The 288358-nt window shown below is 44.6% G+C and overlaps 1 protein-coding gene across 2 annotated transcripts; it reads right to left on the bottom strand.

Moving 5' to 3' along the window:
• Positions 1–53838: 53838 nt before the first annotated feature.
• On the bottom strand, positions 53839–201897 carry GALNT1 (polypeptide N-acetylgalactosaminyltransferase 1). 2 transcript variants are annotated; one of them, XM_073678491.1, is made up of 12 exons: positions 201796–201897; positions 196684–196914; positions 107079–107253; positions 98849–99015; positions 89947–90154; positions 71781–71951; positions 66246–66363; positions 65896–66076; positions 63306–63445; positions 61572–61670; positions 61123–61257; positions 53839–57008 (listed from the first exon to the last, which is right to left on the bottom strand). In XM_073678491.1, the coding sequence occupies exons 2-12, from the start codon at positions 196817–196819 to the stop codon at positions 56862–56864; spliced, it is 1677 nt and encodes a 558-aa protein (XP_073534592.1). In that variant the 5' UTR covers positions 196820–196914; positions 201796–201897; the 3' UTR covers positions 53839–56861. The 2 variants fall into 2 exon arrangements, with proteins under 2 accessions (XP_073534592.1, XP_073534591.1); XM_073678490.1 differs by having other exon boundaries at positions 201589–201864.
• Between the last annotated feature and the right edge of the window lie 86461 nt (positions 201898–288358).

The raw sequence follows: 288358 nt of genomic DNA, 5'->3' as shown, positions 1-288358 counted from the left end.
ACCTGATGATACTGTGCGGCCAGCCAATCACTGTAATGCCGACAACCAACATGGCTACGGCATTACAGTGCATGGTAGGCAATCCCTGCATGTTCATTGGCTGTCTAAAGAGCGCCAAACATGCAGGGAGGGGACCCGAGTTCCCGCCCGGCAACCCGGAAATACACGCTGAGCTTGTCGAGCCTAGTGTTGCACGGGCGAGTACCCAGTAGTGGCGAGCATGTTCGCTCATCACTAATCATAGGTAGTCCCGTTTACAGTTTTCAAGTCTTCAAAGCTGGTTGCACCCTTTACATGCAACGGCATCAAAACTAAAAAGTAGCGTTCTAGTTCTTTTATACTAACTGAGTACATGCGGCCAATAACTTTATGACCACCACTTTGTCTCTGCTTCCAGGAACTGTCTTTGTAAACATAATGTTCAGGTATCTCATGATAAAAGTAATTTCTTGCTTCGCCATCTCAAGCATTTAACTGAAACCAAGTAAGAAGTGTTGTGGTCCTGCGTGCAGCTCTTTCTTCAAGTTCATCCATATCTTCAGCATCAAAGAATATGACGTATTCATCAGGCAAATGTACTGCCAATCTTCCAATCTACTGATACTGTGTGAATGGCGATGCATTTAGAATTCGAATAATCTTTGGCATGCCTCCGGAGGGCTTACATATCTTGAATCAACGTGATTGCTTGGCTCATCATAGTCAAAAGTGTTGTCTTTGATTTCTACGTTGGCACAGTCGTGGCCTTTATAGACGTATTTGTAAAGGTATTTCACGCTTTGAATGGAGGCTCACACCTCAAGATTAATGTGGCAGTTATACTTTAAAAGTAAATATGGATTATATGGAACAACCCATGAATTATCAATGTTTTTTCCATTAACTTCAATTTTAGGCATTTCTCTTCTTTTATATTTTGGATACCCATCCACATCACCAATTGTGACATCAGTGAAATCCTTTGGAAATCTCTTAATGCAATTTCCATTGTCCATACACAGGCTTTTTGGATTCTATTCGCCACATGGACCGTGAATCATATTTTTAGTAACAATGTCGTGCAATCTCGGGAATGTTTCCTTGCAATTGTTTCTGCTGAAATTCCTGACATCAGTATTTTCTTCGGTTTTTATTTTCGAATCATATTCAAGTATCAACAATATATGAGCGTGTGGCAGACCACATTTTTGAAATTCAATGACACCACCAACACACCACCACCAACACACCACCAAATAATCTTTTTTCAATTATGTCATGCAGCAAATTTTGAAGTTTTAGGCAAAAAACTTGCACAACTAAATCTGGCCTATGTTCAACTTTTTGCCAAGGTTGAAGGTTTTCGGTAATTTCTTTCCATTTTGGATAGCAAGTCATTGTCACAAATAAATCTGGCTTGCTGTATTTTGTAATCATTGCCATTGCATTCTGATAAGGTTGTTGCATGTTTCAAGGACTACCCTCAAAGGTAGATGGCAGAATTATCATTTTACCCAGAGTAGTTCCCTCTTTCTCTGCTCGAGAGTGAAAGTAGTCCATTAGACCATTATATTTTTAGACTCATTTCGATTTGTTCTAATGTAGTTAAGCCTGTTTACTTCAACTTTAAACAGTAACATAGTAACAGTAACGTAGGTTGAAAGACCTAGGTCTATCAAGTTCAACCTTTCTTCCCCAATGGTTCTCCCTACACTAATTTACTAATCCCTATGCCTAAATCTGCTGATTCAGAAGAAGGCAAAAACCCCAGGACACATTCAGCCAATTTGCATCATGGGGAAAAATTCCTTCTTGACCCCGAGAAAAGGCGATTAGTTCTAGAACCCTGGATCAAACCTAATTATGATACTGGTCATGTAATTACTATTATATGTAATTACTATTACGGTACTAAATGTACTACTATAGATGTAACATTTTGTCTAATTTAACTGTAACCCACAATGTTATGTGTATTGAGGAAGTCATCCAGCCCTTTTTTGAAAGCGATTATAGTGTCGGCCATCACTACCTCTTGTGGTAGGGCATTCCACAGTCCGACTACTCTTACTGTAAAGAACTGTTTCCTGTTTAGGTGCCCGAATTGCCTTTCTTCCACCCATAATGAGTGCCCACTGGTCCTTAGTATGGTCTTTGGAAGGAATAAGTCATGTTCTAGAACTTTGTACTGACCAAACATATATTTATACATGTAAATGAGATCCCCTCTGAGGCGTCGTCTTTCTAAGCTAAAGAAGCTCAACTTTTTCAACCTCTCACCCTTGTAATAATCTAGTTGCCCTTCTTTGAATTGACTAACTTCTGAATATCCTTTTAAAAATGTGGATCCCAAAGCTTAATTGTAACCAGAATACCCAAGTCCTTCTCCTGTTCTGCAGTCACGAGCATACTCTCATCTAATGTACAGTACAGACCAAAAGTTTGGACACACCTTCTCATTTAAAGATTTTTCTGTATTTTCATGACTATGAAAATTGTACATTCACACTGAAGGCATCAAAGCTATGAATTAACACATGTGGAATTATATACTTAACAAAAAAGTGTGAAACAACTGAAAATATTTCTTATATTCTAGGTTCTTCATAGTAGCCACCTTTTGCTTTGATGACTGCTTTGCACACTCTTGGCATTCTCTTGATGAGCTTCAAGAGGTAGTCACCGGAAATGGTCTTCCAACAATCTTGAAGGAGTTCCCAGAGATGCTTAGCACTTGTTGGCCCTTTTGTCTTCACACTGCGGTCCAGCTCACCCCAAACCATCTCGATTGGGTTCAGGTCTGGTGACTGTGGAGGCCAGGTCATCTGGCGTAGCCCCCCATCACTCTCCTTCTGGGTCAAATAGCCCTTACACAGCCTGGAGGTGTGTTTGGGGTCATTGTCCTGTTGAAAAAGAAATGATGGTCCAACTAAACGCAAACCAGATGCAATAGCATGCCGCTGCAAGATGCTGTGGTAGCCATGCTGGTTCAGTATGCCTTCAATTTTGAATAAATCCCCAACAGTGTCACCAGCAAAGCACCTCCACACAATCACACCTCCTCCTCCATACTTCACGGTGGGAACCAGGCATGTAGAGTCCATCCGTTCACCTTTTCTGCATCGCACAAAGACACTGTGGTTGGAACCAAAGATCTCAAATTTGGACTCATCAGACCAGCACAGATTTCCACTGGTGTGATGTCCATTCCTTGTGTTCTTCAGCCCAAACAAGCCTCTTCTGCTTGTTGCCTGTCCTTAACAGTGGTTTCCTAGCAGCTATTTTACCATGAAAGCCTGCTGCGCAAAGTCTCCTCTTAACAGTTGTTGAAGAGATGTGTCTGCTGCTAGAACTCTGTGTGGCATTGACCTGGTCTCTAATCTGAGCTGCTGTTAACCTGCGATTTCTGAGGCTGCTGACTCGGATAAACTTATCCTCAGAAGCAGAGGTGACTCTTGGTATTCCTTTCCTGGGGCGGTCCTCATGTGAGCCAGTTTCTTTGTAGCGCTTGATGATTTTTGCAACTGCACTTGGGGACACTTTCAAAGTTTTCCCAATTTTTCACACTGACTGACCTTCATTTCTTAAAGTAATGATGGCCACTCGTTTTTCTTTACTTAGCTGCTTTTTCTTGCCATAATACAAATTCTAACAGTCTATTCAGTAGGACTATCAGCTGTGTATCCACCAGACTTCTGCACAACACAACTGATGGTCCCAACCCCATTTATAAGCCAAGAAATCCCACGTGTTAAACCTGACAAGGCACACCTGTGAAGTGAAAACCATTTCCGGTGACTACCTCTTGAAGCTCATCAAGAGAATGCCAAGAGTGTGCAAAGCAGTCATCAAAGCAAAAGGTGGCTACTTTGAAGAACCTAGAATATAAGACATATTTTCAGTTGTTTCACACTTTTTTGTTAAGTATATAATTCCACATGTGTTAATTCATAGTTTTGATGCCTTCAGTGTGAATGTACAATTTTCATAGTCATGAAAATACAGAAAAATCTTTAAATGAGAAGGTGTGTCCAAACTTTTGGTCTGTACTGTATATGCAGCAACAGGATTACGCTGTCAAGGTGCATTACTCTATATTAAACCTCATCTGCCAAGTGTTTGCCCATTCAGTCATCTTATCCAGATCGTTCTGCAATATCGTAATGTCAAGATCAGATTTTAGTATCCTACAAAGTTTGGTGTTGTCAGCAAAAACTGACACTTTGCTCTCAATCCCATCCCCAAGGTCATTAACAAAGAGGTTAAAAAGAATCAGTCCTAGCACAGATCCCTGCTGCACCCCACTGCTGGCTATATCCCATTTAGAGAATGTACCATTTATGACGACTCTTTGTTTACAATCATTTGGCCAATTCCTTACCCATCTACATATAGTTCCCCCAAGTCCTTGCTTCTTTAGCTTCGGTATAAGGTTGTTATGTGGTACAGTATCAAATGCCTTTGCAAAGTTCAGATAAATCACATCAGCTGCATTAGCAACATCTAGATTTGCACTTACCTCCTTGTAGAACCCCAACATGTTGGTTAGACACGACCTATCTTTCATGAATCCGTGCTGATTATCTTTTATTATATTATTCTCTACAATATAACTCTGCAGGTCATCTCTTATGATGCCCTCAAAAACTTTGCACACTATTGATGTCAGACTTACCGAACGGTAGTTACCTGGATCCACCTTTTTACCTTTCTTAAATATCGGTACCACATATGCTATCCTCCAATCCTGTGGCACTACCGCTGCTACAAGAGAGTCTAAGAAAATGAGATACAGCGGTTTGTCAATTACTGAGCTCAATTCCCTCAGTATCCATGGATGAATACCATCTGGGCCGGGGGACTTGTCAATGTTTAATTTGCTCAGACGCAGATGTACTTCTTTTTGTGTTAAACTAGTTATATCAGGTGGTGAACTTTGATTTTTGCCCTGTTGAAAGATGCCTGTTTAATATATCAGCCTTTTCTTTGTCCTCTATAATTATCTTTGACATATGCATCCACACAAAACTGCTGAGTTAACTTACCGCCATTCAATATTGGATTAAATGCATCTCTGTCTGAAAGCAGGTAGCTGTAGTATTGTAACATGGACACTCTCGTGTTTGTGTTTTCACCATCAGATCCTCGTTGGCGCATTTCTGTGTGCCAACCCATTTCTGCACGTTCAAAGAATAATGGATACACCATTGAGTCAAGGTTTGGGTCAAGAATATTGACACGTTTTGTTTTAAAGGTTGCATCGGTGCTACTGTCTGGCCTTAAATGTACTAAAATGTCTGTGTCAAAAGGAGGTTCTCCATCAATATTTTCAAAGATAACTGCCACCTCACTTACTCTTGGCTTGTTGTAACGTCATGGATCTTGGGCACGATCATTCTTTATTGCCATTACAATATTTGGCATAGTGGTTTCATTTTCAACAACACCACTATTGCGAACTGATCAGTGTGAGCAGGTTATTAATTGTATAGCAGATAATACTTCCAGTCACCTGGGCACCACCACCTCCGGTCTGTCTTCCACACGGTCAAGTCTTAGTAGCCGTGAGTCTCGACCGCATACTCCTCCTCACCCTGATGCTCCTTCCTCCCACCATGCCGAGTGTAGTCAGACAGCAACTGATCCCACAGTTGGACACTCTGAAGAGCTATTCGCTGGTCCATTTCCATATTTGGGCCCCCCGCCTGCTCCGCTTGAAGTGGTGGAAGAGGAGATCCCATGTAGCGATGCCCAAATATTTGAACAGCCACAGACACAGTAAGGCGACGCTGGCAATTTGTCACAAGAGGTGGACGACGACGAGAGACAATTGCCACAAAGTGAGGCGGAGGACCGTGGTGCGGAAGTGGAAGAGGAGGAGGTGGTGGATGATCTAGTAACTGACCCAACATGGCAGGAGGACACGCAGAGCGAGGACAGCAGCACATAGGGGGAGGGAGGCAGAGTACCCCAACAGGCAGGAAGAAGCAGTGCGGTGGCCGCAGACAGAAGGCGGGCAACAGTTCACCGTAACACCAACACGGGGGACATTGCCAGTACAACCGGTAGGTCTTCCAGAGTCTGGAATTTTTTTAAAGACTCTGCTGATAACCCCAAAAAGGCCATTTGTACCACCTGCCAGGCCAGCATCAGCAGGGGTGAAAAAACTACCAGCCTGACCATCACCAGCATGATCAGGCACATGTCAGCAAAGCACCCGACTTTGTGGGGCGAACCCCAGGGTCCACGACCAGTGTCAGCGGGTGTCACCACTGCTTCTTCCGCTGTTGTGCATGTAAGAGAACCCCCTGTTGTGCATGCAAGGCAATCCCCTGTCCATACTGCATGCAAAGATGCCCCCTCCTCACAGTCTTCACTTGTTATGGCAGTTTCTCAAGAAACAGCATCAACGTCCACGTCCACATCCCAGACCATTGAACGAAAGCGCAAATTCGCAGCCAATATCCCACAGGCCACAGTCCTAAATTTGCACATTTCACGACTGCTTGCGTTGGAAATGCTTCCTTTTAGGCTGGTGGAGACGGAATCCTTCCGCAACCTTATGGCGGTGGCCGTCCCTCTGTACTCGGTCCCCAGCTGACACTATTTTGCCCGGTGTGCCATCCCCGCACTACACAAGCACGTGTCCCAAAACATCTGCCGTGCCCTCAACAACGCAGTTACTGGGAGAGTCCACCTTACAACGGACACGTGGACAAGTGCTTTGGCCAGGGACGGTACTTCTCCCTGATGGCACACTGGGTATACATAGTGGAAGCCGGGACCCAGTCGGACCTTGGGACGGAACACATCCTCCCCACACTGAGGATTGCGGGCCCTATGTCAGTCAGAGCTGCCCCCACAGTGTACAGCTCCTGCGCATCATCCTCCTCCTCCTGCTCATGTTCAGCCTCCATCTCAGATATCACCACATCAGTTATAAGCTGGAAGCACTGCAGTACTGCCTCAGCCAAGCGGCAACACGCTGTGCTGAAAATCATAAGCTTAGGTAATAAACCTCACACTGCTTGTGAGTTGTGGACAGCTGTGAAAGAGCAGGCAGATCTGTGGCTGAGACCGCTGAACCTACATCCAGGCATGGTCGTGTGTGACAATGGCGGCTCTGAGGCGAGGCGAGATCACACACGTACTATGCCTGGCTTATGCGCTTAACCTCCTGGTTCAGCGGTTTCTTAAATCGTACCCCGAGTTGCCAGATCTGCTCGTCAAAGTACGCCGCCTGTCAGCTCATTTTCGCAAGTCGGCTACAGCTTCCGACCTTGCTGTGTTGCAGCAGTGTTTGCAGCTTCCGGCACACCGACTGGTGTGTGATGTCCGCACACGTTGGAACTCTACCCTCCACATGTTGCAAAGGATTTGTGAGCAGAAGAGAGCAGTTGTGGAGTACCAGCTGCAATAAGGCCGTTGATATTCAGGTCAGACTCCACACAAAAGACCTCAGGAGTGGACCTGGATGTCTGACTTATGTACCATCCTGACAAACTTTGAGGAGTCCACCAAGATGGTAAGTGGCAATGATGCCATCATTAGCGTCAGCATCCCACTTATCTGTCTTTTGCAATGCTCTCTGCAGAGAATAAAAGAGGAGGCATTGCAGCCAGAGTATGATGAGATGGATCAAGAAGCCATAGCGGGCGATTACACACAGCCCAACCTCATCTCATCCCAACGTGCATTGGGGGACAATGAGGGAGAGGAGGAGGAGGAGGAGGAATAACAGGAGCTGGTACCATGCGCTGTAGACGGTAGTACCTGTACAACTGTCATACCGTCGGTTCATTGTGGGTGGCCTGAGGACAGGGGGCGGAGGAGGGGGAGGAGGAGGAGGAGGAGGAAGAGGAGGAGGAGGAAGAGGAGGAGAGCATGGTCAGTCGTCATCTTGGTGAGGACACGGAAGTCATGCCCGTTACCAGTCTGGCACGCATGGCTGACTTTATGTTACGCTGCCTTAACCGTGACCGTCGCGTTGTCAATATGTTGGGGGACAGTCATTACTGGTTGCTGACACTTTTAGACCACCACTACAAGGAGAACTTTCACTCTCTTATTCCTGAGGTGGAGAGGTCTACAAAAATGGGGCAGTACCAGAAGGCCCTTGCTGCAGAACTGTTAAAAAAAAATTCCCATCTGAACACGCTAGAGGCAGAGGTCACAGTTCGTTGCCCAACCAAGGCGTACAGGCGAGAAAGACGCAACTCCAATCCAGCAGAGGCAGGGGAGCACTGTCAACATTCTGGGACTGTTTTCTGAGACCTGCCCAGCTTACAGGCCCTGAGGCACGGGGTACTCTCACAAGGAGTGGAGAGTTTCAAAAGATGGTGAGGGAGTACCTTGCCGACCGTACCAGAATCCTCCGTGATTCCTCTATGCCTTTTAATTATTAGGTGTCTAAGCTGGACACTTGGAATGAACTCGCTCTGTACGCCTTGGAGGTCCTGGTCTGCCCTGCCGCTAGCGTGTTATCAGAGCGTGTTTTTAGTGCCGCTGGGGAATTATAACTGATAAGCGCACTCGCGTGTCAACTGACAATGCTGACAAGCTGACCCTTATCAAAATGAACAAGGGCTGGATTGGGCCAGACTTCTCATCACCACCAAATGACAGCAGAGTAACATAAAGTCAAATCCACTGTGTTATTTCGGGAGGTGTATTCCCATGCACCGCTTCACACCCACACATGGGTATACGCTTTCTCATTTCGGCTGTTTTTTGCTCTTCTCCTTATCCTCAGCCTCCACCACCACTATACCACCAGGGTGACCGTGGTCCATGTTGCCAGCATTGCAAGTTCCTCCGTCCTAAATTTTGGCAGCTTTTGCTTGGAAGGCATAGGCAAAGACTATGGGAGACCCTCTCCCCAATAATGGGAATTGTAACGGGTCTGGGAGGCGGAACCTCTGAGCTACTATACAAGGGGGCGGTCCTTGTAAGGGAGCGGGTGGCGACCAGGCAGGCAGTCACAGCAGGTGACCGGGACAGTCTCTGGGTGTACGGGCAGGAGGTCACGGCAAGAGACCGGGACAGTCTCTGGATGAACGGGCTGGAGGTCACGGCAAGTGACCGGGGCAGTCTCTGGGTGAACGGGCTGGAGGTCACGGCAAGTGACCGGGGCAGTCTCTGGGTGAACGGGCTGGAGGTCACGGCAAGTGACCGGGGCAGTCTCTAGGTAAAGGGTAGGTACGACCTGTGATGGCTGAACCTCCAGGTAGGCTAGCAAGGCAGATGGAGGATGTGTGCTCCCAGGTGAGCAAGCGAGAGTCTCTGGAATAGCAGGTGGTCACAGCACGTGACGGCGAAGCCTCCAGGTAGGCAAGCAGGCAGGTAGCGGAGAAGCGCTCCCAGGTGAGCGGGCAAGAGTCTCTGGAATAGCTGGTGGTCACAGCACGTGACGGCGGAGCCTCCGGGCAGGCAAGCAGGCAGGTAGCGGAGGAGCGCTCCCAGGTGAGCGGGCAAGCTGGTCCATAGACAGACTGACAGGAGTAGAAAGGCAGACCGTCGGACCTCAGGTTAGCAAGCAGGCAGGTAGCTGATGTGCGCTCCCAGGTGAGCGGGCAAGCTGGTCCTTAGACAGACTGACAGGAGTTGTAAGGCAGACCGTCGGACCTCAGGCTAGCAAGCAGGTAGCAGGAATAACAGGCAGGAAACAGACAGCAAACTGGCAGGACTCTGGCAGGAATCAGGCAGGTAACTGGCAGGTAACTGGCAACGGGACCTGAGGGCTGAAGCAGAGTAGAACAGTGCAACAACATTGCTCGGGCACCTCCATTTTGGAGGAGGCGCCTTATATATGGTGAAGTCCTCCGGCCATTGGCCGGGGACTCCTTAGGACGGCGCGCGCGGCCCCTTTAAGAGGAAGGGAGAGCGCGCCGCGCGCCCTAAGCACAGTGGCCGGGAAGGAGCGCGCGCTGCCAGCAGAGCGGGAGGAGGACGCCGGGCACGGAGCAGGGAGGTGAGGGGAACAGCGTCCCTGCCTAGCAGAGGGCAGGGACGCCGGCGCTACAGGAATAATGTTTTTAATATGCTGTACTGCATGGCTCTTGTAAGGGGCATTGCAAGTTCCTCCGTCCTAATGTTTGGCAGCTTTTGCTTGGAAGGCAAAGGCAAAAACTATGGGAGACCCACTCCCCAATAATGGGAATAATGTTTTTAATATACTGTACTGCATGGCTCTTGTAAGGTGCATTAAAATCATCTTGTTAAGCTACTGTGACCTCCACGTCTCTTCCAAGGGTCATTGATATTGTCTTTTTATTCCACTGGGTTCTCCATGTCTCTTCCAAGGGGCATTGATATTGTTTTTTTTTCCACTGTGACCTCCACGTCTCTTCCAAGGGGCATTAAAACCATCTTGTTAAGCTACTGTGACCTCCACGTCTCTTCCAGGGGGCATTAAAACCATCTTGTTAAACCACTCTGAACTACACGTCTCTTCCAAGGGGCATTAAAATCGTCTTGTTAAGCTACTGTGACCTCCACGTCTCTTCCAAGGGTCATTGATATTGTCTTTTTATTCCACTGGGACCTCCACCACTCTTCCAAAGGGCATTGATATTGTCTTTTTATTCCACTGCGACCTCCACCACTCTTCCAAGGGGCATTGATATTGTCTTTTTATTCCACTGGGACCTCCACGTCTCTTCCAAGGGGCATTAAAACCGTCTTGTTAAACCACTCTGAACTCCACAGCTCTTCCAAGGGGCATTGAAATGTTGTTTTTAATAACCTCTAACCTCCACAACTCTTCCACCGGGCATTGCATTTCCTCCTAATTTTAGTCAGCTTTTGCTTTTCAATGCATAGGCGGACACTAAGGGAGACCCACTCCCCTATAATGGGTAGAAGGTTTTTAGTACGCTGTAATCAACGTCTGTTTCAAGGGGCATTGCAGTTCTTCATAATTTTTGGAAAGCCTTCCATTCACTGCTTATGCCAACAGTGTACAGGAGACCCAGTTGCTATAAATGGAAAAAACAGTTTAGTTAAGGCCCTCTGACCTCCATGTCACTTCCAAGGGGCATTGGAGTGCCTCGAAATTTTTGGTAGGTATTGCACTCACTGTATACCCTATAACTGTGTAGCCGAACCGCTCCTTTTGGTACAGAAACATATCCTACAAGACATGTATGGTTGACTGGCCTCATATTGATGTGAATGGTCCCTGTTCCTCCTGCTCTTTCTCCTTTGCCACCACCTCATCCATCATTCATCACCTGAAGCTTTGTTTTAACGCAAGTCATAGAACTGGGATAGTAGCAGGAAAACATCCAGCAATCCTCGGAGGAGGTAGGATATGCGCCAAAAAGCTGACCACCTCAGGCCTAGCCGCTACTACATACATGCGCTTGCATTCCAAGGAACAGAAAGCTAAGGAGATGGATGGCCTCATGAACATGAATAATTTACTCGTTGTGTAGGAGGCCGACCACTGCTGCTGTCTACCTTCTGAACTTTGTGTTGAAGCCTGATTGACCCAGGACCCGCAATCCTCTATGTCTGGAGGACGTGTTGCATCCCAGTGTCCAACTGTGTCCCAACTTCCACAATATTAACCCAGTGTGAAGGCGTCAGTGAGATGGACCATCCCTGGCCACATTCACTTGTCCACGTGTTTGTGGTTAGGCTGTCCTTCCTACTAAATGCACTGGGGAAGGCACAGGTAATGTTTTGGTATGCGCGCTTGTGTATAAGGCGCACCAGGACAAATAGGGGCGGCTGGAGACCGTTTAAGGACACCCGGCCGCCCCCTGGCGGCTGGGGACCAAGCGTGGACACCCTGCCGCTGGGCGGCTGGGGACTGAGTATGGATGCCAGGCCGCCGACGCAGCCATGACGTTGTGGCCAGATTCCGCCTCCACAAGCCTAAAAGGCCCAATTTCAAGTGCAAGCAAGCAAGTGGCGGCTGGGGACTGAGTATGGAGACCTCACCGCCGATGCAGCCATGCGGTAGTGGCCAGCTTCGGTCTCCTCCAAACTAAAAGGCCCCATTTCAAGTGCAAGCTAGCAGTATAGTATAGCAGCCTGGGAGTGGGTCGGTGGCAGGCTGCATACTTGCGTTTGCATTGCAAGGAATGGAGGAGGTACAATTGAACACTGCCCTGGGACAAGGACTTGAACGGGATAGTTGCAAGTCTGCAACGACAGGTGCAGGGTGGGAGGCATCTTCGCATGTGCCATGAACAGGGAGTTGGCGTGCACACACTACAGCGGATTAGGCTGTCCTTCCCACTAAATGTACTGGGGAGGGCACAGGTAATGTTTTGGTATGCGCGCTTGTGTATAAGGCACACCGGGACAAATAGGGGCGGCTGGGGACCGAGTGTGGACACCCGGCCGCCGGGCAGCTGTGGACTGAGTATGGATACCAGGCCGCCGATGCAGCCATGACATGGTGGCTGGCGTCTGCCTCCACAAGCCTAAAAGGCCTCATTTCAAGTGCAAGCAAGCTAGCAGTATGGTATTGCAGCCTGGGGGTGGGTGGGTGGCAGGCTGAACACTTACGCTTGCATTCCTAGAAAACAAAGCAGATGTTAACTTCTATCATCATCATCATGCTCCTCACCTTGGCACTCTCAACTCCCTTGATGGAGAAGCCATGGCCCACCGGAGGAGTCTGGTTCTCTGGTGGGCTCTTCCAATGCTTCCTTAAAGCAGGCCAGGCTAAGAAAAGTGTGGGGAAGGTTTCCGGGACAAATAGTGTCAGCTGGGGACTGAGTATGGAGACCTCGCCGCTGATGCAACCATGAGGTAGTGGCCAGCTTCGGCCTCCTCTAAACTAAAAAGTCCCATTTCAAGTGCAAGCTAGCAGTATAGTATTGCAGCCTGCGGGTGGGTGGGTGGTTGGCTGCATATTTGTGCTTGTGACGCGCCCCTGGGCCTACTTAGTGTAGCGTTGCGCACGCGGGAGCCTACCCGGAGCCGGATCGGATAGGGGTAGTAGTCTCGTGGCGATGACCCGGTCCATGCCCAGGGAGTCAGACTAAGTGGCGGTATATTAGCAGTAGATGTAGGACGACTACGCCACCCGTTGAATGCAGCTATGGAGCTGCCGCTGCAGGGCAGACCGCTGAGGCCGGTGGAAGGATGGTGCAGCGTGGATGGTGTAACCCCCAACGGGAGGGGTATGGCCTCAGGGCAGCCGACGTGGATGATGGGGGTAGTAGGAACCACTCAGAGACGATGCGGTGTAGTTCAGGGTCTTTACTGGTGACAAAGATAGACCCTTCCGGAGTACTGGCTAGCGGTCGGGGCCTGGTCAGTCCTTGAGCAGATGGGATCCCCCTTGGCCAGGCGGAGTTGTAGGCCTCCCCAACTAATTGTACTCTTCTGGCTCCCTTGCTAGAGGCGGGTAAAGGTAGCCCACGTCCCTGAGTGTACCGTGTGGTGCTCACCCGTATGGCCGGTGACTCGGGGCCTTCTAGTGGCTTCCGCTCCACGACGGCGGTGCTGGTCCCACGCGTGTGACCGTGCCTTCGGGTTTCTTGGCCAGAGGACCTGAAATCCCCTGCCGGGCGGTTTCTGCTGCTGGGTCTGGGTTAATCCCCACAGCCTCGGACTCCGGGTCCGGTGGTAACTCTTCAATCAGGGCGAGCTCTTCAGCTGCCAGCCCCTGATTCCTTTTAGCACGACTTCCCCAGAGCTCCTGATCTCTCTTTCCTATAGCTGCTTCTCTTCTTCTCTCTACTCTACTCACTAACCCTGCCTCAGCCCCAGCTTTATATAGGGGAAGTCCTTCCCCTCCCAGGACTGGGCAGGAGGTGTGGCATGCATAGGATTCCTGACCAAGAGACCTCCCACCTGCTCTCAGACGTAATATCTCTATTACTGTGGCAACCAGACCCCTGGGGTGTCACACTTGCATTGCAAGGAATGGGGGAGGTACAATTGAACACTGCCCTGGGACAAGGACTTGCACGGGATAGTTGCAAGTCTGCATCTTCTGATGTGGCAAGGATGACTTCTGATGGGCACACTTTTAGGCAGTGACCTGGGTGTCAGAGATGCTTCCAGGGGTCTTCCCCATGCTGTTCCTATGTCTTTTCAGCACTGTATGCATGTGTCACACAGTACATGGCCAGATAAGGTTGTAAAATGTTAAAATGACATTTCCCGGTGAATGCATTTGTCACGGTTGAAAGCAATACAAAAGTGCAAAAATGCATAAAAAATGCTACTTGTGAACATAGTCCAAGGTGTGGAGGAGCATTTTTGCTTTTGGTTATTTATTTTACCTTATACACAAGTCTTTACCCTGAAAGGATGTTCCTTAACATATTTCACAGGAAAACAGTTTCAGTGTCGTTTTTGTATGTTTTATTGTGAGCCCGTAAATGTGGCTTAATACCTCTGACCACGTTGTTGACAGCAGTGACCTGGGGGTCAGAAATGCTTCCTGGTGTGATCCCCTTGCTGTCCCCATGTCATTTGAGCACTGTCACTATCGTTTTGGGCACTTGTTAGGCTTTCTACAGACTGCCGGGTGTGCCGCCGCAAAAATGCTCGGGTCTCCCATAGACTAACATTGGGCTCGTTGCTCGGCCCGAGCTTCGAGCACCTGAGCATTTTAGTGCTCGCTCAACACTAATTGTGAACATAAGATCTTTGTTACAATGGTTGTTTTCAGGAAGTTTGAACCTTTCATTGGTCGCCTAAGTGGTATCTAATATATACAACTGTGCATATTTTCTCGGTTCCTCTCCTTCAGGATGCAAATAGCCAGTTCTATGGTGTATCTGACCATGGATCCTGAAGCAATATGGACCATATCTGGTGCAGGAGCTATATTTGCTCCCATTGAAGCAATTGCAAAACAGCTATTAATTGATCTAATATTATCCATGAAGTTTTTGCTGTACTCATGTTGATTTGTCATGAGTTTTACAAAACAACTTTGCCTTTGTGACAGCATCTTAAAAATGTTTTATCATCTGTTGGCATTTCATCTAAAAAGTTCCTAGATGCACAGAATTAGCATATTTAATTCATCAAACAGCAATATTGCTCGTTAATAGCTTTTTCGTCTTCTAAACATCTCATTCTTACGTCCTGCGATTCTCTAGTTATGCGTTTCTGGTTATTTTCAAATCAGACGCGATCTACGATTTTGTTGCCTTGCTACTCTCTCCTCTTCAGTTTAGTTTTCAATTCGCGCTCTATATGATTGTGAATTACGTTGACACCTCATAGCTCTTTCCTCATTCATTTTCTATTCGCGCACGTTTTGCCGCGGCGTGTCTTTGCAGTCAAACATGTCACTGTTCTTCACTTTCTAGTGATCTTTGCTGTCTTTTCCTTACAGCATCAGCGTATTTGCGCTAAGCTTCGGAATTATATTTCTGTGGACGTCCCATTGTAAATACTTTGGTTTGCTGTTCGACAGGATTTGTTGAAAAAACAGTTTATTTGCTCTTCGGCAGATTGTGTTTTGAAAAAACAGTTAAAGTGTTTATTTGCTCTGGCTTTAATAAAACCAAGGACAAATAGGCACAGTGTATAATATACAAAGCACCCTGGCCACACACCAATGAAAAAAATTTGTGTATGTATTTTTTGCTAAAGAATTAATTCGGCCAGTTGGATTTCTAGCACATGCATTATTGTACGATGGAAATCCCTTAATAAAACTTCATGTTTCTGGAACCACTTTCAATTTTAAAAAAATGAATTACATTTCTGGATTCCCCACATTAAAAATACGTATTTCATAAGCAGGTTGATTCTGTGTTGTAGCATTAAGTTTTGAGTTAATCAGAAAAAAAAACAGATCAGTAGAAGCTGTGTTGGTAAGTTAATGTTGTTAATTGTAATAATTGCAGAGCCAGAGTAAATAGAAAAAGAACAGATCAGTAGAAGCTGTGTTGTTAAGGTAATGTTGTTGTTGAATGTATGTATGTATGTATGTATGTATGTATATAACATTGCAAGACAACAAAGAGTAACAAAACTATCAAAACAACGTCAGGTGATGTTTTTCTCGGACTCACCTCAACATTAAGCTCTTTATGTAGTAAGATAATCAAGCTTTAAAATCAAGATCCTCACACTGAATCTTTTACTTTCCTAAATTTTCCTCAGTAAAAGAAGAGTCGGAAAACAAAATTTACTCTTCCTCCTCTATAGAATCATACACTTCAGATAATATCTTTGATGTTCTGAAGCAGGAAACTGAATTTTTCAGAAATTATTTTATCGAAAGTGGAAGGGTTTGTTCCATATTTGAAAGGGATTCTAAAAAAATTCTGGATCTGGTTTCCTGTTCAGATGGGGAATAGTGCTGTCATGAGTTTAAAGAAAAAGAAAAACCTCAAAAATTATACATACCAGTAATTTTGTTTCCTTGAATCATAAGAGTTCGCACCCAGGGATAGGAAACTTGGAACTAAAAGGAAGCCCCTCCTTACACACTTCAGTGAATTACTAAGACCTGGAGGAAACTTCCATGAGTAATGTAAATGCATGCGAAACAGATATGCATCAAATACAATTTTATTTTGTTGACACGATGTAAAAGAAAACATCCCATGACATTATTAAAAGAATGAAGGGTGGGAATATATGATTGATGTCATAGTTTGAGAAAATAAATTTACCAGTATGTACAAATACCAGATTTCTTCCTCACCGTGACAGCAGCGGAGAGAACCAGAAGAAAGATCAGAGGTGTTAAATATATCCAACCAGAAATGCTGGAAGATGATACTGGGAGAAGTCAAAGTAGATGCCTTACCGATAAAATCAAGAGAAGCTTCATTACGTTCGGCCCGTGGAGTAAATAGAAGATGGATGAAGTGGGCTTCGAGACCTAATTATATTGAAATAATGACAGACTTTAGTAATGGAATGCCTAATACAAATAGCAATGGGATCCTTGCCAGCTCTAATGTCTTAATTTGGGCCACAAAAATAAATAAATAGGCCCTACAACTTTTACCAGTCCACAGATCTGTTAATCACTTAAAGGGGCTGTCCGGTCAAAAGTGATAAGTCTGCAGTCACTCAGTGTGACAGCAGACTTCAAAATTCCCCCAGCGCAGGAATTGTGCGCTGCGGGGGATTCGCCAGTATGAGACCCGGGACCGGAGGGTATGTATACGTTATACATACCCCCGGCCATTCAGTGCCGCCTCGCTCCATACACTTGTATGGAGCGAGGCCATGCCCTGTCTAGTGACGTGGACAGCCAGTGGGCACTTCCAACTAGAAGGTGCGGCCTCGCTCAATACAAGTGTATGGAGAGCACATACATACCCTCCATTACCGGGTCTCATACCGGCAAATCCCAGCAGGGCACAGTGCCTGCGCTGGGGGGATTCATAAGTCTGCAATCACACAGAGTGACTGCAGACTTATCACTTTTGACCGAACAACCCCTTTAAAGGTCAGATCTCCTCGCATCTAAATGATGGAATTTCTACTTTTCAGAGAGGATGTATCATATCCTGGATACTTCCACATGTGTAATCTCCGTTGCTCACAAGACTTCCCTTTCTCCTCCACTCTGGTACATTCCTCATTCAATTGCCTTCAAGATTTGAGACTGGGCATCCTTCATCTTCTGGAATTCAGTGCCTCAGAACGTCCAATTTGTCCTCCACATTTGGAACCTTCAGACACAATCTGAAAACTCATCTCTTAAGAAAAGTCTACAGCTTGCAATAACCCTCCTGTCACATCACGACCTTTGAAGGTGCCCCAAAGCCCCGACCTACTATCTTTTTCCCCATTACACAGTAGGTTGTAAGCCTGTGAGGGCAGGGTCATCTCCCACTCTGTACCAGTCTGTCAGCTTGTTTACTTTATTGTATCTACAGTTGAAACCAGAAGTTTACATACACTATAGAAAAAGACACATATGCATGTTTTTCTCAATAATCAGCCATGAAATCAGAATAAACTTTCCAGTTTTTGATCAATTAGGATTACCATCATTTTTAATATTTGCCAAATGCCAGAATAATGAAAGAGAGAGAATGTTTTAAAGCATTTTTATTACATGCTGAAAAGTCAAAAGTTTGCATACATTTCATTAGTATTTGGTACCATTCCCCTTAAACTGAATGACTTGGGTCAAATGTTTGGGATGTCCTTCCACAAGATTCTCACAATAGTTGGTCGGAATTTGGGCCCATTCTTCTTGACAAAACTGGTGTAACTGATCCAGGTTTGCAGGTTGCCTTGCTCACACCTGCCTTTTCAGCTTTGCCCATAGATTTTCAATAGGATTGAGATCAGAACTTTGTGATGGCCACTCCAAAACATTGACCTTGTTATCCTTAAGCCACTTTGTAACCATTTTGCCATTATGCTTCGGGTCATTGTGCATTTGGATGACCCATTTCCGCCCAAGCTTTAATTTCCTGGCTGATGTCTTGAGATGTTGTTTCAGTATTGCCACATATTCTTTGTAGCATCCGCGTCTCTGCCCCCTGCAAGGCAGAGACGCCGTCCTCCTTACCACCGCGCTCCTGGTCCGGCGTCTTCCGGCATTCTGCTGCTGCTGCACGCAGCTTACCGGGCACTGTGCTTAGGGCGTGCGCGGGCTCCCTCCCTCTTAAAGGGGCCGCGCGCATCGTCCTAAAAAGTCGCCAGTCCCCTATTTAAAGCACCTCCTCCAATATGGAGGTGCCGTGCAAGGTTGTTGCTCTGTGTTTCTTACTGTTGCTTCAGCCCTCAGATCCCTCTGCAAGTCAGTCCTGTCCGCCAGTCTGATCTTCAGTCCAGCCCGCCAGTCTGACTACTATCCAGCCCGCCAGTCTGTCTACAGTCCAGTCCGCCAGTCTGTCTATAGTCCAGTCCGCCAGTCGGTCTATGGGCTCTGTCCACCTGCTTACCTGGGAGCACTGCCTGTTACCTGCCGTGCCCGCCAGCCTGCTTACCTGGAAGCACCTGCCTGTTACCTGCCGTGCCCGCCAGCCTGCTTACCTGGAAGCATCTGCCTGTTACCTGCTGTGCTCGCCAGCCTGCTTATCTGGAAGCACCTGTCTGTTACCTGCCGTGCCCGCCAGCCTGCTTACCTGGAAGCACCTGCCAGTTACCCGTTGTGCTCGCCAGCCTGCCTACCCGGAACACCCGTCTGGCTATCAGCCGAATCAGCCTGCTCGTCTACCCGGACCACCTGTCAGCCTGCCTGCCGTGCTCATCCGCTGTACCGATCAGTTCCTGCCATCTGACCCGTGGGAGTCACCTGCTTTCATACTAGGTCGGTCCCAGAGTGGCACCTGGTCCCCCTGCTTGGTCCCTCCCTGGTTCACGGAGTCTATTGACCCGCCGTGCGACCTTACTTAGTCACGCCCCTCTGGTCCCTCCTTGCACCGCAGCACAGAGGTTCCACCACCCGGATCCGTAACATTCTTCTTTTCTCATGATGCCATCTATTTTGAGAAGTGCAGCAAGTGCTTTTGCCCTTGGGTTGACATGCACATGTCGGATCAAAGCACGTTCATCTCTGGGACACAAAACCAGTCTCCTTCCTGAGCAGTATGATGGCTTGACATTCCCATCTTGTTTGTACTTGCATATAATTATTTGTACAGATGAACTAGGCACCTTCAGGTTTCTTGAAATTGTACCCAAGGATGAGCCAGACTTGTGCAAGTCCACAATTCTCTTCCGGAAATCTTGTCTGATTTCTTTAGACTTTCCCATGATGCTACACAAAGAAGCAGTGTTTCAGGTGTGCATTAAAATACATCCACAGGTGTGTCTCTAATTAACTCAGATGTTGTCAAAAAACCTATGAGAAGCTTACAAACACATGACATCATCATATGGGCCGTCCAGAATTGTTTAAAAGCATAGTAATCCTAGTGTATGTAAACTTTTGACTTTGCAGTAAGTAATAAAAATGTCTTAAAACATTCTCTCTCATTATTCTGGCATTTGGCAAATATTAAAAATTATGGTAATCCTATTTGATCTAAGACGGGAAAGGTTTATTCTGATTTCATGTCAGATATTGAGCAAAACATGTATATGTGCCTTTTTATATAGTGTATGTAAACTTGTGGTTTCAAATATATATGTAACACCTTTCAACTGTACACCACCATGGAATTAACCCCTTAATGACATATGACATACTATATCTACTATATTGTCTCCCTCCCTGGAGTAGAGCTACGACCATGGCTGTTAACCTTTTTAATGCCACTGTCAATATGTAACAGCAGCATTGACACTGCACCGGCAGGGGGGTGGGCTGTACTAACTGCTCATCAGCACTCCCACGACGCAATTGTGAGACACTGACTGGTTTCTGTGACAGCCAGGGGTTTGCTGAAAACACCTGTGCCTGTCATCACAGTACTCCTGTGAAAGCCAGCCCATGGCTGGAGTTGATAAAGAGACCATGATTTTAGCTATACACAGCAATACTGTTAGGCTATGTGCCCACGTTGCATTTATGAAGCAGAAAATTTCTGCTGCATAAATGCAAGTCCTCTCCCGGAAAAACGCATGCGGAATTCCGCACGCGTTTATCGCGCATTTTTCGCGCGTTTATCACGCGTTTTCCACATGCGGAATTGCCTTGCGTTTTTTATGCATTGGACTAAGGCAATTCCGCTTGCGGAAACGCAAAATTAAATGACATGCTGCGGATTTTTGAACGCGGCATAAACGCTGCGGAAAAATCCGCAACATGTGCATAGAACTTGCGGAATCCCATTGGGGACCATGGGGTGCGGATATACATGCGTTTTTCAAGCGTTTACGCTGCGGAAATTCCGCAGCATATACGCTTGAAAAATGCTACGTGGGCACACAGCCTTACACTACTGTGTATAAGGCTATGTGCCCACGATGCAGAAATGAAGCAGAAAATTTCTGCAGCATTTCTGCATCTCCCTGGCAGAAAAAAACGCATGCAGATTGTACATGCAGATTGTGCATGCGTTTTTCCTGCAGAATACATGCTGATCCACATGCGGATTCACATGCGTTTCCGCATGCAGATTGACAAGCGCTTTCCAGGCGATTAGCATCACTTGGAAAGTGCTTGACAACTAGGTCACACTGTATAAATCCATGCAAACAGCATGGATTTATACAGTGTGAACCGTAAAAATGAAAACAAATAAAGCTATACTCACCCCCGAGGCCCCGGCGTGGCTGCAGCGCTCGTTCCTGTCTGGTTCCCGGCTGCCGGCATATCGCGAGACAGAGCGGTGAAGGGCCTGCGGTCACATGACTGTGACGTCACCGCAGGTTCTCAAGCGATGCCGGCATTCAGAGACAAGCCGCCGGACAGGTGAGTATAAACTTTATTTATTATTTTATTCCTTTTTTACAGGTACAATGGTACCCAGGTCTGGAAGAGAGTCTCCTCTCCTCCAGAACTGGGTACCATCTGCACATAGAGACGCATAGAAGCCGCTTGTACAAATGTGCAGTCGCGGTTTCTGTGCGTCTCATTGCAAGTCAATGGCGGGAGTTCCGCTGCGCTTCCGCAAAATTAAATGACATGCTGCGGATTTTTGTACGCAGCATAAACGCTGCGGAAAAATCCGCAGCATGTGCATAGAACATGCGGAATCCCCTTGGGGACCATGGGGTGCGGATTACCTAGCGTTTCACAAGCGTTTATGCTGCGGAAATTCCACAGCATAAACGCTTGAAAAACGCTACGTGGGCACACAGCCTTACACAAGCAATCAGATGATCGCAGGTTAAAGTCCCCTAAGGGCACTAACAAATACAGCGAAAAGTAAAAAAAAAAAACTTTTTAAAAATATGAAATTTATATTATATACATGTTCAAATCACCCCTATTAAAAATGTATAAAAATGCACATACTTGGTATCGCTACATTTGTAAGGGTCCAATCTAGCAAAATATAAAATAAATTAACCCAATAGGTAAATGATGTAGCAAGAAAAAAAATAAAAAAACGCCAGAATGGTGATTTTTCGGTTGCTGCAACAACACAAAAAATGTAATAACAGGTGCTCAAACTTGTATCCATCCCAAAGTGATGTCAATAAAAACATTGTCTCTAGGCTAAAAAAATAAGCCCTTCCACAGCACCATATCCCGAAAATTTAAAAAGTTACTGCTCATGGAAAATGGTCACAATCACATTTTTTTTTCTTCACAAATCTCATTTTTTTTCACCACTTTAACAAAAACTAAGCATATTTAGTAGCATTGTATTGAATGATATTTCCAGGTCAGTTTTACGGTAAAATGAATGCTGTAAATAAAATCCAAAAAAACAATTGCTGAATTGCACTTTTTTTTTTGCTATATCACCACACTTGGAATTTTTTTTCTTACTTTCAAGTACATCATATGATAAAATGGATGGTGTCATTCAAAAGTATAACTCATCCAGCAAAAAAAAAAAAGCCCTCACATGGCTATGTTGACGGAAAAATAATAAAGTTTTTGACTCTTGGATAAAGAGGAGAAAAAAGAAATTGCAAAAACGAAAAATCGCCTGGTCCTTAAAGGGTTGATGGTGCTTTAAAAATAAATAATGATAATAGTAATAATACAATTGTTACAGAAATAAGGGAGGCTGAAGTATTTCCTGGAAATGAGGAAATTAAGAAAAGTTGGATTTGGCCTTAGAACTATGTGGTAACCCTGAATCTGGGTTAACGCTGCTACACGTTATAGTACAAAGCTTGATTACAATTTTAGCTGTAGTTAAGGCTACAAATACAAAAAACTATATTGATCCAGCCTGGATGAAGCGCTTGACAGCATGAAATAGCCGTTGTTCTTTTTTTCTGTCTGTATCCGCCACTCGGTATATAATAAAGGAATATCTTTTTAGCCACGCAGTGAGTGACGCGCCCCCTGGGCCAGTGTTGTTTGGGGGATACCCGGAGCCGGATCGGATGGGGGTTGTAGTCTCCGAGTGGCGGTGACCCGGTCCGTGCCCAGGGTGTCAAGCTCAGTGTGTGGCAGTCCTACAGATGTTGCTGGATGTTCTTTAGTGTCGACTACGCCACCCGTTGAATTGCGGTCAATACGGCCGCCGCTGCAGCAGGGTCCGCTGAGGCTGGTGATGTGTGTGCAGCTCAGGTAGTATAACCCCCAACGGGAGGGGTATAGCCTCAGGGGGTCAGGTGTAGAGGATGGTGGTTGTGGAGGTGCAGTGAGGATGGTAATGAGACTCAGAGTCGGGCTGTGCAGTTCAGGGTCTTTACTTACTGCTGTTATTCTGGTCACTCCGGCCTTGAGCGACCGCCCGAGCCGTGCTGCGTCCACCAGGTCCTGGACTCGGCCAACTCCCAAGTAATTCTGGAGCGTGATCCTGAGCTCCCTTTCTGACGTTCCTTCTCTCTGGCCTTCCCCACCAGGGATCCACCTAAGTCCGGCTCCCTCGGGCCTCTTGTTGGTAAACCCTTGTCTCTGGGTTCCCTGACCCTATTCTTGGTCTGCCTTCCGGGTGGATTTAGTGGGTGGTCGTGGCAGATCCTGCCCACGACCTCCGGTCTCTGGCTGAGGATTAGTGCCCTCCACCAGCTTGGGATCCGGTACCCTTGTGCCAACTCTTCACCCTCTGGTCTAATTTTGGGATCTTGGAGTTCTCTCTTCTCCCCCTCTGGGTCCTTCTTTCTCCTCTCTCTCTCTGGGCCTTGGAGCTGGCTGAGCTTCTCTGCTCTGCTCCTCAGGTTACACTCTGACAGACTGACCCTGATCTAAGATGGTTCCCACCTTATATACTCCCTCTATGTGTGAGCTCAGGTGACCAGCACCCAATGAGCTCCTAGCACTACCCAGACTGCTCCCCCTATCTGCCCCTACACTACTGGGATGTTCCACCCCCCTCCCACTCCAGCCAGGGACAGACACTGTCGTACCTGCACATTTCTCTAGTGGGAGTACCATTGGTCTGTCCCCCGGAAATGGGATGTGTGTAGTGCATGCAGCCTACTGAGCTCAGTTCCACACTCCATCCTTACCCGGGAGTGGAATATCACACCTCTGGCTGAGGTGCAATACCCCTGTAGCAGCCGAATCCTCAGGGTGCTACATTCCCCCCTGGTAAATCACAGCACGTCCTCGGGCTGTTAAAGATAAAAACATCCAAAACATACAATTATTTTTCATAAACATCAACATATAAACATATAAAACATCATATATATCATCAGCAATAAAACGTTTTCATAAATAACATTCTTGTAAACATTCCTGTCTCTGGTTTCTCCGGTCACGGTGCAACTTGTGACCGGGTAAAGTGCGACAGTCTCTTGAAGAAAAATGGTTTTCCCATAAAACCAGTAGGGGGCGCTTTAGGAAGCGCAACTATATACAAAGGGGATATGGCCGCTCTCAGTCCTCGGCCAGGTATTAGGAACTAGGGACACACGGGTATCAGTTCACACTTTGTCCCAACGGGGAACATATTTTAAATAAGTAACAGTTCTTGGTACCCCGACGGGCAACTTTATACAGTCTCTCTCTACCGTACTTCAACGACGGCGTCCTCCTGCTTTTTCTTTGGATTCAGACCCGTCCGGGTCCTCCTGCTCCTCCTCACACCGCAGCTCCTCCTCCGTCAGGCGATGTACATGGAGGGCGTAGGGTCCTTTGGCACACTTGTGCCGGGTGAAGGTGACCTCGTCCCCTACATACAGGTCACGACCTGTGTCCCTCCAGCAGATGGCTTTCTACGTCTCTGCGGGTCACAAAGACGTCGCCGGGGGTATGATGGTCTCTAATGAAGCCCCACCCATGCTGCATGTTGAATTTTATCACAGTCCTGGTGGAAGGGGGACCATGAGCTGCACGGGGATTCCTCCTGGTCCGGCTCTTCTGCTCCGCGCTTCTTATCTGCATCTGCTGTTCCCGGACCCGCCTCTCTCTCCGCTCCCTCTCGAAGACCTCGAGCTGCTGGCGGCAGCACTCTGCACGCTCTGCTGCGGCCGCCCGAGTCTCCTGAGTGAACCCCATGAGGTCTTCTCCAGTGGGGTCCCACTCAAACTGTGCCTCCTCCAGCGGGGGCGAGGTCCTCTTTACGGGCTTCGGAGCCGGAATCAGGGGCTCGCACATGGGCCTTGCCTTTTGGAGTTCCAGCTGAATATACTCCTGGGGCCATATGAAGGGCTGCCCATCCGGGCACGTATGCTGGGCGAATAGATCTTCACCCAGGTGCGGCACTCTAGATGTTGAGGGCGCGTTGATGGTAGCGGCGCCCGGGTTAACCAGGCCTTGCGACCAGGCCTGGGGCACCTTAAAGGCAAAGGGCACCGTAAGAACGGCGGCGCCCTGGGTTATTCGGCCCTGCGACCAGGCCGGTGGCTCCGCGGAGGTAGGGGGCGCTGTTGGAATTGCGGCGCCCGGGTGTACTAGGCCTTGCGACCAGGCCGATGGTATTTCCTGCTTTGCCGCGCTCAGGGTCGAAGCGCGTGACGTCACAGGGGTCGCGGCCGCGGTTTCCGGTTGAGGCCTAGTTGGCGGCGGTGACGATGCAGCGACGGGCACGGCAGGGGGAACTTCGGGCTCTGCGACGGGGAGCTGGGGCAGGCACGCGGTTTCCCGGCTCGGGGTAGAGACGTCCCCTTTACCTGCCTCCATCCGTTCAGCTCCCTTCTCGGCGCCGTCTCCGGCCTTCAGTCCTCCTGCACCATCCTCAGAGGCGGTCTGTCTCCTCGTCTCGAGCGGCGTGCTCCGCTGTCGGGTCTCGGTCCGCTGGGCCATCTCTCGGCTCCACTCCGCCAACGTCTCTCGCTGTACCCGGGCCATCCTCCGTGCGAGGCCCTCCAGCGCAGTCTGTGCACACTCCCGGTCTCGGGGGAGCTGTGCCAGGACCTCCACTAGGCCTAGTGGGGTTGTGGCTTGTAGCAGGCTCCTGACCACTGGGTCGGTGCTGCCTGACTCTCCCTCCATCTCCGGGTAGGCTTTCTCTGGACTCCTCTCCAGACTTCTTGTCTCCGGGTGCGCTCTCTCCAGACTGCTCCAGGCGACACCCATCTTTGCTCTCTTGTTCTGTCTCCGCCCACATTGAGGGTGGTCCCGGGGCAACTTTGTGATTGTCAGTTCCAGGGGCAGTTCTCTTACGCTGATCGACACTTCCAGCATCACAGTCTCTGTTGGTGGGCGCGGTTTCCGCTTTTGGCGCCATTCTTCGACCTGGCCCACGATGGGAGGTGGCCTCTTGCCACCCTCTGGCACGCCCATAATGGCGTCCGCTCTTCCAAGGCGGGAAATCTTTGGAAATGGCGGGAATCGTCTCCCAGTGGCGGGAAACTCCATGGATGGCGGGAAAAAGCTGCAAATGGCGGACAACCGGCGGGAAACGACCTGTGATGGGGTCCGTTGGCGGGGACCCTCCGGAACCGGCGGGAGACTTCTTTTTAAGGTAACGGTGTACTTTTCTTCAGGCACGCAGTACCCGGTTGTTGCGGGCACGTTATCCTGCCGACTACGCCAAAGTTGACGCGCCCCCTGGGCCAGTGTTGTTTGGGGGATACCCGGCGCCGGATCGGATGGGGGTTGTAGTCTCCGAGTGGCGGTGACCCGGTCCGTGCCCAGGGTGTCAAGCTCAGTGTGTGGCAGTCCTACAGATGTTGCTGGATGTTCTTTTGTGTCGACTACGCCACCCGTTGAATTGCGGTCAATACGGCCGCCGCTGCAGCAGGGTCCGCTGAGGCTGGTGATGTGTGTGCAGCTCAGGTAGTATAACCCCCAACGGGAGGGGTATTGCCTCAGGGGGTCAGGTGTAGAGGATGGTGGTTGTGGAGGTGCAGTGAGGATGGTAATGAGACTCAGAGTCGGGCTGTGCAGTTCAGGGTCTTTACTTACTGCTGTTATTCTGGTCACTCCGGCCTTGAGCGACCGCCCGAGCCGTGCTGCGTCCACCAGGTCCTGGACTCGGCCAACTCCCAAGTAATTCTGGAGCGTGATCCTGAGCTCCCTTTCTGACGTTCCTTCTCTCTGGCCTTCCCCACCAGGGATCCACCTAAGTCCGGCTCCCTCGGGCCTCTTGTTGGTAAACCCTTGTCTCTGGGTTCCCTGACCCTATTCTTGGTCTGCCTTCCGGGTGGATTTAGTGGGTGGTCGTGGCAGATCCTGCCCACGACCTCCGGTCTCTGGCTGAGGATTAGTGCCCTCCACCAGCTTGGGATCCGGTACCCTTGTGCCAACTCTTCACCCTCTGGTCTAATTTTGGGATCTTGGAGTTCTCTCTTCTCCCCCTCTGGGTCCTTCTTTCTCCTCTCTCTCTCTGGGCCTTGGAGCTGGCTGAGCTTCTCTGCTCTGCTCCTCAGGTTACACTCTGACAGACTGACCCTGATCTAAGATGGTTCCCACCTTATATACTCCCTCTATGTGTGAGCTCAGGTGACCAGCACCCAATGAGCTCCTAGCACTACCCAGACTGCTCCCCCTATCTTCCCCTACACTACTGAGATGTTCCACCCCCCTCCCACTCCAGCCAGGGACAGACACTGTCGTACCTGCACATTTCTCTAGTGGGAGTACCATTGGTCTGTCCCCCGGAAATGGGATGTGTGTAGTGCATGCAGCCTACTGAGCTCAGTTCCACACTCCATCCTTACCCGGGAGTGGAATATCACACCTCTGGCTGAGGTGCAATACCCCTGTAGCAGCCGAATCCTCAGGGTGCTACATGAGTGCCACAGTTTTTTCTCTGTTCCTATTTTGGATATTGCCCGTTTCCTGTTGAGCACCACATATGGCTATGTTATAACTAACTTAGGACTTAAACAATGATATTTATCTCCATATGTTACTCCATTAACTTGATTGCAATTACTAGTAGTGGCAACTTATCCTCTTTTCATTTTTTTTTTGTTGTTTTTTAAGGACAGATATTTTTAAGAAACAGTCTAAATAGGATCAATAGTTTCCTTGGTCAATAAATTTAAAACTGAAGAAAGATCCCAAAATGCAATTTTAGAAACCTTCAGGGATCAGGGGCGAAAAACTACTAGTTGCTTAAATTCATCTGATTACTCATTAGGAGTAGGCAAACCTAAAATCAAAGAAACAACTTAAGATTGGAACCTGGACTTTGCGCAAGAAGGACTCTAATATTGAGAACTCTCTCAGGAGAAACATGCTTCGCTAGGTTAAAAGGGTTATCATTATGATCTTGGTTTGCGCTTTTATTTTCTGAAGAACTCTTGTGATTCAGGCAAAACGAGGAAGTACATATGCTAGGATCCAGTTTCACTAAAGAGATAGAGCATTTATTGCCATAGATCTACCTCCTGCAGGTCCGAGGTCTTTATAAAAACGTTTACATCTAGACAATATTCTGTTTGACGGAGGGCATGGCCAGAAAATCTACCTTCGAACGGTTCTTCCCTTTGAGACTGACTGCTGTTAAAGAGGGAAGAGACTGTTCTACAAGAGAAAAGACTTCGGATGTTAAGTTTCATTAGAGAAGCACATCTTGTTCTTATGTTAAAAAAACCCATCATCGTCTTTGTATTGTCTGAGATAATTCAGACATTCTTATTTTTTAGATAAAAACTCCTTCCTGTATAGAACTTAAAACGGCTACTAGCTCGTTAAAATCGCAATCCTTAAAAAAGATCCTCTAAACTGAACCCCCTTACACTGGTGACTGTGGTTAGGACTAGTGATGAACGAGTATGTTCTGTTAACCCTTTTGGCAAGCATGCTCGGGTGCTCGCCTAGTATCTTCAGCGTGCTCAGGTGTTATAGTAGGTATCAGTCACTCCGTGCTCATTATTTGCGACTGTTTGACAGCTTTAATATAGGCGAAGAATGTAAGAAACAGACATTCCTCACATGTATTAAAGCTATCAAACAGTCGCAAATCATGAGCACGGAGTGACTGAAACATAACACCCGAGCACGCTGAAGTTACTCGGAAAATACCCGAGCATGCTCGTAAATCTCGAGTAACAAGCATGCTCGCTAATACTAGTAATGAGCGAGCATGCTTGCTACTGCTCGTTGCTTGCCCGAGCATCTCACTGCTCGAGATGCTCGGCGCTCGCCGACTATTTCCGGGGTTGCTCGGCAGAAGCTCGGGTCCCCTCCCTGCATATTTGGCGGCGCTCTTTTGAGCGTCAATCAACATTCAGGGATTGTCTGCCACACACTGTAATGCGGCAGCCATGTTGGCTGTGGCATTACAGTGATTGGCTGGCCGCACAGCGTCATCAGGTCTACATCAGACCTGGCGCCGCCGTGCTCATCACAGTCTACTCTGCAATCAGACAGTGTAGGGAGAGGTGCTGCTGAGATAGGGAGAGATTTGGTTGTTTATTAGTTAGTGTAGGTATTCTACAAGATTCTCTACATATCAATCTCAAATAACAGTCCTTCTGAGGACTAATCCAGCTGCAGAGATATCAGTGCTAGAAAGGCAGGTAGGGTATATAGCAGATTGCAGTGCACATATCAAGAGGGTCCATTCCAGTTCTGACTGCTGGTGCTTTTACAGATATTTGTAGCAATAGACCCAGGTATCTGGGGCCAGGAATATTTTTTTTATATCTTAATCCCGATTATTAGCTTAAAAAGCAATCCAGAGAACACCATTTTTCTGTGTCATTTGCTTGTTAGCACTGCAGAATACAGCCACGTCCTTTCCATATTACAGCGCTAAAAATCCAGCTATTTAAAACTGTGGTTTGTCCGTCACACGGATGACATGTAATTGTGCTGAAAATATTGCCATTTCTGGCCTCCATTGAAATTTTGTTGCAGTGTGTCAGTGAACTTATTGACACGAGGTTGGCACTGTTAAAAATAGTTACCTACAGGCCAGCTATTTAAAACTGTGGTTTGTCCGTCACACAGATCACATATAATTGCACTGAAAATATTGCCATTTCTGGCCTCCATTGAAATTTTGTTACAGTGTGTCAGTGAACTTATTATCACGAGGTCGGCGCTGTTAAAAATAGTTAGTTACTAGTGTTGAGCGAGCACTAAAATGCTAGGGTGCTCGAAGCTCGGGCCGAGCTCACTGTGATACTCGGGTCCTCGACCCGAGCAATGAGCCCAATGTTAGTCTATGGGAGACCCGAGCATTTTTGCGGCGGCACCCCCGGCAGTCTGTAGAAAGCCTAAAAAATGCCCAAAACGATAGTGACAGTGTTCAAATGACACGGGGACAGCATGGGGATCGCCCCAGGAAGCATTTCTGACCCCCAGGTCACTGCTGTCAACAACGTGGTCAGAGGTATTAAACCACATTTACGGGCTCACAATAAAACGTTCAAAAACGAAACTGAAACGGTTTTCCTGTGAAATATGTTAAAGAACTTCCTTTCCAGGGTAAAGACTTGTGTATAAGGTAAAATAAATAACCAAAAACAAAAATACTCCTCCACACCTTTGGCTATGTTCACAAGTAGCATTTTTTATGCGTTTTTGCACTTTTGTATTGCTTTCAACCGTGACAAATGGATTCACCGGGAAATGTCATTTTAACATTTTACAATCTTATCTGGCCATGTGCTGTGTGACACATGCATACAGTGCTGAAAAGACATGGGAACAGCATGGGGAAGACCCCTGGAAGCATCTCTGACACCCAGGTTACTGTCTAAAAGTGTGCCCATCAGAAGCGATCCTTGCCGCATCAGAAGATGCAGACTTGCTACTATCCCCGTGCAAGTCCTTGTTCCAGGGCAGTGTTCAATTGTACCTCCCCCATTCCTTGCAATGCAAGTGCAAGTATGCAGCGTGCCACCCACCCACCCCCAGGCTGCAATACCATACTGCTAGCTTCCACTTGAAATGGGGCCTTTTAGTTTGGAGGAGGCCGAAGTTGACCACTACCTCATGGCTGCTTCGGCAGCAAGGTATCCATACTCGGTCCCCAGCCGCCCCGCGGCCGGGTGTCCACACACTGTCCCCAGCCACCTGGGGGCGGCCGTGTGTCCATAAACGTTGAGAGTGCCAAGGTGAGGAGTATGATGATGATGAAGAAGTTAGCATCTGCTTTGTTTTCTTGAAATGCAAGCGCATGTATGTAGTAGCGGCTAGGCCAGAGGTGGTCAGAGTTTTGGCGCATATCCTACCTCCTCTGAGGATTGCTGGATGTTTTCCTGCTACTATCCCAGTTCTATGACTCCCTTTAAAACAAAGCTTCAGGTGATGAATGATGGATGAGGTGGTGGCAAAGGAGAAAGAGCAGGAGGAACAGGGACCATTCACATCAATATCAGGCCAGTCAACCACACGTGTCTTGTAGGATATGTTTCTGTACCAAAAGGAGCAGTTTGGCTACACAGTTATAGGGCATACAGTGAGTGCAATGCCTACCAAAAATTTAGAGGCACTCCAATGCCCCTTGGAAGTGACATGGAGGTCAGAGGGCCTTAATTAAACCATTTTTTCCATTTATAGCAACTGAGTCTCCTGTGCACTGTTGGCCTAAGCAGTGAATGGAAGGCTTTCCAAAAATTATGAGGAACTGCAATGCCCCTTGAAACTGATGTGGATTACAGCATACTAAAAACCTTCTACCCATTATTGGGGAGTGGGTCTCCCTTAGTGTTCACCTATGCATTGAAAAGCAAAAGCTGACTAAAATTAGGAGGAAATGCAATGCCAGTTGGAAGAGTCGTGGAGGTTAGAATTAATTAAAAACATTTCAATGCCCCTTGGAAGAGCTGTGGAGTTCAGAATGGTTTAACAAGACAGTTTTAATGCCCCTTGGAAGGGGCGTAGAGGTCGCAGTAGCTTAACAAGATGGTTTTAATGTCCCTTGGAAGAATGGTGGAGGTCGCAGTGGAATAAAAAGACAATATCAATGCCCCTTGGAAAAGTAGTGGAGGTCGCAGTAGCTTAACTAGACGGTTTTAATGCCCCTTGGAAGAATGGTGGAGGTCGCAGTAGCTTAACAAGACAGTTTTAATGCCCCTTGCAAGAGTCGTGGAGGTCGCAGTAGCTTAACAAGATGGTTTTAATGCCCCTTGGAAGAATGGTGGAGATCGCAGTAGCTTAACAAGACGGTTTTAATGCCCCTTGGAAGAGACGTGGAGGTCGCAGTAGCTTAACAAGATGGTTTTAATGCCCCTTTGAAAAGTGGTGGAGGTCGCAGTAGCTTAACAAGATGGTTTTAATGCCCCTTGGAAGAGACGTGGAGGTCACAGCAGCTTAACAAGATGGTTTTAATGCCCCTTGGAAGAATAGTGGAGGTCGCAGTAGCTTAACAAGACGGTTTTAATGCCCCTTGGAAAAGTGGTGGAGGTCACAGTAGCTTAACAAGACGGTTTTAATGCCCCTTGGAAGAGACGTGGAGGTCGCAGTAGCTTAACAAGACGTTTTTAATGCTCCTTGGAAGAATGGTGGAGGTCGCAGTGGAATAAGAAGACAATATCAGTGCCCCTTGGAAAAGTGGTGGAGGTTGCAGTAGCTTAACATGACAGTTTTAATGCCCCTTGGATAAGTGGTGGAGGTCGCAGTAGCTTAATAAGACGGTTTTAGCGCCCCTTGGATAAGTGGTGGAGGTCGCAGTAGCTTAACAAGACTGTTTTAATGCCCCTTGGAAGAGACGTGGAAGTCGCAGTAGCTTAACAAGACAGTTTTAATGTCCCTTGGAAGAGACGTGGAGGTTGCAGTAGCTTAACAAGACGGTTTTCATGCCCCTTACAAGAGCCATGCAGCACAGCATATTAAAAACATTATTCCCATTATTGGGGAGTGGGTCTCCCATAGTCTTTGTCTATGCCTTCCAAGCAAAAGCTGCTAAAATTAGGACGGAGGAACTTGCAATGCTGGCAACATGGACCACGGTCACCCTGGTGGTATAGTGGTGGTGGAGGTTGAGGATAAGAAGAAGAGCAAAATACTGCCGAAATGAGGAAACGTATACCCATGTGTGAGTGTGAAGCAGTACATGGGAATACACCTCCCGAAATAACACAGTGGATTTGACTTTATGTTACTCTGCTGTCATTTGGTGGTGATGAGAAGTCTGGCCCAATCCAGCCCTTCTTCATTTTGATAAGGGTCAGCTTGTCAGCGTTGTCAGTTGACAGGCGAGTGCGCTTATCAGTTATAATTCCCCCCAGTGGCACTAAAAACACGCTCCGATAACACGCTAGCGGCAGGGCAGGCCAGGACCTCCAAGGCGTACAGAGCGAGTTCATTCCAAGTGTCCAGCTTGGATACCCAATAATTAAAAGGCACAGAGGAATCACGGAGGACGCTGGTACGGTCAGCAAGGTACTCCCTCACCATCTTTTGAAACTTTCCACTCCTTGTGAGAGTACCCCGCGCCTCAGGGCCTGTAAGCTGGGCAAGTCTTAGAAAACTGTCCCAGAATGTTGACAGTGTTCCCCTGCCTCTGCTGGATTGGAGTTGCATCTCTCTCGCCTGTACGCCTTGGTTGGTCAGCGAACTGTGACCTCTGCCGCTAGCGTGTTCAGATGGGAATTTTTTTAACAGTTCTGCAGAAAGGGCCTTCTGGTACTGCCACATTTTTGTAGACCTCTCCACCTCAGGAATAAGAGAGTGAAAGTTCTCCTTGTAGCGGGGATCTAAAAGTGTCACCAACCAGTAATGACTGTCCCCCAACATTTTGACAACGCGAGGGTCACGGTTAAGGCAGGGTAACATAATGTCAGCCATGCGTGCCAGACTGGTAACGGGCAAGACTTCGATGTCCTCACCAAGATGACGACTGACCATGCTCTCCTCCTCCTCTTCCTCCCCCCTGTCCTCAGGCCAACCATGCTGAACCGACTGTATGACAGTTGCACAGGTACTACCGTCTACAGCACACGATACCAGCTCCTGTTCTTCCTCCTCCTCCTCCTCCTCTCCCTCATTGTCCCCCAATGCACGTTGGGATGAGATGAGGCTGGGCTGTGTGTAATCACCCATTACGGCTTCTTGATCCATCTCGTCATACTCTGGCTGCAATGCCTCCTCTTTAATTCTCTGCAGAGAGCGTTGCAAAAGACAGACAAGTGGGATGCTGACGCTAATGATGGCTGTAACATACCTGGCGGTGTCCTTGCATAGTGGTCCATCTCCCACTGTGCAAGAGCGCGCACTTGATCTCCAGTCCAGTCTGCTAGCCTGGCTTCCCTCCATGCTGTCTGTTTGCCTCTGTTTCTACTGCTTAAGGGCGGTGCCCGATCACTTCCTGTTTCTTGTACCTGCTGCGGGCACACCCCTTGTGCGTCCTCAGCCTATTGCTGTCTGCCATCTGGTATTTAACTCAGCTCCTCCCAAGAAACCCTGGCTGAGCATTGTGTTCTGTCAGTTGGCTTCTGGTCACTGATATGCCAGGTCCCGTTTATGTTTCCTGTCTTCGGTATCAGTTCCCGTGTCTGAACTGTGTCCTGTTTGTATTATCTTCTAGCCTGTTGTCTTCTGCCTATCCTGAAGGCTGTATTTCCAGGCCTGTGTGAACACGCTCCTAGCCTGTTCTTTCCGCCTTCCAGGGGCCGCATACCTAGACCCGCTCCTGTATCTTGCTGCTGTATCTGTTCTTGTCTGAATACTCTCCTAGCCTGTTTCCTGTTTTTCTCTATGTCCGTACCTTCCCTTTTTCTGCAGAGTCTGAACTCGTACCTAACTCCTGTTCGCTGTCACTGTACTTCCGTTTGGGAGTTTGTGGTCCACTCGCTACTTTACTGCAAGTACCCTGTCGGTATCTGGTTCTGCCTATCCCTTCCTGTCTGTTCCGTGTGTACAGAGCCCTGTCCCTCCTGCACTGCCTTGCTCACCACTCCGGCGGCTCTTGCCCGCTCTGCCCTGTCCACCGCGTCTGCAGTTTCGCTTTGCTCAGCCCTGTCCACCGCGTCTGCGGTTTCGCTTTGCTCAGCCCTGTTCACAGCGTCTGCGGTTTCGCTTTGCTCAGCCCTGTCCATCGCGTCTGCGGTTTCGCTTTGCTCAGCCCTGTCCACCGCGTCTGCGGTTTCACTTTGCTCAGCCCTGTCCACCGCGTCTGCGGTTTCGCTTTTCTCAGCCCTGTCTACCGCGTCTGCGTCTTTCGCTCTGCTCAGCCTTGTCTACCGCGTCTGCGGTTCTGCTCTGCTCAGCCTTGTCTACCGCGTCTGCGGTTCTGCTCTGCTCAGCCTTGTCTACTGCACCTGCGGTTTCGCTTTACTCTGTTTACCGCATCTGCGGCTCTGAATTTGTCTCCCAGTCTGTACTGGACCCTACCTAGCCTGCGCTCTAGTCTGCCTGTTCCTGTATTCCCCGGTGTGACCTGGAGTAGACCCTGGTTCCTCTGCTCGGTTCCTCCCTGGTGCACTGGCGTCGTATGCCGTCGTGCGACCTTGGTCGGATCGGGTAGATACTTAGTTACTCCCCTCCAGGCACTCTCCGGTTCATGGCACAGTGGAACCACTAAACGCACATGCCAGTCAATCCGGGCATTTGCATTACAATGGCGTCAAAGCCACTCACCATCTTGGTGGACTCCTCAAAGTTTGTCAGGATGGTACATATGTCAGACATCCAAGTCCACTCCTGAGGTCTTATGTGTGGAGTGTAACATTCCTGGCGGCGTGCTTGCATGGTGCACCACCTCCCACCATGCAAGACCACAATCTTACCTGTCAGTCCACGCTGCATTCTTTGTTTCAGTTCCTGCTGTGTCCATGTCTCTTGTCTGATTGCTTAGGGCGTCGGCGCGGCTTTCTGCTTGTTTCTTATAGCTACTGTGTGAACAGTCTTAATGCGTCCCCAGCCTATTGCTGTGAGTCACTGGATACTTAAACCCCCTATTTCTGTACCTTTCTCTTTTCCTGCAGTATCTGAACCTGCACCTTACTCCAACTCGTTGTCTCTGTACTTCTGTTTGTGAGTTTTGTGTCCACTTGCTACTTCATTGCAAGTACTTTGAGTGTATCTGGTTCTGATCGTTCTGTTTCCCTGCCTCTGTATCTAACTCCTGTGTTCCAGCTATCTTCTTGTTCTCCAGTCTGTTCCATGTGAACAGAGCCCTGTCCTGTCTACCGCATCTGTGGGTTTTGCTTTGCTCTGCTTGCTCACCGCACCTGCGGTTTTGCTCTGCTTTGCTTGTTCACCGCATCTGCGGGTTTTGCTCTGCTTTGCTTGTCTACCGCTTGTGCGGTTTTGCTCTGCTTTGCCTGTTTACCGCATCCCTGCGGGTTTTGCTCTGCTTTGCTTGTTCACCGCACCTGCGGTTTTGCTCTGCTTTGCTTGTTCACCGCATCTGTGGGTTTTGCTCTGCTTCGCTTGTCTACCACAACTGCGGGTTTTGCTCTGCTTTGCTTGTTCACCGCATCTGCGGTTTTGCTCTGCTTTGCTTGTTCACCGTATCTGCGGGTTTTGCTCTGCTTTGCTTGTTCACCGCATCTGCGGTTTTGCTCTGCTTTGCTTGCTCACCGCATCTGCGGGTTTTGCTCCGCTCTGCTTGTCTACTGCACCTGCGGCTCCGTTCCTGTATTCCAGTTTGTATTGGTCCCTATCCTGCTTGCGTTTCTACCTGCCAGTACCCGCCTCTCTGCATGTCAGCCGTGCCTGCCTGTGCCCACCTGTCTGCACGTCAGCCGTGCCTGCCAGTGCCCACCTATCTGCATACCCGCTGTGCCTGTCAATATCCACCCGTCTGCATACCAGCCGTGTTTGCCAGTACCCACCTGTCTACATGCCAGTCTAACCTGCCGGTTCCTGCATTCCACGGTGTGGGTCAACAGCTGTGACCGGGGTCTGACCTGGAGTAGCACCTGGTCCCTCTGCTCAGTTCCTCCCTGGTTCACGGAGTCGACTGAGCCGCCGTGCGACCTTGGTCGGATTGGGTTGATACTTAGTTACGCCCCTCCAGGCACTCCTCGGCTCATAGTACAGTGGGTTCACTAATCACGCTCATGCCTGTCAGTCCGGGAGCGAGCGTAACATGGAGTCTGACCTGAATATCGACGGTCTAGTTGCAGCTGGTACTCCACAACTGCTCTCTTCTGCTCACAAATCCTTTGCAACAGGTGGAGGGTAAAGTTCCAACGTGTGGGGACATCACTCACCAGTCTGTGTGCCGGAAGCTGCAAACGCTGCTGCAACACAGCAAGGGCGGCGGAAGCTGTAGCTGACTTGCGAAAATGAGCTGACAGGCGGCATAATTTGACGAGCAGATCTGGCAACTTGGGGTACGATTTAAGAAACCGCTGAACCACGAGGTTAAGCACATGAGCCAGGCATGGTACTTATGTGATATTGCCGCACCTCAGAGCCGCCACCAGGTTACGGCCATTGTCACACACGACCATGCCTGGATGTAGGTTCAGCGGTCTCAGCCACAGATCTGCCTGCTCTTTCACAGCTGTCCACAACTCACAAGCAGTGTGAGGTTTGTCACCTAAGCTTATGAGTTTCAGCACAGCCTGTTGCCGCTTGGCTGAGGCAGTACTGCAGTGCTTCCAGCTTGTAACTGATGTAGTGATATCTGAGATGGAGGTTGAACATGAAGAGGAGGAGGATGATGTGCAGGAGCTGTACACTGTGGGAGCAACTCTGACTGACATAGAGCCCGCAATCCTCGGTGTGGGGAGGATGTGTTCCGTCCCAAGGTCCGACTGGGTCCTGGCTTTCACTATGTTTACCCAGTGTGCCGTCAGGGAGATGTACCATCCCTGGCCACAAGCACTTGTCCACGTGTCCGTTGTCAGGTGGACTCTTCCAGTAACTGCATTGTTGAGGGCATGGCAGATGTTTTGGGACACGTGCTTGTGTAGTGCGGGGATGGCACACCGCCATAAGGTTGCGGAAGGATTCAGTCTCCACCTGCCTAAAAGGCAGCATTTCCAACGCAAGCAGTCGTGAAATGTGTGAATTTAGGACTGTGGCCTGTGGGGCGTTGGCTGCGAATTTGCGCTTTCGTTCAAAGCTCTGGGATATGGACAATTGAACGCTGCGGTGGGACGTGGACGTTGATGCTGTTTCTTGAGAAACTGCCATAACAAGTGAAGACTCAGAGGAGGGCGCATATTTGCATGCAGTATGGACAGGGGATTGCCTTGCAAGCACAACAGGGGGTTCTGTTACACGCACAACAACAGAAAAAGCAGTGGTGACACCCGCTGACCCTGGTCGTAGACCTTGGGGTTCGCCCCACAAAGTCGGGTGCTTTGCTAACATGTGCCTGATCATGCTGGTGGTGGTCAGGCTGATAGTTTTGTCACCCCTGCTGATGCTGGCATGGCAGGTGGTACAAATGGCCTTTTTGGGGTTATCAGCAAAGTCTTTAAAAAAATTCCAGGCTCTGGAAGACCTACCGGTTTGCACTGGCAACGTCCCTCGTGTTGGTGTTATGGGGAACTGTTGCCCGCCTTCTGTGTGCGGCCACCACACTGCTTCTTCCTGCCTGTTGGGGTACTCTGCCTCCCTCCCCGTGTGCTGCTGGCCTCGTTCTGCGTGTCCTTCTGCCATGTTGGGTCAGTTACTAGATCATCTACCACCTCCTCCTCTTCCACTTGCGCACCACGATCCTCCTCCTCACTTCGTGGCAATTGTGTCTCGTCACCGTCCACCTCTTGTGACAAATTGCCAGCGTCGACTTCCTCTGGCCGTTCAAATATTTGGGCATCGCTACATGGGATCTCCTCTTCCACCAAAAGGATAATAAGACACGTATTTGTACAGTCTGACTGAGGAAAAAAAAATACAGGATTTAGATGGAAAAAAAAAGGATTTTTCCTGGCCCCTGAGACCGGGGGATAAGTCTTGCAATTTGACCAACAGGAGCACACAGGACTGTAATGCGGCGTTTGCTGGTATAACCACTGCGTCTCCTATACAGCCTGCCTGCCTGCCTGATATCTGGGATGGATATTAGTCCTGAGAAAGACTGTTTGTTTGATTTGGCAGGCTTTAGAGACCCTACACTACATATTTCGCACTATATATCTCTCCCTAACTCAGCAGCACTCTCCCTACACTGTCTGATCCCAGCCGTCTGTGTCCAAGATGGCGGCGCCCGGTTTTAAATACTCGAGGTGACGCTGTGAGGCCAGCCAATCACTGTAATGCCCACAAACAACATGGCTGCGGCATTACAGTGACTAGCTGGCAATCCCTGCATGTTCATTGGCTCTGTAAAGAGCGCCAAACGTGCAGGGAGGAGACCCGAGCTCCCGCCCGAGTAACCCGGAAATTCTCAGTGCTCGCCGAACATCCCGAGTAATGAGATGCTCGGGCGAGTACCGAGCAGTGTGGAGCATGCTCGCTCAACACCATTAGTTTCCTACAGGCCAGCTATTTAAAACTGTGGTTTGTCCACACGGATCACAAATACTTGCGCTGAAAATAATGTCATTTCTGGTCTCCTTTGAAATTTTGTTGCAGTGTGTCAGTAAACTTATTGACACGAGGTTGGCGCTGTTAAAAATAGTTACCTACAGGCCAGCTATTTAAAACTGTGGTTTGTCCGTCACACGGATCACATATAATTGCTCTGAAAATATTGACATTTGTGGCCTCCATTGAAATTTTGTTGCAGTGTGTCAGTGAACTTATTATCACGACGTCGATGCTGTTAAAAATAGTTACCTACAGGCCAGGTATTTAAAACTGTGGCTTGTCCGTCACACAGATCACATATAAGTTCGCTCCAAATTCAGCCATTTGTAGTGAGCTTGGAAGATATTGTCCTCCATTTAAAATGGGCAAGGCACGTGGCAAGGGACGGGGAACTGGACGTGATGGTGATGGTGCATGCAAAGGCCGAGGCTGTGGGCAAGCTGAAATTGTGCCACAACAAACACCCACATCTTCTTGCTCGACGTTCCAGTCCCAATTAATAGGGGACTGCAGAACACCACTATTGAACACAGAGCAGTGTGAAAAGGTTATTGGTTGGATATTTGAGCAGCCACAGTCATACGAAGGCGACGGTGGGAAAGTGTCACAAGAAGTGGGCGATGATGAGACACAATTGCCAGAAAGTCAGGAGGAGGACCAGGGTGCGGAGGTGGAAGACAAGGTGGTGAATGATATAGTAACTGACCCAACCTGGCAGGAGGACATGCAAAGCGAGGACAGCAGCACACAGGGGGAGGGAGGCAAAGTACCACAACAGGCAGGAAGAAGCAGTGTTGTGGCCGCAGACAGAAGGCGGGCAACAGGTCCCCGTAACACCAACACGACGGAAGTTGCCAGTACAACTGTTAGGTCTTCCCGAGTCTGGTTGTTTTTTAAAGACTGTGTTGATAACCCCAAAAAGGCCATTTGCACCACCTGCCAGGCCATCTTTTCAGCGTGGATGGCCTGAGGACAGGGAGGAGGAGAAGAGCATGGTCAGTCATCTTCTTGGTAAGGACACGGAAGTCTTGCCTGTTAGCAGTCTGGCGCGCATGGCTGAGTTTCTGTTACTACCTTTCCCGTGACCCTCGCATTCTCAAAATTTTGGGTGAGTCATTACTGGTTGGTGACACTCCTAGACTCACGCTACAAGGAGAACTTTATATCTCTTATTCCTGAGGCGGACAGGTCTGCAAAAATGGGGCAGGACCAGAAGGCCCTTGTTGCGGAGCTATTAAAAAAATTCCCATTGAAAAAGCTGGCGGCAGAGGTCACAGTCCGTTGGACAACCAAGGACTACAGGCGAGAGAGACACAACTCCAATCCAGCAACACTGTCAAAGTTCTGGGACAGTTTTCTCAGACCCTCCCATCGTACACGCCCTGAGGTGCGGGGTACAAGGTCACAAGGAGTGCAAAGTTTGGGAAGATGCTGAAAGAGTACCTTGCCGATCGTACCAACGTCTTCCGTGATTCCTCTGTGCCTTATAATTATTGGGTATCCAAGCTGGATACGTAGAATGAACTGGCTCTCTATGCCTTGGAGGTCCTGGCCTGCCCTGCTGCTAGCGTTTTATCAGAGCGCGTTTTTAGTGCCGCTGGTGGAATTATAACTGATAAGCACATCCACCTGTCAACTGAAAATGCTGACAGGCTGACTCTTATAAAAATGAACAAGGGCTGTATTGGGCCAGACTTCTCAACACCACCGAATGATAGCAGTGTAACAAACTCAAATCCAGTGTCTTTTTTTGGAAGGTGTATTCCCTTGCACCTCTTCACACCCACACATGGGTATACACTTCCTGATTTTGGCTATTTGCTCTTGTCCTCCTCCTTCTGCTCATCCTCCACAACCATATCACCAGGGTGACTGTGGTCCGTGATGCAGCACCCACATAATTTTTTTAAAGTGTGTTTATGATGCCCATAAAAGAAAAAATGTATACAGTATGTACATGTATACCCCCCCAGGGGTAAATGTTTGTCAGCCCGTACACTTAGTGCATGGGCATTACAAGTATAGGAGGCCCGCTCCTTTCTAATGGGAACATTTTTTTTATGAGGCCCTCTAAGTCTCTTCCAAGGGGCATTGGAGTGCCTCCCAATTTTTTTTTCAGCCCTTGCATTCACTGCATAGGCCAACACTTTGGGATACCCTCTCCTTTCTAATGGGAATTTGTCGTTACTGTGGCCCTGCTCTATGTGTCTTTAAATTCTTAGAGGAGTTTTTCCTAAAATTGGTCAGCCATTGGACTCACTGCATACCCTATAACTGTATAGCAGACCCTCTCCTTTCTAATGGGAACATGTCGTACTTGTTACTGTGGCCCTGCTCTGTGTGTCTTTAAATTTTTAGTGTAGTTTTTCCCAAATTTTGGAAGCCCTTGGAGTCACAGCATGGGCATTTCCACTTTAGGAGACCCGCTCCTTTATAATGGAAACATTTTTTTTACTGAGACCCTCCTCTTTGTCTCTTCAAAGGGGTATTGGGCTGCGTCCGAATTTTTGGCAGCCCTTGCAGTCACTGCATACACAATAACCGTATAGGAGACCCACTTGTTAATAATGGGAACAACAAAGCATAGCCGGCTGATGGCTCTCAACAATAGCGAGGGCCGACTGCTGGCCTTTTAAGAATAGTAAGGGCCGCCTGATGGCCCTATAAAAATAGGCTTTGTGACTTTCAGAGTCCCTCCATCATAAATGAAACAGGATGTGTGTGATGATGTGTCACACACCACATTGCCAGATAAGGTTGTAAGATGTTAAAATGACATTTCCTTGTGAATGCATTTGTCTTAAAAAAATAACGCAAAAAAAACAAAACAATAGGATCTTTCTTTAGTATAAAAACAGCCTCGCCAATGTAAACTCAATGTAATCACATTGTTCAGCTCCTGCACCTCCTCCTCCATCTCCAAAATGACCACATCAGTCACAAGCTGACAGCACTGCAGCACTGCCTTGGCCAAGAGGCAACAGGCTGTGCTGAAGATAACATGCTTAACCCCTTCGCAACCTTGGGTTTTGTCGTTTTTGCTTTTTCGTCTTTTGCTCCCCTTGTTCCCAGAGTCATAGCGTTTTTATTTTTTGGACAATATGGCCGTGTGAGGGCTTATTTTTTGCGGGACAAGTTGTACTTTTCAACGCCATTACTAGTTTTACCATATCGTGTACGGGAAAAAAATTCCAAGTGCGGTAAAATTGCAAAAAAAGTGCAATACCACAGTTGTTTTTTATTTATTTTTTTTACCACGTTCACTGAATGCTAAAACTGACCTGCCATTCTTATTCTCCAGGTCATTACGAGTTCGTAGACACCAAACATGTATAGGTTATTTTATATTTAAGTGGTGAAAAAAAATTCCAAAATTTGGTAAAAAAAACTAAAAAAAAATAGTGCCATTTTCCGAGTCCTGTAGCGTCTCCATTTTTCGTGATCTGGGGCTGGGTGAGGGCTTATTTTTTGCGCGCCGGGCTGATGTTTTTATTGATAACATTTTGGGGTAGATCCGATGTTTTTATCGCCCGTTATTGCATTTTATTGCAATTTTGCGGCGACCAAAAAACATAATTCTAGTGTTTAGAATTTTTTTCTCGTTACACCGTTTACCGATCGGATTAATTCTCTTTTTATATTGATAGATCGGGCGATTCTGAACGCGGCGATACACTTATTTGGTATGTGGGTTTTTTTTTTTTATATTTTATTTTGAATGGGGCGAAAGGGGGGTGATTTAAACTTTTATATTTTTTTTATATTTTTAAAAACATTTTTTTTTTCACTTACTGCATGCTTCAATAGTCTCCATAGGAGACTAGAAGCAGCAGTTGTCTGATCGTCTCTGCTACATACAGGGTATCAGCAGATCCCCTGCATATAGCAGAAATGGTCCTGTGCTATGAGCGCCGACCACTAGGTGGCGCTCATAGCGACGAGATCATGACAACCACAGGCGTCTGCTGCAGACCCTGGGTTGTCATGCCCACCCATCGGTGACCCGCGATCACGTGACGGGGTCGCCGATGGGCGGGGCTTATGACGCACAACCCGGAAGCGCACGTTAAATGCCGCCGTCGGAGATTGACAGCGGCATTTAACATGTTAACAGCCGCGGGTGGATCGCGATTCCACCCGCGGCTGTTGCGGGCACATGTCAGCTGTAAGAATCAGCTGACATGTGCTCGGTTCAGTGAGGGCTCAGCGCAGCAGCCCTCACTGAACCGGGGGTACGCAAATGTGCGTACTAATACGGCAAGGGTTGGAAAGGGGTTAATGCTTAGCTGACACACCCCCCAGCGCTGCAGAGTTGTTGAAAGCTGTAACACAGCAGCCTGATCTGTGGCTCTCACCGCTGAACATACAGCCAGGCATGGTCGTGTGTGACAATGGGCGGAACCTGGTGACGGAGAAATGACAGCCGGAGTAGATATGGTTTCCCGATATTCCAGTCCTTTCACCAAGCTAAAAAATATGCCTGTGGTGAAATACAACTCCCACTGAGAAGCTGTTTCAGATTGAAAAACATTGTGCCCACCAGACGATTTTATTCTGAGGGCTCACCTTTCTCCCCCGCTCAAGAGCCCCATAGCAGCTGCAAAGTTAGCTCTATCATGAACTCTCCTGAGGTAGAAGCCAGGGCACACCAGAGGATTCTCTGGTGGGACCATCCAACCCTGCTGAGAAGCAGTCCTGGCTAAGAAAAGTGTGTGGCAAGGTTCCTGGACACTCTATGGCTGCTTTTTTACTGAGGAGGAAACACACACAAACACGGGAAGAACATACAAAATCCTTCCAGATGTTGTCCTTGCTGGGATTTGAACCCAGGATCCCAGCGCTGCAAGGCTTTAGTGCTAACCACTGATCCAATGTGCTGCCGTTCACCCTCTAATATCTAACAGGCTGGAGAAACTTGCACCTACGGCCACTCTATCTTCAGCTCCTTTGTGAGAAACTAATGTATTTGGGCAGCCACTCAGTCTACCAAATAAAATTCCTCAGAAGGAAATTCGGGATGGCTTCGCTACTGGTACTGGGGGCAGTGCTAATACCATGGCGTCGTACCATAGTTTACTGGAAATATTCCAGGCTGGTAGGAGGCAAGCAAATTCCCACAGAAAAGTACCAGCAGTAATGTTCAGGGACCCGCGCTTGTAGAAGGTGGAGACAACACCGGGAGAAATAGTGACGGCTAGGGACCGAGTATGGACACGAGGCATGAGGTTGTGAAAAGCTTCCGCCTCCACGAGCCTAAAAGGCTACATTTCAAGTGCAAGCAGCTGGCCAGAAATCTGGCAGTTTAATATTGCGGCCTGTGGGTAAGTGGGCGGGTGGGTGGCTGCATACTTGCGCTTGCATTCCAAGTAACAGAAAACTAAGCAGATAGTGGTATCCATCATCATCATGGCCTCACCTCAGCACTATGAACTCTCCTGAAGGAGAAGCCAGGGCCCACCGGAGGAGTCTCCGGTTTTCTAGTGGGTCCGTCCATCCCTGCCATTTTTTTTTAATGTGGATCGGATGTGCTTATGCATGTTATTTCTCAGACAGTATTGTAGATCAGGCCATTGCCCAACTCTATAGTCATGAAATTAAATGCGCAAAGAAAGATGTTTGTGTGTCAAAGCACCACCGACAAGTGCGAGTTGATGTTGGACGGGCTGCCATTGCTTCTGCAACAAGCTGCATTACACTGTGTGCAGAATTATTAGGCAAATGAGTATTTTGATCAAATGATACTTTTTATACATGTTGTCCTTCTCCAAGCTGCATAGGCTTGAGAGCCAACTACCAATTAAGTAAATCTGGTGATGTGCATCTCTGTAATGAGGAGGGGTGTTGACTAATGACATCAACACCCTATAGAAGGTGTGCTTAATTATTAGGCAACTTCCTTTCCTTTGGCAAAATGGGTCAGAAGAGAGATTTGACGGGCTCTGAAAAGTCCAAAATTGTGAGATGTCTTGTAGAGGGATGCAGAAGTCTTGAAATTTCCAAACTTTTGAAGCGTGATCACTAAACAATCAAGCGTTTCATGGCAAATAGCCAACAGGGTCGCAAGAAGCGTGTTGGCCAAAAAAGTCACAAAATAACTGCCCATGAATTGAGGAAAATCAAGCGTGAAGCTGCCAAGATGCCATTTGCCACCAGAGCTGGAACGTTACTGGAGTATCAAAAAGCACAAGGTGTGCGATACTCAGGGACATGTTCAAAGGTGGTGGTTTTTCAGCCTTCCTTACCTTGGCCAAGAAACATAAGATAAAACATCAAGAATGGGCCAAGAAATTCCTTAAGACTGATTTTTCAAAGGTTTTATGGACTGATGAAATGAGAATGACTCTTGATGGGCCAGATGAATGGGCCAGAGGCTGGATCATTAAAGTGCAGAGAGCTCCACTCCGACTCAGACGCCAGAAAGGTGGAGGTGGGGTACTGGTATGGGCTGGTATCATCAAAGATGAACTTGTGGGACCTTTTCGGGTTGAGGATGGAGTGAAGCTCAACTCCCAGACCTACTGCCAGTTTCTGGAAGGCAACTTCTTCAAGCAGTGGTACAGGAAGAAGTCGGTATCGTTCAAGAAAAACATGATTTTCATGCAGGACAATGCTCCATCACATGCATCCAACTACTCCACGGCGTGGCTGGCCAGTAAAGGTCTAAAAGAAGAAAAAATAATGACATGGCCCCCTTGTTCACCTGATCTGAACCTCATAGAGAACCTGTGGTCCATCATAAAATGTGAGCTCTACAGGGAGGGAAAACAGTACACCTCTCGGAACAGTATCTGGGAGGCTGTGGTGGCTTCTGCACGCAATGTTGATCGAAAACAGATCAAGCAACTGACAGAATCTATGGATGGAAGGCTGTTGAGTGTCATCATAAAGAAAGGTGGCTATATTGATCACTAATTTTTTTGTTTTTTGTTTTTGCATGTCAGAAATGTTTATTTCTAAATTTTGTACACCGATATTGGTTTACCTGGTGAAAATAAACAAGTGAGACGGGATTATATTTGGTTTTTATTAAGTTGCCTAATAATTCTGCACAGTAATAGCTACCTGCACAAACAGATATCCTCCTAAGATAGCCAAATCTAAAAAAAACCCCACTCCAACTTCCAAAAATATTAAGCTTGGATATTTCTGAGTCTTTTGGGTTGACTGAGAACATAGTTGTTGATCAATAATAAAAATAATCCTCTAAAATACAACTTGCCTAATAATTCTGCACACAGTGTAGAGGACTTCCTGGGAGAAATGACACCCAGAGTAGATACGGTTTCCCTCTATACAAGTCCTTTCACAGAGCTAAAGAATATGGCTGTGGTGAAATACAACTCTCAGCAAAAAAAAAAAGCTGTGGACTGGCTCCGTACCGTCCCTGGCCACATTCACCTGTCCACGTGTTTGTGGTTAGGCGGTCCTTCCCAGTAAGTGCACTGGGGAGGACACGGTAATGTTGTGGGACCAGTGCTTGTGGAAGGCGGAGACGATACCGGGAGAAATAGTGGCGGCTGGGGACAGAGTATAGACACCCAGCCGCCGCCGGCATGCAAAGCTTCTGCCTCCACGAGCCTAAAAGGCCACATTTCAAGTGAAAGCAGCTGTCAAAAATTTGGCAGATATTATTGCAGCCTGTGGGTGGGTGGGTGGCTGGCTGCATACTTGCGCTTGCATTGCAAGGAATGGGGTAGGGAGAACTGAAAGCTGCACTGGGACAAGGACGTGGACGGTGATTGTTGCAAGACTGCCATGACAGGTGCATGGCGGGAGGCATCTTTGCATGCGCCAAGGATTACTTATGATGGGCACACTTTTAGGCAGTGATTTGGGAGTCAGATGCTTCCAGAGGTCTTCCCCATGCTGTTCCCATGTCTTTTCAGCACTGTATGCATGTGTCTGATGATGTGTCAAACACCACATGGCCAAATAAGGTTGTAAAATGTTAAAATGAGATTTCCCAGTGAATGCATTTGTCTTGGTTGAAAGCAATGCAAAAACGAATCAAAAACGCTACAAACGCTACATGTGAACATAGCCCAAGGTATGCCCCAGGTCATCACCCCCGGTTCAGTGCGGGCTCCAGCTCTGAGCCCGCACTGAACCGGACACATGTCAGCTGATTTATACAGCTGACATGTGCCCGCAACAGCCGTGGGTGGAATCGCGATCCACCCGTGGCTGTTAACCAGTTAAATACTGCAGTCAATCTCTGACAGCGGCATTTAACATCGCCGAGCCGGAAGCGCGGCATTAGCCCCGACCATCGGTGACCCTGTCACATGATCGCGGGTCACCGATGGGTTGGCATGACAACCCCTAGTCTGCAGCAGACCTCTGTGGTTGTCATGTCCCGATTGCTATGAGCGCCGCCCAGTGTCCAGCGCTCATAGCAAGTGAGCACATCTGCTGCATACAGGCGATCTGCTCGTCGCCTGTACACAGCAGAGACGATCGGACAAGCGCTGCAAAAAGTGTAAAAAAGTGTTTTTAAAAATATTGAAAAAATGAAATAAAATAGAAGTTTAAATCACTCCCCTTTCGCCCTATTCAAAATAAAAATAAATAAACCCACATACACATATTTGGTATTGCCGCGTTCAGAATCTATCAATATAAAAAAAGAATTAATCCAATCGGTAAACGGTGTAACGAGAAAAAAATTCTAAAAGCAACAATTACGTTGTTTTGGTCTTTTGGTCGTCGCAACATTGCAATAACGGGCGATCAAAACATAGGATCTACCCCAAAATAGTATCAATAAAAACGTCTGCTCGACATGCAAAAAATAAATCATCACCCTTCCCCAGATCCCGAAAAATGGAGACGCTACGAGTCTCGTAAAATGGCGGCATTTTTTTTTTCTTTTTTAAGCATCCTATACATGTTTGGTGTCTACGGACTCGTAATAACCTGGAGAATAATAATAGCAGGTCAGTTTTAGCATTCAGTGAACATGGTAAAAAAAAACAACTGTGGAATTGCATTTTTTTGCAATTTCACCGCACTTGGAATTTTTTTCCCGTTTTCCAGTACACGATATGGTAAAACCTGTGATGTTGTTCAAAAGTACAATTTGTCACGCTAAAAATAAGCCCTCACATAGCCATATTGTCTGAATAATAAAAAAAAGTTATGGCTCCGGGAAGAAGGGGAGCAAAAATGAATAACGGAAAATCGCAAGGTCATTAAGGGGTTAATGCATGCAATTATTTGCCTTTGCAGCAGCTGCCTGGCACTGGTCACTTCAGTTCATTTTGCTGTCAACCCATATGCCCAAGTGTTTTACAGTGACAGATTTACTGAATGTTCTAAAATTTAGTACATAATTATACATTTAATTTCCTCAGTCCAAGTACATTACATTACATTTATCTACATTAAACTTCAAATTTCCATTTTTTAGCCCAAGCCTGCAGCTTACATAAATCCCTGTTATATTAAGTTATTCTTCTCGGTGTTGATTACCTTACAAAAATTTATGTCATTTGCGAATATTGAAATACTACTCTGCATGCTTTTCTAGGTCATTAATAAATGTGTTAAACAGAAGAAGACCCAATACTGACCCCTATGGTACCCCACCCCAACAATGTCCCTCTTAAGATATATGGCCTCCTCACTCTGCTCTCCTATAAAATATTGCTACCACACTGCACTGTTCTCCCTTAAGCACTTTGACCACCACACTGTCCCCCCTTATGAGCATAACTATAACCACCACATGAATAATTGCCTCCACACATTTCCCACTCATGCTGTCTTCTTTTCACCGTTTACCTTCATGCTGTACCTATATCCACACTGCCTCCATTTTCAAAGTGAAAATCCAGCATCACGTCCATGGATAAAAAAAATTATTTCTTTATCAGATCATGTTAACATCCTTTTCAAGGAAGGCAAGGCATGGACAGAGGGGTGACATTACGCGTTTCTAATCAAATTGTTCTTAGCCATAGTAGCACTATCCTTTCCCTGAAAAAGATTTGAACATGATCTAATCAAGAAAGCATTTTTTTTTATACATGGACGTGATGCTGGATTTTCTCTTTGTTTCTCCTGCTTGCTGCCAACACAGTACTCTGTGCACCGCCCAAGATTAACTCCACAAGCTGAATTGAACATAGGTGAGCTGGACTTTTCACTTTACAATTGCCTTCATTTTCAGTATCCTCCCATGCTGCCTTTCTCCATACTATGCCCCAGAAGCTGCCCCTTTCCATACCGTCCCCCATACTCTGCCCCTCTTTATACGGTCACTACACGCTGCACCTCTTCATACTATCCCCCCCCCCCGCACCATCACCCCCATACTTCTTCCTCACACTAAATCCCCTCCCCCATGTACAATAAAAGAGGCAGCCCAGTTGCCTACTTTAACCCCTTCGCAACATATGATGTAATAGTATGTTCTATGTTGGGTATAGGTGTATGGAGCAGACTCAGGAGCTGAACTTGTGCCACACAAAGTGGGTACTGGCATGCACCTCTAACAGAAGTGACCAGAGCAACCATTGATTGATACCAAAAATCTAAGGAGTTAAATGGCATCACTACATCTGCAAAAGACTAATCAAAACATAAAATTATTCAATCTATATGGTAAACGCCATAAAGAAAATAATGACCACTTTCGCTTGCCATACCACCCCCTCAAAGAGTGCAATCAAAACATCATATATACCCTAAAAATAGCACCAATATAGACTACGGCTCACTACTCTACCAAAAAACAAGCCCCACACAGATCCATCGATGGAAAATAAAAGTTACAGATCTCAGAAAATGGAGACAAACCAATTTTTGTTTTATTACAAATATCTTAATTTTTTTTTCACTATAAAAGATAAACAAGTAAAAAAATTTGGTATTGCTATAATCTTTCTGACTGGTAACAATCATGTTGTCATGCATTTTTGCAGCACAGCACCATAAAAACAAAACCCAAAAAACAATGGCAGTTTTTCCTCTATTTTTCCAATTGAACTGGAATCCCCCCCCCCCTCCATTATCATGAGAAGCTTCAACAATGTCATCTCCCTTTGATAATATGTGATGTCTTAAAGGGAACCTGTCACTTTGAAAAAAAAACAACTAAAACTGCAGATATGGGGTTAATCTTCAGGTTAATAGCATTCTGAACTGGCCCGGCACCGAACTTAGAGCTCCACTGCTGGGAGGAAATTAACTTTATTCCCCCCCAGCTGCTTTTGGGTTTCAGTTACAGGGGTGGTGCTGCCGTGGATTCAGTCACCGCTCAGTGAATAGAAAATGGTGGCTTTAACTGCCCTCCCCCGGCACTGACTGACAGCCGTCCCTAATGCTGATTCTGCTGTCAGTCAGTGCTGGGGATGTGTGGTTACAGCCACTGTCCACTATACACACAGAGGTGACGGAAACCAGGCTGATGCCACTCCCGTAAATGAAGCACGAACGCTGCGGGGAGGAATAAAGTTAATTTCCGCTCAGCAGCGTTGCTCTAAGGAGCCGGGCAGTTTCAGAACGCTATTAGCCTGCAGATTAACCCCATATCTACAGTTTAATAGCGTTTTTTCACGTGACAGGTTCTTTTTAAGACATCTCATATAATCAAATGGAGATAGCATTGTTATAGCTTCTCACAAAGGCAAACAATTATTTTAGTGTGAATGAGTGGTTTGTCTCAATGTCTGGTAAGATCCTCCTCAAAGGGGAATTTTTACCTACTTTGGAGTTTAACAGTCCCTTGTCTGGCTTTTTATTTTCTATACAAGTTGGGAACCAAATAGTTTTCTAAAATAGGAAACACCTATAATAGGATAGGATAGAAATCCATCTGGAATCTTGCGCTTCAAATATCAAATCCTCAAAGGGAATCTGTCACACCCTGGGACGTATATAACCTATTAATATGGGCATACAGGTGATAGAAATGTAAATCTATTCATACCCATATGCCTCATATTAATGGATTTGTGGTTTTAAAATGTTATATTATACCTTTATGGTAATGTTGCCCGTGCCCATAAGGAATCCCCTCCTCTCTTCATTATCATAGTACCCCCGTCCCCTGCAAGTCACAGTGTCCTGTTGCGGCGCTGTAATCTTGCGCCTGCCCATTGAACTACCGCCATGATCCTTCGTGACTCACTGGTGCAGAAGACCACAGACTAGTGTATTCCGTGATCTTCTGTGCAGGCGCGTCACTGTCGGCGACGTCCCCTGTGCTCCGCAACAGACTGTAATCAGAGCCAACCATCTTCCCGGAGACCCGCTTCACCCTACGAACGGCAGTGTCAGCGCAGCACTGCCGGCGCCTGCGCAGAAGATCACGGAATACACTTCCTCAGAATTATAATATTAAGTAGTGTAATCAGAAATAAATACCACAAGCGGTGTCAGATAAATATTTGCAGGTATTACAGACTTTTTCCATAATCATTGACTGCATAGACGATAATAAAGACAAAGCATTCTCTATTTTTTTTTTTTTTTATAAAAGTAGAACAAATAGGTTATTTCATATGACGGAACAAGCTACTTTGTTACACAATTTAAAATGTCTTTTACAGAGTTTTCTTATGGACTTCTTTTCCCTAAAGTTTAAGTATACATACCTCCATTACATAAGAATAGAGGAAAACAGACCTCTGGTACCATACTTGTGTGTGCAGAGGGCTAGCAGAAGAGTTACGCTTGTGGACCTCTCAATAAGCCTCCATGGCTTGAAGGAGCTGGCCATGACCTCACAGCTCAAAGTCCTAATACATCCAGGGTTTTAAAATATCTGTGCTGAGCTGGATCTTCTGAACTTCAGTGTCTCAAATCATTTCTGGCCACCCTGTATTCTTCACTTCCATTCTGACACTGAGGACCAAAAAACCAGAAGTGCATCATTCTGGCTTCAGCGCAGATCTCCCTTACCTGCACTGTCTCGAACGCTGAAACCACCAGAATTCCTGCATGAGCAATTACAACCAGAGGAAAAGCAAAGTCCCAGACTTACAACCACAAATTCACAGTGAAGGATCCCAAGAGGAAGGCAATACTAATCTACTGTCCAGCATCACATCCTAATAGTAAGGCTGCAGCCCTATGTCCGTGTGCGGTCCATTTTTATCTTAGAAAGCACATGCACCCATAGAAATTCATTGATCGATACACATCAGTTTAAAATGTTTCCAGGTTTCCGATCCGTGAGACTCAGAGCATATGTCCTATTATCCAGTCTGTTTCTCTCAGATGGCAACACTCACACAGATATGTGAATGCAGCCTTATTCACAGGTTTTTCTGCAGGAACAGAAAATTACTAAGGCGCGGAAGGAGGGGATTTATTTTATTACCAGGAATTCTGACTTGGAGGGGGCTATAGAGCATTACATTTTTCCCACAAAGTGTTACCAAACTTATGAGTTTTGCAGGAATACACACCATTGATGGCCAATGCTTAGGAAAGGAAATCAATGTGTGATTGGTGGGGGTCAACCACCCATCAGCAGAATGAAGGTGCAAAACTTGTTTGATGTGTTCTCTAAAAGGTGATGTAAATTGAAAGCCTGCCAAGTCTCTAAAATTATTATGGAATCAGAGGGCAAGAAAAAAAACTCATAGCAAGATCCGTCCAAACTCCATGATAAAATATTGTACTCTTGACATTTCATAAAAATTCACTGAAAATTATCACTTTTTTTTGCAATGTAAAATCATTTTACAGTTGATAATCATATCCTCTGTAGTCAACTATAGGTATGTTTTTTCAGAATATGAAAGAATAAGATCGACCAAATCAGACTGTCTTTACTGTTCAACTACCACAACCCCTTCATATAGGTCAATGCCCTTCACCCATAACCTTCCTTTGCACCATCATTGAAGGAAAGATTACTCTTCTTTCCAAATAACATCTCACCACTTGTTCGCTTGACCCTATCCCATTCCATTTCCTCCCCAACCTGCTTATCTCAGCCCTAACCCATGTCTTCAACCTACCATTACCCTCAGGTGTCTTCCCTTCTGCTTTCAAACATGCAAAAATCACACCTATCCTTAAGAAACTATCCCTTGAACCAACCTCCACGTCCAGCTATCGCTTCATATCGCTACTCCCATTTGCCTCCAAACTCCTCGAACAGCATGTCCACATTGAACTTTAATCTCAGCTCTCATCAAACTTGCTCTTTACCTACAATGCGGCTTCTGATCCCACACTCCACAAACTGCCCTAACCAAAATGACTAACGATTTGCATACCGCCAAAGCTAACAGACAATTCTCTATATTGCTCCTCCTAGAATGCTCTGCCTTAGACACAGTCAACCACTCCTTCCTACTACAGACCCTCTATTCCCATGGCATCAAAAACCTTTCCTTCTCCTGGATCTTCTCATACCTCACTAACCAGACACTTAGCATCTCCCTTTGCCATACTACTTCTTCAGCCTGCCCTCTCTCTGGCAGTGTCCCTCAAGGCGGTGAGCTGGAAGCCCTACACCTTTCGCCTGTAACAACTCAAAGTCCCATGGTTCCAAGTATCATCTTTATGCTGAGGACACTTAAATCTACCTCTCTGGCCCATACGTCACCTCTGTGCTGTCCAGAATCCCAGAGTGTCTCACAGCCATATCTTTTTTTTTTTTATCACCACGTTTCCTAAAACTTAATGGACAAAAAGGACAAAACCAAAATATCTTTCCTCCATCCCACTTAGCTCCCATACTAGACCTATCTATCACTATAAACAACATCACATTTTCCCATGTACCAGAAGTCCCTGCCTTGAGGTAACCTTTCACTCTACCTTGTCCTTCAAACTACGCATCCAAGCTCTTACTACCTCCGGTCGCCTCCAAAACAAGAAATTAATGTTGAACTGTGATTGGTTGCAATGGGTAACAGTTTTTTCTTGCAGACAATTTCATAAACCTTCCCCTTAGCCTTTAAAAACATTAAGAAACTATAAAAAATAAAATATGATCACACTTTTGCTTTCAAAACCCCTCTATGTACCAAATGTATGGTTTTTATGCTGCAATAATTTAAGACTACTTGGTGTTATTTCACCCATTTGCTGATAAAGGGTATGAAAATGCTACTCTTTAAAAGGAACCTGTCACCCAGTTCACTCTGCTGAAACTGCGGACAGCATGAATCAGAGCCTGGCTGCACAATTGCAGCCAGGTAGATTTTTCTCTGACACTGGCGTTTCAGAAAATATATACTTTGAAGGTCCAGTCGGTAGCATAGCCAAACCAGTCTGATCCCACCTTCACAGTTTGGGCAGCATGAATCAGTTGACAGGTTAACATTAAAAAAGAGCACCCATCCTACAAATTCTGTTTGAGATCATTTTTGTAGGCTATAATATGTGACCTGTGTGAGGGTCATTTCTTCTTCTTAGTAACGAAGTTTCTTAATATATTATACTGAGAAACCGTTAACATGACTGTTCAAGTCCTCAGAAAAACAAACTTGTACAAGCTCCACCCTCAGGACTCACTCCAAGACAAACAAAACTCATGGACTCATTTACATCTAAATTAATAACAGCACAGCAGGACACTAAAAATATGAGATTTCATTTAACATTTTTAAGAGTTACCACATGTTAACACTTGTGATCAGTGGGGGTTCTACCTCCAAACCCTTCCCCTTGAAAGCTAGGAGGGACACCACATCTGGAAAGTTTTCCAGCCACGGACTGCAAAGCTGCATTTACTGCCATCCAAACTACGTGATATACATGTAGAGCAGGGAAGTGAAAGGAAATCAACGTTCCATTGACTTGACTTCTTTCTCTTCAGTTAACAAAATGGTGGTCTACAGTATCCTGTGACAATTTGGAATTTGTATTTTATGCAGGCATATATTTAAATAGTATGCAATTTCCAAATGCAAGATTTATGTACCTCTAACGTGGAGAATGTTGTGTCCGTGCAGCTTAAGAAAAGAAATATATGCTGCAATATTTAAAATTAGTTTACATTTCCTGGACATTCAAAGCTAGCACAAAGTCTATGCTGTAATCCCAGATTACAATAGATGCAATGAGGATTACTACAAAGGTCATCACAGTTGTGCTGTTTGAAGGTCAGTATAGCTATGGACATAACCAAAGGTGGCATATAACTTGAAGGAAGTCTGACTACAAAAGATCTGTTCAAACCAAGAATGTCACCTTGTAGGAGACATTACCTTAATTCTTAACTGTAATCTCCAAATCCATCTCAGTTTTTACCAGAAACTATTTATTGACATAAGCTAATGGGTGCGTGCTCGGTGCACAATTGGCGACTTGTTTTCCCTACAGCTTTGCTCCAGATCTGTCAATCTAGAAGAGCGGGCAGAGATCGAAACAAAACAGGCACCTAACTTCTTGGCCGTGCCAAAGATTCACCAAACAAATTTGAGTAGAGAACAAATTTTAGCGATTGCAGCAAATGCTTTGGACACTAAATGTAAGATTTTTATCAGGGCAATGTCCGTTACAAGTGAAGTCATTTTGTAATGACAGCCCTCCTTTAACTACAGATCAGTGAAATATACCTTTTCTGAAAAGTGGCATTTATCAGTGATATATGATTCATTTTCTGAACTTTATAGACAAGGCAGAAATTTGGCTAGAACAAACTAGATTTATTGCTGTGTAAAAAATGTACAGTAGTATGAATTTTGGGCACTACAAATACTCAGTTATATTTTACGGCAATTTTTGTTTGTTTTTGGAACCATTTCATTTCAAGGATAGAATTTTGCAATCAAAAATTGAATTCAATTCTATGACACAACACTATATGTTGTAAGGTATGATTAATCTTGATTTTTAGAAGGCAAAGTGAAAATACATCATTATGGAAAAGTACCCGAGCAATAAACAAAACAGGATTTAGGATGGAAAAACAAACACCCCAGTGACTTCCCCATCCCAGTACTGCTTTTTCTTAGAAATTAACATAATTCCCATCATGAAAAATATACTCTATCAATTACTATCACATACTTGAAAAAAAATGTGATTTTAATTAGTTATTATCCCAGCAGAGGTAAAAAGGAAAGAAAAAACAAACAAAAACCCCCCAAAACAAACTAGATATAAATCTGATATTCTTCTATTAGAAATTGTACTTTTGATATATGTGATTCTCAACTCTATAACCCTGTTTTCTGCACATAGAAACAATGGGCATGAATAGGAGATGTCATTTCGGATTCTGCAGTTCACTGCTCTGTACATTCTTGTCTCCGAATATGGAGCATATAGTATGTGATAAAACTGTAAAGTGTCACAGTTGCTTGGCATATAGCTGCTAGAGCATGCCAATGCGGAGGCCAGACATGTGCAAGCGAACCGTACAGATATGCAGTTCTCCTGGGGACAAACACAACAGATTGCATTTTCTTGAGTTCTCTTGGATAGCTCCGTAAAGACTTCGATCCTTCTTGTAAACTTCAGTGTGCACAGTTCCACTACCACTTCGCATCCTCAGAGGGGAGCCATTTCACAGCTTCTGGAACACCTACAAGGATGTCTTAGCTGATATGTGCCCCCTACATATTACAAGTGCAGAAAATAGTTTCCTTTAGGTCTCTGGATGCTCAAGGATGTGCAAGTTAAATGTGCAGAGGTAGCGCAGTCAATTCTTTTAGTTTATTAAATGTTCTTTGTTTTCTCACAATTTGTTTGCCAATAATGAGATATTTTAAAAGTTTTCTGGAAGAGTAACGTTACGCAAAAGCCACTGCTGAGAGTGGCTGCCATTACAGTCTCTGATGCTGGGTACTTGACTGTCTTCTTCTGCAGCTTTGTCCAGACACTGGTTGCTATTCACATGGATTAACGTTAATTTCTAGAGAAAAGGAATATAAGACACATTTGAGAATCATACACAGAAAAGCTTTCCCATATATTATAATAAATGATTTCTCCGCTCCATTATTCCCGATTGTTACTTGTACGTCATTACTTCAGAAGGCCATTCTGAACTCACAAAAAGACCCTTTGTAGCTTCCAATCTCCATCTTTCCAACCTTGCTCTCCACCCTCTTACTTGACTTAGACCAAGATCAAGTATTAACTGTATTTAGAAAACAGGTTGTCTGTTTCTAGAGGGCCAATTTAAATGTTGATTATTTGTAAAGAAAATTCTCTATCCAGTAGAGATTTCAATAGGCAGTGCATAGCAGTCATTACGGAGACCAAGAAATAGAGATATGAGAATCTGGCCTAAGACTCATTCTTCCAAAAACTCCTCGCCTCTCCCCAAATATTCCTTTATGTAAACGTCCTTGAAGGTAGCTAGAGGGATTTCACGATTCTACAACGTTCAGCCACTTCTAGTAGATTTTTACATCACATGGAGGGAAAAAAAAAAAAAAGGATAGGGCTGTACGTTTTGCTCCTACTCATTGGCAGAGTAACATATCCAGTACTAAAGAAAAATAAACATGGCTAAACGAAAACCATTAAATAGGATAAGATGGTACCTAAAGTGGTCAACTTGTCATGGTGTCCTGACTCCAATTACAGTAACACCTCATTGATGGACAAGGATTTCGATACAGCTAGTATGAACGTGAAATACCCAGGGGGTGTCAGTCCAAAGTACTAGGAGTAATAAGAGCCAGGACACTAATTCTTTACCACCATGATTCTTGTACTGCAAGATATAGAGAATAGGTGGAGATTGAGTTTAGAAGGTACCAGAAGCAATTCAAAGGCCAGGAAGGGGTCACGGAAGAACTTCTCCATGCTATAGCAAATACGTGAAAGGCTACTTTATTTTTGCTTTCCTCTGGCTCAACTGTACACAATAAGCGTAAAAAAATCCTTTTTTTTTTAACATGAATGTAATAGTTAAAAAAAAATAAAAAATGTACTAAAAATAGATGCATTTATCAACACCACAACACTTGAAAAAGAGAAAAAATTAATATTGATCACATGACTTCCAAGTGATGATTTACAGTAATGTAGCTCAAACACCAATACAATATTCTCAGAATAGAGACACTTTGTGTAGCTGCTGGTAATAAGACACCCTGCCAATAATGATATCAAATTCACTTCATTCATTCCCTCCGAGATGTGCCCATCTCCCAGCCCCCAATTCACTAGATATTCGGCATCTATGAACATATTCAGTGGTCTTTTTGATTGCTTCTGCACAGACTGAACAAGGTCCAGCGCTTGAGACAAAGACAGACACTGAATAATTTACATGCAAATGTACAAATGAGGAATTTCTGCTGTGGTAAACAACCAGATTTCTGAAAATGCTTAAAAATACTAATGAGAAGTATTTACATCGTAAAACAGGAGAAGACTGCACTTTTTATGATCCTATTGGGAAAACATGGAGAGAATTTAACTGTGCTGGAATAAAAGTAAAGAACTTGAAAGCATCTGTTCACATTTGTATAAAAGGTGCTGCCTGGCAGGTGCTCCGGCGCATTAGACTTGTGGGCTGTGTGCCATGTTAGCACTCAGCCTGACAGAACTTGGCAGGGACTCACACCACCTTCATAATTAAAAAGGACACATTAAAGTGTAGTTTGTTCTCACAATGAGAAAAAGAAATACCTAACTGCCGGGAGGAAAAAAAAAATATTTCACTTTTCTACATACTTACCTTCTGGAAGAGAAAGAAGTGTTTAATATGAAGCTGTAACAGCTCTGACACCAGAAGTCTGGGAGGGATTTACCCCATTCATCAAAAGTCAGAGCTGTTTATCTGCATTATGTCAATACACAATAGTATGCAACAGTGGAAAAAATGCTGCAAAGTAAGAATACTTTAAAAAATAGAAATGTTAACAGTTCATTTCATCAATTAATATTACAATTTAAAAAAGAATGACGATAAAGAGAAATTTAAAATCAAAATCAATGTTTGGTGTGACCACCCTTTCTTATCAAAACATCAATTCTTCTGGGCACACTTCACCACTATTTTGAAGGAACTTGACAGAGGTTGTACCAAACATCTTGAAGAGCCAACCACAGATCTTCTGTGTTTGCAGGCTTCCATACATCATTTTGTCTCTGCATTGGTTGGCCAAGGAAAGTTAGTGCAGCAGATCAAACACATGACACATCAGGTCTCTCTTTGAAATTGGATGATGTCCAGCAGTGCCATCAGCTTAAAACTGGCAGCAACCAGTGGGACCCAGCTACACTCATCCATAGTTCAGAGAAGTCTGGCTAGAAGTGGTCTTGATGGAAGAATTATGGCTAAAAGCCATATTTTTGACATGTAAACAAGGTTAAGTGACTCAACTACGCATGAAAACATAGGAACTGGAGTGCAAAAAATGGCAGCAAGACTGATCAATCAAAAGTTAAAATATTTGGATATAACAGATGTAACAGTTTGTTCACTATAGGACTGGAGAGCGGCACAATAATGAAAATTTGCAGGCAACAGTGAAGCATGGTGGAGGTTCCCTGCAAGCTTGGGGCTGCATTTCATTAAATATAGTTGGGGATTTGGTCAGGATTAATGATGTCTTCAATGCTGAGAATTTCAGGTAGACATTTATCCAACAAGCAATGTCATCAGTGAGGTGTTTTACTGGCTCTAAATGTAAATGTATTCTGTAGCAGGACCACAAACCTAAATATACAGCAGCTAATGTGATTAAGAACTATATGCATTCCTGAAAGTGATGATATGGCTGCAGCAGAGCCCTGATCTCAACACCATTGAACCGGTTTGTGATCAGTAGGGGGTGGGAGGGGGGTCCTTCGTTGTCAGACCACAATCAATCTATTTTCTGCCAATATATTGGTCATGGCACAATGTAATTGAACATGCATATGATTAGATTCAACAAATTTGTTCCCCATCTATCTCATGTGTGCTCTGCAAATAAATAATGTTTAAGTTCATGAATTAGGCTTTCTGTATACAGATCTGCCTTATGCTCTGTAATTTACTCTTCTATAACTTGGTGAGAAGACAATTTGGACATATAATAAATTAATAATGGCACTCAATAAAAAGTAATTATATTATAAAAAAAAAAGAAATGTAAAAAATAAATAATAATAATAATAATAATGGGTGCATTTCTGTCATTACTTTGTAACAAAATAGCAGAAAAACCAAAAGCCTTCACTTACGCTATGCAAGCTAAGCATCAATTTCATTAGACATAATGGAAGCAAAATTAAACTAACTTGGAACAAATAAATGCATTTAGTAGTTCCTTGCATGATCTGAGAAATAGGATGCTATTTTGGATTTCTTATGCTCTCTATACTTCTGAAAATGCTCAATATTTTGGATGGGAACAAACTTATAATAATTGATAAAAATATACTATATAAACCATAAACACAAGAATAAAATTGCTTTATATATAGAAATAATAAAATCTGTATAAAAAATAAAAATGCAGAAGAAGGACTCAGCTGGTATGGTAACGGAGTTATGCACATGCCTATTAGATATTCCCTACTCCATCAGAACATCTGCTTAGCGTAAGAAAACAGTTTTCCAAATTGCTAAACATATATGGATGTCCAGCTTACCGGTAGGTTTACAGTTTATTAATGGGTCACATAAAAATCTTGGACAATACCTGTGAAAAAAAAGGAACCATCCTGTCTCCCACTTTTAACACTGGTGTGTCAAGATCTGTACCAGGCAGTACAAACAAATCTCAGAACACACCAGACATTTTTCAGCAAACCAAAGGAAGATTATAATAAAAAAAATTAATGAATGAATGAAAATAAGGAGTTTTGTAAAACCAGTTTCAATAAATCTAACTACATTTTTTCTGAATTCTGATTGCAGCTGATGACATTCTAAGACAAGTACCCCCCGAAAAACAGAACTGCAAGTACATGTAAGACCATTCTAGGAAACCGCTTGCTCACGTATTTTATTCTGCTACCAAAGAATGATGAATACATTCTGGTTTGGAAGGCGATACAACTTCACAAGTAATACTCACCACTGGATCATACTCCCATAGTTGATTGCCTCTTAAATGGTGGCATTTAAGCATTATGACTGGGCCATTAAGCTTGGAGACATCTAAACATAAATCATCTGTGCGGATTTCTTTGCTAGCTGTGTAGGAAAATACCTAAGAAAAATATAAGAATGTACATATATTTAATAGGCTTCTTGAGCACAATATATTCTGAAGTCCTTGATATTATGGCATAAACAAAAACATATGACAAACCAATATAGAATTTGTCGTAGCGTTATGGTATTGCTTATTTTAGCAGTGAAATAGTGATTTCTTCTGAATTTTAGAGCTGCAGCACAGATTCTACTTTTTTATTATTTCTGACAACTATTAAAAATGTGGTAAAATTTAGAATACTTCATTGCTATATTGGGTCATGCCTTCGTTTTTAACCACAATACAAAACAATTAAAAACACATTATACCTGGTTTCCTCCCATTCCATGGCAGTTGAAGATACCAACTTTTTCGTTCTCCTTTCTTGCCATATTGTCCAAGCACTGATTTGTTTCAACATTTCTGATCTGGGTAGAAAAGAAAATAAGTCAATTTATCTTTGAATACTTTATAATAAGTGACCAATATGCGAACACTTTGAGGTACAGGTGAAATCAATAGATTGTCTCTCATAGACCTATGTGTCACAGCACGCACCCACGACATAGCATATTTAGAGGTCTTGTTGAAACCATCATCAGATATCCATGTTGCTCTTCTGAATTACTTTTCAGTAGTGAAAATGATTGATTAGGATTAGAAAAAAAAGAATCCATGTGTTTTTCTAGAAATAACATGGGAAGTGCTAGGTAGTGCTAGGTATTACACAGGACCCTAATTGAATGGGGCCAAGCTGAATTAATAGACATATCTCGTCAATCAAAAAGGTTCAGTTTCTGTGAAGCGGTGGGAGAGAGGGTAGGGGGAGGGTAGAGGGGTAGCCCAGACACTTTTGCAATCTCTTCAGACATTTCCATTTGTGTGTAAGGTTATTCCCAACATTGCATTATATATCAACCGGATAAGAAACCGATCCATAGAACTGCTCTAAACTGCCCGGAATGGCGCAGACGTCTAACACACGTGCCACAGCTTCATCCACTGTCTGAACCTGCCTGAGAAAACCATGACCATGCTCAGCTTTTTAAGGCACAGTCACAGCCTCCACTCCATTCTGATAGGATATTGCAGAGCCCAGTTTAAAGGATTGGGGGTGATCCTGAAAACATATCATAACTTACAATGTTGGCTTAGCCCTGTAAATAGCTTTTTCTGATTCCATTCAGCATAATCTTTCAAACAAGGGCTTATCCCATTAAGACATGGTCATACCTTCTTAATAGGGCACGGGGTACCACAAAGGAAGAGAGGGGTCCTAGGTCCAGGGCCCTCGCTCTCTCTGAGAAAGAGCAGAAAGAGTTGCTAACAGCAGCCAATATTTGCTACTAGGAACATGTCGAGGTTATCATGGATCCTCTTGGCAAAATCGGCAGTTTGCCACAGGTGTTGGGACCTGGATACGAGGGTTCCCACAATAAAGGAATTGTTAATAGGACCGGTCCCTTTAAGCCAGCTAGTGAGAATCTACTGGATTTGGTAAAAATAATTCCCGCTGAAAGATTACTCCATATCAAGGACAAGCACCTCAATTAATGACGGCTATAAAGTATACTATGCCTTTAATTTGCTCATTGACATTTCTTATTTCATTCATTTAGTTCAGAAGCCATTTTGGAGTGATCGTCAATGAGTTCATCTTCTGACACCTTCTCTTTACAGCTTTATAGTGTATCCAGACTATACGGGTCTCATTTAAGAAAGCTGTAAGCAGCAAAGTGCGGCTATCAGAGAGAGCGGAGCAATAATTAGTTGCCATGGGCAACCAAGCATGGTTATTGTTATACAGTGTAGATCAATTAGGCCCCTTATAGAGTATATATAGAGGAAGCTTACACCTCTGTATCTAGTACTGCACAGATGAAAAGGAAACTAAAACCTATCTACATTGCCGGGATTCAGAAAATAGAATCCAACACAGGATTACATTAAGCCGCTACTTTTACAATATATCCAACGTTTAATATTCATGAACATTTTATAAATCTTTTTACAGGAATCCCATTGAATAGAAATTCCTATGTATAACACGTCATACATCGTACCTCTCCCAAAGAAAAGTAATGACGAGGTATCTGGGAATCGGGATAGACATTCTCTAAGTACCAGGCAAATGGTTTGCATTGAAGTTTATGCCTCAAGGAAACTCTTGTAGATATGTCCCCATAATCCACTTTAGTCACACCTGAAATGATGAACACAACTATTAGTCAAAATGGATTAAACTGCATCCCATTAAAGCTACTGTCTTGTGTACAGTCCTGATGAAATAAGAGCTTACAAAGGTATGAAATGCTGATAATTGTACTTCAGTGACCATACAAATATCTGACTAACCTCTAAAGACACTGAAGCAGCAAATGTTCTGAAAACCAATCAGGCTCAAAACTTTTTGCCACGACTATGTATTTTTTTCAGTTACAATAATTTATATAAATGTACAATATTTCTTGTTGTAAATGCGTGCTCTAATTTCATCTATGTATTACACTATTTAACATGTTATTTTTAATACCATCACGAGAAAAGGTAGTGAAGTACAGCAGGTTTATGAATGCATTTCTAAATAAAAAACAAATCACACATTCTGTATTATCATAGCTGTCTTCGCTCCCATAACGACCCTTGGCGGATATATCAGACATGGCAGTGTCAGGATGTGCTGCGCGGGACCCGGGGCTGAGCTCTCTCCACATGCAGCATCTGCCTCTACCACTCCAATCACTTCTAACACTATGATGCCGCTGTCAGTATGTCCACAGCATTTATACCGAGCGGTCATTGGTTCTCGGAAGCGCTGACTCCTATTGCCCCCCCCATGACCAGATTGTGTGGAACTGATGCATTATTATGGCAGAGGGGGGCCTGCTGAAGACCCCCATCACTGGCATCATGGTACTTCTGAGAGACATCAGCCACAGACTATGCATCCTAGGAAACTAATTTACACTATATTCTTCAATACTACGGTATTGCAAAATATAGAACAAGCAATCTAAGGATTACAGGATCAAGTCCCCCGAGGGGACTAAAAGATAAAAAAAGATATATACATACACACTGAATCATCCCACTTTCCCCATATTAAAAATAAACATATTTGGTATTGACACTTACGTAAAAGTTTGGTATACCAAAATGTATAATTAACCCATACAGTAAATACCATATTTAAAAAAAAAAAAAAAAAAGTTACCATTTTTCCTAAAAAGATATACATTACAATAAAAAGGAACAAAATGTGTTATTCACCCCAAAATTGGACAGAGAAACAAGTAATAAAATGTTAAATTCACCACGCAAAAACCAAGCCCTGACTGCTCCTTTCATAGAAATATATGGGTCTTGGAAAATGGCGTGATGCAAATATATTTATAATGCAACCTTAATTATTAACATTCATAAAAAGTTGCAATTTGCACAATATTTGATATTAAAGGGAACTTGTGAACTAACTCATACTGCCACAATTTACAGTAATAAAATAGTGCTGTAACATGAGGATGTTCAATGCATTTTTTTCCCCACAAAATAGGTGCTATAGCTTTATAAAATATAACACTAAACTTCCCTAAATTTCAATTAACGTAAATAAGCATCTAGCTATGAAAAAGTTATGAGTTGGATTCGTAGATTTGCATTTTATCACTATGCAGATAAATGATTATTTATTATTCTTTATTTGTGACATCATTGTATTTATTATTCATAGTCCATGTACCAGCACATTATTTTTTAATACAGCAATCAAGACACTTCATTTGTTTTCTGTGGTAAAACAAGTTGCAGGTGACCTTCTTTAGTTGGAAATCTTATTAAAATTAATAAGATTGCCTTTATTTTTGGCAGGTGTCATTTGATTAGCCAAGTCACTAGAAGGACTAAAGAAAAAAATATCTTATTTTCCAAACAAGGTTAATACAGTAAATAACCATAAAGTATGTAATTAATGAAAGCCATCCAAAATGCAACACTGTTCTTTGTAACAGGATATGAGTCATATACATTTATTCCTATTTATCTGAACCGAAAGAAAACAAAGCAAACAAAACGCAAAAGATACATTATAAAAACAATTTCACCACTCATGACAAAAGTAAAGCACCATTAAAAAGGGTCTTCTCAGAATCCTAAATGTATAAAATTGCAAAGTGCATATAAACACACAAGGACTGAGGAATTTATAGATCATGCCCATGCCGGCAACGGCGAGCCCATGCTGGCAGCGAGAATAACCCTAAAGCCATGTTCAATATTTGGTCAGTAATTTACCTCAGTATTTGTAAGCCAAAACCAGGAGTGGAACAATCAGAGGAAAAGTATAATAGAAACAAGTCACCACTTCGGTATTTTTCACCCATTTTTCGGCTTACAAATACTTGTGGGAAATATTGACCAAATACTGAACGTGTCCTTAGAAAAAGTATTACTATGATGAACAACACAAATAACTGCAGTGTAGAAGTGTGGTTGATGCTATATATTTTATGTTGTCTAAACATAATTACAGAAAAATCAAGACTACTTGATGAAAATCATGGCATCACCCATGACTGAATATTTAAAAAATTGGCAGTAAAAAGTATTTAACAGTGATACACAATAAAGCATCGATAATAAAAATATTAATCTCACCGGGTGAAATTATGTAAAAGAAGTTCTTGAACTCATCCATCCACACTTCTGCCAACCTCCTATTATTCTTGTTTATAATCTGTCCTGTACCACCTGGAAAGGTATATGGAGTAGCTTTTCGAAAAACGTGACCAACATGCGAACAAGTGACTATTTCAAGTGTACCTCCGCACTGCCATATCTAGAGGAAAAAAGGGACACAGAGCATTAGGTAGAACCCCTTTTTGTGAATAGAACATGATAAAAAAAACAAAACAATGACATCTTTCACAAATACAGACGCCGTCTGCTAAAACAGAGAACTCACAGCAGTCCTGTAAGGTGTAAATTGGAGTTTTTGTTATACTTACCCTAAATGAGATTTCTAAATTCTCCCCTCCCCAAATATCCATTCCAGCATCATATGTCCCAATTTCCTGGAAATAATCTCTGTCAATTGAAAAGAGGCCACCAGCCATAGTGGGAGTCCTGCAAAATAAAAAAAAAAAAATATATATATATATATATATATATATATATATATATATATATATATATATATATATATATATATATATATATATATATATATATATATATATATATATATATATATAGTAACTAATTAAGTTCATGTGCATTTATGTATACCAGCCTTCAATGGGGGAACGGTTATGTTTGGTATATGCACCAGAAGTCATATTGGCACAAACATAAAAGTTTGGTGTAGTACAAATAACACCAAGAAAAAACACCTGGATGAAGCATTTCAATGAGAAACGCTCATCAGGTGTCATATTTTGTATTATAAGTGTGTCTCTCATTTTATGGCTTGATTTTATTAATGAATTGTCAAAATAAAGTATTTTTTAGATATTTCATTTGGTCTTTTTATAAAAGTGTTTTTTCTTGGGGTCTCTATATGTGCACTTTATGGCCTAATTTATAGGATTCAATTGTAGTTGTTTCTGTAGTACAAACATGAACAGGCAGATTGTAGAAGTCTGTGGTAGTGCCGCTTATCCCCCAAAGGATGATCCTCAGTAATATGCATCAATCTTATGCTCAAGTGGTTTAATAGATTTTAAAGTAAGGACAATTATTAATGCAACCCTTGTGTTGCTTTTTCCATCACCCATTCATTACCTAACTGCCATATGGAAGCCCCCCACACGTAAGTAGGAGAAGTCCATTTTCCTCTAAGGCCTACACTGTTGCATAATATTAATGCACTTTATTTCAGTGTCTTTCAGTAGGTGTCCAGCAATGAACGCAGTATTCAAGAAGGATCGCGAGCTCAGTCTTTCTAAGGGTATGTGCACATAACATCTTTTACAGGTGGATTTCCCCGAAAGTGCTAAAAAAGGCCAAAACCTATGAACATATGCACAGCAATTTTAGTACAACGTACTCTGCATACGTTTCATCTTTACTCGCTTTTGATCACTTCAAGCTTTGAAAGCCGTAATGTGGCTAACAGAAGTGACCAGTCCACTCTCCTGGCTTGGAAGCCCACACAATCATATATAAAATAAGAGGAAACCAATGCAAAAATTAATCAAAAGTCAATACTTCAATACTTCAGGAAAAACACTGCTGGCATTTTCCTGAACAATATTCCAATAGCAAAAAAAGCCGGCGTGTGCATAAACCTTATGGCTATGTGTGCACGTGCAGGATTTGATTGCCCGTTTCTGCATCTCTTAGCAGGAAAAATGCTGCAGAAAAAATGAATGCTTTTTGGAGCTAAGTAAAGATATTTGAAAAAAGAAACGTGTAACATCGCTTTAACCCTTGGATTACAGTCAGACCTGGGTGAGTATATTGGTTAATTTAAATGATTAAAGAATGTGTCTGTTGTATTTCAAATAATTGTTTTACTGGGTGTGTATTTATTTAACTCTTTACTTTAATTAGGTTTAGTAATAAAAGGGTCTGATTGACACCTTTTCATCACAAAACAAAAGGGCTAGGTGTCAGCTAATCCCATACACCCAATCTCATTAGCGTTTACATTCAAGTCATTTCTGGAGAAGCTGAGAGCTGCTATTTTTAGCCTAGGAAGGTGCCATTAGGCAAACATGTTCCCTAATTATTAATAACAGCTCACAGCTGTTTCGTTAGCCCCCATGTCCCCACAATTAGCAATAAGTAGCACTTTGGACGCAGCATATTTTCACTGCATCCAAAACGCTGTGTTCTAATGCTGCACTTTTGTTGTCAGTACATGCGGATCCACCACATATAATGACATTTCAATCGGTCAAAATCTGCAGCGAAGACTAGCGTGTCCGCTACAGAAATTGACATGCTGCGGGTGAGTTTGGGTACGTGCCCATGATCAGGAGCAGCTGAGGGTTTGAAGCTGCGTGTTTATGCAGCGTCCAGATGTTACAGCAAAGTGGATGGGATTTCTAGAAATCCCAAGTCCACTATGCATGCATCTGAGGCTGCAGCTCACCCGCTGACACTGACATGTGGTGCGTCTTTCAGGACCGCAGCATGTCAAATTCTCTTGCAGAGTATCTAGTCTCTGCAACAGAAATTTGACCACTAGAATGCATTGAATGCGGTAAATCCGCATGGCTCAGTGAACACATGCGGATTTACCTGCGTTCAATAAAATGCAATGCTTTGGACAAAGCAAAAATATGCTGCTTCCAAAGCGCTGCTACGTCCGGATCGTGGGCACATAGTCTAAAATAAAAATAAAAAATGGAGTGGGCTCCGGCGTCATTTTTATAACCAGTAGAGGGAAAGCCAACCGCTAGGAGCTGATATTAGTAGCCGGGGAAGGGGCCATTAGCCAAAAATGTTCCCTGGCTATTAATATCAGCCCACAGCTGTTTGTTTAGCCTTTACTGGCTAGATTACAGGGGGACCTCAGAAAAAAACTGACGTAGGGTCCGCCTATGAAGTCGAACCAGAAAAGGCTAAACAGACAAATGAGGCGGATATTAATAGCCAGGGAAGGGGCCATGAATACTGGCCCCCTCCGCGGCTAATTATATCACCCCTCAGCAGTCCCAGAAATGGCGCATCTATAAGATGCGTCAAATCTGGCACTTAGCCTCCGCTCTTCCAACTGCTGTGCAGCGGTGGCGAGTGGGGTAAAAACGTTGGGGTTCATGTCAGCCTTGTATTGGCCTTGTAAAGCCCAGGCCTTGTAAATCCCAGGTTAGTAATGGAGAGGTGTCTATAAGACACCCCCATTACTAACCGTGTAGGAAAGGGTTTCAATGCTTTTTCAATAAAGACATGGCCAGAATAAAATCTTTTGACATAAAATGACATACGGTTTTAATTATTTATTTATTATACTCCTAATCCCCGAATCCCTTGTCTCCTGATAAAAAAACAAAAATAAAACCACCATATCCCTCACTTGTCCGCCGTCATGATGTAATCCAGATTGGCTCACGGCGATCACGTTCACTTCTACAGCAGCCACATCAATCACTGATGTGACTGCGGTAGAAGACAGCACTATACACTGACAGGAGTGTAATCACTGCTGTCAGTGTACATCGCTGTGCTGCTGGATGAGGTCACGTGAGTTCATCAGCTGACGATCAGCTCTGGTGACCTTATTACTGCATCAGTTATGCGTGGGAACATTCCCACACAGCACCAGTGCTGTAAAGTGAGGTCTCAGAGCTCGTCAGCTGATCTTCAGCTGATGAACTCACGTGAACTCATCCATCAGCAGCGATGTACACTGCCGGGAGCGAGCGCGCTCTCGTCATTGTAAAGCCGGCCATCGGGTGATCAGGTCGCCAGGGGACATCGGGAGGACGCCGGACAGGTGAGAAAAAGGTTTTTTATATTTTTAATTTTTTAGATTTTTAATTTTATTTATTTTTTTAACACTGCGCACACACCGGCTCGGCTGAGGAGGCTACTTTTCCCTTAGCCGCATAGCTCTCAGTGTTATCAGCAGGAGCGGCGGTTGGATGATGGGAGAAAGTCTTCTTCTCTGGCCCGAGTACCATTCTTTGTGCATTTTTGCGCTGCAGAAACGCTACAAAAAATAGATATGTTGCGGATTTTAAAGCTATCACAATCCTGAGCGGAAAATTCTGCATTATGTGCACAGCACATCAGGATTGTCATTGCATTAGCTGGCAGAAAAATTACCTAGTGTTTTTGGTGCATTTCCGCGCGGAGAAAAAGCATCAAAAACGCACAATTATTTTGCGCAATCGCGGCGTTTTCGCCACCATTGACTTGCATTGAATCGCATAATATCCGCATCAGTACATGTGCATATGTGGATATCATGCGGTTCAATGTGCGGATGGTACCTGGATTTGGAGAAGACTCTCCTCCAGACCCGGGTACCATAGTACCTGTAAAGAAAAAAAAAAGAATAAAAAATATACATTATACTCACCTTCCGATGGCGCCCGGTCTCCATAGCGATCCGTCCTCCTGGCTCGCCGGCAGCTCGCGATGGTCTAAAAGGACCTGCCATGACGTCATTTAGTCATGCTGACGTCGGCGGTCGCGTGACCCGTCACATGACTAAATGATGTCATGGAAGGTCCTTTTAGACCACCACTAGACACCAGACAGATTGGATAAGGACACCGGGGGCCATCAGAAGGTAAGTATAATATTTATTTTTTACCATTCTTTTACGGTCACACTATATAAATCCATGCCGGTTGCATGGATTTATATAGTGTGACCAAGTTGTCAAGCACTTTCCAAGTGACGCTAAAATCGCTTGGAAAGAGCTTGTCAACCGGCATGCGGAAATGCATGTGAAGAACGCTTCACTTACGCTTATCCCTGGCAGGAAAACACATGTACAATCCGCATGCAATTTTTCTGCAAGGGAGACGCAGAAAAGCTCAGAAAAATCCGGAGCATTTCTGCATTGTGGGCACATAGCCTCATGGTTTTACTTCTAGCTATAAGAACAAGCTTTCGACTTTCTTTTTCTAGTGCATAAAGCCGTCAAAATTCAGAATCCCTAAAATCTTCTTTTCTAAAGTTGTGGATAGCACAAATTAGCCAGTGAGATTCTGTGGTATGGAAAGGAATTATCCTGGTAATAGACTTTGTCGTGTGACCTCCACACTTTAAATAATGTTCTTACAAGTGAAAATTACAAGATTGGAGGAAAATACAACGTCTTTTTCCAGTCCCAAAACAAAATATTTGTGTTGCTGTACCCAGTAAATCCGGAGTACTAATGTGCAAAGTGGTTTATGTCTATTTTCTGTTCCAATTCTTCAAACTGCATTTTTAAAGGCATATTACATTATAGCTTGTGTGTGGCTGCTTATTCTTGTCAGCATAATCTACGGCACCATGGAACAGTGCTGGCACTGTCCTTACAATGGGCAGACATGAAACCTTCTTCTTGTGGGCAATGACTGCAGTGGATGATCATTACGCAAGCTTTGGCTTGCAGCCACTAGTCTAAAAGACATGATCTGTGTCATATACAAACGTAATGTTCCCAGTGTCAGGGCGTGCTATGAAGGGCTTATTACATCAGCTGTTTGTGCACATGAAACAAGGCTGCAAAAACATGAAACTTGGGTTTTTTCAAAGTTTTAACATGTTTTATGACTTTGGCATTTAAGAGTATTCAAGTCTCCACAATAAAAGTAAACTAAACAAACTAGACAAAGTCAGGCAGAAAAGGACTAATAGGGAATCAGTTTGGGGACCACATCTGCTGTGTCAGCTTTATCCTTGTTTATCTGTTACACGATTCCCATCTTCCTACAAAGCATCATAGTAAAGAACATGGAAATGCCTAATTACTGGAGCTATACAGTAATGCAATGAGTATAGATAATAAACTCACTGTATCCACCCAATACCTAGCATTACACAAATCAGAATTCAGTGTAAAGATGTCAAAGAAACCAATCAATCCACCATCTCACCTGACGGGAAGAGTTCGATCTCCTCTCCTCCGATCCATTTCACGCTGGGGAACAGGGTACCATCTGAAGTTCAATTTCCAATTGAACCCACCATAAGTCATGTCAGAACCGGCCATGTACTCAAAGGTATCGTCGCTAATTACATCAATGATGGGGCAAACCACAGTCCTCCTTCATAACAGACAGAAAAACAAATTCATATTTAAGATGGTGCAGAAATAATATACTTTATAGAATTTGCAGCTTTCAATTGATTTTCAAGTGTAGGTCTATTAATTTATTAGTATGTTTAAAAAAAAAAAAAAAAAAAAAGATTTAAACGGATTCTGGAGGTAATAAACTGTTAAATTATTTATAATCCCTGAAAAAATCTTTAATAATTATAATAAATACATAATTAACACAATGCAGTAAAGTCAACAGAAACGTCCACTACAGTAAGCAGAAAAAGGGACTGATGCATCTGAAGTGTCAAAGTCACAACCATTTCGAGCTTGTTGGCATTATGTTAGCACTATCTGATTGAAATCATACTGCAAATGTCTAATATTTTGTATGTCTCAGACTTCAGGTCCCCTTTAAAGTTGGAAAGCTATTATAGGGCCCTCCAAGTTAAAAAGCAAACAGCACTCCTATCCCTAGTCATCACAATTAAGGAGGTACTATCCCTATGACCAAGTGAGAATTTGACTGAAAGAGTGCTCCATGTGGGCAGACAGATCATCCCTGTCCATTTCAACAAGTAACTTCTCGCTTTAAGTAGCAAAAAGGTTATTGGCACCACTGATCACAGTACCTGGATTATTGGTGCATACCTTAATCAATGTGTGTAATGAGCATATATACCTATTACCTTAATAAGTGTGAACAAGGATTAGAGCATAGCTTGACTGAGCTGGTTAAATATTTGATAGATTATAATTATGAAGGATAATAAAACCCAAACATATGACGTTTGCCAAATCAAGAATGGAAGTGATTGCAGTGAAAAGTCTATAAAGAACCAGTGACACAATCTGCCTGGGTGACTAAAGCAGTGAGCACGTGCACAGAGACGCTATTAAGTCATAATAAGACGTTATAAAGCAACCTTTGATTCTTTACAGTCTAGGCAATCAATAGGGTTTCTAGACAACGCCATGTTGAAATCCACCAGTATAATCACTTTTCTCCCTGACATCTGCCTTTCGAGAAGAGTAAGGGAGCCCCTCTCTCCCCCATACACATTAGATGGTCTGCTTAGACCAGCGACATTAATCAAATGTACAGCTTATGGACAACTTTCTTCACACCTGCATCATGGTTTCCAGCGAAAGATATTGCTACACAGGGCAGGATCCTTCTGAAGACACTGGCAGCAACCAACAAACCTAACTGAATTATATAATGGGGTCTGCCTTCATCTTCTGTGGTGTCTGCTGTTTTGACAGACAGAAAATGAGAGTTGCATGCTGGCATTTGCGAGAGAGGCTCTTAATGGTTCCTCTGAAGCTGAAGTGAACAGGGCCTAAACTGTACAGAAGTTGGGGACCACACACTTTGGATGATAACCTCGAGTTCTGCTATGCCTGGCAGTGGCCTACTTACCCATCGCCACAGAAATAATGGGAAAATAACCATGCACATGCTGTACTGTATATATGATGCATCTGATTAGGTCCACTTTTTTATGGTATTTTTCGATATGACTTGGTGGTGTATTTTGTTATTTTATATTAGAGTAATAGATCGCTTTGGGTCTGACCAGCTAATGTTGCCCAAAATAAGCCATGTGTGTGTCCTGTGCCATGTGTAGCAAGTGCTTGGCTGTTTCATTAGAGAAGAGCTGTTCAACAACCAAGAACAAGTCATACTTCATATTTACCCTAAAATTCTGCCATGAAAAATACAACTGGCGGCAGCAGTCACTTGTCCATCTAGAATAAAGCAGAAAGTACACAGACCAGCGGGAACCCCAAAAAAGTCAGGAGAAAGGTAGCGATGGAGGGGTCATAATGTGAGTATAGTAACTTTATTATTTTACACCATTCTAAGGAGTTTTAAATAATGTGGAGTCTGGACAACTCATTTAAGAGGTTAAAAAATAATGGTCTCCGTGCATCTTTCTAAAAAATGCTGATTTTCTGTGATACAATGATGTTTTGATATCAATCATTTGTATGAATTGCCAAAACTCGAACACAATCACATTTTTCTCTACTCATCTGCAATTCAAAAATTGTTTCCTTGTTAGATGGAATAATCAGCAAATGCTATCTGGTTCTGATCACTGATGACCTTGCAGTTAGGACACCAAGGTCAACTTAGCAGAAGGCAACTTTGACATAAAAAAGCAACTCCCTATCAAATATGGATATGCTTACTCTTCATAATGAATGGCTTAAAACAGATTTGTTTTACAATATCCGATATATTATATATAGCATAAATTAGCTGTTCTATGTATACATAGTAAATGAATACATGGCATAAATCAGCATTATACATATATATTGATATAAGGGTGTCGATTCTTCCTGCGAGGAGCTTTCTACTAATAAAATGAGACAATTTCAGGGCAGTCAAGTTCCCAACCTCTCACCTATAAGTCAGTAGCCCACATTACATTGTCCGCTGCTCAGCAGCATATTCACAGGAAGCATACGCCAGTCAACCATAACATATAACCTGCCCAACATTGTGTAGGGTTCCCTCATCTAATAGAAACAGCTCTGCGCAGCCGAGGGAACGTCCTACAAGACCTGCCACTATTGTAATTTACAATTTCAGAGTCGTCTAGTGATTACAATTTGGTCTTCGCCAAATTAACTCACAATTTTACACTTGCCTAATTTCCCATTTTTTAACCATCATCAAAATTGACTGTTCATTTGCTGTTTAAAATATTTCACCCCTTGACTGGTACCCCCATAACAAAATAACCAATGTGTTACGTTTTTCAGAGGTTTTAATGGTATGGCTGATCAGTGTATATTAGAAAAATTAAATGTCCCACTGGCTTCAAGGTTTGCAATAAAAATGTTCCATGTTAAAGGCGTTGTCCAAGCCTCTTTCTTGAGGGACATACTGCTCTTCTGCCTATTGGTTTCCGGGTTGGTTGGGAAGTGGAGTGCTCCTGACGGTACAGACCAGCGCAAGGTAGTGCCACTGGTCTGTACTGTGCAGCCTCCTAGGCTGCTCGTGGAGAAAGCATCAGACAAGCACATTGGCAATGAAGTTGGCCAGATCTAGTGTATCGGGCCAGCATCAAAGAGGCACTTACTAAACCTATAGCAATCCGCTTACAACCGCTGCGCCCCTGGTCTAGGAAACAGGCCACCTGAGAGACATTGCGGGTGGCCAGTAACCTAGGCAGCAAAAAGTGAACCATGTAATTAAAAATCTTTGCTGCTGAGTCGAGGAGGTAATGTGGGGTGGAAGGGGGACCGAGGAAATACACTAAATTATAAATTCTGGTTCTAGCCCTTTTCAAGTAGGCTTGTACTACCCCATCATCCCAAACCTAAATCCCTTTCATGTGAATATCAATCAGATATGTTACAACCATTTGTAATGTAAATTGTCCAGAGTAAATTAACACAACTACAGATACAGTGGTCGGAAAAAGTGTTTGCCCCCTTCCTGATTTTTTAGACTTTTGCATGTTTGTCACACTTAAATGATTCAGATCACAAAACAAATTTAAATATTACACAAAGATAACACAAAATGTATTTTTTTAAATGAAGGTCTTTATTATTAAGGGAAAAAGAAATTCAAACCTACAGGGCCCTGTGTGATAGTGATTGCCCCCTAAACCTAATAACTGGTTGGGCCGACCTTAGAAGTAACAACTGCAATCAAGCGTTTGCGATAACTGGCAATGAGTCTTTTATAACGCTCTGGAGGAATTTTGGTCCACTCAACTTTGCAAAATTGTTGTAATTCAGCCACAGAGGGTTTCCGAGCATGAACCGCCTATTTAAGGTCATGCCACAGCATCTCAATCAGATTAGGGTAAGGACTTTGACCACTGCAAAGTCTTAATTTTAGTCCACTGAAAAGTCTTAATTTTGTTTTTCTTAAGCCATTTAGAGGTGGACTTGCTGAAGTGTTTTGGATCATTGTCCTGCTGCATAACCCAAGTGCGCTTCAGCTTGATTTGACTAACAGATGGCCGGACATTCTCTTTCAGGATCTTTTGGTAGACAGCAGAATTTGTGGTTCCATTTACTACAGCACGTTTTCCAGGTCCTAAAGCAGAAAAACAGCCCCAGACCATCACACTACCACCACTATATTTTACTGTTGGTATGATGTTCCTTTTATGAAATGCTGTGTAGTTTCTACGCCAGATGTAATGGGACATGCACCTTCCAAAAAGTTCAACTTTTGTCTCATCAGTCCACAGTATTCTCCCAAAAGTCTGGCGATCATCAAGATGTTTTCTGGCAAAACTGAGACGAGCCTTTATGTTTTTTTTTTGCTCAACAGTGGTTTTCGTCTTGGAACTCTGCCATGCATGCCATTCTTTCCCAGTCTCTTTCTTATGGTGGAGTCATGAACACTGACCTTAACAGAGGCAAGTGAGGCCTGCAGTTCTTTGGATGTTGCTGTGGGGTCTTCGGTGACATCTTGGATGAGTCGTCTTTGCACTTTTGGGGTAATTTTGGTTGGCCGGCCACTCCTGGAAAGGTTCACTACTGTTGCATGTTTTCACCATTTGTGGATAATGGCCCTCACTGTGGTTAGCTGGAGTCCCAAAGCTTTAGAAATGACTTTATAACCTTTTCCAGACTGATCGATCTCAATTACTTTGTTTCTCATTTGTTCCTGAATTTATTCGGATTGCAGCATGAGGTCTAGCTTTTGAGGATCTTTTGGTATACTTTACTTTGTCAGGCAGGTCCTATTTAAGTGATTTCTTGATTGAAAACAGATGAGGCAGTAATCAGGCCTGTGTGTGGGTAGGGAAATTGAACTCCGCTTTCCTTGAGAGCAGTGTAAGAGTCACTGCCAGTTATTGCAAACGCTTGATTACAGTTGTTGCCGCTAAGGGTGGCCCAACAAGCTATTAGGTTTAGGGGCAATCACTTTCACACAGGGCCCTGTAGGTTTGGATTTCTTTTTCCCTTAATAATAAAGGCCTTCATTTAAAAACTGCATTTTTTTTTTTACTTGTGTTATCTTTGTCTAATATTTAAAGTTGTTTTGTGATCTGAAATGAGAGTCACTCTGACTTCCCGGCGCCTGCGGACAAGATCTTTGCTCTACAATGAATATAGATGGCAGGAAGAAGTGCACCTTGTGTAAAAGGTGAAGTGCGCAGGCTCGGGACTTGGCCGCAGCGACTGCACGTCACAGGGCACTGTGAAGTAAATGGGAGGGGGTAAACATTATAATTCAAAAGGAGGTGGGATTTCTTGCAGGCCCCTGGACGGGAATACATCAGAAACTTGTGGGAATAAAAAGACATTTCACAGCAACAAGACCTATATCATGAGGCATACAGGTAGGTATAGATATACATGTCTATCACCTGTATGCTCATATTAGAGGTCAGATAAGTGCCAGGGGGTGACAGATTCGCTTTAAGTGTGACAAACATGCAAAAGAATAAGAAATCAGGACGGGGGCAAACACTTTCACACACAATTATAAAAATAAAACACATTACAACAACTATTTGAACAATTTTTCAGTTACAAAAGGAACTGACTGGTTGGTACATGTGAAAATAAGTCTTTTCCTATATAACATTATCTGCTCAGCAATCACTTAAAGGGAATTTGTCACCGAGAGCAGAATGATGTAGGGGCAGAGACCCTGATTGCAGCAATGTATCACCTACTAACCTGTTTGATGCAATTTTTATAAGACCACTGTTTTATCTGCTGCAGACCTTGCAGTTCTCTGAATGCAAAGATCTATATATCCCTGCCCACAACACTGAATGGAAGCTTTTTGTTTACACTCTGCATAGGCAGAAAACTGACAATCAGTGGTAGGAAAGGGGTTACACACAGCTCATGAATATGGAGAACTATATGGCAGCAGGTTTACTCTAGTCCTCTAGTGTTAATCTCCTTCTGATAAAACATGCTCACATTCATACAGACCCTATAAAAGGTGTATTAAGTATTTTATTCTATTTACTAACGTCTAAACCAGTGTTTCCCACACTCCAGTCCTCATGGCCTCCCACAGGTCATGTTTTCAGGATTTCCATAGTATTGGACAGGTGAGAGAATTCCTGATGCCTACTCCCATCATCTGTGCAATACTAAGGAAATCCTGAAAACATGATGTGTTGGGGGCCGTGAGGACTGGAGTTTGGGAAACACGGATCTAAACCTTGGCGAGTCATGTATTCAGGTATGTCTTATGGTGCAAAGGTATGACATGTCAATTGCCCAGTGATTACAGTAATATTCTGAATGCATAACTAATGCCTGACTTACTGTGAGGCGCACCATGAAGTTCTACATTTTAAACCCCAAAAGCTAGATTCAGCAAGACCAGGGATTTTCTTACCGGTCTTGAGGGGGTGTGGTGGAGTCAGACGCTCCTTAATCATGAACAGGTACATGCCTTTCCAAAGCTTGTTTGCCCTGATACGAATTCTGTCGTATAAGATCTTCAAACGTCACAAAATATTTGCACAACTTGAAATTGGGCAAAAACGTAGCCACTTTTGTAGTTTTTACGTCAGTCCCGGGCAGCTTTGCCAAAGTAAGTGAAGCTGGGGTGGGTGAAGCCCACTCGGCAAATTTATCAAAAGTTACGCAACTTTATAGACATGCACCAGAATGGTCTGGAGTAATATTTCTGGAGGAGGCGAACAGCTGTTCTAACTCATTAAGTGGCATAAGGCTCTTCATTCGTTAGGTACATCTCACTTCAGAGGAGCCTTGAATAAGATTGTCGTGCAAAAGGCCAGTCTTAATGAACTGGGCCCTAAAATCCAGCCAATGATTTTCAAGGGTCATTGCCACTTGCAATGCAAAGGAAGGCAGCTATAATTGATAGCAGATGTGATCGCTGTTCCAGCCCTGCTAATAATAATTACAACTAAGTTTTAGAAGCAGTTTTCTAAGGTTAAGCTTGCATTGTCAAATAAGAATAAATCCATGATACCACGGACAAGGAGGCGTGTAATTTTAACCTCGTCCTATTGATTGAAGCTTCAGGGCGGCAACATGCCAAGAACAAGCTTTTCTTTAGAGATCTGGTTTAGACAAAATGCAAACAGACCTTCTGTATAGTAGTTTAATATGAGGACTACAGGAAGAGTAGCGCTGTGTTGTCTGATTCAGCTAAAAATCAATACCTGGTATTCTTCTGCACAACACGCTTTCAGCACTGGTACAATTTCACCAATTAAAATCTACCCCTGTCCTCCACAGAATACAAATCTATTCTGAAATCTATAGCCTCAGAGCTGAAGACCAAGTACAGGTTCACTGGAAATTAAAAGAAATATACATATAATATATGTATATCAATATATATCTATATCTACCAGTACTCTCCCACATGTAGCTCCGTACACCCAGCATGAGGTGGTCTGGTGAGACGGGTACAGATTCTGCTACGCACCACTGTCGCCGGGGCCGGTTTAATAGGACATGCATCTGGTCCTAATCTTCTCACTGATGGCTGACACTAGAACAATGTCACTTGGATTTCAGAAGGATAGATAACAATTTGCTGTTTACTTTGAACTAACGCATGTTTTAATGCTCATTTGGGTAATGCCACGCGTACTTGTGTTGGGATGTTTGTAATGTGACTGAGAACCAAGCCAAGGAACGATTGAGTACAGTTTTCTAATTGTGCTTCAAGTTGCAGCACAGAAAAAAAAGGACTTAAAAGGGGGTATTATAAAGTTGTCTCTTCACAGTTCTGATCCAAGAACTTCCTCCTGCTACTGCACCTTAACAGTTTGTCAGTGTTGAGTCTACAGCATCATCCATATATTTACCCAGAGAACAGTGCATTTGAACACGCACACAGCTCATGAAAGTGAGAGTTGTGATTAGGAGGCGTGATCTGGATATTGCCGATGCGGAGGCCAGGGGATTGTGATTATGTAGGACTGTAAGAGCTCTTTCAGGAGCTGACAGGGAAGGAGAGGGAGGCGAGCAACTAACTGCTGTATAGAATGAGGTGGGCTGGAGAGAGCTGACTGGAATGTTAGGAGTTAACTCCTCTCATGGAATGTTACTACTGCACATACTTGACCAGGGTCCAACAACTGGCAAAGTTCTTTGGAAACAATCTGTATACTATGAAAGATATAAGCTCTCACAACAGGAAAATGAAAGATAGAAAAAGCAAGTCAATCGCAAACTTGCTTACTTTCATGTTATCTAACTAAAACAATTTAATAATAGGAGAATAGCCTTTTAAAGACAACCTGTCACTATGAAAATGCAGTCCGATCTGCAGGCAGCATGTTAGAGAGCAGGGGAAACTGAATAGACTGATATATAGTTTTATGAGGAAAGATTCAGTATAACCTGTGTTTCATCATTTAATCCTCTGCTCTTTCTGGTATTTTCGATCCAGTGGGCAGTCCTATCAGTGACTGACAGCTTTCTATGTAGAAGTGTGCAAAGACACAGCTATCAGTCAATGATGGGACCGCCCACTGGACTGAAAATACCAGGTTATACTGAATCAATTCTCAGATAACTATATATCAATCTACTCCACTCCACTTGCTCTATAACAGGGGTCCTCAAACTTTTTAAACAGGGGGCCAGTTCACAGTCCATCAGACCATTGGAGGGCCGGAATATAGTTTTTAAAAAAAACACATGAACAAATTCCTATGCACACTGCACATATCTTATTTTGTAGTAAAAAAAACAATACAGGAACAAATACAATATTTAAAATGAAGAACAAGTAAAGTTAAATCAACCGGTATTTCAATAGGTAGGTAACTGTACCCAATAGGCAGCATAGGTCCTCAATAGGCAGGTATATGTCCCCAATAGGCAGGTAAATGTCCCCAATAGGCAGGTAAATGTCCCCAATAGGCAGCATAGGTCCTCAATAGGCAGGTAAATATCCCCAATAGGCAGGTAAATGTACCCAATAGGCAGGTAAATGTCCCCAATAGGCAGCATAGGTCCCCAATAGGCAGGTAAATATCCCCAATAGGCAGGTAAATATCCCCAATAGGCAGGTAAATATCCCCAATAGGCAGGTAAATGTCCCCAATAGGCAGGCATAGGTCCCCAATAGGCAGGCATAGGTCCCCAATAGGCAGGTAAATGTCCCCAATAGGCAGGTAAATGTCCCCAATAGGCAGGTAAATATCCCCAATAGGCAGGTAAATGTACCCAATAGGCAGGTAAATGTCCCCAATAGGCAGGCATAGGTCCCCAATAGGCAGGCATAGGTCCCCAATAGGCAGGCATAGGTCCCCAATAGGCAGGTAAATGTCCCCAATAGGCAGGTAAATGTCCCCAATAGGCAGGTAAATATCCCCAATAGGCAGGTAAATGTACCCAATAGGCAGCATAGGTCCCCAATAGGCAGGTAAATATCCCCAATAGGCAGGTAAATATCCCCAATAGGCAGGTAAATGTCCCCAATAGGCAGGTAAATGTCCCCAATAGGCAGGCATAGGTCCCCAATAGGCAGGTAAATGTCCCCAATAGGCAGGTAAATGTCCCCAATAGGCAGGTAAATATCCCCAATAGGCAGCATAGGTCCTCAATGGGCAGGTAAATGTTCCCAATAGGCAGGCTGTTTCCCCCTTATAATGCCATATGCAGGCTGTTCCACCATGCCTCATGCAGGCTGTCCCCCCCCTTATAATGCCCCATGCTGGATGCCACCCCCCATATAATGCCCCATGGAGCATGTCACCCCCCCATATAATGCCCCATGCAGCATGTCACCCCCCCATATAATGCCCCATGCAGCATGTCACCCCCCCATATAATGCCACATGCAGCATGTCACCCCCCATATTATACCCCTTGCAGGATGTCACCTCTCCCCCCATATAATAACCTATGCCTCTATACATTAAAAAAAAAAAAAAATCCAATACTCACCTCACTCCTCCTCACCAGCTGCCGCTGCTCTACTCAGGTCTGGACTCCAGCGTCGCGGCGTCGTCGTCCTGCTCTGCGCTGCCTGTGACGGCACTCGGGAGGGCGCGGTGTAAAGACGTCACCGTAGCCTCTGACCTGAGACGTCACAGGAAGCGCAGAGCAGGAAGACAGCGGATCTGCTGAGGCACGGGGAGAGGTAAGTATCGGGCTGCCAGGGCCCTGAGCAAGCGGGGGGGAAGGGCGGGCGCTGACACCGCTCTCCTCTCCTCCGCCCATAGCCCGGCGGGCCGGATGAAAGTCCTCCGCGGGCCGCAGTTTGAGGACCCCTGCTCTATAACATGCTGCCTGCAGATTGGATGACATTTTCATGGTGACAGATTCTCTTTAATGATTTAATCACCGTACAGCAGAAATGAACAGGTGGTAATACACACCAAGGAGTTCTAAATCCCATCACAGAAAAAGCAAAAAAAAAAAATCCTTAAAACTTACTTAATTTTACATTATGTATTAAAAGTATTCACATAAATAAATAAATGAATGAATCAAACATGTATAATTCAAGTTTTCAATAAAAGTCCACCAGGTAGTATGGAACGCAATCTGAAAATCCACTTGCATTCTATAGGGAGTAGTGCTCTATTCCAGTACCCCTTTAACAGAAGGTATGACTAGCTCCATTCAACAAAAATTTAGCAGGTCCACTTGCCCGCCATAAAATATAATAAGCATTTCTGATTACACCCCTTCAGATAATGAGATACATCTTTGTTTCCACTACCCATTATGATTGCTTTGAATGTATTCACAGGACCCATTTAATTTGTACAGAAATTAAAACAGGCCAAGGAATAAAAGGTTTTATTATATTAAAAGGTTTTATCATTTACAGCCTGCAATGTATGATGGGTCCAACTTGTGGGATGTTACCACCAAGCTTATCAAGCACAAGTTAGACGCTAGCAAGGGTACTTCTTTAAATCTGGACTGGCTCGGAGAATGTCTAGTACTTCGGGACACATGAGAATCTGATGCGAATGCCTGGGGGATCCTGGTTGATAAGGAGATGTCTGACGTGCTGCTGGGCATGCTCGTAGAGTTTCAATATGTGATCACAGTTATTTTGGCTGGGCACTATCACACATGCTCTCACAATATTTGGCTAACCATGTGCGGAGAATAGTCCCTGGCATCAGTGCACTACATCATTATGGTGCACTTGTGTGACTGTCCTGGAGAGCAGCATATACACGACTTTTAAACGCGGTCTTGTGACTCCCTTGATGGGTAGTACATACTGCTTGGTCCCAGCAACATCATGGTGGGTCATGGTGCCAATATGAATAACTTGGCATGCGCTTCATCTGGGACACATTCAGAAGCGTGACATCACCATGACCATTGCAAAGACAGGTTCTGAAAATAATGACTTGTATTGTATAATGAGGATGTACTGCTGCTACACTAGGGAGCGGCTCCACATATGGGCCAGCAGTAGATTTTAACAGTTACCCCAATGCTGTGAGCTTACTTAACCCCACTATGATATTCACCAATTACCTTTGGGGGATAGAATAGATCACATGATAAGTAAAGGAAGTGGTGATGCACCGTATACTTAACCTCTAGCTCTTAAAGGGTTTCCAGACAAACAAAGTACATTATGATTAATAGATCTTGGAATAATAAGTTCCACAATTGTATGGGTTTAAAAAAATGTGCTTCTGCTTTGTACTCTGTAATACTAGAGGTTAGGACCGTCCCAAATAGGGGCACCGTGACGTGGTGGGATGGCTTTAACATTTTGTGATCAAAATTATGTTAACCAAGTACCCTATATTATTTTCATGCACTAGTGCCATTTATTTCCTGCAGGGTATTTGCTCTTTTTGGCTTGGGTTTTGTCTGTTTAATGGCCAGTGTGAACATGCATCTACACGCTGTATGCACACCAACTTATACTCCAGTTCATTGCTTTTGGTATCTGTGTAATGGCTGTGTCTGACCGTGCTGGGACATGGTCTGATCATACCACAGCTCCTAGGCAGGGCAGGAAACAAAAGAGTATACAGATTGGACAGCATAGGATCTCAGCTGATTCTTTATTTCAGGTAAAACATTGCTTGAAAACAGGGAGTTAAATGTTTTGCCTCACAAAAAGAATCAGCTGTGATCCCCTACTGTAATGTCTGTATACTCTTTTGCTTCCTCCCCTGCCCAGGAGATGTGGTATGATCAGACCATGTCCCTGCACGGTGAGACAACAATTACACAGTACACAGCAGCGGCACATTTATAAGATTATCTCAGCACAGGAATTATTTTATTTAAACATATCCAATTGTGGAAGTTATTATTCCAAGATGTATTGATTAAAATGTCCTTTGTTCATGGGAAAACCCCTTTAAGGCACACATGTGCTTCTGGATATCAGACCAGCATGTACAAATATGGATAACTACTAATATCCATGGTTTGGCACTGGACTTTTATAGAATCTGTTGCCCACTAATGAAGTTAGCCACAATCAGAAGATGGCAAACTGTTTATTAGGGTCAACCAGGATATTCTAGGATAAGACCACAAATAATCTAAGCTCACATGTCTGGATCTTCTGAAAGAAACTCCCACCGCATCAAATGGCAAACTAGCATGTGATGTTGGGGGCCATATCTCTGGTGAGCGTGACTATATGGAATATTACTTGGTGCACCTTTCATGGCTTGCCCTGGTTTAGACATTACAAACATGTCCTATGTTGTGAATATGAGGAGGATTACTTGGAATATGATAATTTTTGCCATTTAAGCTATATTAATATTAGGAATAACTTTAATACATATTGCCTGGCTCCGCACTTAGACCCCCGCTGTTGGGAGGAAATGAATTGTATTCCTGCCGGTAGTGATCGGGTGTCAGCCACGTGGGTGGCACTGACGCAGCTTCAAATCACCGCTGTGTGTATAGAGAGTGGCGGCTGTAACTGCGCCCCCGGCATTGACTGACAGCTCGCTCATCATTAGGGCCGGCTGTCATGGATCAAAATTGTGCAGTACTCACACTTTCATGTCATGCATGGGGCGATGTGCAGCCTTGCCAACACAAACTATCCCATCACCTATTAAGTGAGTTTTTTGCACATTCATCGGTGATCACAGACAGGTTTACATAAGCCAGTAATCATGACCGAGCTCCTGAGAACGCTCATTCACTTATTGGCTCAGTTAAATGTGCCATTATGTATTTCTTGCTTAGAACTTTGCACAGACATTACTGTAATTTGGAAATTATATTCCTGATATTCAACAAAAGGCATCAATCATTAACAGCATTTATCAGGGGCCTGGAGCCTGTGAAAACCTAAAATGATGTTCTTACATCCAGGAGATCTTCTCAGGTCCTCACATGCTTGTGGGTGTAAATTACATTTATGCAGTTTATGACCTCTCCCGAATACTTTTCATGTTTTTATTTGCATTAAAGGGGTATCGCAGTGTCATTGTCTTCCGCATGAATCCGTTATGATGAGATTATGTCACATACATACCGAGATGCGTGCATGATGCCAAGACGCATGCGCGATCAGCAGGTATCATACACATGTCCTGGCAGGCATGTGGGGACATAATATCATCGGCACCCTTTACCGTAAATGCAGAGATGAGCAGCTATGAAAAGGGGCTGTTCACTACTGGACAACAAGCCCCACAGTGAAGGTATACTTACTTCCCGGACCCTCACTGTTCCTCGGTGATATCCTGCCATAAACAATATCACAAGACCACTGCTCTGACAGAATCGTGATGGCTGCAGGAGACCGGCAGCCATGTATCGTTATGTCAATAGTCCGAAAGAGGATTGGCATCGGACCAGGAGCAAAGTGTAACTTATTTATGGTGCACGCTGGGGCAATTAAGCAGGGGTCATCCGGTAGTGGACAAAGCCTTTACAGCAAGCACAGGAAAGCTTATTTTTGGCTTGTTATTGCAGTATAGCCTATTCTAGAAGTTACACTAAAGTCTGATGTGACAATAGTCTAATGTGCACGGGGCCTCCTGACTCTCCCTTGACAGATGTTGGAAAGGATCTTGCCTGCTTAATTTGAGGTTGCTCCTTCCGTTCTCCCTGAAATTAAGCCTCTGCCAAAAGAATCTGTTATCTACTCTCTAACAGAACAAAAGAACGTTCGTCCACGCGTTCCTATATGTGAGAGTCAGGGAGATAATTGTTAGATTTAGGCTGTGTTCACATGTCCAGTAATCCTCCATTAGGATCCAGAAGAAATCCATTGGCAAAAAAGTTGTGCAGACACCATGTTTTTGTCAGTTTTTAAAAAAATGATTTCAGCTGGATCCGTTTTTTTATAACATTAAAGTCTATGGACAATGGCTCCGCTGAATAGCCATTGTTTTCTTTTGAGAAGGATACATTTTTTTGCTTACAGGATCTGTTTCAAATTGAAGATAACAGATGGCTATTTAACGGATCCATTCTCCATTGACTTTAATGTTAAAAAAACGGATCAAGCTGAAATCAGTTTTTTTTAAAAAAATGGACAAAAAAGTTGTGTTTGCACAATGTTTTTGTCAACGGATTTCTTCTGTATGCGTTGTGACGGATGACTCCTGGACATGTGAAGGTAGTCTTACATTCGTTTGGCCATCAGCTATCTAATGTGCTTGTGTTGTGCAGTGGAAACAAGTTTTCACCTATTCAAAGATGTGATGATGTGTAGATTGATTGTGAGTCTCATCGATGGGAGCGGAACCACTGGGCAGTAAGGAGAGATGTTATCGATTTTATAAAATGCAGTGACAGGTCCAGTTCTTGACTAGCTCTCCACTCATTCTCTATAGGGCTGCCGGGAACTGCCGAGCACAGTGCACAGCAGCGCAAGGAACAGCGCAGCGTTCCAGCATGCACACTCCCACTACTCCTATGGGGATAAAAGTTCCCTGTTCTGCTGATCGGTGCAGGTCCCAGGGACCAACTGTTCAACAACTCCTTACTTATCCTATGGATAGGCCATAACTTAGATTCACTGGACACCCCCTATAATACACATGTACATATGATAGCATTATAAAATCATACGAACATACACACAATTATTGTGGAAATACAACTCCCAGCATGGCTGTCTGAATACACCCTTGTGTCATGCTGGGGGTTACAGTTTCACAACAGCTGGAGAGCAACGTATTGGAGATCACTAATCAGTAAGATGTGATGGAACTATCCCAAGTGCTACACCAAAAAATATGTCCACCCCCACTTTCTTCCGTAAAGGGTTTTTTAATTGGCCAAGACATCCACTATAAAACAAGCGTCTTTATTTACAGATGGTGAAGTGCTCTGATGAGCTTAAACCATTGATTTCTTCTTCTTTTTGACTACACAGACATTTCTCTCCATAGTATCTAATCCATGCTGTAGGAGAAGTGCATTAAAAAGCACTTATTCAATCTTCATTATTTAACTGCTAACATATGCCATCCAGCTAAGTGAATTTTCACATTATCAGCCATTAACAGAAAGGTAAAATTGTATTTAACATGTAGACTATGATGCAATAATCCAGGCATGTTATCAGCATGAAGATTAAATATTCATATCCTCATATATATTTCTAATCGTAATCTGTCTGCAGCAAACACTCATTCATTACACTGCGGGGCCCATGTAATGTGTGTACAGCTCCCAGGGCTACGCGGTCAATACGCTGCAGAACTGGGGAACCTTAACCACTTCCTGCCTAGCCAGGCTTTTCTACTTAGCTTTATGTTTTCCAAGAATCATTTGTCCCCAATATAACTGTATGAGGGTTTGTTATAGGGGGATGAATAGGTAAAGGTGGGATTTAAACATTTATTACATATCAAAAAAATATATTCTACATTTATTTTTAGTCTCCTTAAATAACTTGTACATGTGATCAATAATCCTAAACACTGCAATACATCTGTATTACAGTGCATTATCCAGTCTTTGGTCTCCTATTAAATGGATTTTCAGAAAACCCCTGTCCCCCAGCTGCAATTTGCTTAAAAAATGGCTTTTTTCAGCCTCCCCGAGTCCTCCACTGAGCCTCCGCCGCTGCTCCAGAGTCTGTCATTGTCTGCAGCATTGATGTCATGTCGACAGTTTTGCAGCCAGTCACTGAGCTCAGCGCTGTCTGATTGCCTGCAGTGATGTCAACATGACGGCAGCATTGCAGACAATAGCGGACACCGGGAGCAGCGGTGGAATCTGAGAGGGTGGTTGTTTTCTTTTTCAAAAACTGCAGCAGGGAAAAGTGAGTGTTGCAAAACTCTTTAAGCCCTGACTGTGGAGGAGTAACCAAGTGGATCCCAACCTCCATCTAACCCTTTAGATACCACAGTCACTACTGACCATACCATCTAAGGGGTTAAATTGTTGGGATCAGAGTTGTCTCCACTTCCAGTTGTTGCAGGCAAGTGTCAGCCCCAGTACACAAGGCTGGCACCTGGAATTTGGCTCCATAGTCTGTTACATACAGCCCCTACAGGCTTCTGCTGTACATTTACAGCACGTCAGCAAGGGGTTAAATTGTACTTGTCAGAAGTTCTAATTGCAGAAAGTCTAGTAGCCAAGACCCCCCCACTAATCATAAAATATATATGGTAGGTAATCTGCTTTTCTTCACACAGCCCCTTTGTAGCGGACTGTCAGTTCCCAAATCTTCCTGGAGATGTGGGGGTTGGCCATGTACACGCTCTGTACTTAATATTGTACCTCCTCAACTCTTCCCTTAGTGAGGTAGAGGGGTGCTAGCGTCACTAAACTGGGGTATGTATTGCTGTCAGCAGCAGCCATATCCAAGCAGCACAATAATGGCATGTCAAGCACTGCATGGGCCTGCGCTGTGAAGAAAGCCTGAGGGTATGTGCCCACGACCCAGATTGCAAGCAGACATTTCCTGAGCGGTTTTTCCTCTCCCTGGCAGAAAAAAGACATGCAGATTTTACAAGCATTTTTTAAGCGTTTTACATGCGTTTATGCATGTGTTTTTTCAGCGCTTTTCCAAGCAATTTTCAGCATCACTTGGAAAAGTGCTTGACAAGTTGGTCACACAATATAAATCCATGCAACTGGCATGGATTTATATTGTGTGACCAGAGAGTTCTGTTTGCAAATGCTGCATCCATAGTAAAAAAAAAAAAAAAAAAAGAAATAAAAAAGCTAAAAATAAAAAAACCTTATACACACCTCTCCGGCAGCCCCGGTCTCCTCCCGGCGACGATCCTCCCTCCTCGGAGGCCTGTGGTGTACTGGCAGGACCTGCAATGACGTCATTTAATCAGCTGAGGGTCACGCGACCATCACCTGACCGCTGACATCAGCGATCGCGTGACCATCAGCTGACTAAATGACATCACCGCAGGTCCTGCCAGTACACCACAGGCCTCCGCGGAGGGAGGACGCTGCCAGGAGCAGACCGGGGACCGCCGGAGAGGTGAGTATGAATATTTTTTTTTATTTTTCACTTTAAATTCTTTTTTAACTTGCAGGTACCATGGTACCTGGGTCGGATGAGTCTCTCCTCTTCTCCAGACCCGGGTACCATAAGGGCATTGAACTGCATAACATCCGCAAGTCAATGGTGGCGATTTTGCTGCAAAATCGCCCAAGAAATGGTTGTGCTGTGGATTTTTCATCATTGGGAAACATGGCAAACATCTTAACAAGCGTTTTCAATGCATTTCCGCGGCAGAAATGCCGCCATGGAAACGCATTAAATCTGCATCGTGGGCACAAGTCTACAGCATAACATTGAGGCTGAGTATGGACATGGATGAGGCTACAATATCACATATTGGCCATGGACAAGGGCAGATTCTAGAAAACAAAGAAACAGACTGTTTTCCCCGGGCTGAACTAGCCCATTAACATGCCACAAAGCAGATGGCTAGGTCAGAATGAACGCCTCCAATAGAAATAATATTTCCAGTCGTGGACAGTAAAGCTGGCACACGCATTAACGATAATAAACAGCTAAGAGATGGTACAATATTTCTACAACATGTAGTCACAATAAAAGGAGCCCACATAGACCATCTGAGTATGGTGATTAGTGAAAGCGCATTTACCTGTCATGTTTTATTCGTGCCAGTAAAGGTTCCAGCCATCCCAGCGTGCACTCACAATGAGCATCTAGAAACGTGATGACTTGTCCTTTGGAAGCCGCTGCACCTCGGAGCCTGGCTCTGATCAGCCCAGAGCGCTGTTCCATGCGAATGACATGTACAGGTACTTTCAACTTTCTGACATATATTTCTAGTGGTCTTTTTAAGAAATCTGGAAAACAACATGAAGCATTGAAGAATAAGACAACATTAAATAGAAGAAGGTCTGCACTGAGGACACATACAGCCTTAATAAGCAGACACTGCTGCTACACACTTAATGAAGCAAAAGCTTGAGTTCTGCCACTTATTACTAGTATGTTTCCACAGGGCTCAGCCCCTGTATGGTGGCACATTGAACCGCTAAGAGCCCATATTATAGGCCCGTAGGCAGTGTGCTGACATGGGAGCCATTCATGAGGCATCATTTTTCATTAGAAACAATGGGGAGAATAGGACCATAACATGCTATGACCTATGGCTTGCTACAACTCTGTTCACAGATTCCATATGGTTGAACAGAGAGGTAAAATGTGGGCTATTAGCAGTCTTTGCTCACCAAAATATGGATCTGTGTGCATAAGGCCAAGTCCAAATAGAATACCAATAAGTTATGACACTTAAAGGGGTTGTCCAAGGAGGAAAGCCCGCAGTCAGGGAGGAAAGCCCGCAGTCAGGGAGGAAAGCCCGCAGTCAGGGAGGAAAGCCCGCAGTCAGGGAGGAAAGCCCGCAGTCAGGGCGGAAAGCCCGCAGTCAGGGCGGAAAGCCCGCAGTCAGGGCGGAAAGCCCGCAGTCAGGGCGGAAAGCCCGCAGTCAGGGCGGAAAGCCCGCAGTCAGGGCGGAAAGCCCGCAGTCAGGGAGGAAAGCCCGCAGTCAGGGAGGAAAGCCCGCAGTCAGGGAGGAAAGCCCGCAGTCAGGGAGGAAAGCCCGCAGTCAGGGAGGAAAGCCCGCAGTCAGGGAGGAAAGCCCGCAGTCAGGGAGGAAAGCCCGCAGTCAGGGAGGAAAGCCCGCAGTCAAGGAGGAAAGCCCGCAGTAAAGAAGGAAAGCCCGCAGTAAAGAAGGAAAGTCTACAGTAAAGAAGGAAAGCCTACAGTTACTCTGTGACCGCAGGCTGCTGAATAGTCACAGTGTGTGATGGTCATGAGTCCCCTGAATGTCCAGCGCAGGTGGACGGGGGCACATGACCGCATGTATGCTATTTGAATACTTGTGGTCAGTGCACATTAATCTCCAGCTTCTTTCAGGTCTCTCCTACTGAGAGAAGCTGTACGAGGCTAGTAAGCATGGGACCACAAGTATGCAAATAGCACACTGTCACATAAATATATTTGCATGGGGTGTACAGTGGAGTCGTGACAGTGTGCGCTACATTTCGGCAGTCTGCAGTCCCATAGAGTGACTGCAGACTTTTCTTCTTTCATCAGACATCCCCTGTAAGATTTCTATTACTTCTTTATAATCCACTGTACTTTGGTTGCTACAGTCACAACCCTTGGAGGTTATCCTTAGGACTCATACTATTGATGTCGGGTAATTCCGCTATAACATAAGCTTACATTTTACGGCATACAACACATTTTAGAAGTTGTACAAATTACACAATAGATATCCAGTAATTGAACCACAATAAGAGCCATTGTCAATGGAGTGAGGCTAAGCAGTAGACTTGGTGTGGTCTCTTACACATCTCATTGACTTATGCAGAGCTGCCCCATGATACTGCCAGAAAGCCTGCAGGAACAAGCACTAAGTGACAAAGCGTTGTGCGACAATGCCGTGACTCAGGCGGCAGGAGATATTATTCCTGACAGATCCTCGTGTGACCGAGAAGGAGCTATTGAGAAAGATGAAAAGCTTCATATTTCTGTTAGTCTAATGGCCAATATTTAAGGCTTTGCTCATGTTACTTTGTCATGAGATCCAACCAGATCTAAAAGACGGATAACCCAATGTGACAGAGGCCATACACAAATTTATTTTGGAAACAGTTCATACTTTGCATGAATGGAATCTTAATTTGACGGGCTTTATCTAGGGAAATGAGCTGCCACATTAATTATTCTTTCACTTGGAATAGATGCATATCTACACTGTATTCAATCTGAGGATCCTCTAAATATTTCATTGCTTAATAATGTGTATTTAGGGAAAAACCAAAAGCAAAAGAAAAAGAATTTGGCAAACCGGTGTCTCCTTGGTACCACTTGTGTGGCCCTTGAAATGCCTGAGATTGCTGGTTTTATTTGCTAAACAGTAAACATAAGAACGTAACATTCATAAAAAAGCCACAGAAATTAGCACCTTGGACCAGAATTACACAAGAAAACATCATGGTTTCTGCTGGTCCAGTTACAGCAAAGAGAAATTTTTCCTATACAACATACAGTAATATATTCTAGATAACTACCCCCTAACATTGTGGTAACCAAGAAAAAGCTTGACAATTAAGAGGAATCTGTCAGCAGGTTTTTGCTATTCCATCTGAGAGCAGCATGATATAGTGACAGAGACCCTGATCCCAGAGATGTGTCACTCACTGCGCTACTTGCTGTAGTTTTGATAATATGACCGTTTTACAAGTCGCAGATCTAGCAGTTCTCTAAATGCTGAGCAAAGGATAACCCCACCCACATCACTGTTTGGCGCTTTCTGTGTGTACTGTGCATAGGCCGAAAGCTGCCAGAGGTGGGGGTGGAGTAATACAAAGCTTATGAATATGGACTACATGGCATCAGGTTTACTAGTCGTTTAGTGAGGCTCTCCTGCGAATAAAAGTGATTTTATTAAAACTACAACAAGAAGTCCAGTAAGTGACACACAGCTGGAATCAGGGTCTCTGTCTCTACATTATGCTGCTCTCAGATTAGGTAGCAAAAACCTATTGACATATTCTGATAACACCAAGTTCTCAATGAGTGTTTGGTGCGTTTCTGGCACTACATATTTTCGCTGCACAAATCACGCAGTGTCAGACGTTCTAGCAAAAAGAATGGGATTTAAAGATATCTCATGCCAAATGTTTCCGCAACATGTCAATTTCTCTTGTGCTCTAAAGGTTTCATTAGTAGATTTAACCCATACACTTTAATCAGATGAGGAATATCCACAGGAAAAAAATGCGTATGAGTTTTTAGTGGGCTTTGACAGCCTGTAATCAGACAATGATAAACAGTTTTATTTAAAAACACGACACCAAAAGGAGGCAAACCACAACAGAGAACAACGAGAAATAATGCATGTAAAAACTCAATGAATAAAGGCGTGTACCCTAACTCACCTAATAGGAGCAGAACTCCTGCAGAAAACCTGCAAGAAAATGCACCAAAGTCTCATCGTGGGAATGTAGCCTTAGGGCAGGGGTGGGGAATACCATCCTTCGGGGGCCGTACAAATTGTGCCCATAATGTATGTCCTGACGCTGGCACTGGTATCAGGACGTAATCCTTCATTGCACGCGCCTCGGTGCCCAGTAGTGAACACAGCGCGCATGTGCTCACACAGCAAAAAGAAAAGGGCCAGTGACCGTCAAAATACAGCTGCCAGTCCAAGCACTGCGGTCCCCAGGAATCTGCCCGGGGGCCGGATAGAAGGTCATCGAGGGCCGTAAACTGCCCACGGGCCTGAGGTTCCCCACCCTGCCTTAGGGTGCTCATAAGCTCAAGCCCATAAAAACTAATGGACAGACTGACTCAACTCTGCAGCAATGCTCCAATATTTAGTAGAAGGGCTCTCCTGAAGAGGGGTGCACAATGTTGGCCCGATTCGTACGTACGTCTGTGTGCCATCATCGTCCCCATACTGTTGGCTATATAATTTGGGCAGCACCACAGTTACAATATACATTGACTTATCAAATCTTGATGCTGAAAACAAAACTCATTTTCATGATAAACGAAATCAGACATTAAAACATGCTCAAACTGTAAAAATAACTTTTCTGCATTCATCCTACAGTATTTTTCAAGTTCAGAAATAACAAATATAAATGCATTGCTAAAGCGACCTGGGTAACAATCACTTATGAGTGTAGAGAACGAAACCACCCAAAATAGTGCCGCAGCCAAGAGTTCTCTGCCAGCGCTGCGCTCAGCGGCATAAACAAGTGATCAAGCAGCAGCACTTTGTTGTCTGACACCTTCCTACGCAGCGGAGACGAGGCAGCATTTGGCACCAGCGTACTGCGTATACATCATTGTGTGCACACAGGGCATGAAGTCATTAGGAAAAATATGCTTCTTTTCTAGCAGGTTGGGGAAGTAACATCGTTAGTGACCATCCATGTCTTCAGGTACTGTGCTGCTGAAGACAAGTTTATTACTGACATTATAAATCTACAGACTCCTGGAAGGCTAGGAAGAGGTTTGGCTTTAGTAATGCAGATTTCAAGACCATGAAGGCCACTGAACACTTCTAATGACCTGTTATTAGGCTACATTGGATAGGAGATGTATAGCATGTGAGCTCCCAATGTACAAACATATTCATTACATAATATACACTGCTCAAAAAAATAAAGGGAACACTTATACAACACAATGTAACTCCAAGTCAATAACACTTCTGTGAAATCTACCTGTCCAGTTACGAAGCAACACTGACTGTGAATCAATTTCTCCTGCTGTTGTGCAAATGGAACAGACAACTGGTAGAAATGATCGGCAATTAGCAAGGTACCCCCTATAAAGGAGTGGTTCTGCAGGTGGGGACCACAGACCATTTCTCTGTTCTCATCCTTTTTGGCTGTTCTTTTGGTCACTTGCATTACATCATTGCTCTCGCCCCTAGAGGTACAGTAGCATGAGCCGGTGTCTAATGTACAACCCACAGAAGATGCTCAGGTAGTGCAGTTCATCCAGGATGGCACATCAGTGCGAGCTGTGGCAAGAAGGGTAGCTGTGTCTGTCAGCACAGTGTCCAGAGCATGGAGCAGATACCAGGAGACAGGTCAGTACACCAGGAGACGTGGAGGGGGCCGGTAAGAGGGCAACAACCCGGCAGCAGGACCGCTACATCCTCCTTTGTACAAGGAGGAACAGGAGGAGCAGTGCCAGAGCCCTGCAACATGACCACTAGCAGGCCACCAACATTCATGTATCTGCTCAAACTGTCAGAAACAGACTTTATGAGGGCCCGACGTCCACAAGTGGGTGTTGTACTTACAGGCCAACACAGTGCAGGGTGATTGGCAGATTCAACATTGGCTCCCTGTGCTCTTCACGGATGAGAGCAGGTTCACACAGAGCACATGTGACAGACATGACAGAGTCTGGAGACGCCATGGAAAACATTCTGCTGCCTGCAACATCATCCAGCATGACCAAGTTGACAGTGGGTTAGTAATTGTGTGAGGAGGCATTTCTTTGGAGGGCCGCACAGCTCTCCATGTGCTAGCCAAAGGTACCCTGACTGCCATTAGGTAACGAAATGAGATCCTCAGACCCATTATGAGACCATATGCAGCTGCAGTGGGCCCCGAGTTCCTTCTGATGCATGACAATTCTAGACCTCATGTGGCTGAAGTGTGTCAGCAGTTCCTGCATGATGAAGGCATTGATTCTTTGGACTTGCCTGCCCAATCCCCAGGCCTGAGTCCAATCAAGGACATCTGGGACATCATGTCTCATTCCATCCACCAACGTCACTTTGCACCACAGACTGTCCAGGAGTTGACTGATGCTTAAGTCCAGGTCTGGGAGGAGATCCCTCAGGAGAACATCCACCGTCTCATCAGGAGCATGCCCAGGCATTGTAGTGAGGTCATACAGGCACGTGGAGGCCACACAAACTACTGAGCATCATTTCCTTGTCTTGAAGCGCTGGGGTTGTGGGTTCAAATGCCACCAAGGACAAAATCTGCAAGGAGTTTGTATGTTCTCCCTGTGTTTATGTGGGTTTCCTCCAGGTTCTCCGGTTTCCTCCCACACTCCAAAGACTACTGATTGGGAATTTAGATTGTGCGCCCCAATGGGGACAGTGGATATGTCTGTAAAGCGCTGTGGAATTAATGGCGCTATATAGGTGAATAAAATAAATAAAATTTCCTTGTCTTGAGGCATTTCCACTGAAGTTGGATCAGCGTGCAATTTGATTTTCCATTTTGATTTTGAGTATCATTCCAAATCCAGACCTCCATGGGATATTAATTTTGATTTACATTGTTCATTTTTATGTTTTATTGTTCTCCACGCATTCCACTATGTAACGAATAAGGCTCGTTAAAGGGTCATATTGACTTTTAGGATTGCTACTTCTTGTAGGTGGCACTAGAGTTCTGGTCCTCTTCCTCTCTGAAGAGACAATCTGCACTATGTAATGAACAAAGCTTTGCAACTGGAATATTTCATTCAGTGATATGCATAAATTTGCATATTTCCCAGAGCAACATTGAGGCTTTAAAAGTCTACTCACCGTGACATGCTTAACATGTCGCTCTCCACAAGGAGAAATGCTACCCCTTAGATACAGGTCTGACGCCTCTCACCTAGCCAAACCAGAACTCACACTTTGCACTGACGATGGGCAATACCCCGAAACACAGTGTCTGCAAACTGAGTTTCTGGTTCTGGCTTATATCCTAAGTCATGTGATAAGGCTCGTTAAAGGGTCACTATTGACTTTTAGGATTGCTACTTCCTGTAGGTGGCAGTGAGTTCTGGTCCTCTTCTTCTCTGAAGAGACAATTTGCACTATGTAATGAACAAAGTTTGCAACTGGAATATTTCATTCAGTGATATCTAGGATGTGGTATTTTAGTGCTCCCTTTATTATTCTGAGCAGTGTATATATAGTGGGACTGATTTATCTGACAGTATAGCATGGAGCTGCTATCCAACTTCCCAATTGTTCCTCTGTCACATGCAGCAACACGGTCACAAAAACTGAAAGAAAACAAAATCTCTGTCTAGAGCTGTTAGCCAGTGAATAGTGACAAACAATGGTGGACAGCGGCTCCGCATGTATGATCACCCCAGCAGTATAAGTTCAAGCACAGATGAGAAGTGCATTAGGGTGCGAGGAGTATGGGGGGCACTGGTAGATGAAGCACCTCAGAAATAATAGTGACAGCATGTCTATTAAACAGAATAAGGCGGTGGTCAGACAAGTATGAAAAATTGTCCAATTTTCATCCAGAAAACTGACGACTTTCATCCATGTAGTTGCCCATGTACGCTCTGCATGCCATCCGTGTTTCTATTTTAGGTCTATGTGACATCCATATGTATTAACATTTTAAAATGTACATATAGAAATATAGTTTCCTATGGTAATATTGGCAGTGTACATGTAAAGATCAGGTGCAATATGGATGCTCTGTATGGCATCACATTCTTTTGCGCATCCATAGATTTTCAGGAGAGTCATCTGAAATATGGAAGACACTCGGTCAGCATGATAAAACTCATCTGAGCAGCCCTATAGCATTATATTGGTCAGAGTGCTGTCCTATTCTTAGACAGCACACGAAATACGCTTGTCTGACTGAGCCCATTTCTTGCAGGTGAAGAACGAGAAAGGTGTTGAAGATGGTCTTATGTGTATTTATGCTCATCAGTGGTGACATAAAGCTTCATTTTCATCAGGTTTTATTCTGCCAAAATGTAGAGTCAAAAAACTCATGCACCAACTACTAGAAAAGTCATTAAAAGCAATGTTTTACATTTTAAAGAGGATCTGTCAGTATAACAAGCTTCATAAAAGTGAACCTAGTTTATATAAACTGTACACTCCAGCGAACAGAAATAGGAATGTATAGAAAAACTCTTCCTCCACTCCGCTACAGGACACCGAAATTAGTGGCATCCAATGTGTTCATTTTCTTCTCATTCACCTGGATTTTTCCATTTTGTCCAGCTCTCAGGGGCATGTACGTTCATCCCATTGTGACCTTGTCCAATCGCAAAAAAGGTAGCACCCCTTGGTAGGAAGAAGCAGATGCCCACAGATCTGACCCCAATAAAGGCCCATTGAGCTCAGGAACTGGGCCCGTGAGATTTTATCTGTCTCCCGCGACCACGCTCCCTCCATCCCTAACAGGAATACTTTCATTTCACAGTAATTATACTGCATGGTGAGCTCCATAAAAAATACAATTAATAAACAATTCCAGATGTATTGTTTTCTGCTCATACTCAGTAAAGAAAAAGAATTTAATAATTAAAAGTAGTATGAAAGTAGTACGAAAAAGCAATGGTACCAATAAACACCACACCTGGGAACAAAAAGCAGTCATACAGCTCCCCCAAAAGGTAAAACATAAAAACACTAACAAAGACAACCTACAGAATAAAGAAAACATGTAAACGGAGAATGGCGTTTAACCCCTTAGCACGCCATGACATACGGTTATATAATGGAGAGTGTCAGAGTGTTGGGAGCTGAGCACACTCCACACAGGGCAGATGTCGGCCATATAACATGGCTGGTACCGGCCTTTGACAGCAGCATTTAAGCACTGCCATCTGGGCCATGGCAACGCCATTGTGGGGTGCCACGGAGTTGCTACAATTTGGTAAAAACTTTACTACTACAATATACTAATCTCTTGTTTTCCCAGTCACAATTAAATTTAATGTCAAAAACGTATTTGGAATTGCCGTGTCGGAAAAAGACAGATTTATCAAAATTCAAAATAAAAAAGTGAATTAACCCGATTTGTAAACCATGTAAGGGGGTATGTGTACATGGTCACCCAAATGCCAGCGTTCCCACAGAGTTTTTACTATCAAAAATGACGGCTCTCAGAGTATGGCAACACACACAAATTTTTTTAAAGAGCATTTATGGTACAAAAATAATAAACATAAAACTATTGAAGTTTGCCATCATCATAATGATAATTGATGAAAAGATGACTTATGACACAAACCTCTCTCGCTGGCGTCATCCACGAGAATAATCTCTTCAAGAAGAAGTCGTGGCGACCTATTTATAACACTGTGCACAGTCCTTAATAAGGTCGTCCAGGCTTCATTGTGAAACACTATCACAACACTTGTGGTTGGTAAATTATCCGGATAGACTTTAGTTTTACATCTGAGGAGAAAAACAACATTAATGGAATAAATCATTTCATAATAGGTTCACAAAAACACACTGCGAACAACAATTTCCAGGTAGAATCTCCATTGTTTTAGGCAAGTTGTATTTTAGAGGATTATTTTCATTATTGATCAATAACTATGTTCTCAATCAACCGAAAAGACTCATAAATATCCAAGCTTAATATTTTTGGAAGGTGGAGTGGTTTTTTTTTTAGATTTGGCTATCTTAGCAGGATATCTGTTTGTGCAGGTAACTATTACTGTGCAGAATTATTAGGCAACTTAATAAAAGCCAAATATAATCCCATCTCACTTGTTTATTTTCACCAGGTAAACCAATATCAGTGCACAAAATTTAGAAATAAACATTTCTGACATGCAAAAACAAAAAAATTAGTGATGAATATAGCCACCTTTCTTTATGACGACACTCAACAGCCTTCCATCCATAGATTCTGTCGGTTGCTTGATCTGTTTTCGATCACCACAGCCTCCCAGACACTGTTCCGAGAGGTGTACTGTTTTCCCTCCCTGTAGATTTCACATTTTATGATGTACCACAGGTTCTCTATGGAGTTCAGATCAGGTGAACAAGGGAGCCATGTCATTATGTTTTCTACTTTTAGACCTTTACTGGCCAGCCACGCTGTGGAGTAGTTGGATGCATGTGATGGAGCATTGTCCTGCATGAAAATCATGTTTTTCTTGAACGATACCGACTTCTTCCTTACCACTGCTTGAAGAAGTTGTCTTCCAGAAACTGGCAGTAGGTCTGGGAGTTGAGCTTCACTCCATCCTCAACCCAAAAAGGTCCCACAAGTTCATCTTTGATGATACCAGCCCATACCAGTACCCCACCTCCACCTTTCTGGCGTCTGAGTCGGAGTGGAGCTCTCTGCACTTTAATGATCCAGCCTCTGGCCCATCCATCTGGCCCATCAAGAGTCATTCTCATTTCATCAGTCCATAAAACCTTTGAAAAATCAGTCTTAAGGAATTTCTTGGCCCATTCTTGATGTTTTATCTTATGTTTCTTGGCCAAGGTAAGGAAGGCTGAAAAACCACCACCTTTGAACATGTCCCTGAGTATCGCACACCTTGTGCTTTTTGATACTCCAGTAACGTTCCAGCTCTGAAATATGGCAAAACTGGTGGCGAATGGCATCTTGGCAGCTTCACGCTTGATTTTCCTCAATTCATGGGCAATTTGGCGCCTTTTTTGGCCAACATGCTTCTTGCGACCCTGTTGGCTGTTTGCCATGAAATGCTTGATTGTTCGGTGATCACGCTTCAAAAGTTTGGAAATTTCAAGACTGTTGCATCCCTCTGCAACACATCTCACAATTTTGAACTTTTCAGAGCCAGTGAAATCTCTCTTCTGACCCATTTTGTCAAAGGAAAGGAAGTTTCCTAATAATTAAGCATACCTTATATAGGGTGTTGATGTCATTAGTCAACACCCCTCCTCATTACAGAGATGCACATTACCAGATTTACTTAATTGGTAGTTGGCTCTCAAGCCTATGCAGCTTGGAGTAGGACAACATGTATAAAAAGTATCATGTGATCAAAATACTCATTTGCCTAATAATTCTGCACACAGTGTATGATGGGTACCGGCTCAGCCACGCATGAAGGCAATAAGAAGAAAGTAGCAATCAGAAGCTCCTATCTGCCAAATCCTGCCTCTGATATGGACCTATGCAGTTCGAAAATAAATGGTACGATGGATATTGCATGATTTCTGCTGTTTCATTCTATACATTGCATTTATACCACTGATACTGATGGACTGGACTTTACAGAATTAGCAGTAGAGATCTTCTGGAAATGAGCAATGCCAAGAGTTGGAATACAGCAAGAGATTGCAATGCGGGACATTTATTTGTTTTGTCAGTGGTGAGGAAGTCTGGAGAAATATCTGCAAACTGGAACACACGCGGATACTTCCTGAGCGCTTCCTGTGGGCTTGTCCCCTGCTCTGCAATATCTGGCCTTTACTGCCCTCAGTGCAGCGCCCTATACATCGGTGTCAAACGCACAATCCACTATCTGACACCAATCTGTCCCACAATCTAATCACATTATTGTAAATCCATGGGGTCACATGCATATTATGTGCTCAGAGATCTTCTTTTTTGATAATGTATGTAAAGCGCTGCAGAATATGTTAGCACTATATAAAAATAAAGATTATTATCTAAAGTTAGATAATTCAGCTACATGATAAAAACTGAACAGTCCTTTAATGGGAACCTGTTATCAGGATATTAGATCCCTAATTAAAAGCACATGTGTAAAGCCCTTTAACGCTTATTAAATCTATGCCTTGCTTGCAGTAGTATGATGGAAATGGTAGAGAATTTCAGCCTTGAAGTGTTAGTGGCGAGTGCAGGGGGCGGACACTGCACTTCCAGCTCTCCTGCCTTTCATTCTATTTCCCTGTCTGCCTCCGGTCTCTGATGGATAGGTCTCTCTTCTCTCAGTGACTTGCCTCCCCGAATGTGCATTGCCCGGGGTGGTCTCATTAGGGAGGTGGCGCATGCACAGATCACTAGTACGGCTCTGGCAAGGTCATCAGGAGCTTACTGTGCACGTGCCACTCCCACGACAATGAGACGATGCCAGGCAATGATGGCACCAGCACAGAATCTCAGGCAGGGGAGGCATGTCGGTGAGAGAAAAATTACCTGTCCATCAGAGACCAGAGGCTGGCGGCAGGCAGGGAAATAGAAAAAGAGGCAGAAGAGCCAACAATGCGGTGTCCAACCCTAGACCTTCCGATTAAAACTCCAAAGCTGGATTTCTCAAGAATTTGCTAATAAAATACTATAAGCGAGGTATGGATTATATAGGCAATAAATGGCCTTTGCACACATACCTTTAATAAGGGGTCCAGTATCCAGATCATAGGTTCCTTTAAATGGACTTCAATAAAAAAAAAATATCAAGTTCCTTGTCCAACACACACCTTGGAATTTATTGAAAGGTGAGCTTGTCAGTTAATTCACAATGCCCGAGCCAAGAGCAGCATCAGCGACCGGCCCCATTGCTACAATTGTGTGGTACACTCAGATACGCTCCAGCATCTCAGAGAGAATATAATTTTAGGGATCAAGGTGATAAAGAGGACTAGTCAAGGAGGAGGTGGGGTAAAGAGCAGCCACCCAACTCTTCTTGCCTGACAGGTCAACCAGCAAAAGTCAGGACGGGAGAAGCCTTCAGGACCCTTCCCATCTAACTTCGCTGCCTCTCTCACTCACTTTGCTTCTTCCACCATCTCGCCTCTCTATAGACCTCAATATGCAGCATAAATTTCACATCTCATTGAGCTGACCATTTGCCTTTTTTAGATAAAGGCTACTTTAAAGACAATTTGGCATATCAAAGTAAGCACAGATGCTTGTAGTGAAATCTGAGATGAGAGCCATAGCATTGGTTTAAAAATCTTTGGGCAAGTTTTGGAGACCACCTTTATTAGGCTCAAATGCCAATGAGGTGCTTAGTGCACACTTTTTGTGAGTATCTGCCACAGCAGACTTCCCAGCTCAAATTTACAATGTGAAAATACTGGAAGGATAAAATCTGTAATGAAAGAATTGACATGCTGCAGATTCCAAAATCCCCACTGCAGGTCAACTAAGTGCCGAAAAGGTAAGCAAAGTAATGTAATGACACCGCAGGAAACCCTCTCCTATGTCAGCGCTAACTGAATGAGCCAGGATCTGGGACAGCTGCTGATGGCTGGGCACTTGGCACCTTAGATAACGCAACTGTGAAAAAGTTGTAGAACTTGGGATTTGAAGCATATTTCGGTACGTTAACATCAGGAACCACAAATCCGGTCTACCTAGCTTGTGCAAGAGTGAAACTGATCATTGTCATTAATGGCTGACATAAATGTCTTAAAATTGTGTGACCGGCAAAAGATGAAACTCCTTGCCCAAGGATAAAGAAAAATGTATACATATGTATATGGAAAAAAATAATACAGCGTAGCTGTCCTAGCTTTCAGGGCAATTCATTATAATCATTTATACATCTCACACATGAAACATCTCAAGGGCATCTTATCACAAGTGCTTAAAAATGCAAGCTGCACATATAATAAAAAGAGCTGAGCAAAGGATCTAGCACTTCAAGTAGTTAATAAAAGGATAGTATTACAATCCAATCTGTATTGATCTCAAGATCAGACTTCTCATTACCAGAAGACTTGAACACCCCATTGTATATGCACAAGGCAAGATTCAAAGAGTGCAGATAGTTTCACCTTAGCATATTCTTGAAGATGGTGCCATAAATGCGATGGAAATGCAATAACAATGAAGCCTCTGTTAACCACCAGGACTGGCATAGGACAATGCAGAATATATTCCAATAGGTTCGGCAGACAGATGAATACAAAAGGTGAAGTCATTCCAACTTGAGAAAAACATCTAGAGAAAATGGCTTCTGTAAGATTGGTCAGTTGAGAGTAACCCCTTCAGTACCAGAGTGATAACCATCATTGGCAGGTTCTTAATTCTATAGTTTCATTGTCCTGTTCAAGCTACAACAGAGTGATGTCATTTGTGTGATGCTGTAAGAAGTAGGAGGAATCCACCATCCAGGACGCCAAAGCAGTGAAATCAGATCGGCTGACTCCAGAACCAGGAGGGACTTTCTTGTTACCTCCCCTTGCACATGTTTGAGGAACGGTCAGTAGATTCATAAGTCATGGAATATTATACAGGCAGTCTCATTTTATTCGCACTCAAACCTTGCGGACTGTCCTGCAATGGTTCTGCCAAGTTGTGCTCCATTCCCCAATTACTGCTGTCCCATCTAGAAGAGCCCACTGGGGAAAACACAATGGAGAAATCTCTTCTACAATTATATTTCAAAGTGCCACATTGCAAACGTCGCTCTGCTGGTGGCAACCTCTTTAAACTAAACTTTCACTAGAGGAAGGTTCAATGCTAATGCGCATTGTGTCTTTTGTGGATAGTGGAGCTCTGACTAACGTGAGGGTTCTGCTCCCGGGGAATCCAAGTCTTATGGTCGGTACTTCCTGCTACAAGAACTGTGGTGTAGACTGAAATATTCATGCTGTCAAAATATCAAAGCTTGGTGGACATCACAAAGGAAGCATGTAGCACAAGTCTGAACATAGGCTACAACATGATGAATATTCACATTTCCAGATCACCTTATTGACAGACACAAATATCATTGGAAGAACTGGTAATCCAGCACAAGCCCTAATCGCTGTAATAGTAGGGATCCGTTGTGCTGGCTTGTGCACCAGTAATGAGCCTGCGGTATGGCCCTCGCTCAGCTCCACCATGTCCTTTGATGAGCTAATATTCTTTACATGGTGAGATAGATTCCTTTGAAGGTTTACAATTAGGGCTAAGCCCACAAAGACTGTTTTACATTGCTTGACACATAATAAATAATCTGTTAATGTTGGTATCGTTTAATGCAGGGTTCCCCAACTCCAGTCCTCAAGGCCCACCAACAGGTCATGTTTTCAGGATTTCCTTAGTATTACACAGGTTATAATTCCATCACCTGCACAGGCAATAATTCCATCACCTGTGCAATACTAAGGAAATCCTGAAAACATGACCTGTTGGTGGGCCTTGAGGACTGGAGTTGGGGAACCCTGGTTTAATGGGTCTCCTAAGTTTGTGGTTAAGGACATAACTTTGGAAAAATCACTAAATTCATGTTTTATTGTACATAAAATGTGCGATTTACGAGTCCTGCAGCTTGGCCAGACATAATCTGGGCGGAATTATTTACTGAACTCTTGGATCAATCCTGAACCTCCTTCAATATTAAAAAGGCAGCATTTACAGTGGTCGACCACGCAGGTAAACGACTGCCAATCAGCTGCATCTAAGCCGATCTGTGGTAGTATAATAGCCTGTTTACGGCAGGCTGATCTCAGTCCAAGCGCATAGGAAGATTGCTCTGTGTACATAGAATATCACCGTTATCAGCAGCACAACGTGCTGCCGAGACCACTGTTTACTGCAGTAGGTATCATTGCAGGGAAGCCGCACATTTCACTCTCTGAATTGCAAAGGGTGAAACTCGCACCTACACCCGCAGCATAAAGTGACCTGAATATCTAAACCCGCACCTCCTGCCCTCGATCTCTGTGGATATACTTCACAGCATGTGCAGGACATTTATAAAAATCTGATGCACCTTGCTGGCACAGTAAAATGCATAAAGTGTTAAGCATGCGAATATGCAGCTGAAAATCTGCGGTGTTTTTACACCATGGGGACTTAGCCTAAGGCTTGTTTTACATGAGCATATTGGTAGACGTCTGTAATATGGATCCGCAATATGGAAGCATTACAGATGAAATTGTATAAGCATGTACTCAGTATAGCACATCAGTACTATTGGTCATCTAGGCAGGAAATGGAAGGACAAGCAGCCACTTTGAAATACAAATGAATGACACACTGATGCAGTTCAGATCAAATGCACATTATATAAGGACTCATGCAGATCTGCTCCCGTGCTGTAATGTCTGTATACTCTTTTCCTTCCTCCCCTGCTCAGGAGATGTGGTATGATCAGACCATGTCCCTGTATGATCAGACACAGCCATTACACAGTACACAGCAGGGGCACATTTATAAGATTATCTCAGCACAGGAACATTTTTTAAAACACATCCAAATGTGGAAGTTAATATTATTCCAAGATGTATTGATAAAAATGTACTTTGTTCGTAAGTCCATGAACTTTAAAAGCTAAGCTTTCAACTGTACCTCTACCTGGATGCAGCAGAAAAATTAAGCTATCACCAGCTGCCAACAGATTCCTGAGGAGGAAGGTGGTCAAAAACCTTTAAATGACAGCAAAACACTACAGCAATATTTGATGGTAACTGGCACTGAGGATTCAGTTTGCACAGTAAGGCACATACTAATTTTAGGCAGCACGGTGGCTCAGTGGTTTACATTATTGCTTTGCAGCTCTGGGGTCTTGCTTCTAATGTCCTTAAGTACACCATCTGCAAGGAGTTTGTATGTTCTCCCCGTGTTTGTGTGGGTTTCTCTGGGTTCTCCGGTTTCCTCCCACACTCCAAAGACATACTACCGAGAATTTAGATTGAGAGCCCCAATGGGGCCAGTAATGAGGATTCCTGTGGGCTTAATGGTACTAAATAAGAGAGTAAAACAAAATAAATGAAAATAAATCTTGATCTTAAGATCGCTGGAACAAAACTGGAACTTTTTGGGCTTATAGATCAACAGTATATCTGGAGGAGGAAGTGTGGAGTGAGCGAAGTGATGGCCATGGCTCAAGGATGCTCTGGGACGGCTTTTCTTCCTCTATCACTGGAAATGTGCACCCTGTTAATGGCAAGATAGGATTTCCTGATACTTCATTGAAACTAGGAGAAAATGTCATGTATCCTGTGAGGAACCTGAAGCTTGGGCATCAACAGCTTTCTGATTTCTGCAGGACAATGATACTAAGCATACCCAAGCCCACCTGTTTCAGAAGTCTTCAAAGATCATGAAGTCACCTGTTTTGTGTGAATATTGCTATACAGGTTCTCAATTTAACTTTTATTTAACCCTCAACTGGTGAGGTGGGGTTTTTGTCACACAACTGGTGATGTGGGGTTTCCTATACCCCAGTGTTTAGAAATCTCGTATTTTTACAGAAAATGCAAAGATCACATTTGTTTTAATTGTTTTCTTATTGGCGATTGATTACACATGAGTATAACAAATTTTTGACACCCACAAATGGATGGAAGCTAGTGAGACACGTATCCTCATACCAGCATTTTTCAAAGAATGGCAGCCGAACAAAAATTCCCTGGGGTGTGGCAAACCCCACCTCACCAGTGTGTTAAAGGTGCTATGATGTATAAGGTACATATACATATGTGGAGAGTGAACTAAAGCAATCTACAAGCCGCATTATGTGATGTCTCTTAAGCTAATGAGCATTTTACAGACCATCTTCTCAAAGTGAGTTTTTTTTAGCTTTCAGAGTTTTTACACCTAATAAACATTGCATCTCGCATACCCTTCCAGCCGGACATCCGGTAAAGATCTGTTGAGTGCAATCATCTCACTAGCCATTAAATTGAACTGATTAATTTTAAACATTTCCTTCATCTTCTCTTGATCTTCTTTAGGAAGGACAACAGGTTTTCCCATTTCTCCAGGCCCCTCATGTAGCTTCTGAATAACACCAGGACCTAACATAAAAAAGGAAATTGGATTAAGTACAACACACCAAAATTGCACAGTTCCTAATTAGTTCTATGTAAATCATGGCAAAGCTCCAGCTAGAAGGGATGTAGGACTTTTACGACATTGAAGTTACATGATCAAAGTCCTGTACCTGTTACTACAGAGGAGGAAAAACGTGGGCTTCAGGTCTGAAATATCTGAAGTCTGAATTTATTGCTGGGGGTCTAAATCCATCTGAATTTTGGGGTCTGATCTGGGGAGGTTGAACTTTTTAAGGGAGGTGTTGGGGTTTGCATTAGGACTGGTCCTAAATTTGAGGTTTTACTTTGAGCATTAATTTATATACAGATTATGCATCAATGTTCGCGTGTGGTATCCTAATTTGCTTGAATAAATGTAGGGGTCAATTATTTTAGACACGGGATTGGTTTAGTTTTATTGTGGGATCTACTTTGGATCTGATGTTTTAAAGCCTGAATTAATCTGAGGGTTGGAATTCTTTTTTGGGCCTTGTCAATTCTACACAGAATTGATTTTATGCTATAGTGTGGAATTTGAATTCATTTTGGGATGGTGTATAAATGTATAACGCGGTTTTGGTTTGATACCCCCACGCCCCAATCGTGCATTATCTGCTTATAGCATCGGATTTGTTTTTGTCACAGTGATTCCGGGAGTTTTGCAGCATTAGTAAATGGGGCCATGTTGGCGGTTGCATTCACTGCAATATAGCAACAAGGCATTGCGATCGTTGGCCAAAGTTGCTGTGTAACGCCGGCCTTATCATAGCGGTCAGCATTTGTTGTGTGCGCGCTCTTAGGAAAATGCCAAGGTGTGCAGATGAAGTGAGGAGCCGGAGATATCTGCTGGGCAATCTGATCAGAGAAGACTTCTGACTGTAAATTTTTTTCAGTCACTGAGTCTGATCAATACTGAATTAACTGGTAAAGTAATATTTAGCAAAGAACTCCTCCCAGCATGCCCTAAAAGAGACTTGGCAGTAGGATCAACCCACCTAAGCAGTCTACATGGGCATGTAGGTCATAGGAAGCCGAATAAAATGATACCTTCATATTTGCAATCCTATGTTTTGTTCCAGAGAAATCCAAGTTTTTCTGATATGTAAATGAGTTGTTAAGATCTATGGGCCGAACACTGATCTGCATGAGATTCTGTAGCCAGAGATTATTATAAATGAATGGGGGAGTAACCAGTGTGAGACATGTATATCAGGAGAACAGTCTGTCAGTCATTACAAGTCTCCCCAAATAAGCTCCTTGGACATTAATCATCTCATTGATAGTATATGCTGAGGTGTGTAAGTGGACGCATGTCTGTGCAGGACACTCAAGCGCGATGAAGAAAAAACACATGTTTTAATATTGTTTTTTCCATTTTCAATATTGGCATATCATTAACATGCTTTATCGATCCTGTGATTGCTATAATTACACGATTTTTCCTTCTTGGTGCTGAAATTTCAATGTTGAGTGTATTTATTGTGCTAAATTCTGGCACCAAATTTCTTGTTGTGGTGTGTGTTTTGAAATTCAGATTTGCTTTAGCTAATTTTTCCCAAACACAGGATCATCCCTACCAGAAATGCATCTGTTTCTTGGCCATTCAGACAATGGCTTCCTTTTGCATATAATTATCTTATTTACATTTTCCCTGAATAAGAACCAGCAACCAATTTCAGTAGTTACATAGAAATCTTTTTTTTTTTTTTTTTAAAAACAAAACAAAAAAAAAAAAATCATCTTTTCTTTCCGTGAAGGAAAATATATAATTGCATGCAAAGTGTAGCTGAGGACACAAAACAACACAGGATTAGGTTTCAATAGACAGTCCTGTACCACAAAGCATAGCTCAATAATACAAGCAAATAGAAGATGTGTTTTATACATGTAATTGGAGATGAATGGATCAATCTGAGGAGGAGCCAGTTCGAGCCCAATTTCCAAACATTTGCAGTTCCATGTGAATTCAAACACTAAAATTCAATGTAGTTCACAATTGCCTGCCACCATTTCCCACACGGTCTCTGTACTCTTATTCCATTAGTAATTAACATTGCTCTGTGTTACTCCATTAGGCTGGGGCTACATTCAAGTCTATGGTAAGTGTGTTGCGTGCGACTTGCGACCAGCAATCCAACACATTTGCAAACCTATCCAAGTCTGTCGCAGGTCGCTAAACAAATTCTGGCATTTCCATTTTTTGTTTCAAAAGGCATTTACTATGCAGGTTACATAGTTTCATATTTTGATAGGACTTTCATGAATGCAACGATACAAGATTTGTTGTTGTTTTAATGTATTTTTAGCTGTGGAAAAAAAGAATGGGTGATTTATACATTTTTTCTTTTTCTTTTCTTCTTTTATTTATGCACCGCAAGGGACTCGAACCTGCGACCATTTCATCGCTTGTGCTATATATTGCAAAAGTTTAGTAGATAGTAAAATGTATGGTCTCCTAAGTAGCAGAGACTTTGATTTAGTTTCAATGAAAAGTAAAAAATGGTGGCAATGGGAACTTTGGGCAGGCTCATAGCTGCCATGGTAGCCCACCAGAGCATCAGTGCACGCCAAAGCCATTTAAATGCTGCCGTCAGATTGACTACAGAATTTAAATGGTTAAACAGCAGCAATTGGAGCTAGCTCTGGTCACTGCTATTAGAGGCCAATACCGACTGTAGAACACAGTTGGCACCTGCCAGGTTCAGCTCCAGAGCCTGAGCAATACACACTGCACAGTACCTGTGACAAGCATACACATCACAGGTTGTAGGGGTGTAATAAAATGTTTTAAAAATTATTCTTGGCTAATGTTTTTACTTTTTAGGTTTACTCAGGTTTTTTTTTGTTTAGTTATGTTTTTTGGTAAAGATAACAGTACCATACTTCTTATGATTTATCTTTTTTTTTCTACCAAAAATGTCCTGATATATAATTAGGTATATTTAAAGAACAGTATATTTTGCTTGTGAAAAAAGCATAATGCTGTAGCAAAAGTAGTAAAAACCAGAGTTAATGCCTTTAATTGAAAGCAAGGACAACTTACACCATTAAATTGAGACGAAAGTCTATACAGTATTTCTCATCTTCCTTGAGGTTCTATTAGATTCAGATCTGTTAAACATTCCTTATATCAGATTACTCGATTGCTCATGTCACCTGCACCTCAGAAACCATCTCTAGAATCTGACCTTTCACGCTACAAAAACACTGGTTGCTTAGATTCATTTTTGACGGGACTACTGCAACTCTCTACTAATCGTTCTCCCTTTTACGAAACCCTCACCTCTTCAATCTATCCTGAATGCAGCAGGCAGGATTATATTTCTGCCCAACCTCTACACCGATACCGCCACTCTGTGCCAGTCTTTGCACTGGTTGCCCATTACCATACAGTCTAATATAAATGTTTAACTCTTACCCACCCACAAAGCTCTCCACAGGTTTTCACCACCCGCATCTATACCACCATATCCGTCCTCTCCGTTCCGCTAACAACCCAAGACTAACATCCTCTATAATCCAAGCCTCAAACTCCAGTCTCCGGGAGTTCTCTCATACTGCACCAGTACTCTGGAATGCATTACTCCAGACAATCCGGTTAATTCCCAGTATCCGCAGTTTCAAGAGTGCCCTAAAAACCACAATTCTTTAGAATTCACTAATCTAACTATTCCCTGCTCTCCCTTCCATCCATTCCATAGCAGTTTGTGCCTGTACATATACTCGGTGGTAACTGGTTCATGGAGTGTTCTGTGAATACCCTATTATAATGATGGCTGGACCATACATTCCTTTTCACCTTTTGTGTCCCCTCTATTTCCTCATAGATTGTAAGCTTGTGCGCAGGCCCCTCACTCCTCTTGGTATGTGTCGGACTGTGTTACTCTGTAATGTCTTGTATTGTTTTTACATGTTCCTTATGAATTGTGAAGTGCTGCAGAATATGTTGGCGAAATAGAAGGAGAAAAAAAACTAAAACAAAAAATGGTACATTCTGAGCAATCTGAATTTCTATATACAGCTATATCCCAAAAGTATGACACTACCAAAGCCTTTTTTCCCAGAAAACTCCTCTCATAGACAACAGTGCAGCCTATGGCTCGTTGGCCTTTTATACAAATCGTGAAATAGCTGAAAGTTAGAGGGGGAATTGATCAGCAGAAAGTATTGAGACCCCCTCTATCAGTGGCGTGTCATTTATCTATGAATAGAATGTAGCTTTGTAGAAAAAACAGTTGTAGTCTGCGGCAGCCCTGGGTTAGGGGTCCGGCGTCTTCCTTTACAGGTAAAATGACACCACTGAGATCAGAGTGACGGTCACTACTTCATACGGCAGCGGACAGGGCAGGATGAACGTGAGGGTTCTCCATGAAATAAATGCTCAGAATTCTCCTGAATAGCAGCCCAGAATCCATTCCAACACGAGATCAATGTGTGGAACAAGATGTTCTACCAAAAATGTACAGATACACATCTGCAAGTAATATGTAAGAGACGTAAGGAAAATACATGCCCAAAAACAACCCCCTGTTCCGGGGCATTGCAAGCCTATCCCTAAACTCTGGCTATCAATCCGCTTTTATACGGTGACCCCATATTCCTCAGCATTTCTAGAACACCCAGGATACTTTCCAACTGACACGGACATATATATGTCTCCTTTTGGCATAATCTCCGCTCTCCAACCATTAGCCAAGCACTGTGAATAGAATTCATTGGAGGAAATCTCTGATCACGGCACATCTGTTATGGGTTGTGGGGATATCAGGTACAGGCGGATGAGAAAATGAGATGAGTTACAAGACCAAAAGTAGGACGATGAAATAATCGCCTTTTGTTCCATAGAGATGTCAGCTAGGAAATAAGAAAACCTATACTTTATTTTGTCACATTATGTAAAATGCAGCTAAGTATCTATCATGCACCTTGACATATAATTTTCAGAAATGGAAAATCACATCCAAGGCCGCTCTCAAAAAGTAATAATGTTATGTTAATGGACTAAGCACTAAAAAAAACCCCCAAAAAACCACACACAGTTCTTCATACTACGTTCGCTCAGAATCAGTTTTCATGACCTTTATTGCCTCTTATGAAGGTTATTATGCCAACATGACGGACTAATGGCGATTACCATGTAAAATAATAGATATTCAGTAGCACTGGTATACTTTCATGACGGCGGCAAATCAGATCAGTCTGCAAGTCTTCTCACCAGGACTTAAGAGTATCGCAGGATAGAGTTACTCATTTGGGGGTCACAACTCTTGGTCGGCAGGGACTGGAGCTGGTAATACAGGCTCAAACATCTGCCCATAGTACACATGTTGTAACACAATACAGCCTAAACTGTGACCTATATGCTATACATGCCTTCATCCAGGACCAGTGAAAGTCCTGGAGAAATGATTCCAAAGGATACCAATGTATCTGCCTTACTGCAGCTGGTTGTAGGTCATCTGGAAAATTGTTGGTAACCAACTGTATATTATTAGGCTGCGTGCCCACGATGCGTTTTTCATGCGTTTCCACTGCGGAATTTCCGCATCAAAAACGCTTGGTAATCCGCACCCCATGGTCCCCAATGGCATTCCGCAATGTCAATGCACATGCTGCGGATTATTCCGCAGCGTTTCTGCAGCGCTCAAAAATCCGCAGCATGTTGATTAATTTTGCAGAAACGCAGCGGAATGTCCGCCATTGACTTGCATTGGGACGCTTCAAATCCGCAAATATGTCAAAATACTTGCGGAATTGAAGCATTTGATGCAGTCTTGTACCACAAAACCGCAGCAAATAGGAAGTGACCTCACAATTGGGCGTTCCAGCCATCCCATAATCTAGGAAGAAAAGAATCCCATAGTATTCCCGTCTGTCAGGATCATGGCTGCTCATCTGGGATGGTACAAGCGCATGAATCTCAACGTGGGATTCATGATTAGTGTGGTAAGTGTCTGTATGTGGTCTGTGTGAGGTCTGTGTGGGGTCTGTGTGCGCGGGTGTCAGCAGGAAGACATAGGCCGATGTGAGACTACTACTCCCATCGGCATATGTCTGTCCCCCGTCCACTAGTGCCAGCAGAAGCAGCTCGATGGGAGCAGTAGTTCCCATCAGCCTGCTCCTGCTGTAAAATGTGCCCCAAAATGAAATTGAAGCCCCCATATATTATTGTCCCTATTCCTAATTATTTTTTTATTTTGTAGGGTGCCATCATATTCCCTTTAGATCTCTCTCTATCTATACATATATATATATATATATATATATATATATATATATATATATATATATATATATATATATATATATATATATATATATGTATATATATATATATATATACATATATACACACACACACACACACATACATATATATACATATATATATACACACACACACATACTTTTTTTTTATATTTTTTAATTATGTTTTTTGTCCCCAATATTATTTACTGTCCCTTTTTTTTTCATTGGTGGCCAGTGGTTACCTATGAAAATTAAATCATTATTAAGTCACGACCTAGGAACATATACCGTATTACAACACCCATTATTATTCTAGAAATGTTTGTATAAGAGCTCTATTAGGATTTTGAGCAAAAAAGGCCAAGATTTGGATCATATACATCAGTAGAGTACGGCCATTTGTTTTATGCCTGAGGCACACAGAAATGACATTTTTGTGCACTAGTATGGGGTCCATACACAAACCTATCTGTAGAAACACAAAAGAAAGCATGGGATCAATTCTGGTAATGGTCTTCTCCCTCTGAGGTATCTGTACTAGTCAGTGGGTGAAGAAAACAATTAATGTACAGTACAGACCAAAAGTTTGGACACACCTCATTTAAAGATTTTTCTGTATTTTCATGACTAACACATGTGGAATTATATACTTAACAAAAAAAGTGTGAAACAACTGAAAATATGTCTTATATTCTAGGTTCTTCAAAGTAGCCACCTTTTGCTTTGATGACTGCTTTGCACACTCTTGGCATTCTCTTGATGAGCTTCAAGAGGTAGTCACCGGAAATGGTCTTCCAACAATCTTGAAGGAGTTCCCAGAGATGCTTAGCACTTGTTGGCCCTTTTGCCTTCACTCTGCGGTCCAGCTCACCCCAAACCATCTCGATTGGGTTCAGGTCTGGTGACTCTGGAGGCCAGGTCATCTGGCGTAGCACCCCATCACTCTCCTTCTTGGTCAAATAGCCCTTACACAGCCTGGAGGTGTGTTTGGGGTCATTGTCCTGTTGAAAAATAAATGATGGTCCAACTAAATGCAAACCGGATGGAATAGCATGCGGCTGCAAGATGCTGTGGTAGCCATGCTGGTTCAGTATGCCTTCAATTTTGAATAAATTCCCAACAGTGTCACAAGCAAAGCACCCCCACACAATCACACCTCCTCCTCCATGCTTCACGGTGGGAAGCAGGCATGTAGAGTCCATCCTTTCACCTTTTCTGCGTCGCACAAAGACACGGTGGTTGGAACCAAAGATTTCAAATTTGGACTCATCAGACCAAAGCACAGATTTTCAGTGGTCTAATGTCCATTCCTTGTGTTCTTTACCCCAAACAAGTCTCTTCTGCTTGTTGCCTGTCCTTAGCAGTGGTTTGCTAGCAGCTATTTTACCATGAAGGCCTGCTGCACAAAGTCTTCTCTTAACAGTTGTTGAAAAGATGTGTCTGCTGCTAGAACTCTGTGTGGCATTGACCTGGTCTCTAATCTGAGCTACTGTTAACCTGCGATTTCTGAGGCTGGTGACTCGGATAAACTTATCCTCAGAAGCAGAGGTGACTCTTGGTCTTCCTTTCCTGGGGCGGTCCTCATGTGAGCCTGTTTCTTTGTAGCGCTTGATGGTTTTTGCAACTGCACTTGGGGACACTTTCAAAGTTTGCCCAATTTTTCGCACTGACTGACCTTCATTTCTTAAAAGTAATGATGGCCACTCGTTTTTCTTTACTTAGCTGCTTTTTTCTTGCCATAATACAAATTCTAACAGTCTATTCAGTAGGACTATCAGCTGAGTATCCACCAGACTTCTGCACAACACAACTGATGGTCCCAACCCCATTTATAAGGCAAGAAATCCCACTTATTAAACCTGACAGGGCACACCTGTGAAGTGAAAACCATTTCCGGTGACTACCTCTTGAAGCTCATCAAGAGAATGCCAAGAGTGTGCAAAGCAGTCATCAAAGCAAAAGGTGGCTACTTTGAAGAACCTAGAATATAAGACATATTTTCAGTTGTTTCACACTTTTTTGTTAAGTATATAATTCCACATGTGTTAATTCATAGTTTTGATGCCTTCAGCGTAAATGTACAATTTTCAAAGCCATGAAAATACAGAAAAATCTTTAAATGAGAAGGTGTGTCCAAACTTTTGGTCTGTACTGTATATAAGTGAACAAGGCCTAAAAGTATATCACTATAAGACAACTCATCTGAAGTTATCCAGCTTGGCTGGCATAATATCTGCACACACATTATACACTACACCCTACTAAATTTAAGAAGCTAGCCAATATTTCTGCACAGCTTTAAAGAAGCACTCCCATCAAAGTTTTTATCCTCTTAATATAGATCATCATATTATATAGCAATGTGTACTTCGAATTGCTCATTTTGCCCTTCTATCCAGTTAATGATCACTTTTCCATTAAGTCTGTGACATCACATTATTAAAAACCGAATCTTTTTAAGATCTATGTAAAAATCTATTTTTCCTTGCAAGAATCATCATTAGAACAGGGTATACTATGCCTGATGAAGAGACCTGCGTAGTCTCGAAAGCTTGCAATTTGTTACCATCTTTTCAGTTAGCCATTAAAAGGTATCAACCACTGAGGACTCTCAAATCTAAATATTTTTCTATCTACTGGCTAACACGGTACAAGAATATATATTTTCCCTATATCATTAGAACAACAATTCTATACCACTGTAAAGTCCTTAGCCGGTGGAGTTGCGGAGCAGTTGGGTCCAGAGTTGAAGAGCGAGATGACTCATTCAGGGAAAAAGACACTGCTTCTACGTTGAGCAGAAAAAAGAAGAAGTAGCTAGGTAGAAAGGCTAAATGATCAATTCTGCTGCAGAAAAGCTTAAAAAATGCTTGCTAGAAGGTCTGCCATGTTCCCCAATGATAATCCGCATGTGCTGTGCACATGCTGCGGAAATTTCCACTGCGGATCATCATTGAGGAAAAATCCGCAGCACTAACAATTATTTTGCGTAAACGCGGTGTTTTCGTCGCCATTGACTTGCATTGGAATGCATGGATTAGGCATCACTGCATCTGTATATGCGGATTCCATGGGTTTCAGTGTGCGGATGGTACCCGGGTCTGGAGAAGAGGAGACTCTCCTCTGGACCCGGGTACCATAGAACCTATAAAAAAAAAGAACAAAATAAAAAATAAATATTATATTTACCTTCTGATGGCCCCCGGAGTCCTCGTCTCGGCTTGCCAGCAGCTTACGGTAGACTAAAGGACCTGCGATGATGTCATTTAATCATGTGACTGGTCACGCGACAGCTGACATCGGCAGGTCCTTAAAAATCTACCGCGAGCTGCCGGCAAGCAAAGACAAGGACACCAGGGGCCATCAGAAGGTAAGTATAATATTTATTTTTTACCATTCTTTAAGGTCACACTATATAAATCCATGCAGTTGCATGGATTTATATAGTGTGACCAAGTTGTCAAGCACTTTCCAAGTGATGCTAAAATCGCTTGTCAACCCGCATGTGGAAATGCATGTGAAGAACGCTTCACTTCCGCTTGTCCCTGGTATGAAAACACATGTACAATCCGCATGTGTTTTTTCTGCCAGGGAGATGCAGAAACGCTCAGGAAAAATCTGGAGCAATTCTGCGTCGTCGGCACATAGCCTTAGCATCACTTGGAAAAGTGACCGGCATGGATTTATATAGTGTGACCAAGTAATAGTTAAAAAAAAAAGAAAGAATAAGAATGGTAAAAAATAAAGATTATACTTGCCTTCCGATGTCCCCCGGTACTTTCTCTGCTGCGTCCGGTCTGTTGTATGGGTCGCGGTCGTGTGAAGGACCTGCCATGACGTCATTGACTCGCGACAGGTCACCTGACTAAATGACGTAATGGCAGGTCCTCACACCACCGCGACCCATACAAGAGACCGGACGCATCGCTGAGGATACCGGGGGCCATCGGAAGGTAAATATAATCTTTATTTTTCATTTTAAATTTTATTTTTAACAGGTTCTATGGTACCCGGGTCAGGATGAGAGTCTCCTCTTCTCCAGACCTGGGTATCATCCGCACATAGAATCGCTTAATATCCGTGTGTGCAAATGTGCTGACACGGATATTATGCGTTTCAATGCAAGTGAATGGTGGCAATTACGCTGAGTGTCCGCAAAATTAATGGACATGCTGCGGATTTTTCCGCAATGATAATCCACAGAAGAACTTTCCGCAGCATGTGCACAGCACATGCGGATTATCATTGGGGACCATGGGGCACGTATTACCAAGCGTTTTTTAAGAGTTTTCGCTGCGGAAATTCCGCAGCAAAAACGCTTAAAAAACGCATAGTGGGCACGCAGCCTTACTGCTGGAATGGAAGGAAGATTCTTTTCTTACTGCTGAGAAGAAAGTATTACTTTTTAGGAACAAGTAACAGGCGAAGAAAGACACCCTGATTGGGCAGAATTAAATTTAATTTCCTCCTATTTATAATCCAATAGGGCACAGACCCCCGTAATGGAAAGACCACTTCACACACCATTTGCAGCTTGCCGCTAATGAAGCTGGCAACAGCTGATCGTTGGCAATTCTGGATGTCGGAACCCCACAGATTGATATTGATGACCTACCAATATAATACAGTAGAAGTGGAAACCCTCTAGTCACCAGGTCATACTTGTATTCTATTCCTGCTGCTCCCCTAAGCATCTCTGAGTCCATGTCCCCATAGGTCAGGGCTCATTCTGCTGATGGGTATAATGGTGCTATAAGGAGAATCGATGGGTTAATTGTCTTCTTATGACTATAGCCCTAGCCTGTGTGTGCATTGGAAAGAAGCATACTAAAGAGTGAACCATGCGTCAGGGACTGATGTAAGAACCATCTGTATACAGTGGGATGGAAAATGTTCATATCCAATAGGAAATTATAGAGGTCGTCTCATCACAGTTCTCAACTCTGACAATTGCTCCTCCTCATGTCCCTGACTGGTGGGCAGACCTTAATCTATGATTGCCACATGGGTCAGCTCAGTGCCATCTCCTAGATGCCATAACCAGACTGCTGCCAAGCACTATGTTTCATCTCTCAGTGCTTTCTACTGTACAATGGTATCCGCCAACACCTGCAGCAAGCACATGCATGGTCGTGTAGATGGGGACTATGAGATAAAGGCACCATAGATGGCGGGAGAGCACTTCTCTAATAGATAAGATCAGACAGAAGACATATTCCGCTTCTTCTGGTCAGTAAATCTGAGGAACACCATGTTGCTTCTTCTTGGCCTGCCTATAGTGATCTTTTGAACCGCGTACGTCATCAGCTAAGGTATTTATTGGTTTGTGACATTTCTAATGGGTTCTCAGATAAGAGCGTATATAATGTATTTTTCAGCACGAGCAGTCACAACACAATCCTTATGTACGTATTGGGAATTAGACGCTTTCATTTGTACCATCTTCCACAGCAGCAAGAATTCCCCAGAACAGATGTACAGGAGTCCTGTAAAGGCCAACATGAAGTATGGCATGACCGAACATATCGAAGGGTGAACTAGAAGCAATAGCAGGCTTGTGTACTGTTTAAAGGGGCTTTAATGAGGTGTAAAGCTCTGGATGTACATCCTAAGCGTGTTCGTAGGGTTTCATTTACCCTAGAGGACCCTTCTCAATTTAGCCTGGCCTGTTTGTGTTAATAACAAATAAGGTATGGAATCCTGTATTATACTGTGCTATTAAAAAAATGGCAACACAGCCGTGAAAAGAAAAGGGTTTTTTTGGCATGAGAAAACCAATGATGGTAAAATCTGACACACTGACCAAACCCCGAAGAACAACTGATCCAGGACACTGATGAATAATGTTCAATTTTTTTCATGTCCAAAAAAACCCCTTGACATCTGAATGAGGCCTGAAGGACTGATCAGCGTCATTCAGTGCAGAAAGCACCCAGCTGGGAGGAGTGCCCACAAACACAGTGAAGGGCGTTTATGGAGATCCTTCAGCCACAAGTTAAAAAGCAGCAAGTTTTGGGAAAAAAAGAAGTGATGTGCAAGTCTCGTTTTTGCATTAACCCACTAGCCTAATCTTATTTTGTATCAATGAACTCAATTCTTTTACACTACAACATTCCAGTTCTTTCACTAAAAGGTATTGTTCGGAGGTCGATTTCTTCTGTATCTAGCAAGCCCATGTTAAATTGCCAGTCCTGTATTCAGGCTGGGAAACAAAGCAAATGATGGGATTTGTGCAAGCATTTATCTGTTCTTACGTGCTGTGGGCTTTGGAATTATACAGGATAAATTATTAAGACCTTTTCATTGCCTGGGGGAAGGAAAGGATTTATTCTGCAGTCATCGCTCTTTCTAAGGTGAACATATATAAAGAAGAGTTTTGAATAAAAATAAGGTTGTATAGGTTATTGGCTTAACTGGTACGCACTTGCATCAATAGATTCTGTCACTCAGGTCTGCGCTGTACAGCTGCCCCTGTTACCAAGAAGGAGTGCGGCTGCACGGTAATTACTGTGGGCGCAAGGGCGCTCCCCAAGTGGCGCGCGCAAGGGCGCTCCCCAAGTGGCGCGCGCAAGGGCGCTCCCCAAGTGGCGCGCGCAAGGGCGCTCCCCAAGTGGCGCGCGCAAGGGCGCTCCCCAAGTGGCGCGCGCAAGGGCGCTCCCCAAGTGGCGCGTGCAAGGGCACAGAACTGAAACCCCCCATGATCTGCTTTGCCTTGTCTGGTACAGCAATCATATAAAAAAAATCCCATGTTGCACTTCGGAGTCAGACTGGGGGTTCCTTGGGCCCCCCACAAAAAACTGTATTTCCATAGATGCACACAACAAAAATATACAAGAACATTTTCCAAAAAAACTTCTTGAACTTTGGAAACTTCCAACATTCTAGTCATTCAGCTGTAAAACACAAGCCTGTCAGTTTGTCAGCTTGGCACTGGGGGAAATCAGCACAATGAGAGCAATCTTCCATATCTTCTGACACACCATAATAAAACCATCTAGGTCATAAATAAGTAAAGAGAACAAAAAGCCTTGCAGCAACAATCTCACGACAGCCGAATGTGAGGCCTAGTCTAAGTCTCTTATAACGGTCATCTCGTCAGACAACAACGTTAAAGAATAAACTATAAAGAGGATCTGTCAAGAGAAATCACAATATACAGTAAACTGCATACATTAGCATATAGATTTCTGGGACCTGATGAGACTGGTGTACTTGTTCTGAAACTCCATGTAAGAATGGCTATATGTAATACAGCTGTAGCCCGCACTGAATAATGTGCAATTTCAGATCACAAAAGGGAAAAAGTTCCAGGCCAAACAAGAATCCTCATAAGGCCGCAACAGGATCATTACCAGGTGCATTCAATACATACCAAAGTACAAAGAGCGAAAATTTCGGCTGCAGCAAGGAAGGAGGCTGCAGATTTTGGCTCTTGTTTTGTTGGCTTTTTGGGAGGAGAGCGGGGGTCCTGAAGCGTTTTTGTTAAAGGGGTTATATATAATGTAAAACTCGGCACACAAGGTAAATTTTTAAAATTTTAATAAGCCAGTGAATCAAGAGTGTTTGAACAGCAACGTTTCGCTCATATAGACCTTCATCAGTACACTCTGTATGGCTGTGTAATAAGAGGAAAATGTGTGGGACTCAGTGCCTCACATACATAAAGTTATTCAGAAGGTTCAAGTTGAGATGCCTATTTGATGTCCGGCGTCACATGCTAACAAGTGGTGGATACCGCGTTATGACGGCTTACTGGCTTCACGGATTCACTGGCTTATTAAAATTTTGAAAATTTACCTTGAGTGCCGAGTTTTACATTATATACCTACTGGCGTTGGACCCTGCTCAAGCACCACGTATAGGAAGTGCAGTGATTTATTACTTTATCTTTGCTAAAGGGGTTGTCTGGTCTTAGGGTACAAATCGGCAGTATGATCTGCATACATGCAGTCACTTGACGACTAGACGTGCGTGGCCTCGCTCAAAGCAAGTCCATTGAGTGCAGCTGGACACGTCTAGTCAGAATGTGTCTGGAAATATGCAAATCGTATACATACTTGTGACCACATGGACCATTCAATTTCTACTGGAGAATCCTCACTGCACGCAGTACATATGCTTTGAGGTTTCACAAGTCTGCAGTACCATACAGTTAGGTCCATATATATTTGGACAGAGACAACATTTTTTCTAATTTTGGTTCTAGACATTACCACAATGAATTTTAAACAAAACAATTCAGATGCAGTTGAAGTTCAGACTTTCAGCTTTCATTTGAGGGTATCCACATTAAAATTGCATGAAGGGTTTAGGAGTTTCAGCTCCTTAACATGCGCCACCCTGTTTTTAAAGGGATCAAAAGTAATTGGACAGATTAAATAATTGTAAATAAAATGTTCATTTCTAGTACTTGGTTGAAAACCCTTTGTTGGCAATGACTGCCTGAAGTCTTGAACTCATGGACATCACCAGACGCTGTGTTTCCTCCTTTTTGATGGTCCGCCAGGCCTTCACTGAGGTGGTTTTCAGTTCCTGTTTGTTTGTGGGCCTTTCTGTCTGAAGTTTAGTCTTTAACAAGTGAAATGCATGCTCAGTTGGGTTGAGATCAGGTGACTGACTTGGCCATTCAAGAATATTCCACTTCTTTGCTTTAATAAACTCCTGGGTTGCTTTGGCTTTATGTTTTGGGTCATTGTCCATCTGTAGTATGAGACGACGACCAATCAGTTTGGCTGCATTTGGCTGGATCTGAGCACACAGTATGGCTCTGAATACATCAGAATTCATTCGGCTGCTTCTGTCCTGTGTCACATCATCAATAAACACTAGTGACCCAGTGCCACTGGCAGCCATGCATGCCCACGCCACCACACTGCCTCTGCCGTGTTTTACAGATGATGTGGTATGCTTTGGATCATGAGCTGTGCCACGCCTTCGGCATACTTTTCTCTTTCCATCATTCTGGTAGAGGTTGATCTTGGTTTCATCTGTCCAAAGAATGTTCTTCCAGAACTGTGCGGGCTTTTTTAGATGTTTTTTAGAAAAGTCCAGTCTAGCCTTTTTATTCTTGATGCTTATGAGTGGCTTGTACCATGCAGTGAACCCTCTGTATTTACTTTCATGCAGTCTTCTCTTCATGGTATATTTGGATATTGATACGCCTACCTCCTGGAGAGTGTTGTTCACTTGGTTGGCTGTTGTGAAGGGGTTTCTCTTCACCATGGAGATTATTCTGCGATCATCCACCACTGTTGTCTTCCGTGGGTGCCCAGGTCTTTTTGCATTGATGAGTTCACCAGTGCTTTCTTTCTTTCTCAGGATGTACCAAACTGTATGTAACGGGTCTGGGAGGCGGAACCTCTGAGCTACTATACAAGGGGGCGGTCCTTGTAAGGGAGCGGGTGGCGACCAGGCAGGCAGTCACAGCAGGTGACCGGGACAGTCTCTAGAAGAACGGGCAGGAGGTCACGGCAAGTGACCGGGGCAGTCTCTGGATGAACGGGCAGATGGTCACGGCAAGTGACCGGGGCAGTCTCTGGATGAACGGGCAGATGGTCACGGCAAGTGACCGGGGCAGTCTCTGGGTGAACGGGCAGATGGTCACGGCAAGTGACCGGGGCAGTCTCTGGGTGAACGGGCAGATGGTCACGGCAAGTGACCGGGGCAGTCTCTGGGTAAAGGGTTGGTACGACCTGTGGCGGCTGATGGTAGACGTGAGCTCCCAGGTGAGCAGGCGAGAGTCTCTGGATAAACGGGTGGTCACAGCATGTGACGGCGGAGCCTCCAGGAAGACCAACAGACAGGCGGCAGATGAGCGCTCCCAGGTGAGCGGGCAGAAGTCTCTGGACAGGCGGGTGGTCACAGCACGTGACGGCAGAGCCTCCAGGTAGGCTAGCAGACAGGCAGCAGATGAGCGCTCCCAGGTGAGCGGGCAGGAGTCACTGGATAGGCAGGTGGTCACAGCACGTGACGGCAGAGCCTCCAGGTAGGCTAGCAAGCAGGTAGCAGATGTGCGCTCCCAGGTGAGCGGGCAAGCTGGTCCATAGACAGACTGACAAGAGTTGGAAGGCAGACCGTCGGACCTCAGGCAAGCAGGCAGGTAGTTGATGTGCGCTCCCAGGTGAGCGGGCAAGCTGGTCCTTAGACAGACTGACAGGAGTAGTAAGGCAGACCGTCGGACCTCAGGCTAGCAGGCAGGTAGCAGAATATCAGGCAGGAATAAGACAGCAAGCTGGCAGGTATCTGGCAGGTATCTGGCAGGTATCTGGCAGGTATCTGGCAGGTAACTGGCAGGTAACTGGCAGGTAACTGGCAACGGGACCTGAGGGCTGAAGCAGAGTAGTGAACAGTGCAACAACATTGCTCGGGCACCTCCATTTTGGAGCAGGTGCCTTATATATGGTGAAGTCCTCCGGCCATTGGCCGGGGACTCCTTAGGACGGCGCGCGCGGCCCCTTTAAGAGGGAGGGAGAGCGCGCGCGCCCTAAGCACAGTGGCCGGGAAGGAGCGAGCGCTGCCAGCAGAGCGGGAGGAGGACGCCGGGCACGGAGCAGAGAGGTGAGGGGAACAGCGTCCCTGCCTAGCAGAGGGCAGGGACGCCGGCGCTACAGTACCCCCCCCCTTTAGGCCCCCCCTTTAGGCCCCCCCTTTTTTAGGCCAGACAGAAATTTAGCAAGGATGAGAGGGGCATGGATGTTCTCCCGGGGCTCCCACGTTCTCTCCTCAGGACCAAACCCCTTCCAATCTACTAGAAAAAAGGTCTTTCCTCTTACCCTTTTTGTGGCAAGAATGTTCTCTACCTCAAACTCGTCCTCAGCAGAAACCGGAGCAGGAGGCGTACCTGTAGACTTGGAAAAAGAGTTAAGTACCACAGGTGTGAGGAGAGATACATGGAAGGAGTTAGGGATCCGTAAGTTGGCCGGGAGTTTCAATTTATAGGCCACCGGGTTGATCTGACTGATGACCTCCAGAGGACCGATGAACCGAGGCCCTAACTTGTAAGAAGGTATCTTGAGTCGGACATATTTAGATGAGAGCCAGACTTTATCTCCAGGACGAAATTGTGGAGGATCCAGGCGTTTTTTGTCAGCGTGTCTTTTCATCCGTTCAGACAACTGAAGGAGTGCGGATCGGGTACTCTCCCAAATGGAGGAAAATTTGCTAACGAGAGATTCCGCAGCCGGGTTGTCCACAGAGGTGGAGACAGGAAAAGGAATCCGAGGATGCTGACCGAAGACTACAAAAAACGGGGATTTGGAGGAGGATTCGCTCTCGTGATTGTTATAAGAGAACTCGGCCCATGGTAGGAGATCCACCCAGTCTGAATGATGGGCATTAACGAAGTGCCGGAGGTAACTGGTCAGGTTCTGATTGATCCGCTCCACTTGACCATTGGACTGTGGGTGGTAAGCGGAAGAGAAGTCCAGGGTGACGTCTAGCAGTTTACAAGTGGCTCTCCAGAAGCGTGAGGTGAACTGTACCCCACGATCCGACACGATGTGGAGGGGCAGGCCATGAAGACGAAAGATGTGACGAATAAAGTCTTTAGCTAGCTCGGGTGCAGACGGGAGGCCTGGCAGGGGAACGAAATGAGCCATCTTGGAGAAGCGGTCAGCGACCACCCAAATGACCGTACAACCGGCAGAGACTGGGAGGTCAGTTATAAAGTCCATTGCTATATGCTGCCAGGGGGCAGCAGGTACAGAAAGCGGAAGGAGGCGACCGGCTGGCAGATGTCTCGGAACCTTGTTGCGGGCGCAGGACACACAGGCAGAAACAAAGTCTATTACGTCCTTGTGCAGGGTAGGCCACCAGTAGTGCCGGGTAATAAGCTGGAGGGTCTTTTTCTGACCGGCATGGCCAGCCAGTTTAGACGAGTGACCCCAGTGAAGGATCTTCTCCCGATCAGGTACTGATACGAACGTCTTTCCGGGAGGGAGACGATTTAGACTCACGGGAGCCACCTGCATTACTCTGGCGGGATCGATGATGTGTTTCGGATCTTCCTCGAGATCAGACACCAGAAAGGATCGAGACAAGGCGTCCGCCTTGACGTTTTTGTCAGCCGGGCGAAAATGAAGAACAAAATCAAAGCGAGCAAAAAACAAGGACCACCGGGCTTGGCGCGGGTTAAGTCTCTGGGCATGCTGGAGGTAAGCCAAGTTCTTGTGGTCAGTGTAAATTATTACCGGGTGAAGAGCCCCCTCGAGCAGGTAACGCCACTCCTCCAATGCCAGTTTGATGGCCAATAACTCTCGATCTCCTATGGAATAATTGCGCTCTGAGGAGGAGAAGAGTTTAGAGAAGAAGCCGCAAGTTACCATCCTCCCGGAAGATGATTTTTGAGTAAGTACCGCTCCGGCTCCAGGGGAGGAGGCGTCAACTTCCAGGAAGAACTGCTTGTTGCCGTCCGGGCGATGCAGCACCGGGGCGGAAGAGAAGGCCTGTTTTAAGGAAAGAAAGGCCTCCTCTGCTTCGGGCGGCCACTCTTTGGGATTAGTACCCTTACGGGTGAGCGCGGAAATTGGGGCAGTCCGGGAAGAGAAGTGTGGTATGAAGAGGCGGTAGTAGTTGGCGAAGCCCAGGAACCGCTGACTGGCCTTCAACCCCTCCGGTCGAGGCCATTTCTCGATGGCAGACAGTTTCTCTGGATCCATTCGTAGGCCGGTCTGAGAAATAATGTCGCCCAAAAACGGAAGCGAGGTCTGCTCAAAGAGGCACTTCTCGTATTTAGCGAAGAGGTGATTCTGCCTGAGCAGGACCTGACGAACGTCCCTCCGGTGAGTCTGGAGATCCGGAGAGAAGACCAAGATGTCGTCCAGGTACACCACTACGCAGGAGTAGAGAAGGTCATGGAAGATGTCATTGACCAACTCTTGAAAGACGGCAGGAGCGTTACAGAGACCAAAGGGCATTACCAGATATTCATAGTGGCCGTCCCGGGTGTTGAATGCCGTCTTCCATTTATCCCCCTGACGGATACGAACCAGGTTGTACGCCCCACGGAGGTCCAGTTTGGTGAAGATTCTAGCCCCCCTCAGACGATCAAATAACTCCGGAATGAGCGGAAGGGGGTACTTATTCTTCACCGTGATCTGGTTAAGGCCTCTATAGTCTATACAGGGACGGAGAGAGCCGTCCTTCTTTTTGACGAAAAAGAAGCCTGCTCCCGCCGGGGAGGTAGATTTTCGGATGAATCCCCTGGCCAGATTCTCCTCAATATATTCGGACATCGACCGGGTCTCAGCAGCGGATAATGGATAAATACGCCCACGGGGAGGAGTAGTACCGGGTAACAGGTCGATAGGGCAGTCGTATGGTCTATGAGGGGGTAGGGTCTCTGCCTCCTTTTTATTAAAGACATCAGCATAAGACCAATAAGGAATCGGAAGTCCAGGTAGATTAGCTGGGGTAGGAGAAGGACGGACGGGATGGACGGGAACCAGACAGGTCTTATGGCAGTCCTGTCCCCAGCGAAGGACCTCTCCGGTCTGCCAGTCAAGCACGGGTGCATGTCTCTGGAGCCAAGGTAGACCTAGCAAGAGGGCGTGAGAGAGTCCAGGCAGAACATGAAAGGAGATACTCTCAGAATGCAGCATTCCCACCTGCAGAGTAATGGATTCGGTGATGAGTTGGATGGGGCGTGGTAAGAGACCCCCATCCACGGCAGCAACAGACAAGGGTACAGCCAGAGGTTTGGTGGGGATGCGGTATTTCTCTACCAGGGACTGTGAAATAAGATTCCCGGCTGCTCCAGAGTCAAGTTGGGCTAGTTCGAAATAACGGTTCTCCCCGCAGACAATTGAGACTGACAGCAGCAGAGATGGAGAGGATTTATTCTGGTCTAGGTCGACCTCTCTGAGCGAACCTAGACACAGGCGTTTCCCGACCTCTCCGGGCAGGCACGGATCCGGTGCTCCTTACTGCCACAGTAGAAGCAGCTCCCCTCGGCACGGCGTAAGTCCTGACGGGTTTTGACCATCTTGGTCTGGTCGACCTGCATAGGTACAGGAGAGTGTACCTGGGGAGAGACGGAGGGAGTGACGGGTTTCTGAAAAGTAGGAGCTAGACGTGGAAACCTCCTCTCACGGGTGACCTCTTTGGCACGCTCCTGGAACCGTAGGTCAATCCGGGTGGCAAGAGTTATTAGGTCATCGAGAGTGGTAGGAATGTCCCGACCGGCAAGTTCATCTTTAATACGGCCGGACAGACCCTCCCAGAAGACGGATACCAGAGCGTCGTTATCCCAGGCCAGCTCCGAGGCAAGGGTACGGAACCGTATGGCATATTGGCCCACGGTGAGACTTCCCTGACGGAGGCGTAGCAGAGATGATGCGGATGAGGTCTTCCGTCCGGGTTCGTCGAAGACTTTCCGGAAAGCCGTGAGAAAGGCAGGCAAGTCGGACACCAGGGGGTCTCCTCTCTCCCATAGAGGATTTAGCCAGGCCAGGGCCTCCCCGGTGAGATGGGACATGATGAAGGCAATTTTGGCCCGGTCGGAGTTAAACTGGTGGGACACTAGTTCAAAGTGCAGGGTGCACTGATTTATGAAGCCCCGAGCCTGGGCGGAGTCGCCTCCGAAGCGAGGAGGTGCAGAAAGCCGGGGTCCGGGGTAGGATACCATGGTATTAGTGGACAGCGGAGCTGCCGGATTGCGAGTCATGGCACTGGCGGAGGTTGCTGGCGGAGCAGTCAGAGTGTCCAGGTGAGAATTGACATTCCGCAGGTGACCCAGGATGGACTCCTGTTGGGACCTCTGACGGGACAGTTCATGACACAGGTCCGAGAGCGAGGGAGCTTGGGTGCGACCGGGTTCCATGGCCCGAGCAAACTGTAACGGGTCTGGGAGGCGGAACCTCTGAGCTACTATACAAGGGGGCGGTCCTTGTAAGGGAGCGGGTGGCGACCAGGCAGGCAGTCACAGCAGGTGACCGGGACAGTCTCTAGAAGAACGGGCAGGAGGTCACGGCAAGTGACCGGGGCAGTCTCTGGATGAACGGGCAGATGGTCACGGCAAGTGACCGGGGCAGTCTCTGGGTGAACGGGCAGATGGTCACGGCAAGTGACCGGGGCAGTCTCTGGGTGAACGGGCAGATGGTCACGGCAAGTGACCGGGGCAGTCTCTGGGTGAACGGGCAGATGGTCACGGCAAGTGACCGGGGCAGTCTCTGGGTGAACGGGCAGATGGTCACGGCAAGTGACCGGGGCAGTCTCTGGGTGAACGGGCAGATGGTCACGGCAAGTGACCGGGGCAGTCTCTGGGTGAACGGGCAGATGGTCACGGCAAGTGACCGGGGCAGTCTCTGGGTGAACGGGCAGATGGTCACGGCAAGTGACCGGGGCAGTCTCTGGGTGAACGGGCAGATGGTCACGGCAAGTGACCGGGGCAGTCTCTGGGTGAACGGGCAGATGGTCACGGCAAGTGACCGGGGCAGTCTCTGGGTGAACGGGCAGATGGTCACGGCAAGTGACCGGGGCAGTCTCTGGGTAAAGGGTTGGTACGACCTGTGGCGGCTGATGGTAGACGTGAGCTCCCAGGTGAGCAGGCGAGAGTCTTTGGATAAACGGGTGGTCACAGCATGTGACGGCGGAGCCTCCAGGAAGACCAACAGACAGGCGGCAGATGAGCGCTCCCAGGTGAGCGGGCAGAAGTCTCTGGACAGGCGGGTGGTCACAGCACGTGACGGCAGAGCCTCCAGGTAGGCTAGCAGACAGGCAGCAGATGAGCGCTCCCAGGTGAGCGGGCAGGAGTCACTGGACAGGCAGGTGGTCACAGCACGTGACGGCAGAGCCTCCAGGTAGGCTAGCAGGCAGGTAGCAGATGTGCGCTCCCAGGTGAGCGGGCAAGCTGGTCCATAGACAGACTGACAAGAGTTGGAAGGCAGACAGTCGGACCTCAGGCAAGCAGGCAGGTAGTTGATGTGCGCTCCCAGGTGAGCGGGCAAGCTGGTCCTTAGACAGACTGACAGGAGTAGTAAGGCAGACCGTCGGACCTCAGGCTAGCAGGCAGGTAGCAGAATATCAGGCAGGAATAAGACAGCAAGCTGGCAGGAATCTGGCAGGTATCTGGCAGGTATCTGGCAGGTATCTGGCAGGTATCTGGCAGGTATCTGGCAGGTATCTGGCAGGTATCTGGCAGGTATCTGGCAGGTATCTGGCAGGTATCTGGCAACGGGACCTGAGGGCTGAAGCAGAGTAGTGAACAGTGCAACAACATTGCTCGGGCACCTCCATTTTGGAGGAGGTGCCTTATATATGGTGAAGTCCTCCGGCCATTGGCCGGGGACTCCTTAGGACGGCGCGCGCGGCCCCTTTAAGAGGGAGGGAGAGCGCGCGCGCCCTAAGCACAGTGGCTGGGAAGGAGCGCGCGCTGCCAGCAGAGCGGGAGGAGGACGCCGGGCACGGAGCAGAGAGGTGAGGGGAACAGCGTCCCTGCCTAGCAGAGGGCAGGGACGCCGGCGCTACACTGTAGATTTTGCCACTCCTAATATTGTAGCAATTTCTCGGATGGGTTTTTTCTGTTTTTGCAGCTTAAGGATGGCTTGTTTCACCTGCATGGAGAGCTCCTTTGACCGCATGTTTACTTCACAGCAAAACCTTCCAAATGCAAGCACCACACCTCAAATCAACTTCAGGCCTTTTATCTGCTTAATTGAGAATGACATAACGAAGGGATTGCCCACACCTGTCCATGAAATAGCCTTGGAGTCAATTGTCCAATTACTTTTGGTCCCTTTAAAAACAGGGTGGAAAATGTTAAGGAGCTGAAACTCCTAAACCCTTCATCCAATTTTAATGTGGAAACCCTCAAATGAAAGATGAAAGTCTTAACTTCAACAGCATCTGAATTGTTTTGTTTAAAATTCATTGTGGTAATCTCTAGAACCAAACTTAGAAAAATGTTGTCTCTGTCCAAATATATATGGACCTAACTGTATGTTACAAATATGCAGTCACTCTAAGGCCAAACAACCCCTTTAACCGGTTCCCAACCACCCACTGTAGATAAACGTCGGCGCTGCCTGGGCTCTGTGCAGCGCCGACGTTTAAAAACGGGTCCTGCAAGCGCTGCGATTCCGGTGCAGAGCGATAGCTCTGACAGGGGACATCATCGGGACCTGATTGGATCAGGTCCCAATGATGTTAACCCTTTGCTATCTTCTATATGCCACGATCTATAGTGATCGCGGCATATAGAAGATAGTGAGAGGAGAGGGGGTCGTCAACTTACCTCTCCGACGGCCCCCTGATAGCTTCCAGGACCTTCCGTTGTTATGGCAGCTGGAGGTCACATGACCACCTCCAGCTCTGCCATATATGGTGTCCTGCTAGGCTCAGCCTGCAGCTGAAGCCTGGCAGGACACACTGACTGTGAAACAGTCAGCAAAGATCTCATCCAATGTAATACATGTCTATTACATTGGATGAGATCACTGATTAGAAAAATAAATATTAATGTCCCATACAGGGACTAAGTAAAAATGTAAAAAAAAAAATGTTTTTAAACTGTTTAAAAAAAAAAAAATCACCAAAAAAAAAATAATAAATAAATAAAATATTAAACCAATAAATCCGTATATTTATGCAAAAACAAAAAAAGTACACATATTTGGTATCGCCGCGTCCGAAACAACCCGATCTATAAAACTGTCACACTAATTAACTCCTTATGTGCACACCGTAATAAAAATAAATAAAAAACGGAGCAAAAAACTATGCTTTTTCATCATATCGCCAAACAAAAAGGGGAAAAAAATGCGATCAAAAAGCAAAATGGAAATAAAAATGGTACCGCTGAAAACGTCATCTTGTTCCGCAAAAAAAAAGCCGCCATACAGCTCCATCAGCCGAAAAATAAAAAAGTTATAGCGCTCAGAATAAAGCTATGCAAAAAAATATTTTTTCTATAAAATGGTTTTATTGTGTAAAAGCGCCAAAACATAAAAAAAATATACAGTAAGTGTAGTATCGCTGTAAACGTACTGACCCAAAGAATAATGCTGCCTTATCACTTTTACCACACGCAGAACGGCATAAAAAAAAACAATTCCTGAATTGTTGGTTTTTGTTAATTTTACCTCCCAAAAAACGGAATAGAAAGCGATCAAAAAATGTCACGTACCCAAAAATGGTACCAATAAAAATGTCAACTTGTCCCGCAAAAAACAAGCTGTCACATGACTCTGTGGGCCGAAATATGGAAAAATTATAGCTCTCAAAATATGGCAATGCAAAAACTAGATTTTGCAAAAAAAATAGCGTCTTAGCGTGTGACAGCTGTCAGTCATAAAAACCCGATATAAATCTGGTATCTCTGTAATCGCACCGACCCGAAGAATAAAGTAATCTAATCCGTTATATCACACGAGGAACGGCGTAAAAAATAAATAATAAACAAATCAGTAGCAGGTGAAGAATTGGTTTTATGTCTCACAAAGATCGCAGTAAGGCTCTGCTCACATTTATCCTGCGCTCTGCGCTGAGCGCTTGCACCAGAGTTTCCGTGGAAATCTCTGAAATACGTGATTCAGCCGGAACCCATGACTGAAGATTCCCTGTAATGAGGCAGATATAGGCCACTGTGGACGCCGTCTAGCCTGTGATCCCACGGTGTCATTTGTTTTAGGCGTGCATAAAAGTGCGGTTGGCCACAGTTTTGTGCACTTCTGAAAAAAAGGACACCGCTAAACAGAGGCCAGACGGAGTCTAGAGTAACTCTGCTGCCTCATTACAGTGAATGGATCCCGCAGGGGTTTCATCTGAATTACATCACTTGGAAATTTAGATGGAAACCCCGATGTAAGTGTTCAGCATAGAGCACCGGATAAACAATATGTAAAATGTTCCCAATAAAAGCTTCAACTCAGTCCTCAAAAAAAGCTAGTCCCCACTCAGGTCCGTCATCTGTTAAAAATATAAGGGACTTCCAAGTTACTGGTAGCAGAAAGGCTCTGGAAAAGCAAAATGGCCCTTGCCCCCCAAAAGAAATTCTGAAAATGTTGTGCTCCCAAGTCCAAATGCCTATTCTACAATAATTTGTTCTCCAATTGTCAAATAGCGCTCCGTCCCCCCCAGATCTCGCCTTATGGCTGAGCGGTACGATACAGCCACATATGGGGTATTGCCACTTTTAGAAGAAATTGTGTGACACATTTCGGCACCATTTTTACCCATTGCCCTGTGTGAAAATGTAAAATCTGAGGGTAAAACATTTTTTTGTGGTAAAAATATAATTATGCTTTTTTCACTGCCCAATAGTATAAATTAAAAAATACTCACTACTTCCCTAGATGAATTCCTTGAGAGGTGTAGTTTACAAAATGGGGTCACTTGTGGGGGTTTCTGCTGTTTCGGCATGTCAGCGACTCTTCAAATGTGACATGGTGTCTGCCACCTATCCCAGCCAACATAGCGCTCCTTTCTCTTCCGAACCATGCCGTACACCAAAGCAGTGGTTTTCCCCCACATATGGGGTATCGGCGTACTCAGGAGAAATTGTACAACAAATTTCATGGTGCAATTTATCCTGTTACCCTTATGATAATGCAAAATTAGGGAATGAAAAACACTTTTTGTGGGAAAAATGTGAAAATTTTATTTTTACAGCTCAATATTATAAACTTCTGTGAAGCACCTGGGGGTGCAAGGTGCTCACACACATCTAGATAAGTTCCCTAAGGGGTCTAGTCTCCAAAATGGTGGCACTTGTGGGGGGTTTCCACTGTTTAGGCACATCAGGGGCTCCCCAAATGCAACATGGCGTCCGCTAATTATTCAAACAAATTTTACATTCAAAAATTCAAATGGTGCTCCTTCCCTTTCAAACCCTGCTGTGCGCCCAAACAGTGGTTTGCCTCCACATATGGGGTATCAGCGCGCTCATGATAAATTGCAATACAAAGTGTGTATTCCATTTTTTCCTGTTACCCTTGTGAAAATAAAAAAATTGGGTCTAAAGTAACATTTTTGTGAAAAAAAGTTAAATGTTCATGGTTTTCTTCCACGTTCCAAAAATTCCCGTGAAACACCTGAAGGGTTAATAAACTTCTTGAATGTGGTTTTGAGCACCTTGAGGGGTGCAGTTTTTAGAATGGTGTGATTTTGGGGTATTTTCTGTCATAAAGGCCCCTCAAAGTCACTTCAAATGTGATGTGGTCCCTAAAAAAATGTTTTTGTAAATTTTGTTTGAAAAATGAGAAATCGCTGGTCAACTTTCAACCCTTATAGCTCCCTAACAAAAAAAAAATTTTGGTTCCAAAATTGTGCTGATGTAAAGTAGACATGTGGGAAATGCTATTTATTAACTATTTTGTGTGACGTATCTCTCTGATTTAAGGGCATGAAAATTCAAAGTTTGAAAATTGCAAAATTTTCAAAATTGTCGCCAAATTTCAGATTTTTTCACAAATAAACGCAAGTGATATCAAAGAAATTTTACCACTATCATGAAGTACAATATGTCATGAAAAAACAATCTCATAATCAGGGGAATCTGTTGAAGCGTTCCAGAGTAATTACCTCATAAAGTGACAGTGGTCAGAATCGAAAAAATTGGCCTGGTCACGGAGGCAAAAACAGGCTCTGGCGCAAAGTGGTTAATGTCTCCTGAAGGTTTTAATTTACTTTTACTTAAAATATATATATTTTTAAGCTTTTCTGCATTTTTTTTTTGGCGGGGGGGGGGCGGTGGGGAGATATGATTTTCTCTCTTTCGTTCATCCTTCACATTGACTTCTAAACATAATGAAACATTGTTTTAAAAGCGTTGTTATGAGCGCATCCGATACAAAAAAAACAAAAACAAAACTATGCACATACCTTAACACTCTTGCTGGACTCAAAAAAATAAGATCAGACAGCAAACATAGCAAAATGGATTATACAGCCATTCCAAAATACAGTCATATACTAATTATCAAAGAAAGAACACTAGTCTTATAAGTTTTGAGAGATCTATTTAACAATGCATGCAGCTTGTTTTGTAAAATCTGGTGACATTTTACAAAAAGAATGTTTATTTTCTGTACTGGAATTAGAGAACAAGGCTACAATTATCAGTACAGAAAACTTATCGCCGAGGACCATGGTAGCAATATTGCTTTATTTACAGAACACGGTACTTGTATTTGGGGAAAAAAAAGCTTTGATGAGAAGGATCTCTATGGTCACAGGTGTCCCCAGCAGGTGTCTCCATAGCGGCTTCATCATTTCCGTCTGGTCAGAACGAGAGCCGCATATTTCCATCTAGAATATTCCACAAATAGTAGCTAACGGTAACACACAAAAAACACCTACATTACACAGAAGGTGAACCTAGAAATACGTCAGTACATAGATCTAAAGGACAAGCTGTAGGAAAAAGTAATATCAATGCCAAACTGGCAGTTTGCTTTGTCTATCCGGACATATAAATCACCAGGGGAAAATGTGACCCACGCGCACTTAGGCTGAGCATTTCCTGACATCTGCGTTTCCTTTTTCTATTAGTAACTTTTAGAGGCTGGCAACACGGTAAGACAAACGGCCGTTAGAAGGCGATTATGCACCTTACAGAACAAAACATTATGGACCGGAAGGACATCAATAAACCATTCTCACACTTTGTAAATCCACGGCTCACAGCAGTTAGAAGTCTTATTCATATACCCATGTACCACACTTGGCCTACTGAGCCCCACAAAGGATGGAGAAGAGTATGTGATAGCTGTACTAGGCCCACCAGCAAATATAAATCATGCATTAGGTTATATGGGGACACAACTGTACACAAGCATCTGCACTCTCACACTTTGGCCTCATAATAACTAATTATTTTTATTTCTATTTCTATAGCGCCAACATATTCCACAGCACTTTACATTTCAGAGGAGACTTGTACAAAGACTTTACGGAGTAAGGCAGTTCAACAGATACCAAAAGGAGTTCAGTTCCTGCTCGCAGGCTTACAATATATGATGAAATAGGGGAGATACAAAAAGGTAAATGGTAAAATGTGCTTATATTGCAAGGTCCAGCCATAACATACCAAGTAAGGCATGCACATAACGCTTCATGAACCGATCACCAGCCAGTGTGTCTACAGGACAGATACAGAGTGGTATTAAGTGCATTGGAAATTAATCGAACTGTCCGGGGAAGTGCGTTCCAGAGAATTGGTGCAGCACGTGAGAAGTTTTGGAGATGGGAGTGGGAAGTTAGGATTATTGAAGATGTTAGTCTTGGAAAAACAGAGATGAAGGAGGAGAAATAGGGAGGTGCAGAACTGTGGATAGCTTTGTGTGTGAGAGTGATAAGCTTATATTGGACTCTGTAGCGGATGGGCAACCAGTGCAATGGCTGGCACAGGGTAGCAGTTGGACAGGATACACCTCCATGTACATTCTGGCCAGAACAGCTCTATGGGGGGGGAGGGCACTGCAACACGGACTAATTTTACTCTTACATGTACTGAAAACATGGAGCTATGCATAGCCCCATGGAAATTACGCAACATCGTATTTGCGTGAGACCTTACATACGCCACGGGCTTTCTTCCAATAATAGGCCAAAAACAGTATGGACTTCGCTCTCACAGTAAAAAGACTATTTCAATTGGGGCAATTATATCTAGTAAGGCATTTACAAGCACTAAAGCATCTTGACGCCTTGTGAATCTCACATTCTTCCAGTATTGTGAGATTCCTGGGTAGTCTTGCATGCTCTGCTATTTTGAGGTCTAGCCACCGATTATCAATGATGTTCAGATCAGGGGACTGTGAGAGCCATTGTAAAACCTTCAACTTGAGCCTTTTGAGGAAGACTTTTCTGGATTATGACGTGTATTTAGCATCATTATCCATTTGTATAAGCCATCCTCTTTTCAACTTCAGATTTTTTACAGATGATGTTATGTTTGCATCACGAATTTGTTGAAATTTCATTGAATCCATTCTTCCCGCTAACCGTGAAATGTTCCCCGTGCCATTGGCTACAACACAACCCCAAAGGTATGATTGATCCACCCCAATGTTTAATGGTTGGTGAGATGTTCTTTTCCTGAAATTCTGTGCCCTCTTTTCTCCACACAAACCTGTGATCATTGTGGCCAGAGAGTTCCATTTAAACCTCATCAGTCCACTGGACTTGTTTCCAAAATACATCAGGCTTGTTTAGATGTTCTTTTTCTTACTTCTGATGAATTTTATGGTGAGGACGCAGGAGAGGTTTTCTTCTGATGACTCTTCCATGAAAGCCATATTTGTGCAGGTGTCTCTGCACAGTAGAACAATGTACCATAACTCCAGAGTCTGCTAAATCATTCTGAAGGTCTTTTTCAGTCAAGTTGGGGTTTTGATTTGCCTGTCTAGCAATCCTACGAGCATCTCTCACTGAAATTTTGCTTGGTCTTTCAGACCTTATCTTGACCTCTGCTGTTCCTGTTAACTGCCATTTCTTAATTAAATTTCGAACTGAGGAAAGGGCAACTGGAAAACACTTTTGCCATATTTAAATAGCCTTCTCCTGCTTTGTGGGCCTCCACCATTTTCAGAGTGCTAGGCAGCTGCTTAGAAGAACCCATGGCTGCTGTTTTTTGCCACAAGCTTAGAGGCGGCTGGGTTTTTATAATGCTGGGACATTTGCATCACCTGGCCTTTCCTATTGATGATAGTGAACAAGCCATAAACCTAACAGGCTAATTAAGGTCTGAAACCTTGGTCAAAGTTATCGGAGTTCACACATCTCCAAGGGTGCTCACACTTTTGCATCGCCCCATTTTCCTTTTTGCCATTTTTAAAATATAAACAAATGACATTTTTTATTTGCCTAAAATACCAAGGAAATGTGTCATCTTTAACTTTAGGCCTTTTAGACATCATTTCGTCTTCAACTTGCTTAACTGTTCCCAATAACAGTAATTTTGACCAGGGGTGCCCAAACTTTTACATGTCACTGTATGCCCTTAAAGCCGTTACCTAGGACTATTATTTTTTTCTTATGGGCCTAAGAACTAATGCCCGGAGACTATCACTACTGGCTCAGAGCAGTCATGAACTGTTTCTGCGGCTACCGGTGACGTCACGACGACAGAGCACCTGCTTATCATCATCTCTGCTCTGCTATGTTGGAATAGTTGTGGAGAGCAGGCTGTCAATTAGCATGTTGTCGGCAATCACGCCCTGTTAACAGAGCAGACCAGAAGAGAAAGAGCGGCTCTGTTGATGTGAGCAGCAGAATCGTCGGCAGCAGCAGTCTGTGATCGCTGTGCGCTGGGCAGAACAGGCAAGTAGTTGCCAACTACCTGCCTGCCAGTTCTTAGCCCCATGAAAAAAAAGTTCTGAATAACCCTTTTAAATGCTTTTAGTAGCAGTTTTACGTCACAACCCATCAGGTTCATAACACTCCAAACAACACACTAGCACGAGTCTTCTGTCTGTAGATTTATTAAAGGGAATCTGTCACTCGTTTTTTTACTATGTAATCTGAGAGCAGCATAATGTATGGGGCAGAGACCCAGATTGCAACAATGTGTTACTTACTGGGCTACCTATAGTTTTAATAAAATCCCTGTTTTATCAGCAGTAGATTATAACTAGAGGACTAGCATACCTGCTGCCATGTAGTCTCAAAAATCTATGAACTCTGAATAACCCCACCAAAATCACTGATTGGTAGCTGTCTGCCTATGCACAGTGTACAGAGAGAACAGCCAATCACTTGTTTGGCTGAGGTAATTCAGAGCTCATCATTAAAGGGGTACGCTGGGGAGCTAAAAAAATTATTCTAATAGCTATGCCCTTACAAACTATAAAAGGTAACATTCATAGTATTATTTCCTCACAGAAATAATAATTCAGTGTGATGCTGGAGCTGCTCCTTGGTACTCCCCCTCCCTTCTGGGACATTACATCACACATCAGGCGGCATGGCCCTCTCCCTGCTGCTAGTAGCTGCCAGTCCCCTAATAATATTGGCTTCTATTCAGCTCGAGAACAAAGAGCGTGGTGGGGCGGGTCCTGGCTCCTGCTCTCAGACTAAATACAAGCAGATATTACCAGGGGGCTGGCGCCACTAGCAGCCAAAAGCAGGCCACGCCACTGCCATGCCCCCTGTATTGGACTGAACAGAAGCAGATATCAGTGGGCTGGCAGCAACTAGCAGCAGGAAGCAGGCGAAGGCCCCGTAACGTCCCCTATATTGGAGTGCACAGAAACAGATATAAGGGGGCTGGCGCCACTAGCAGCCGGAAGCAGGCCAAGTCCTCACCATGCCCCCTGTTCTCGCACTGAATAGAAGCAGATATAATCAGGGTGCTTGCAGCTACTAGCAGCAGGGAGCAGGCCACGTCCCAGAAGGGAGGGGGAGCACCAAGGAGCAGCGTCATGCTGAATTGCAGTTGCTGTGAGGATGGGAAACACCACTTATCTTTATAGTTTATGAAGGCATGACCATTAGAATAATTTCTCATCTCTACTAAGTATCCATTCAAAGCACCACTCCAGCGTTTTTCTTTATTTCAGTGCTGCGGTGGTGTCACTAATGTAAGGTTCTTGCACCTAGTATCATACTTACCAGCCGCTGTCATCATCTCTTCGGGTGCCACTCCACCAACCCACCATCTTGTGACTGCAACTTCTGACTAACCAGAAGTCAGAGGTAATGGCCATAAGCTCTCAATATAAGTAATAATAATAATAACGACTTTATTCACATAGTGCCAACATATTCCGCAGCGCTTTACAATCCAGACACATTATGGGCACTGTCCCCATTAGGGAATGTAGATTGTGAGCCCAATCAATATGTCTTTGGAGTGTGGGAGGAAACCGGAGAACCCGGAGGAAACCCACACAAACACGGGGAGAACATACAAACTCCTTGCAGATGTTGTCCTTAGTGGGATTTGAGAGCCTTGTTCTGGGTCTCAGACTAAGGCCTCATACTCATCTGCGAGAAAAACAGACGAGTGCAATAAGATAAAAAATCAGATTGCACTATGACCAATGTTATTCTATGGGTTACATCTCATCCGCGATTTTTTTCTCAGCTGAAATCGGACTGAGAAAAAAAATTGCAGCATGCTAAGATGTGCTGCGTATCTCGGGCGAGACTCGCCAGTGCAAGTGAATGGGTGTGAGAAAAACAACGGACGGCATACGGGCCATCCATATGCCATCCGATTTTTACGGATACATTACCATTCTGTAGCATAAAACACTGTAAATGCTTTTGTAAATGATTGCAGAGAAAAAAAAAGCATTGCATACAGATGTCCCACGGATGTCATACGGATGCTAGGTGTGAAAAATCGCCTAGCTATCGCATGGCACTCGTCTGTTTTTTCAGTCCAGAAAAAAAGACCGTTTTTTTTCTCACATATGGGTATGAGCCCTGACATTGAGCTGTGACTTCAGGATACGGCTGGAGACCGACCGGAGCGGAGCCAGGAACAGATGAAGATGACGGCTGGTAAGTATAATACTGGGGGCAGGGAACTTAGATTAGTGGCACCACTCCAGAGCTTCAATTAAAAAAAATACACGCTGGAAGGTACAACTGGTAGATCTGCAGCAGATACAACAATGATTTTTTTCAAATCTACAGCAAGCAGTCCAGTAAGTGACATATTGCTGGATCCGGGTTTCTGCCCCTGCATCATACTGCTCTTAGGAGTAGCAAATCCTGGTAAGATTCCCTTTAATGTAACTTGTTAGGGTGAAGGAAAGCAAAATATCACTCAAAGCTAAATGAGAAGGAAACAATGTATTCATACAGCAGAATCTTACAGAAAATCCCGTGGTCAGCAGTTTCTAGACATGCTAAGAGCTAACTCTGTAATTAATAGAAATCATCAATTTATCCTTAATTTGCTGTGAACCGCTGATGATGAGGTGTTATCTCCAGCCCTGAGGTATAACAGTGTTATTCTAGGATAACAGAAACATTCTTTCAATACAGCTGAAAGATTGAGGTCTTATTCTTGTATTGAGTTGTATTTTTAATTGCCACCATTTTGGTGTGTACACACAAACACATAATTAGTTCTTTTTGGGGGGTGGGGAATGTAAAAAAAGGTTTTATAATGGATTCAAAGATGCAAATGAAACAATACAGTATACTGAAATGATCATGCAAAACACAAGCAAGAGAATAAAAAAAGACATAGATCAAAAGGGGTACAATATACCAAAGATCCTGCCACCAGCTCAGCCGTCACATCTGGGGGAGCCCTCCCTACAGGACACCAGGGTAGACTTTCTATTCTGCACTCTCATTGGGACTCTCCCATCTAGGGCTTACTGCACACGTCAGGGAATCAGTACGAGATAATCAGTCCGTGTTTCCGCTCAGCATTTTGTCAGTTTTTCTCGGATAAGAAAAAAATATATATTTCTTCACCTTCTCCTATTAGTCCGTGAAAACAGACCCATAGGCTTTCCTTGCCAAGTCTGATCAGACACGCAGATCAACATTGGACCAGTCTCCGAGATTCTACATTGGCCACATGATCCGCAAAAATCATGGACATGTTACCAGCCCCATAGACTATCAACTGTAAAACACGGATAGAAGTAATACGCGAAAGACTAGCATGAGAATGAGCCTTAACACAAAGTTATATACCCCCCATCCTTGCCCCTTCTGAGGTCTCTGGGCAGAGAGAAGATATGAAAGATCTCTCTAGAGCAATAAACAAGGGTAACTAGTTTCGGGAAGTACTCTGGTGGCGGTTATGTACCTTATATACTGTCTCAAAAACTAAATAAAAGTTCAACATGAAAATTATAGAGGAAAAAGCATACCGAACATCTAAATTAACCCTTTAAAGTACTTCAATTCTACCAGTTTCCCATCCTCACCGCACTGTTTGCAGTGTTTAGAGAGCCGCAGATTTTCTTATTATTCTGCCAACACAGTCATGTCTGCCTTTTTTGTATAATGGATTAATGCTTTTATCAAAACTATTTTGTGACACATATAATTACATTTTTACTTTTTGTTTTGGGCTCTCCACTGATTGATAGTGTCATCCATCCAATGGGTTAAACAAAGATCAACTTCATTGGTTTCCAGTTAGTGCCTAATGTCCAAGGCCTTGGAAACAGCAGGTACAGCACAGGAAGCGCTGCAGGAAAAAAAGGCAACATTCTAAGTCTCTTAACCACTTAATACAGTGGAGATGCACAGGCTTAACAGTGCACTGATAACCAGTGCGGAACAAGCAGTAATGGCGGCAGGGGAGTCGCTGAACCCAGCCGCACCACACAACGTGATCTATGGGGTAAAGATGGATACCAAAGCACCGCCTAACAGATTATCTGTATAACAGTAGTATAGGTACAGTATAGAGTACACAAACGTAGTATACATAAGTCACTATACATATAGCACTAAATCATATACAGTTGAAACCAGAAGTTTACATACACTATATAAAAAGACACATCAGCATGTTTTTCTCAATATCTCACATGAAATCAGAATAAACCTTTCCCATTTTAGGTCAATTAGGATTACCATCATTTTTAATATTTGCCAAATGCCAGAATAATGAGAGAGAGAGAATGTTTTAAGGCATTTTTATTACTTACTGCAAAGCCAAAAGTTTACATACACTAAGATTACTATGCCTTTACACAATTCCGGACTGCCCATATGATGATGCCATGTGTTTGGAAGTTTTTTGGCACCATCTGAATTAATTAGAGACACACCTGTGGATGTATTTTAATGCACACCTGAAACACACTGCTTCTTTGTGTAGCATCATGGGAAAGTCTAAAGAAATCAGCTAAGATATAAGGAAGAGATTAAAGAAGTTGTGCACTACTTTATATTATTCCCCCAATGTATGCCACCGGGACCCCTAAGACTTTTTGTAAATACCTTCCGTTGCAGATAATACTTGTGAGTGGTACTATCGGTGGCCGCTCACAGACATCACATGACCCCGCACATGTGAGGCGTGACTCAGCGCTGGGGTCCCCGTAGTGGCTGCTGGGTTGTGGGCGGGGTTACCACCTAGCATCCACCGCGCGCTTTCCCAATGAATGGGGAGAGGTAGAGCGTGCGGTGGATGCCGGGTGTGACACGGGGGGGTAAACCCTGCCCACAGCCTAGCATCCACTGTGGAACCAGGAAAACAAAGACCCCCGGCTGCTGCCAGCACTTGTCGTGACATCAGCGGATGTCAGAGCCGGCTGCAGCCGGGGGTCACGTGACGCCTGTGAGTGGCCAGTGATAGCGCCACAGACAGGCATTATCTGCAACGGAAGGTATTTACAAAGTCTTAGGGGCCCCGGGGGGATACATTGGGGGAAGGGGGGGGTAATCTAAAGTAGTGGACAACCCCTTTAAGGCTATGTTCACAAATTGTGTTTTTTCAGGGTTTATTTTATGCTTTTTTTATGCAAATTTTCTGCTGCGTTTTACAGTACCAGCAAAGTCTATGAGATTCCAGAAATATCATGCACACACTTTGGTTTTTGTTTGATCAGTAGTTTGTGCTTTGCAGGTTTTTTTTGCAGAATAGAGCATGTCACTTCTTTCAGCGTTTTTCACCCATTGGAAGTAATGAGTAGTGAAAAAACGCCTAGTGTGAACATAGCTATCAGTTTTGGCTGCGTCTTTAGTGAAAAAAGCAACTAGAGAGGAAGGTGAAGCTTATTTTTGTGATTTTACCATCTTGTCTTGGTCACCTGAGATGGCAGTTTGGATAGTACAGTTTAATTAAATTAGTGATAAGTACGTAGTAAACATTAGCTGAGCTAGGTGTGAGATTGAACAATACTTGTGGCCCACGGATGTGTGAAATTGAACAATCCCTGAGCAATTCAATGGCAGACCATAGTGTGAAAATAAATAGTGTCCTACAAACTCAATGCACTGCCAGTGTCTTAGCTACACTATTCCTGAACAATTCACCTCCCCCACTGTTACATTTGTAATTCTGGTTAATATGGTTTCACATATGTCTTGCATTGGTGACCAGTGTTCATGCTTCTGTGGTGGAAACAAAAGCTGAACTTTGGGATCCTAAAAAACTATGAATTAACACATGTGGAATTATATACTTAACAAAAAAGTGTGAAACAACTGAAAATATGTCTTATATTGTAGGTTCTTCAAAGTAGCCACCTTTTGCTTTGATGACTGCTTTGCACACTCTGGGCATTCTCTTGATGAGCTTCAAGAGGTAGTCACCGGAAATGGTCTTCCAACAATCTTGAAGGAGTTCCCAGAGATGCTTAGCACTTGTTGGCCCTTTTGCCTTCACTCTGCGGTCCAGCTCACCCCAAACCATCTCGATTGGGTTCAGGTCTGGTTACTGTGGAGGCCAGGTCATCTGGCGTAGCACCCCATCACTCTCCTTCTTGGTCAAATAGCCCTTACACAGCCTGGAGGTGTGTTTGGGGTCATTGTCCTGTTGAAAAATAAATGATGGTCCAACTAAACGCAAACCGGATGGAATAGCATGCCGCTGCAAGATGCTGTGGTAGCCATGCTGGTTCAGTATGCCTTCAATTTTGAATAAATCCCCAACAGTGTCACCAGCAAAGCACCCCCACACCATCACACCTCCTCCTCCATGCTTCATGGTGCGAACCAGGCATGTAGAGTCCATCCATTCACCTTTTCTGCGTCGCACAAAGACATGGTGGCTGGAACCAAAGATCTCAAATTTGGACTCATCAGACCAAAGCACAGATTTCCACTGGTCTAATGTCCATTCCTTGTGTTCTTTAGCCCAAACAAGTCTTTTCTGCTTGTTGCCTGTCCTTAGCAGTGGTTTCCTAGCAGCTATTTTACCATGAAGGCCTGCTGCACAAAGTCTCATCTTAACAGTCGTTGTAGAGATGTGTCTGCTGCTAGAACTCTGTGTGGCATTGACCTGGTCTCTAATCTGAGCTGCTGTTAACCTGCGATTTCTGAGGCTGGTGATTCGGATAAACTTATGCTCAAAAGCAGAGGTGACTCTTGGTCTTCCTTTCCTGGGGCGGTCCTCATGTGAGCTAGTTTCTTTGTAGCGCTTGATGGTTTTTGCAACTGCACTTGGGGATACTTTCAAAGTTTTCCCAATTTTTCGCACTTACTGACCTTCATTTCCTAAAGTAATGATGGCCACTCGTTTTTCTTTACTTAGAATTTGTATTATGACAAGAAAAAAGCAGCTAACAGTCTATTCAGTAGGACTATCAGCTGTGTATCCACCAGAGTTCTGCACAACACAACTGATGGTCCCAACCCCATTTATAAGGCAAGAAATCCCACTTATTAAACCTGACAGGGCACACCTGTGAAGTGAAAACCATTTCCGGTGACTACCTCTTGAAGCTCATCAAGAGAATGCCAAGAGTGTGCAAAGCAGTCATCAAAGCAAAAGGTGGCTACTTTGAAGAACCTAGAATATAAGAAATATTTTCAGTTGTTTCACACTTTTTTGTTAAGTATATAATTCCACATGTGTTAATTCAAAGTTTTGATGCCTTCAGTGTGAATGTACACTTTTCATAGTCATGAAAATACAGAAAAATCGTTAAATGAGAAGGTGTGTCCAAACTTTTGGTCTGTACTGTATATTTTTTTTTGTTAGGGAGCTATAAGGGTTAAAAGTTTACCAGTGATTTCTCATTTTTCCAACAAAATTTACAAAAACATTTTTTTAGGAAGCACATCACATTTGAAGTGACTGAGGGGCCTATATGAAAGAAAATACCCAAAAGTGACACCATTCTAAAAACTGCACCCCTCAAGGTGTTCAAAACCACATTCAAGAAGTTTAATAACCCTTCAGGTGCTTTACAGGAATTAATGGAATGTGGAAGGAAAAACTTAAAATTTAACATTTTTCACAAAAATGTTACTTAAGACCCAAAGTTTTTTTATTTTCGTAAGGGTAACCGGAAAAAATGGACCCCAAAATTTGTTGTGCAATTTCTCCTGAGCGCGCAAATACCTCATATGTGGGGGAAAAACACTGTTTAGGCGCACGGCATGGCTCGGAAAGGAAGGCGCTCCTTTTGACTTTTTGAATGTAAAATTTGCTGGAATAATTAGCGGACGCCATGTCGCGTTAGGAGAGCCCCTGATGTGGGGGGTTTCCACTGTTTAGGCACAAGTGACACCATTTTGGAAACTAGACTCCCTCAGGGAACTTTTCTAGATGTGTGGTGAGAACCTTGAACCCCCAGGTGCGTCACAGAAGTTTAGAACGTTGAACTGTAAAAATAAATGAAAAAAAAACAAAAAACTTTTTTTTCCCCACACAAAAATGTTCATTTAGCCCCAAATTTTGCAAGTTCACAAGGGTAATGTGAAAATGTAACCCAATATTTGTTGTGCAATTTCTCCTGAGTATGTGGCGGTAAACTACTGCTTGGGTGCACGGCAGGGCTCAGAAAAGGAGTGACGTTTTAGAATGCAGACTTTGATGCAATGGTTTGCAGATGTCATGTCGTGTTTGGAGAGCTCCTGATGTGCCTAAACTTTGGAAAACAGCCACAAGTGACCCCATTTTGGAAACTAGACCGCTCAAGGAATTTATCTAGATCTGTGTTGAGCACCTTGAACCCACAGGTGCTTCAGAGAATTTTAAAACGTTCATCTGGGAAAACGAAAAAAAAAAAATTCCCACAAAAACGTTGTTTTCGCTCCAATTTTTTTCAATTTCACAAGGATAGCAGGAAAAAAAAAAATCCCAAAATTGGTTGTACAATTTCTTCTGATACCCCAAATGTGGTCGAAAACTACTTTTAGGCATAAAAAGCTTAGAAGGGAAGAAGCACCATATTGAAGTTCAGATTTTGCTGGACTGCTTTGAGGGTGCCATGTCACATTGGTAGAGCCTCTGAAATGCAAGAACAGCAGAACCCCCATAAGTGACCACATTTTACAAACTACACCTCTCCATGAATTCATCCAGGGGTGCAGTGATCATATTGACACCACAGGTGGGTCACAGAATTTTATACCATTGGGCAGTGAAGAAAAAAATAATTACATTTTTACCACCAAAATTTTGTTTTAGATGCAGATTTTACATTTTCACACTGGGAAATTGGTAAAAATGGCACCAAAATTTGTCCCACAATTTCTGCTGTGTAGTGATGATTTTGACTCCATGGGTGTTTTCCAGAAACAAGCAGCAGGGGATGTTGTGGAGTGAAAATTACAAACTGCCTTTGCAGTGACCAGTACGTTGTGCCCAGCTCGTGCTTCTGGAGACACGCACCCATAAATTAGGCAGGCTCTCATCACTACAGATATGCCAAACACGTGGACGCTAAATGTGGTTTAGGCACACTGGGGTTCAGAAGAGAAGGGGGCAACTAGATTTGGGAGCTCAGAATTCGCTGGTTTTCTTTTGTGGGCCAAGGAGCCATACAGAACGCTTTTCCAGAGCCTTTGTACCACTAGTAACATGGAAGCCTACTATATTTCCGTTAACAGATGATGAACCTGAGTGGATATATGCTTTTTTTTGTGAATTTAGTTGAAGCTTTTATTGGGAACATTTTACATAACATTTGAGATCACATTTATCCTGCACTCTACACTGAGCACTTACATCGGGGTTTCCATCTAAATCTCCGAGTGATGTGATTCAGATGAAATCCCTGAGGGATCCTTTCACTATAATAGGCAGCAGAGTTACTCTGGACTTCATCTGGCTTCTGTTCAGCGGTGCCCTTATTATCATAAGTGCACAAAACTGTGGCCGACAGCACTTTTAAGCATGCCTAAAAAGACTGGCACCGCCGGATCACAGGTCAGACGACGTCCACAGTGTCCCCCCATCAGACTCCTTATAGGGAATCTTCCGCTGGGGCTTCAGTCTGAATCACGTATTTCAGAGATTTACACAGAAATCCCGGTGTAAGCGCTCAGCGCAGAGCGCAGGACAAATATGCGCCAAGCCTTACTGCGATCTTTGGGAGCCAGAATGAACAAAGCAACAGCAGGTGAAGAATTGGATTTATTCATGAATTTATTTTTTAAGTTGTTCCACGTGCGGTATAAGTGATTAGACTACTTTAGTCTTCGGGTTGGTGCGATACCAGGTTTATATAGTTTTTTTTATGTTTGGCTGCTGTTACACACTAAGACACGCATTTTTTGTGAGCTACAAGTTTTTCATATTTCATATAATAGTTGACGTTTTTATTGGTAAATAATTGGGCACATGACATTTTTTGATCGCTTTGTATTCTGATTTTTGGGAGGCAGAATGATCAAAAACCAACAATTCAGGAACGCTTTTTTTTTTTTTGTTTCTTTTTACACATTGTTCGGCATGTGGTAAAAATTGTTAAGAATTCTTTATTCTTCAGGTCATTACGATTACAGCGATACTACATTTATTTTTTTTATGTTTTGGCGCTTTTACACAAACTATTTTATAGAAAAAATTATTATTTTGCATTGTTTTATTCGGAGAGCAATAACTTATTTTTCCGCTGATGGAGCTATATGGTGTCTTTTTTTTTTGCAGAGCAAGATGACGTTTTCTGCTTCACCATTTTTATTTACATTTGTGCTTTTGATTGTGCTTTATTCCACTTTTTCTTTGGCAGTTTGATCAAAAAGCAAAATTTTTTGCCCCATTTTTTAGTTACCTTTCCCACATTGTTAACTGGTGGGACAGTTTTATAGGTCAGGTCGTTCTGAACGCGGTGATACCAAAATTGAGTACTATTTTTTTTTGTAAAAATATTTATGGGTACAGAGTTAGTGAGTGAGTGTGCGCATCTACTATATAATCGGCTTATGCGGTCTGTCTGTCCGTCCAGGAAATCCCGCGTCGCTGATTGGCCGCGGCCGGACCAATCAGCGACGCGGGAATTCAGAACAAGATGGCAGCTGTTAGCGGCTCATCTGCCGCACGGAGGTCATCTCCCGGCTGCTCACAGCAGAAGTACCCCGACCGGCGGCGCCGCTCCCCGGTCCTCCCTTCACGCTTGCCGTCGGGAGATCAGCTGCCCTAGCCGCTGATCTCCCGATGGTAGCCGCATGGAGCTCAGCGGCGATGCAGCCGGGAGATGACCGGCGCCAGCCAGTCATCTCCCGGCTGCTCGCAGCGGAAGTACCCGCACAGGCAGCACCGCTCCCCGGTCCTCACTAACACGGTTTGCTGATTGGTCGTGGCCGCGACCAATCAGCGATATTGGCGCGAAATTTAAACCACTGTCCTGATTGGTCTTGGCCGGCACCAATCAGCAACGAGCGCAGTCCGGCCGCGAATTGGCGCCGGATTTGAAACACGCTTCGCTGATTGGTCGCACCCGCCCGGCCGTGACCAATCAGCGATATTGGCGCAAAATTTAAAACACTGCTTCACTGATTGGTCGCGGCAGAGACAAAGCGCGCGGTGGATGCTGGGTGTGACACGATGGGGGATAACCCCACCCACAGCCCGTCATTCACCGTGGTACGCGGCACAGGAGACCCCTGGCTGCAGTCGCAAATATTCGTGATGTAAGCGGAAGCAAGTGCCGGCTGCAGCCAGGGGAATTACGTGCTGGCTGTGCGTGGTCAGCGATGTTGTCACAAGCAGTATTGACAACATGACGTAAACAAAATTCATTGATTAGTCGCGCCCAGTCGGCCGCATTCATATTCTAGAATACCCGATGCGTTAGAATCGGGCCACCATCACATTATATATATACACATATATACACACATACATACATACACACACACACAAGCCATTGAACCCGTTCTACGCCCGGGTGGCGAGCATTTTTATTGCTATATGGTCTCCCATGCTGGTATGTGCTGCCCCTCTCCCGGTATGCGTGGCACCCCTCTCACCCCCAAACCCGGTATGCGTGGCACCCCTCTCACCCCCAAACCCGGTATGCGTGGCACCCCTCTCACCCCCAAACCCGGTATGCGTGGCACCCCTCTCACCCCCAATCCCGGTATGCATGGCACCCCCCACCCCCCAATCCAGGTATGCATGGTCCCCTCACCCTCCAATCCTGGTATGTGTGGCCCCCTCATCCCTTTCACGCTATACACACATACAAAAAATAAACACTTATACTCACCTTTCTTCCCTGTGCTCCAGCGCTGCTGTATCCCGTTCTGCCGGAGGCCTGGGGAGGAGTGCGGCGCCGGAGCACCGCGCTGTCCGGCACCATTTTGTTTAAGACACTGCAAATGTGTCTTCAGTAAAATGGCGCCAGATAGCGCTATGCGCATGCGCCGGTCTGACGTCTCACTCCTGCCCCGGTCTCCGGTGAAGAGAGGCGCCGCGGCAATGCTCCTCCTGGTCAGGTATGTATCCAAGTATGGCGCCGGAGATCGCGGTATGCGTTCAGTGTCTACGCATACTGCGATCTCTGGTGCCATACACACTCCTCTTACCTGTAACGGCTGGATGCCTGCTTCTGTGTGTAGCCAGACGGCGCGTCACCCATGTGCAGTCTATAGAGGCTTCAGATAGAGACACGCATCCCCCGTTATATTATAGATATACACATACATACACACTAATATATATATATATATATATATTATATATATATATATATATATATATATATATATATATATATATATATATATATACATATATACATATATACAGTGCCTACAAGTAGTATTCAACCCCCTGCAGATTTAGCTGGTTGACACATGCGGAATTAACTTGGCATTGTGACATTTGTACTGTAGATCAGCCTGGAAGTGGGAAATGCACTGCAGCAAATTTTGTTTTTGTTTTTTTTTAAAACGTTAAAAGTTAATTCAGAGTGTCATTTATTATTCAACCCCTCAAACCACAAGAATTCTGTTTGGTCCCCCTAAAGTATTAAGAAGTAGTTCAGGCACCAAGAATAATGAGCTTCACATGTGTGGATTAAAGATCTCTTTTGCCAGCCTTTTCTGACTATTTAAGACCCTCCCCAAACTTGTGAACAGCACTCAGACATGGTCAACATGGGAAAGACAAAGGAGCATTCCAAGGCCATCAGAGACCAGATCGTGGAGGGTCACAAGGCTGGCAAGGGGTACAAAACCCTTTCCAAGGAGTTGGGCCTACCTGTCTCCACTGTTGGGAGCATCATCCGTAAGTGGAAGGCTTATGGAACTACTGTTAGCCTTCCACGGCCTGGACAGCCTTTGAAAGTGTCCTCCCGTGCCGAGGCCAGGCTTGTCCGAAGAGTCAAGGCTAACCCAAGGACAACAAGGAAGGAGCTACGGGAAGATCTCATGGCAGTGGGGACATTTGTTTCAGTCAATACCATAAGTAACGTACTTCACCGCAATGGTCTCCGTTCCAGACGAGCCCGTAAGGTACCTTTACTATCAAAGTGTCATGTCAAGGCTCGTCTACAGTTTGCTCATGATCACTTGGAGGACTCTGAGACAGACTAGTTCAAGGTTCTATGGTCTGATGAGACCAAGATCGAGATCTTTGGTGCCAACCACACACATGACGTTTGGAGACTGGATGGCACTGCATGCGACCCCAAGAATACCATCCCTACAGTCAAGAATTGTGGTGGCAGCATCATGCTGTGGGGCTGTTTCTCAGCCAAGGGACCTGGCCATCTGGTTCGCATCCATGGGAAGATGGATAGCACGGCCTACCTGGAGATTTTGGCCAAGAACCTCCGCTCCTCAATCAAGGATCTTAAGATGGGTCGTAATTTCATCTTCCAACAAGACAACGACCCAAAGCACACAGCGAAGAAAACCAAGGCCTGGTTCAAGAGGGAAAAAGTCAAGGTGTTGGAGTGGCCTAGTCAGTCTCCTGACCTTAACCCAATTGAAAACTTGTGGAAGGAGCTCAAGAATAAAGTCCACATGAGACACCCAAAGAACCTAGATAACTTGGAGAAGATCTGCATGGAGGAGTGGGCCAAGATAACTCCACAGACCTGTGCCGGCCTGATCAGGTCTTATAAAAGACGATTATTAGCTGTAATTGCAAACAAGGGTTATTCCACAAAATATTAAACATAGGGGTTGTATAATAATTGACCCACACTTTTATGTTTAAAATTTAATAAAATTCAACTGAGCAACATAACTTTTTGGTTTGTAAGATTTATGCTTCTGTTCATAAAACCTACTCTCGTTTGCAGTTTGAAGGCTCTAACTTATTTGCATCTTATCAAACCAGCTAAATCTGCAGGGGGTTGAATACTACTTGTAGGCACTGTATATTATTTATATTTATATATATATATATATATATATATATATATATATATATATATACACATACACACACAAACACACATTTTATAATATAGAAAAAAAAATTATAATTTTTATAGAATATTTACTTTGTCCCTCTGTGGGACTTTCACTTGCTGCAGTCTGATCGCAGTTCTAATGCATTGCAATGCATTCAAAGTGACAGTATGCTCTCACACAAACTTGGGCATGATCGAAAAAATTTGCTAGCTCTGGCGCCCCAGATGTCATCATGACATCGGGTCACGATGGCAACGTTCGGAGGCCTGAGGGGGCTCCCTCCCTCTGCCTTCTAAATGCTGTGATTGCAGCACTTGTTGGGGTTAATCTGCCGGGAGTGTTGCAGGCACTGTTCCAGGCAGTGAGTGCCGGGTGTCAGCTGTAAGAATCAGCTGACACCCATCGGCGATCGCGCACACAGCCCCTGTGTGCAAAATCATCAAGTTTGGCAAGTACTTACCGACCTGGATGTATGGATGCGCCCAAGGTTGTGAAGGGGTTAAATAGCACACAACAAGTGCCTCCGTTCTGCTGGTCCCTACTGGTATTTGCTTACCTGTCCTGCATCCGGTCCCTGAGCTTCGTGGACTTAGGGCATAACATGCAAGCATTATCGTTGAGGCCAGCAATTGGCTGCAGCGGTCATTTGTAAATGTGACCGCCACCGTTTTTTTGGGGGAGGGGGGAAGGGACGGGGGGGGGGGGGGGGATAATTAGGGGAGTATTGAACTCCTTAATGACCTGTGACGTATACATCTTGGGCACAGGTCTCAGGCGTGGTATATGGAGAGTGCGCAGGAGATTATTCTACACACACCAGATGCTGGATGGGTTTTGTAACAGCCATCTACCTCTAACAGGAGTGACCAGAGCTAGCGCTGATCACTGCTGTTTAACTATCTAAATGCCTCAATCGATCTCGGACAGTGACATTTAATGGCCGTGACGAGTGCTCATTTATTTTTAAATCACATTTGATGCTGTTGGGGTACTTTTCAAAATTTCAAGACAATGCTTTTAATTGGGTTTAAGTCTTGCAAGCTCTTATGAAAACAGTCCACCAGAATAGGGGGGGTAGGTGAAGGAATAAAATTACACACACTGCCATCAGTGGCTTGCGAAAAGTATTCACCCCCCTTAACTTTTTACATATTGTGTTACATTACAACCTGTGTTTAAATATTATTATAATCCAAATTGTGTGTGATGCATCAGCACTAAATAGTTGGTGAAGTGAGAAAAATAATGGCATAAATTAGATTTATGGAATCAAATAACTAAAAATTGGCATGCACATATGTATTCACCCCTTTTGCGAAGAAGCCTCTAAAAATTTCTGGTGCAAGCAATTACCTTTATAAGTCACGTGCCTAGTGAAAGGAAGTCCATCTGTGTGCACTCTGAGTGTCGCATGGTCTGACAGTATATACACACCTTTTCTGAAAGGCCACAGAGGCTGAGGCACCACTAACTAAACAGCACCATGAAGACCAAGGAGATCTCCAAACAAGTCAGGGACACCGTTATTGAGAAGTATATGCAAGGGTGGGGTTATAAAAAAAAAAAATCCCCAATCTCTGATGATTCCCCAGAGCACCATCATATCCATAATCATCAAATGGAAACAACATGGTACCACAACAAACCTGCCAAGAGAGCCACCCACCAAAACTCTCAGCCCGGGCAAGGAGTGCATTAATCAAAGAGGCAGCACAAAGACCAAAAGGTAACCCTGAAAGAGCTTAAGAGTTCCGAACAGAGACTGGGGCATCTGTCCATATGACCACAATAAGCCGTACACTCCATAGAGGTAGCCTTTATGGAAGAGTGGCCAGAATAAAGCCTTTACTTACACACAAAAATTGTAAGGCGCATTTTGAGTTTGACAAAACACATGTGGGAGACTCCCCAAATGTATGGAGAAAGGTGCTGTGGTCAGATGAGTCCAAAATTTAACTTTTTGGCCTCCAAGGTAAATGCTATGTCTTGCACCAAACCAACACAGCTCATCATTTTAAGAACACCATCCTGTGGGGAGGTTTTTCGGCAGCAGGGACAGGGAAAATGGTCCGAGTCGAGGGGAAGATGGATGGTGAGAAATACAGGGATATTCTTGAGCAAAACCTGTTTCAGTCTGTCAGTGATTTGAGACTGGGATGCAGGTTCACCTTCCAACAAGACAATGACCCAAAGCATACTGCTAAAGAAACACTTGAGTAGTTAAAGGGGAAACATGTAAATGTTTTGGAGTGGCCTAGTCAAAGCCCAGACCTTAATCCAATTGAGAATTTGTGGTCAGACTTAAAGATAGATGATTTCCACTGATAAACAGCAAACTTCAAGGAGCTGCAGAAGCTTTGCCTTGAGGAGAGGGCAAAAATCCCAGTGGCAAGATGTGTAAAGCTCTTGGAGACTTATCAAAAGTGATTTGCAACTGTAACTGCCACAAAAGGAGGCTCTACAAAGTACTGATTTTAGGGGGGGGGGGGGGGGTGGATAGTTGTGCACGCTGAAGTTTTTAGTAATTTTGTGCTATTTGTCGTATGCTTCAAAATAAAAACAGAATCAAATGTTCACAGTTGTAGGAATGTTCTTTACATGAACTGATGCAAACCCTCGAAAAATAGCCAGCGAAGTTCCAGGATGTGAGGTAGAAGAATGCAAAAAATGCCAAGGGGGGTGAATACTTTCGCAAGAAACTATAACTATTGCAAAAGTACTGTTACAGCTGTACAGACACACTTTGCCATCATTTACACTCTACAGCATATGGCTGGGTTCTCGGAAATGTCACTGTATTTGTAGGAGGAATGTCCACATGATAAACTAATGAACTACAGCACTGTGTTGACAGCTCATCATTTGGGAGATCTTGGTGCAGTCTTATACTGAAAACTAAGACTGCAGGAATTTGTCTACCATATTTCTGCTGGTGTAGAAACAAAGTAACTTAAGGCTTAAACTTGATAGAGTATGAAGGACTTTTGCGATGTGACCGTCATCACACTGGGCAGGAAATCAATCCAAGAAAATTCAATTACATTGACCACTTGACTTCTGACATAGAGGTACACATTGCAAAGCATCCACTTACCATCTTAATGACAAAGCACTCACGCTGAAAACAAGGGAACATACAAAGGGGAAAGATAGATTGATAGAAAGACAGCCTGTGAACAAAATTTACTTAAAAAGAAAATCAAAATAAAATTAAAGTTTGCAATAAGGATGATTTGTCATTAGAAAAATCTCAATAAGATGGAGTATTAATACCCCGATAAACCTCTTGAACTTCTATTGGGAAAAAACGTGCCCATCGATAGTAAAATAGTATTTTCTGCTTACTCGTTTGTAAAAAGATCAGCGGTAACAGACATCTGATCTCTTTAGAGCAATTGGTCTAATAAGCCAATTGCCTTGACAGCTTGGACATTACATGGAAGCTATCCTCAGCTTATTGTTTTAATCACGTTTTGGCTAAATATTATATATATATATATATATACACACACACACACACACACACACACACACACACACACACACACACACACACACATACACATACACACAGTACAGACCAAAAGTTTGGACACACCTTCTCATTTAAAGAAATTTCTGTATTTTCATGACTAAGAAAATTGTACATTCACACTGAAGGCATCAAAACTATGAATTAACACATGTGGAATTATATACTTAACAAAAAAGTGTGAAACAACTGAAAATATGTCATATTCTAGGTTCTTCAAAGTAGCCACCTTTTGCTTTGATGACTGCTTTGCACACTCTTGGCATTCTCTTGATGAGATTCAAGAGGTAGTCACCGGAAATGGTCTTCCAACAATCTTGAAGGAGTTCCCAGAGATGCTTAGCACTTGTTGGCCCTTTTGCCTTCACTCTGCGGTCCAGCTCACCCCAAACCATCTCGATTGGGTTCAGGTCTGGTGAATTGTGGAGGCCAGGTCATCTGGCGTAGCACCCCATCACTCTCCTTCTTGGTTGCACAGCCTGGAGGTGTGTTTGGGGTCATTGTCCTGTTGAAAAATAAATGATGGTCCAAATAAACGCAAACCGGATGGAATAGCATGCCGCTGCAAGATGCTGTGGTAGCCATGCTGGTTCAGTATGCCTTCAATTTTGAATAAATCCCCAACAGTGTCACGAGCAAAGCACCCCCACACCATCACACCTCCTCCTCCATGCTTCATGGTGCGAACCAGGCATGTAGAGTCCATCCTTTCACCTTTTCTGCGTCGCACAAAGACATGGTGGTTGGAACCAAAGATCTCAAATTTGGACTCATCAGACCAAAGCACAGATTTCCACTGGTCTAATGTCCATTTCTTGTGTTCTGTAGCCCAAACAAGTCTCTTCTGCTTGTTGCCTGTTCTTAGAAGTGGTTTCCTAGCAGCTATTTTACCATGAAGGCCTGCTGCACAAAGTCTCCTCTTAACAGTTGTTGTAGAGATGTCTCTGCTGCTAGAACTCTGTGTGGCATTGACCTGGTCTCTAATCTGAGCTGCTGTTAACCTGAGGCTGGTGACTCGGATAAACTTATCCTCAGAAGGAGAGGTGACTCTTGGTCTTCCTTTCCTGGGGCAGTCCTCATGTGAGCCAGTTTCTTTGTAGCGCTTGTTGATTTTTCCAACTGCACTTGGGGACACTTTCAAAGTTTGCCCAATATTTCAGACTGACTGACCTTCATTTCTTAAAGTAATGATGGCCACTCGTTTTTCTTTACTTAGCTGCTTTTTTCTTGCCATAATACAAATTCTAACCGTCTATTCAGTAGGACTATCAGCTGTGTATCCACCTGACTTCTGCACAACACAACTGATGGTCCCAACCCCATTTATAAGGCAAGAAATCCCACTTATTAAACTAGACAGGGCACACCTGTGAAGTGAAAAACCATTTTCGGTGACTACCTCTTCAAGCTCATCAAGGGAATGCCAAGAGTGTGCAAAGCAGTCATCAAAGCAAAAGGTGGCTACTTTGAAGAACCTAGAATATAAGACATATTTTCAGTTGTTTCACACTTTTTTGTTAAGTATATAATTCCACATGTGTTAGTCATGAAAATACAGAAAAATCTTTAAATGAGAAGGTGTGTCCAAACTTTTGGTCTGTACTGTATATATATATATGTATATACACAGTTATATGAAAAAGTTTGGGCACCCCTATTAATCTTAAGCTTATTGTTTTATAAAAATTGGTGTTTTTGCAACAGCTATTTCAGTTTGATATATGTAATAACTGTTGGACACAGTAATGTTTCTGCCTTGAAATGATTTTTATTGTACTAACAGAAAATGTGCAATCTGCATTCAAACAAAATTTGACAGGTGCATAAGTATGGGCACCCTTATCATTTTCTTGTTTTAAATACTCCTACCTACTTTTTACTGACTTACTAAAGCACTTTTTTGGGTTTTGTAACCTCATTGAGCTTTGAACTTCATAGCCAGGTGTATGCAATCATGAGAAAAGCTACTTAAAGTGGCCACTTGCAAGTTGTTCTCCTGTTTGCGTAATTGGCGCGTTCTAATGTGCGGATGGTACCCGGGTGTGGAGGAGAGGAGAGTCTCATCCACACCCAGGTACCATTAAAAAAGCTGTAAAAAAAGAATAAAATAAAAAATAAAGATTATATTCACCTTCCGACGGACTGAAGGACCAGCGGTGACAGCAGGTCTTTCAGTACAGCGTACCGCAATCTGCCGGCAGCCAGCACAGGAGCGAAGCAAGACTCGGGGGCCATCAGAGGGTAAGTATAGGTTTATTTTTTTATTTTTTGACATTCTCTCGGGTCACACTATATAAATCCATGCTGTTTGCATGGATTTATATAGTGTGACTGTGTTGTCACAAGCACTTTCCAAGTGATGCTAAAATCGCTTGGAAAGAGCTTGACACCTGCATGCGGAAATGCCAGTGAAGAACGCTTCACTTCCACATGTCCCTGGCAGGAAAACGCATGTACAATCCGCATGTACAATCCGCATGTACAATCCGCATGCGTTTTTTTCTGCCAGGGAGATGCAGAAACGCTCAGGAAAAAATCCTGAGCATTTCTGCATTGTGGGCACATAGCCTTAGTGTTTTCTTTTTGCATGTGTGCAGCGTGAAAGGGATGAGGGGTGCCATGCATACCAGGATTGGGGGGTGCCATGCATACCAGGATTGGGGGGTGCCATGCATACCAGGATAGGAATGAGGGGTGCCATGCATACCAGGATTGGGGGGGGTGAGGGGTGCCATGCATACCAGGATAGGAATGAGGGGTGCCATGCATACCAGGATTGGGGGGGGGTGAGGGGTGCCATGCAAACCAGGATTGGGGGGTGAGGGGTGCCGGGTGCCATGTATACTAGGATAGGAATGAGGTGTGCCATGCATAGCAGGATAGGAATGAGGGGTGCCATGCATACCAGGATAGGATGGGAAGACAGGATGGGGGCAGCACAAATACCAGGATGGGGGACAGCACATACCAGCATGGGAGACCATATACCAATAAAAATGCTCGCCAACCAGGCGTAGAACGGGTTCCATAGCTAGTATATATATATTTGTAGAAAAAAAATACACGATATAGATGCTTCTAATCTTTTTCCAAGATTCTTTAATGCAGTTTATTAAAATGCAATGGTAAATCACAACACGTTTCGGCTGGGTCAGCCTTCATCCGGGAATAGTTAAAAAATAAAACATACCTTTTCCCGGGCTAATAGTGGGCGGTGCTCATTTGCATAGCATTTCAAAGCACCGATCTTTATTTTTTCCTTTTTCTATACCTTTCCTTAATTATTTCTTTCTTAAATTATGTGTGTATAGATAGAATGCAATCAATAAAATTTGTTACGGCATATATAAAACTGATCCCACACATCTGCTCGTACAACATATTAGCATCAACCTTTTGTACCAACCCTTAGTTCAAATCGGTTTTAAAGACAAAAAGTCTTTATGAGTCTTAGAAGACTTGTTTTATAAAATATTGCATAAAATAATAATACAGACATGAATTTAATACAAACCATCTCTTAGGAATAAGAAACAGGTGATGTAATGTCATTTTTTAAATTTTGTTTCATTAGTTTTTTTATTTTGTGTGTTTTTTGGAAGTGCATTTGTGTTTTGTTTATGTAGAAAACGAGACGATTGATATTCAAATTAAAATATATTCCTATTTTCTATATTTTATCTATGTATTTGTTTTTTGTGTCCCAATTTATTCGCAAATGGTTTCCAGGGCATGCTTCCTTTTTTGAGCTACATTTTTATTTCGATTTCACTAAACTGTTTGTTGGAATGTTCTTTGGACCAATTCTATTTGTTTGGATCAAACTCACTGGTAAGTATTGGTTATTTCCCCCCCAAATCTCGCATTGCGTCTCCAACCCTCTCATTTACCCAACAAGGGGAGGGAGCTTCAAGAAACTAGGGGAGATTGTTGACTGCATTGTACCAGCTGCGCCAAAACTAACCAGCTATTTAGGAGGAGTGTGATGACGACACAATAAAGGAAGAAGCTTACAGTAAATGGATAATATATATAAAATAGACAAAATGTAGATAACACATAGATGGCCCCATATATGTAGGGGACTAGTGATTTCCCAAGGTTTGTACAATAATATCTGGAGGAAGATCTGTCAGCGGGAGGAATATTCTCTCCCAACTGGTGAAGAAATCCTGCCAGTTGGGAGACTGAGATCAGTTTATATATTCCGTTACAAATTTTATTGATTGCATTATATCTATGCACCTATAATTTAAAAAAGAAATTAAGGAAAGGTATAGAAAAGGGAAAAAGTGAGGACAGGTGCAAATGAGCACTGTCCACTATTAGCCTGAGAAAAGGTATAAATGGATTGCATGTTTTATTTTTTAACTATTCACCTGATGAAGGCTGACCTAGCCGAAACGCGTTGTGTTTTACCATTGCATTTTAATAAACCACACTGAAGAATCTTGGAAAAATAGTGGAAGCGCCTATATCTTATAATTTTTCTACAAATATGAAGAATTTGGTGAAAGGTCCTCTCTAAAAATGACAAAAGTCGGTCTAGATAAGAATGTATTTCTCAAAGCAATAAAAAGGTTACCTTTTTCCATTAGTTATTTTAATTAAACTACTTATTCAACTTATGAGGATTCTGCCTCACTTCACACATTTAGAAAATGCAGTTCTCTGAAACTAGTGAGTGGTTCTACCATATCACAGGTTATCATCACACGTGCGCCCAGCAAGGTTTCGAAAAAAGGCTTGACGGGCCGGGGCTTCACAACACAACCGAGTGACAATTATCAGCTTCAGGTTTAGACCACCCTCCCCACAGTCACAACAAAGTGTTTGCACAATATTCAGAGCAGCGGTCGCCCCCCTTTGCCACTGCACTTGCCCAGTTGTGATAGCAGGCTTAGCCAGTAGTCATAGCTTGCTCTTGCTTATTCAAGACTCAAATTCCACAAAACCCCATTCTCTACTAGTCTGTAAATTAGCCCTTCTACAAAACAAAAGACCACAAGCCTCCCTTACATGGACTAAATTTGGCCGCATGGGCCTATATTGTTGGGATCAGCCTACAGTCTAATATGTAAGGGGGGGCTACCAATTCTCCTTTGACAAATGTCAAAGAAGAGAAGAAAAGAATCGGTACATTGGAATTTCAATGGCTGATGCTTATTCTCAGCTGGCAGATAAACCTTTGACAGGGATATATAGCAGGGCCTCTCTAATGGAGAACATTCCAGTGTATGGGAGAGAGGGAGATCAACAGAATGATTATTTGGCTGACAGCTATCCAATGTGTGTGGAGGGTCTATCTCAGAATTACCACCCAGGAGAGATAGCTACCCTGTAAGGCCTTCTTCAAACCTCACATATGTTAAAAAATGGTACAGGTGTCAGTAAAAACGGACACTTGGGTGACATACGATCAGTCCATCAGTGTGTCACCCAAGTGTCTGTTCTTACCATTCGTGTTTTTCATGGATGGATAAATACATGACAAAGCTCCTTCTATGCTTTGCAAAGCTAAAGGGAACCTGTCAGGTCCTGTGTAGTATCTTAACTGTCCCCAGTGAGTGGTCAGTGATGCAATGTGCATCACTAACACTTTTTTCATTAAAATCAGCGCTGTAACACTATGCAAAACCACTTTATATAGTTATATCTTACTTGCTAGTTTAGTCATAGGGGTGTGCTTCACTGCGTTGAGTCAGGGTTGTCGCCGGCCGCGCCATTTGAATGATCATCCTGGGTTTGCGCTGACGTCACTTGAATCCGCTTGTGCAGTGTGCATCGGGGAGCCGCGCATGTGTAGTGATGAGCAGCTCCCAGCTTCACTTGCCGTGATGAGCGGCTCCGGCACATACGCACACAGTCAGTGAAGCTGGGAACTACATGACCCATTATTTGCACAATATGTGTTACAATTTACCAATTCCACATTTTTATTTAAGGTTCACAGAACTCTTCATAACCTGATCCTGCTCTCCCTGCACGTAAAGCAGAATTGAGCATAAAATAGCTAAAGTGTGCTACAAACTGTCTGTCAAGGTGATGAGGATGCCGTGAGAAATTCTGGGGGATGTTTTATTAGAAAGGAGCATTGTTGCATCTGTATTTCATGAATTAGACAGGGCCATTAGGTCAAATGCATATGGTACCAGTGGCCTAATCAGCATAGCATAGCTGAACTCTTCTACAACCTAGCTGTCATGTTTTATTAGACAGGGTCATTAGGAGCATCTGAGCTTGTTCAACCAACAGCATTAGCGCTACGGGAGGAAGGAACCAATGACAACAAACTGAGGGTAAAGAGCCCTTGGGTGTCATCATTAGGGGGTTTTGTTAGCTGCAAATCAATGCAGTTTCCAGAATAGGTTGTGCTGGCACACAAGATTAATTAGATATGTACAGAAAACCGAGACCACATTATGATTTTGGGAAGAGCATTTAATTTTGTAAGTAGAGAGAAATTATTTGGGTCACATTCAGCTATTCCAGAACATGAAATAATTTCCAAAACTGTAATGAATTAAAGAATTCTCAACAGACATTACATTTTACTATGATAAAAATATGAATACTGTGATTCAAGACTAACATGTGGCAACAAAACGGTAAATTTTAGTTACCTGTATGTATGTATGTATGTATGTATGTAGCAGATTAATTGACCACCAAGGTCATCTATCCAATGAATATTTTACAGAAACTCTGTTCAACGTCTATAGTAGCAGTTCATATCAGAAAAAATGACGTATGAGAACAATATTATGCAAACAAATCACACTTTTTATTTATAAATACAAAATTTTAAAAAGACATATGTAATGAAAAGTGGCATAAGTACATTGATAGTAAGCTATAATAGAAATACCAGAAAACTGGCCGATCACATAGTAGGACAAATCCATATATGGAGCCAACAGAGGTATGGGTATATCAAACCCATGCCCTAACCCAGCTGTAAGCACATAGAACAACAGAGCTCCATAGAATGCTAAAGTGCACAGAGCATAATTAATAGACAAACAATTTCATTTAGCACTCAAAAGTTAATACAGATATAATAATACTCATGTAACATACCTGGCGGCGTCCTTGCATAGTGGTCCATCTCCCACTGTGCAAGAGCGCGCATTTGATCTCCAGTCCAGTCTGCTAGCCTGGCTTCCCTCCATGCTGTCTGTTTGCCTCTGTGTCTGCTGCTTAAGGGCGGCGCCAGATCACTTCCTGTTTCTTGTACCTGCTGCGGGCACACCCCTTGTGCGTCCTCAGCCTATTGCTGTCTGTCACCTGGTATTTAACCCAGCTGCTCCAATGAATCCCTGTCTGAGCATTGTGCTTCATTCAGTGTGCGCTTTCACTCTGAATGTGCCAGGTCCCTTTCTGTGTTTGCTCGCTTGCCTTTCTTATAGGCTGTATTTCCAGTACTGTCTGAACACGCTCCTTGCCTGTTCGTTCCGCCTTCTAGGGGCCGCATACCTAGACCCGCTCCTGTATCTTGTCTGTCCTGTCTGAACACGCTCCTAGCCTGTTCCTCCCGCCTTCTAGGGGCTACATACCTAGACCCGCTCCTGTATCTTGCTACTGTGTCTGTTCTTGTCTGTATACTCTTCTAGCCTGTTTTCTGTGTTTCTCTATGTCCGTACCTTCCTTTTTCAGCAGAGTCTGAACTCGTACCTAACTCCTGTACTTCCGTTTGTGAGTTTGTGGTCCACTCGCTACTTCACTGCAAGTACTCTGTGGGTATCTGGTTCTGCCTTTCCCTTCCTGCCTGTTCCATTTGTACAGAGCCCTGTCCCCCCTGCTCAGCCTTGCTCACCGCTCCGGCGGGTCTCGCTCCGCTCTGACCCTTTGCTCACCGCTCCGGCGGGTCTCGCTCCGCTCTGACCCTTTGCTCACCGCTCCGGCGGGTCTCGCTCCGCTCTGACCCTTTGCTCACCGCTCCGGCGGGTCTCGCTCCGCTCTGACCCTTTGCTCACCGCTCCGGCGGGTCTCGCTCCGCTCTGACCCTTTGCTCACCGCTCCGGCGGGTCTCGCTCCGCTCTGACCCTTTGCTCACCGCTCCGGCGGGTCTCGCTCCGCTCTGACCCTTTGCTCACCGCTCCGGCAGTCTCGCTCCGCTCTGACCCTTTGCTCACCGCTCCGGCAGTCTCGCTCCGCTCTGACCCTTTGCTCACCGCTCCGGCAGTCTCGCTCCGCTCTGACCCTTTGCTCACTGTTCCGGCAGTCTCGCTCCGCTCTGACCCTTTGCTCACTGCTCCGGCAGTCTCGCTCCGCTCTGACCCTTTGCTCACCGCTCCAGGCGTCCTTGTCCTGCTCTACTCTTGTTCTCCGCTCCAGGCGGCCTCGTCCTGCTCTACTCTTGCTCACCGCTCCAGGCGGCCTCGTCTTGCCCTGCTCTCGCTCACCTCTCTGGGCGGCCTCACCCTGCTGTGTTTGTCCGCCATATCTCTGGTTCTATTCCTGAGTCCCAGTGTGTACTGGGTCCTATCCCGCCTGTGTTCCAACCTGCTAGTGCCTCCCTGTCTGCACTCTAGCCATGCTTGCCTGTACCCCCTGCCTGCATACCCGCCTGCATGCATACCAGTCGTGCCTGCCTATACCCACCAGTCTGTGTGCCAGCCTAACCTGTCTGTTCCTGTATTCCCCTGTGTGGGTCAACAGTCGTGTCCGGGGTCTGTCCTGGAGTAGCACCTGGTCCCTCTGCTCGGTTCCTCCTTGGTGCACTGGCGTCGTATGCCGTCGTGCGACCCTGGTCGGATCGGGTGAATACCTAGTTACGCCCCTCCAGGCATCCACTCTCCGGCACGGTCCAGTGGAATCACACGCACACGCCGCTCAGCCCGGGCGTGTGCATTACAACTCACATACGTATCTATTTGTATGCCAGTCCAGGTATCATCAACCCTACGCGCGTTTCGGCGCTGTGCCTTCTTCTATGACTGTGATTCACGACTAACATGTGGCAACAAAAAGGTAAATTTTAGTTACATGTATGTATGTATATATTATATATATATACATACACACACACATACATACGTGTGTATGTATATGCCTTAAAAAAAATTATTATATAGATTTTTTTTGAAGACAGTAACTTTCTCTTTTTTTCTGCTCAACACCCCTTCCCTGCTTTATTCATCTAGGATACAAAACTGGACTTGATTATGTTCCCATTTTAACCCACAGCCCTATTTAGTAATCAGAAGAAACTCCAAGAATTCATAGAGAAACAAGTTTCAAACAAAATGCATCTGCTACAGAATATTAAAAGAAAGCTAGAATAAGACAGGGAAATACCCAGACACAACAAGCTGAGGAACGTCCACAAAGAAATCCCAAAATGCTTACAGGTTACTAATATAATTTCAATGCAAACAAAAAGAAATAATAGCTTCGACCTTCTACATAAATAATGAATCGGTATGGGTAGAATTGAACCATATGTAAATCTAAAACTCATCTTGCCACAAAATAAAAAAAATATATATTAAAAAAATCAATTGTAAATATAAAACCCCAAGATTCCTTTCAGGAGCTTGATTGTTGTATCGGTTTCTTGGAAAGCGGCTGGGCAACAACTAAACTATGAGGCTTGTCACCCAGCCTAAAGCCCCTTCTCTCCCTCTCCTGAAATAGTCGTTTGCATTAATAAATATTTATATTCACATGAAATAAGTCCATCTTCTAAGAATTCTGCACAATATGGTTTCTAGGTAATTCTTCCCAGAAATGTATGAATAAGACAGGCTGTTACAATTCCAACAACTTGTCGGGAAACACCCTACTGAAAACAAGTATCGTCATGTCCAGTTGACCATTTTTAATACATTTCCAGAGGGACACCACAATGCAGAGCTCCAAGGAAAGCCGTTCCAGATGAGCACCGATCCTATGCAGCCAATTAGGCTTCCGACTCCACAACTTGACGTTTACCAGCGTCTTGATCATGGCTCATCAGCCTCAAACAGAAAGTTCAGCCATTTTACACTGTTGTATCCTGCAGCATGAATCTGCTGACCACTTCTCTAGCAAGAACTAGTAGTCCAAATTATCAGTATAAAGCCAAATATGACTGAGGGTGGAGAGTTCAGGTCGGAAGACCCCCGACCAGTCTGTATATCACGGATAAGAGGTGGTTTCTGGGGGTGTAAAAGGTTATACAAATGTGGCACCCCAGGGGTCTGGTTTCCACAGTAACGGCAATGTTATGTCTGAGAGCAGGTGGGAGGTCTCTTGGTCAGGGATCCTATGCATGCCACACCTCCTGCCCAGTCCTGGGAGGGGAAGAACTTCCCCTATATAAACCTAGGGCTGAGGCAGGGTTAGTGAGTAGAGAAGAAGTAGAGACAGAGAAGAGCAGCAGATATAGGAGAAGAACATCAGGAGCTCTGTGGGAGCAGTGCTATAAAGAGTCAGGGGCTGGCAGCTGCAGAGCTCGCCCTGACTGAGAAGCTATCACCGGACCCGGAGTCCGAGGCTGTGGGGACTAATCTTTACCCAGCAGCAGAAACCGCCCGGCAGGGGATTTCAGGTCCTCTGGCCAAGAAACCCGAAGGCACGGTCACACGCGTGGGACCAGCACCGCCGTCGTGGAGCGGACGCCACTAGAAGGCCCCGAGTCACCGGCCATACGGGTGAGCACCACACGGTACACTCAGGGACGTGGGCTACTTATACCCGCCTCTAGCAAGGTAGCCAGAAGAGTACAGTCAGTTTGGGAGGCCTACAACTCCGCCTGGCCAGGGGAGATCCCATCTGCTCAAGGACTGACCAGGCCCCGATCGCTAGCCAGTACTCCGGGAGGGTCTATCTTTATCACCAGTAAAGACCCTGAACTACACCGCATCGTCTCTGAGTGATTCCTGCTACCCCCATCATCCACGTCGGCTGCCCTGAGGCCATACCCCTCCCGTTGGGGGTGATACTACCACGCTGCACAATCCTACCACCGGCCTCAGCGGTCTGCCCTGCAGCGGCAGCTCCTTCGCTGCATTCAACGGGTGGCGTAGTCGTCCAACATCTACCGCTAATACAACGCCACTTAGTCTGACTCCCTGGGCACGGACCGGGTCACCGCCACGAGACTACAACCCTCAACAGATCCGGCTCCGGGTAAGTTCCTGCATGCGCAACGCTGTGCGACACAGGCCCAGGGGTGCGTCACATATACTATCCCCAATTAGTATACATGCAAAAATGAGTGGATGCGTAGCTTTGGCTTTTCCCTTTAGCACAGGTACCAGGTCCATGTAGACATGTAAGGTATGTAGGAGCTAATACACCCTACAACTTGTTTGCAGAGTACATTATTTTGCACAGGGGCTGCACTACAGTAGTTTGCCTTTTTATCACAAGTTGGATTTCTGCGTATACGGTTTGATGCATATAACTTGGGTTCAGCAGACTTGTGGATGACGCCAGAACGTCTCCTGTATTGTTGAGAACACAAGCTCGTGTTAATGTAGAAGATGTAAAAACAATATAGAGGAAGGCCTTCAAAGGTCAGATTTACCACATTGCTAACGAGCGAATGTGGATATGACTTTAGATGCAAATGTATGTTTCTAGGCTTCTTGTAAAAGAAAAAAACAAAAAAACTGTTTATCATCCGATTAAATGAAGGTAGACATGGCAGTCAACAGCACGCCCAATCAACAGCAATGGTTGGCTTCAAGAGAATGTGCTAGTCTGAGCAAGCTTCTACTGAAATGCAACAGGTAACACGTTACAAGCATTGGCATCCTTTCATTTCTCCATTATCAGTAGTTTTTTCTGTAACTTTCTCTGCCCATAATGTATGGAGGAAAATAAATAAGCCACACCATTACTATGTGTCTGCATGTATGCAAGATGTAATAGCCCTTTACGTCAAAATCCTCAAAATCCTTTGCCTTGATAAGTGACAAAAAATAGAGTTCTTCTAGGTGACACCAGTGGCTCCGAGGAATCCAGCTGTGACAATGCTCCATGCAATGCTTTCACCGCGTAACTGCTCCCATGTGACAGCGGCAAGGCATGTGCAAGTCACTGGTGTCACTACAAGAGCAGGACTCTCACATCTCCATCTGTATGGCGATAATTGGCTAGACGGAGCAATCAGCAGGTAAGACTCCATTGCAGCAGTAAAATTACAGCATCTATGCCATTTAGAACATATAAACCTTAACACGAAATTACATTTCTGGAAAGTGCATAGTATCACATTGGCATCTTGTATTGTACCCATCACTTGTATTAAGAGAGAACAGTACACCAGAACCAAAGTCTTACATGATAAATTCAAGGTGTATTCCCACAGGACATGCCATATGTCTGATGAACGTCAGCCCACCCATTTATTAAGTAGAGGTCCTCAGGTTTGTTTAAGTGGCCCTACCTGTGTGACTGTTTTCACACCTCCCTCGGTCACGGTGTCGTTGGATCAGCATCTCTAAAGAATGTCCCTTTATTGGCAAAACGTAACAAGAAAATTTAGGCCCGGATTCATCATTTGTGTTAAGTGCTTTTTTATTGTTTTGTGGTATTTGTTGCACCAAATTCTTCTAAATTGTACACGTGCGTTGATAAATTTTGCGCAAAATCAAGGATGCTCTTTTTTCTTTAACCTTTTTTTTTTCCAACACTTCAAAAAGTCCCAAATAATTAATTAGGTAGAAACATTTATATAAGGAAAACCACATCCAAATTGTTGGGAAAAAAAATACAAAAATAAAGAAAACTTAATATAAATAAAGGCGCAAACTACAAAAATTAATAAGGTGTAAATATAAAAGTCATTATTAAAACCATTTTAACTCCAGAAAATGGACACAAGGCCTGTGGGTGCTTTTACCCCTGCAGGTTTTGTGGAGTTTTTTCCAAAGCTGCTACAATTTTGGGGCTATTTTTCTCCAATACAATAATAGAAAAAAAAAGTTAATTTTCAAAGTCGTAGAAAGGTTAAGCCTTAGGGCTGGTTCAGTCACGCATATAATCAGTCCGTGTGGGAGAAAAAAATATGCACCACGCTTTATTCATGTCCGTTTTATGGATCAGCATAATGCATGCACTGTAAATGCAGCTCGCTCCAGCCAATCTCAAGGTGTCAGTATAGGGCACAACGTGTTAATTGAGGGGGCAGAGCAGTGCCCCAAGTCCATGGCCAAGCCAAGGGGGTACCAGGGAGCACTCATTTACATATGCAATAAAAAAAAAATTCTGTACAAGGAATCTGTAAGCAGGTTTTGCTATGGAATCTGAGAGCAGCATAATGTAGGGTCAGAGACCCCAATTCTAGTGATGTGTCACTTATTGGTTTGCATGCTGCCATTTAATATGATCCCTAAATGCTGGGCCCTGTATGACCCTGCTCACATTACTGATTGGCAGCTGTGTACACTGTGAATAGGCAAAAAGCAGCTAATCAGTGGTTGGGGTTACACAGAGAAGTTCATTATATGGCAGGAGACATGTCCAGCTGATCAAACACTGGTTTTATTGAAACAGCTACACAACCTACTAAGTGACACATCACTGAAATCAGTGTATCTGCCCCTATATCATGCTGCTCTCAGAATATATAGTAAAAACCTGCTAATAGATTCCCTGTAAAGAAAGGAAATTTATACAGCATGCAGGAGCTTTTTAGGGGCCATGTCCCTTATAGGACGGTATAAATAGTCTAAATTGAGTTTTTGGGGTGGCAGACTACCTTTATAACCACATTCGCTAATGATAACATGTTGCAGATTTATTACATTTTCGCTGCAATTTGTTATTGCAATACAAAGCACACACGAAGATTCTGCAGCAGATTTTAGGTCGTTTCTACACTATGTTAACAGTCACGCTCATTTATGCACATACCGCCCCCTTGGCAATTTAAATTCACATTCTCTTTCACAGTTATACAATGATTCCTGGCTGATCATAACCTGTTTTACATAAACTTGCAAACTGTCAGGATTATCCTCAATTGCCAGCTCAATACAAATCACTTCTGGTCACATGACGACTGCACAGGCTGGTTAACAGAGAAGAATCGTGACAGTGTGCATGTTGCATACTGTTATAGCTGCAGAAATGTATGCTCATCCTGGAAAATTCCTTTAATGCAGAAGCAGCACATGTGCAGATTGAGATCTCGGAAGCCAAGCTATCAACCTGCGCATGTGCAGCCAGAGGTGGCCATTATCCTGAAGCCCACGGCCGGGAAATCAATGGGCAGAAAGGGGACTCTACTTCTGCTTGACAACATTTTCTTGAAGCCCAGGGCCCGCAGCCTCGCATCGATGGGACATTCCCTTCTCCCAGCCACGGCCGGCAGCATCGTCCCACTCCTGCCGCAGCGACCCTGCACCTGTGACCCGGTCTATCGTCACCGCCCCTCACCATCTGGTAAGATGCCATAAATTTGGACTAGATGACGGACCACCAATTTATTAAAAAAAAAAAAAACTATTTTCCTCCCCAATATTTGGGGTGCGTCTTATAGTCCACAAAATACAGTTATCAATATGGGTTTAAAGTGCAGACTCTCAGCTTTAATTTGAGGGTATACACATCCTTATTGGATTAACGGTTTAAGAATTTCAGCTCTTTAATATGTAGCTGCGTCTTTTTAAAAGGGCTAAAAGTAATTGGACAAATATCTCAAAAGCTTTTTAATGGGCTGCATTGTCTACTCCCTCAATCCATCATTAGTTAAACATGTGAAAGGTATGGATCCGATTCCAGGTGTGGCATTTACATTTGGAAGCTGTTGCTGTGAACCCACAACATACAGTCAAATATTCTGCAATGGCTGAGTCAATCACAAGATCTCAACCCTTTCGAACATGCATTTCACATGCTAAAAACAAAATTTAAGGCAGAAAGACCTCAAAAATAAGCAACAACTAAAGTAAACTGCAATAGAGGCCTGGCAATGCATCACAAAGGAGGAACCCCAGTGTTTGGTGACATCCACGGCTTCCAGACTTCAGGCAGTCATGGCCTGGAAAGGATTATCTACAAAGCATTAAAATGAACATTTTATTTACGGTAAAGTTAATTTCGTCAATTACTTTTGAGCCCCTGAAATGAGGAGGCTTTGTAGAAAAATGGTTGCAATTCCTAAAAGTTTCACAGGATATTTTTGTTCAACCCCTGCAATAACCTGAAAGTACACGCTTCAATTGCATCTCAGTTGTTTCATTTTAAATAAAAAATATTGGAATACAAAGCCCAAATCATGAACATTCGGTCACTATCCAAATGTTTCTGGATCTAACTATATATTCCACCCTCCTCCCCCCAAGGCTATTTTATGATCGTATTGGGGAACAATGTGTTAAATACATGAAAAAAAAAAAAAGTGAATAATAAAAAAATAGAAGGTTAAAAAAAACTTTTTTATTTTTCGTCCCACGGATATTGCCCGATGAAGTCATCATATAAAAAAAAATAAATAAAAGATGAAAAAACATTGCTTGAATATCTGAACAAGAAAACTTTTTTTTTACAGCTACGGAACTAGTTAATTTTTTTTGCTGCATGCGATTTTGGAGCAATTATTTTGTTAAAAACAAAAAAGCTGTAAAAATTTGTGTCAGAGTCTCATCAGTCAGCAAGACAAGCGACATAACAAGGGTGAAGGTATAGCAACAGGCGATCCTTTATGCTGAGATGAACATGAGATTTGTCCTCCCCAAAACAATTCTGTAAAAGGATTTCCTTCTTCATTGGACACTAGATAATATTTTCTTAAGTCTTCTAGCTTAAAAAATGTAAACTAGTATTCTTCAAAGGACGAGAAAAAAACACAAAAATTCTCCCAGTCAGTGATTGAAACTTTGCCAAAATGTACAACCATGAAAAGATGATCAAAGATGCTCTAATAAAATATTATAAATAAATATGCATCACAAAAACAAATTAAAGTATTTCATAAATCATAATATAACAGAGAGCACTGGGAAAACATTTGAAATAATTGTGTTCTCATGATAATTAAATCATTCATATGTTCACAGCAAAAAAAGCATTTTTCTATGTTTCCTCCAAGTCACAAGCATCAACCGTTACCATAGTTACTTGGTTTGAATTAATGCTCTTGAACACGGCTAGAAAAATCCAAAACCTCAGGGTGCAGGTCTACGATGCTGACATTTAAAAAAAAAAAAAAAAAGGAAAAAGAAATATATTTAATATATATATATATATACACATACACGCACACGCACACGCACACACATATACTATACACACATATCCATATCAGCACAGTGTGTATATAAAAAGAATACACACACTGGCCAATCACATTTAAGTCATGATAGATAGTAGTCAGTACACAGCTGCCATCATGTTAAGTGATTCTGATTAACCGCTTCGCGACGGCCCACTGCAGATAAATGTCCGCGCTGCCTGGGCTCTGTGCAGCACCGACGTTTAAAAACGGTGGGTGGTCTCGCAGCGCTCAGGACCCCCAGGGTCCTGCAAGCGCTGCGATTCCGGTGCAGAGCGTTAGCTCTGACAGGGAACATCATCGGGACCTGATTGGATCAGGTCCCAGTGAAGTTAACCCTTTGCTGTCTTCTATATGCCGCGATCTATAGTGATCGCGGCATAGAGAAGACAGCAGGAGGAGAGGGGGTCGTCCACTTACCTCTCCAACGGCCCCCTTATACCTTCCAGGACCTGGCGTTGCTATGGCAGCTGGAGGTCACATGACCGCCTCCAGATCTGCCATATATGGTGTCCTGCCTGGCTCAGCCTGCAGCTGAAGCCTGGCAGGACACACTGACTGTGAAAGTCAGCAAAGATCTCATGTAATGTGATACATGTCTATTACATTACATGAGATCAGTGATCTCAGTGAACTAAGTAAAAATGTAAAAAAAAAAATGTTTTTAAACTGTTAAAAAAAAATTCACAAAATAAATAAATAAAATATTAAACCAATAAAACAGTATATTTATGCAAAACCCAAAAAAGTGCACATATTTGGTATCCCTGCGTCCGAAACAACCTGATCTATAAAACTGTCACACTAATTAACTCCTTCTGTGCACACTGTAATAAAAATAAATATAAAACGGAGCAAAAAAATATGCTTTTTCATCATATCGCCAAACAAAAAGTGCAAAAAAAATGCGATCAAAAAGAAAAATGGAAATAAAAATGGTACCGCTGAAAACGTCATCTTGTTCCGCAAAAAAGAAGCCGCCATACAGCTCCATCAGCTGAAAAATAAAAAAGTTATAGCGCTCAGAATAAAGCAATGCAAAAAAAATATTTTTTCTATAAAATTGTTTTATTGTGTAAAAGAACCAAAACATAAAAAAAATATACAGTAAGTGTAGTATCGCTGTAAACGTACTGACCCGAAGAATAATGCTGCCTGATCACTTTTACCACACGCAGAACGGCATAAAAAAAAACCTCAAAAAACAATTCCTGAATTGTTGGTTTTCGTTAATTTTACCTCCCAAAAACGGAATAGAAAGCGATCAAAAAATGTCACGTACCCAAAAATGGTACCAATAAAAATGTCAACTCGTCCCGCAAAAAATTAGCCGTCACATGACTGTCGGCCGAAATATGGAAAAATTATAGCTCTCAAAATATGGCGATGCAAAAACTATATTTTGCAAAAAAAAGCGTCTCTTAGTGTGTGACAGCTGTCAGTCATAAAAACCCGATATAAATCTGGTATCTCTGTAATCGCACCGACCCAAAGAATAAAGTAATCTCATCACTTATACTGCATGGGGAACGGCGTAAAAAATAAATAAAACCAATTCTTCACCTGCTACTGATTAGTTTATTATGTCTCCCAAAGATCGCAGTAATGCTCTGCGCTGAGCGCTTACACCACGGTTTCCGTGTAAATCTCTGAAATACGTGATTCAGACGGAACCCATGACGGAAGATTCCCTGTAATGAGGCAGATATAGGCCACTGTGGATGCCGTCTAGCCTGGGATCCCACGGTGTCATTTGTTTTAGGCGTGCATAAAAGTGCGGTTGGCCACAGTTTTGTGCACTTCTGAAAAAAAGGACACCGCTAAACAGAGGCCAGACGGAGTCCAGAGTAACTCTGCTGCCTCATTACAGTGAATGGATCCCGCAGGGGTTTCATCTGAATTACATCACTTGGAAATTTAGATGGAAACCCCGATGTAAGTGCTCAGCCTAGAGCGCCGGATGTTACGTAAAATGTTCCCAATAAAAGCTTCAACTCAGTCCTCAAAAAAAGCTAGTCCCCACTCAGGTCCGTCATCTGTTAAAAATAGTTACTGGTAGCAGAACTGGTAGCAGAAAGGCTCTGGAAAAGCGAAATGGCCCTTGCCCCCCAAAAGAAATTCAGAAAATGTTGTGCTCCCAAATCCAAATGCCTATTCTACAATAATTTGTTCTCCAATTGTCAAATAGCGCTCCGTCCCCCCCCCAGATCTCGCCGTATGGCTGAGTGGTACGATACAGCCACATATGGGGTATTGCCACTTTTAGAAGAAATTATGTGACACATTTCAGCACCATTTTTACCCATTGACCTGTGTGAAAATGTAAAATCTGAGGGTAAATCATTTTTTTGTGGTAAAAATATAATTATGCTTTTTTCACTGCCCAATGGTATAAATTAAAAAATTAAAAAATACTCACTACTTCCCTAGATGAATTCCTTGTGAGGTGTAGTTTACAAAATGGTGTCACTTGTGGGGGTTTCTGCTGTTTCGGCATGTCAGCGACTCTTCAAATGTGACATGGTGTCTGCAACCTATCCCAGCCAACATAGCGCTCCTTTCTCTTCCAAACCCTGCCGTACACCAAAGCAGTGGTTTTCCCCCACATATTGGGTATCGGCGTACTCAGGAGAAATTGCATGGTGCAATTTATCCTATTACCCTTATGATAATGCAAAATTAAGGGATGAAAAACGTTTTTGTGGGAAAAATGTGAAAATTTTATTTTTACAGCTCAATATTATAAACTTCTGTGAAGCACCTGGGGGTGCAAGGTGCTCACCACACATCTAGACAAGTTCCCTAAGGGGTCTAGTCTCCAAAATGGTGTCACTTGTGGGGGGTTTCCACTGTTTAGGCACATCAGGGGATCCCCAAATGCAACATGGCGTCCGCTAATTATTCAAACAAATTTTACATTCAAAAAGTAAAATGGCGCTTCTTCCCTTTCAAACCCTGCCGTGCGCCCAAACAGTGGTTTTCCCTCACATATGGGGTATCAGCGCGCTCAAGGGAAATTGCACAAAAAATTTTGGGGTCCATTTTTTCCTGTTACCCCTGAGAAAATATAAAAAATTGGGTCTAAAGTAACATTTTTGTGAAAAAAGTTAAATGTTAATTTTTTTCTTCCACATTCCAAAAATTCCTGTGAAGCACCTGAAGGGTTAATAAAGTTCTTGAATGTGGTTTTGAGCACCTTGAGGGCTGCAGTTTTTAGAATGGTGTCACTTTTGGGTATTTTCTGTCATAAAGAACCCTCAAAGTGACTTCAAATATGATGTGGTCCCTAAAAAAATGTTTTTGTAAATTTTGTTGGAAAAATGAGAAATCACTGGTCAACTTTTAACCCTTATAGCTCCCTAACAAAAAAAAAATTTTGGTTCCAAAATTGTGCTGATGTAAAGTAGACTTGTGGGAAATGTTATTTATTAACTATTTTGTGTGACGTATCTCTCTGATTTAAGGGCATGAAAATTCAAAGTTTGAAAATTGCAAAATTTTCAAAATTTTCGCCAAATTTCCGATTTTTTCACAAATAAACGCAAGTGATAGCGAAGAAATTTTACCACTACCAGGAAGTACAATATGTCACGAAAAAACAGTCTCAGAATCAGGGGGATCCGTTGAAGCGTTCCAGAGTAATAACCTCATAAAGTGACAGTGGTCAGAATTGAAAAAATTGGCCCGGTCACGAAGGCAAAAACAGGCTCTGGTGCGAAGTGGTTAATCTCATATAAAGTTTAGCTGTTCTAGTAGGATTTTACTGACATTTTCTTAGATGCATTTTGTATCAAAAGCCATGTCCGTAAACAGCTTACAAAATAGCAAAGGGATCTCATTGTTAAACCTCATCAGTCAGGGGAAGGGTACAAAACAGTTTCCAAAGAATTAAATATACCATGGAATACTGTGAAGACTCATCACAGGGCTTAAATTTGGCTCAACAGTGACATTAACTCGAAAAGACAAGAAAAAAATTGGTACGCAAGGCTGCCAAGAGCCCTACATCAACATTACAGAAGTTGCAGAAATGTGACAAGAATTGGTTTTGTACTGCAAGTGACAACAATCTCTTGTGTTCTTCATATGTCTGGTCTGCATGGGCAGAGTGGCAAGATGGAAAGTTTTTCTTAAAAAGAAAAACATCCAATCCTGTCTGCTAAAAGCTTGTGTGAAAGATGATATGGCCCGATGACACCAAAGTTGAACTTTGTCTGCAATTCCAAAGGGAATGTTTGGCGCAAAGCCAGCACTGCGCATCACCAAAAGAACACCATACCCACTGTGAAGCATGGTGGAGGCATTATGCTTTGGGATGGGGCTTTAGTTAAGGTGGAGGGAATAGGATAACATTCTAAATAGCAGTCAAATTTTGCATCAAAAGCTTCAGTCCGGTGGTAAAAAACTGAAGCTTGAAAGGAATTTCAGCTTCCAGCGCCATAACGAAATTGCAATTTCCATATTAAATTTCCCAGAGGAGCATTGCATGGCGAATAAGCCTCCTTACCTTGACGTGCCAGAGCTGGTGTGTCACTCTCCATAAGGAGAAACGCTACCCCTTAGACCTCAGTCCAGAGCCTCTCACCTAGCCAAATCAGTTCTCATACTTTGCACTGACGAGGGCCAACAGCCCGAAAGACGGTGTCTGCAAATTGAGATTCTGATTTGGCTTTTATCCTAAGTCATATTGCACGACTCGTTAAAGGGTTGTTTGTGACTTGTAGGATTGCTACTTCCAATAGGTGGCGCTATAGAGTACAAGTCCTTTTTTTCTCTGAAGAGGCAATTTGCATACAGTGCCTACAAGTAGTATTCAACCCCCTGCAGATTTAGCTGGTTGACACATGTGGAATTAACTTGGCATTGTGACATTTGTACTGTAGATCAGCCTGGAAGTGGGAAATGCACTGCAGCAAATTTTATTTTTTTTTTTAAAACGTTAAAAGTTAATTCAGAGTGTCATTTATTATTCAACCCCTCAAACCACAAGAATTCTGTTTGGTCCCCCTAAAGTATTAAGAAGTAGTTCAGGCACCAAGAATAATGAGCTTCACATGTGTGGATTAAAGATCTCTTTTGCCAGCCTTTTCTGACTATTTAAGACCCTCCCCAAACTTATGAACAGCACTCAGACATGGTCAACATGGGAAAGACAAAAGGAGCATTCCAAAGCCATCAGAGACAAGATCGTGGAGGGTCACAAGGCTGGAAAGGGGTACAAAACCCTTTCCAAGGAGTTGGGCCTACCTGTCTCCACTGTTGGGAGCATCATCCGTAAGTGGAAGGCTTATGGAACTACTGTTAGCCTTCCACGGCCAGGACAGCCTTAGAAAGTGTCCTCCCGTGCCGAGGCCAGGCTTGTCCGAAGAGTCAAGGCTAACCCAAGGACAACAAGGAAGGAGCTCCGGGAAGATCTCATGGCAGTGGGGACATTGGTTTCAGTCAATACCATAAGTAACGTACTCCACCGCAATGGTCTCCGTTCCAGACGAGCCCGTAAGGTACCTTTACTTTCAAAGCGTCATGTCAAGGCTCGTCTACAGTTTGCTCATGATCACTTGGAGGACTCCGAGACAGACTGGTTCAAGGTTCTATGGTCTGATGAGACCAAGATCGAGATCTTTGGTGCCAACCACACACGTGACGTTTGGAGACTGGATGGCACTGCATACAACCCCAAGAATACCATCCCTACAGTCAAGCATGGTGGTGGCAGCATCATGCTGTGCGGCTGTTTCTCAGCCAAGGGGCCTGGCCATCTGGTCCGCATCCATGGGAAGATGGATAGCACGGCCTACCTGGAGATTTTGGCCAAGAACCTCCGCTCCTCCATCAAGGATCTTAAGATGGGTTGTAATTTCATCTTCCAACAAGACAACGACCCAAAGCACACAGCCAAGAAAACCAAGGCCTGGTTCAAGAGGGAAAAAGTCAAGGTGTTGGAGTGGCCTAGTCAGTCTCCTGACCTTAACCCAATTGAAAACTTGTGGAAGGAGCTCAAGAATAAAGTCCACATGAGACACCCAAAGAACCTAGATAACTTGGAGAAGATCTGCATGGAGGAGTGGGCCAAGATAACTCCACAGACCAGTGCCTGCCTGATCAGGTCTTATAAAAGACTATTATTAGCTGTAATTGCAAACAAGGGTTATTCCACAAAATATTAAACATAGGGGTTGTATAATAATTGACCCACACTTTTATATTTAAAATTTAATAAAATTCAACTGAGCAACATAACTTTTTGGTTTGTAAGATTTATGCTTCTGTTCATAAAACCTACTCTCGTTTGCAGTTTGAAGGCTCTAACTTATTTGCATCTTATCAAACCAGCTAAATCTGCAGGGGGTTGAATACTACTTGTAGGCACTGTAAGTATACCTCCAAATCCAAAAAAAGAGGTTTCACCAAAATCCAAGTTCTGTAATCTGTGGGTTGATAGGAAAAGGATTGCACACAGGACTTGGAGAACTACTGCAAGAGTGGGCACAGGAGCTTGCCATGCTGATAGACTCCTACCCAAAAGACTGAATGTCAAATTCAGAGGGTACTTCAACAAAGTATTAGTTTAAGTGTGTGAATTTTTATGCCACCACATTATTTATCTTTTTTCACCTGAAAAGATTTCAGTTTGTTTCTCAATGAATTTGTTCAAATTCTGGGTGAACTTAAAGGTGGAAAAAGTTCTGAAAAGATTCTTCTTGGTGTACCTTTTTTACCTCATGACAAAAACCTAGAATTGTAACAGCGGTGTGTAGACTTTTTTTATCCACTAAATAATTTACACAGGGGTTCTTAACTGTTTTTGACCCGCAGCTTCGGATCATGCATTAGAGTGTACTAAGGATCCATACTATGGATAAAGAAACGGCAGCCTACAGGGGGCTATCTGCATCCTTCCAGAAATCCACACCATACTGTAAAATGCACATAGTGGCGAGGATATGCTCTATACACTTGCTTCTTCAAAGACCACATTCTCAGATGAAAACTCTGGGCACGTACAAGGAGGTACACAGGCTATAGGGGATGACTTTTGGTAGGCTGATGAACATATGTAATATACAGTAAAAGTTCCCAAATGTATTGTGCTAAACAATGAATATTCTATTACACTCGTGCACTAGCACCATATTTCCTAGATGGACGGCGGGCAGGTTTAATCCACTGCAGCAAGGATGCTGAGCATTGTATTTCTGCCGCATATGATCACATACCCTTTTGTATCATCAATCACCCTTTTGTATGAATTACTGGCTTCATTACCTTGCTTTCCAGCAACTATCTCACCTGCCCGCAATTCACACACATCTAGGCTCATACAATAAGAATCAAATGACATCTTGATCAGAAGTTTCAAACTAGTTGAATCCACTCAGCCAATAAATACAAGAATAACAATATTTTACATTGTATTATACAATGCTCACTGTATTCCTGTCATTTCATATACCTTTCATTGAGGGCAAGTTCACAGAAAAGTAGACAGCCCTAAAAAAATTATATGAAATGTCCTATAAATATCTGTTCTATTTCTGATCTAAGGATTTAGGCTTTTTGGTGAGATAAATCTGTGCTGCACTTTATGCACACGCTCAGTAGTGAGGCAGTATCATGGAGTCAGAAGTGAGGGAAATTGAGGAGTCGGAGGTTTGGCTTACTGACTCCACAGCCCTGAGTCCAATGAAGATGCAAGTTAGAAGACAAATGGCTAATACACATCAGGGGTGCAACAAGTTATAGAATGCACGTTGGGCTCATTTATTGCCATAAACATTAATGGGTGTTACATCAGGGATGAAAATCACTGGCGTCTCAAATCACTTCATCTCATTAGATACATAATGAGCCACACAGAATCTGCAAATCCGTTTATTAAAGAATGCAGTTGTCACCACTAGGATATGGATAGAGATATGGTCGCCGAGCATGGACAGCCCTCTTCAAATGATCCCACAGATGTTCAATGATATTCAGGTCTGGGGACTGGGATGGCCATTCCAGAACATTGTAATTGTTCCTCTGCATGAATGCCTGAGTAGATTTGGAGCGGTTTTTGGGATCATTGTCTTGCTGAAAGATCCATCCCCTGCGTAACTTCAACTTTATCACTGATTCTTGAACATTATTGTCAAGAATCTGCTGATACTGAGTGGAATCCATGCGTCCCTCAACTTTAACAAGATTCCCAGTGCCGGCATTGGCCACACAGCCCCAAAGAATGATTGAACCTCCACCAAATTTTACTGTGGGTAGCAAGTGTTTTTCTTGGAATACTGTGTTTTTTTGCCGCCATGCATAACGCCTTTTTGTATGACCAAACAACTCAATCTTGGTTTCATCAGTCCACAGGACCTTCTTCCAAAAAGAAATTGGCTTCTCCAAATGTGCTTTTGCATACCTGAGCCGACTCTGTTTGTGGCATGCTTGCAGAAACGGCTTCTTTCGCATCACTCTCCCATACAGCTTCTCCTTGTGCAAAGTGCGTTGTATAGTTGACCGATGCACAGTGACACCATCTGCAGCAAGTTGATGCTGCAGCTCTCTGGAGGTGGTCTGAGGATTGACCTTGACTGATCTCACCATTCTTCTTCTCTGCCTTTCTGATGTTTTTCTTGGCCTGCTACTTCTGGCCTTAACAAGAACTGTCCCTGTGTTCTTCCATTTCCTTACTGTGTTCCTCACAGTGGAAACTGACAGGTTAAATCGCTGAGACAGCTTTCTGTATCCTTCCCCTGAACAACTATGTTGACTAATCTTTGTTTTCAGATCATTTGACAGTTGTTTTGAGGAGCCCATGATGCCACTCTTCAGAGGAGATTCAAACAGGAGAACAACTTGCAAGTGGCCACTTTAAGTAGCTTTTCTCATGATTGCATACACCTGGCTATGAAGTTCAAAGCTCAATGAGGTTACAAAACCAAAAAAGTGCTTTAGTAAGTCAGTAAAAAGTAGGTAGGAGTATTTAAAACAAGAAAATGATAAGGGTGCCCATACTTATGCACCTGTCAAATTTTGTTTGAATGCAGATTGCACATTTTCTGTTAGTACAATAAACCTCATTTCAAGGCAGAAACATTACTGTGTCCAACAGTTATTACATATATCAAACTGAAATAGCTGTTGCAAAAACACCAATTTTTATAAAACATTAAGCTTAAGATTAATAGGGGTGCCCAAACTTTTTCATATAACTGTATATTAGCACACTGTACTAAGAGAAGAGTGAATACAAGGCCTGTTCATTTTAATAATATAATAACTTTCATAATTAAATAGGCTTTCAAAATTAGGAAAAAATGGTGATTATTTTGTACGCCACTCATCACTGCCTAGTACATGATACAACGCCCATGGACTAAAGTGGCGCTGTTTGGGAGAAAAAAAGCAGACTTTTTATGATAATGGGAATTTGTTTCACACTGATTTCAGAGGAGCTACATATATGGACCGCAATGAATGGAGCAGCAGTGCGTATACAGACCTAACAGCCTCATATATTCTTATAGGGCTAACTGTTCAGGTCAGGAGACCCATGGCTGGTCTGTGAACTGCCATCCTTAGTCAAAGCATGAAATATTGGCGCCTGGAAGAGGCCAAAGCTGGGGTTATAAAGCGACAGCCGTGACACTAGTCATGCAGCCCAAGATCATGCTTCTGCTACTACACCGCAGCATAATGTGACCTGCGAGCTGCTGCAACACAGGTCATAGAAAATCCTAATGAATTTGATTTTGTGTGACTTGCGTGTCACAGAATCTTGATTAATGCTCAGTTAGTTTAGATTATTAAGATCCGGCACCAAGATAACAGATGTGATCCAATGTTTTACCTAAGGAGTGAGCAGGAGCCGAGCGGTGGAGCTCTGGGCTACTGAGTGTAACAGTCCGTGACACAGTGATTTGTGGGCTGCATCACAACTGCACTACTTACAGTATTTTTCAGACTATAAGACACACTTTTTTCCTCCAAAATTTTGGGAGGAAAGTGGGGGGTGCGTCTTATAGTCCGATATACATAAATACTGTGGCTGTGGGTGGTTGGAGATGTGGGGCAAGCGACAGCGGCTGAGTAGCGGGGCACAGGAGGCAGCAGTAGCCTGCTGCAGCCTACACTGTGCCCGCTACTAAAGAAAATGATTATTCACTGCTGAGGGGGGCCATACATACAGAGGATGAGGGGGGGGGGCATACATACAGGGATGAAGAGTGCTATACATACCAGGAAGAGGAATGAAGGTACCATACATACCAGGAAGTGGGATGAAGTTGCCATCGATACCAGGATGGGTGTGAGGGGGGCCATGCATACCAGGATGAAGGGTGCCATACATACCAGGAAGAGGGATGAGGAGGGCCATGCATACCAGGATGGGGGATTGGGGTGCCGTGCATACCAGGATGGGTATGGTGGCCTCATATACCAGGATGGGGGACATTACCCCTATAACAGTGTCAGCAGCACACCCCATCCCCCTTAACAGGGCATCATGACCACATTTTTTGTTTACATTTTTTTTTCTCTATTCCTCCTATAAAACCTAGGTGAGTCTTATGGTCTGGTGCGTCTTATAGTCCGAAAAATACAGTACATTATGCTGTCATCTATTCATGGCTGCTGTTACAGAATGTGGCTCATGACGATATTTTATAGCTGAATGTGTGTCTCTAAGAAAGGTTGGGAAGCACTGGCATACAAAACAGAACAGAGGCAGATCAGGGCAGGCGAGGCATGGAAAATAACAGGTGTGATGAAGGCTGAAAAGTAAGTGAAACCTATAGTGCTGGTAGAATACTGGTGAAGAGGAACAGCTAACTCAACAAGAATGGATGAGTTCCTGCAAGAAAACTGTGACAGGACCTAGAAATATTAGCATGGCATGTAAATCAAAAGCAGATTAAATATGTTGTGTTGCTGCCCTCATCACCAGCTCAGTTTGCTACAGGCTCTGAGTAAGAGAACAGGTAGGCATTAATAAGATGGAATTGAATTAACTGCCATCACCCAGCATCATGATTAGAATGACGTTGTGACGGGAATGCAGAATCTGCTTGCACAAGGGCTCTGACCGTTTCTGATGAACCCTATTGGCCTTTTCACAGATTTTACCAGGGCTTCAGCATTTATGCCAAGAAATGAACACATTAAGGAATACATGTCAAACTCTGGCCCATGCACCAAATCTGGCACACAGGGTGATTATATTTGGCCCACGACACTGGCACAGCCCCATAATGTGGGGAACATCATACCGTATGGAGGAATATGTGGGGCCCATCATACCGTATGGAGGAATATGTGCGGCCCATCATACAGTATGGAGGAATATGTGCGGCCCATCATACCGTATGGAGGAATATGTGCGGCCCATCATACTGCTTGGGGATCACCATACTTTGCCCTGGGGGTTTGGGTAAGTGGAGTACAGTAGGGTCATCACACTGTTTGTGGAGGAATTCACTGTTTGGAGGGTCACTTGTTGGCATCACACTTTATAGGGCAATGAAATCTAGGGGCTTCAATAGGAGGAGGAAAATTACTTTGAAAGGGCTGCAAAGTTGTGAATTATTCTCTTCTGTGAACCCACCGAATATTACTTTTTTTTTTGGGGGGGGGGGGGGGTGGTTTTAAACGGGGTGGGTGGGGGCATGGGGCCCAATTAGAACTTCTGCTATAGGGCCCCATGATTTCTATGTATGTCCCTGCCAGCGAGGAAATGCCCAATGCTCTGGTCATGTGATCTGACTCTTAAGATCTATTAATTAAAATGTACTGTGTTCATGGGACAACTCCTTTAAAGTTTATTTCTATATGAAAAAAAGTTCATTATTAGAATTTTTTTTACAAGCTCCCTGTAGTCTAATGACCTCTGTTAAGCAACACAGCTATGCCCACAAATCCCGGCCAATTTCTTACACCTTTTTCTGGCTCCAGTGGCCCCATACCTGTGCCTCTCCGCTCAGTGGGTGTTCCTTCAGTGCTTCTTCTTCAGGCACCTGGCTCTGCCCCATGCACGTATAACATCACCCATCTGCCCTGTGATTTGCTAACAGTGGGGGCAGAGCTGGCAGGAGGAGGCGGGTGCTGTGCATCGTTTCTAATATCATAACATTGCCATCAATTAGGCCACATTCACACGATCAGTATTTTACATCAGTATTTGTAAGCCAAAACCAGGAGTGGAACAACCAGAGGAAAAGGTATAATAGAAACACGTCACCACTTCTGTATTTATCACCCACTCCAGGTTATGGCTTATACATGCTGAAGGTGTCCTAAAATGGTGGCAGCCACGTACTGACCACTACTTACCGTGAGTTTACACGTGATAGGCTCATTTTGAACACACCCATATCCCCATTTATTCTAATTCTGAATATAACCACAATATTTTACTTTTGTTTTTTATTTTCCCCTCAAAATGATTTGTTTGTTTCTCAATGGATTTGTACAGATTAGGTAACATTAAGGTGAAAAAAGTTCTGAAATGATTCTGTTTGGTGTGATTTTTTTTATACGTCAAAAACCTTGCATTTTAAAGGGGTGTGTAGACTTTTTATATCCACTGCAGATAAAGGCCCAATTGTGTTTATAGGTAGAAGAGCTCATTGTAACAAATATGGACAGGACTACTCATGTTTTGATGAGAAAAGTCGTAGGCAGTATAGTGGCCGGTAACTCTACTATTACTCTATCCCACAGCTGAGCGTCAGAGAGGAGGATGGCCCTTTGTCCCCGCGCGGTGAGAATCGTGCAGATGGCCCTTTGTCCCCGCGCGGTGAGAATCGTGCAGATGGCCCTTTGTCCCCGCGCGGTGAGAATCGTGCAGATGGCCCTTTGTCCCCGCGCGGTGAGAATCGTGCAGATGGCCCTTTGTCCCCGCGCGGTGAGAATCGTGCAGATGGCCCTTTGTCCCCGCGCGGTGAGAATCGTGCAGATGGCCCTTTGTCCCCGCGCGGTGAGAATCGTGCAGATGGCCCTTTGTCCCCGCGCGGTGAGAATCGTGCAGATGGCCCTTTGTCCCCGCGCGGTGAGAATCGTGCAGATGGCCCTTTGTCCCCGCGCGGTGAGAATCGTGCAGATGGCCCTTTGTCCCCGCGCGGTGAGAATCGTGCAGATGGCCCTTTGTCCCCGCGCGGTGAGAATCGTGCAGATGGCCCTTTGTCCCCGCGCGGTGAGAATCGTGCAGATGGCCCTTTGTCCCCGCGCGGTGAGAATGGTGCAATCACACATGTGACATCTTGTTGCAAAGAGGATACTTAGTACAGAAAAATAGCAAGTATCTACTGAGCATGTGCAAGTTGTTATAAAATAACTAGAAGATGTATATATGGACAACTGGGTGGGCAAGAGTTGCTGACATTAGGGTTTTTAGGGGGCGATGTCTGGAGCAGTGAGCACTTATTGGGAAGTGATTGCATTTGACACCGATCTATGATTGGTATTGTGGGAATATCCCAGTAGAGGGGGTTGTCCTCTTCCAGAGAATAATGGTACCCGGGCAGATACAAAAAAAAACAAACCCACACTTTATTTAACCTACCCGGGTGCACAGCCGAGTCCCCTCCACTGATCCTAATAGCAGGTATTGGCTGCAGCGTTGACATAACATCGACATCATGATAGCCAATCAGTGAGCTCAGCAGCTCTGAGCGGGGTGTCCGTCTACACGGTCAGAGAAGCTGTGCTCAGCGATTGGCTGCTGCGCTGTCGATGGGATGTCACTGCTACCGCCAATATCAGATACTGGGAGCAGGGGCGGAGATTCAAAGGTGAACCTGGGGAGGGCAAGTAAAGCATGGTTTGTTTTCATAACTGCGCCCCGTATTACAGACCGCAGCTCCTCCATGGCTTACAAAGTGCTACACGTGAATGGCTGTGCCTGACACTGCAGCCCTGACTTCTTCACTTGTATGGAACCAGCAACTACAAGGAACAGACACTTGTAAGGGCAAGCAGCTGTGCCAGTGCACACAAAGGTGGTCCTGGCACACAACGAGGGGCCTGGCACACAACGAGGGGCATGGCACACCCCAGTCACTCACTGATGGGCTGCTCTTGTAGGGTGATTATGTGCGGCCGCAGTAAGATGTGTGAGCGGGTGTGTACTAGACCTGAGCACACAGTCAGCTGCTACTCTGCTGGGACTTCAGTCCTATGGCATCTCTGAAATCTATTTCTTACATGAATAAGACAGACCTCAACTGTGTGACAACAGTGGTGTGAAGCTGGAATAGAAGATTACTGGTTTATTACACCAGAGAAAACTGGCACAATCTCGGTCAGGGAGAAGGAAGGGCTTTTCACACATTTCTACATTTATGGGTATATACTACAGAGAATATATAGAACATGGTGTTAAAGGTAAAACTGATTGAAAATGGATTTTCTTGCATGTCATAGTTAATGAGCTCAGACCACCATGACATGCCAAGTGGAATAATTGCAGTGCTTATTACAGCACTTGTTGGAGGTCTCACATACTACGTTAAGAGTAAAGGGTAAATGAAAGGTCTCTCATTGTGAATCTGGATGACGTTCCCAGGCCTGCACCAGTCCTACAGAACCGATTGTATAGCCCCTTTTAATGGGAAAAGAATAAAATCACAGTACAGGAAAGGTCAGACAGTGGTGTCAGTGGTGACTACATAGAAATCGTGTGACGTGGCCTGCTCCACCCTAATCCCAGCGAGACTATCACCCAGTGACCACAGTGAGAACGGTGTCCAAACTGCTCAGTACGGGGGATTTATTTAACTGCATCAGTGCTGGCTTCAATAATATAGCTCCAGGAAATGCTAAACCACTTCTGCATTAGAGCGACAAGGAGTATAGAAGTATATGTACAGGCCTGTGTTCTTGGTGACCTATAAAGACGTCTAGCATCTGCCTTGGGTCTCCAACCCACCCATTATATCCTGCAGGGTCACAATGCTAAGACGGAGCACATTTACCATCTCCAATCAGACGGCTATAAAGCAGCAGATCTCAGTGCTGATGGGGAAGCAGTATATCAATACGATCAGCGTCTACTGTGGTAAGGGCGGTTTACAGAAACAGAAGAAAGATGGAAACTATCTAGTGACTCACATATTGTACAATACACAGAATTATAAATGGAAGAAGTGGTAGTTTCTGTATATTTGCGGATCCTGACTAAGCAGCTTAGGTTGTGTGTGTCAAAAAGTGAGTGAACCCAAAAAGTATCCTATTCTGCTTAGAGATAGTAAAACAAGGGGATCCTACACCCCCAGCAATGCACTATGGTGCCAGAGAATAGCCTAGTAACGATCCTCTGGTAGAAGTCGCCTGGATCACTTTATGCCGTACTGAGCTCTGTAATAATTTACAGCTGAATACTCACGGGGGCAGTGCTGCAACCCCGAATAGTCATGCTGTCCTGTCATCAAGCCTTACTATCCCGGCCCCTTGTAAGCATCAGATGTGGCATCACAAGGCAACGGCGCATCCGAGACACGTGCAGGAACCCCTTTAAGGGGATGTATTAGAATTTACCTTTCCAAACCAGAATCACTGCTGTAGTCCACGATCCGGCCCAAGACGTCTGCAGCTCGCACTCCCGACTCTCACTTTAACCCGTTATCGTTATATCTTGGACTGGGTCACGACTATCACAGCAATTCTTGTCTCATTTTAAATCAACTCGTAAATCACATTTCTATCAGCAGCATAATGCATGCACACTGATTTACTGAGCTAAACATGGCAGATCCGCTGCTCCAAATGCTTAAACCAATGTCATGGCAGCATCTAGCAGTGTGTCTGGAGTCTGAATGCAACCCACTGACTTAAAGGGCGATTCTCACAAAACACTTTTTCATATAAGCATTGTAAGTGCTTACTTATTGTAGAAAGGTTTGTCCTCTTTCAGGAAATCTTGGTCTGCGGCTGCAGTTTGTTTTAAAATAAACTGCTGTTTACTCACCATACCCAGGTCCAGTACCGAGTCTCTGGCATTGCTCCCGGTATTGGCTGTATCGGGAGCAATGCCAGCATGGCAGCCACTCAGAGTTCTATGGCTCTGGCCATGGAGACAGAAGGCACTGTCAGACCCGCTGAACTCACCGGTTGGCGGCCATGCTGACAACGTGACGTCAGCACAACAGCTAATACCAAGAGCGCAGTTTGCTATAAAATAACTAACTACTCTTTAGCAGTTAGTTATTTTATATCAAACTGCGCTCAGGAACTAAGATTTTCTAAAAGAGGACAACCCCCTTTATATACAGACTAAGCTCAACATTACGTTTCTTTATTGCACCTTTGTGTCTTTTTTTCATCTCCATCTGACCCTCTGTGCATCCAGATTCACAGGGCTGAATGAGGGGTCCTATTCTTACACTCCCAGCAGCACACATTTCTCCTCAGTGCTGCAGACCTCCACCCCTTTCTTGTGTGCTCCTGACTAACCCCACCTCTCTGAGTCATCATAAGGCTTATCTAAGTGTAGCAGTCACCTTATGCTTCTGTGCACTCTCTGCTGCTGTACCCAGCCTGGACAACTTTATATTCTGCCATTTACAAGCTTCCTGTGTGGTTATACTTCATTATTAACTGGTTCCCCTTAGGGTACGTGCACACGATCCGTAATGGCAGCGGTTTGGACGCAGCTCGCCTATGCTACCTCCAAACCGCTGCGTTGTACATTAGAAGCACAGTCGGTGGATTTATAGAAATCCCATGTCCACTGTGCTTCTATTTGACGCCAGGTAAACTCACCGGCGGCGCGGATTTACCTGTGTGATCAGACTGCTATTGCCTGATCGTAGGCACATAGCCTTAGAGAGCAGTCCTGCACTCCTCCACAACAAAGCTTGTAATAGCTAGGCAGTGAAGAGATTTTGTTTACTATGCTCTCTGCATTTGGAGTTTCAGGTCACAGCTTAACACCTCTCAATCCCTCTACACACAGTCCCATCATGCAGTGTATCATTCCTCTCAGGCCTCTATACACAGCTACATCCTGCAGTATACCACTCATTAAGCCACTCTAAATACAGTCCAATGCTGCACTATATCATTCTTCTTAGCCCCTCTATACACAGCTCCATCCTGCAGTATATCACTCCACTTGGCCACTCTATACAAAGCTTCATCCTGCAACATAGCCCTCCTTTCAAACCTCTCTATACATAGCCCCATTCTGCAGTATATCATTCCACTCAGCCCTGCTATATACAGCCCCATTCTGCAGCACATCTCTCTAAGTTATGAGCTGTGCACTGTAATGAAGGAGGCTCCGCACCTTCACATGACATCATGCCTCAAAGGTTCTAGACATGACCCAGGCTCTGAACGGACTCTTTGCTCTGGTTAATAGATGACAGCAGAGGAGTATCTAAGGGGGGGGGGGGGGGGGGGGGGCAGGCAGGGAATAAGCCCTGGGCACAGCCAGCAGGGGGCCGTTCAGTCCGAGGTGTCTCCCCAGTCAGTGGCTGCATTTTGCTGCCCCCCGGACTGGGAGTCGGCTGTTCTCTGAGCCGCCTGTCAAGTTGACAGCCAGCTCAAGAAGGAGCAGTGCGCCGGTTCCCAATGATGAATTGCACTCATGTCTTTTAGACGCGAGTAAAATTGAAACCCTGACTGCCGGGTCAGGGTGACGTCAGCAGCGTCATCAGGTTTTGTGATCACACGGCTGACGTCACTAGAGGGGGCGCAAAAGTGATTGGTGGAACTGAAGACAGAAGATTTAGTGTAATGGGAGGAGGGGAGATTTGAGGGCACAATTTGAGGAGTGGGAGAAATTTGAGGACACAGTATTAGAAGCAAGGAAGGGAAAGGGGGGCATGATGAGGAAACAGTGAAGGTGGATAGGTGCAGACATAGTATGGTGAATGGGAGAGGATGAGTGCGGACACATAATTAAGAGCGGCGGGGGTGTATGAGTAAACAGTATGAGGGAGATGGTTGCAGACAGTATGGTGAGTGGGGGAATTGGTGCAGACAGAATGGGGAGGGTGGGTGCGGACAATATGGAAAGCGAGGGGGAAATGGATGGAGACAGTATGGTGAGTGAGGGGATGGGTGCAGACAAAGTATGAGGAGAGAGGGGAAGAATGTATGCAGACAGTATGGGGAGCGAGGGTGATGGGATGGGTGCAGACAAAGTATGGAGAGTCAGGGGATGTGTATGAGAGGTAGGGGGTAAATATATGAGGAGAAAGTATGGATAGCAAGGGGGACGTCAGAGGAAACAGTATGAGGAGGGAGGGATAAATGTGTGAGGAGACTATTGAGGGGAATAGTGTGAAGAGACCGTATAGGGGGGGGAAGAAAACTGAGTGGGCACAGAATAGAGACTGAGTAATGTGTGTGTGTGTGTGTGTGTGGGGGGGGGGGATGCAAGGGCACAGCCCGGAGGGGACATTATGCCAAGGATGGGAAGTGTGATGAGGGGGCACACTATAGAGACTGGACCCTATAAGGGGGACACAATGTGAGAGGACAGTGTGAAGAAGGGCCAAGTATGGAACAAAGAGGGTAGTGTGGAGGGCATGTACCATAACAGGGACAGTGTGTGGGTCTTATTTTCTGCAGGGATACAGTGAGGGGCAATTATTTATTCAGGGGCTCAGTGTAGGGCAGATATTTTTATTCAGGAGCATTATAATGACACTGCTATCTTTAAGGGCATCGTGTGGGGATGTGCTGCAGAAGACCGGGGAAGATGGAAGTCTGCAGAGACGAGCTGTGGATGAGAATAGCCATCATAGCGTCTGGACAAGATGAAGAAAAGAATCAGTGAAAAAAGTCATCTATCAGGTACCTGGATGTAAATCTTTATTTGTGATACTGACTAATTCTCATCAGCACTGTGGTTCCTGTGTGGTCTGCAGCCTGATGATGATTGATAGCAACAACTCCCAGTATCTCCTTACCATTGTTAAGGACGTACTGGAAGTTGTAGGTTCATGCAATACAAATGTATGTGGGTCTGACCTGACATTACAATTGATGCACCATGTACTGATGGTGGTTACGTGAGACATGGCTATCTGTCCGTCTGAAAAGTTAGGGGTTACTATGTTTTCATTTATGTTATGAGCATTAAAGGGGTTGATTTTGACGAGTCTGCAGTCATTATATGTGACTGTAGACTTCTGAATTCTTACAGTGCGCATTGCACACTGTCAGGATTCTCCGGTGCCAGCAGTGAGAGTGGGAGGTCACGAAACTGCAAGTATGCAAATTGCGTAAATGTGGTCACATGCCGACTTGCGTGGCCTCGCTCAATGAAAATGAATTGAGTGAGGCCAGACACGTCTAGTCAGAATGTGGCCAGAAGTATACAAAGCTCATACTTGTGCTCACATGACCATCCACTCTTGCCACCGGCAAGGGAGAATCCTAAAAGTGTGCAGTGCATGCGCTGTGAGAACTCAGAAGCCTGCTGTCACATAGAGTGACTGCAGACATTCATCTCAACCATGGCTCATTTTAAAGATATGGACTGGGAGGTGACATTAGATATCTGGTGCAGCTCATACTCCAGACTCTTACTAAGAGAACATGCACACATCCGTGTGTCATAGTACGAGATGTACAGACCACCCTCAGGTCTCCCAACTGAACTCAACAGCCGCATAGGCATATATGAAGCCCTTCATTATTGGGGGAAGAAAAAAAAATACACAATCGGCCTTGCCACATCGAGTGATAAAAGTAGCTTGTTACCTAGGTCTCATACATCCACCGATCGGTGAAAGAATAAAAATACATTTTTAGAGGGTGGCGACGTTTTATTGTGAGAAACTATGAAGCGAGTAGTATTTGTTACACTCAGAAAACCCCATAAAAGCACATAAAAATAGCAATTCTGGCATTTTTTTCTATACAACGGTCTCAAAGAATGTAAAGAGAAAAGGTGATCAAACAACAATCCCATTTACCGCTGAATGGTACAACTCTGGCATCAAAAGGGTCACTACACCTCTTGATGAATACCTTGAGAGGTAGAATTTCCAAAATGGGGTCAAATCTAGTGGGTTTCCTCTGTATTAATGCATGCCTCAGGGGCTGTGCAAATGCAATATAGCGACAGGAAAGCATTCCAGCAAACCTGAGCTCCAAATGGCACTCATCCTCTTCTGAGCCGTACAAGCATATATAGGATGTTCATGAACTTTGGAGAAATTGTATTAAAAGGGGTTGTCCACTACTATTTAAAATATGCCAAAGTGTTTTTATGATGAAAAGCAACTACTTTATAATTACCTCCCTCTGCCTTTTCAGCCTGTCAGTGGCGCTATCGGTGGCCGCTCACAGGCAGCACGAGACCCCCCCGCTGACGTCCCGTCTATTGAGGCGTGACTCAGCTCTGGGGTCCCCGCAGTGGCGTCTGGGTTGTGGGCGGGGTTACCTCCGCGTCACACCCAGCATATACTGCACGCTTTCTCAATGAATGGGGAGAGTGCGCGGTGGATGCTGGGTATGACGCACAGGAATAACCCTGCCCACAACCCAGCAGCCACCGGTGGACCGCGGAAGAGAGACCCCCGGCTGCAGCCTGGACTTGTCGTGACGTCAGCGGATGTCAGAGCCGGCTGCAGCCGGGGGTCACGTGATGCCTGTGAGCCGCCAGTGATAGCGCCGACTATGATGTCGACAGAGTCAACGTGTGTTATGCCATACACGCCTACTGGAGGCAGACACTTTGCTTTGTCCCACGTAGGTGTAGACTATATCTCAGTGTGAAAGCGCCCAAGCTGTCTAATGTCCCAAAAAAATGGGTATATAAAAAATGATGCCAACATGAAGTAGACACGTGGGAAATGTTAATTATTAACTATTATATGTAGTGGGATTTTATTTATTTAAAAGGGAGAAAACTTAAAAGTTTGAAAGTACAAATGTTTCCAAATTGTTTTAGTAAATTTCAAGGTTTTTTTTTTTAAATAAATTGAAAACACATTGATCTGCATTTACTATTAAAGTAAAATGTCATGAAAGGAAAAAAATAAATAAATCTCAGGCCAACGCGGACACAAAGGCATGCCAAAGTTATTGTTCCGTGAAGTGACATGTCAGACTTGAATTATGAAGTGTAACACCTCACCTCTACAGTCCTGGTTACTTTATAACGATGTATAACATGTAGACATAGCTCTAGGTGACGCGTATGGACCTACACGTCACACAAATTTATTACAAAAAAACGCACTTTGAAACAAAATTGCATGAAGGCACCTGCAAGTATAAAGGGCTGAATGGCCTCTGGACAAGTTCAGAGAATATGTATGTAGAGTTTAATATGATTTTTTTATTTTGTCATTTAGGTTTTATCTGTACACTTCAAGTGTGTCAAAATTGTCTTAGCTCCCAGAATGCAACAGGTCAAAAAAAAGTCATCAATGGGGTTAAGGATCAGATCACAGGCTATAACTGAAATCAGTAATCAGAACCCTAGGGGAGTAAATCTAATTTTCTTGTCAACTGATGCCCCCTCAAAACATCCATATCATACCAATAAGTACCAGTACATTGCTAGAGTAAGGGTGTGTTCACACTGAGGTGCTGAATCATTAAAGAGAGCTTGTCATATCCAATAATGGTATTAACCTATCAATGTAGGGTTAGTTTGCAGGTCAATAGCATTATTAAAGTGCAGCACCTGGGGAGAAATGAACTTTATTTCTCCTGGGGGCCACTGGCTTTCAGTCATACAGGCGTGCCTAGAGCAATTACAGTCAGTGCTCACAGCACAGAGAGCTGCTGTAAACACGGCCCATCACTGACTGACAGCCAGCTCTGCACTGAAGCACTGCAGTGTGAGTCATCAGTTAGCAACAGGCCATGCTTTACAGCGGCTGCTCTCAGTATTGATTGTAATTGCTCTGGACACACCTCCATGACTGACAGCCAGCTCTGCACTGAAGCACTGCAGTGTGAGTCATCAGTTAGCAACAGGCCATGCTTTACAGCTGCTGCTCTCAGTATTGATTGTAATTGCTCTGGACACACCTCCATGACTGACAGTCAGCTCTGCACTGAAGCACTGCAGTGTGAGTCATCAGTTAGCAACAGGCCATGCTTTACAGCTGCTGCTCTCAGTATTGATTGTAATTGCTCTGGACACACCTCCATGACTGACAGCCAGCTCTGCACTGAAGCACTGCAGTGTGAGTCATCAGTTAGTGACAGGCTGTGCTTACAGCTGCTGCTATCAGTATTGACTGTAATTGCTCTGGACACACCTCCATGACTGACAGCCAGCTCTGCACTGAAGCACTGCAGTGTGAGTCATCAGTTAGCAACAGGCCATGCTTTACAGCTGCTGCTCTCAGTATTGATTGTAATTGCTCTGGACACACCTCCATGAATGACAGCCAGCTCTGCACTGAAGCACTGCAGTGTGAGTCATCAGTTAGCAACAGGCCATGCTTTACAGCTGCTGCTCTCAGTATTGATTGTAATTGCTCTGGACACACCTCCATGACTGACAGCCAGCTCTGCACTGAAGCACTGCAGTGTGAGTCATCAGTTAGCAACAGGCCATGCTTTACAGCGGCTGCTCTCAGTATTGATTGTAATTGCTCTGGACACACCTCCATGACTGACAGTCAGCTCTGCACTGAAGCACTGCAGTGTGAGTCATCAGTTAGCAATAGGCCATGCTTTACAGCTGCTGCTCTCAGTATTGATTGTAATTGCTCTGGACACACCTCCATGACTGACAGCCAGCTCTGCACTGAAGCACTGCAGTGTGAGTCATCAGTTAGTGACAGGCTGTGCTTACAGCTGCTGCTATCAGTATTGACTGTAATTGCTCTGGACACACCTCCATGACTGACAGCCAGCTCTGCACTGAAGCACTGCAGTGTGAGTCATCAGTTAGCAACAGGCCGTGCTTACAGCTGCTGCTATCAGTATTGACTAATTGCTCTTGACACACCTCTATGACTGACAGCCAGCTCTGCACTGAAGCACTGCAGTGTGAGTCATCAGTTAGCAACAGGCCATGCTTTACAGCTGCTGCTCTCAGTATTGATTGTAATTGCTCTGGACACACCTCCATGACTGACAGCCAGCTCTGCACTGAAGCACTGCAGTGTGAGCCATCAGTTAGCGACAGGCCGTGCTTACAGCTGCTGCTATCAGTATTGACTGTAATTGCTCTTGACACACCTCTATGACTGACAGCCAGCTCTGCACTGAAGCACTGCAGTGTGAGCCATCAGTTAGCGACAGGCCGTGCTTACAGCTGTTGCTATCAGTATTGACTGTAATTGCTCTTGACACACCTCTATGACTGACAGCCAGCTCTGCACTGAAGCACTGCAGTGTGAGCCATCAGTTAGCGACAGGCCGTGCTTACAGCTGCTGCTATCAGTATTGACTGTAATTGCTCTTGACACACCTCCATGACTGACAGCCAGCTCTGCACTGAAGCACTGCAGTGTGAGTCATCAGTTAGCGACAGGCCGTGCTTACAGCTGCTGCTATCAGTATGGACTGTAATTGCTCTGGACACACCTCCATGACTGACAGCCAGCTCTGCACTGAAGCACTGCAGTGTGAGCCATCAGTTAGCGACAGGCCGTGCTTACAGCTGCTGCTATCAGTATTGACTGTAATTGCTCTGGACACACCTCCATGACTGACAGCCAGCTCTGCACTGAAGCACTGCAGTGAATCATCAGTTAGCGACAGGCCGTGCTTACAGCTGCTGCTATCAGTATTGACTGTAATTGCTCTGGACACACCTCCATGACTGACAGCCAGCTCTGCACTGAAGCACTGCAGTGTGAGCCATCAGTTAGCGACAGGCCGTGCTTACAGCTGCTGCTATCAGTATTGACTGTAATTGCTCTGGACAGACCTCCATGACTGACAGCAGCTCTGCACTGAAGCACTGCAGTGTGAGTCATCAGTTAGCGACAGGCCGTGCTTACAGCTGCTGCTATCAGTATTGACTGTAATTGCTCTGGACACACCTCCATGACTGACAGCAGCTCTGCACTGAAGCACTGCAGTGTGAGTCATCAGTTAGCGACAGGCCGTGCTTACAGCTGCTGTTCTCAGTGCTGTGAGCACTGACAGTAATTGCTCTGCGCACACGTGTATGACTGACAGCCAGTGGCTCCCAGGAGAAAAAGTTCATTTTCACCCAGGTGATGCACTGTCAGTGTGGCGGCTGCACACCTTCATAATACTATTAACCTGCGGATTAACCCCATATCTGCAGGTTAGTAGCGTTATCAGACATGACAGGATCCCTTTAAGGTGTTTTGAAAGTTGTCTTGCGCAGCTCTGAAGAGGTTTTGTGACTTGTTGGTTTCATGTCAGTTCTAGACAGGTTCTACAAAAAAAAGCAGAGTATGGGCAGGATGCGATAAGTCATGAAAAGTTACTCTGTATCTTTTGACAAGAATGTACTCCAGTCCCTGACTAGAGTACATCTCTGTCAGAGGCGCCTGGCACTTTTAAGGTATGCTTAATACATTAAGTGGGGTGTGCCTCTTAATTATGCAAATTGTCTCTTCAGTATGGAAGAGGACCAGAACTATAGTGCCACCTACAGAAAGTAGCAATCCTAAAAGTCAATAGTGACCCTTTAACGAGCCTTATCACATGACTTAGGATATAAGCCAGAACCAGAAACTCAATTTGCAGACATTGTGTTTCGGGGTATTGCCCATCGTCAGTGCAAAGTGTGAGTTCTGGTTTGGCTGAGTGAGATGTGTCAGACCTGTATCTAGGGGTAATATTTCTCCTTGCGGAGAGCGACATGTTAAGCATGTCACGGTGAGGAGACTTTTAAAGCCACAATGCTCCTCTAGGAAATATGCAAATAGTCTCTTCAGAGAGGAAGAGGGCTAGAACTATAGTGCCACCTACAGGAAGTAGCAATCCTAAAAGTCAATAGTAACCCTTTAACGAGCCTTATCACATGACTTAATTATTACGGACGTTTCACTCCGCTCGCCAGTGTACAACGCTGCCCCTCATAAATCACACCCTGAGATTTCTTTACTAAGCTTTTGGAGCAGAAACTCTCCAATAAAAAGTCAAGCTGAATGAAGAGCTGCTGCTCAAAAAACTCTGCAAAACACCTCATTGTGAATACCCTCACAAACAGGACGTCTACGCCATTATTAATGAACATTTCTTAGATAATTTTAACATAAAAAAATATCACTTCAGACCACAGCCACAACACTTTAACCGAAAGGATGAGATAGCCGGTAATAAAGAAGTAGAAAAGGGGTACACTCACCATCTCCAGCAGGCAGGCCTCGCTCCTTATCCTCACATTTGTTGCATTCGCTGAAGTACAGCAATAGAAATATATCCAAGAAGACCCAAACCAATGAGGTGGCCAAGACCACCTTAAAGTATGCAAATTTTTTCATAGCAAGAAAAAAAATAAAAATATATTAAAAAACTGTGCCACAAAAATAAAAGACCACGTTGTACCAGGAATTCAGCTTCATTAGTCTTCTACAAACTGCAAGAAAAAAAGAGAAATTGTGAGAACTTGAACAATACACAGCGATATGCAGTAGAAAGGTACAAAAGATAAACTTCTACCGAGGTCTGCCATGACAGAAGCTGAGAAGCTGCCAGCAGGTAAGGCCGGGTTCACATTACATCCGTTTCCTGGTAATGACATTGTCAGGGGGTTTAGTCTGAATACTGCAGATACACGGATGGAAAAGCAGAGAGGATGTGTGAATGGAGCCCAAGAAGCCGTGACGGTACAGGTGTGGCAATGCATCTAAGAGCAAGAACCCAGGCAGCCATCAGAAGCACACGGCACTGCTGCTGCATGAGAAGTCCTTGTTCTCCCACATCTGCCAGCTCTGTTATCTCCAATGTAAGGAGGGTGTGTGCACACAGCCTGCGGGGTCTGCAGCTTATGGAGTGAGGGGCTACCATATTGCCATCACTCTAGATTTGTCTTCTTAGTACCTAAGCAGGCCAGTATAACCCAAGAGTGGTGGCGTCATATTTACAAGGGCAAGCACCTAGCAGACAAGTCCCGCAGAACTCATATGTCAGCTTTGTGTGACAAGTGGCAGTAAATCTATAGCTCAGGTATACTACACTATAAAGAGAGCAAATAAGGCTGGCAGGCACCGCAGCACGTGTGCAGACACTGCGAGCAGTCATGTTGCTGGGGGCAGGGGCACAAATGATCCTCACATTTCCTGCCTGTGAAGCGCTGACCCCCGCCACTGAAATCACACATTTCACAGCCCAGACAGAATTTCCTTCAGCACTTCACATGGTGGAGGTCACACAGAAGAGTATATGACACAATGGCACCAGACAACGAGCGGCACTAGCTCGTAGCCTGAAAGACACTTCCTAAGTGTTACTCATTTGGATGGCAAGGTTGCCAGTTGCTACAACACATGATCCACAAGCAAAACATAATGGCTTCCAACGCGGAAAGCAAAGATCTGCAACTGTATAGAGCAAGATCACCACCTTCCCAGTGAAATGTGACAGTGCTGTGCGGAGGAAAGAACAAGAGGTGTGCACGAACAGTACAACCACAGGGCACACAAGCGCTAATCCAAATCCCTCCATAGAAAAGGGAAATGTGGAAATACACTGGCCATGTAGTGTGATAACAGGACATTCGGGGGTCTGCAGGTAATCGCACACCCAGCTTTGTGCAGACCCTGCACGGCATGTCATCTGACTGGTTACGCAGTTCCCTTCCCCGCTCACACACTGCAGAATTTGCATCAGTATTTGCACATTACACCCAGGCACAGCTCAGAAACATGGAAGAGGTGTAAATCTTTGCTCGTGTACTTTTTCCACTGATGGATATGGTTCACAAATATTGATGCAGAATATGCTAGTGTGAAGGCGGCCTTACTCTGACTGTCAATGTGCTGTCTGTGTGCGCTGCCAACTGTGACCAATGGAACGCACTGCGCTGGTGCACACAAGCAATATCCTGTATGTATGAGACAGTGCTGGTAACGATGGCACAAACCTGCACCCGCCTGCCAACATCACAGCTCATAAAGGTAAATGTTAGTCTGAACTTAGCCTTACATCAATTCATACAGCAGTGGCATTAGCATTTGTACGACAGAATCCGGAGTGGCGCATGTACGTTTGCATGTATATACGCATGTATATGATGTGCAGCTGAAAACTGCAGCAGCACACTATAAATCCATGTGTAATATTTTTGAGCAGTCAAAAAAAGTCGGACGTAAATGCCCCCCCATGGAGAGGTTTGAGTCTCTTCCACATTGTGAGCACACTGTCTCGGCTTACAAGTACGCCTGCCATATGAAGGTGCCCCAGGTGTCATCCAGACGGACAGGCTACGGCTCGGAGTTATGGGGGCGAGGGATAGGGGCGCGAGGCCTCTGCTGTGGTTCTAATGTCATTAGAGCGTTCGATATTACAGAACCTAAGAAAACAATTCGGAAGCCTTTCCTTAGGGAGATCCTTGTACATATGTCTGCAGGGCCGAACTCAGACAAGTCTTTAGGCCAATCACTAACAAATGTCTACAATGCCATTAGTCCAGCTCTCAGGATTGTCAATGGGCCTTTCCACTGCAATACTGACTGGACAACAAATCACAGTGATGATGTTTTTTTTTTAGGGATTTAAAAATAAATAAAAAACAATCAAAATGACAGCAACTAGCAGCAGGTGCGACCCCACAGTGGGGGATGGGGGGAGGCATGTGACCCCTCACACTGTCCACTTTACATTTGAGAACACAGTGCAGAGCCCACCCGGCACTGCTGCAGCGTCTGTACTGCGGGGGACAGTGTGTAAACATCTAAGACAAATCCCTTGGTCATGCTGGATACCATAGTGTTTGGTATGACTGCATTCACATGTGCAGGTATCTGTAGCTGGTCAAAAAAAAAAAAAAAAAAAACTTCTTGGCAGGATAAATGCAATAGTCCCAACAATAACCACACGTGTGAATACAGCCTTATTTTGTCCCCTAGAGCACATGGTAGAGCCATGGGACACAGGCAGCAGAACAGTGCTGGGCAGATAGCCGTGGCTGCTGGACACCTACACCTGCGATCTGTAGGACTAGGCTGTGACAATCATGTGCTCACACTACAAAATCCCCGCACGGTTAGAGTCCCTTTGAATATGAAGAAATCTTTGGAAGCCAATTGTTTTTCTCATCACTGGGCTGGGATGTGTGGGCCCTGGGACGCTAAGGGTCCATATAAAAGACATCCTCATCCTCCGGAGCAGATGACCAGCATGGAAGCCGCACACGTTACACCCACATTTCTATTGGTCACACAGGCCAAACTTCTCAATTAAAAACAACCCTGTTTTTACGCAGTATTATCATTCACACGACTTCATGCTTAGATACAGGAGTCAGCCATTGGATCAGCCGAGAGCCGTCCAAAGTGCGCTATAATGGGTTAGCCCCGTCCACAATGGGATAGCTCTGTCCACAGGGGGCTAGCCCCGTCCACAATGGGATAGCTCTGTCCACAGGGGGCTAGCCCCGTCCACAATGGGATAGCTCTGTCCACAGGGGGCTAGCCCCGTCCACAATGGGATAGCTCTGTCCACAGGGGGCTAGCCCCGTCCACAATGGGATAGCTCTGTCCACAGGGGGCTAGCCCCGTCCACAATGGGATAGCTCTGTCCACAGGGGGCTAGCTCTGTCCACAGGGGGCTAGCCCCGTCCACAATGGAATAGCTCTGTCCACAGGGGGCTAGCCCCGTCCACAATGGGATAGCTCTGTCCACAGGGGGCTAGCCCCGTCCACAATGGGATAGCTCTGTCCACAGGGGGCTAGCCCCGTCCACAATGGGATAGCTCTGTCCACAGGGGGCTAGCCCCGTCCATAATGGGATAGCTCTGTCCACAGGGGGCTAGCCCCATCCATAATGGGATAGCTCTGTCCACAGGGGGCTAGCCCCGTCCATAATGGGATAGCTCCATCCATAAAGGGCTAACACTGTTGACAGTAGGCTAGCCCCATCTATAATGGGTTAGTGCCATCCACAGCAGGCTAGGCCCGTCTATAACGGGTTAGCTTCATACACAGTGGGTTAGCCCCATCCATAATGGACTAGCTCCGCCCACAGCAGGGTAGCCCCATCCATAATGGACTAGCTCCGCCCACAGCAGGGTAGCCCCATCCATAATGGACTAGCTCCGCCCACAGCAGGGTAGCCCCATCCATAATGGACTAGCTCCGCCCACAGCAGGGTAGCCCCATCCATAATGGACTAGCTCCGCCCACAGCTGGGTAGCCCCATCTATAATGGACTAGCTCCGCCCACAGTGGGCTAGCCCCATCTATAATGGACTAGCTCCGCCCACAGTGGGCTAGCCCCATCTATAATGGACTAGCTCCGTCCACAGTGGGCTAACCCCATCCATAATGGACTAGCTCCGCCCACAGCAGGGTAGCCCCATCCATAATGGACTAGCTCCGCCCACAGCAGGGTAGCCCCATCCATAATAGACTAGCTCCGTCCACAGTGGGCTAGCCCTATCCATAATGGACTAGCTCCGTCCACAGTGGGCTAGCCCCATCCATAATGGACTAGCTCCGTCCACAGTGGGCTAGCCCCATCCATAATGGACTAGCTCCGTCCACAGTGGGCTAGCCCCATCCATAATGGACTAGCTCCGTCCACAGTGTGCTAGCCCCGCCCATAATGGACTAGCTCCGTCAACAGTGGACTATAATGGACTAGCTCCGTCCACAGTAGGCTAGCCCCGTCCACCGTGGGCTAGAAATGTGTATAATGGGTTAGCTCCATGCACAGTGGGCTAGCCCCATCCATAATGGACTAGCCCTGTGTATAATGTACGAGGCCAGGGGAAAAGAGGAAGCAGCTGGGACACAAGCTACTGACCATGTAACTTACTAAACTTTCCTATCTCTGCAGAGTACCCGGCTGTCACAGAGCGGGGGGCACAGGGGGCACGGGTATGGCAGCCTGACGATGTGCCAGCACCGCGGAGCTGCGTCACCCTGTGCCAATACCGCCATCCACTCCCCGCTGTGATAATGTCCCGGGCGCTCGGCTCCATCAGCAGGACGCGGCTGTGGGAGCAGCGCCGGTGTCTCCGGACACGTCCTGCGGAATACACAGCGGCACCCACCAGGTGACAGCACTTCCAGCACCCCGTGCCGCTCACCTGTCACTGTTCCCGCGGCTCCGCCATACTCCGCGCCCGCGGCACTCACTCCGGACACTCTTCCCGAGGCTTCCTGTAATCCATAGACGGCAGGGAAAACGCACACAATCGGCTTCCACTGAATACCCAACCAAGGAACAAGCGAGCGCAGCAATCCCCGGTCCTTCCCGTCCCCCCCACTACGGAGCGCCCCACAAGACACACTACCTCCGCCTGCCCTAGCAACGCGTCACAGGCGAATGCGCTCACAAGCCCTCCTCCTGAAGGGCGTGGCCAGCAGGAACGTCACCGTTAATCCGGAGTGAGCGCCCGCTATGCGGGTGGGCTCGTGGTGTCACGTGGCACGTCATTTTACAGGAACTTTCTCTAGTTGAGCTGCTGGTACTGACACTGGGGGAGACTTTAGTCCTGACGGAAGCTCTGCACACTGGGGGAGACGCTGGTCCTGAGGGAAGCTCTGCCCACTGGGGGAGACGCTGGTCCTGACGGAAGCTCTGCCCACTGGGGGAGACGCTGGTCCTGAGGGAAGCTCTGCACACTGGGGGAGACGCTGGTACTGACGGAAGCTCTGTACACTGGGGGAGACGCTGGTACTGAGGGAAGCTCTGCACACTGGGGGAGACGCTGGTCCTGAGGGAAGCTCTGCACACTGGGGGAGACGCTGGTACTGACGGAAGCTCTGTACACTGGGGGAGACGCTGGTCCTGAGGGAAGCTCTGCACACTGGGGGTGACGCTGGTACTGAGGGAAGCTCTGCACACTGGGGGAGACGCTGGTCCTGAGGGAAGCTCTGCACACTGGGGGAGACGCTGGTACTGACGGAAGCTCTGCACACTGGGGGAGACTCTGGTACTGACGGAAGCTCTGTACACTGGGGGAGACGCTTGTTCTGAGGGAAGCTCTGCACACTGGGGGAGACGCTGGTACTGAGGGATGCTCTGCACACTGGGGGAGACGCTGGTACTGACGGAAGCTCTGTACACTGGGGGAGACGCTGGTCCTGAGGGAAGCTCTGCACACTGGGGGAGACGCTGGTCCTGAGGGAAGCTCTGCACACTGGGGGAGACGCTTGTACTGCGGGAAGCTCTGCACACTGGGGGAGACGCTTGTACTGAGGGAAGCTCTGCACACTGGGGGAGACGCTGGTCCTGAGGGAAGCTCTGCACACTGGGGGAGACGCTTGTACTGCGGGAAGCTCTGCACACTGGGGGAGACGCTTGTACTGAGGGAAGCTCTGCACACTGGGGGAGACGCTTGTACTGAGGGAAGCTCTGCACACTGGGGGAGACGCTGGTCCTGACGGAAGCTCTGCACACTGGGGGAGACGCTTGTACTGAGGGAAGCTCTGCACACTGGGGGAGACGCTTGTACTGAGGGAAGCTCTGCACACTGGGGGAGACGCTTGTACTGAGGGAAGCTCTGCACACTGGGGAGACGCTGGTACCGAGGAATGCTCTGCACACTGGGGGAGACGCTGGTACCGAGGGATGCTCTGCACACTGGGGGAGACGCTGGTACCGAGGGAAGCTCTGCACACTGGGGGAGACGCTGGTACCGAGGGAAGCTCTGCACACTGGGGGAGACGCTGGTACCGAGGGAAGCTCTGCACACTGGGGGAGACGCTGGTACCGAGGGAAGCTCTGCACACTGGGGGAGACGCTGGTACCGAGGGAAGCTCTGCACACTGGGGGAGACGCTGGTACCGAGGGAAGCTCTGCACACTGGGGGAGGCGCTGGTCCTGACGGAAGCTCTGCACCCTGGAGGAGACACTGGTCCTGAGGGAACCTCTGCACGCTGGGGGAGGCGCTGGTCCTGACGGAAGCTCTGCACGCTGGGGGAGGCGCTGGTCCTTACATGTGATCTGCACACTGGGGGAGACGCTTGTCCTGACGGAAGCTCTGCACCCTGGAGGAGACACTGGTCCTGAGGGAACCTCTGCACGCTGGGGGAGGCGCTGGTCCTGACGGAAGCTCTGCACGCTGGGGGAGGCGCTGGTCCTGACGGAAGCTCTGCACGCTGGGGGAGGCGCTGGTCCTGACGGAAGCTCTGCACGCTGGGGGAGGCGCTGGTCCTGACGGAAGCTCTGCACGCTGGGGGAGGCGCTGGTCCTGACGGAAGCTCTGCACGCTGGGGGAGGCGCTTTTCCTGACGGAAGCTCTGCACGCTGGGGGAGGCGCTTTTCCTGACGGAAGCTCTGCACGCTGGGGGAGGCGCTGGTCCTGACGGAAGCTCTGCACGCTGGGGGAGGCGCTGGTCCTGACGGAAGCTCTGCACGCTGGGGGAGGCGCTGGTCCTGACGGAAGCTCTGCACGCTGGGGGAGGCGCTGGTCCTGACGGAAGCTCTGCACGCTGGGGGAGGTGCTGGTCCTTACATGTGATCTGCACACTGGGGGAGGCGCTGGTCCTGACGGAAGCTCTGCACACTGGGGGAGACGCTGGTCCTGACGGAAGCTCTGCACACTGGGGGAGGCGCTGGTCCTGACGGAAGCTCTGCACACTGGGGGAGACGCTGGTCCTTACATGTGATCTGCACACTGGGGGAGACGCTGGTCCTTACATGTGATCTGCACACTGGGGGGGGCGCTGGTCCTGAGGGAAGCTCTGCACACTGGGGGTGACGCTGGTCCTGACGGAAGCTCTGCACGCTGGGGGAGACGCTGGTCCTTACATGTGATCTGCACACTGGTAGCCTTGAAGCTGTTAAAAGTAGTAACAAAAGATTGAATCTGTGCACCGTTTTTACATTGCTGTGCAGTATGTTTGTTTTTTGCGTCAGTTTTGTGGTGCTTTTTCAGACAAATTCTGCCTGAAAAAGACAACTTGTGCACAAACCCTAACTGGGGCTAATATACCAGTAAGAGATACAGGGGAAATCGGTTAACTATTACTGTCGAAAAAAATAAAATGTGTTCAATATGTAAAAATAATTGTTCTAGAAATGGGAATACATTTTAAAATGTATATCAATAGTCGTTGTGGTCATAAACAAAAATAAAAGAATGTAATAAACAGACACGCTTTTCTTTTTTTCCCCACAGATATTGCCTGATATTGGTAAAAAAAAAAAAATCGATGAAAGCTTTATTAAAATTACGCCCCGCGTAGATCGAAAGAAGTTACAAAAATTATTTGGCTATCCGAATAAGAAAAAATATTATAGCTCTTAAAACCGCATCCACCAATAGAACAAAAATGTGCCTGGTCAGGAGCTGGGGTAAGGCTGTGTGCCCACGATGCGTTTTTTAAGCGTTTCCGCAGCGGCAATTCCGCTGCAGAAACGCTTAAAAAACGCATGGTAGAAGGTCTGCTATGTTCCCCAATGATAATCCGTATGTGCTGTGCACATGCTGCGGAAATTTACGCTGCGGATTATAATTGTAGAAAAAAACGCAGCACTACCAATTATTTTGTGGAAGCGCTGCGTTTTCGCCGCCATTGACTTGCATTGGAACGCATGGAATCCGCATCACTGGATCTGTACATGCGCATTCCATGCATTTCAATGTGCGGATGATACCCGGGTGTGGAGGACAGGAGACTCTCCTCCGGACACCGGTACCATAGTACCTGTGAAAAAAAGAATAAAAAATATACATTATGCTTACCTTCTGATGGCCCCCGGTGTGCTTGTCTTGGCTTGCCGGCAGATCACGGTGGACTCAAGGATCTGCCATGACGTCATTTAGTCATGTGACGGGTCACACGACCGCTGACGTCGGGAGGTCCTTCGGTGTACCGCGAGCTGCCGGCAAGCCGAGACGCATCGAATAAAGACACCGGGGGCCATCAGAAGGTAAGTATGATATTTATTTTTTAACATTCTTTCGGTCACACTTTATAAATCCATGCCGTTTGCATGAATTTAATAGTGTGACCAGGTTGTCAAGCACTTTTCCAAGTGATGCTAAAATCGCTTGGAAAGCGCTTGACAACCCGCATGTGAAGAATGTTTAACTTGCGCTTTTTTCTGGCAGAAAAAAATGCATGTACAATCCGCATGCGTTTTTTCTGCCAGGGAGATGCAGAAACGCACAGGAAAAAATCTGTAGCATTTCTGCATCGTGGGCACATAGCCTAAATGGCCCTGTCTTGAACTGGTTAACATGGGGCACAAAAGAAATAGTACTGGGTAGGGAAACAGGGAAAATGGCCACTTTATAGGAAACAATAAAGCTATGTTCACACATGTTGAGTTTTTCAGCTTCACAAATCTGAATCAAAACCTAATCTCTGGCAGGAAATCAGCTGCGTCAGAAACGCAGGTTTTGCTGTTTTTTTTTTTCACTGTCCTTCTGTCTCTACGCATCTTCTGTCTCTAAAGTTCTGTGGAAAAAAAATCTCATTCTGGTTTTGGCATAGTGGGGGGGGAAGTGAATTGTTCAGGAATAGTTTAGACACTAGCAATGTATTGAGTTTGTGTGACACTATTAACTTCTCACACTATGGTCTGCCATTCAGTTGCACAGGCAGTGTTCAATTTCACACTTTCCTGGGCCCAGGTATTGTTCAATCTCACAGGTAGCACAGCTACTGTTTAAACTGTACACATCACTAATTTAATTAACCCCTTAAGGACCTAGCCACTTTGTAAGTTAATGACCAGGCCTCATTTTTTAAATTTGACCAGTGTCACTTTATGAGGTAATAACTCTAGAACGCTTCAACGGATCCCGCTGATTTGGAGACTGTTTTTTCGTGACATATTGTACTTCATGATAGTGGTAAAAGTTTTTCGATAAGACTTTTTTCAAAATTTTGAATTTTCATGCCCTTAAATCAGAGACATAAGTCACACAAAATAGTTAATAATTAACATTCCACACATGTCTACTTTACATCAGCACAATTTTTGAAACATTTTTTTTTTGTTAGGAAGTTATAAGGGTTAAAATTGTCCAGCAAATCCAATTTTCCAACAAAATTTTCAAAACCATTTGTTTTAGGGACAACATCACATTTGAAGGGACTTTGAGGGGTCTACATGACAGAATATACCCAAAACTGACACCTTTCTAAAAATTGCACCACTCAAGGTGCTCAAAACCACATGCAAGAAGTTTATTAACCCTTCAGGTGCTTCACTGGAACTGAAGCAATGTAAAAGGAAAAAATGAACATTTAACTTTTTTTCACAAAAATTTTACTTTAGACCCATTTTTTTTTTATTTTCACGAGGGTATCAGGAGAAAATCTACCTCAAAATTTGTTGTGCTATTTCTCCTGAGTACGCCAATACCCCATATTTGAGCGAAAATCACTGGGCGCACGGCAGGGCTCGGACGGCAAGGCGCACCGTTTGACTTTTTGAATGCAAAATTGGCTGGATTCTAGAGCAGACGCCATGTTGCGTTTGGAGAGCCCCTGATCTGCCTAAACAGTGGAAACATACCACAAGTGACCCCATTTTGTAAACTAGACCCCTCAAGGAACATATTTAGTTAGATGTGTGGTAAACATCTTGAACTCCCAGGTGCTTCACAGAAGTTTATAACGTAGAGCTGTGAAAATAAAAAATCTATTTTTTTTTTTAAAAAAAGATCTTTTAGTTCCAAATTTGTTATTTTCACAAAGTTAACAGGAGAAAATGGACCTCAAAAGTTGTTGTGCAGTTTCTGCTGAGTACGCCAATACCCCATATGTGGTCGAAAACGACTTTTGAGGCACAGTGCAAAGTTCAGAAGAGAAGAAGCGCCATATTGAAGTTCAAATTTAGCTGGAATGGTTTGAGGGTGCCATGAACCACTGGGAGAGCCTCTGAGGTGCCAAAACAGCAGAATCCCCCATGAGTGACCCCATTTTACAAACTACACCTCTCAATCAATTAATCTAGGGATGCAGAGATCATATTGACACCACAGATGTGTCACAAAATTTTATACCATTGGGCAGTGAAGAAAAAATAATTACATTTTTACCACAAATATTTTGTTTTCGCCCCAGATTTTACATTTTCACATGGGGAAATTGTTAAAAAAAATGGCACCAAAATGTGTCACACAATTTTTGCTGAAATTGGCAATACCCCATATGTGGCTGTACAGTACTTCTTAGCAACACTGTGAGACTCAGGAGGGACGGAGTGCTATTTGCCTGCCGGAGCGCAGATTTTCCTAGAATAGTTTGCGGACTCCATGACATTTTTTGATCACTTTCTATTCCAATTTTTGAGAGGCAGAATAAACAAAGAACAACAATTCAGGAATAGGGGTTTTTTTATGCCGTTCTGCGTGTGGTAAAATTGATAAGGCAGCTTTATTCTTAGGGTCAATACGATTATAGCGATACTTCATTTATGTAATTTTTTTTATGTGTTGGCGCTTTTACATAATAAAAACTTTTATAGAAAAAATAATTATCTTTGCATCGCTTTATTCTGAGAGCTGTAACTTTTTTATTTTTCCGCTGACGGAGCCGTATGGCGGCTTGTTTTTAGCGGGACAAGGTGACGTTTTCAGCTGTACCATTTTTATTTACATTCGTCTTTTTGATCGCGTTTTATTCTACTTTTTATCTAGCGGTTTGATGAAAAGGCATAGTTTCCCATGTTTTACTTTTTTTTAAAGTTCCTCTATGGGACTTTACATTTTTTTCCCTCTTTCCACAGGTATAATGTAATGCAATGCACTAGAATTGCAGTACATTATACCTATAATGAAAGCTTCTGAGACCATGCTGGGATCATGCTCTCAGCAGCTTTCTGTATCTTGGTGACCTGGAGGTCATCATGATGACCCCAGGTCACCATGGCAACGGTCGGGCCCTTGCGATGATGTAGCGGGGGCGCCGATCTGAAGTTAGAGGGAGCTCCCATCCCTCTGCCTGCCTCCTGAACACTGCGATCGCGGTCGATCATAGCATTCAGGGGGTTAACAGCCAGGGGCAGTGCTGACACCGCTCCTGGCTGTTAGTGCAGGAGCCCAGCCACTGGCAGCGCTGACCTCTGGCACTGATCGGCGAGGAGGTGCTGATATTTCAGCTTCTCCTGTTCTATCGTGCAGTGATTCGTCAGTCAGAGTGACTGACCAATCACAGCGATCTGGGTGCGGGAACCACCGGCATGGGTCACTGCACCTTTTCCCCTGCCGCTCAGCTGTCTGTGACAGCTGTCGGCACTGAATTGTCGCTGTGTGTTTACACGCAGTGACAGTTCAAAGTCATGACGGGGATAACCCGGCATGGTGTGCGAACTAGTATCCTGCCATGACGGGTTATCCCCGTCATTGGGCGTTATGGGGTTAAAGTCTCCTAATACAAACACCCATCTCAGTGACCAAGACAAGATGGTAAAATCACAAAAATAAATGAGTTTCATATGCTGTTGTACTTGCTTATTTTCACTAAAAACGCAGCAAAACTTGATAGCTATGTTCACACATCATAGTTTTTTCAGCGGTTTTTCACTACCCATTACTTCCAATGGGTGAAAAACACTGAAAGAAGTGACATAATCTATTTTCCAAAAACCCAACTAAGGCAGAGAGTACGCAACAAAAAAAAACAAGATGTGTGAACAGAGAATTCTGGTTTCTCATAGACTTTGCTGGTACTGCAAAAGGCAGCTGAAAATTTGCTTAAAAATTTGCAGCAAAAACACTGAAAAACCCAACATGTGTGAACATAGCCTTAGGGGGCATTTTTACTATGTAGGGGCACAAAGGGTGCACTATTTGGAGGTTGCACAAAAGATAATATTAACATGGGAAATGAGAGCTAATACTTTTTAGGGACACGGGAACATTACTGTTGTCTAGGGAATAGAAAAGAGGAATTTTTACTATGTAGTATTAATAATATGTGGGCACTGCTACCTTGCAGGGCACAAACAGGTACTATTAATGTGTGGGTCACAAAGGGATGTTGGCATTATTAGTGTTCAGGCTACTGTAGATGGCAAGTTTATTGTAGGATCTTTTTGTGTCGGGGCATGTACCTTATAGACAGTAGTAAGGCCACAGATCTCTGCAACCAGCTAGTGGAGTGAGGGGATGCACATCTTAAATTTGCCCTGGGGCCCCTATGACTCTCCTTACACCCTTGGACTTGTCATGTCTGTAAATATTACTTGATATCATAGAGAATTAAAATCTGATTTCTATTTAATCCATGTTGGGTAAGCCTAGATTATGATGCACGCAATGCAAGCCGTGTATAGTAACCTAACAGGGCGACCAGGATGATTCCCGTACACTAGAGTCCTGCTGTAATCACACTCGTCACGGCTGAGCCTTGTTAACCTGCTGTATACTGAGATATTTTTGTAAGTATCTTCATATTCGCAGTAAAGCAATGCCAATTTCTGCAAAAAAATTTATTTTTGCGGCAATTTAATAAAAATGGCAAAAGTGGGATAAATTAAATTGCATATCCATAGCGATATACTGTATTTTTTGGATTATAAAATGCACTTTTTCTCCCCAAATTTGAGAGGAAAATGGGTGTGCATCTCATAATCTGAAAGTAATTTACTGGGGGTTGGTGGTGGCGGTGGTGGAGCGGGGTCATAGAGGAGGCAGGGTCGCTGCTGCAGGTGACCGGCGGCAGGAGTAGGGCGATGCTGAGGGCCCTCGGTTCTCATAAGATGTTGGCCCTGGTGTGCGAAGTCAACTTTCCCTTTGATTTCCCTGCAGTGGGCTTCAGGAAAATGGGCGGCGCATGCACAGATTGAGATCTCAGGAGACGTCTCCTGAGATCTCAATCTGCGCATGCGCCACTTCTGGCAGCCATTTTCCCGAAGCCCACCTCAGGGAAATCAGTGGGAAATTGGACTCCACTGACCGACGCTGACATCTTATGAGAGCCCAGGGCCCGCAGCCTCGCACCGCCTAGATTCTCCTTCCCAGCCCAGGGCCCGCAGCATCTTCCCACTCCTGCTGCCGGCCTCCTCATAATCCCGCTCCGCTACCCCTTCGGTAAGCTACTATTAAAACGGACTATAAAATGCACCACCATTTTATTTAAAATAATTTTTTTCCTATTTTTCCACCCCAAAATTTGGGGTGCATCTTATGGTCCAGTGTGTGTTATAGTCTGCAAAATATGGTATTTGTTATCCACAGCAATAGGTCATTTTACTACTACATAGACACCTGGAAAATAAAGACCATAATCTAAAATAGTCTGCAGTAAAATGGCGACTGCCGGGGCTAGCATAGATGTCTCCACATGACGGAATTACATGTCTACCCTATTACTACTCTGTTACTCCTACTACTAACATTTATAATCCCCAAATTCGTAAGAAGGAGAACCTCAGACAGACAGACACACACCCATAATAACTGAGTCGGTATCCTTTCTTGACCTCCGCTCTTGTGGGGCCTATGGAAAGCAGATATCTTACTCTGATAGTTTGCTACACAGTATCATTGTAAAGTCCAGCCTGCTTCTCTCCCAGCGCTACAGTATACAGTGTACACTTGTATTACTTCTCCACTGACAGCTGGACAATATATTTATTGGGCTCCAGCCTCTGAGTGTACACAGTGTTATTTCCTCACTCCAAATATCTGGAAAATGGTGAGGAAACAAAGTATATTACAAAGCTTCATCTCATGCTGTTTTGTGCAGCATTTAAACTATATTCAACCCCTTTAAAGTCTAAACGGTTTTAAGTATCAGACTGTTGAGCTGAACATTTTGGGCCGATTCCATCATTTGTGTTTTTCTTTTTTAAGTCACTTTTCTTTTTTTTTATTGCACCACATTCATAATAATGACGCACGCAATTCATGAATTTTGTACAAGCTCAAAAATATTTTTTCACAACTTTTTAAAGAAAAAGTCACTCTTTATTTTTTAAAATATCAGAAGAATTGCAAGCATGCATAAAATCATTCCAGGGGTGACTGGAATACATTTACGACAAATGTGCCTTTATAAAAAGTAACCTATTTCCTTGTTTGGGGCACAACAGGTCCAAATGCGACAGCATGCTTTCTTAAAGGGAACCTGTCATTAGATTCATGCCCAAACCGCAGGCAACATACTGTAAATCAGAGCTTGGATGCACGTTTACAACCAGGTACGCTTTACTCTGAAATGCTGCTGCGTTTCAGAGAAAACAAGTGAAAAGCTGGTGGGGACTATAGTGAGAGATCTCACTAGTCCTGTGCCATCCACAGCTGGCTTTTCTAATTTGTGCTCCAGCTGATTGACAGTGCTTTCCCTATGTAGACACTTGGGAGAGATCTCTCAATCAACTGGAGCGTTGGGGAGAATTCAGCCGGCGACAGGTTTCTCCCTAGTCCGATCTCTCCATATAGTCCCTGACTCTGATTCATGCTGCCCATCGTTCAGACTGCATGAATCTGGTGGCAGGTTACCTTTAACGATTCAATATAGATCACAATGTACTGAGATATTACACACTGAAAGCCCCCATAAACATTAGATTAAAATCTGCTGAACATCGATTTTGGTGGAACAGGATGACCATCTAATGTGTACGGGGTACCGATGATGTCAGAGGAAAGAAAGATCAAGCAATTAGCATCTCAACATCCAATCCTTTTTGTTTTTGGAGGGAGTAAAGCTGCTAGCAGAGGTGTCTGGCAGTGGTTCTCTCCGAGTTGTAGCACATGAAAGGTTGGTGAAGATGAGCTGTAACACGTGTGTGGGCATTGGGAGAGATAGATGTCTGCAGAATGACTGGCCAACACCTTTATCATGTAAGTTCAACAGAAACTCTGACTAGGAGCCGGTTTATTATTGCTTTTGTGCCTTTTTTATGTCTGTATGGTTTCATTTTCACCATATTCATCTTTTCTCTTCTGCTTTTTTTTAACCTCTTAATGACCGCTGAGACGCATTAAAACATTAAGGGGCCTTATTCCCTCATTGCAGCTTTAAAACGGCGATTGGGAATAAGAAAATAGCACTGCCCCGTGGAGGAAATTCCCCCGAGGTGACCACTGTACATGACAGTTGACACGCTGTGCTATCAGTCCCAGCTGGTTTTGGAACTGATTGGGGCCGATTAACCCCTTAAATACCGCTGTCAATCGCAACAGCAGTATCAAAGTGGTTAAAAGCTCTCCTTTGACAGGATCAACTACCCGTGATTTTAATGCCGGTCATTGCCATGAGACCCTGAGGTCATCTCATGACCCCAGGGCACGGTGACCTGTTAGATCTCACTGACTCAAAGTCCAACAGGCAGAGTCACTGACAGGTCTCTGGCACTGCAGTACACAAGTACTGCAATGCATGAGACCAGGGATCAAAGTAAAAAATATACATGTCCCATAGAGGGACTTAGTGAAAAAGTAAACAAAAAGTTAAATAAAATATTTTTAAAAAAAACAAAGCGCACAAAAATCACAAAATGACAGTTTGCCACTAAAAACGCAGCATTTATGATAAAACATAAATAAACAGCAAAAAAGTACAAATAATTGATATCATCACGTCCGGACCGACCCAATCTATAAAACTGTCACGTTATTTATTCCTTACGGCAAATAACGTAAAAAAATGGCAAAAATGACTCTTTTTCATCATACTGACACACCAAAAATTTAATAAAAAGCTATCAAAAAGTCAAATGTAAAGATAAATGGTCTAAATAATAACGCCAAATCATCCCGCAAAAAACAAGCCCTAATATGGCTCATTCGGCAAAAATATAAAACAGTTACAGCTCTCCGAATATGGTGATGCAAAAGCAAATTCATTTTTGTAAAATATTGTTTTTAGTATGTAAAAGTAGAAAACCATAAAAAAACTATATAAATCTGGTATCGCTGTAATCGTAACTGACTCAAATAATAAATCTGTCCTATCACTTTTACCGCACGGTGAACCGCGCAAAAAACAATAACTGAGATGCTGATTTTTGTTTATTCTCTGTCTGAAAAATCTGAATAAAAGTGATCAAAAAACGTTATGTGCCCCAAATTGTACCAAAAAAATCTGCAACTCATCGTGCAAAAACTAATTCCTCATACAGCGCTGTTTGCCAAAAAATAAAAAAGTTACAACTCTCAGAATATGGCGACAAAAAAAACTTTTTTTTTTTTTTTTTTTTTATAAAGGAGCATTTTTAGTGTGGACAGCAGCAAAACATAAAAAAAGACATAAATCTGATATCGCTGTAATCGCACTGACCCAAAGAATAAATCCGTCTTATCATCTATACCGCACGGTGAACTTTGCAAAAGTAAAAATAAGAACTATGCTTGTACTGCTGTTTATTTGTTCATTCTGCCTCCCAAATATCGGAATAAAGCTGGGCTCACATTTATCCTGTGCTCTCCGCTGAGCGCTTACGTCAGGGTTTCCATGTAAATTTTCCAAACCCGCGATTCAGACAAAATCCCAGACGGAACCACACACTTATGAGGCAGATGGAGGCACTTTGGACTCTGTCTGGTCTCTGTTCTGGCGGTGTCACGTTAGTTTAGGTTTTTAGCACAAAAGTATGGTTGACCACCATTCTGTGAATGCCTAAAAAGATGGATACTACCGTAACACTCCAAATGGAGTCCAAAGTGTCTCCATCTGCCTCATTATAGGGAGTTGTTCCATCGAGGAGTTCATCTGAATTGCAATTTTGTGGGGTTTACACAGAAACCCTGAGGCAAGTGCTCAGCTTAGAGTGCAAAAATGTGATTCCACCCTTATAGTGGAAGTGATCAAAAAATGTTATGTACCCTAAAATGTTACCAATAAAAACAATAACTTATCCCACAAAAAAACAGCCCCCCCCTCAGGTCCGTCATCTGTCACTGGATATATATGGGGTTTCTACTTTACTGGTAGAACAAAGACTATGGAAAAGTGACACATCTCTAACACCCCTTGACATAAAATCCAGTGAAATTTGCACTCCCAAATACAAAACCCCCATCCTTCTGAGCCCCACTGTGCCTACACCTCAGTAAGCAGCCACATATTTGACATTATTGTAGCGGGGAGAGCACTTAACAATTTACGGGGTGTGTATCGCCAGAAGCACAAGCTAGGTAAAATGTATGGGGGCGCTACAATATATGGGGGTCTCTACATTGTATGGGGGCACAATGTATGGGAACTAAATTGGCATATTTTCAATTCACCAGAATAATGCATGGCGTGGATGTTACAAAATAGTCACTGCAGCAATAGATGAATTGATTGAGAGGTGCAATTTCTACAATGGAGTGATTTGTTTTTTTTTTCTGCTGATATGGCATCTTAGGAGCTCTGTTAATGTCACGCGCAAACTATTTTAACAAAATATGTGCTCCAAAAGCCAAATAGCATTCTTGTCTTCTCAGCCCTGACGTGTGGCCTAACAGTGGTTTATGACAACATATGGGGCATCTCAGCATTTGGGAGAGATTGTGCTATAAATTGTGGGGTCCAGTTTCACCTATTAACCCTTGTGTAACTGACAAATTTGCAACAAATAAAAAAAATATTTTTTTACCACTACAATGTCATATTTCCACGTCCCAATGTTGTAAAGTTTTGTGAGGCACCGATGGGTTCAAAATGTTCACTACACCCCTACATGAATTCCTTAAGCAATGAAGCTGGCACATTAGGGGCTCGGCTAATGGCACCCACAATATATTCAAACTGAATCTGCATTCTAAAACCCAAGCAGTGCTTCTTCCCATCCTATCCCTGCCATTTGCTCAAACAGTAGTGTACAACCACATATGGTGAATTGTTACTTTCAGTAAAAATTGCATAACAAATTGTGGGGTCCATTTTCTTCTATTACCCATCATGCAAATTATAAATTAAGTACCTCTGGGTTCAAAATGGTCAGTATACCCCTGAATAAAATCATTGATGGGTGTAGTTTCCAAAATGGGGTCACTTGTTTGGGGTTTCTGCTGTTTAGGCACCTTAGGGGACCTGTAAATGCGACATGGCGCCCACAGTCTATTTCAGCCAAATTTGTGTTCCTAAATTCAAACGGTGCTTCTTCCCTTTCGAGCCCTGCAGTTTGTTCAAATCGAGGTTTCTGACCACATTTGGGGTATCAACGCACTCAGAAGAAACTGGGTAACGAATTTTGGGGTACATTTTCTCGTGCTATTCTTTGAAAAAACTGGGACTAAAACAACATTTTAGAAGAAAAATTACAATTTATTTTTCTCCCCTCACCCTCCACAACAGCACAACAGGAGGTTGCCTCCCTGCCCTAATAGGGACAGGAAACAGAAAGAGGTTAAATAGCCCCTCTCCACCTCCTATCATTAGTGTTTTTCCTGTCACTAGGGGCATGAAGAGGTCATCCTGGCATTCTGTGGTCAGCAGACTCTGGGACTGAAAGAATACCTGCCTACTGTGTCCCGAGGATCGGGACCTGTGCATCCAGGCAATGCTGATCGGTTGTTGACTGGGGTCCTCCCATAGCTCCCCAGCCTCTCTCCTCCTGCCCTTCCATTCCGGCATGCAGTGGGTGCGCACCGGAAGTGACACGGGGTGCCAGTCACCTTCAATTGAGGTCTCTTCTGAATACGTTCCACCATGGAATGCACAGCATTGTCCGACCCTCCGGGGGAAACAATCGACGGGAGGAGGATGCTAATGGCCTTGATGGAGTCTTCCTCCAGATTGGAATCACAGGAGGATTCTTCAGGAAGGGGAAGAGTGGCATCTGAGGGATGCCCACCGTGCTTTGTCATGGTCACTTTGCTATAAGTGACCCTGACAAGAAGACACCCTAAGGTAAGGCCGATCCCTTATTTCCACGGAAGGTACGTGTTCTCTTCGGTCTGCATCTACTGAGCCCAACATTAACCCAGGCCCAGTAAGTAATCTTGGGTTGGGTGCCTCATTTTGGGAGTAGGATATGATTATTACTGCCTTCTTCCATTACTTTCAGGGGTACAAGGATTCTACATCAAAAACGAGAGCTAAATCTACAGGTCATAGATGTGCCATTTGTAATAAGAAGCTCCCATCCTCACATAAAAAGCAGTTATGTCAAGAGTGCACAGAAAAGGTTTTGAGAGATGAAAAACCTTCTCTAATAGAGGAGTTAAGGGGAATGGTATGTCAGGAAATTCAGACTTCCCTAGCCACCTTCTTTCAATTGGGTTGTCTAGCACCTCCTGTGACCAAAGAGAGGAAGATTAGTTTAAAGGAGAATTCAGACTCAGAAGAAGTCCATGCATCCATCCCTAAAGATTGGCTGGAGGAAAAAAAATGAAACCTCAAAGCTTTGACCAAGAGACCAAAAAATATTATTCTTTCTGCTGAGGACATGGAGGAACTCCTAACAGCACTAAGAAATACAATGGTAGACAAGGAAGAAGAGACGACCCGAACAGTCCAAGATGAAATGTTGGGGGATTAAAATAAAAAAAGAAGATGGTGTTCCCAGTTCATGACAAAATCCAGTGTTTGATTCTAAATGGAAATTATCATTCCTTATCTCGATGACTCTTAATTATGTCTCCTTCTCTACCACTTCTCAGGGAATATGTACAAATAATGCTTCAGATCCTAACATATTTACGATGGTTGGCGAGTCTGCAGAAGTCGGACTTAAAACCGTCAACATAAAAAGTTTTACTGGAGTTCCTTCTGGATTCTCAAAAACAGGCATCCTTTCTACCAAAAGTCAAGCAAATATGGATAAGATCCAGAATCTCTGCTTTGCAAAGTTAAAAGTCAGTCTCTATAAGTTTGCAATGTGTCCTGGAATCCATGATCTCATGTATCCAAGCAGTACCATGGTCCCAAGCACATACGAGAATTCTTCTTACTTACATTCTGTCCTGCTGGAACAGATCCCCCGAATCTCTAAACATAAGAATTTTGTTTGCCCGTTCAAATAAAATCCTCTCTGGGCTCGTGGCTCAAGCCAGAGAATCTAGCAAAAGGAGTGTCCTGGATTCAATTCTCGCTAACAACAATGATGACGGATGGAATGAAGGGGAGAACGGCATATCCAGTCTTAAAAGGGTTGTCCAGTACTTATAAAAATATGCCAATGAGTTTTAATGATAAATAGAAGCTTCTTTCTAATTACCTCCTGGTGCTGTTTCTGCCTGTGAGCGTCGCTATCGGTGGCTGCTCACAGGCAGCACGTGACCCCCCCAATGACGTCACGTCAAGTGAGGCGTGACTCAGCGCTGGGGTCCCCGCTGTGGCAGCTGGGTTGTGGGTGGGGTTATTCCCCGCGTCACACATAGCATCCACTGCACACTTTCCCAATGAATGGGGACAGGAAGAGCATGCGGTGGATGCTGGGTGTGACGTGTGGGGTAACCCCACCCACAACCCTGCTGCCACCGTTGGAACGCGGAAGAGGGACCCTTGGCTGCAGCCTGGACTTGTCGTGACGTCAGCGAATGTCAGAGCCGGCTGCAGCCGGGGGTCACGTGCTGCCTGTAAGCAGCCACCGATATCACCGCTCACAGGCAGAAACAGCAAAAGGAGGTAATTAGAAAGAAGCTTCTATTTATCATTAAAACACATTGCCATATTTTTTAAAAGTACTGGACAACCCCTTTAAGTAAAAATCTTCAAACTGTATTAGATGCCCATTTCATTAAAAACTGTGAACTGGTGAAGGCATAGTCACTCTGACACATTTCTGGCACACAATGCACCCTTAGTCATAGAGTAATGCCAGAGGGGTGTATCCCCACATACAGTATATAAAAACAAACCATTACCAGAACAAGTGAAATGTAACTAATTAATTAAGCAAATAAAGATACGAACACATGCAAATACACAAAGATATACAGTTGTGCTCAAAAGGTTACATACCCCGGCAAAATTTTTCCTTTCTTGGCCTTGTTTCAGAGAATGTGAATGATAAAGAAAACTTTTTCTCCACTCATGGTTATTGGTTGGGTGAAACCATTTATTGTCAAACTATTGTGTTTTCTCTTTTTAAATCTCAATGACAACCAAAAACATACAAATGACACTGATCAAAAGTTCACATACCCTGGTGATTTTGGCCTGATAACATGCACAAAATTTGATAATAATGGGTTTGAATGGCTACTAAAGGTAACATCCTCACCTCACCTCAAAAGCTGAGTGAGTTTCTGAGATCCAGACAGACTCTTACATCTTTCATCCAGCCACTGACGTTTCTGGATTGTGAGCCATGGGGAAAGCAAAAGAATTGTCAACGGATCTATGGGAAAAGGTAGTTGAACTGTATAACACTCGAAAGGGATAAAAAAAAATATCCAAGGAATTGATAATGCCAGTCAGCAGTGTTCAAACTGTGATTAACAAATGGAAAATAAGGGGCTCTGTAAAAACCAAACCACGATCAGGTAGACCAACAAAAATTTCGGCCACAACTGACAGGAAAATTGTTCAAGATGCATAGAAAAACCCACAAATAACATCAGCTGAAATTCAGGACTCTCTGAAAACTAGCGTTGTGACTGTTTCAAGATGCACAATAAGGAGGCACTTGAAGAAAAATGGGCTGCATGGTCGAGTCTCCAGAAGAAAGCCATTACTGCACAAATGCCACAAAGTATCTCACCTACAATATGCCAAACAGCACAGAGACAAGCCTCAAAACTTCTGGAACAAGGTAATTTGGAGCGATGAGACCAAAATTGAACTTTTTGGCCACAGCCATAAACGTTACATTTGGAGAGAGGTCAACAAGGCCTATGATGAAAGGAACACCATTCCTACAGTAAAGCACGGAGGTGGATCGCTGACGTTTTGGGGATGTTTGAGCTACAAAGGCACAGGAAACTTGGTAAAAGTTGAAGAAAAGATGAGTGCAGCACGTTATCAGCAAATACTGGAGGCAAATTTGCCCTCCTCAGCCTGGAAGCTGCACATGGGACATACTTGGACATTCCAACATGACAACGATCCAAAACACAAGGCCAAGTCGACCTGTCATTGGCTACAGCAGAACAAAGTGAAGGTTCTGAAGTGGCCACCTCAGTCTTCTGACCTCAATATCATTGAGACACTCTGGGGAGATCTCAAGCGCGCAGTTCATGCTAGACAGCCCAGGAATTTACAGGAATTGGAGGCTTTTTGCCAAGAAGAATGAGCAGCTTTACCATCTGAGAAATTAAAGAACCTCATCCACAACTAGCATAAAAGACTTCAAACTGTCATTGATGTTAGAGGGGGCAATAAATGGTATTAAGAACTGGAGTATGTGAACTTTTGATCAGGGTCATTTGGATGTTTTTGGTTGTCATTGAGATTTAAAAAGAGAAAACACAGTAGTTTGACAATAAATGGCTTCACCCAACCAATAACCTTGAGTGGAGAAAAAGTTTTTGTTATCAATCATATTCTCTGAAAGAAGGCCAAGAAAGGAAAAATTCTGCCGGGGTCTGTAAACTTTAGAGCATAACTGTACTACAAAATATCATAAATATAAAAGAACACAGACCATAAAACAACTCTAGCAATTAGTAAATAAACATTGTGTCATGCCTATTGTTCATACCATTAGGTTTTGTTTGGTATATAATTCCAAAATCCAAAAGGCTTCTCTCATGTAGAGATTTCTCTGTCAGCTACCCCAATGGACTGGGGAGTTAATCCTTTCTATTCTAAAGATAACCAAGCTATCAGTGTTTCCATTGTGTTTTTCCAAAAAATGTTTCACTGCACCAGAGTAACTGTTATTTCTATTATTAATGCTATATAGATGTTCTCTTATTCTTTTCTTCACTTTTCTGCTGCTGCAGCCAATATACTTCAGATTACAAGCAGTATATTCAATTCAATAAATTACATAACAAGTGTCACAATTCATGAAGGAATTTATGGGATACAAATCATCTATTTTCTGGGGGGGGGTTCACAAATTTACACATATTACACTTTTTCCCAAAACACTTTTGAAAATCTTTTATGGAGAGCCAAGTGGATTTTACATCATTATTTTTGTACAGACTGGGGGATACAATATTGTCAATTGTTCAACCCCTCCTTATAACAAACCTGTACCCATTACCTAATATACTATGTAGAGATTCATCTTGATAAAGGACCGGAATATATTTGGTAATGATACTTTTAATGCTATTAAAGTGCAAGCTGAATGGGGTACTGTATGGGGTACTAGACGTTATTTTCTGATCAGAATAAATTCAGGTTTATAATCATTATAGTTGAAAAGATGATATGAAAGTGCTAGTAAAGATAAATTATGCGGAATGCAGGAACACAAATTGATAATGTCACAGAATACAAAATGTTGTTCATCTGCCCACTGCATTTCATTGAAGGCGTGTCAAACTAATACACTATCCTTTAAATATCCTGATAAATGGGATATAAGAGGTTGTAAATGCTGATCTATCCAGGCGCTCAAACCCTCACCAAGCGAATCTATGTCCCATATAATGGGATGAAGGGATCTGTTTATGGACTTTAGGCAGTCCATGAAAAACAGCCAAAGTTGGAATATCTTTATATAAAAATTTAGAAACCTTATTATTAAGGATGCCTCTGGATTTCATTCTCGAATGAGGCAAGAAAGTTTATATACTTCGGTGGGATCATAAGAAACTTTTTTATATGTGTCTAAATCATCCAAAATGGCATAAACTTGTTTCTCGTACACAGCTGCGTCCATAACAATTATGTACCTTACTTTATCTGATTTTTTATAACAAGATTAGAATTTTTAGCTAACTTAACAAGTGCATCACTATCAGATTTGGAGAGATATTTTTGGTGCGGTAAAGAGGCAGCAGTGTCCAAGAACAATTTTTTGAGCTCTCTCTCCACTAAGGATTGGAACGTATCTAAAGCAGGAACATGTGCTTCCTTAGGATAATATTGAGGATTACTTGTTTTGATATTAATATTAGATTCATCAATGAGACCATCATCAACTCTTTCCCTAGTTAGGCTATCCAAAACAACTGATGCATTCTGCTCGGCAAAGGAGAGTTGATTACAGCCGTCATCCTGCGAGGAAGAAGTATTAGTAACAATATTACCCCACTACATCAGCTGATGATTTATTTGTATGCAAATATCTCTTTACTGTTAGTGTTCTAGCAAACTTATTGACTTCAAGCAAAGATTGAAAAAGATCAAAGTTATGACAAAGTATACAATTGAGTTCTTTAGAGAGAACATTCATTTGCTGATGAGATAGAATAGTTGGGGTAAGTATGCCAGCACTGTTGGTGGAGAAAGAATCAGTTAATATAAGCTCTTTTTCTTTCAATTGGGATATCTCCTGAAGAAATGATCTTCTGTTGGTGCGTCTTTTCCCTCCCCTCTTTTTACGTTTTTTGGTATATTTTTACGACTTGGCACTTTTGGAAAACTATTTCTTTCAGAAGAAGAATCCATGTTATCACATGTGTCATTATGCGAATCAGATGTGTCCACTTAAGATGATAAGAAATTGCTATGTTTATAGCTATAATTGAACTTTTCGGCAGAATGAGCATGTTTTAAAATTAAATTAGGTATACTATTAGGTTTGCTGCCTTTCCAGCTGTAAACATGGTCATGCTTATAGTCAAGACAATCTTTGAAATTACCGCTTTTTATTGGTCATAATAATGTCCTCCATTTTGCTGCCATTTTCCTGTAGTTTGGAATGTACGTCCTTATACAGTCATGGCCGAAAGTGTTGGCACCCTTGAAATTGTTGCAGAAAATGAAGTATTTCTCTCCGAAAATTATTGCAATTACAATATTTTGTTATTCACATGTTTATTTCCTTTGTGTGTATTGGAATAACACAAAAAAACAATGAAAAAAACACAAATTGGACATAATTTCCCACAAAACCCCCAAAAGGGGCCAGACAAAATTGTTGGCACTTTTCCAAAATTGTGGGTAAACAACTTTGTTTGAAGCATGTAATGCTTGTTGAAACTCAGCTGTGCCAAGTAACAGATGTGGGCAATATGAAAATCACACCTGAAAGCAGAAAGGGGAGAATTTGACTCAATCATTGCATTGTGTGTTTGTGTGTGCCACAGTAAGCATGGAGAAGAGAAAGAGGAGAAAAGAACTGTCTGAGGACTTTAGAAAACAATTTCAACAATCTCAAGATTACAAGTTCATCTCCAGAGATCTTGATTTTCCTTTGTTCACAGTGCGCAACATAATCAAGAAATTCACAACCCATTGCACTGTAGCTAATCTCCCTGGACGTGCGCAGCAGAGACAAATTGACGAAAGGTTGCAGCGCAGGATAGTCCGGATGGTGAATAAGTAGCCTCAATCAAGTTCCAAAGAAATTCAAGCTGTTCTGTAGGCTCAGGGTGCTTTAGTGTGAGCGCAAACTTTCCTTTGACCTTTGAATGAAATGAAGCGCTGTGGCAGGAGACCCAGGAGGATCCTGTTGGCTCAAGTCAGAGAATCTAGCAAAAGGAGTTTCCTGGATTCAACTCCCACTGACAGCTATAATGATGGATGCCAACAAAAGAGGATGGGGAGCAATGGTCTCCCAAGTTTCTTTTCAAGGGGTCTGGCCACAAGAAATAAACATGCAATCATTAAACTTTAGAGAGCTGAAAGCGGTAGAAGAGACTGTCAAAACTGCAATATCATTACTCCAGGGGACATACGTCAGGATATATTTCGTCAATATGACAACAGTGGCTCACCTTTGTCACCAGCAAAGTACAAACTACGGGAATCTGAGGGCAGTCTCAGCAAGAATCTTCTTTTGGACAGAGCAACATCTTCTGCCCCTATTGCCACTCCATCTAAGAGGTTCTACCAACATACAAGCAGACTTCTTGAGCAAGAAAGACATACATCTGGGAGAGTGGAGTCTGAAAACTGAGATTTTTCAAATGATAAACAGGAAGTGGGGCCATCCAGAGGTGGTCTTATTTGCAAACGTCAAAACGCAAAAGTAGATCAATATTGCTCCCCGGATCCAAACGACACATGTGTGACAGTGGACGCGTTCACCCATCCCTGGGATTTCTAGTCGGCCTACGCTTTCCTCCCGATTCCCATACTACCAAAAACAGTACAGAAAATCAGGATGCAGGGAGTCAATACAATCCTTATGGCACCCTGATAGCCAAAAAGAAGCTGGATTGGGACTTAAACAGCCTGAGGTCAGAGGACCCTCTTAACGTCCTTCCGGTCTTCCACCTTCTTTCTAGTTTCACAAAATCTGTGTCTGGCTGCTTGGTTTCTGAATCCGAAATATTAAAGGCAAAAGGTCTGTCAGATAGGGTCATAGGTACCCTTCAAAAGAGCAGAAAACAAATAACTAATGCCATCTATGGGAAAATATGAAAAACGTTTATCTCATGGTATGGGGCTGTTTCTCCCGATCTGTTTCACCCAGACATAGCCAGAATCTTGGATTTCACACAGGATGGTTTGGGAAGAGGTTTAAAACCTAGTACCCTAGTACCCTCAAGGTCCAGGTGTCAGCCTTAAGTTCTTTTTAGACTAGGATTTAGCAGATAATCAGTGGATAAGAAAATTCATGACCACAGCTTCTTGGGTACACCGAAGAAAGACGAACATATCCCACCTTGGGCCCTATATATTGTCCTCAAGGGTCAAACTTTACCTTCGTTTGGGCCAATAGCCTCAGTCGATTTAAATAAACTGTCCTGGAAGGCAGCTGTGGAGACACGGGGGTCTCCCGTGGGCATAATACTACTCAGACAACACAGAGTGAACCACTTAACAGACAATAACATATAGAGCAAATGCAAAAGATGGTGCAAATTACAGAGTCTCACCCTTCTGCTGACTCACTGGGATTAAAGCAGCTGCGAATTCGGGGCTTCCAGGACCAACTACCATAACCAGTGGCACCCCGCTTTTGGCGGGCACCAACAGAGAGGAGGTAGTGTCAAATTTAGCAAGCTGACAGTCAATGGGGGTATATGGCCAGGTGACCTCGTCCCAACCTGGATTCTTCAAAACGTCTCTGAGGGTTCAGCGATGGTCAGTGGAGCAGTGGCAGAGAACCCTTTATATAGTTTACAACTGTCCTTTCAGCCATCATCCACAGGTGAAGGGGAATGGGTGATGATATTAACTCGCATTGCCTGAGTATCCCCAGTTCATCCCCCAATTTTGACTTGCAAACATTGAATGATAAACTATACCCAAAACAATGTAAGTGAACAAATTGTATGGCCTGGTATAATGTGTAATCAACATATCAGCAAACAGCATTGTTCAATGACCCTGCATCCTTGTTATGCAAAGATAGCAGACAATAATCTGAAGAAGCTGGTATAAGAGGCAAAGCAGCCATTCATCAATTTAGAAACACTAATTCAATAATCAAACGTTCAAACAATAGTCTGTCTCTGTGCCTACTGAATTTTACATCTGGCATAATTAAGATTAAATGCTGTGTCGTCACAGCAGCTTTCCTTGTAGCCATAACAATGGAAAGAAGAGTTAGTGAACTACATGCTCGATCAATCAGAGAACCTTATCCAAAGACCCTAGAAGATAGAATTGTGTTTCGTCTAGACCCATCTATTTTGTCAAAAGTGACATCAGAATTCCACATGTCTCAAGAGATAATTCTCCCATCTTTCAGTCAGGATTCAGCAAGCGACAGAAAAAAGGAATTTCATTCATTAGGCTACGGAGAACCTTTTTTTGTCATCTTCAACAGACACAGTCCTGGAGGAAGGACCAGAATCTCGTTATCAAATATTGTGGACAAAACAAGGAAAAAGACTTTGAAGAGTTGTGATGAAAGCCGGCCGGTGGGTGCAGCTCTCTGGCGCCCCCTTACCTCTCAGGTCAGTCAAGGTACTGCCCCTAGAGAAAGTAGTGCCAGGAAGCTGCAACCAGCGCAGGCAACACGGTAGAGTGTTCCCCTTCAACGTCACTAAACCGTAACGTCACTACACAGCACAACTCGCTAGCGCCCTCTTAGCCTCAGGTCAGTCAAGGAACTGCACCTAGGATAAGCGGTCGCCAGGGAGACTGTCCTGTAACCTACTGGGTATCGGGGCCCTCTGTAGTGAGGGCGGTATATATATCTTCCTTGGCCGCGCCAGGAATATATATATCTGAACCTCCGACCGTCACTACCAGCCTTCCCCAATCCCCAGTTGGTATGCTGCCACCAGTCCCTATTTTAGATATACGCCCAGTCCGTGAATGGGCCTATATCGGGTCAGGAACCAACCCTGGGTAGCGTTTTTGGCTTGAGCCGAGCTCACACGGACGTGCGTTCGTTATGCAGAATAAAAGGCAGGCCCACAATTACTTGAGGTAATTGATTATAATAATACACTAGATACACGATATACAACTAAATATACACAGGTATAAGGTCAGGCTAAACTATACAACAATGGAATACAACACACAGAATCACCACAGCATATCAGTTACCGGTTTCTTGATTTTCTTGTGACGCAGGGAGAGGATTCTGCGGTCGCAGGCACGGTTCTTTGTTACAGGCTGAGGCCTACCACCGCATGGTCAAACTGCTCCTCCCCTTGGTGGCCTCAGCTGGTGCTCAGATGTTCAGCACCCCACTCTTGGGTCAAGACTGACTTGTCTCTTGTCTGTCCTGCTATCTTACCTGCCCCGTCCCGCCCACTGCTGGTGAGGTCAGCTGGCTCAGTCTCCACCCTCAGGTCTAACTTCGATCAGAAGCCCAAATTCTATGGAACCCAATAACTTCTTCTGGGATGGTCTCATGATACCCCCAGGGGTTCCCATGGATTCGGGCCGCCGTAACCGACCTTTTGATATCAATTATGATACCATACGGTCCTCAGGAATGGCTCCGCGCTATATCTTGGCTTCCAGAGCACGTACAAACGTCTACCGCGGAGGCTTGTGTGCGCAATGGCTCCGGGACGCCGTGATATTTTTTTATTGGCCCATCCCACGCAACATGCGTGTACTATTCATGTTTCTATATCTTATGCCTCCATGCTTGTGACAGACAAAGAAACTAGTCCTATGGGACAAATGGTCAGGTACAGATAGACGAAGCACCCCCCCCTGCTGGCTGTGTTTCCTCTCGAAGTCTTTGAAGCTCCTAGCATTCAAGTGTTAAGTAGGCTTCTTATCTTACAGGAGCCTGGATGGGGGGAAACTATCTAGTTGACGTTTTAACAGAAGGTCCCAAGGGTGGGGGCTGCTGAAGTGTGGCCATCCCTGGATATGATTTATCATTACCAAGATGGCGGCTACAGGTTCATCACACCTCCCCCTATACGAGGGCGCGAGGGGGTAGCACATTCCTGTGTTCCCCCGTGCGTCCTTCTGCACCCTCCCCTTGCCGGGATAACCCGTCAGCGTTACCGTGGTCACGGCCTCTTCTGTGGCGAATGGAGAAGTGGTACTGCTGGAGAGCGAGGCTCCAGCGTAGCAACCTGCCATTCGACCCAGAGACCGTGTGTAACCAGCTGAGGGGGTTGTGGTCCGTCTCCACGGTGAAATGGCTCCCGTACAAGTAGGGCTGCAGACGCTGCAGGGCCCATACAATTGCCAGGCATTCTTTTTCCACCGTGGAGTAAGCCACCTCCCGGGGCAGTAGCTTCCTGCTCAGGTACAAGACAGGATGTTCCTGGCCTGTCGTGTTGACCTGACTTAGCACAGCACCGAGGCCAAAGTCACTGGCGTCGGTCTGTACCACAAACGGCCGGTCGAAGTCGGCAGCTTGCAGTACAGGGGAGCTACTTAGGGCGGCCTTGAGTGCCCCGAAAGCTGTCTCGCAGGCGACTGTCCAGTCGACTGCGACGGGCAGCTTCTTCTTGGTGAGGTCCGTCAGGGGCTTGGCCAGGGTGCTATAGTGTGGGACGAACCTCCTATAGTACCCGGCGGTCCCCAAGAAGGACATCACCTGCTTTTTGGTCCTAGGAGTGGGCCAGGATGCGATGGCATCCACTTTCCCCGGTTCTGGCTTCAGAACCCCCCCGCCTACCCGGTGACCCAGGTAGAGGACCTCACTCATGCCCAGCTGGCACTTTTCCGGCTTGATGGTCAAGCCTGCCCGGTGGATCCGACCGAGCACCTGCCGCAGGTGCTCTAGGTGATCCTCCCAAGTGGGACTGAAGACTGCAATATCGTCCAAGTACGCAGCCGCGTACCCTTCAAGTCCCTCAAGCAGCGTATTGACCATCCGCTGAAAAGTGGCAGGGGCATTCTTCATGCCGAATGGCATCACTGTGGACTCGTACAGTCCAAAAGGGGTGATAAAGGCAGAGCGTTCCCTTGCCGCGGGGGTCAGAGGAATCTGCCAGTACCCCCGGCTCAGATCCATGATGGTCAGGTACTTAGCCCCGGCCATCCGATCGAGCAGGTCATCGATGCGTGGTATGGGGAACGCATCGGTGGCCGTTACAGCGTTGAGCCCCCGGTAGTCCACGCAGAACCGTGTAGTTCGGTCCTTCTTTGGTACGAGGACTACAGGCGAGGCCCACGCGCTGCTGGATGCCTGGATCACCCCCAGCTTCAGCATCTCGTCTATCTCTTGGCGCATGTTTCCCTGCACCTCGAAAGAGACCCGATATGCTGAACGCCGGATCGGCGGGTGATCGCCAGTGTCCACGTCGTGGACAGCCATCTCAGTCCTTCCGGGCAGGCTGCTGAACAGCCCCCGGAAGGGGTGCAGGGTGGTCCCCAGCTGGGACCGTTGGTCCTCCGTGAGCTGGTGGCCAACCCCCACATCCTCGATGGACCCACCCGCCTTGGCTTGGGTGAGCAGATCCAGGAGGGTTTCTACCTCTCCTTCCTCGGGAAGGTTGCACACTGGGTGGGCAGTCGCTTCCCGCTCATGATGAGCCTTCATCATGTTCACGTGGAAGGCCTTCCTCCTTCCACGGGCGTGATCCAGGGTGACCAGATAGGTGACGGCATTGAGTTTCTGGTGCACGAAGTAGGGACCTTCCCAGGCTGCCTGAAGCTTGTTCTGTGGTACGGGGACCAGTACCCACACCTTTTGACCCACCTGGTAGGTCCTCTCACAAGCATTCTGGTCGTACCACCGCTTCTGGTCGGCCTGGGCCTGGGCCATATTGTCCTGCACCAGCTTTGCCAAGGCCATCATCCTGTCCCGGTGGCGCACGACATACTCGATGACCGACACCTCGGGGGTGGCCAAATCCCCTTCCCATGCTTCCTTCACCAGAGCCAGGGGGCCCCGTACCCGTCGCCCGTACAGGAGCTCAAAGGGGGAGAACCCCGTTGAGGCCTGCGGAACCTCCCGGTAAGCAAATAGGAGGTGTGGGAGGTAACGCTCCCAGTCTCTCCCGTGGGAGTCGACCAACATCTTAAGCATCTGCTTTAAGGTGCCATTGAACCGCTCACACAGGCCATTAGTCTGTGGGTGATACGGGCTGGCCACCAGATGTTGCACCTGCATTTGCTTACAGAGGGACTCCATCAGCCGCGACATGAACTGGGTCCCTCGGTCGGTGAGCATTTCTTGGGGGAAACCCACTCTGGAGAAGATCTCCAGTAAGGCGGTAGCCACCTTGTCGGCCCGAATGGACGACAAAGCTACCGCTTCCGGGTACCGGGTGGCATAGTCCACTACCGTGAGTATGAAGCATTTCCCGGAGTGGCTGGGAGTGGACAGAGGTCCAATAAGATCCACAGCGACCCTCGAGAAAGGCTCTTCGATGATTGGCAGAGTTACCAGTGGGGCTTTGGGGCGCGGCCCCGCCTTCCCCACCCTCTGACAGGTGTCACACGAACGGCAGTAGGCACCCACCGCGGCTCCCATCCCAGGCCAGTAGAAATGCTGAGCTATCCTGGCCTTGGTTTTAGCGATCCCTAGGTGTCCGGCCATCGGAATCTCGTGTGCGATCCGCAACAATTCCGCCCTGAACGGATAGGGTACCACTAACTGTCGGTCCCTGGGCCACGCCTCCGGTGAACCCTGCTGGACCGTTACCCGGTACAGCCGTCCCTGGTCCCAGACCACCCGCTCGCAGTCTGACTCCATGGGAGGCTGTGCCGCCTGTTCCTTGAGAGCTTTCAGGCTGTCGTCTGCTTCCAACGCAGCCTGAAATTCCTGACTTGATGTGGCCAGAATCGACGAAACTGCCACATCCTCTGTCAGCCCCTCCGGGCATGTCACCTGGCCGCTGTCTGACCCGGCAGACACTTGGTCAGAAGTGGGGAAGCCGTCGGACCTCTGCAAGGCTCCTTGGGCTCCGGCGCTCCCACTCCTGGTGACAGCGGCTATGACCGCTGTGACCGTGGGTAGTGCCTGCTTCCCCTCTGTTTCTGACCAAGCCGCCCGATCAGGCAGGCTTCCTAGGCCTTTGGACATCTCGGATGTGGGGAACTCCTGCCCTGGGGTCTTACCTGGCGGCTCCTCTCTTGGGACACCCCCACCTCCCATGGCCTGTTCCTCCCCCTGCAGTGGGCCTATACTCAGCAGCCTGGATACCCCTGGGAGCCCTACACTGCCGGTAGCTGCCCCCCTCTCCATCCCTGAGCTTCCCTCTACAGAATCCTGCCCGCCCCCTCCCTCACCGGAGGACAAGAGGTCACGGCACGCCGGCTGAGCACCTCTGCGGGCATCCCCACACTCCCCACCTGCTTTCACTAACCCTGTTTGTGTTGTGTCTGTGCAGGTGTTACCCTCAGGTTTCACTCCCTCCTCCTCAGCAGGACACACACTACATACAACATGGTTGGCATTAGCAGCAGACAAATCAATACACTCTTGGGGGGCCGAACTTGGGGGTTCAGAGGGTACATACTGCGATACTAGACGCCCCAAGTCGGTCCCTAATAAAACATTTGCGGGAATATTTGGCGTTACTCCCACCTCCCGCATCCCCCTTCCGGCACCCCAGTCCAAATACACCATGGCAACGGGAAGTGCCGGCTCCACGCCTCCAACCCCGGAGACGGAAAGAGTCTTTCCTGGTACCAAGTCCTGGGGGGACACCACCTCAGGCCGTACCAGTGTTCGTTCAGCGCCCGTGTCCCGCAGTCCCATGACCGCAGAACGGCCTATGGTGACGGGTTGGATGTTGTCCAGGGACCTACCACCACCCCCTCCCACACACAAAACATTGGGCGCTCTCTGGGACTGGGATGGGGTCTTTTGGCGCTGGGGACACTCAGCCCTAAAGTGTCCTGGTTTGTTGCATAGATGACAACGTCTTACGTCTGGTCCTTGCCTGGAGAGGGCAACAGGGGGATACACCCCTTGTGTTCTAGGGGCCGGGGAAACAGGGGCATGACTGGGCTTACCCCCTCTCCAGGTGCTGCTGGCAGACTTCTTCAGCTCAGGCGCCCTGTTATTGGCATACTCGTCTGCCAGGGCGGCTGTAGCAGAAGCCCCTGTTGGTTTTCGGTCACGGAGGAACTGTCGGAGGTCCTCTGGGCAGTTCCACAAGAACTGCTCCGTGACGAACAGTTCCTGGACCTCCTGGCGGGTAGTAAGCGCTAGACCCGAGGTCCAGTGCTCTGCGGCTCTCAACAGCGCCCGCATATGATCGGTCCAGGTGTCCTTGGGGCCACGCAGCAGGCTCCGGAACTTCTGGCGGTACGACTCGGGAGTGAGGTTGTACTGCCGGATCAGGGCCCGCTTGATGCAGTCGTAGTTCTGTACATCCCCGGCAGGTAAGTCCCCCAAGGCATCCAGGGACTTACCCCTCAAACGGGGGGTCAGGTATCTGGCCCACTGATCCCGGGCCAGATGGTGCTGAAGACAGGTCCGTTCAAATGCCACCAGAAAGGAGTCCAGGTCCCCATCCTTCTCCAGTAGAGGGAAGTCCTCAGCTCGGACTTTGGACGACTTGGTCTCCTGATGGGTTGGTTGCTCTAGCGGAAGCCCCCGCTGGGCCAGGTCCAGTTGGTGCTGGCGCTCCGCAGCTCGCTCTGCACGCTCCGCAACCTCCCGGCGCTCTGCAGCTTCACGCTCCGCAGCCTCCCGGCGCTCTGCAGCTTCACGCTCCGCAGCCTCCCGGCGCTCTGCAGCTTCACGCTCCGCAGCCCGCTCCACAGCCCGCTCCGCAGCCCGCTCTGCACGCTCCTCCTCCGCTGCCTTCTCTGATGCTGCCAGGAGGGTTTTGTAGACGGCATCGCCATGAGACTGGAGACTTGCCATAGCCGCTTGTAAAAGGGCTTGTGATCTGGACAGGCTGGGCTGGGTAGGTGGTGGGCAGCCCACTGCGGGACCGTATACTGGGGACTGGCTCCCTGAGGTGCCCGGGCTGGACTCCTCCTCGCCATGAGTAACAATGTCCTCCCCTCCTGCCACACGGACCGTAGCATTAGCCTCCTGCAGGGTCTTGCTCCTGGTGCCGTCTGCCATCTTGGTAACCGACACCGCTGCAACCCTGAGTTTGCACACACCTTGTTATACTTTTAGCCTGACCGTCTAACGTTGGGCTGACCTTAAGACTCCAGCAGTGGAAGTTACCACTGGCAGTCTTTAGTGCCTGGGAGTAGGGGTCCCACAACACTATTATTCTGCAATCCCACCGCTCTGCCACCAATGTGATGAAAGCCGGCCGGTGGGTGCAGCTCTCTGGCGCCCCCTTACCTCTCAGGTCAGTCAAGGTACTGCCCCTAGAGAAAGTAGTGCCAGGAAGCTGCAACCAGCGCAGGCAACACGGTAGAGTGTTCCCCTTCAACGTCACTAAACCGTAACGTCACTACACAGCACAACTCGCTAGCGCCCTCTTAGCCTCAGGTCAGTCAAGGAACTGCACCTAGGATAAGCGGTCGCCAGGGAGACTGTCCTGTAACCTACTGGGTATCGGGGCCCTCTGTAGTGAGGGCGGTATATATATCTTCCTTGGCCGCGCCAGGAATATATATATCTGAACCTCCGACCGTCACTACCAGCCTTCCCCAATCCCCAGTTGGTATGCTGCCACCAGTCCCTATTTTAGATATACGCCCAGTCCGTGAATGGGCCTATATCGGGTCAGGAACCAACCCTGGGTAGCGTTTTTGGCTTGAGCCGAGCTCACACGGACGTGCGTTCGTTATGCAGAATAAAAGGCAGGCCCACAATTACTTGAGGTAATTGATTATAATAATACACTAGATACACGATATACAACTAAATATACACAGGTATAAGGTCAGGCTAAACTATACAACAATGGAATACAACACACAGAATCACCACAGCATATCAGTTACCGGTTTCTTGATTTTCTTGTGACGCAGGGAGAGGATTCTGCGGTCGCAGGCACGGTTCTTTGTTACAGGCTGAGGCCTACCACCGCATGGTCAAACTGCTCCTCCCCTTGGTGGCCTCAGCTGGTGCTCAGATGTTCAGCACCCCACTCTTGGGTCAAGACTGACTTGTCTCTTGTCTGTCCTGCTATCTTACCTGCCCCGTCCCGCCCACTGCTGGTGAGGTCAGCTGGCTCAGTCTCCACCCTCAGGTCTAACTTCGATCAGAAGCCCAAATTCTATGGAACCCAATAACTTCTTCTGGGATGGTCTCATGATACCCCCAGGGGTTCCCATGGATTCGGGCCGCCGTAACCGACCTTTTGATATCAATTATGATACCATACGGTCCTCAGGAATGGCTCCGCGCTATATCTTGGCTTCCAGAGCACGTACAAACGTCTACCGCGGAGGCTTGTGTGCGCAATGGCTCCGGGACGCCGTGATATTTTTTTATTGGCCCATCCCACGCAACATGCGTGTACTATTCATGTTTCTATATCTTATGCCTCCATGCTTGTGACAGACAAAGAAACTAGTCCTATGGGACAAATGGTCAGGTACAGATAGACGAAGCACCCCCCCCTGCTGGCTGTGTTTCCTCTCGAAGTCTTTGAAGCTCCTAGCATTCAAGTGTTAAGTAGGCTTCTTATCTTACAGGAGCCTGGATGGGGGGAAACTATCTAGTTGACGTTTTAACAGAAGGTCCCAAGGGTGGGGGCTGCTGAAGTGTGGCCATCCCTGGATATGATTTATCATTACCAAGATGGCGGCTACAGGTTCATCACAAGAGTACCATAGCCAACGGGATTAAGAAAGTAATTTGTGAAGCCTATAGAAGTCAGTCTATTACCTCCAGAGAAGGTGAGAGCTCACTCCACAAGAGCCATGTCGGTCTCTTGGGCCAAAAGCACCAGCGCCTCTATCGAACAGATCTGCATAGCTGCTACCTGGTTCTCGGTCCATAACTTCTATGGAATTATAGATTAGATTCAGTGTATAATGAGAATTTTGCCTTTGGGAGGAAAGTCTTTTAGACAATCGTCCTTCCCTGAGAATTTTTCTTTGGTATTCCTCCTGTTGTGCTATCATATAGGGTGAGAGGAGAAAATGGAATTAGACTTAGGCTGTCTGCCCACGATGCGTTTTTTAAGCATTTCCACAGCGGCAAAAATGCTGCAGAAATGCTGAAAAACGCATGGTAGAAGGCCTGCCATATTCCCCAAGCTGTGCACATGCTGCGGAAATTTCCGCTGCGGGTTATCATTGCGGAAAAAAACGCAGCACTACCAATTATTTTGCAGAAGCACTGCGTTTTCGCCGCCATTGACTTGCATTGGAACGCTTGGATTCCGCATCACTGGATCTGTACATGCGGAATCCAAACGTTTCAATATGCGGATGGTACCCAGGTCTAGAGGAAAGGAGACTCTCCTCCAGACCCGGGTACCATAGAACCTGTAAATAAAAGAAAAAAATTAAAAAATAAATATAATATTTACCTTCTGATGGCCCCCGGTCTCCTAGTCTTCACTTGCCGGCAGATCGCGGTGGACTGAAGGACCTGCGCTGACGTCATAGTCATGTGACGGCAGGTCCTTCAGTGTAGTGCACCGCGAGCTGCCGGCAGCCAGGACGGAGCGAATAAAGACTGCGGGGGCCATCGGAAGGTAAGTATAGATTTATTTATTTTATTTTTTACCATTCTTTAAGGTCACAGTATATAAATCCATGCCGTTTGCATGGATTTATATAGTGTGACCAAGTTGACGAGCACCTTCCAAGTGATGCTAAAATCGCTTGTCAACCCGCATGCGGAAATGCATGTGAAGAACACTTCACATCCGCATGTCCCTGGCAGGAAAAATGCATGTACAATCCGCATGTACAATCCGCATGCGTTTTTTCTGCCAGGGAGATGCATAAACGCTCAGGAAAAAATCCGGAGCATTTCTGCATCTTGGGCGCATAGCCTTACTGGTAATTCCTCTTCTTAGAACCCTCCCCAACAGCAGGGGTAATTCCCACCCTCATTCATTATGCATTCTTTTATTCCTTGATGTTAAATAAATATTTTGAGCATTCCTACTGTGTGGTCCTTTAGAAAGACACTGAGGATAGAAGGTGGGGGAGGGCTATTTAACCCCTTTGTGTTTCCTGTCCTTATTAGGGTGGGGAGGCAACCTCCTGTTGTGCTGTCCTGCAGGGTTCCTAAAAAAGGAATGACCTGTAAGTCTATTTCCATTTTTTTTTCATTCCACTTTGCATTAATTCCTGTGTAGCACCTGAAGGATTAAAAAAAATCTCGACAACAGTTTTGAAGTATTTGAGAGGTGCGGTTTTTAAGATGGTATCACTTTTGGGGAGTTTCCAATATATAGGCCCCTCAAAGTCCATTTAAATCTGCATAGGTCCCTAAAGAAACAGGTTTTATAAATGTCTTGAAAAAATGAGAAATTGCTGCTCAGCTTTTAATCCTTCTAAAATCCTAATAAAATAAAATGACGTTTGAAAATTTATGCAGAGGTAAAGTAGACATATGGGAACTGGTATTTTTTAATTATTTTTTACAGCATGACTAACTGGTTTAAGGATATAAAAATTAAAAGTAATTAAAAATTGCGAATTTTTCAAAGTTTTCACCAAAATTCTGATATTTTTACAAATAAACGTAAAACATATTGACCTAAAGTTATCACTAACATAAAGTACAAAGTGTCATGAAAAACTCTTCTCAGATTCACTGAGCTATATAGAAGTATTCCAGAGTTATTACCACATGAAGTGACTGGTCAGATTTCAGAAATTTGGCCTGGTCATTAAGGGGTTAAAATCACCTTGTTTATGTGTTTATTTGATTTTTTTTTAAGGCCAACATTGTTGGTGTGGTTTAGGCTTTCCAGATGTTTTCGTCTCATTGATCATTTGCGACTTTTCTAAAAGCCGCAGTTTCTTAGCACAAATGTACTCCAGTACCCCCTAGATGTGTACTTATTTTATGTATGTTAGAAATTTATTTCCCTGAAAATTTTGCATCATTATGCAAGATGCATGACTTTTTGCACTAAAAATTAACTAAAAAAGTTAAAGACAAAACTAAAGATGATTTTTGACTTTGCGCAAAATTCATAAACCGAGTGCACCATTTTGACAAATTATGCGGAAAAAATGATAAAGAATACCAAAAGACAAAAAAGGAAAGTGACTTCAAATAAATCACAAATGATGATTCGAGGTCTTAGTCTTATAAAGGTGGGACAACCAGTAAAAAAATTGAATAGGGTGGGAAACATTGGCGATTCTAGTTCATGGGGATACGATAGTATCACCCATTCCACATATCACATAGGTGTTTGTGTTTGGTCAAACAGTCTGACTCTTTCCATTTGTATCACAACAAATTGAAAATTGCACTTTGATACCATTATTTATTAGTTAATTTGGATTTAGATTGTGAGCCCCAATGGGGACAGCCATGATAATGTATCTAAAGCGCTGTGGAATATGTTGGCGCTATATAAAAATAAAGATTATTATTTCCTTCAGATAACTGCATGTCATTATCCAATGACGTGATTCCAATACTGTAGGAAATTGTCTCAGAAAAGTCCCTAATATTTTCTGAAAAGTAATGTTGAATTGTCCTGCTGCTATCATTGTGAATGAGGCACAGCTGGCGACTATCAGAAGCATATTGTTCTAGAAATTAACAGCCAGTCTTGGCATATATTAATAGGTGAACCAATAGGAAAAAATGCTTGCCAAAAATATTAGAGATCACATACATTTCTTATGACCTTTACCTATAATTATGTGAGTGACTGTTGCCCATTAACCTTTCTACAGAGTATAGCAGATGGGTGTAATGCCAGCCAAGCAACAAATGTACCATTCTGATAAGAAGCAGGCCCTACTTATTAAAGGCATCTGTATGACACCTAAGGGTCTTAGGCTGGATGGATGAGAAGCAAACATAAAAAATTACTAATTTATTAAAGCTCAGGCTGGTAATGTTATGTCAAAACACATATGGGTAGCATGTCAGATAATACCAGAATCTCATCTAGATAGTGAGATCATCGGTGATCATTTATTAAAAATAGTGGTAAATTGCAAAATACAACAAGCTAGACAATTTTCCAAGAGCAGATCAGATCCTGTCAGAAGAGTGAAGGGTTTTCTGCCCTGTTATGAGATTGGCTCTTATTCTTAGCATTACATTTACAGATCTCGCATGAAGCCATATTATGGCCATCTGAATGCAGCCTGTTTTCTAATAATGGTACAATCAGGCAACCATTGCAAAACTCTGGCCATTTATATGCGCAAATTTAGGAAGTGACCAGCTCTGTGTGCAGCTTAATGTTCCCGTCCGCATAGCCCTTGTCATCTGACACATTTGACACATCTTCCAGGCTGGAAGAGTTTGAGAATGTACTCCGCTCATGGCCGGAGAACATTTCTATTACAATTCACCCCACTTTCTTGCATAAATTATAGTGAATCTGCCAGGCTATGTTAAGCTGCATTCCATCCTGCTAAGCTCTTTCCACTTCTCAGAAAAATGGCGGAGGGGGCATAAAAACACCAAGAGTAGCCAACAATTGTGCCATATCTGATCCGTTTTCTGGCATCAGTTGAATGGCATCAATTCCCCCTTTTGTTGTTCTTTTCCAGGAATGTATGAATGACAATTGGGCACAGTGTCAATAGGTGGTACCGGGTGTCTAGCAGTGTAAAAACACATTTCTATGCAATGTACAGACCAGTAATGTTGGAATATACTATACGCATGCATGAACAATATAGCCACTCATAATACATATAAAAACACCATGTACTGTAACAAATTATTCTGCCATTTATACTATAGATAATACCATTATATACACATTAAAAATACCACCATGAATACCACCATGTACTCTACATGTAAATATTACCACCATGCAAAATACACATAACTATTTCTGCCATATACAGTACACACAGAAAGCTGCTACTGTATATGCTGTATACTCTTGGTAAAGTTTTTCTGACATTGGCAAGGTATAAGCACTCATTAAGCCTGCAATCTGCCGAGGTTGGAAGATCATAGGAGACTCCTTAGTGGGCCATTCCAAAGCTGACTGGCTATTGTTGGTCATTGGGTGCTCTTGTCTGCTGGCCTGGCTGTCCTTAGAAAGACCACATGGACCAGATGAGCTAATTTGGATTGAGATACAAATTATCTCCAAATCTGCCATTTTTGGTTCTAATTAAATAAATAAAATACAATGCATCGGAGAAAAGAAAATAACACACAGCCAGTGTCTGAGTGTACATTTCTTGTCTGCCTTCAGATCCCAAGCAACAAGTATTTTACTACACCCCATGAAGAAACGGGAATGGATAACATTACCTAACTAAGAAAGTATTTCAGTTGGGAATAACAAGGTCATAAATCATGGAAATTGTGGAATTCCTTGAAAACTGGTTCTACCCAGCTTTTCCTATGCCTTCTATAACAAAGAAAACTTAACAGAAAGCTGGCGCTGTCCAATTAACTATACTTTTAAAAACAAGGAAAGCTTTACACAAAGACACTTCATTAGAGACAACGCCCTGTGTTATTGCTTTATGAATAACACTTATAAAGCAAATACTAAAATACAAAATTATCAAAGATATATGAATTGTCTAAATAATAATAAATGCAAAGTATAAATATTTACCATTACAGCTTGTACTCCTTCACAATGGCCAGAAAGTACTACTCAGACACACAGGGTGACGGCAACACACAACTGTAATAATTTATTGGATCACCGACAGTCAAAAACATATAGTACAGTCCCAGTAAGTACATAAGATGGTGCAAATGACAGCATCTCACCCTTCCGCTGACTCTCTGGGAATCAGAACATCTGCGATTTCGCAACTTCCAGGGCCAAGAACCCCAATCAGTGGTACCCCGCTTTTGGCGGGCTGACAGAGTCCATTGAGGTATGTGGCCAGGTCACCGGATTGTCCCAACCTGGGTTCTCCAAACGTCTCCGTGAGTTCAGTGATAGGCAGTGGATCAAATCTGTATTTCTCCGGTTGGAGCTATGGAGCCATGGTGCCTTGGCTGCTGTACTCTAGAGCCTCACTGTAGAAGGAGAGAGGTCCCTTTTATAACCACAGCTCTCCTTCAGGGCATTACCCACAGGTTTGGGGGAAGGTGGGAGGAGTTTATCTCATTGTTGGAGTGTTCAATTAACCTGCATATTTTGTCCTTCAATGTTTGCAGAACAACAAGCTGCATGGACGGATACAATAGGTAGTCAGCAGGAATTCACCAAATTAACAAACATCGATTGTTCAATTAACCTTTGCCTTTGTTCCCAAATGATAGCCGAACAATAATCTGTAGAGCTGATACAATAGGCAATCAGCAGCCATTGAACAAATCAACAAATCTCAATTCAACCTACAACAGGAGCTGGGCCTACTGACTAATACGTCTGGCATAATTAAGAATAAACGTGGTGTCCTCACTTCTAATACGAGACCATTTGTCTATTAACAACTTTGAAAAGCTTACTTTTACAAAGAGCTGCCAGAGGAACAAGCAGGATTCAGAAAAGGCAGAGGAACAAGAGATGTAATTGCTAACATTAGATGGATAATGGAAAAGGCCAAAGAATGCAACAGGAAGATCTATTTTTGCTTCATTGACTATAGAAAACCCTTCGACTGTGTTGATCACCTGAAACTTTGAAATACCATGAAAGATATGGGTGTGTCAAACCATCTGATCAGCCTCATTAGGAACAGGAAACTTTACAACAACCAAGAAGCAACAGTGCAAACGGAACACGATGACATGACATGGTTCAAAGTAGACCAAGGCTTTAGACAAGGCTGCATCCTGTCACCATTTCTCTTCTATTTATATGCAGAAGCTATTTTCGGGAATGTTGGACGCGCCGAAAAAGAAGCAGGAATCAAATTTGGTAAACGAATCATCAACAATCTTAAGTACTCAGACAATACAACATTGATAGCAACAAAAATAGATGGAATAAAGGACTTATTATAGAGTGTCAAGATGAAAAGCTCGTACATGGGAATGATACATAATACAAAGAAATTAAAGATATTGACTACTGCATGGTACGACCAGGACGGATTTGACATGGATGTCGATGAATTGGTAGTTGTAAAGGACTTCAACCTACTCGGTTCAATGATCACTCAATCAACAATGCAGTCACTGGACAAGGTCTTCAAATCGAGGAACGTTTCACTGGCGATGAAGACACAGGTTGTACATAGTTTGGTTTTTTCTTTAGTAAGATATGGATGTGAAACCTGGACAATAAGGAAATAAAACAGAAGAATCAACACCTTTGAAATGTGGTGATGGAGAAGGATGTTATCAATACCATGGATGGCAAGAAGAACCAACAAATCAATCTTGGAACAAATCAAGCCAGCCATGTCATTGAAAGCAAGGATCACCAAGCTATGACTTGCCTACTTTGGACACAACACAAAGAGATCAATCACTGGAGAAGGACATCATGGTTAGAAGAATAGAAGGAACAAGGTGAAAAGGGAGACCTGCAACCCAATGGCTTGATACAATTAAAATAAAAACAGACAAGACCCTGGTAGATCTATCTAGGCTTGCACAAGATTGATCTTCTGTCACTCAAGGTGTGGGAAAGACTAAGTGCAACACGAAGGGTAGAGGGGAAGGAAGCCCAAACACAAGGGAAAGGGGGAGTGGAGACCCCTAAGCAGATCTAATATCATGCTGCCTATCCTATCATCCCTATATAGGTTCCACACCTATCGCCGAGCAGGACCCTAAACCCTGGATGACCCTAGAGCTTTTGCTTAGATAGGGAGGCCCCACTACAAACTAAAGACAACCAGGTAGGCAAGCAAAGGGGATCAACTTAGTTTGAGCAGTAAGAGTAACGCCAACTGTCCCCCAAGGGCACTAGAGAAGAAGCTAGCCAACTGCTTGTGCTCCAAGTCTGCACATAGAAATATCACCGGCGATTCCCTGGAGCAAACTGAGTGTTTTTAACTCCCAAGCAAGGGTGTGTCAATCAGCAGCAGGAGGGAAGTCAACCGCTGGGTCCTACAGGAGGAAGGATTAAGAAAGTTTCTGTAATGCCAAGCGCAGTGACCTTCTACAGCAATATACAGAGCTACTGTCTATTACATCTGACACACCCGTGACATCTTCCTACAGATCATTCATCCATTATTTTGCCACAGCTTGAGATCAATCCAAAGGCTGTTAATAAATAATACTAATTGTCTATTAAAGGGTGCTTCATCATTATTATTGTTTGGTGAATTCAATTGTTTAGTCAGGAGAGCTGACAAGTCCTTTAACTGTTATCAAAGTCTTTTTTTACTATTATATAGCAGTCCAAACATCCCACCTCTGAACAGTTCAACCACCTGCCTCATTGTTTTTCATTTTGGCAGATACTCTCATTTTTCATCCACCCCCCTTATCTTGCTAGATTATAGCATTTAGACCATGAATCACTTTGGTGATGCTTGAAGGGGTGACTTGCAGCCAACACATGGATATGGTTTTGCTAACTTATTGCAATATTTTGTATATATTACATATAGATGTATTATGTATAGTTTGTTACTATTTCTGATTCTAGAAGAACTCATTGTGACAGTGAAAATGAAGTGGAAGACTCGCATGAGACCCATCTCCTCTGAAGAATGAGAAGAAATACTGATGTTACTACTACTCATGTCTATAAATATTTCACAGAGGAGAACTCTTCCTAAATCCAATGGCAACCCTTGCCCATTTCTTCTGTGGACACCTTCCTTTTGCATTACTCCATGGCACATTTCTCAATAAGCCCAGGCAACTCATCTGACATCATCTTCTTTAGGTCAACTAAGGCAAAGATCAGTTGTTTAAGAATTAAAGAAGTTGGCCACTACTTTTTATGATTGCCCCAATCAATTGACCTGGTGCCCATAAGTGTTTTTCTAATTACTTTCTGATGTCCTTCTTGCCTGTGAGCGGCGCTATTGCTGGCCGCTCACAGGCATCACGTGACCCCGGCCGCAGCCGGCTTTTTCTTCCGCTGATGTCACGTCAATTGAGGCGTGACATCAGTGACGCGGTCCCGCGGTGGATGCTGGGCTGTGGGCGGAGTTACCCCGCTCGTCACACCCAGCATCCACCGAGTGCTTTACCAATGAATGAGGAGAGGGAAAGCATGTGGTGGATGCTGGGTGTGATGCGTGGGGTAACCCCGCCCACAGCCCATCACTCACCGTGTAACGCAGCACTGGGTCACGCCCAGCTGCAGCCGGAACTTGACGTGACATCAGTGGATGCCAGAGCCGGCTAGAACTGGGGGTCACGTGATGCCTGTGAGCGGCCAGCTATAGTGCTGCTCACAGGCAAGAAGGACAGCAAAAGGTAATTAGAAAAACACTTATGGGCACAGGGTCAATCGATTGGGACAATCTTAAAAATTAGTGGCCAACTTCTTTAAGAAGCATAGTACTCAATTGCTGCAAGTCTATAAGGAGTTATCCTCTTCTTAGCTCCAGTCTAGAGTCCATCTTGTCTTCTGATAATTTCTGATTTTCATTTTACAAACCAGAATTGTCTCCAATCTCAGTCCTGCTTATTGAGTTTTGTCCACACCAACCTCTTAGTGTACAAGTTATCAACTCCTTCCAGCTATTCTATGGCCAGTTCACACCTGATTTTTGCAGTCAAGGTAACACTTCTTTGCAAGCATGTCTTCAGTTTGCCCATACTTCATTGCATTCCCCCAGATAATTTCCAAGCTTAGTTCCAGTTTGCATACATTGCTGCTGTTAAGTATTGCCTTTCTGAAAGATTCCAGATTTCATTTACTTTTTTTGTTACATTGTTGCTAATAACCATTTCCCTTCTGGAAGATACTAGTTTACTATACTTCTGCTGTTCCTGTGTGTGTCATATTTGGCTCTGCTTCATCTGGGATATTTGCTCTGTTTGATGTTAGACATCCTGTATACCCTGCTGCCTTGGTCCTTCCTGAACCATGTGTCATTCCTCAAGACACACACTTCTATACTTTCGCATTCTGTCTGAGCTACATACCTAGGCCTACAGCTTAAAGGGAATCAGCATTTCCAATAAAATGTATATTTTTATGTAGGAAAATTCATCCATAAAAGGTATATAGTTCCATAAAAAATCCACATAAATTTACGGAAAAGTATATCATCTGAGGAAATAGTCCCAAGGGAGATGCATTCAAGATGTTGGTTGACGCGTTTCGAGGTGATACTTCATAATCTACATAGGTTATGAATAAGATATGAATAAAATAAAAATATGTATTTTATTGGAAGTGCTGGATCAACTGCCTTTGTTATATGGACTATTTCCTTTGGAATTTGGATCCGTTCACACCTGCATCTGTGAATAGATGAGCTGATCGTCTATATTCTTTCATAGCTTAAAGGGAATCTGTTAGCAGTTTTTTGCTATGTAATTTGAGGATAGTATGAGGTAGGGGTTAAAACAATGAATTCAACAATGTGTCACTTATTAGGCTGTGTGCTGTTTACTTACAATGAAGGTTTTATCATTAGGTCATTAGGACATTATCATTGCCGGTACTAGCTGCATCATGCCAAGTAGTCCGACAACGCCCCCTCCTGTAAAAAGCAGTTCACTGTCAATAGACTTTGTACACAGAGAGCCTGGTGTGGGTGGGATTAGCTTTCTCAGCACTGCTACATTATGCTGCTTTTAGATGAGGTAGCAAAAACTTGGTGACAGATTCCCTTTAAAGCTTCCACTGCAGCAGGTGAGCCAAATTACACACACAACGTAAAGAACCCCATGGGTGCCTTATAAAATGGGGTTGAAAAATGATATGTGTCCAAGATGCAGAGTGGAAGGTGGAAGGTACTGTGGATGCCTGGAAGAGTTTTAAAAGGTTGTGTCATTTTTAATAGCTGGAGTATTTGAGATCCTGATTTAGTTATCTCTAGTGATGAGCAAGTATGTTTTGTTAACCCTTTCGCCGAGTATGCTCGGGCGAGCACCGAGTAGTTACAGCTGCTCAGTGATATGTTTGAATCGCTCCCGTGTGCATGATTTGCAACTGTTTGACAGCTTTAATACATGTGAGGAATGTGTAAGAAATAGAGATTCCTCACATGTATTAAAGCTGTGAAACAGTCGCAAATCATGCACACGGGAGCGATTCAAACATATCACTGAGCAGCTGTAACTACTCGGTGCTCGCCCGAGCATACTCGGCGAAAGGGTTAACAGAACATACTCACTCATCACTAGTTATCTCCCAAGGTGAGCCGGACTCTTTGCATTTTCTAGATGATGCAATTTAATGAAACCTGAAGATTTGGCCCATCATGTGACTGTGAGTTAAGGGCAGATTTTCTGATTTTACTTTTTTTATACTTTTAAACAATATGATCATTTTCACAAGGTCAGTCTAATAAAAGATACTGTTTTTTTAGAGCTTTTACAATAAATTATATATAGAAATATTTGTCAGAGTTTTGATCGAAAATATCTTTAAAATGATAAAACACATGAAATCCTTTTTTTTTTTTATCTTGCAGGGATGTAATGCTGCATTTCACATGCTAAAGTAAGAAAATTACCACTGATATAATTGCATGATTTTATGTTTGGAACATGCTACATGTTGCCGCTTTTGATCTCTATAATAAAGATCTCCAGATTCGTGAGGTTAATGTATTCCCCAAAGTGTTTCATTGCAGTTATAATGAGGTTTAATTTAACAATCGGTTCCAGAGGTTGCATCATGGCCCTGGGGAACCAGCCAAACCAAACTGCCCTGTTGGGAAATGCGAATTCCCTTCTTTTATTATATGCATTTGCCAAGTTGCCTCTGGCTTCAAAACAAATTTAACTCACAAGCTAATTTTTTTTGCCGCTAGCTACATACATCTTTCAGCTGAAATATAATAACTCCTGTGATTTGCAATATGAACTACTGTGAGTTGTCAGTATGAAGCATTTTATATGGAGCAATTTGTAGTGTAATGGTAAATTAAATGTAATTAAACTCATGTTAACATATTTTTATCAAGGTAGCACCACATACGCACTCACACTTACACATATTCACACACACTGATACACAATAATGTTCTCTGTTGTAAGTCTTCTCCAGGGAATAATGTTCCTCTTTTTATATTGTGATGCTTGGTAAAAGGTGTAGTAGTGAGCCTCTATAATGTAAAGATGCCACTGGCTTCTCTTTTACACATCTTTTATTAATCAAGATATTTTTGACAGAATCCTGGCGTAAAACACCTTGAAATGTTGCAATATTTTTGTGACTTTCAGTGTCTTTACGACACGGCCAGTTCTGCCAATTACTAGAAAAGTAGACGGAGTTGAGTCAGATCGGGGCATGATCAAACAAACCAGACTAATTCATGATAATTTACTCCTCCAAAGTGGTGTAAATGACGCTAGAAATGTTTATTACTTTTTGACTGAAGTAACATTTTTGGCAGTGGCACATGGCAGTTGAAAGATGTGCCAAAGCAGACATCTTAACGAATTAGGCGCATATAACTGCAGCACACGACTGGCATACAATACTTTAGTCTTAATGAATCGATCCCTAAAAGATTTTGTTTGTGGAAATAGCTGAAAATAAGCTCATGAGCTGCATTGGCGCTCCAACATACTGCAAAACTGTGAAGCCTACATTAAACTTGTGTAAATGTCTGCTAATGATGTAAGATTAGAAGATCACTACTCAGTCTCTCCTCCAACGATCAAGCGTTGCAACTCCTGTAGTGCTCCAGGCCGTGCTACTGGAATATCTAGCATCAAATCTCATTGAGCACATAGTCTACTCTCCCATCAAACCTAACTGTACAAGCGACAGATAACATTATATAAGAAAGCTCCAGCCATGAAGCACCGATTGAAGATTGCTCACATGCATGAACTAAAGGAAGAAATGCAAAATTTAAGTTTTGTGACAGAAGTAAGATTTATTTCTGTTTTGCAAGTTTATAGCAATAAATTATACAAGTTCCGAAATCTTTTATATTAACAAATTTGGGGGTGTACATGACACTTTTTTATGAGTTTGAAAGGCAACTAATTTATTCATACATTTCCAGAAGATTTTGCAAAGTTTACAGAATCAATGCCCCAGAATTGTTATTTTGTGTGAACTACAGATGATAACTAAATTTGGCATGTCTGGAGAGTTGACAACTGACAAGTCTTATTTAAAAGGACAATTTTATGTTTTATTCAACATGATTATGATCTACAAGAAATAAAAGTATAATTTTTATATTTGCCCTGTGAACTCACCAGTCTTCAGGAGTTTGGTAACTCTTTTTTTTAATTTAAATTGCAAAGAGAACTTCGGCACTCCATACATGAATATATAAGAAATATTATATCTAGACTGATGTCACTTTACAAAATGATGTTTTTTTGCGCATAATTTGGCCAATTTATGTGTGCCCATCAACCACGACAAGGTCACCTTCGTATGATGGGTAACTATGCTACGCTACCACTGGATATGCCACTCTTGGACTGTAAGCCTGTATGGACAATATGTCTCTGCTTGGGCTTTAAACCTACAATGTATGGGCTGGTAGAGCTAGTTAAAACCACCTGTGAATGAATAGAAGGAATTAGTGGGAGGAACGCATGGTCAGAAAAAAGGCTGTCAAACTTCTAATAGTGTGAACACGTACCTGCTGCAATGTCCCAGGAGCGGGATCCCAAAAATGATTAATAGAAAAAAGAAGGGTCGCTCACTGGTCTATTCGGGTGCTCTGAAGAAAAAAGTAATTTAAATTGCAAAGAGAACTTCGGCACTCCATGCATGAATATATAAGAAGTATTATATCTAGACTGATGCCACTGGCTTCTCTTTTACACATCTTTTATTCATCAATATATTTTTGACAGAATCCTGGCATAAAACACCTTGAAATGTTGCAATATTTTTGTGACTTTCAGTGTCTTTACGACTCGGCCAGTTCTACCAATTACTAGAAAAGTAGACGGAGTTGAGTCAGATCGGGGCATGATCAAACAAACCAGACTAAATTCATGATAATTTACTCCTCCAAAGTGGTGTAAATGACGCTAGAAATGTTTATTACTTTTTGACTGAAGTAACATTTTTGGCAGTGGCACATGGCAGTTGAAAGATGTGCCAAAGCAGACATCTTAACGAATTAGGAGCATATAACTGCAGCACACGACTGGCATACAATACTTTAGTCTTGATGAATCGATCCCTAAAAGATTCTGTTTGTGGAAATAGCTGAAAATAAGCTCATGAGCTGCATTGGCGCTCCAACATACTGCAAAATTGTGAAGCCTACATTAAACATGTGTAAATGTCTGCTAATGATGTAAGATTAGAAGATCACTACTCAGTCTCTCCTCCAACGATCAAGCGTTGCAACTCCTGTAGTGCTCCTGGGTTTTAAGATTGCAGGCCGTGCTACTGGAATATCTAGCATCAAATCCCATTGAGCACATAGTTGTAACGGGGCCGGGTGGTGGAACCTCTGTGCCTTGGAACAAGGAGGGACCCCGAGGGGCAGGTGTTATACTGGGGACGACCTTGTAATAGAGCAGGTGGCTCCCACGGGTCAGGTAGCTGGGACTGACCGGAGTAGCGGGTGGACACAACAGGTAGGTAGCAGTCTCTGGGTGAGTAGGCGGGTGGTCACGGGAAGTGACGGAAGAGCAGGTAAGAGTCTCTTGGCAGGCAGGCAGGTGGTCACGGCAAGTGACGGCTGAGCGGGTAAGAGTCTCTTGGCTGGCAGGCAGGCGGTCACGGCAAGTGACGGCTGAGCGGGTAAGAGTCTCTTGGCTGGCAGGCAGGCGGTCACAGCAAGTGACGGCTGAGCGGGTAAGAGTCTCTTGGCTGGCAGGCAGGCGGTAACGGCAAGTGACGGCTGAGCGGGTAAGAGTCTCTTGGCTGACAGGCAGGCGGTCACGGCAAGTGATGGCGGAGCCTCCAGGTAGGCTAGCAGGCGGGTAGCAGGTGAGCGCTCCCAGGTGAGCGGGCTAGCAGGTACGGCAAGTAGCAGGCAGGTAACTGGCAGGTGCTTCCTGGTCCGCAGGTGGACTTGCCCATAGACAGACTGGCGGATGCAGGAGACAGACTGTCGGGCTGAAGAGAAGACAAGCAGGCAGACAGGACTGGTAGTCAGGCTGGCAACGGGACCTGAGGGCTGAAGCAGAGGTGAGTATGCTTTGCAACAACTTTGCTCGGGCACCTCCATTTTGGAGGAGGTGCCTTATATATGGGAAGTCCTCCGGCTATTGGCCGGGGACTCCTTAGGATGGCGCGCGCGGTCCCTTTAAGAGAGGGGGAGCGCGCGCGCGCCCTTAGCACAGTGCCCGGGAAGGAGCGCGCGCCGGCAGCAGCGAGGAAAGGAGCACTGGAGGACGCCGTGCGCTGAACAGGAAGGTGAGAGGGACGGCGTCTCTGCCTAGCAGGAGGCAGAGACGCCGATGCTACAATAGTCTACTCTCCCATCAAACCTACCTGTACAAGCGACAGATAACATTATGTAAGAAAGCTCCAGCCATGAAGCACCGATTGAAGATTGCTCACATGCATGAACTAAAGGAAGAAATGCAAAATTTAAGTTTTGTGACAGAAGTAAGATTTATTTCTGTTTTGTAAGTTTATAGCAATAAATTATACAAGTTCTGAAATCTTTTATATTAACAAATTTTCTGCTAAAATGAGACATGTTTTAAAATAAATCACATTTTATAAATGAACCTTGTGATGTATTTGGGTTTATGTCTAATTTTGGCGTGTACATGACACTTTTTTATGAGTTTGAAAGGCAAGTAATTAATTCATACATTTCCAGAAGATTTTGCAAAGTTTTCAGAATCAATGCCCCAGAATTGTTATTTTGTGTGAACTACAGATGATAACTAAATTTGGCATGTCTGGAGAGTTGACAACTGACAAGTCTTATGGACAATTTTATGTTTTATTCAACATGATTATGATCTACAAGAAATAAAAGTATAATTTTTATATTTGCCCTGTGAACTCACCAGTCTTCAGGAGTTTGGTAACTCTTTTTTTTATTTAGCTATTTATATAAAGACAATCTTATACTGGCATTGTCATCATATTACACAATAAGCAGCACATATAATTGTCCTAAACATGATTTTAAATGAGATAATAATAGGTAACAGGGGTGGAAGTGGGGGTGTTGTAAGGGGACAAGAGACACACACAGTATACAAAACAGAAAATAGCTCTCAATCACCCCATATCCAGCAGGATTGTCCACAGAAGGTCAGGCCATTGTCCCAACTTCCACTCACTCTGTTCGATGTCTCCTCTCCTGTTGTCTTCTTTGCTCGGTGGCTCAACTGTCATATTTGTGCACATACTTACATTCAATTAAATAAAAAATTATCTCTTTGCTTGAGATCTGATCTCACCAGGATTTGAACCCACAGCCTGCACCATTGTAGGCAGTAGCCAAAGCTGTAAGCTACAGCCTGCACTGACAAGTATGGGAGAATTTTTTATACTTGAATGTGCATTGTAGGCTCTGAAATTACAGGCAAATTGTACTGGTATATAGAGAAACATCTATTTGCCAGGCAGTTTCCATCTACCTGTACTCTGGGGGAAAAAAATAAGTCAGATTTTTCTTTATATAAAATTAAGAAAACCAAAAAACCCCTGATGAAGCATTGATGAAACGTACGTCAGGTGTTTTGTGTTTGAGCCAATTAATATAACTCTCATGATATAACAATTTTTACCTGTGACTTTTTGTAGGATATATACCTAGTAATGTATTTGCATTGGGCAAATTTTTTGCATATATATGTTTTATATACATATTGTAGCTATGCCAGGTAGGCTAGGGTTAAATCTTAGCTTGGCAGGCTTTGATTGGGACACCTGGCTAGCTCAGCATATAAACAAGCTAAGTGTTTATTTAAATCAGTCTGCTGGAGAGGTTGAGAAGACTGGATGTGTGTTGACGTTGAAGAGAGAGATAAGCCAGAATCTGTCTGAGAAGGGTCTTCACAGGCCATGTGCACCAAGCTGCAAGTATCAGTGGTTGCTATGGACAATAACAGTGTTGTTTGACCAAACTGGGACTAGCTCAGCCATGTATGAGTAGCCAGGGTCTATACTATTTAGTTAGTGCCTGGACAAGGCTAGGGATTTATGTTTATAATTTTGCTTTTGGTGCTGTGCAACTTGTAGAAATAAACATTATTCTTTTTTAACATCAGAATCCTGTGCCTGTGTGAACGCTACCAACTACTAGAGAGAGTGAGTCCGTACAATATGTTTAAATGTTATCAAACTTTGACTCATACACATTCTATTGAAATACATGTGTATATATATATATATATATATATATATATATATATATATATAAATATGTATATACACATATATATATATGTGATGAACCTGTAGCCGCCATCTTGGTAATGATAAATCATATCCAGGGATGGCCACACTTCAGCAGCCCCCACCCTTGGGACCTTCTGTTAAAACGTCAACTAGATAGTTTCCCCCCATCCAGGCTCCTGTAAGATAAGAAGCCTACTTAACACTTGAATGCTAGGAGCTTCAAAGACTTCGAGAGGAAACACAGCCAGCAGGGGGGGGTGCTTCGTCTATCTGTACCTGACCATTTGTCCCATAGGACTAGTTTCTTTGTCTGTCACAAGCATGGAGGCATAAGATATAGAAACATGAAAAGTACACGCATGTTGCATGGGATGGGCCAATAAAAAAATATCACGGCGTCCCGGAGCCATTGCGCACACAAGCCTCCGCGGTAGACGTTTGTACGTGCTCTGGAAGCCAAGATATAGCGCTGAGCCATTCCTGAGGACCGTATGGTATCATAATTGATATCAAAAGGTCGGTTACGGCGGCCCGAATCCGTGGGAACCCCTGTGGGTATCCTGAGACCATCCCAGAAGAAGTTATTGGGTTCCTTAGAATTTGGGCTTCTGATCGAAGTTAGACCTGAGGGTGGAGACTGAGTCAGCTGACCTCACCAGCAGTGGGCGGGACAGGGCAGGTAAGATAGCAGGACAGACAAGAGACAAGTCAGTCTTGACCCAAGAGTGGGGTGCTGAACATCTGAGCACCAGCTGAGGCCACCAAGGGGAGGAGCAGTTTGACCATGCGGTGGTAGGCCTCAGCCTGTAACAAAGAACCGTGCCTGCGACCGCAGAATCCTCTCCCTGCGTCACAAGAAAATCAAGAAACCGGTAACTGATATGCTGTGGTGATTCTGTGTGTTGTATTCCATTGTTGTATAGTTTAGCCTGACCTTATACCTGTGTATATTTAGTTGTATATCGTGTATCTAGTGTATTATTATAATCAATTACCTCAAGTAATTGTGGGCCTGCCTTTTATTCTGCATAACGAACGCACGTCCGTGTGAGCTCGGCTCAAGCCAAAAACGCTACCCAGGGTTGGTTCCTGACCCGATATAGGCCCATTCACGGACTGGGCGTATATCTAAAATAGGGACTGGTGGCAGCATACCAACTGGGGATTGGGGAAGGCTGGTAGTGACGGTCGGAGGTTCAGATATATATATTCCTGGCGCGGCCAAGGAAGATATATATACCGCCCTCACTACAGAGGGCCCCGATACCCAGTAGGTTACAGGACAGTCTCCCTGGCGACCGCTTATCCTAGGTGCAGTTCCTTGACTGACCTGAGGCTAAGAGGGCGCTAGCGAGTTGTGCTGTGTAGTGACGTTACGGTTTAGTGACGTTGAAGGGATAACCCACTACCGTGTTCCCTGCGCTGGTTGCAGCTACCTGGCACTACTTTCTCTAGGTGCAGTACCTTGACTCACCTGAGAGGTAAGGGGGCGCCAGAGAGCTGCACCCACCGGCCGGCTTTCATCACATTGGTGGCAGAGCGGTGGGATTGCAGAATAATAGTGTTGTGGGACCCCTACTCCCAGGCACTAAAGACTGCCAGTGGTAACTTCCACTGCTGGAGTCTTAAGGTCAGCCCAACGTTAGACGGTCAGGCTAAAAGTATAACAAGGTGTGTGCAAACTCAGGGTTGCAGCGGTGTCGGTTACCAAGATGGCAGACGGCACCAGGAGCAAGACCCTGCAAGAGGCTAATGCTACGGTCCGTGTGGCAGGAGGGGAGGACATTGTTACTCATGGCGAGGAGGAGTCCAGCCCGGGCACCTCAGGGAGCCAGTCCCCAGTATACGGTCCCGCAGTGGGCTGCCCACCACCTACCCAGCCCAGCCTGTCCAGATCACAAGCCCTTTTACAAGCGGCTATGGCAAGTCTCCAGTCTCATGGCGATGCCGTCTACAAAACCCTCCTGGCAGCATCAGAGAAGGCAGCGGAGGAGGAGCGTGCAGAGCGGGCTGCGGAGCGTGAAGCTGCAGAGCGCCGGGAGGCTGCGGAGCGTGAAGCTGCAGAGCGCCGGGAGGTTGCGGAGCGTGCAGAGCGAGCTGCGGAGCGCCAGCACCAACTGGACCTGGCCCAGCGGGGGCTTCCGCTAGAGCAACCAACCCATCAGGAGACCAAGTCGTCCAAAGTCCGAGCTGAGGACTTCCCTCTACTGGAGAAGGATGGGGACCTGGACTCCTTTCTGGTGGCATTTGAACGGACCTGTCTTCAGCACCATCTGGCCCGGGATCAGTGGGCCAGATACCTGACCCCCCGTTTGAGGGGTAAGTCCCTGGATGCCTTGGGGGACTTACCTGCCGGGGAGGTACAGAACTACGACTGCATCAAGCGGGCCCTGATCCGGCAGTACAACCTCACTCCCGAGTCGTACCGCCAGAAGTTCCGGAGCCTGCTGCGTGGCCCCAAGGACACCTGGACCGATCATATGCGGGCGCTGTTGAGAGCCGCAGAGCACTGGACCTCGGGTCTAGCGCTTACTACCCGCCAGGAGGTCCAGGAACTGTTCGTCACGGAGCAGTTTTTGTGGAACTGCCCAGAGGACCTCCGACAGTTCCTCCGTGACCGAAAACCAACAGGGGCTTCTGCTACAGCCGCCCTGGCAGACGAGTATGCCAATAACAGGGCGCCTGAGCTGAAGAAGTCTGCCAGCAGCACCTGGAGAGGGGGTAAGCCCAGTCATGCCCCTGTTTCCCCGGCCCCTAGAACACAAGGGGTGTATCCCCCTGTTGCCCTCTCCAGGCAAGGACCAGACGGAAGACGTTGTCATCTATGCAACAAACCAGGACACTTTAGGGCTGAGTGTCCCCAGCGCCAAAAGACCCCATCCCAGTCCCAGAGAGCGCCCAATGTTTTGTGTGTGGGAGGGGGTGGTGGTAGGTCCCTGGACAACATCCAACCCGTCACCATAGGCCGTTCTGCGGTCATGGGACTGCGGGACACGGGCGCTGAACGAACACTGGTACGGCCTGAGGTGGTGTCCCCCCAGGACTTGGTACCAGGAAAGACTCTTTCCGTCTCCGGGGTTGGAGGCGTGGAGCCGGCACTTCCCGTTGCCATGGTGTATTTGGACTGGGGTGCCGGAAGGGGGATGCGGGAGGTGGGAGTAACGCCAAATATTCCCGCAAATGTTTTATTAGGGACCGACTTGGGGCGTCTAGTATCGCAGTATGTACCCTCTGAACCCCCAAGTTCGGCCCCCCAAGAGTGTATTGATTTGTCTGCTGCTAATGCCAACCATGTTGTATGTAGTGTGTGTCCTGCTGAGGAGGAGGGAGTGAAACCTGAGGGTAACACCTGCACAGACACAACACAAACAGGGTTAGTGAAAGCAGGTGGGGAGTGTGGGGATGCCCGCAGAGGTGCTCAGCCGGCGTGCCGTGACCTCTTGTCCTCCGGTGAGGGAGGGGGCGGGCAGGATTCTGTAGAGGGAAGCTCAGGGATGGAGAGGGGGGCAGCTACCGGCAGTGTAGGGCTCCCAGGGGTATCCAGGCTGCTGAGTATAGGCCCACTGCAGGGGGAGGAACAGGCCATGGGAGGTGGGGGTGTCCCAAGAGAGGAGCCGCCAGGTAAGACCCCAGGGCAGGAGTTCCCCACATCCGAGATGTCCAAAGGCCTAGGAAGCCTGCCTGATCGGGCGGCTTGGTCAGAAACGGAGGGGAAGCAGGCACTACCCACGGTCACAGCGGTCATAGCCGCTGTCACCAGGAGTGGGAGCGTCGGAGCCCAAGGAGCCTTGCAGAGGTCCGACGGCTTCCCCACTTCTGACCAAGTGTCTGCCGGGTCAGACAGCGGCCAGGTGACATGCCCGGAGGGGCTGACGGAGGATGTGGCAGTTTCGTCGATTCTGGCCACATCAAGTCAGGAATTTCAGGCTGCGTTGGAAGCAGACGACAGCCTGAAAGCTCTCAAGGAACAGGCGGCACAGCCTCCCATGGAGTCAGACTGCGAGCGTGTGGTCTGGGACCAGGGACGGCTGTACCGGGTAACGGTCCAGCAGGGTTCACCGGAGGCGTGGCCCAGGGACCGACAGTTAGTGGTACCCTATCCGTTCAGGGCGGAATTGTTGCGGATCGCACACGAGATTCCGATGGCCGGACACCTAGGGATCGCTAAAACCAAGGCCAGGATAGCTCAGCATTTCTACTGGCCTGGGATGGGAGCCGCGGTGGGTGCCTACTGCCGTTCGTGTGACACCTGTCAGAGGGTGGGGAAGGCGGGGCCGCGCCCCAAAGCCCCACTGGTAACTCTGCCAATCATCGAAGAGCCTTTCTCGAGGGTCGCTGTGGATCTTATTGGACCTCTGTCCACTCCCAGCCACTCCGGGAAATGCTTCATACTCACGGTAGTGGACTATGCCACCCGGTACCCGGAAGCGGTAGCTTTGTCGTCCATTCGGGCCGACAAGGTGGCTACCGCCTTACTGGAGATCTTCTCCAGAGTGGGTTTCCCCCAAGAAATGCTCACCGACCGAGGGACCCAGTTCATGTCGCGGCTGATGGAGTCCCTCTGTAAGCAAATGCAGGTGCAACATCTGGTGGCCAGCCCGTATCACCCACAGACTAATGGCCTGTGTGAGCGGTTCAATGGCACCTTAAAGCAGATGCTTAAGATGTTGGTCGACTCCCACGGGAGAGACTGGGAGCGTTACCTCCCACACCTCCTATTTGCTTACCGGGAGGTTCCGCAGGCCTCAACGGGGTTCTCCCCCTTTGAGCTCCTGTACGGGCGACGGGTACGGGGCCCCCTGGCTCTGGTGAAGGAAGCATGGGAAGGGGATTTGGCCACCCCCGAGGTGTCGGTCATCGAGTATGTCGTGCGCCACCGGGACAGGATGATGGCCTTGGCAAAGCTGGTGCAGGACAATATGGCCCAGGCCCAGGCCGACCAGAAGCGGTGGTACGACCAGAATGCTTGTGAGAGGACCTACCAGGTGGGTCAAAAGGTGTGGGTACTGGTCCCCGTACCACAGAACAAGCTTCAGGCAGCCTGGGAAGGTCCCTACTTCGTGCACCAGAAACTCAATGCCGTCACCTATCTGGTCACCCTGGATCACGCCCGTGGAAGGAGGAAGGCCTTCCACGTGAACATGATGAAGGCTCATCATGAGCGGGAAGCGACTGCCCACCCAGTGTGCAACCTTCCCGAGGAAGGAGAGGTAGAAACCCTCCTGGATCTGCTCACCCAAGCCAAGGCGGGTGGGTCCATCGAGGATGTGGGGGTTGGCCACCAGCTCACGGAGGACCAACGGTCCCAGCTGGGGACCACCCTGCACCCCTTCCGGGGGCTGTTCAGCAGCCTGCCCGGAAGGACTGAGATGGCTGTCCACGACGTGGACACTGGCGATCACCCGCCGATCCGGCGTTCAGCATATCGGGTCTCTTTCGAGGTGCAGGGAAACATGCGCCAAGAGATAGACGAGATGCTGAAGCTGGGGGTGATCCAGGCATCCAGCAGCGCGTGGGCCTCGCCTGTAGTCCTCGTTCCAAAGAAGGACCGAACTACACGGTTCTGCGTGGACTACCGGGGGCTCAACGCTGTAACGGCCACCGATGCGTTCCCCATACCACGCATCGATGACCTGCTCGATCGGATGGCCGGGGCTAAGTACCTGACCATCATGGATCTGAGCCGGGGGTACTGGCAGATTCCTCTGACCCCCGCGGCAAGGGAACGCTCTGCCTTTATCACCCCTTTTGGACTGTACGAGTCCACAGTGATGCCATTCGGCATGAAGAATGCCCCTGCCACTTTTCAGCGGATGGTCAATACGCTGCTTGAGGGACTTGAAGGGTACGCGGCTGCGTACTTGGACGATATTGCAGTCTTCAGTCCCACTTGGGAGGATCACCTAGAGCACCTGCGGCAGGTGCTCGGTCGGATCCACCGGGCAGGCTTGACCATCAAGCCGGAAAAGTGCCAGCTGGGCATGAGTGAGGTCCTCTACCTGGGTCACCGGGTAGGCGGGGGGGTTCTGAAGCCAGAACCGGGGAAAGTGGATGCCATCGCATCCTGGCCCACTCCTAGGACCAAAAAGCAGGTGATGTCCTTCTTGGGGACCGCCGGGTACTATAGGAGGTTCGTCCCACACTATAGCACCCTGGCCAAGCCCCTGACGGACCTCACCAAGAAGAAGCTGCCCGTCGCAGTCGACTGGACAGTCGCCTGCGAGACAGCTTTCGGGGCACTCAAGGCCGCCCTAAGTAGCTCCCCTGTACTGCAAGCTGCCGACTTCGACCGGCCGTTTGTGGTACAGACCGACGCCAGTGACTTTGGCCTCGGTGCTGTGCTAAGTCAGGTCAACACGACAGGCCAGGAACATCCTGTCTTGTACCTGAGCAGGAAGCTACTGCCCCGGGAGGTGGCTTACTCCACGGTGGAAAAAGAATGCCTGGCAATTGTATGGGCCCTGCAGCGTCTGCAGCCCTACTTGTACGGGAGCCATTTCACCGTGGAGACGGACCACAACCCCCTCAGCTGGTTACACACGGTCTCTGGGTCGAATGGCAGGTTGCTACGCTGGAGCCTCGCTCTCCAGCAGTACCACTTCTCCATTCGCCACAGAAGAGGCCGTGACCACGGTAACGCTGACGGGTTATCCCGGCAAGGGGAGGGTGCAGAAGGACGCACGGGGGAACACAGGAATGTGCTACCCCCTCGCGCCCTCGTATAGGGGGAGGTGTGATGAACCTGTAGCCGCCATCTTGGTAATGATAAATCATATCCAGGGATGGCCACACTTCAGCAGCCCCCACCCTTGGGACCTTCTGTTAAAACGTCAACTAGATAGTTTCCCCCCATCCAGGCTCCTGTAAGATAAGAAGCCTACTTAACACTTGAATGCTAGGAGCTTCAAAGACTTCGAGAGGAAACACAGCCAGCAGGGGGGGGTGCTTCGTCTATCTGTACCTGACCATTTGTCCCATAGGACTAGTTTCTTTGTCTGTCACAAGCATGGAGGCATAAGATATAGAAACATGAAAAGTACACGCATGTTGCATGGGATGGGCCAATAAAAAAATATCACGGCGTCCCGGAGCCATTGCGCACACAAGCCTCCGCGGTAGACGTTTGTACGTGCTCTGGAAGCCAAGATATAGCGCTGAGCCATTCCTGAGGACCGTATGGTATCATAATTGATATCAAAAGGTCGGTTACGGCGGCCCGAATCCGTGGGAACCCCTGTGGGTATCCTGAGACCATCCCAGAAGAAGTTATTGGGTTCCTTAGAATTTGGGCTTCTGATCGAAGTTAGACCTGAGGGTGGAGACTGAGTCAGCTGACCTCACCAGCAGTGGGCGGGACAGGGCAGGTAAGATAGCAGGACAGACAAGAGACAAGTCAGTCTTGACCCAAGAGTGGGGTGCTGAACATCTGAGCACCAGCTGAGGCCACCAAGGGGAGGAGCAGTTTGACCATGCGGTGGTAGGCCTCAGCCTGTAACAAAGAACCGTGCCTGCGACCGCAGAATCCTCTCCCTGCGTCACAAGAAAATCAAGAAACCGGTAACTGATATGCTGTGGTGATTCTGTGTGTTGTATTCCATTGTTGTATAGTTTAGCCTGACCTTATACCTGTGTATATTTAGTTGTATATCGTGTATCTAGTGTATTATTATAATCAATTACCTCAAGTAATTGTGGGCCTGCCTTTTATTCTGCATAACGAACGCACGTCCGTGTGAGCTCGGCTCAAGCCAAAAACGCTACCCAGGGTTGGTTCCTGACCCGATATAGGCCCATTCACGGACTGGGCGTATATCTAAAATAGGGACTGGTGGCAGCATACCAACTGGGGATTGGGGAAGGCTGGTAGTGACGGTCGGAGGTTCAGATATATATATTCCTGGCGCGGCCAAGGAAGATATATATACCGCCCTCACTACAGAGGGCCCCGATACCCAGTAGGTTACAGGACAGTCTCCCTGGCGACCGCTTATCCTAGGTGCAGTTCCTTGACTGACCTGAGGCTAAGAGGGCGCTAGCGAGTTGTGCTGTGTAGTGACGTTACGGTTTAGTGACGTTGAAGGGATAACCCACTACCGTGTTCCCTGCGCTGGTTGCAGCTACCTGGCACTACTTTCTCTAGGTGCAGTACCTTGACTCACCTGAGAGGTAAGGGGGCGCCAGAGAGCTGCACCCACCGGCCGGCTTTCATAACAATATATATATATATTTCCACAATTGGATGTGTTTAAAAAAAATGTTCCTGTGCGGAGATAATCTTAAAAATGTGCCCCTGCACATTTTCGGTATAATGGCCGTGTGTGACTGTGCAGGGACATGGTCTGATCATACCACATCTCCTGGGCAGGGGAGGAAACAAAAGACAATACAGACATTACAGCAGGGGATCACAGCTGATTCATTTTGGGAGGTAAAACATTTCACTGCCTGTTTTTAAACAATATTTTGCCTCACAAAATGAGTCCTCTGTGATCCCCTGCTGTACTGTCTGTATTGTGTTTTGCTTCCTCCCCTGCCCAGGAGATGTGGTATGTTTCATTCTTTGGAAAACCCCTTTTATTTATACAGTGCCTTCTGGTATACTTACATTCACTGGCATTACAAGTATAGGTAGTTCATCTAAAATTTAAAAAAAATGAAAAGCAATTACAATAATATATATTTTAATGCACTTAAAAAAAAATCACAACTCGACCAATAACATGGACAGATTTGGTCTCCCTTTAATCGTAACATCCCGTATAATGGAGTGATCAGATTATTTATGGTGATGGGTAAATGACATAAAAAATTGGCATGGTTATTTTTTTTTTTTCTCCATCGAACCCATAAATAAATGTAATGCTAAGGCTGTTTTCACACGCAGCTATAAAGCTGCATTTTTTCTACTGTTTTTTTTCTGCAGGTGTCCGCACCACATGGCATAATAACATTCCTTGATTATTGAGCTTTTCCTGTGTTTTTTATGCTCTTCCCTCTTATTTGATCTATATTTGGTGCAGATTTGAAGCAGCGTTTTTAATGATTTTTTAATAACACAGACAAGATTGGATTCTACACTTAAAAATGCAACAGCGTTTTTTTAACATGCAATTTTTTCAGGCTCCACATAGAAGCTTATAGAGAAAAAATGCTCCAAAACTACACAATATAACAGCGTCTTTTGACGCATTGAGGGCAGAGTTTTCATGAAATCGTTTCCACTTTGCTTGGATATTTAGGCCTTGTTCACATTTAGTATAAGTGCTGTGTTTTTTCTGCTGCCTTTTTGCACATAAATTCTGCTGTGTTTAACTGTCCAAGCAAAGTGGCTGTAATCTCATGAAAACTGCGCCCCCTATTGTCTAAAGATGCTACTGAACTGTGCGGTGTTGGTGCTTTTTTTCTCTCGAGGCTTCTATGGGGAGCATGTAAAAAACATAGTTTCATTTTTAAGAGAATTAAAGCTTTTCTGTACTACAAAAACACATAAAATGGTGCTTAACATCTGCACCAAAAACGCATCAAATAAGGAGGAAGGAAAGGAATTAAAAAATGCCGCATAAATACAATATCCAGAGAAGATTGTTATTGTGTAGTTTGGTGCAGACATCTGCAGAAAACTAAAATCACAGTATTGATGCCACGTGTGAACATGACATTACGGACACCAAAAAGCCAGATGTCATATAGTGAAGTTACATAAAAATGATTGAGTTCCGGCTGCTACAACTATCAATGTATGAACAAAAAATAAATCCATAGGTCCCAACTGTCCTGGATACAGCTGGACAGCCCAGGATTTGGGTCTACACCCTGCAGTTCCGGGTGTGTGCTGAATAACCCTCACTGCCACGTGCCCCTAAAGACATGTCCTCCTGCCAGGGCACAAAGAGATGGTAAATGGGCTTGGCTGCAGTGGCACGTGTAGCTTGTCCCTCTTTCTGCTCTATAGAGGTTGGGAGATCTGGGTTATCATTATACGTAGGGTTAGCGAACAGCAAAAGAATAGCCTCAATCAACCAGACCTGTTATCTGCGAAAGAGAATCCGGGTTTCGAGATTGGTAACTCTGATCCACAAACCTATTTGATGCAGAAAACATGTTTTGCCCTTCAGTGTAAAAGAAAAAAATGATAACGATAATATTTTCAGCAGATTCTACAATCTAGCTCCATTAAGACTTCTAATACGGGGAGCAATTGATGCTGATTGTTATGAGTGGAAGGCCTCCAGTCAAGTTGTTGCTTTACTGGGAAAACGGAGACACAGGGGAGCACTATCAATGACTATAGATATTAGTATTATACAGAGAGGAGGCAAACAACACTACTGGGCATTTCTCTTGATTAAAAATGCTTCCGTGTTACACTTACCTAGCATTTATCATTTAAGAATATAGTATGGTTAGAGTTATTGTTCTTCATTGATTATTTTCCCTGACTCAGATCCCTCCTGTCTAGTAAAATCTTACATAAGCCTGGCTTTCAGCCAGCCAGCTTTTCTTTCAGAGATACACGGTGCAAAAGAAATAAGACAAAAATCATACAGAAAGGATTCTTCCTCTTGTTTATTTCACTCGTCCTGGAATATATTACAGCAGTTTTATGGATTCTGGATCAGGTGTTACCAAAATGTATTATATTTATCTGAGTTTATTCTTAAAGAACTTCTCATATATTTTTTTCTAATCGTGGTTGATCTTGGCCAAATAACAATTATACTCACCTTCTGATCCCCTTTGTACCTATCTGTGCAGGTCATTAATTACTTATTACAAGGGACATCAGAAGGCTGTAGGCTTAAAAGGGTTCCCGGGAAACTCAGAGGATACAGGACAGGGACTTGTAATGAATTAAGGGGGTAACAGTAATTAATAAATTAGGAGAAAAGTGCAGTGGCTCATTAATTTATGTTTTTATTGGGTGGGGGACAAATGGCTAATTCTTGTTACTGGGTGGCACAGGGCTGGCTCATTTATTTTTTTCATTAGTGGGTTAGGCAGTGGCTAAATATATATTAATAGAAACAGAAAAATTTCAAATTTCATATGTTTCATGTTCGCATACTTAGTGTTGCAGAGTGCTGCTTTGGTTGTTAGTTATAAATATATATTAATGGCGTGGTGTATATTTGTATACAGGGGCACGCGGCATTTGGAAGACTTTTTTTTTATTTAGGAGACATATATGTACCATTTGTGACCTTGTTATTTTCAGAAGTGCAGTGATCTGTGGGGAAAACTATGCAATACGAGTCGTGGCTGGAAGATGTCGACACAACTGTAATCAGATGAGACATCACTGGTAAGTTACTGGAAATAAATATTATCTCTTTAACTTTACTGTATGGCTTGCAGAGCGATGATGGGAGTAAAAATCTTGTTTGTAAAACCTCCGTTAGGCTGTGTGCCCACGATGTGTTTTTTAAGCGTTTCCGCAGCGGCAAAAACGCTGCAGAAACACTTAAACGCATGGTAGAAGGCCTGCCATGTCCCCCAATGATAATCCGCATGTGCTGTGCACATGCTGTGGAAATTTCCGCTGCGGATTATCATTGCGGAAAAAAACGCAGCACTACCAATTATTTTGCGGAAGTGCTGCGTTTTCGCCGCCATTGACTTGCATTAGAACACGCCAATTCCGCAAGACTGCATCTGTACTTGCGTAATTGGCGCGTTCTAATGTGCGGATGGTACCCGGGTGTAGAGGAGAGAAGAGTCTCATCCACACCCAGGTACCATTAAAAAAGCTGTAAAAAAAGAATAAAATAAAAAATAAATGTATATTTACCTTCTGGCGGCTCGCGCTGCGCTCCTCCTTGCTTCCTGGCACTTCGCGATGGAATGAAGGACCTGCGCTGACTTCAGAGTCATGTGACAGGTCACGCGACGCTGACGTCGGCAGGTCCTTCACTCTACCGCTGCCGGCAGCCGGGACCGAGCGAAGCAAGACAGCGCGGGCCATCGGAGGGAAAGTATATGTTTATTTTTTTATTTTTTAACATTCTCTTGGTCACACTATATAAATTCATGATGGTTGCATGGATTTATATAGTGTGACCAAGTTGACAAGCACTTTCCAAGTGATGCTAAAATCGCTTGGAAAGCGCTTGTCAACCCACATGCGGAAATGCAAGTGAAGAACGCTTCACATCCGCATGTCCCTGGCAGGAAAACGCATGTACAATCCGCATGCGTTTTTTTCTGCCAGGGAGAGGCAGAAACGCTCAGGAAAAAATCCGGAGCATTTCTGCATCGTGGGCACATAGCCTAATTATGTATAGTCATTCAGTCATTGCCAATATCAGAGCTTTTAAAAAACTTTCATAAGAGCAGCAAATAAAAAAAAAAAAAAATCATAACTTTAACCTCTTAAAGCCCTACTGGTCCATCACAGTCATACTAATCTTAATTGGCCTGTTTTTAGCTGTTCTATATGATGTGCTGTCCCTGAAAGTTAATGCTGCAGCCAATCACTGACCTCAGCAGTCACATGCATGCATTATTACTGCATAAATACTGGCTGGTGGAGACCATTTGAGCAGCAAAACTGGACCTTCGGGAATGTAAAAGGTGAGTTACGACTATTTTTTATTTTGTTGCATTTGCTGCTATTAATGCATTTTTGAAAAACCTCTGCCAACCCCTTTAACCTCTTGTCAAGTGCTGGGTTTTTGGTAGGAGTTTAGTACGTAGCATTATTCTTGATGCTTGCTACCTTGCGACAGATTCTTTTCTGATGCATTTGCATTTTGCTGATTCCCTGATCTTTAACAGTGCATTAAATATAACAATGTCCTCAATGAGAGGTTCATGTTGTTGGCATTCATTAGGCTATACAGGAGAATGAAAGGAAAAGATGTGTTTTAATGCTAGAATAACAGAGCAATAGTTTTAATCTAAAAAGATGCTGATCTTGTAAAAAACAAGCACACAGAACATTCACAACACTGCAGTTAAAATCAATAAGGTTTTCCAATTCTTTCTTTTCTTTCTCTGCCTTTACATCTGCACGAAGACTAATTTTTTTCAGCAATGTAAACTGTCCTTTCAACCATTACTTAAGAAGTGTTTTTACGGCACTTATTCAATTATCCTTACTTTGTAACCAAAATTTTACTAATGATGTTTTCATCCACCTCTCTGCTTATGTACTTGTGTGAAATTTACAGTAGTTATTTTATGGAGACCAATTTTAAAGGTAGAGGACATTATTTTCTTCTTGCTGAAATTTTTAAAGTTACAATTTGCTGCATTGCTCTAATTATAGGAATATGTTTTTTCCTATTTTATCTTTTCCTCATAATACACTTTCATGTTGAACGTTTGGGAAGTTCACATCTATCAATGCTAAATAAGAAATAATTCTAAATAATAATAAAGAAAGATTGGAACATGCCTTTAAACAGTGTGTAAAATAGGTAAAACTTTTTTAAGTCAAGATGTAAACTTAAAACCTGTTTGAATTATAAATGCCACATTGAAAAATTGCAACCATTTTCACATAAAACTAATACCTGCAAAATTGTATAAAAAGGACCAGTCTATGCAAAAAAAAATGTAAATCAAAAAACGTTATTGAATACAGTTGTTTAAAAGGATTAATAAAAAGACAATGCTTCATATAAAAAGTGAGCGTGAATACGTTCATCAGTTATAGTCTATACTCGTGGCATAGTAGCTATAATTGTAAAGGTATCTGACATGCTGTAGAACACAAATACTATATTATCAGCCAGCTGGTACACAAAGTATGTAAGAAAAGGAAGGTGTCGACCAAAAAATTGCAACCGCAACCCGATACACATTCTAGTGGTGTTCGGGGGATCTAATATTTACCATGAGGTGCAATAGTCTTTTAAATGTGCATTAAACAATATCTCAGTATCCCCGTTACCACCCCCAGTGAGCTAAATGGGATGCAGAACATAAAAGTATAATTCATAACCTGGAAGGTAAGTGTGTATGAAAGTGCTCGAAAAGGGCAAAATAGTAAAGGGTGGTTATTAATGGAACACACTTATCAAAGTGAAAACATTCATACTGTAGAAAAGTAACGTATTTTTCGGACTATAAGACGCTCCGGACCATAAGATGCACCTAGGTTTTAGAGGAGGAAAATAGAAAAAAAAAATGTAAGCAAAAAATGTGGTCATGATGCACTGTTATGGGGCAGGTAGTCTGCTGCTGACACTGTTATAGGGGTAATGTCCCCCAATTCTGTTAATATCCTCCATCCTGGTATGTATAGCCCCTCCTTCCTGGTATACGTGGCCCTCTTCCCCATCCTGGTATACGTGGCCCTCATCCCCATCCTGGTATACATGGCCCTCATCCCCATCCTCGTATACATGGCCCTTACCCCATCCCCATCCTGGTATACATGACCCTCATCCCCATCCTGGTATGCATGGCACCCCAATCCCCCATCCTGGTATGCATGGCACCCCTTGATCTGCCATCCTGGCATGCATGGCACCCCTTGGTCCCCCATCCTGGCATAAATGGCACCCTTTGATCTCCCATCCTGGTATGTATGGCACCCCTCATCCCCCATCCTGGTATGCATGGCACCCCTTGATTCCCCATCCTGGTATGCATGGCACCCCTTGATCCCCCATCCTGGTATGCATGGCACCCCTTAATCCTGGTATGCATGGCACCCCTTGATCCTGGTATGCATGGCACCCCTTGATCCTGGTGTGCTTGGCACCCCTTGATCCTGGTATGCATGGCACCCCTTGATCCTGGTATGCATGGCACCCCTTGATCCTGGTGTGCTTGGCACCCCTTGATCCTGGTATGCATGGCACCCCTTGATCCTGGTATGCATAGCACCCCTTGATCCCCCATCCTGTTATGCATGACACCCCTTGATTCCCCCATCCTGGTATGCATGGCACCCCTTGATTCCCCCATCCTGGTATGCATGGCACCCCTATTCCTGGTATGCATGGCACCCCTTGATCCTGGTATGCTTGGCACCCCTTCATCCTGGTATGTATGGCACCCATTGATCCTGGTATGCTTGGCACCCCTCCATCCTGGTATTCTTGGCACCCCTTGATCCCCATCATGCTGCCCACAAAAAAAATAAACAATCATACTCACCTCCTCTCTCCTCCAGCGCTGCGTCCCGCTCTGCTGCCGACACTCTCACTGTGTGAGCCACGCATGGCGTCCCTGCCATGCGCCCTCACACAGTGATGTGCTGTGCCGGAATAGTCACTGCTCCCCAAGCCGGGACTCTATGCGTGGGGAGCAGTGACCATTCTCTTCAATAGCGTGCACACTGTAGAAGCAGCGTGGCTCCTGCTGCGCTCGGCGGTCAGTGTGCCCACTATTAAAGACCATGAATATTCACTACAACCCATGGGAGTGGGTTGTAGCGAATATTCATGAGCTTTAATAGCGGGTACACAGACTGCCGACACAGCAGGAGCCGTGCTGCTTCTACAGTGTGCATGCTATTAAGGAAAATGAATATTCACTGCTCCCCACACCCATGGGGGTGGGGAGCAGAGAATATTCATTTTCTTTAGCAGCGGGCACAGTGTAGGCTGCAGCAGGCGGCTGCTGCCTCCTGTGCCCCGCTCCTCTGCCTCTGCCGCTCCACCCCAGCCCCCCACCACCCACAGTCACAGAACATATGTTCGGACTATAAGATGCACCCCTCATTCTACTCCAAAATTTTTGAGGAAAAAACTACGTCTTATAGTCCTAAAAAAAAACGGTAAATGCCAGATTAAAATGAAAAGAAAACAGATGTATAATTAAATCTACATAGGATCTGGATGTTCACAATTTGTCTATTTGACCTCAAAGCTGTTCAACAAGATTTGTGAGTACCATCTTTTTCAGGAGCACACCCGGCTTCCTGATTGCTGATCAATTGATATTTCAGGCCACAGCATTGGCATTGGCGCATTATTAGCCCGAACTGTCTGCTCCCTATGCTGCTATAAAAGACGGCTTTTCCTTTACAGCATCAGAAGCTCAGTGGACCTGAAGTTGGTTGGGATCAATAGCTAACAGGGTGCTTCAATCATTTTTAATTTGAGGGCTGGCTCACATGAGCATATAACACGACCGAGTGCTATTCGATGTTTTATCAGATTGCACTTGGCCCAATATTATACTATAGAGCAGTACAGATCTGCTATTTTTTTCTCATGACAATTTGGCTTCAGAAAAAATTGCAGCATGCTGTGAATGCATCCAATAATTGGACCATGCGCATCCATACATGTCTATGGGTATGTGTGAAACATCGAACTGCACTCGGATGTTGTCCGAGTGCAGTCCGACATCTGCGGCCTCAGACAATGGAGAAGATGGAGAAATTAAGTCCTTCATATTCTCCACACCTGTGCTCCAATTCTTCCATGCGAGAGAATCTGATTATACTAAGATGACGCTTGGCTCAAACTCTTACAGAGTCTTATCATTTATACCACATGAAAAACAGCGTAAAAAAAAATTAAACAAATTCTTGACCTACTGCTGATTTGTTCATTCTGGCTCCCATATATCGCTGTAAGGCTCGGCTCACATTTATCCTGTTCTCTATGCTGAGCGCTTACACCAGGGTTTCCATGTAAATCTCTGAAATCCGCTATTCAAACGGGAACCCTGACTAAAGAATCCCTGCAAAGAGGCAAAAGGAGACACTATGGATGTCGTTTGGTTTGTGATCCAGCGGTATCCATCTTTTTAAGAGTGCATAAAGGCGCGATTGGCCATAGTTTTGTGCACCTCTGAAAAAAAGGACACCGCTGAACAGTTGCCAGACAGAGTCCGGTGTAACTCTGCTGCCTCATTATAGTGAATGGATCTGTTGGGGGTTCCATCTGAATCACATCATTTGGAGATTTCTATGGAAACCCCGATAGAGCACAGGATAAATGTTATCCAAAGTTTTATGTAAAATGTTGCCAATAAAAGCTTAAACTTAATCTACAAAAAAAATGAGTCACCACTCAGGTCCATCATCTGTTAACAGGGGCTTCCACATTACTGATAACACAAAGGCTCTGGAATAGCAAAATGACTCCCTACAAAAGAAATCCAGCGAATTCTGTTCTACCAAATTCAAATGCCCATCTCCACACGTTTGGCATTTCTATAGCAATGAGAGCCCGCTAATTTTACCGTTGTATGTCTCCAGATGCGTGAGGTGAGAAAAATGTACAGGCACTACAACGTACTTGGCACTACAATTTACGGGTACTACAATGGCAGATTTGCAATTTTCACTCATCAACATCCACTGCTGCTTGCTTCGAGAAAACACTCATGGAGTCAAAATCGTCACTACACCTGTAGATAAATACCCAGAGGGGTGTAATTTCCAAAGTGGGGTCACTTGAAGGGGGATTCTGCTCTTCTGGCACTTAGGGGCTCTATATATGGAATCCGCAAACTATTCTAGGAAAATCCATTTTCCAAGAGTCAAATAGTGCTCCTTCCCTCAGGAGTCTTGCCTGGTGGCTAAGCAGTACTGTACAGACACATATGGGGTATTGCCGTGTTCAGCAGAAATTATGTGACAAGTTTTGGTGCCATTTTTACCCATTTCACCATGTGAAAATGTAAAATCTGGGTCTAAAACTTATTTTTTGTGGTATAAATATAATTATTTTTTCTTCATCTCCCAATGGTATAAAGTTCTGTGATACACCTGTGGTGTCAATATGATCACTGCACTCTTAGAATAATTCATTGAGAAGTGTAGTTTGTAAAATGGGGTCACTTAAGAGAAGGTTCCACTGTTCTGACACCTCAGGGGCTTTGCTAATGTGACATGGCACCAGCAAACCATAACAGCAAAATCTGCGCTGTAACATGGTGCTTCTTCTGTGCAAAAGTAGTTTTCAGCCACATATGGGGTATTGGCATGCACAGAAGAATTTACATAACAAATTGTACCCTACGTTTTCTCCTATTAGCCCTTTTGAAAATTAAAAGCTTGGGGTCAAAGCAACATTTTAGTGGAAAAAAAATTCTGTGAATCGCCTGAGCGTTAAAACTGCTCACTATACCTCTATATAAATTCCTTGAGAGTTAGTTTCCAAAATGGGGTCACTTGAGGGGGTTTCCACTGTTTTGGTACATCCGGGTCTCTGCTAATGCGACTTGGCGTCCGCTACCTATTCCAGCCAATTTAGAACTCCAAAAGGCAAAAGGTCACATGGTGCTTTTTTCCATCCAAACCTCGCTGTATGCCCAAACAGTGTTTTTTCACCACATATGGGGTATCGGTGTACTTGGGAGAAATTGCAAAACAAATTCTATGGTCAATTTTCTCCTGTTACTCTTATGAAGATTTGGGGCAAAGTAACATTTTTTGGAGAAAAATGTAATTTTTTATTTTCACGGCTAAACATTATAAAATTCTGTGAAGCACCTGTGGCTTCAAGATGCTCACCACACCTCTATAGAAATTCCTTCAGGGATGTAGTTTCCCAAATGGGGACAATTTTGGGCAGTTTCTACTGTATATTTACATCAGGAGCTCTGAAAAGGTGGCATGTTGTCTGTTATCTATTCCAGCCAATTTTGCGCTCCAAAAGTCAAATGGTGCTCCCTCCCTTCAGAGTCTTACCGTGCACCCAAACAGTAGTTTTCCCCCACATATGTACTCAGGAGAAATCACACAATTCATTTTTTTGTACATTTTTCCCTATTACGTATGTCAAAAGGATAAATATGGGGTTAAAGCTAAATTTTTGTGGTAAAAATGTAATTTTTTATTTTCACGGCTCAACGTTATAAAATTCTGTGAAACATTTGCGGGTTCAAGATGCTCATCACACCTCTAAATAAATTACTTGATGGGTGTAGTTTCCAAATTGGAGTTGATTGTAGGGGGTTCCATTGTTTAGGCACATCAGTAGCTCTGAAAATGCAACAATTTTCCAGCTAATTTAACACTCCAAAAGTCAAATTGTTTTCCTTCCCTTCCGAGCCCTGCTGTGTTCCCAAACAGTAGTTTCCACCACATATGAAGTATCGGCTTACTTAGGAGAAATTGCACAATACATTTTGGCATCCATTTTTTTCTTTTACCCTTGTGAAAATTAAAAATTTGAAGCTAAAGCAACATTTTTGTGGGAAAAATGTATTTTTTATTTTCACAGCTCAACGTTTTCAAATTCTGTGAAGCACCTGTGGGTTGAAGGTGCTTACTACACCTCTAGATCAGTTCCTTGAAGGGTGTATATTCCAAAATGTGGTCCCTTGTGGGGGGTTTCCACTGTTCCAGCACATCAGGAACTCTGCAAATGCGACATTGCATCCATTATCTATTCCAGGCAATTTTGCACTCCAAAAGTCAAATGGATCTCCTTTCCTTCCAAGTCCTGCCGTGTGCCCTAACAGTAGTTTTCCACCACATATTCAGTAGCGGCGTACTAAGGAGAAATTGTGCAATATCTTTTGGGGTCCATTTTCCCCTGTTACCCTTGTGAAACTGAAAAATTTGGGGTTAAAGTAACATTTTTGTGGTAACATTTTCATTTTTTCCTTCCTTTTATTCCTGTGAAGCACCTAAAGGTTTAGTAAACTTCTTGAATGTAGTTTGAGCACTTTGTGGGGTTCAGTTTTTAAAATGGTGTCACTCTGGGCATTTTCTATCATATAGGTCCCTTAAAGTCCCTTCAATCTTGATGTGGTCCCTTACAAAAAATGGTTTTGTAAATAACATGAATTACAATGTGTCAAGAAAACATATTCTCAGAATCACTGGGATACATTGAAGTGTTCCAGAGTTACCACCTTATAAAGTGACACTAGTCAGAATTAGAAAATTTGGCCTTGTCAGGAAAGTGAAAACAGGCTTTTGGTCAAAGGGGTCAATACTGTTGAAAAAAGATACATGCCCATTAACTTCAACTGAGGGATGGGAAATAGTAAAAGGGATGGTTAATATGTACAATATTGATAGCGCTGCAATCAATAAGTGAGCTCTGAGGGTCTGGTCGAGTTGACAGTATAAACTCCTTAGTGCCTTAGAACCCACCAATTGGTTGCAAATATGTTAACATGGCGTCAGCAGTGGAGACTCTGTGCTGGACCCTGGGAAGGTGAGAAAGGGACATTTTGTGTTTTTTTAAACAAACTGCAGGAGGGGAACAGGAGTTCCGGCTGAGCATGAATGGCGCTGACCAAAAGAAATCTATCAGCCTGTTCACTGCCTGCGGTGAGCAAATCATTTATTTGCATGTTATAAAAAAAAACTAAAAATGTATTTTTAATCTAAAGGAAAAAAGGTTTTAGACTGCAAAAATGTTACTGAAATATATATAAAGATGTCCAGAGTTTTATTCACAATGAAGTGTGTGCTCGTGGGAAGTGATATGAGAAAAGTTTTGCTAATTCTTGAGGTCTTCATTACTGCATTCATGTATTTTTTTTCTCAGAAGTGGGAGCCAAAACCAGGAGTGGGTGATAAATGCAGAATTGGTGACTTGTTTCTATTATACCTTTTCTCTGATTGTTCCTCATCTGGTTTTGGCTCCCACTCCTGAGAAAAAATACTGACCGAATACTGACCAAATACTGATAGTGGGGCCGTGGCCTAACACTGTCTGGACACATTAGATTGCTGCTGAAAGATTCTACCATTTTTACTAATGCCAAGGATTCACAGTATATAAAAGGTACTATATACAATGACAAATAAAAATGTTTATAGAATTCAGAGTTAATCTCATATTTCATTCTGAAGCGTTATTGAACTTTTTATATTTGTAAAAAAAAGGTTCTTCTCCTGTCAAACGTTTAAGTTCATGATTTACGGTATATTTTGTGCCTCCCTTTGTCCAGGCATTGCAGTTGATATATGGACCATGAAGTAAGGGCATCTGAACTTGGCCTTATAGGAACCTTAGAATCATATAATCTATGAATCACAAAACTTATATCATTAAAGAGGACATTTTATATATTTTTTCATGTTGAGCTGGACACACAATGTAATAGTGGCTGCAGAGTGGAACGAAAAGGTTCTTTTTAAAAAATGTTGCCACTCCGTTAGGAAGATATTAGCAATCAAATATTTGTCACCTAAGGAGCTTACTTTAGTTAACCTCAAGTGGGTGTTGTTAGATAATTTTTACTGGGGGTGTGTACTTCTGCCTCCTGTATAATGTTGACCAATCATAAGCAGGCAGCAAAATAGAAGTGCAGAAGGACATATGCTGATGTCTTCAGGGTCACATGATTAGAGTCTACATGTCCTGCCAGCTGGAGTATGCAGCCTATATACGCACTGAAGATATATTACACAAACAAAGTGTGGAAATATTAACTGGAGTTAACAGCTTCAAACTTTTGTGCTGTCTAACATATCTTCAGTGCTTATTTAAGTTGCACATTCCAACTAGCAAGACCTGTGGACTCTGGTCAGGTGATCCTGTGCTGCCTGCTTATGATTGGTCAGCGTCATATAGGAGGGAGAAGTACACACCCAGAGTAATAAGTATCTAATACCACCCACTTGAACGTAACTAAAGTTAACTCATTAGGTGCCAAATATTTGATTAGCAACAGAGAGGTAAAATAAGAAAAGCAAACTTTTTATTTTGTTCTTCAGCCACTATTACATTGTGTGGCCAGTTCAACATGAAGTTTGGTGAAAGGTCCTCTTTAAATACACAACCTGAAAATCAAATACTAAAATAATTTATTTTTTAAAAATGTATAAAAAACACTTGAGAAATAAAAATGCCAGTACTGGGGGCCAAAAGATGCTGCCAAAACCTGTGCTAAAGCAGTCTAAGATATGCATAGGTAACTAAGTAGCAGTCAATGTTCATATAATGCAAGCACTGTGCTTGTAGTTAAGCAAGAGGTAGAAGAGCTAATTAAAAACAGCTTATTCTAATTCTATTGAACAGTCAATTAAAGCTATTATTTAATGAATTGGAAACAACAATGTGGTTTTATGTGCAAACAAAGAAGGACAACTTTAATTCGTAATGACTGGTGGATAAAATTAGACCAAAAGAAAATTATTTCCCACTGGGCTACATATGTATATTGTGACTTACATCATATGTATATAACAATTATCATAAAGCAGACATAGTCATCAATTTTTTTGCCTACATTTTGCAATCTGCATTTCAACGATTTATGTCCTCTACATATGTATATTGTTACGCTCACGCCCGGACTGACTGGTGTGAGCGTGGTTAGTGGTCCCACTGGGCCACGAACCAAGGAGTGCCTGGAGGGGTGTGACTAGGGGCCTCGCCAGATCCAACCACAAACACACGGCGGCTCAATCAACTCCGTGATCTGAGGAGGGACGTGGGAGGTAGCCCAGGTGCTACTCCAGGTCAGACTCCGGTCACAGCTGTTGACCCACACTGGGGAATGCAGGAAAGGGCAGGCACAGCTGGTATGCAGACAGGTGGGTACTGGCAGGCACGGCTGGTATGCAGACATGTGGGTACTGGCAGGCACGGCAGGTATTCAGACAGGCAGGTACTGGCAGGCACGGCTGGTATGCAGACTGGCAGATACTGGCAGGTAGGAACGCAGGCTGGATAGGGACCAGTACAGACTGGGACACAGGAACAGAGCTGCGAGTGCAGTGGACAAGCAGAGCAGAACCGCAGGCGCGGAGGACAAGCGGAGCAGAGCAGAGCGAAACTGCAGGTGCGGTGGACAAGCAGAGCAGAGCAAAACCACAGGTGCAGGGGACAAGCAGAGCAGAGCGAAACCGCAGGTGCGGTGGACAAGCAGAGCGAAACTGCAGATGCGGTGGACAAGCAGAGCAGAGCAAAACCGCAGGTACGGTGGACAAGCAGAGCAGAGCGAAACCGCAGGTGCGGTGGACAAGCAGAGCAGAGTGAAACCACAGGTGCGGTGGACAAGCAGAGCAGTGCGAAACCGCAAGTGCGGTGGACAAGCAGAGCAGAGCGAAACCGCAGGTGCGGTGGACAAGCAGAGCAGAGCGAAACCGCAGGTGCGGTGGACAAGCGAGGCAGAACAAAGCAGAAGGTGAGGGCAGACAGGACAGGGCTCTGTTCACATGGAACAGACTGGGAAACACAGGAAGATAGTTAGAACACAGGAGGGAGATACGAAGGCAGGGAAACGGGACAAGCAGAACCAGATACACACAAGGTACTTACAATGAAGTAGCGAGTGGACACAAAACTCACAAACAGAAGTACAGAGACAACGAGTTGGAGTTAGGTGCAGGTTCAGACACTGCAGGAAAAGGGCAGGTACGGACATAGAGACAAACAGGTAACGGGCTAGGACACAGTTCAGACAGGAACTGAACCCGGAACAAGATACATGAACGAGCCTGGGAACTCAGCCCCCAGGGTGGTGGAAACAGACTAGAAGTCACAGATACAGGTAACAGGCCTGGGTACTCAGCCCCCAGGGTGGCGGAAACAGACAAGATACAGGACAGGACCTGGCAACTCAGTTGCACAGAACACACTGAAAGAAAGTGTTGCTCAGGCACCTCCTACTGGGTGGAGAGGGTTTAAGTATCCAGTGACTCACAGCAATAGGCTGGGGAGGCATTAGGACTGCGCACACTGTAAGTTTAAGAATCAGGCAGTAACAGCGCCGCTGACCTAAGCAATCAGACAAGAGACATGCACACAGCACATACTGGAGCAAAGTGTGCAGCCTGGACTGATAGGTAAGTTGGCGGTCTTGCATGGTGGGAGATGGTAAGCCATGCCAGCACGCCGCCAGGGATGTTACATATATACTGTATATATGACCTGTGGGATCATTTGATTATTCTTTACTAGAAAATTATTTTCTTTAAGTGGCTTTACAATCTTACTGAAGAGAATCTGTCAGTGGGATCAACCCTCCTAAGCCATCTACATTGGCATGTAGGTCATCAGAAGCTGAATAAAATGATAACTTGATATGTGTGACCAGATATCTTATTCCACAGAAATTTATATTTTTCTCAATATATACGTAAGCTATTAACTACTGATCAGACACAGATCTCCCTGAGAATCTGCTTTCAGAGCTTTTTTAAATGAAAGAAGGTGTTACCAGTGAGAAACATGTAATGCTTGACAGTCTGCTTTCCTTATCTACATGTCTCAGACTGGTAATGCCACCCTTTTAATTAAAATAAGCTCTGGAGGCAGATTTTTGGGAGATCTATGTCTGGTCCACAGATCTTAGCAGCTCAATTACATATTAAAAATAAATTGATTTCTCTGGATTAAGACATTGGATCACAGATATTAACCCATTCACCCCCAGCCTGTTTTCACCTTCCTGTCCAGGCCAAATTTTATAATTCTGACCAGTGTCAATTTATGTGGTAATAACTCTGGAACGCTTCAACATATCCCAGTGATTCTGAGTTTCTTTTTTGTAACACAATGTACTTTATGATAGTGGTAAATAATATAGGAAGATATTTTCACAAATAAATGCAAAAAGTAACAGAATTTGGTGAAAAATTAGCATTTTTCTGAAAATTTTATTTTTATGTTCTTAAGCCAGATAGTTTTGTCCCACAAAATAGTTAATAAATAACAATAACACATGTCTACTTTACATCAGCATCATTTTTTAAACAGAATTTGTCTAGTTTTTCCAAGAAAATTTACAAAACCAATTTTTTTAGGGACCACTTCCAGTTTGAAGTGGCATTGAGGGCCTATGTTACAGTAAATACTGAAAAGAGACAGCATTTTAAAAATTGCATCCCTCAAAGTGTCCAAAACCACATTCAAGAAGTATATTAACTAGTGATAAGCGAACACTAAAATGCTCGGGTACTCGTTGTTCGAGTCGAGCAAATTTGAATGCTCGAGTGCTCGGTCCGAGTAACGAGCCCAATGTAAGTCTATGGGAAACGCGAGCATTTTTCCGGCGGCTCCCCCCGGTGGTCTGCAGAGGGCCTAAAAATTGGCCAGATTGATGTGAACAGTGCTCAAATGACATGGGAACAGCATGGGGAAGACCCCTGGAAGCATTTCTGACTGCCCGATCACTGCTGTCAAAAACGTTGTCACAGGTATTACGCCACTTTTACGGACTCACAATAAAACATACAAAAACTAAACCAAAATGGATTTTCCTGGGAAATATGTTAAGAAACATCCTTTTTAGGGTAATGACTTGTATATAAGTCAAAATAAATAACCAAAACCAAAAATGCTCCTCCACACCTTGGGCTATGTTCACACATAGTGTTTTTGATGCGTTTTTGCACTTTTGCATTGCTTTCAACCAAGATAAATGCATTCACCGGGAAATGTCATTTTAATATTTTACAACCTTATCTGGCCATGTGGTGTGTGACACATCATCAGACACATCCTGTTTCATTTATGATGGAGGGACTCTGAAAGTCACAAAGACTACTTTTATAGGGCCATCAGGCGACCCTTACTATTCTTAAAGGGCCAGCAGTCGGCTATGCTTTGTTGTTCCCATTATTAACGAGTGGGTCTCCTATAGTGGTAATGCCCATGCAGTGACTGCAGGGGCTGCCAAAATTTAGGAAAAACCCCAATAACAATGTAAAGACACATAGGAGCTGGGCCACAGTAACGACATGTTCCCATTAGAAAGGAGAGGGTCTGCTATTCAGTTATAGGGTATGCAGTGAGTCCAACGGCTGCCAAAATGTAGGAAAAACCCCACTAACAATTTAAAGACACATACAGCTGGGCCACAGTAACGAGTACGACATGTTCCCATTAGAAAGGATCGGTTCTGCTATACAGTTATAGGGTGTGCAGTGAGTCCAATGGGTGCCAAAATTTAAGAAAAACCCCACTAACAATTTAAAGACACATAGGTGGGCCTTAGTAACAACATATTCCCATTAGAAAGGAGTGTGTCTCCCATACTGTTTACCTATTGTAATGCACACGTCCGGGCTGAGCGGCGTGTGCGTGTGATTCCACTGGACCGTGCCGGAGAGTAAATGCCTGGAGGGGCGTAACTAGGTATTCACCCGATCCGACCAGGGTCGCACGACGGCATACGACGCCAGTGCACCAAGGAGGAACCGAGCAGAGGGACCAGGTGCTACTCCAGGACAGACGCCGGACACGGCTGTTGACCCACACAGGGGAATACAGGAACAGACTGGTTAGGCTGGCACACAGACTGGTGGGTATAGACAGGCACGACTAGTATGCAGGCAGGCGGGTATGCAGGCAGGGGGGTACAGGCAAGCACAGCTAGAGTGCAGACAGGGAGGCGCTAGCAGGTAGGAACACAGGCGGGATAGGACCCAGTACACACTGGGACTCAGGAACAGAACCACAGATGTGGCGGACAAACACAGCAGAGTGAGGCCGCCCAGAGAGGTGAGCGAGAGCAGGGCAGGACGAGACCGCCTAGAGCGGTGAGTGAGAGTAGAGCAGGACGAGGCCGCCTGGAGCGGTGAGCAAGAGTAGAGCAGGACGAGGCCGCCTGGAGCGGTGAGCAAGAGTAGAGCAGAACAAGGCCGCCTGGAGCGGTGAGCAAGAGTAGAGCAGGACAAGGTCGCCTGGAGCTGTGAGCTAGAGTAGAGCAGGACAAGACCGCCTGGAGCGGTGAGCAAGAGTAGAGCAGGACAAGGCCGCCTGGAGCGGTGAGCAAGAGTAGAGCAGGACAAGGCCGCCTGGAGCGGTGAGCAAAAGTAGAGCCGGACAAGGCCGCCTGGAGCGGTGAGCAAGATAGAGCAGGACAAAGCCGCCTGGAGCTGTGAGCAAAGGCAGAGCAGGCTAGAACCGCCGGAGCGGTAAGCAAAGGCAGAGCAGGCTAGAACCGCCAGAGCGGTGAGCAAAGTCAGAGCAGGCTAGAACCGCCGGAGCGGTGAGCAAAAGCAGAGCAGGCTAGAACCGCCGGAGCGGTGAGCAAAGGCAGAGCAGGCTAGAACCGCCGGAGCGGTGAGCAAAGGCAGAGCAGGCTAGAACCGCTGGAGCGGTGAGCAAAGGCAGAGCAGGCTAGAACCGCCGGAGCGGTGAGCAAGGCAGAGCAGGGGGGACAGGGCTCTGTTCACACGGAACAGACAGGAAGGGAAAGGCAGAACCAGATACCCACAGGGTACTTGCAGTGAAGTAGCGAGTGGACCACAAACTCACAAACGGGAGTACAGTGACAACGAGCAGGAGTTAGGTAGGAGTTCAGACTCTGCAGAAAAAGGAAAGGTACGGACATAGAGAAACACGGGAAAACAGGCTAGAAGAGTATACAGACAAGAACAGACACAGTAGCAAGATACAGGAGCGGGTCTAGGAATGCAGCCCCTAGAAGGCTGGAGGAACAGGCCAGGAGCGTGTTCAGACAGGACAGACAAGATACAGGAGCGGGTCTAGGAATGCAGCCCCTAGAAGGCGGGAGGAACAGGCCAGGAGCGTGTTCAGACAGGACAGACTAGATACAGGAGCGGGTCTAGGAATGCAGCCCCTAGAAGGCGAGACGAACAGGCAAGGAGCGTGTTCAGACAGGCCTGGAAATACAGCCTCCAGGATAGGCAGACAAGAGAACACAGAAGGGGACCTGGCACATTCAGAGTGAAAGACCACACTGAATGAAACACAATGCTCAGGCAGTGATTCATTGGAGCAGCTGGGTTAAATACCAGGAGACAGACAGCAATAGGCTGAGGACGCACAAGGGGTGTGCCTGCAGCAGGTACAAAAAGCAGGAAGTGATCGGGCGCCGCCCTTAAGCAGCAGAAAGAGAAGCAAACAGACAGCATGGATTGAAGCCAGAGAGACATTCTGGATTGGAGATCAAGTGCGCACTCTTGCACAGTGGGAGATGGACCACTATGCAAAGACGCCGCCAGGTATGTTACACCTATACAGTGAAGCAACGGCTGCCAAAAATTTAGAGGAACTCCAATGCCCCTTGCAAGAGACATAGATGTCGGAGGGCCTCCTGAAAACAATGTTCCCATTATTAGGAAGCGTGTCTCCCATACTGTCTCCCTATGCAGTGAAGCAACGGCTGCCAAAAATTTGGAGGAACTCCAATACCCCTTGCAAGCGACGTAAAGGTCGGAGGGCCTCCTGAAAACTATGTTCTCATTATTAGGAAGTTTGTCTCCCATACTGTCTGCCTATGCAGTGAAGCAACGGCTGCCAAAAATTTGAAGGAACTCTAATGCCCCTTGCAAGAGCCGTAGAGGTCGGAGGGCCTCCTGAAAACAATGTTCTCATTATTAGGAAGTGTGTCTCCCATACTGTTTGCCTATGCAGTGAAGCAACGGCTGCCAAAAATTTGGAGGAACTCCAAAGCCCCTTACAAGAGACGTAGAGGTCAGAGGGCCTCCTGAAAACAATGTTCCCATTATTAGGAAGTGTGTCTCCCATACTGTTTGCCTATGCAGTGAAGCAACGGCTGCCAAAAGTTTTGAGGAACTCCAATGCCCCTTGCAAGAGATGTAGAGGTCAGAGGGCCTCCTGATAACAATGTGCCCATTATTAGGAAGTGTATCTCCCATACTGTTTGCCTATGCAGTGAAGCAATGGCTGGCAAAAATTTGGAGGAACTCCAATGCCCCTTGCAAGAGACGTAGAGGTCGGAGGGCCTCCTGACAACAATGTTCCCATTATTAGGAACGATGTCTTCCATACTGTTTGCCTATGCAGTGAAGCAACGGCTGCCAAAAATTTGGAGGAACTCCAATGCCCCTTGCAAGAGACGTAGAGGTCGGAGTGCCTCCTGACAACAATGTTCCCATTATTAGGAAGGGTGTCTTCCATACTGTTTGCCTATGCAGTGAAGCAACGTCTGCCAAAAATTTGGAGGAACTCCAATGCCCCTTGCAAGAGACATAGAGGTCAGAGGACCTCCTGAAAACAATTTTCCCATTATTAGGAAGTGTGTCTCCCATACTGTGTGCCTATTCAGTGAAGCAATGGCTGCAAAAGACGTAGATATGTTGATATGGTACATATGGTGGTGATATGGTGGTGGAGAATGAGGATGCGGAGAAGGAAGAGGACAAGAGAAAATAGACAACATCAGGAAGCGTATACCCATGTCTGAGTGTGAAGACAGAGGTGCATGGGAATAGAGTTAGACCTCCCAAAAAAAAGACACTGTATTTGAGTTTATGTTACTCTGCTATCATTCGGTGGTGTTGAGAAGTCTGGCCCAATCCAGCCCTTGTTCATTTTTATAAGAGTCAGCCTGTCAGCATTTTCAGTTGACAGGCAGATGCGCCTATCGGTTATAATTCCATCGGCGGCACTAAAAACCCACTCTAACAAAACGCTAGCCGCAGGGCAGGCTCCCAGCTATTATGCTGTGCGGGGATCCCGGAACATCTGGTTCCCTGGTGTTAGCTGCTGCCAGTGGGTGCGGGACGCCGTACATGCTGGGGCAGTCAGATGGTGGGAGGATCCCTCCAGTCTTCTCTCTCCTCCTCCAGTGTCTCTGTGCTCTTAGGTTAGAGATTGGGTGTTGCCCCAGCGTGGTCAGGTGACTGCTGGGAGGCCACTTTGTTGCTGATTATTTTCAGTTCTGGTGGGTGTTGCTGTACTTCTGAGGTGGTTCAAGATTTGGTACCTTGGTCTATCACTGTTCACCTTAGTTTATGCTATTGCATTGCGTTTTTTGGTTCTAGTGTGTTGGCCCTGTTTTCTGTTTGTGTGTCCGTCACCAGCTGCCGTACTGCTCTCCACCTGGGAAGGGCTTTGTTAAAGTTCCCCCTTGCCAGGACCGGGAGGCGGGTGAAGAGTATACCCGGCCCTCGAGAGCGTGTGGCAGTGCAACGGCTGGCGCCAAGTGTGACCGGCGCACTGCTCTTGTTGGCTAGCAGTGGGTCACTTTACTATCACCCAGCATTACAACATGTAATCGGGAACTACTTTTCAGGCCTAGTGGAAAGCTCAGAAGGGAAGAAGCGTCATAGTGCAGATTTTATTGTTATGGCTTGCGGGTTCCATGTCACATTGGCCGGACCTCTGAGGTTCCAGGACACCAGATCTCCCTCATAAGTGATCCCATTTTACCAACTACACCTCCCAATGAATTGATCTAAGGGTGCAGTGATCATATTGACATCACAGGTGTGTCACTGAATTTTACACCATTGGGCGGTGAGGAAAAAATTATGATCACAAAAATATAGTTTTAGCCGCAGACTTTACATTTTCACGTGGGGAAATGGGTAAAAATAGCACCAAATTTGTCACACAATTCCTTCTGAATGTGGCAATACCCCATATGTCTGTACAGTACTGCTTAGCCACATGACTCAGAGGGAAGCAGCGTTATTTGACTCTTGGAGAACAAATTTTTGTAGAATAGTTTGTCGTCTCCATATACAGAGCCCCTAAGTGCCAATAGAGCAAAATCTACAGGTGTATTGACAATTTTGACTCCATGAGTGTTTTCCAGAAATAAGAAGGAATGGATGTTTAAGAGTGAAAATTGCAAATCTGCTGTTGTAAGTGCCCATACATTGTAATGCCAAGCTTGTGCTTCTGGAGACATGGTCCCCATGAATTAGGCGGGCTCTCCTCGTTACAGAAATGCCAAACGTAGATGCTAACTGCGGTTTAGGCACAATATGGAGCTCAGAAAGGAGGAGGCAAGCGTTATAATTTGGGAGTGCTGAATTCACTGGATTTCTTTTGGGGGATGAGGAGCCATTTTGCTTTTTCGGAGCCTTTGTGCTACCAGCAATGTGGAAGCCTCCTATATTTCCATTGACAAATGATGGATCTGAGTGTGGCTTTTTCTGTGGATTGAGTTGAAGCTTTTATTGGGAACATTTTACATAACATTTTTAATCACATTAATCTTCCGCTCTACAGTACGCTGAGCACTTACATCAGTGTTTCCATCTAAATCTCTGAATGACATGATTCAGATGAAACCCCCGAGGAATACATTCATGATAATGAGCAGCAGACTTATTCTGTACTCCACCTGGCCTTTGTTCAACAGTGTCCTTCTTTTCAGAGGTGCACAAAACTGTTGTTGACCGCACTTTTATGCACACTTTAAAAGACGGACACCGCTGGATCATAGGCCAGACAGAGTCCACAGTGTCTCTATCTGCCTCATTATGAGGAATCTTCCACTGGGGGTTCCGTTTGGAACCATGTATATCAGAGATTTGCGCAGAAAACTCGATGTAAGAGCACAGCGTAGATCGCATTACTGTGATTTTTGGTAGACAGAATGAAGAAATCAACAGCAGGTCAAGAATTGGTTCTATTTATTTTTTACCCTGTTTCTCGTGCAGTATAGGTGATTGGATGACTTTATTCTTTGGGTCAGTGCGACTACAGCGATCCCAGATTTATATGATTTTTTATGTTTGGCTGCTATCACACACTAAAAGATGTTTTTTTTTTTACAAAAAAGTTTTTTGCAACACCATATTCTGAACTAAGACCAGCATTTCAGAAATTGTTTTTTTTTTTTTTTGCCGTTCTACTTGTGGTAAAAGTGATAAGACAGCTTTATTCTTCGGATCAGTACGATTACAGTGATATTACATTTATATAATTTTTTGATGTTTTGGCGCTTTTACACAAAAACTGTTTTGGAAAAAACTGAGAGCTACAACTGTTATTTCTTCTCTGATAGAGCTGTATAGTGGCGTGTTTTTAAGGGACAAAATGTCCTTTGCAGCGATACCATATTTATTTACGTTTGACTTTTTGATCGCGTTTTATTCCACTTTTTTTTGACGGTATGATGAAAAAGCATACTTTTTTTCTTTTTTTTTCTTACGGTGTTCACTGAAGGGGTTATCTAGTATGACAGTTTTTTAGTTTGGGTCATTGCGTGGTAATACCAAATATGTGTACTTTTTTATTTTTGCTATTACATAAATATATGTATTTATTGGAATAATATTCTTTTCATTTTTTTTTTTTGTGATTTTTTTTTATTATTTTTACAATTTTTTAAAACTTTTTCAAAACTTTTTTACTTAGTCCCTTTGTGGGACTTTAACTTTCAATACCCTGATCACTGAAATAATGCATTGCAATGAACCAGCATTGTAATGCATTATACCTGTCAGTATAAACCTGACAGAAACCTCTTCGGCCATGCTCCTGGAATGGTCTAACAAGGCCACCATAGCTGCCAGACCTGGAGGTCATCATGGTGACCTCACGTTGCCATGGCAACAATCAGGCCCTCGTGATGACTTAACGGTGGCGCCGATCGAAAGAGAGAGGGAGCCTCTCCCACTCCCAACCTCCTAAATGTTGAGATCGCTATTGATTGTGGTAATTAGGGGGTTAAATGGCCAGGGCCTGGGCAGGCACTGCTCCTGGCAGTGACAGACAGGTTTCGGCGAGACTCCCGAGCTCCCAGTGGCGATCGTGCAGCCACAGCTCTTGTGCCCGCACGATCACCATGACGTAAGTTTACATCATAGGTCGTGAAACCCTTCCCAACCATGAAGTAAACTTGCGTCAAAGGTCGTGAAGGGGTATCATTTAATTCAAATTTCAATTACTTGCGTCCCCATACAGACAGCTTAAGAGGTTTGATCCTACTGACAGATTTCCTTGAAATATATCTCAAAATAAATAACCTCTGAAACTTCATGAAGTATTGTTTTAAAAAATTATGTTGGTTTAAGGGGGTTGTCCAGGACTTTATATTGATGACCTATCCTTAGAATACAGTGGCTTGTGAAACTTTTCACCCCCTTCGGCTTTTTACCTACATTTTTACTTTACAACCTGTGTTTAAATATTTTTGTAATTCGTATTGTGTATGATGCATCAGCACTAAATAGTCTAAGTTGGTGAAGTGAAGTAAGAAAAATATAAGCAAACATTTAATTATAAAAAATAAATAAAAATTGGAATATACATACAGTATGTGTTCACATTTTTTTCTATGAAGCCCCTAAAAATTTCTGGTGCAAGCAATTACCTTCATAAGTCACATGCTTAGTGAAAGAAAGTCCAACTGTGTGCAATCTAAGTGTCACATGGTCTGTCAGTATATACACACCTTTTCTAAAAGGCCACAGAGGCCGCAACATCATTAAGCAAGAGCTTAACCAAACAACTAACCAAACAACACCATGAAGACCAAGGAGATCTCCAAACAAGTCAGGGACAAAGTTGTTGAGAAGTACAACTAAGGTTTGCGTAATAAAAAAAAATATAATAATAATAATAATTTTTAATTATATAGCGCCAACATATTCCGCAGCACTTTACAATTAAGGGGAACATGTACGGACAATAAATTCAATACAATTTAAGACAGTTTAAACAGTTAAATTAGGAGTGAAGTCGCTGCTCTCAAGCTTACATTCTACAAGGAAATGGGGGGACACAATAGGTGAAAAGTGCTTGTTATTTCAGGTCTGGCAATTATAATAAATAGGGATTTTCATATAAAGCTGCATGATTCGGTCATCAGCCCGTATGTTTAAGTGCAATACTCAAGTGTCGAGTGCAGTTATCTTGTGCATGGAGGGTGTGGAGACAGATGACTAATAGGGTGCAGATTCTGAATAATATTTAGAAGGAAAGGACAGGGGAAAGTTAGTTTACTGAGTAGTTGAGGTGGTAGGCTTGTTTAAAGAGATGGGTTTTTAAAGCGTGCTTGAAGACATGGGGGCTAGGCATCAGTCGGATCGTCTGGGGTAGTGCATTCCAGAGAACTGACGCAGCACGAGAGAAGTCTTAGAGACGGAGGTGCGAAGTTCAGATTATGGGAGATGTTAGTCTTAGGTCATTTGTAGAATGAAGGGCATGTGAAGGGCGATAGACAGAGATGAAAGAGGAGATATAAGGTGGTGCAAAACTGTGGAGAGCTTTGTAGGTGAGAGCGATGAGTTTAAATTGGACCCTGTAGCGAATGGGCAACCAGAGTAATGACTTGCACAAGATGGAGGCATCGATGAAGCGGCTGGACAGAAATACGACCCTGGCTGCCACATTCAGGACAGACTGGAGAGGAGAAAGTTTGGTAAGAGGAAGACCAATCAGAAGAGAGTGGCAGTAGTCCAGACAAGAGTGAATAAGGGCGACATTAAGAGTTTAAACAGTTTCAAAGGTGAGAAAAGGTCGGATTCTGGAGATGTTTTTAAGATGCAGGTGACAAGAGCGAGTGAGTGATCGGATATAGGGAGTAAAGAAAAGGTTAGTGTCGAATATGACCCCAAGGCAGCGGGCGTGCTGCTTGAGAGTTATGGTTGAACCCTCCAAGGTAATTTCAATGTCAGGTAGAGTTAGGTTAGTAGAGGGGAGAAACACAAGAAGTTCAGTTTTGGAGAGATTCCGTTTAAGATAAAGGGAGGACATGCTGTTAGAGACAGCAGACAGACAATCCTTGGTATTTTGTATTAGGGTAGGGGTGATATATATACATGTTCCAGAAATGCATCCTTAGTTTTTATTGAAAGGGCATGTGCCCTATATTGTAGCTGTGCAACTCATTTCAAATATTCACAAAAACGGAGAACAGTGAGTTAAAGCAAATATTAAAAAACTATTTTTATTGAGTAAATTTTTAAAACATTGCATACATGATTACATTAATATAAACAAGTAGTGAAGTAGAACAGTGTAGAGACCCAGTGTAAGGCTGGGAGACACACCCGCTAGGCACACATTCAATATAGCTGTTGTCAGCCTATTAATGGGAAGAGAAAGTAAAAACTGAACAGTGAGCTCTCTCCTGCATCATTAAACTGATGCAACTGTTAGGGGGCAGACAATAGCAAAGTTAAAGCATAATATCAGCTGTAGAATTGCTGCCTATCTCAGTATAGCTAATCCCCAGTGGATCAGGCATCCATATGCACAACAGGAGTACATCAACAAGAATCTGTATATATTAGAAAAGCACATCAAGTGGAGCCACATAACTCCACTTGTGGTGAGTCACTGGTCAATTAGAGAAATAATTCATACCCATAGTGTGGTGCCGCAGCAGGTCTCCAGCCCAAACCTCAAATGTGCACTTTCGCCTTGTAGCTTCCTCAGGGGGCATGGTCTAAAGTGTATCATGTGTGCCATTATATCTGCCAGGACCTTCTGACCATGTGGTTTGTTTGATCCAATGGTATTAGAGTATACGGCACATGCGCCCTCGCCCGCCGCATCCGCGGCCGTCCCACCCCCTGTCACTCACCAAGGTCATCACGTGGTCTGGCCGACGCCAGTCTGAAACCACGGAGTGCAATGATGATGGAAAGACAGGGAGAGGGGCCCCGCAGACCGTGGCCGGTAGGGCGCATGCACACCACCCACCGTAAATGCCATTCTTGGTCAATAAGTATAGATGCTCCCGTGCCATTATTTCAGCCAAGTAATGTGCTGAGAGCTTACTGGTCAAGGATATCACACTCCTGATGTAAAGTGCAGCTGTGCAAAAAAAGTGACAATGTGCATATTTAACATAGGTAATACATCCAGCATTAATAACCATTATTAACAAATACATGTCAATTTACACATGTCAAATGCACATGCAGAGTGATAAGAAGATACATTTATACATGATTAAAATGCAATTTAGTTCATAAAGGTAAGCATTATAATTAGACCACTTAGTGGTCCTCAATCTTGTCCAGACCAGCAATGCTATCCCAACATCACAGAACGAGGGGGATGCGGCAGAAGAAACCATTTCATACGAAGCGTCTAGGCCCTTTCCTATAGTAAGTATGGACATCTGTATAGTGTGAAATAATCTTGAAGAAATGAAAGGATATCATTAGAAAAGTTGCAATATAACCTGTTAAAAACTCATATGAAAACACGATAAGACCAACATATAATTAAAAGATCTACTAAGGTGGTGGGGGGCAGAGACAATTCTATTTACAGGTATGAAACGAATCCCAAAGACTGGTTTAGACCTTGCGGCACCATAGTTCCCAATAAAGTGATCCAGCGGCATTCCTTTTGTGCCAAGAGGCGTTTTATGTTCCCTCTCCTGATACCACACTGCATGTGTTCTAAACCGCGAACCATAAAAGATTTAGGGTTGCACTGATGAAATTTTTTGTAATGATTTGGTATTGTTTTTAATTGTGAGGAATCCGTTGTAGTTTCGGCCAAAATTATATCCCGCACGTGTTCGTGTGTGCGTTTTTTAAGCTGGCGTGATGTTAAACCGACGTATATCTTGGGGCAACTACATGTGGCATAATATATCACCTGTGTGGTAGAACATGTGATATATTGCTTAACTCTGTAGGTCTGCCGAAGAGGAAGTCATTGTTCTAAGTATATTCTTGCATGCGACACAATCACCTCATGGAAAACATCCAGGTGGCGGTCCAAGGGTTCCAAACGGGTTAGTAGGTCCTTAAGGTTAGGACTCCTTCTCGGTGTCATTAACGGGTAATCTGAAACATATTGGGACAAAGCGGGCTCAGGTTTTAAAATATTCCAGTGTTTCCTCAGACATTTTGTCATAGTGTCCCACTCCCCATTATACATTGAGATGAACCGGACCACTTCCGAAGTTCTTTGGTTTATTGGAGAGGGGCGTAATAGGCTGTCCCTCCCACTTCTTTTGGCCCTAACATACCCATTCTTTATACATCTGTTGCTGTATCCTCGGGCTCGGAACCTCTCCCGCAAATCATCAGATTGGGTCTCAAAACTCAGAGGAACAAATACATCTAATTCTTATGAATTTCCCCACTGGGATACCATTGATGGTAGAATATGGGTGACCCGAATTCGTGTGAAGCAGGGAATTTACAGAGGTGGACTTGCGATGGACATCGGTCTGGAATTGGAGATGTGAGTCCACGTATATCTTGATGTCCTAGATGTCCACCTGTGCCCTGCTACAGGAGTAAGTTAGTTTGATATTAAATCTGTTCACATTGAGTTGTGCCATGAATCCGTGGAATTGCGCTTCAGTGCCTTGCCAGACAATGTCAGGGACAAAATTGTTGAGGAGTACAAGTAAGGTTTGCGTAATAAAAAAATAACGCAATCTCTGATGATCTCTCGGAGCACCATCAAATCCATTATCATCAAATCGAAAGAACATGGTACCACAACAATCCTACCAAGAGAGGGCCACCTACCGGGCAAGGATGGTATTAATCAGAGAGGCAGCACAGAGACCTTTAGTAACCCTGAAGTAGCTGCAGAGTTCCCAAGCAGAAACTGGAGTATCTGTCCATACGACCAAAATAACCCATACACTCCATAGAGGTGGCCTTTATGGAAGAGTGGCCAGAAAAAAGCCTTTACTTACACACAAAAATTGTAAGGCTCGTTTTGAGTTTGCCAAAAGACATCTGGGAGACACGCCAAATCTATGGAGGAAGGTGCTGTGGTCAGATGAGACCAAAATTGAACTTTTTGGCCACCAAGGTAAATGCTATGTCTGGTGCCAAACCTACACTACTTATCACCCCAGAACAACATCCCCAAAAGTGAAACATGATGGTTGCAGCATTATGTTGTGGCAATGTTTTTTCGGCAGCAGGGAAAGAGAAAATGGTCCAAGACAAGAGGATGATGTATGGTGCGAAATATAGGGGTATTCTTGAGCAAAACCTGTTCCAGTCTGTCAGTGATTTGAGACTGGGACGGAAGTTCACCTTCCAACATGAAAATGACCCAAAGCATACTGCTAAAGCAATATTTGAGTGGTTTAATTGGAAGCATATATATGTTTTGAAGTGGCCTAGTCAAAACCCAGACCTTAATCCAATTGAGAATCTATGGTCAGACTTTAAGATTCTGTTCACCAGAGGAAACCATCTAACTGGAAGGAGCTGGAGCAGTTTTGCCTTGAGGAATGAGCAAAAATCCCAGTCGCCAGATGTGGGAAGCTCACACAGACTTATCCAAAGTGACTTGCAACTGTAATTGCCACAAAAGGAGGCTCTACAAAGTACTGACTTTAGACGGGTAAATAGTTATGCACACTGAAGTTTTCAGTTATTTTGTCCTATTTGTTGCTTAATTCACAAAAAAAAGAAATCCAAATGTTCACAGTTGAAGGCATGTTCTTTAAATGAACTTATAGAAACCCTAAAAAAAAGTGAAATTCCAGGATGTGAGGTAGCAAAATGGGAAAAATGCCAAGGGGGGTGAATACGTTCATAAGCCACTGTAGGTCATCAATATCACATCAGTTGCAGAGAAGAACTACAGAGCTCTGTCTACTGTATACTGGCTGCAACAGGGTACTTCAGATCCATGCCTATTCATTCAAATAGAGGCAGATGTACAGTACTTGGCCACAGTCACATTACAGTTGACGGAGTTGTGCTGCCCTGTTCTGCAAATGATCAAATCTGGCCAGCATTGGGATCATCTGATCTACAAGGATGCTGGGT

This window comes from Phyllobates terribilis, unplaced genomic scaffold (assembly GCF_046119375.1).
Source record: "Phyllobates terribilis strain yellow unplaced genomic scaffold, ASM4611937v1 Scaffold_4__5_contigs__length_816908805, whole genome shotgun sequence".
In the NCBI taxonomy this organism is placed as follows: domain Eukaryota; kingdom Metazoa; phylum Chordata; class Amphibia; order Anura; family Dendrobatidae; genus Phyllobates; species Phyllobates terribilis.
The sequence above is the reverse complement of the archived record's forward strand: the minus strand, read 5'-3'. Positions and strand labels throughout refer to the sequence as shown.

Bases quoted from the DNA above. Each gene is read 5' to 3' on its own strand.
- GALNT1 (XM_073678491.1), bottom strand. From the start codon at position 196,819: ATGAAAAAATTTGCATACTTTAAGGTGGTCTTGGCCACCTCATTGGTT. The intron at 90,155-98,848 runs GTTTGTGTCATA...GTTGTTTTCCAG, and splicing joins GGATGACGCCAGCGAGAGAG to ATTTCTTAAAAAGACCACTA. The intron at 66,077-66,245 runs GTAAGTATAACA...TTTTTCCTCTAG, and splicing joins ATTTAGAAATCTCATTTAGG to ATATGGCAGTGCGGAGGTAC.